Source organism: Eptesicus fuscus, chromosome 22, assembly GCF_027574615.1.
Source record: "Eptesicus fuscus isolate TK198812 chromosome 22, DD_ASM_mEF_20220401, whole genome shotgun sequence".
NCBI classification, from domain to species: domain Eukaryota; kingdom Metazoa; phylum Chordata; class Mammalia; order Chiroptera; family Vespertilionidae; genus Eptesicus; species Eptesicus fuscus.
The window spans coordinates 24,559,296-24,805,737 of record NC_072494.1 but is presented as its reverse complement, the minus strand read 5'-3'; the positions used below and the strand labels follow the sequence as shown (position 1 = coordinate 24,805,737).

The 246,442-nt window shown below is 44.9% G+C and overlaps 4 protein-coding genes and 3 long non-coding RNA genes across 8 annotated transcripts; 6 read left to right on the top strand and 1 right to left on the bottom strand.

Moving 5' to 3' along the window:
- Positions 1-15,047: 15,047 nt before the first annotated feature.
- LOC103290115 (transmembrane epididymal protein 1-like) lies at positions 15,048-16,242 on the top strand. The gene has a single exon (XM_008146043.3). The coding sequence runs from the start codon at positions 15,087-15,089 to the stop codon at positions 15,990-15,992; it is 906 nt and encodes a 301-aa protein (XP_008144265.2). The 5' UTR covers positions 15,048-15,086; the 3' UTR covers positions 15,993-16,242.
- Positions 16,243-22,347: 6,105 nt separating this feature from the next.
- On the bottom strand, positions 22,348-34,841 carry LOC129147859 (uncharacterized). The gene is made up of 2 exons (XR_008555079.1): positions 34,711-34,841; positions 22,348-22,688 (listed from the first exon to the last, which is right to left on the bottom strand). It is a non-coding gene; the product is annotated as an uncharacterized LOC129147859 (long non-coding RNA).
- LOC103290008 (transmembrane epididymal protein 1-like) lies at positions 26,524-27,429 on the top strand. The gene has a single exon (XM_008145920.2). It carries the CDS (start codon positions 26,524-26,526, stop codon positions 27,427-27,429), a length of 906 nt encoding a protein of 301 aa, XP_008144142.2.
- A 260-nt stretch (positions 34,842-35,101) lies between the features above and the next one.
- GLUL (glutamate-ammonia ligase) lies at positions 35,102-44,773 on the top strand. Of its 2 annotated transcripts, none has more exons than XM_028152130.2 (7): positions 35,102-35,247; positions 37,938-38,116; positions 39,695-39,856; positions 41,442-41,588; positions 41,970-42,097; positions 42,297-42,496; positions 43,063-44,773. In XM_028152130.2, the coding sequence occupies exons 2-7, from the start codon at positions 37,951-37,953 to the stop codon at positions 43,379-43,381; spliced, it is 1,122 nt and encodes a 373-aa protein (XP_028007931.1). In that variant the 5' UTR covers positions 35,102-35,247; positions 37,938-37,950; the 3' UTR covers positions 43,382-44,773. The 2 variants fall into 2 exon arrangements, with proteins under 2 accessions (XP_028007931.1, XP_008144141.1); XM_008145919.3 differs by lacking the exon at positions 35,102-35,247 and adding an exon at positions 36,196-36,379.
- Positions 44,774-49,268: 4,495 nt separating this feature from the next.
- LOC114233097 (uncharacterized) lies at positions 49,269-216,376 on the top strand. Its single transcript, XR_008555140.1, has 5 exons — positions 49,269-49,842; positions 54,408-54,934; positions 55,031-55,298; positions 104,837-104,973; positions 216,345-216,376. It is a non-coding gene; the product is annotated as an uncharacterized LOC114233097 (long non-coding RNA).
- On the top strand, positions 167,913-172,089 carry LOC129147921 (uncharacterized). The gene is made up of 4 exons (XR_008555141.1): positions 167,913-168,099; positions 169,217-169,320; positions 171,038-171,171; positions 171,936-172,089. It is a non-coding gene; the product is annotated as an uncharacterized LOC129147921 (long non-coding RNA).
- A 3,791-nt stretch (positions 216,377-220,167) lies between the features above and the next one.
- Positions 220,168-221,877, top strand: ZNF648 (zinc finger protein 648). Its single transcript, XM_008145918.3, has one exon. The coding sequence runs from the start codon at positions 220,222-220,224 to the stop codon at positions 221,848-221,850; it is 1,629 nt and encodes a 542-aa protein (XP_008144140.2). The 5' UTR covers positions 220,168-220,221; the 3' UTR covers positions 221,851-221,877.
- Positions 221,878-246,442: the final 24,565 nt, after the last annotated feature.

Genomic DNA, 246,442 nt, shown 5'->3' with positions numbered 1-246,442 from the left:
ATTCACATTTAAAGGCAACACCAATAACTTAGCCACTTCAACAAATGTGTGTTAACCACCTATAATCAGCCAGACATTATGCTATAAGGTGGTGTTAAAAAGAAGAATAAGACATGGCATCTGCTCTCAGGCAACTCAAAAGCAGTACCGATGCTGGAGGGGTGAGTCCCCAGGGGAGAATCCGTTCCCGAGCCAAGAGTATTCTTGGCTTCAAGCAGGAGAGAATGCAAGATGTGAGCCAGGCCCTAACCAGTTTGGCTCAGTGGATAGAGCGTTGGTCTGCACACTGAAGGGTCCCAGGTTCGATTCCAGGTCAAGGGCACGTACTTTGGTTGTGGGCACATCCCCAGTAGGGGGTGCGCAGGAGGCAGCTGATCGATGTTTCTCTCTCATCGATGTTTTTAACTCCATAACCCTCTCCCTTCCTCTCTGTAAAAAATCAACAAAATATATTTTTTAAAAAAGATGTGAGCCAGACAGACAAGAGGTTAAAGTGGAAACAAGTTTCTCGAGCAGAGAGGATAAGCAAGAAAAGCCACTCCACCGACAGAGTGGCCGACTCTCCTTACAAGAGAAGGAAGAGACACCCTAACTGTCTCTACAGGCTGAGCTTCTATAACTGCTTGTAGTTTCTATGGAAGACTGCTGGTATGGGGAAATAGAGAATGGAGCAAAACATTGGGATTAACTTTAACCTTTACAAGGTATATTTTGTGGTCTGTTCCCCTTTATGGTATGGGTAAATAATAAGTATGGGTGAGTAGCTATTTATACATATATATATATAAATATATATTTGATTTCAGAGAGGAAGGGAGAGGGAGAGAGAGATAGAAACATCAATGATGAGAGAGAATCATTGATAGGCTGCCTCCTGCGTGCCCCACACTGGGCATTGAGCCTGCAACTTGGGCATGTGCCCTGACTGGGAATTGAACCGTGACCTCCTGGTTCATAGGTTGATGCTCAATCACTGAGCCACTCCAGCTGGACTATTAATCAATCTTTACAGGAATTTTCTTTGTTCCAGAAGCTCCCTGTGGTCTGCTTGCATCTCTGGTCAGCCCCGGGCAGCACATAGCAGGCCCCTACTTAGCTCTGTTTGATTTAGTTCATTTATATAGTACTTATGCCCCTCTCCTATGTTAATATCTTGCTATTCAAAGTGTGGCCCATAGGCCAGCAGTGTCCGCATCACCGGGAAGCTTGTTAGAAATACAGACTCCCAGGTCCCAGGCTAGATCAACCGAATCTAAATCTCTGTTTTACCAAGATCTCTAAGTGATTAGTATGCATTTAAAATTTGGGAAATACAGATCTAACAGCAAAGACCCTACTAAAATTATCTTGGATTAAATTTTATGATGATGGAATAGACCAAGTATGGTGGGAACATAGAGGAGTGTGTGGTTAATTCTGATGGAGGAGTACATATTTGCACTGAAATTTAAATTACACTGGCCAACAACTTGGGGATGGGAGCAGATGAGAATAGGTAGGAGCATCCAGGTATGGACAATGGTGTGGACAAAGCTGTGAATGTGGTGGGTGGGTGGGGGAGGGCGATGGTAGGCCATGTGCAGAGCCAGCCAAGAGCAGACTGGAAAAGTCTTTCAAGAGCTCCCTGGGATGGACAGCGTACTCAGCCCGTCAGTGCTGTGTGTGCTCTCCTTTGCACTGACCTGGATGGTACCCTTTCACCAGCCCTGCACACTAGACACTGGTCCGTGCTTGGACAGGGAGAGGCCTCTTCCCCACACCTGGCCCTTCATGACCCTTCAGGGATGATGTTTGCCTTCAACAAAGGATGCCGAGTCTCAGATCTCATGCCAGGCCACCTGGTCCCTGGCAGCGACTCTGCAGAACGACCTTGGTGGGAAGTGGATTCCCACAAATTCTCATGGAATCCCACAAATCCCCATGGATTCCAGGCAGCCCAACCTCTGGGAAGAGATTGCAAGGGAAGATGACGGTGGAGAAAGTAATGACAAAAAGGAAAGGGACTGAAGCAGGAGTCCGGAGGCTGTGCTCCAGTCCTGGCCTGGCCTCCGTCTGCCTGACCATGAGGCAGTCTCTGGGCTCAGCTGGGAAATGAAGACGATGGACCAGAAGGTTCCCAGATCCTTCTAGCCCCGAGAGCCTGGGGTTCTGGTGCCTTCCAGTTCTAGAAAGGTCTGCCATTTTTCCCTTTTTCAAACGACTTAGAGTACATTCTCTTGGAACTCACTTTCAGTGGCAAAATGAAACATTTTTCTTGGGTCACAGTCTCCAACCAACTCACAAGGGAACCTGGGTTAGACTGTCCATCAGAGGTACACGTAGGGGAAATATATATATATATATATTATGAAATAGATATTAAATACCTACTATGCATTTTTCTTGGCAACTGAATTGGGCACCAACAAAGCAGAAGCTTGCGTTCTGGCCAAAAATGTTCTCATATGTATTCGGAGAAACATGATACATATTAGTAAAGAAGAAAGCCCTATATAATTCCATAATAAAGCATTTTATATTAATGATAATTGTTAACATTTCACAGTGCCAAACGCTTTATAGGAATGTTTCATTTATTCCACACAAATCTATCTGGTAATAAATCATTTTGGATGTTTTTGGTTGCAAATAGAAAACTCTGATTCCACTGGCTTAAGCATTAGGAAATTTATTCTCTAACTTAAGAACTCCAGAGGTAGTGCAGCTCCATCAACAGCAAGGGAACCAACCACCAGTGGGGTCTGCCTGCTTCGGTCCCTGCAAACGTGGCTGGTGCCCAGGCCAACCTCCTCTGATACACAAGGGGGGGGGGGGGTAAGTAGCAAAACAAAAAACGGGGTCCTTTAGGGAGAAAGAAGAGACAGGTGGCTGTTCAGAAGGCAAGCAAAAATTTCCATTTTTACAGTTTAAAAAACGGAGTTTTCCAGGTTGTAAGTAACTTGTTCAAGGCCACACAACTTATGGGAGTTGGGATTCAAAACAGAGTCCATACCCTGGGCACATTCCAAGTCAGGTCAAAGTCACCTGCCCCCTGTCGCCTCTGCTCCCTTCCTGAGCCCCCTCCCCAAGCTCACTATTCATATCTGTTATTTGTTTTCCCACCTGCTCCAGGGCATGGACTAGGTTTTATTCATATTTTTATTTCTCTTTTTCTCCCATCCTCTACTAACACCATGCTTACTTGCTTTTACACTAAATCTCCATCTACTGGGCTCAACAGATGGGTGTGTCCTCCTTAGTATAAAGCTTATCCTCTTTCTTTTGCCTTTTCCTCAGCCTCACTACTGCCCAGAACTCAGCTCTAATACCAGAGATATTCAGAATAAGTAAGGGCTCAGACTCTGGACCCTGACAGCCCAAAGTTTCAGTTCTAGCTTTGCCACTTACGAGCCCTTCGGTCAAATGACTGAACCTATCTAAGTCTTTGTCTCCCTACCCCTCAAATGGGGATATTCACCACGTAGGGTTATGGTGAGAATGGAATGTGATAGAGTGTAGCACAGCCCTCAATAGATGGGAGTTGCTGTTTTTAATTAATGAAATAATGTAATAAAAATGAAAACTCATGTTTTTTAGTTTCCTGAGCTTTCTCTACATTATCTCCTCTGACCCTCAAAACAGCCATGTTAGGTGAAGGAGGCTCCTTCCCTGTGACAGCTGGGGAAACTGAGTCTGAGTGAGGTAACGAGCCTTGTTTAGATTCCTCTATGGTACATTCTTGGGGTGCTTTTCTTTAACCATGTGTGTCAGTTGACCCTGCTTGTGTGGATCATCCTTTGTATGGGTTGAATTGTGCCGTCCATTCATATGTTAAATCCTAACCTCCAGCACCTCAGAATGTGACCTTATTTGAAATAGGGGCATTATCGTGGTAATTATCTATGTTAAGATGAGGCATACTGGAGAAGGGTAGATTTCTAATCCAATATGATTCACATCCTTCTAAAAAGCGGAAATCAGGGCAGACACGGAGAACACCACATGAAGATGCAGAGATTCGGTGATGCTTCTGGAAGCCAAGGAATGCCAAGGACTAACAGCCAGCCGCCAGAAGCTCGGGGAGAGGCAATGGACCAGACCCCCTTACAGCCGCAGAAGGAACCAACTCTACTGACCCCTTGATCTCAGACTCCTCACCTCCAAACCTGGGAGACAATACATTTCTACTCAAGCCACTCAGAAAATGACAGGCATGCGAGAGAGTGCTTGCTGTTGATACAGCAACGAGGTCCCTCTCCTCTAGCTCCAAGGGGGGTGACGCTCCATCTCTGGTGCTGCAGCCCAGGGGGTAAACGGGCTGCCCCAGCCTAGTCCCTGCTCACACCAGCAGGGGCTGCAGGAGGAGGCCGCTCTAAGCCACCACCCACATCGTCACTCCGTGAGACCTCAGACACATGCTCCTTGCATGGCCCTGGGACCTTGTCTCTCCATTCAATCCTATCAGACCCCTGCTGTCCCCTCTTTAGTGCTGCTCAGGGGAGAGATTGCATCTACTTCCAGACAACCCTGAGTCTCATGCTTGTCTCAACCCCTGGGATTTCATCCAAGGCCCCTGGCTCTTTCACTTCCTAAAGAAAGGGTCCATCCTGACCCCTCCTGCTGCAATAGTTTGTGTACCACCAGGCAGGATCTGCATTTTCAGAACAAAAAGAGAGCTGTCCACCCTCCTGAGAGATAAGGAAGATCCAAATTTCTGGAACAAAAGGCCTATTTGCCACCCTGGCAGTGTAGTTAGGACAGTACCTTTCATTACTGGTCAGACCCACCCCCCTCACGGGCCATGTTGAATTTCTGGGGCTGCCCAAGTATAGCTGGCCCAGAATCTTTTCCACGGTGGAATGGGGCAAGCAAGGCCCTGACACCCATGGAAACATAGCTGGTGTCTCCATCATCCCAGACAGTTATGAACTATTATTAGTTAATAGCCTAATAGAAAGCTATTGTTCTGAGAGCTCAAAGTCACTGGTTAACATTTTCATTGTCTACTCGTTCCCTCCAGCTACGTACTTGCCCAATTGCTCTGTGTAAATAGCCCCAGGATCAAAAAGGATATTGAGTCATAATCTAATAATCAAAAGAATTCAGAAATGGCTGCAATCTCCTGTTAAGAGTTTTCCTTATAAACTGGAACACGTAACCAAAACAGGATTGCCAAAGAGTGAACTATAATCTGGGGCTAAGGGGGCTTCGCTAGCTGAACTGTCACGTTCCTGCCAGAATGTACTGCTACTTCTCTCCCATCGTGCTCCAATTACCCAGCATTTATTGACTAGCCAGAACTGGATGGCATTTACAGAATGAATGGCAATAATAGACATTCTTCTTATGCAACAAACTCTGGAGCTATCACCCCCATTTGCCAGGTAAGTAATCAAGGTTCAGGGACTTGTCAAAGGTCACATAGCCAGGAGGTGAAAGATGGGAATTCAAACCCAGGTCCCACTGGGCCAAAGCCTGCTGCTTGCCCTCTCAGACCCACACTCACCACTCATCTCCCTGGGTAACCAGACTGGTCAGAATCTCAATACTCTATGTGACCAGATGAATCACCCAAACTCTAAAATATCTAGCCGGGTGACTATTTTGCCACCCGGATTTGTGGAAATGAGAGAGGTGTTGTTAAGTTACAGGTCTGAAACATTAAAGCCTGCTCCTAATAGCCAGCTGAGAGAGCGGTGCCTGGATTTCTGCAGAAACAGTCTGTTTTCAAGCCAGCATCCAATGACCTCACTCAGGAGAACCCCCTTTTCCCCACCCCTCCTTAAGTCCCTAACACGAGTTCCAATTTCCTATCAATCTTTATCCTCAGAATTTTATTCCCAGGATTGTCCTAACTCAGGGAAGAAGCTGAAGGTTGGAGTTAGTATAAAAACATGTGCTTCTCATTAGACTGTCTGGAGCACGAGTTATAACCGGCTCAATTTCAACGCCTGGAATAGAAACACAGCACAGTCTGAAAAATACAATGAATGCTATATTCCCATTATGTCCCTGATGGCTCAAGATCTCTGGCTCCCTACTGAATTATCAGACCCAAAATAAATGCCACAGTCTAGCACTCAAGGTCTTCTGTCAGTCTTATCGCCAGCTGTCTCTATTCAAGCCTGGTTTGCTCCCCCAAAAGCTCTGGGGCTTGGCAGGCATGCTGCCCCTCCCGCAACTTCTCCCCATCTTGGTGCCTTGGCTCATGCCTGAAACCTCCTCTCCCCTCTATGCTCCTCCTCTAACGCTATCATTTAGGACTCAAAAGAAGACTTCTAGAAGCCTTTCCTGACCAGTCCCTATACCTACAGTTCTTGTTCGCATGTATTCAGTAGGCCAACATTTCCTGAGCACAACCCATGACTCATCAAGTCCTTCTTCGGTCAACAGTTATTGAGCTCTTTCTATGTGCTTAGCACTGTGCTAAGTGCTTTGCATACTACCCTATTGCTCTGCTTCCCTTTACTAGAAATCTCAAAAAAAAGTTGTTTATATTCATCTCTCAATTCCTGTCCTCTCATGGTCTTTTGAGCAAACTGAGGTGACCTCCATGTCAGCAATGCCCCTCCCCTAGAGTGCCACCTTTGACCCCTCTTCTCAACCCTTAGGTTCCTTCACCCCTCCAGGGGTTCTTCTGTGGGAAGAACCTTGGAAGAAGCTCTGCCCTGCTGGCTTCCACAGGGTTCGTATGCAGACCCTGGAGACAACCGCCATTGTCCTCTGTCATGGGCCCGCACCTCCCCACCATGGGGCCACCTCTCCCCACTCTGCACCTGGCAGGTGCAGCCCCATGATAGCCTCTAGCCACTAGATTCCCAGGTGAGAGCCTGACACAGCCTCTCCATCCCTCCAGAGAACACACGTCCTGCTTTCCACATAGCACCCTTGAAGCCATCTCACTTGGCTCTAGGTGAGGGGAGTGCACCTCATGCCTCCCTCAAGCCAGTGGGGATGGAGAACCGAGAGCACAGAGGGCACTGACCATTCTCTTCAAAGAAATCCCCAGTTTCCAATCTCTTGTCAACCTCAGCTTCTTCCAGGGGTTGGGGCGGGGTGACGAACCAAGGCTGGCAGCACAACTCCAGGCTCCCCTTTGGAAGTCTTACACAAAGGCTCCAGCCACACGCCCCCGACCCCAACCACCACCTTGGAATGACACTGGGGTTTTGCCACTAACTGTTTTACTACTAGCCTTTGAAGCCACTGTTGATACTCAAGAGACCAAAGGATGAATTACAGTTAAGATCCTGTAACAGAAAACATTTGTTGAATTAAATACCAAAAATGAAAAATGACAACATATGGCTCCAAAATGAGACCCAACACTCTTGAGACAAGTCCAGAAGACCAGCTCTGCTAAGGAAAAAACCATCTGATGGATTCTCAAGTTCCTGAGATCTTAAACTTTCTGGACAAGCTTCTTCTTCAACCAGAAAACTGGGGAAGCAGTGAAAGAAAAGTCTTCGAAAGAAGAGATCTTGGTGATGTTGATGGGACAGGACACTTGGGAAAGATGACCATGGCATCCAGGAGTTTGTGCCAAGGACAGGAACAATGTGACAGTTAGCCCAGGACCAGTTCTGTCGAGGATTAGGTCCTTTTTATGGCAGGAGAGAACTGTCTCTGCTGGGGCCTGCCTGTGGCAATCCTAAACTTCCTTATTTAAACATCAGTATTGACATGCAGCACCCTCCCCCCACCTTTTTTTTTTTCCCCCCCTCAAGTTCCTAAAGCTCTACTTCTCACCATTTAGGGACTAAAGTAAGGTAAAGAAACAGAAACAGGCATGAGAGACCCAAACTACCATTATTCCAGCACATACAACAATCTACACACTTACCTATTACAAGTCATTCATTCTTCACAATTATTCTGAGTCAGGGGTCCTCAAACTATGGCCCGTGGGCCACATGCGGCCCGCCGAGGACATTTATCTGGCCCGCCGGGTGTTTTTGCCGCCACTGCCTGTCCTGCTTAGCAGCCGACTTAGCAGTGTGCATAGGAATTTGTTCATAGTTTTTTTAAAAAAAAAACTGTAGTCCGGCCCTCCAACGGTCTGAGGGACAGTGAACTGGCCCCCTGTTTAAAAAGTTTGAGGACCCCTGTGAATCTGAGTAGACAGAACTAGCCCCATGAGGAAACTAAACTCAAATTAAGAGATTTTTCCCATGAAAACACTGAAGACAGGGAAGTACAACTCACTATTTCCAGAACATTCCCCAGACTTCCCTGCCTTTGCTCATACTGTGCTCCACCTGAAAGATCACTGCTCACCTCTAGCTGTCCAGATCCTACTATTCCTAAAAGGGCAGCTCCCATCTAACTTCCGGCATACAGCAGCCTCGGTTCCCTCCAAGGTAGAAGCAACTGTTCCTGGGACTTTGTACCTCTGTTGTAACATTCAGTCCCCCTCCTAATGTGCCTGTTTGTGTCCATCTTATTTCCTCTAGCAGAATATAAAATCCTTGAGGGCACGAATGGTATTACTCAATGCGAACAAGAAGCAGGAGAGCAAGTTTCTTGCTCACAGTAGGTACTCAACACGTTTGTTGAGTGAGGAACACAGAGGTGTTACACAAGATGAAATCTCAGGTATCTGGGACCAGCGCCCCCTTGTTTGCTGCTCAGATGAACAAGATCTGAGAGTTCGCTGCAATCAAAAGCAAATGCTGGCCTGTCTCCAGAGGGCATCTATCCCATCCTGGCTTCTGCTTCAAAGTTCCCCCTAAGTCCCAGTCGCAGGTCTCTTGATCTTTCCCTGTTTGCTCATTAAAGTTAATTTGAAACATGAAAAGATTCAGGACTGAGTATTTCATTAAGGCCAGGTCTTCTTAATGCAGCAACTGCAGACGAAACACAGAAACAGGGCAGAGGTTGCCAGTGCAAGGCCAGTACCTGGAGCACCCCTTAAGCCCCTGACCTCTGTTCACAAATGACATCTGCTGTCAGCTTTGGGGTTGCTAAGATTATCAGCAGCAGTAGATTATGGCCCTTAGAGATATCATGTGTCTTCAAGGAGTTCCACGGCTCTCCCGGAAGCAACAATTTATGTGAAAACAGTCTTGTCTAGAGTCCTGGGTGTGGACTAAGATCACTGTTAACAATATCGGCTACCATTTCCTGAGTTCTCCCTGTATACTGAGGATTATGCTGTTTTTACTGGGGTTCTCTCTTCTAATCCTCACAGTAACCCTCTGAGGTGATACTATTATTGACCCCATATTACTTATGAGGGAAATGGGGCTTGGAGAAATTAAGTTACTGGACTGAGATCTTACAACCATTGAAAGCAGAGGTGACGAAGCTGAGATTCCACCCATGGCTGAGTATTCCTAGAGTCTGTACTACGAACCACCTCACTCTGCTGTTTCTTAGGATACCTCAAAATGTTCTAGTCTTTCTTAGCAGGAAAAAGACACACTGACCACTAACTGCTGCACTGGCTGGTGCTGCTCTGAATGAGGCAGCGGTGGTTTTTATTAAGTTTCATATATAAAAATTCATTTACTTGAGGAGTGAAAGAATAGAGGTTGTCACATAAACTGTTGGAGCTATGAGAACCCAAGGACAGTTTGGCCTGTGTGACACGTCTACATGGATGTCAAGGTTCCAAGGTTTAGCAGGATTGTTTGTAAAGTTCTACAAATCTAGAGCTGGAGGGGTGAGGAAAGTTGGAGAACACAGAAACCAATGGGTCACCCATCTCAAGTTCCCATAACCTTCTATTCTAATAGACATTTCTTTGTTTCAGAGAAAATTTTAATTTCTAGCAAATGTAACTTACTCATTCCTACGGAAATATTTTTAAAGAAGGAACTGGATTCAGGACCAAAAAGGGAACAGGAAATCATAAAATAAAATGTGAAAAATAAGTCTAAATATATCAATGGTTACAATAAATGCAAGTAGCATAAATTTCCCCTGTCAAAATCACACAGATTTTTAGAACAGGTTAAAATACAAAGTCAAACTATACGCTGATTATAAGGCATGTGCTTAAGCAACTGAACACAGAAAGGTTGAAAACACAGACACAAAAGTATACCAGAAAATTAATAAAAGAAAGCAGATATTATAGTGCTAATATCAGGCAAAAGAAAACTAAAGGTAAGAATCACTAATAATTAACAGGGACAAATATACTTTCTCCTTTCTATTATATTCAATTTGCCAAGAAGATAAAACAATTATAAAATTTAATGTGTTAAAACAGTGGCATCTACATGCATAGAATAAAAACTGATGGAAATAAAGAGAAATGAAGAAATCACAGTCATGGTCAAAGAACATAACACACTCATCTCAGAAATCATCTTATCATATAAACATTAATAGGAATATAGCATATTTGAAAGCTTCTCATGGAATGTTTATGAAGAAAAATAATGTTTTTTAAAAAGCAGAAAAATATCAACATAAAAAAGAATAACAAAAGGAAACAGGATACAATTTACTTGGAAATTAACAGATGTTCTTCTAGATAATTTGCGGGATAAAAAGATAATAAAAATAGAAATGGAAAAATTATTCAAAAGTGAATGATAATGAATGATAATGCATGATAATGAGAACACTCTATTATCGAAACCTGAGGGAGGCAGCTGGAGTGGACACAGATTAAAAAGGACAACTCCTTGCCCTTCCCTGAGCCTCAGACTCCTTACACTACAATGGCCACTGTCCACATGGCTAATTAAATTTAAATTCGTTTCAATTAAGAATCCAGTTCCCTACTTGCACTGGCCACATTTCAAATGCTCAGTAGCCACAGATGGCTAGAAGTTACCATATAGGGCAGGGCAGATTATAGAAAATTTCCATCTTTGCAGAAAGTTCTGTTTGGCAGTGCTGATCCAGAGTTTGCCTGGAAAATTCCAATGGGTCAACTTCATTGATTGGAGACTGCCTTGAGTCCACCTAGGTTTCAAAGGGCCAACCTAGTAGACTATTTACCCCATTCCAAGATGCTCAAGCCACATACTGACCCTAGAATCTCAGGAAGGTAAACTCATATTGATAAATGGGGCTCAATCAACTTTTCCATTTCATGCTAATGGTCAAACACTTTGTAATTCATTCACATCCATGCTCCCCACACTCTTGCCAAGACTGACTGGTGAGGTCTTATCATTCTTTTGGTGTATGGACTTCCTCTCCCACCTCAGGTCTTGCACATCCTTGTCTAGACTAGGATTTATTGGGATCTACTCTTGTTAAGGATGTGGAGGTAACAGGGGTGGTGGGAGTGAGTCCTACCTACAAAGACTAGTGTCCCCTGGTGACAGAACTCTCCCAGGTGCAGTTATTAAAAGGTATTTCTACAGAGGAAGACTTTTTCTCTCAGTTGGGGAGAGGGGTTTCTTCTGTCAGAAAGGGAGGTGCAATGGAACTGGGGAGTTCAGAGTTCTCAGCCTCACCTGTTTCCCCATCCCAAATCTCAGGGCCCCACTCCTTCTCCCACAAGTGCCCCTGTCTTAGCATTAGAGACTGGGGAGCGGGGGGCGGGCAAGCATTTACTTAGTCCTGTCTCTCTACCATCCATACAACACAGCACTGGATTCGTAGCCATGTCTGTCTGTCCTGCAACAACAAGAAATGAAAGATTCCTTTGCAGTTGATATAAAAGCTTTTGAAAAACCTTCCCTGAGTTACTGGCAGTCTAGGACATATCTAGGGATGTTTCTTACTAACAATGAATCTCTCCCATGAACAACTCCTGTCATTGAAAGCTTCTAAAATACAATCTACACGTCGCTCAGCATGACATTCTTTAATTCAAAATAATTCTCCAATTACCAAACATTTCTGTATTTCATGTGTGTGTGTTTGCATGTATATACTATGCTTTTAACTATATTGTAAGCTTTGTAAGGACAAGATTATCTCACAGTATTTAGTAAATTCCTGAAGACCCTCTTGCTCATTCTAACATTTGATGCCAGACAATGGGCAGTGGCTGTGCCCGGGGACGCTCAAGAATGTGGGGAGGCAGGTGTGTGTGGGGGGGGAGGGGTTTGCGGGAGCCTCACTGTGGAGCAGCCAGGCCATGTGAAGGACCTCCATGGGCTCCCGTGGTCAAGCTGAGTTTTCCTTGGGAAACAGCTTCCCAGGCACTCGGTGCCCACAGACTCAGGACTGTCTGCCAGCTCTGCTAATCATTCACCCCCTTTGGCTTTCTTGGCTACCTGTGGGCAGTGTCTGGTTTGGGGTGGGAGATTCCTACCTTCAAAGTTGAGGTCAGGATGTTCATGTTTCAATGAACAACATGAAGTGTTGGTGTGTGGCCAAGGTGGGGGCCTGAGCATCCTGGATGGGACCTTAAGTGGGGCTACTTGTCCTCATCTGTGCCATTTTCAACTTCGCATCTCCTCCTCTGGCCACTGGCTCACAGATGCCAGGAATAGTCAAAAGGTGGAGACAAATGTGGTGGTCAGGAAGTGAATGCACTTCCCTCAATGTCCACTATGTCCCTTAGACCCACAGCTATGACATCTGGAAGTTACATAACTAGTGATTAAAAACAGCCACTTCTTTTTTTTTAATTAATACATTACATATATATACACTGAGTGGCCAGATTATTATGATCTCTGAATGCATAATAATTTGGCCACTCAGTGTATATCCTATATAATAAAAGGCTAATATGCAAATTGTCCTCTCGACCAAGAGTTCGACTAGCAGGCAGGCTGGCCAACCTCCCATGTCCCCTCCCCCTGGCAAGGCTGGCCGGACCCCACCCATGCACGAATTCATGCACCAGGCCTCTAATATATATACACTGAGTGGCCAGATTATTATGTGTTCAGAGATCATAATAATCTGGCCACTCAGTGTACGTATATCAGAGAGGAAGGGAGAGAGAGAAAGAGATAGAAACATCAATGATGAGAGAGGATCATTGATCGGCTGCCTCCTACACACCCCCTACTGGGGATCAAGCCTGCAACCCGGGCATGTGCCCTTGACTGGAATCAAACCTAGGACCCTTCAGTCTGCAGGCCAATGCTCTATCCACTGAGCCAAACCGGTGAGGGCTACAGCCACTTCTGACACCTTCAAGTCCATTCTAGGTAGAACCGGGCTACTCAGAAACATGCCTGGGCTCTTTGTGGAGCAATGGACTTTGCTGCACAGAGGCCACCTTCCCTCAGAGCAGCTCAGCAATTTCCCAGAACAAAGACAAGAACCAAAGAGAGTCCCAGAGCTTTCTCCTCCATGGACCACTCCATCACAGGGTCGTACTCACACTTCCCTTTGTACCTCCTCTCCCTAAGCATTCAGCTCTTTGAAGTTTTCTGGGCGTTTTGACCACTAGCTAAAAAGGGAAAATTGGGGGTACCAAAGTCACTCCTTTCTATGCAATAACCCCACATTTTCCTCTTTTCCTCCTACTCTCCCCCTTTCTCAGTCTTCTCCTCTTTCTTCTTCTCCTTTTTCTTGTTCTCTCTTTAGAGAACACAGATGCCAAAGCTCTTTCTTTTCTCTAATAGAGAAATCGAAGCTCTGCTAATTAGGGGGAGATTTGGACTGGAATCCTGGTCTCTCAATTGCCAGTCATTTTTTCCATTTCAAACCATGCCTTCCTAAAGCTGAGGTTCTACAACAGAATGTTAACAGCAATTATCATTGGGTTTGGAATGGCAAGTGCTTGTTTTTCTCTAATTTTTTTGCTTATGGATTTTTCCAAAATTTTCTGCAAAAAGCTATGTATTAATTTTGCAATAGCTTGGGTAAACTGCATGCTATAATAAACAAGTGTAAAAATTTCCATTGTTTAACCAAAAATGTTCTTGACCATATATAGTCCAAAATAAGTATTCCTAAAGAGTGCATAGACCTTCTAGAAGAAGCAATTCAGGAAACTTGTTCCTTCTACCTTGGAGCTCCTCTATCTTCAAGTGTGACTTTCAGATAAGCTGTAATGTTCTGTATAAAACAAGAGGAAAGGAAAGAGTACACGAGGGACACTTTTATGGGGGAGGCCAGAAAGTAATGCTGTATATGTATAATCACTTCCATTCATACTCCGTTGGCTAGAACTCAGGTGTAGGGCTGCATCTAACTGTAGGCACAGTGGGAAATGTAGTTTATCAGCATACAAAAGAAGAAAAGGAAATGAATACAGTGAATGTGTAGTCAATCTATACCACACTTGTGTAAGGAAAAGGAAGTTAAAGTTAAAATGGAATAAGGAAGGCAAGTCCCTCTGTAAAGCTATCTTAAGCTCTATCTCTCTTACAGCATTTTCACACTCAAATCCGCATTGTCCCACTGATAACAAATGCCCTCATCCTCAAGGGTATAAATAGATTGGTTTTTCTGACATAAGTGGGTGTAGAAAAGGGAGATAACTAGATAAGACTGAGGGCTCAGGCAGTGCTGTAACCTAGGTGTAAACCTCCTCCTCTCCACTGGGGGCACTATCAGCATATGGGTGTTGCCTCTCTACCCCATGGTTCTGCTTTTCACCATGAGGACAGATGATTATGAAGACTGTGTGATGTCACCATGGTTCATGTTGAGTAATGAATTTCCTCTCCCCTCAACACAATGATCAGGCCCAGAGAAACTCCTATTCCATGTACCTCCTGCAATAGATCCAGAGCCATTTATGTGCTCAGAGCATGCACCTTGTTCTCTACCATCCCCTCTAAATGAAAACCTCTTGCCTTAGATACAGTCTTAACAGATGTGTAAATATTTGTGAGTAACCCAGACTTCATCTGGATAATCAGGCCATGGGAGAGAGGGACAGCTGCGACCAGAAACATCTCAAAGACCCAAACTCAGAGCTCGTGAGAACGCACATTCTCACAGGTGCATACCAGGAAATAGTCATCTCCCTTCTTTGGCAGAAGTCAGTTAGTTCCCAGTGTACTAGAATGGAATGGAACAATGAGACCCACCTCACCAAAAGAGTAGGCTTCTGTCCAGAACTTTCCATTCTGTCTGGGAAGAGTGGGCAGAGAGAGGTAACAAAAGTAGGTAGAAGTTAGCTCTTTATATACAGCCCAACACTTGAAGGGGTCCTCAAAAGAGAGGAGGGCAGAGAGGTTCTGAGTTCTGCTCTTCACTCCTGAATCAGAAAGAGCTGTAATTTCATGGGAAAGTTCAATGGTCATGTATACCCAGGGCTGTATCTTTTCTCTTATGGACTGTATCAGGCAGCAGTGGTCTTTAAGACCACCATAGTCAGTGACTCTCTTCTGTATCCTTCATGTCCTCCAAGAAATAAGAGAATATGGGCCAGGCTATGGGAAATATCCTACCAAGGTTTGTTGAAAATAGTGACCGGCTCCATCTTTACAATTTACGTGATCTTCTGTCTTGATGATGGGATGGTGCTGATGAGCAGGGAAATGCCACCGAGATTTTTGTACCCCAAAGAGTGGCAGCACCTCACCATGTTCATCCTCCTCACCCTCAATGGCTGTGTAGACGTCACGAGCAAGAACCTGCTGCCTCAGAGGTGTGTGCTCCTAGAAAAAGGTGCCCTGGTCCTGATCTTCTACGTGCTCCTGATACTGTTGGTGTCACATGTTCAAGATTCCACAGGGGTGGAACTGCAGGTTCATTCTCTACTCATCTTGGTGGTGTTCCTGCTGATGCTGGTGTTGACTGTTGAGCTGTGGGTTCCCAACACATTTCACCTCTCCATGATTGAGACCTTTCTGTTTCTGATGATGGGCTCCTGGCTGATGCAGGCAGGCTTTATTCTGTACAGACCAGTCAGCGGCTATCCATGGCAGGATGATGACATCAGTGACATCATGTTTGTCACCACCTTCTTCTGCTGGCATGTGATGATCAATGCTTTGTGTCTGCTGGGAACCTATGGTGCTTTTTCCTTTTGGCATCATTGTTACAGACCCAGGTCGAAGCTGAGGAGATCCAAAGAAGCTCCATATTATACAAACACTGAAGGACCCATCTACCAATTGCTGCCAGAAGTGGAGCAGTCAGAGAAAGATGACCAGGCTCTTCTCCTCCCAGAGAGCTCACCCTGAGATAGGGCCCAGGATACCTGCACATTGTCCATCCCTTCTTCCTCCTTGTAGGTTCTCTCCGACATGTGCTTTGTATCCTCTTTGGTCTCCAATGAAGGTAATGGCCATGGAGAGCATTTGGTCTCCGTCTGCTGGTACATGTCCTATCCTTGAACCTCAAATCACTGAGGAGATGAGGAGAGAGGGGGCTGAGAAAGGGATGCTGATGGGATTGATGTGGTGGGGGAAGAGGACCATGGGAAGAGATGAATGTGGGAGAAAAGCCATGAGAGTTCAAGAATGCAATCCAAGATCGGCCTCTGAATAGAAGAGAGTGGAGTCCAGCAGTCATGCCGGCACAGGCTGTTTCTCCAGGTTTTTACTTGAGGAATAAAGACTACTTTCTCACGAATCAAAATTGCAATCGTAGGTGCTTCTGTTTGCCAACTAAAGTGAAACATATATGGTATAATTCACTTCTCTCACCTGGTTACAGTAATAAGAGTATCATACATACATTTTTAAAATTTGGATAGATCAGCATTGTTTCAAATTTTCCACATAAAGTAAGAATCAGTACTTTCATGTCACAGTTTTTCAAATTCCCATAAACCAAATTTCCATTAAATGCTAGCACATTTCTTATTCTTGATTTCTAATCCAGCCAAAGCAAGACATAGCTACTTGTTTAACTACCACCAGCCCTACCAGGAATTTACTACATCCTAATTTGCTCTATCCTACACTTGTGCCTTTGCCAAAGGACACTCCGTGCAATTTGGGAAAAGCCATCACCAGTCACATATTAACTATACAGTGTTACTTTATACCTGGCATTAAACCTTAACACTACTGCCACCAAGAATTATTTCTACAGAAAATTCTCGCATACTCTTTTGATCTGGAACTCTTCAGCACCTCATCTAAATCTGCCTTATTTTTTCCATGCTGAGGATACATTCTTTGTCCTGTTTCTCACATTGTCTCGCACAGGGAAGTTTTGCCTTACCCACTCAAGGCAGTCTCCTTAAGAGCAGAGATCTGTCATATCCTAGTCATCTCATTTGTTCAGCATGTTCCAGAGGAATATAACGTTGTCCTCTACACATGAGGATTAAATTGCTTTACCAACTTTCATAATACATTGTAAATATTCTATAATTAAAGCTGTGGTATAGGAGCAAGCAAGTACCATTGGACTGTCAATCAACATAGTGTAATGTAATAGACATTCCGAACACAGAAATATAGTGTGAGGATTAAATACGTGGTAAGAAAGGGCTCCTCAATTAATGTGAGGAATAACTGACTCTCCATTTTGGGAGAAAAACTGTTAGTTTCTATCTCAGACAACACACAAGGAAAGAATTATAGATGGATTGAAAAGTTAAACATCAGCAATAAGATTACCAAATTATTTTAAAGGAAATACAGGAAGATATTTTATAATAAGAGATATGAAACTTTCCTGAGCAAGAAAAAAATTCTAAAAAGATTACCCATTTTATTGAGCTTTCCCATAATTAAAAGACACAAGAAAAAGAATAAAAGAAAAGGGACAGCCCTAATCAGCTTGGCACAGTGGATACTGCATTGGCCTGCTGACTGAAGAGTCCCGGGTTCCATTTTGGTCAAGGGCACATGCCTGGGTTGCGGGCTCGGTCCCCAGTGGGGGGCATGCAGGAGGCATCCGATCAGTGGTTCACTCTCATCATTGATGTGTCTATCTCTCTCTCCCTCTCCCTTCTTCTCTGAAATCAGTAAGAATATATTAAAGAAAATAAAAGGGACACTGGGAAGAATGTTTTAACACATGTAACAGATTAAAAAAAAATCAGTATCCAGAATTTATGTATAGAGATATTCTAACACTGACAAACAAAATGCAATCTAATATAAAAATGGGCAGAAAATATAAGTGTCTATGGCTCAGAAAAAGAACAAATGACTAATAAACGAAAAAATTTGGGGTTTTTGTTTTTTAGAAAAAGCAAAATTAAGTAAGGTAGGATCTATTTTTCATTTTCGGGTTGTCAAAAATTGTCATAAGTATTAAATAAATGATAATATCCATAGCTAGAGAATATGTAGGGAAAGAGAATTATCATACACTGTAGGTGGCAATGTAAAATTGGTCTATAATTTCTGGAAGTCAGTGTAGCAGAGTGTGCCATAATTTAGATGCATATATCCTTCCAGCAAACAATTACACTTCTTGCTACCTGCAGTGGACGTCTGTCACGTGAGCCTAACTACATCTTTGAAGCAGCCTCCCAACATTTTGATGAGTTCCCATATTACCAGGCTTGCCTTCCTGGTAGATTTTTGTTTTTAATCTCTGGCCTCCTTTGGAGTTAGCTGGGGTACAGGCATGTTACCGACTAGACAACACCCACTTAGGATTTCAACCCAGACAGTGAGCAGTGCAAAGAAAAGAGCTCCGCCTGGGTTTTCCATTCTGTAGCAAGAATACTGGCAATGGTGTCAACCTCTGTTTTTCATCATCAAGTTGGTCTGCCTCATAGTTCTGGGGTCAGTGCCAGAAGCAGCAATCTAAGCCCATTTTGACAGTGAATTTCTGGGCACTGGTCCTTTAAATTTAAAATGGAACCTCTTTCTCTAGTCCCTAATGATTCTGTGAACTAACCCATTTATTTTAATACATTTCTTTCTCCTAAACTAGCCAGAATGGAGTCTTGTTGTCTGTAGCTGAGAACTCTAATATAGTATATATTGCAGAAATACTCATACATCTATACAAAGAGCATGTATAAGGATGGTCCCTGAAGCGCATATATATATATATATATAAAGCTTATATGCAAAGTGTCCCCTCGGGAGTTCGACCAGGAGACCTGGGAGTTCGATTGCTCGCTATGATGTGCGCTGACCACCAGGGGGTGGTGTGGAATGAAGGAAGGCCCCGGCTGGCAGCCAGTAGCGGGCAGCTGGGAAAGAAAGGCCCCGATCAGCCCTGATCGGCCCTGATCGCTGGCTAAGCCTAGGGACCCTACCTGTGCATGATTTTTGTGCACTGAGCCTCTAGTTGTTCCCATAAAGAACTTTAAATAATAAATGTTTGCCAATAAGGGAATGGTTAAATAAATTATGGAGTACTATGCAGAAGTTTAAAGGAACAAGGGATATCTGTATGTCCTGCCATGAAAAGATCTCCAAGATGAAGCAAGAAAAGCCCCAGAAAATATGGGGCATATAGGATCCAGGTTTTGGAGGTAGGTGTGTTCTTGTTAACTTCATAAGGTCTTAATTTTTCTCCTTACACCTGTCAAGAACGGTTAGGACCACAGGGCAACCAGGAGAGAGGGTATAGTGAAGAGTGTGGTGACTTGTTTCACTTCACCTACCCTACAGCAAACTCCATCTCCATTTGAATAATGATGCAGTTGGATTTAACCTATACCCAACGTGACCATATAATGTAGCATTCAAACCTGGACACTTGAAAAGGAAAAGAGGCAAAATTAATTCCTGCACCTGGATGGCAGGTAAAAACCTAACTGCTCCAGACAAATCTGGATTTATGGTTACCCTACCTGCAGCCTCAAAAGAGACATGCTGTATGTTTTTAGTTTCATCTCCCTCTGCTCTCTCTCCCAGGAGACTACCCTGGTCTGTAGCACATCATTGAGCTCCCTTATTCTCTGGCTTCAGGCAATGCTAAGTCAATGAGGAGCCCAGCAGGAGGATGGAGAAGAGAGTGAATTTAGCATTTTTATTCTCTTGGCTCCTATCTCTCGGGTCACCTCAGGCTGGCAGTACCCCAACACCATGACGCCATCAGTATTAGTTTTCTAGGCTGCCATAAGAAATCACCACAAATTTTGTGGCTTAAAACCAACTTACTCTCTCACCGTTTTGGAGGCCATAAGCCCTGAAGCAAGGTGTGGGCAGCATTGGTCCCTTCTAGAAGCTCTGAGGTAGAATCTGTCCCATGATTCTCTCCCAGCTTCTGGTAACTGCTGGCATTCCTTGTCTTGTGAATGCATCACTCCAATCTCTGCCTCCACCTTCACATTGTCTTCTTCTCTGTGTCAAAAATCTCCCTCTGCCTTTCTCTTATAAAGTCACATGTCATTGGATTTAGAACCTACCTTAAAGCCAAAATGATCTCATTTCAAAATTCTTAACTTAATTATATCTGCAAAGACGCTTGTGCCAAATAAGGTCACTTTCATAGGTTCCAGGATTAAGACTTGGCAATATCTTTTTAGAGGCCACCACACAAGTCACCACACTGTGCTTGCCCATACCAGGAACTTCTGTCCCATGTCCCTTGGGGCCTGCCTAAAGGCAGTCACAGCTCCATCTGTTACTCAGCTATCCCTTGTGGTCACCTTACATCCAGCTCTCATCTATGTAAGAAGTGCCCTTTTCAGCCCTCCTTGAACTATTCCAATTTGGGTTGCAATCTATTTCCTATTGGGACCCTCTCTGAGTCCCAATAGACACTAATAGAGTAGTTGCACAGGGGACCAGAGCTCTAAACAGAATTCACCCCCAGATATTTGAACAATGATAAGAGAAACTTTTTAACTGAATTTCACTAAAGTGAACATACAGTGAAGGAGACTAATTTGTAAACAGGTAGGTAATAAATTAAGGGGATCTTCCAAACTCAATGAAGATGACCAAAGGGTTAATTAATTCATTAAAAAAATCTTAAACAACTACTTTTTTCCAGGTACTGTGTAGGGATTAGCAATACAATAATGAGAAAGACACAAACAGACATACACAATTATAATGCAACTTACAGTAATGAATGAAAAGGAAGATTAGATGGTGTGGTCAGCAGAATTCTAAGATGGTCCCCAAGACTCCTGCCGCTGGTGTACACACTCTGTATAATCCCTTCCTCTTGAGTGTGAATGGGACCAGTGAATGTAATGGAATATCATTCCCATGGTTCGTTTATAATCAGTTGAATTTATTTTTTGTTGTTGTTACTTTAATATATCTTTATTAAATAGATATGACTTATTGAGCACTTACTGTGTGCCAGGTTCTTTATATGTTATTATTAACCCTTGTAATAATCTTTTGAGGCAGCTTATTTTCATTTAATAATTTATGCCCACTTTGCTGAAGACACTGAACCTCAGAAATACAAATATATAGTAAACTAGTTGAAAAACAATATGATTTCTGAATCTAAGCTCTTTCCTCATATTATAACTAGAGGCCCGTTGCACGAAGATTCGTGTAAGAATAGGCCTTCCTTCCCCTGGCTGCTGGCACCTGGGACCCGGCCTTCCCTCCGGCCCAGAGCTGCCTTCCACCTTTGGGCGCTGCCCAGAGGCCCGGAACAACCTGGCCACTGCCATCTTTGTCACGTCAATTTGCATATTCCCTCCTTATTGGCTGTGGCTGCCACCATCTTTGTTGCAAAGTGATGGTCAATTTGCATATTCTATCTTTATTAGATAGGATAAGTTGAATTTAAATTAGTGAAAAGTAAGATTGTCCTGGGTGGGTCTGACCTAGTCAGGTGAGATCTTTACAAGAAGGTGAGCCATCAGGGAGATGCAACCTTATCGGTCTGAAGGAAAGCAAAGAGCCATGTCATGAACTTCCTACTGGGGGCAACATGGCAAGGAAATTCGAGCAAACTCTAGTTGCTGAGAGCAGTCCTTGACTCACAGGCAGCAAGAAAACAGAAGTTTGAGTCCTAGAACTGCAAGGAACTGAATTTTGCCAACATCCAGTGAGCTTGCAATAGGATCCTGAGCCTCAGATGGGAATCCCAGCCCGGGCCAACACCTTTGTGAAATATGAGCAGAGGACTCAGCCAACCCATACTGGATTCCTGACCATGGAAACCAGAGACAATACATTTGTGTTGCTTAAGCTCCTATATTGAAGTTAATTTGTCATGCAGCAATAGAAAACCAATGCAGGTCGTATTAGTTTTGGGTGAAGGTTTATCCAGCACAGGTTAGGGATGAGAAACACCACAGTTCATTAAGATGTGTGGCTCTGCCCCACTGGTGTGGCTCAGTGGTTGACCTCTGAACCACGAGGTCACAGTTCGATTCTTGGTCAGGGCACATTCCCAGGTAGCCAGCTCAATCCCCAGCAGGGAGGAGAAGGCATGCAGGAGGCAGGTGATCAATGATTCTCTCTCATCATTGATGTCACTGGAAGATTGTATCCAAAATGAAGCTGAGATCCTAATGAGAATGAGGAGCTTCAGGCCCATCGAGTTCTTATGCTCTGTGTCTATAATCATAGGGTGGAATTTAGTTTCTTGGGCCCCAAAACAGTGGCTTGGACAGAGTACATGAGAATTCTAGATTTTGAGATACTGAAGGTAGAGGAGGAGGTTGGGTGGGAATAATAAACATAACCCTTTGGATGCTTGTCACATCAAAATTAAGGAATTTAATTTACTGAGCTTTCAGTGAGCCTCTTGGAGGCTTGGTAGACAATGTATATTAATTACCTGATTTAAAACCTGGCAAACCCTTAATTCCTATTGGCTTAACACAACAGAAGGGTATTTCTGCCACCCTCATAAAGTCCAATGCCAGCATGAACACATGTGCTGTCTCTGACCTTGTGCCCATTTTCACGGTTCTGCTGGAGCCCCCAGCCTCGGGCTTTCTCTCTTCCTCTGATGTATTTCTGTCTTGCAGCAAAGTGAGCTGCAATCCTTTTCTGATGATGATAATGATGATGACGACGACAAAGGCCTTCCTAAACAGAAAGGAAGTAAATTAAAAGGTGCGACAGCACCATACTAAAATCCCCCAGCCATTGAAAAGCTTATACTGTGGCTCCCCTAGATGCCATTTCTGACCAAACTTCTACGTCCTCCCTGAACTGTTCTTTTCACTAAAACTGAAATTCACTCAACATGTCATCCTCTCCTAAATCGGCACGATCCAATATGGCAGCCCTAACCATACATAGCTATGGAGCACTTGTAATTTGGTTTGTCTGAATTGAGATGTGCTGTAAGTATAAAATATATGCCGGAGTTTAAAGGCTTAGTATGAAATAAGGAACATAAAATACTTCATTTATAGTTCTTATAATAACATGTTGAAATAACATTTTAGACATGCTGGGTTAAATACCTCATTAAAATGAATTCTACGTTTATATGCTTTTTTAATGTTGCTGTTAGGAATTTTTGAATTACATATGTGACACTTGATTTCGATAGGAGAGGTAGTCTAGTTTTCTCATGTCTCTGGGGTGTGTGTGTGTGTGTGTGTGTATGAAATTGTGTGTCTTCAATTAAATTGCAAGCTCTTTGAGGATAAGAACGATGGTATATTTTTTATATGCCCTGCTGCCCTCAGAATTCACAGATTTTAGTAAATTCATGTTTACTAAATTCCTGAGGACCTTCTTGCTCATTCTAGCATATCAAGCCAGACAAGTGGCAGTGGCTGTGCCTGGGGACCCTTAAGAATGGGGTGGGGGAGGCAGGTCTGAGGGGAGCCTCCCCATGGAGCAGCCAGGCCGTGAAGGACCTCCATGGGCTCCATGGTCAAGGTGAGTTTTCCGTAGGAAACAGTTTCCCAGGCACTCAATGCCCACAGACTCAGGACTGCCTGCCAGCTCTGCTAATCATTCACTCCCTTTGGCTTTCTTCTCGGCTACCTGTGGGCAGTGTCTGGTTTGGGGTGGGAGATTCTTATCTTCAAAGCCGAGAGATCAGAGTGTTCATGTTTCAAAGGACATGCAGCGTTGGTGTGTGGCCAAGGTGGGGGCCTGAGCATCCAGGATGGGCTATCTGTCCTCATCCATGCCACTTGCAACTGCTGGGTCATCCCTACTGGGTCAGTGCTGCTGTTCTCTCTCCTCCTCTGGCCCCTGGCAACGAGCTCATGGCTGCCAGGAACAACTGGGGAGATGAGTGTGGGAGCTGGAGTAAGCTCTGCTGCCCCCGCCTCACTTGGACCCACAGCCTCAAAGTGCTGGGGGCAATTCAGAGTGACCAAATGCAGCCCCTCTTGGACCTACAGGCCACATGATCTCTAGCCCAGCACTGCTGATCCCTGGCGGAGCAATGGACCCTATGCTTCTCCCAGAGCAAATCTAAGAACCAAAGAGAATCCCTGGGGTTCTCTCCTTCCTGACTCATAAAACCTGTCACTTTGAATCAAGCACTGAGCTTTACAGTGTGCTCCAAGTATTTTGAAAATTCACCAAATCAGAAAAACAGTCAGGAGATAAATAAGTTCATGTCTGTGTAACAGTATTCATGCCCTTTTATTTTCACTTTAATAGACAGTTCAACTCTCAATTTTTTTTCAGATAAGGGGTATGAAATTCAGTAAGTCAAGGGAGAACTGGGTTTAGAACCCAGATTTCTCACTTCCAGTCAATGCATTTTCCCACTTTCTCATGCTGCTTTCATAAGTGTTTCTATACCTCAGTGGTGACAATGGTCACGTTCAGACTGTGGGGTTACAGATGATTTTTTAATGTTATTCTTTTTGCTTAGATGTTTTATCTGTTTTTTTCCCCACACAATGACTATACAATGAATAAAAACACCTAAAATTTGAAATAAAGCAAATTCCTTCAGAAAGCAGAATTAAGCTTTGTTTTTCCTACTTGCCTTCACACTCAAATACCCAGCCCCACCAAATATCTGAATAGCAAGAAGCAATCTAAATTATTGCCATCCTCGAGGGCAGAGAGAAATTTAACTTTTCTGGAATTAAGTGGACTTGAAGAAGAGTAGGTATTTGCTGAGAGGCAGTGCTGTGTGACCTGGGTGTGAATTCTCCTCCTCTCCACCAGGGGCGCTGATAGCATGCAGGGGCCAACTCTCTGCTCACAGCATTGCTTGTACTGTGAGGGCAGATGATTTTGCAGGAGACTGTGATGTTAGCACAGCTCGTGTTGAGTGATAAACTTCCTTCCCCCTCGGTACTCCCAGAGAAATTCTACTCCCTGTAATACACCCAGTACTCCCAGAGTACTCCCTGTAATACACTCAGTACTCCCTTCCTTCCCCCTCAGTACTCCCTGTACTCCCTGTGATACACCCAGAACCATATGTGGGCCCAGTGCATGCCTCACATTTCCTGTACTTTATTCTCCACCATCCTCTGCCTTATACTCACCTGGCAGTTACCCAATACTGAGGCACTGTCTCCCAAGGTACATCAGACACTAGTTATGGATAAATGAAGCTGATGGGCTAATTCATATTAAAATAAAAGGGCCAACACCACCTCATTGGAGTCATTCTTCTCAACAGGATCTGCATTTTAAGGATTATACCCTAAATTGTTTATATCGGTAGGGATGCATCATGGGAGCAGAGTGATATGAAATATTGATGTCTTATAGTTATTACACCTTATACATTTGTGGTGGAAAAGTCTTGGAACTGTTGCCTCTCTGCTGTATGATGGGCCTGAGGTCATTTCAGGTTAGTGTGGCAGCAGTCAGGAAGAAGCAGATGACATGAAGCTAGGGAAGAGCAGGGACAAACCAAAGCCCATGAGGACAAAATGGAGCCTATGCCTGCCTCTCACCACCTCGTACTTGAGTGGCAGGTGACCTGCAGAAGAAACTGGTGCCGTTCACACTAAGAGAAGCTAAGGAAGCTACAGACCTGGCTGTTGGCCATGCCAAGGAGGTGAGCCAGCAGATCAGTAACCAAATGCATGAGCTACAGTGGTACCTGGCACCTACACCTTCAAAGTGTGCTTAGGTCCTGCCTCACTCCCACCTTCACATCCTCAGGCAAATTTCTCTTGTAGCCAGCTCAACCTGGAACCATGTAGGAAAGGGAATTCTGGGAAACATGACTCAAACTTAGGTTTATACACTACAAAACCACCACTATCTCTAAAGTCATATCAAAAGGTAGCTTTTTAGATCCAGTAGAGATGTTGAAGTGGGGGTAAGGGTGGGACAAAGATGTGAAGAGGTAAGGGGAGGAGGTGAAGGGAGCTTTTTTGGTCGTTTTCAAGAATGTGTCTATAAAAGAATAGAAAATGCAGGTAGACAGTAAGTATGTATTAAATGGTTATATATCCAAATGTTTATAAATACATGTATCCAGAAAGAAAACCTTACAATTGGACCCAAGTTATGTCTGAGGGGTACTGAATGATATTCAAGGGTTTGTGAGTGCCCCGGCTACCTCTGTATATCATGGCAACTCCTACCCCATCCCATGGTCCTCTCTCCTTCTGCTCTAAGTGCTGGGCAGCACAAGGGGAAGGAATCCAGGGGAGAAAGGGACAAGTGTGACCTGAAGCATCCCAAAGGCCATAGAGGGGAGCCCCTAAAAACACATTCATCAACTTTCTTCTTTGGCAGAAGCCAGTTCCCAATGTACCAGAATGGAATGGAATAATGATGCTTTACACCACCAAAGGTGTAGGTTTGATTCAGGAACCATTTCCTCTCTGTAGGGCGGCAGTGGGTGGGGTGAGATGATAAAAGTTGGTGGAAGGCGATTCTTTCCAAAGTCTAGACCTTGGAGTGGCCCCAGAAGGTGTGGACGTGCCCAAGTTTTGTTCTTCTCTCTTTCGTTAGGAAGATCTGTAGTTCAATGGGAACCTTTATCGGTCACGTGTACCCGGGGCTGTTTCTATTTTCATACGGACTCTATCAGGCAATAGTGGTCTCCAGAGCTGTGATATTCAATGACTCTCTCCTGAATCCTTCATGTCCTCTAAGAAATAAGGGAAGGTGGGGCAGGCTGTGGGAAATATCCTACCGCGGTTTGCTGAAAATAGTGACTGGCTCCATCTTGATAGCTTATGAGAACAGTTGCGTTAAAGGAGGGTTGGTGCTGATGAACAGGGAACTGCCACCGAGATTTTTGTTCCCCAAAGAGTGGCAGCACCTCACCATGTTCATCCTCCTCACCCTCAATGGCTGTGTAGACGTCACGAGCAAGAACCTGCTGCCTCAGAGGTGTGTGCTCCTAGAAAAAGGTGCCCTGGTCCTGATCTTCTACGTGCTCCTGATGCTGTTGGTGTCACACGTTCAAGATTCCACAGGGGTGGAACTGCAGGTTCATTCTCTACTCATCTTGGTGGTGTTCCTGCTGATGCTGGTGTTCACTGTTGAGCTGTGGGCTCCCAACGCGTTTCACCTCTCAATGATTGAGACCTTTCTGTTTCTGATGATGGGCTCCTGGCTGATGCAGGCAGGCTTTATTCTGTACAGACCAGTCAGCGGCTATCCATGGCAGGATGATGACATCAGTGACATCATGTTTGTCACCACCTTCTTCTGCTGGCATGTGATGATCAATGCTTTGTGTCTATTGGGAATCTACGGCATCTCTTCCTTTTGGCATCATTGTTACAGACCCAGGTCGAAGCTGATGAGATCCAAAGAAGCTCCATATTATACAAACACTGAAGGACCCATCTACCAATTGCTGCCAGAAGTGGAGCAGTCAGAGAAAGATGACCAGGCTCTTCTCCTCCCAGAGAGCTCACCCTGAGATAGGGCCCAGGATACCTGCACATTGTCCATCCCTTCTTCCTCCTTGTAGGTTCTCTCCGACATGTGCTTTGTATCCTCTTTGGTCTCCAATGAAGGTAATGGCCATGGAGAGCATTTGGTCTCCGTCTGCTGGTACATCTCCTGAACTTTGAATTGCTGAGGAAATGGGAGGGGGCTGAGAAAGGGATGCTGAATAGATTGGTGAGGTGGGGGGAAAGAGGACCACGTGAATAGATAAATGTGCCAGAAAAGCCATGGGGATTAAAATGCAATAGAAGGAAAGCCTTTGAAGGGAAGAGAGGGGAGTCCAGCAGTCATTCCATCTACCAGCTGCTTCTCTGGGTAGAAGTGATTGCCTTTTACCTGAGGGAATAATGATTTCTTACAATTCAACACTGCAATCATTCATGTCTCATCCTGATAAAGAATAGTGGGTATTTTTGTTTTGCTCACCAAAATGGCTCTATCATGTGGAGCTAGCATCAACAGAACTTTTGCCTCCTCCCAAAGAAAGTTCTTTAAGGATTGGGTTAATTTCAAATTAATAAAGTGAGACTATATTAATGCTTTAATTGGGTTAATTTCAAATTAGTAAAGTGAGACTATATTAATGCTTATAATATAGTAACATTTCAAATTTGTAAAACTGAATTTTTATAGAATCCAAATGTTCAGTATTTTCCCAACTTCATATTTTATTAGTCCTATTCCAGACAAAGCTTACCTAGTTCGCCATTACCACCTTAGCACATGTAATTTACTAGATCCTATCCATGAGCATTGGCAAAATTTCACTCCCTCCTATTTCACAGAAAGCTGTCCCGCAATCACATTTTTATCATGTTATCTGGTACCCAGCATAAGACCCACCTTCAACCTCCCACCATGGAGCACCCCCAAGGAGGCTTCTCCACTATGACTCCTTTGTTCTGGGACTCTCAGAAACATTCACTTAGACCCACCTTGTCCCCTGGCTCATACAGCTGATGCACTTTGCTTGCTCTGTTTCTGAAATCCTTCCCCTTGGGGAGGCCTTTCCTCACCATCTAAAGTGTAGGCTATATCAAGTCACATACTTTCCTATGTATGAGCCAACTATGCAGCTTAATAAAGGCTTGTTTGCTTTCAAAAATCTCTGCCTACACGTTTCTTCTAAAAGTGTTGCCAGACAGGTCGGAAGGTCTGTGAAACTCTGGAAGCCTAAAGCCTAAGTCATCTCCTTAGTCATTTGCCCACTCTCTTCCTCATTCTTGGGATAATAAAATCCACTATTCTGTTTCTGAATTGTTTGCTGTGCTAATTGTTTCACAATTCTCACAAGCATTTCTACAAGGAACCTCCAAACAATGCTGAGACTTAACAGGTTGACTTGCCCAAGTCTTATGGCTACAAGACAGGAATGCAAGTGCAGGTGTGTCTGACTCAAGCCAGTGACTATGTCCTCTGGGTCACCTGATTTTGCTAATGGCAGTGGTGAAGGGAGTGATCCTCAAAAGGAAATTGGAGAGAGAGAGAGAGAGAGAGAGAGAGAGAGAGAGAGAGAGAGAAAAGAGAAAAAAGAGCAAGCAGCAGTACAAGTACTCTAGACTCCCCTAAAAGATGTGTCTCTTGTCACACTTTTTGTCCATGCCCCCCCCCCCTCGAGCCTTGCCCCCTGGGGTTCTCTGTGTGTGTGTGGGGGGAGGGGGAGAGAGAGAGGGAGGGGGAGAGAGAGGAGGAGAGAGAGAGAATGAGAATATCTGGCTGACTCTCAACTTCTAGCTGGTTCTTAAATTTTTAGGCTCAGATCTATGTGAGGGCTGAGGATAAGACTTGTTTGTGACCAAGTTTCCTGATGCTTGCCATTCCCCCTTAACTGTTGGTTCCTAGACTTTTCTCAATGACCCTTTTTATTTTTTTTAAATATATTTTATTGATTTTTTTACACAGAGGAAGAGAGAGGGATAGAGAGTTAGAAACATCGATGAGAGAGAAACATCGATCAGCTGCCTCTTGCACACCCCCTACTGGGGATGTGCGCGCAACCAAGGTACATGCCCTTGACCGGAATCGAACCCAGGACCCTAGAGTCTGCAGGCCGATGCTCTATCCACTGAGCCAAACCGGTTTCGGCATCAATGACCCTTTTTAAAGGGGACCTTCTCTCTCTTCATTTCTGGTAAACATTGATGGGAGAAGGCGAAACACCACACATGCTGCTTGCTGCCCATTTCTAGTCATCTGGCTTAATTTTATAATCATAAACAAGCCTCTGGTAATCAACTGATACGCACAGGATAATACCTCTTCAATGTCCAGTGTAATAAGTTTACCTATTATTAATTTACTATATTTGAGATGCAACAGAGAGGCCCTCCCCTTGAAAGCCAGTCAAGAAAACAACTTCCCACTCTTCAACTTGCAGGGAGACATGTCATGCTCACAAAATTCCACCAGAGGGCACCACGTTCACACCACCCCAGTTAAGCCTCTAGCTCTCCAACTTGGTAAACAAGTCTCTCAAAAAAAGATTTAAAAAGCAGGGGTGGCGGAGGGGGGAGGTAAAGGAGATCAGGAAAAATACACAACCAGTCTAAGTATTGCCCAAGCATCCAGAAAACATACCCCAGGGCTATTTGTTTCCCATGAAAATTTGGCATGTGCATGTGAAATACACGGGGATTCAAATCAACTAAAGGGATGGGGATGAGGGAGAAGGACCTTGGACCCAGTTGAGGATATCTTTGAGAAAAGTACCAACTAAAAAAAGGGCACACTCTGATCCTGGTAATGTTTTGACCTCACCTTTTTCATAAACTTCAACAATGCTCCCATCATTCCCAACAATGCTCCCCAAAGATAGATCCATCCATACATTGAGAATAAGGAACCCATTTTATCGGTGAATATTCCAGATTCACAAAACAGTGAAACTGGGGGCCAATTATTGAATATGAAATATGATCTCCAAAGATCCCTTTAAATGGAACCTTAAAACATTTTTGTTTCTGGTAATCTAGTTGTTCACAAAGATTATACTGAATGCCCACTACCTGGAAGGCACTTAAACCCACAGTGTAGCACTTAGATTAGTCCCTGCACTTGGGCAGAGGTTTCAGTGGTTTAGAGGTGGTCGTCCGGGAATGCAGTATCCACAGCCTGACACTACAGCAGGTGAAAGAGAGTAAGGCTCTCAAGGGAGTTACACACTGGAAGCACACAGGCTGTGACATACTGCCCTGAGATGACGTCAGCAAGCTACTGACTTATTGAGGCCTCAGTGTCCTCACCTTTAAGACAGAATCACATGAACATCTAATTCCAGAACTGCACAGCTTTAATTTTCTCAACACTACTTATTTTTCCCATGTTGTTAGTGTAGAGGGAACTTAATTCTTCCCAACTCTCCAAGCAGTTTCCTACTGGAAACAAGATTTGGGGTAGGGCTCAAAGAGACTCAAACCTTCAGCCATGACATGGAGTTTGAGAAATCAAGTCTTCACTGTATTCGAATGACTTCGAGGAGCCTTCAACAAAAGTCAGGCTGAAGAAACACAGCTGAGGTTTGAACTTCTCATTTTCTAACCTGAGCTTAAGAATATCAAACAATCAGCCTAGCTGGTGTTGCTCAGTGGTTAGAGTGTCAGCCCAAGGACTGAAATGTTAAGGGTTTGAGTCTGGTCCAAGTGCATCACCTTGGTTGCAAGGCTCCATCCAACCTGGTCCTGTTGGGGCACGTGTGGGAGGCACCAATTGATGTGTGTCTGTCTCTCCCCCCCTCCCTTCCATTCTCCCTACCAGCAAAAATCAATGGGGAAAAAATGTCCCGGGTTAAAAAATTAACAAAACAAAAAAGAATATCAAACAATCGGAAAGGATATAAAGAACAATTTCTCTGTGTTCAGTGTTAGGTACTGAATTAAGGTAAAACCTGGTCTTTCCTCCTTTAATTGTGTAATGAAATTTGAAAGCTTGGCCACCTGCTGCTTCTTCCCTAAATCTGGTTTAAGAGTAATGACATTAACTTCCAAGACTGTTCCTTTCCTTCTTTTTGAATTTTGTCTTAAGATTATACAATGGTCTATTCTTTTGAAAAGAATTGGTCTTGATTTTTTTAAAAACAAAAATAGTTGACAATTTGGGGTTGGGTTTCCAGGGAGTTTCTGAAGCCGGGGTCTCAGCTGTGTGCCTTTAGCCGGATTAAATGGTTTTTGTCGAATGCCTATTGAAATCATTCAGGTATGGGGAAACCTCCATTTCTCAAACTACATGTTATGGCTGACGGTTTGGGTCTGTTTGAGCCCTACCCCAAATCTTGTCTCTAAGGAGTGCAAGGCAGCCCATGCAGGCCCTGGGAAGGCACCTCAAACCGCCAGATTAAGGGCTTCCAACCTGCAGGGTGAGAATGAGTCCTTCAAAAGAGACAGAAATTGAAAGGTGAACTCACAGGTAAACGCACCCTAGACAAGGCCTTTATTTCAGGCAACAGAGCAACACTGAAGAGATGCTTTTAGTCCCCGGCCATCCTTTGATATGGAACAAAATCTTTACCTAGCCCTAGCTGGTTTGGCTCAGTGGATAGACCCTCGACCCAAGGACTGAAGGGTCTCGGGCTCGATTCCAGACAAGGGTATGTACCTCTGAGGCCCCAGGTGATTCCCAAGGCAACGAATCCATGTGTCTCTCTCACATCGATGTTTCTCTCTTCCCATCTTTCCTCCTCCCTTACACTCTCTAAAAAAATCAATGGAAAAATATCCTCGGGTAAAGATTAGCAAAAATAAAAAATAAAAAAATTGCTCTCCCACTCCACCCACCCCTTGGACATACAGACTCTACCTAAGAGACAAAAACCTGAATTTGAAGCAGATGTAATAGGACCTCCCCACCCCCCCGTCGGCTTTGATCCTGAGTGTACCAAGAGGTAAAAGAGTTCATAGGCTCAAGCATTCTAACGCCCTTTTCACCAAGGGGGTGGGGAATGGGGTGGGTGGCCATTTGGGGAAGAAGGGGAAGGAGAACCAAGGGCAGCAGACACAGCAAAGCCAAACTGGATGAAACAGGCTGTTCTACTTTTAACTTCTCCAAAAGTACAGTCTGGGTTTCTGGGGGTGAACCAGTCAGTAACAGGACTTTTTCTTCCCTCATACCCTTTTAAGATCCAGTCCTTGGACTCCTGTGAGCCTTATTTCGGTTGGTTTAAGTAAGTGTGGGGTGGACCGAGGAGGACAAGGCCTCTTGCTCCCTCCTGAAGGACCCAGCAGTCATGTTCTATGTGGCTAGCCCTGGCAAAGTATGTCCCTGGTCACATGAATGGCTCAGAGCAAATCCATTTCCATTCTTGGAAAAGCAGCTCAAACCACATGTTCTCTTGGTGCCGCTGTCATATCTGTGTGGTCAACAAACGCCACCTATTGAACACTCACCCTGGATACTATTGGGAGTTACAAGATGAATACGCTCCTCAGGAGGTTCAGATACCTAGCAAGCCTTCACAGGACAAAATATGATATCATAAGCTTAAAAAAACTGCACTTGCTACTACTGTATTTTCTGTTGTTTGCCATTCCCACCTCAAGTGCTGGATGGAGGTGGTGAGTAGAGGAAAACATCTTGTTTAAAGGGAACTTTTCACTTCCTCCACTCCCCCTCCTCAACCAACTTAAACTCAAGACTTAACAGAAAGAAATGGAATGAAGACAGCTCACTGTGACCAGGTCTAAGCCCCCCTCTCAGAAAACTGACAGTGGAGCATAAGAGGGTTAGAAAGTTGTACATAATGGGTTGTTACGAGGGAAGAAATAATCCAATCTCTTCAGATTACATTTTCCCCTATAATAATCATAAACACTATGCTGCAGATACTATGCTAATTTACTTGCAAATTAATCACAATTAATCCCTACAATATTTTGTAGGCAAGGAAACCGAGCCTTCATGTGACTAACTAACTAAGCCAACACAAAGCTGGTAAGAGGTAAAGCCCAGACTTGAACCTCGGTTTGTCTGACCTGAAACTCCAGCTTTCAACAACCAACATCGTAAGATTCCAACAGGCAGCACTGAAACTTAACATGGAATCCCTTACACTTGCCAGGCACTTTACCCAGTCCAGAATGTCACCTGTCCGAAACATACCAAAAGCCCTTCTGAGATGGATGTTGCATCTGTAATTTTAAAGCACTACAGTGTTAAAACACACTCTTCAAGGGGAGGGATGTTGACCAAGAAGCCACGTTATGTGTTTGTGGTCACAGGCAACACTTTCTTTTCCATATTTGTGGTACAAAAAAATAACCAAAAGAACAAACTTCTTCCCTTCCTCTTCCAAAGGCACTGAAAACATGCCTTCTTGGTCTCCAAAAATCTCCGTTTCAAACACGGGGGCTCCTGAAAGATGCAATGAAGGCCAGACACCTTCAGATGGGTTTCAGAGAATAAAAATAGAGAATGATGAAGTATTAAGACTGGTGCATATATATGCATATATATCGGTATATATGTGTGTATGTACACATATATATGTATATGTACATACACATACACAATTACATCTGTTGACAAGCATCCATTTCGCGATTGTGTTTGTCTATGCACTTTCTCAACCATCGCTGCAAGGCTGAGAGGAGAAGGATACTGATTCTCTTTCCAGATTAAAAAGAAGGCGCAATAAATTACCTGAAAAGCAAAACCAGGGAGGATTTGTTTAAGGAACCCTAAATTTTCCACCTACCCTGGGTCTATACAAAGACCTCCCTTTCCTTTCAGCCGCCCTTGGGGAAGTTTGCACACAGAGAATTTCAATCCTGGCGGGCAACTCTAAAGGTCCTCTCTTGAGAACCTTTATTTGCAGACAAGAAAACTTGGGCCCAGAGAGACTGACTTGCTTTCGGGGTCACAGAAGGGGAATCAGACAGACAGGTCCCCAGCTTTGTTTCTACCGCCCTCAGGTCCCTCTCTATGGATGGTACTATAAACACAGCACGTTGACGATAAATGTGAGCTCCAAGACATCCGGTCATTCACCCAAACCCACCCAGGCCTACCCGGGAGGCCCCCCTCTCTGCGCCGAGCTCTCCGCAGGCCCAGGGCTTTCCGGCCCCTGCGCCCTGCGCCCCTCTCAACTTGACACAAGCACGGAGAATGGGGCTGGGGCGCGGAGTAGGGGGCGCGGGGGGGCGGGGGGGCGGGGCGGGTCTCTAACAACAAAAGGCAAATTTATGTTGCGCTGGGTCAGAATTTCGTATGGGGTCTGCAGTAGGACCTCCTGAAAGACAGGACTCTTGCAACTTAATCCAACCTGACGGCTGCAGGGACGGAGGCTGCGGGCGGCTGGCTGCGCGCTTCCAGAGCCCGGTGGGCGCTGCAGGGACGCCCCGCGGTGGCGAGCGGAAGGCTGGGGCAGGCAGGGTCCTTCCCGCAGGAACTCGCCCCTCGTGACGCAGCCCGCCCTCCTTCCCGCCCCACCCCTCCCTTCCTCCCAAGTACTGGCGCCCCCTCCCCTCTCCCGCGCTCCTCCCCCAAGGCCCCTTCCCTTTCTTTCTTTCCCGGCGCGCTCGCCCCCTCCCCGGCGGCGCCGCCCGTTGCCCAATGGCCGCGGTGCCCGGGCGCGCATCAGCCGACCCGCCCCGGCTGCCGGCCGCTGGGAGCCAATCAGGGTGCTGGGGACGGCCCGGGCCGCCGATAAAGGGTGCGGGCCGCGGACGGCCCCGCAGAGCCGAGGATGGGAGAAGAGCCGAGTGTCTGAGCAGCACTCCCAGCTTCCTCTCTTCTCCTCTCTGCACCTCGCTCTCACGGCCTGCCCGCCCTGCCCCCCGGCCGCCTGCTCGCCCCCCAGGTAAGCGGCGCGCGGGTCCCGGGGACTCGGCGGCGCGCCCCGCCCTGCCGTGGAGCCCGGCCCCTTCCCTCTTCCCGGCCTCAGTGCGCCCCCCGCGGCCTGGCGCCGCTCGGGCTTCGGTGGGCCTGGGTTGGCGACGGTGGGGCGCGCGGGTCGCCGGGCTGGGAGGAGGGCGGGGACTTGTTTTGATCTCCCTCCGGCTGCCAGCGGCCCCAAGCGCCGCCCCTGGAGGTCGCTCGGCGGTGCTGTGCGCGCGGTGGATGGAGTCGCCGGGTGGCCCCTGCGGGAGCGCGCCCGCTTCCCCCGCGGCGGCGGCGGGCCTCGGCGATCGTCGTGGTCTTGATGCTCTTCTCGTGGCCTCCGTTGAGGCGAGTGGCCGCGTTAGTGCGGTCAGCTCCGGCTGCGGCCCCCGTCCCGGGGACCTGCCACTGTGACTGAACAATGGGGACCCCGGGCTGCGGCGCAGCGGCGGGCCTGGCCAGTGGAGAGGCCTGGCCGGGCCGGGTAGAGGCGTCCTCGGCGCGCTGTCCCTCGGGCTGACGCTCCCGCGGTCCCCCAGCCTTGGCCCTCGTTTAGGGGTATGGCCCCCACGGCCAGACCCTGAGATTGGGCCCGGGGCCCGAGGGGCGGCGGGGCACCAACTTTCGGGACATTTTCAGTAGGACAGGGCTGCTCTCAAAGTGGATTATTCCAACTACCACGGGGGTGCCCCAGGGGTATCCTCCCCGAGCCGCAGATCCTCGGTGAGGACAGCGAAGCAAGATGAAGATGACCAGGAGTCCGTTTCCTCAGAGCAGCCCCCCAACTGCTTTGGCTTTGTCGCCTACTCTATGAACCCCGGAGAGAAATCGCGACTTAAGATGAAGACCACGAGCCACCAGCATGCGTATTCCGGCGCGTCCTGGTACGATACCGATCGCTCGGTGACTCCCTCGCTCTCTCCCGCCGCCTCTCCGTGCTCCATTCCCTCGCCGTGTCCGATCCCCTCGCCACGTTCGACTCCCTCGCCCCTAAAACTCCGGAGCATGTTCCAGCCAGATCCGGACAAGGAGGACAGGCAGGAACGCCACTCCAAAAAGAGAAGGGCCAAAGAGAGCAACCTCAGCGATCCGCTTGACCTTCTGTGGCTGGGGTGAGTGAGGAGACCGGGAGGAGGACCTCCAGCCAGCTGGCAGCTGCAGAAACAGCTCAAAAACAGCTCAAAAAAAAAACAAAAAAACGGCAGGACCCTATTTTTCTCAACTAGGCACGCGGTGGCACCAGTTGATACAGGAAACAACTAGGCTGTTGGCGACCAACTTGTGTCTCGGAAAAGAGCAGAAGATCCAAGATCCCCCTCCCCACCCCACCCCCACCGCACCCAGGCTTATGGGAGGAAGTGTGCTTGCTGTCTGGGAGGAAAGCTGGAGACTGGGTTGTAGCTTTTATTGGGAGCTGAAGGGATCAGGGGATTTGTTCCTTCTGGACTTTTAAAGAGGCAGGTGTTGGGGGGTGAGGGTGGGATTGGACCCACCAAGTCTTCTCTGGACGTGGTGGGCAAAAGGGCGACTTGACAGGCGAGTTCCTCTTCCCCAGGGGAAGGGCGAAGATATTGGAAGAAGCCGATGTTTTCAGCTGGGTAAACATGGACGGTTGCCCATAGAAACTTTGTCATTGTACTTCAGAGTTGCCCAAGTCATAGGAGGAGAACAATATGTTCCCTTTTGAGCCACCCTGGGCCACCGAGGGGGGAGGGGGAGGGAGTGGTAGAACCGATTCCTCTTAGGTTTTTGTGGCTTCAGAGTGCCTTCTTTTCCCGAGATTTTGTGGTGTTGGCTTGCAGTTTCTAGCATGCGTCAGCTTTTGAAACGCCACATCTTCTTCATTTACAAGTGGGAATCCCCTCATTCCCTGAAAAGCTCTCTAGTGGAATCTCAGCATGTCATTCTCAAACTTACCTTCTGAAGTGAGCATTTTGGCTTTGACCGGATGGAAATTATGGCAGCGTGCTGCATCTTAGGCTCCAACTTGGATCAGCTATTTTTTTAATCTTGGTGACTATAATGACTGCAGCTCTTTTTAGGGAGCCACCAGCCATTTAAGCCTAGCTAACGCCCTTGTTTTATCCTACCTACTGTCTAAATGTGAGGTCCCCCTCCCCCACCTCCCCACCAGGGTTTGGAGGAATCTTCAAAACGGGGTTTTTTATTGATTGACATGCCCACTGGGATGCCAGGCAAAAGGGGGAAGACTCACCCCGAGACCATAGCAGCCAAGCCTTTCTGTGGCTGGATTTTATTTGTATTGGAAGATCATATCTGTTCTGTAAATTTGTGTTTCTGAACTTTTGTGTCTTTTGGGTTCCCTCTCCTCTTCTCCAGTGTCTTGGTATAAAAACAAATAAATAAATAAAACAATTTCCCTGCCCTGGCCACACTGAGAAAAATAAAGCTTAGCCCTCAATATTCTAGCTTGAGGAAGCTTATAAGGAGATTTTTGTCTAATATAAATCTTTAATCCTTTGAAAGCAGAGTAATAAATAGACCCTTGAGTAACTTCCAAAGGGAAGCCGGGGGGGGGGGGGGGTGCGGGGGTCACCACTCCCTCTGCGACTTCTTGATTTCATTGTCCTCATAGAGTGATTCCTGTAGAGGATCATTTTGGAATTGGTGTTCTTCCTTTATTTTATTTATTTATTTTTTTTCCACCAGAGCAACTTCCACCATGTCCACCTCGGCGAGTTCCCACTTGAACAAAGGCATCAAGCAGATGTACATGTCCCTGCCTCAGGGGGATAAAGTCCTAGCTATGTATATCTGGATTGACGGTACTGGAGAAGGACTGCGATGCAAGACCCGGACCCTGGACAGTGAGCCCAAAAGTATAGAAGGTGAGCAAGAGTGGGGAGTCTATGCTGGGTGGGCAGCCTGAGACCAAGCCACTAGATTGGGCCTCTTGATTGTTCTGTTTGGAAAGCTTTTCTAAGGCAGGGCTTTTCAGACTTCAGTCACTCAACATTAAGCTCTTACACCGCCTCAAAGCATGGCAACAATGGACTCCTTTATTTAAATGAAATCTTGTGTCTAAGTCAGTATATATAAGACAAAAAACAAAGCCTGGTTGGGGATATAAGGGGGCTGGGTACTTTACTGACTTGGGTAGCCTTTAGTTGGCTTAAGGCACCCCCAGGAACCCAGTTTGTTAACCACTGCTCTAATCTGACTGAGACACCTACTTTACAGACTCTTTGAATACTGTTTTGAACTCATATCATTGGGGTTCTAGATGCAAAGTCATCACCCTAAAGTGCTTTCTTAAAAGGATTAGCCATTCATGTGTTTATAATGGATGGCACTTTTGGAATTTTTTAAAATATATTTTTATTGATTTCAGAGAAGCAGGGAGGGGCGGGAGAGAGAGAGAGAGAGAGAGAGAGAAACATCAATGATGAGAGAGGATCACTGATTGGCTGCCTCCTGCACATCCCACACTGGGGACCAAGCCCATAACCCAGGCATGTGTCCCAACCGGGAATCGAACCATGACCTCCTGGTTCATAGGCCAACACTCAACCACTGAGCCTCACCAGCTGAGCCACTTTTGGAAATTTTTAAATAATCTGATTATTGTTCCACTAGCAGTCATTATATGAGTTGTAGCCTTTCTTTCTTTCTTTCTTTCTTTCTTTCTTTCTTTCTTTTTTTTTTTTTTTTTGGGGGGGGGGGGGGGGGGGCTAGAGGAAGCCATAGCCCTCCTCCTTCTAGAAAAAGGTATCAGAGAACAACTGTCACCTCTTACCTACTTTTAGGATAGCTGCCTCTTCTGATAACTTGACATTTGAGTGAATGAATGACCATAATATAAGACATACATTGCGTACCTGCTATGTGGCAGGTATTAGAAAGACATTGGGGATACAGGTAAGAGTTTGGTCTGTGCCTTCGGAGAACTCAGTCAGCTGCAGAGAGGAAGAAACCGGCCTTTAAGCATAGTGGGGAAAGTGGGTAAGTGATGTGGGAGCATCCTTGAATAAGTCATCTATAAAATAAGGACAGACCATGGACACAGACAGGGCGGGGGTGATGAATCAGAGAAAGAAGAAACACAGATGGTCTAGTGGGGGAATTGATAATCCTTGTTTCTCCTATTTCAATATTTTAAATGATGACTGAGTGCTGATGTCAGAATATTTTAATTTGTCTCCTTGGTGTCCGGTGGTTTTATGCAGGGAAGAAACATCATTCTTAGGTTGTTCTTGTGACTGTTACTTCTTTAAGGAAGTGATGTAAGGGTCTTACTAGAACTCAGAACTGTAGGGCTACATGCACACGTCACAGCGCATGTTAATAGTGGCAGACATGCATCACTGACTTTCTAGAAACAAGAGTGTCGATGGGTGAGTGAAGGGCTGTGTGCTGCCTGGAAAGCTGTGCATTTTAAACTTAATTTTCCTCTCTTTTTACCCCAGAGTTGCCCGAGTGGAATTTTGATGGCTCTAGTACTATGCAGTCTGAAGGCTCCAACAGTGACATGTATCTTGTTCCTGCTGCCATGTTTCGGGACCCTTTCCGCAAGGACCCCAACAAGCTGGTGTTCTGTGAAGTCTTAAAGTACAACCACAAACCTGCAGGTGTGTATAGATAGATATGGATACCCCCACCCCAATTTATGAATGGAATAAAGGGGGAGGATATTGCCAAATTACTAATGGGAAGACTAGACTGTCTCGGAATGTTTCACGAGTCTAGGGGGTTGGACGAGCATCTCTCCACCTTGAACTTCCTCATTCAGAGTGGTAAAGTGGGCCATCCTCCCATGGTCTCCTGTTGGTTGCATAAAATTGAATTCTTCTAAATCTGTTTGCTGGTGGAGTCCCCCGGGACACAGTCCGGCCTGCCTGCCTGTAGATTTTAAGAACATGGTTCTGAAGTTAGAACGTTGGGTTTGAATTTGGGATCTGCCGCTTCTTAGCTATCAACTTGGGCAAGTTATTTATCCCCTATCCTTCATTTCCCTGATTTTAAAAATGAGTAATGAAATCCATCTCCTAAAGTCGTTGGAAGGATTAAATGAGTTAATATGTGCAAATCATTGAGAACAGTTTGACATCAACTATTGGTTGCTGTCTCATTCCAGACCGCTTGTTTTCTTCCTTGTCTGTCCACTGACTAAAACGTGAGCCTCTCTGTTCATTGATAACATACATTTGCCTCGAGGTTTGCTGTAACTGCACCTTTGGGTTTCCTCTGGCAAGCCTGTTGTTCCCAGTTCTCAGCCATTCATCTTTTTTAAACTCAGCTGAAATCTCACTTCTGTGTAGTCTCTTGCTACACTTTGGCATTGGGTCTTTTTGGCACGTCACTGAGTGACTCTAGACCGTTAATGCCTTTGTCCTGAGAGACCGTATCATTGTGGTCAAGGGCGTGAGCTCTGATGCAAGGACAGTCATGGGTTTCCTGGCTCTGCTGCCTGCCTTGTAGTAACCTGGGTAGGCCACCTAACATCTCTGAGCCTCCTTTTCTCACTAGTAAAGGTGGAGATGTATAATAACCCTTCTCAGGGTGGTTATGAAGACTCGGTTGTGGATTTATATAGACCTCTTAAAATGGGTCTTGGGGCATAGTTAAGCAGTCAGTACGTCTGTATTTACTTATTTTAAAGTTCCCGTCTGGCTTAAGAAATTGTTTCCAGTTGAGCTCATCTCATTGTAAGTTTTTCTTTTGCACTATCCAGTTCTATATAACTCAGCACTAAATCTTCTCACCTGAAATGAATGCAAGGCTCCCAGTACACAAGTGATTCAATAAGAATTGTAGATTTGGCTCTAAATGCCCAAGAAACTAGGAATAGGTCGGACTGTAGAAGCGGCTGTCTTGTGAATAGACAGTGTAAGTGCCTGGCATTGGGGCCTTAGGAGGTGGCCAGCATGCTGATCAGGTGAACACACTTGTGCTTTCCTGGAGCCACTGTCATGTGACTTGATTAGAACAAATTTGGGGGGAACCTCCCTACAAGTGTTTATAATTACAGCATCTCCCATTTTCCTCTTTTACACCAATGGGACCCACAAAGGTGAACAGGGCCAGTTTAGCTTTTACTCAACACTTTGGCTGCGTGGATTCGGAAGAACTTCTTTTTTCCCCATCAGCACCGAGATTTAGTATATTTTGCCCAGATGTCTCTAAAGGATTGTTGACTCTTTTTTTTCCCTCTAGAGACCAATTTAAGATATACCTGCAAACGGATAATGGACATGGTGAGCAATCAGCATCCCTGGTTTGGAATGGAGCAGGAATACACTCTCATGGGCACAGATGGGCACCCTTTTGGTTGGCCTTCCAATGGCTTCCCTGGACCCCAAGGTAAGTCTCCTGGGCGAGAGGTGAACTTGCTCCTCCCCGGCTGCTTAATTGGGGAGGAAAGTCTCTTTCCCCAGAGATGGCAGTGACTCCTTATGGATCAAAAAGCCCTGGGAGTGTCCCTGAGCCTGGCTGGAATAATACTTTGCCCTCACATTACCCAGACCCAAACATAGATGTTTAGCCATTGATACTGGGGGGGAACCCTTGGCTCCACTGAGGAACCCCCTGCTCTGCTGCCCCACTGCCAGGTGAAGGCAGGGACAGTGACTCCGGAGAGCCAGTGTTAGAGCTTTCTGATTGCTGACCTTGGGCTATGCATCTTAGGTGGAAAGGGGAGTGAGGGATTTCCTCTCTTGACATTTCGTCTTGATGCCTCTCCAGGTCCATACTACTGCGGCGTGGGAGCAGACAGAGCCTACGGCAGGGATATTGTGGAGGCTCACTACCGGGCCTGCTTGTACGCTGGCATCAAGATCGCAGGGACAAATGCCGAGGTCATGCCCGCCCAGGTAAATGGCTCTGGTCTGCAGCTTTCCCCATCACTAGGCAAGTAGGGGCTTTTTGGTAGCCAGGGCTGCTGATGCTCCCCTCCTTAACCCGAAACCTAAAAGGTGGATGGACTAGAGGTGAGAAGAGAGCGGGTTTCAGAGCTTCTGAGAGGGGTGAGCAGTTGGCTTCATATTCAAGGCCAACCTTCTTGTTCTCTAGTGGGAATTCCAAATAGGACCCTGTGAAGGAATCGACATGGGAGATCATCTCTGGGTGGCCCGTTTCATCTTGCACCGAGTGTGTGAAGACTTTGGAGTGATAGCAACCTTTGATCCCAAGCCCATTCCTGGAAACTGGAATGGTGCAGGCTGCCACACCAACTTCAGCACCAAGGCCATGCGAGAGGAGAACGGTCTCAAGTGAGTGCCTTCTCCTGCTGTGGCCATCTTATTTCTGTGCAAGAAGACTTGCCAGGGACGTGATGTATTGGGGATGAGTAAGCCAGACTTCCTAGTTCGGACCTTAGCTTTTGCCACGGGGCTTCAAAAACTGTCTTCTAATTCTGTGGTTCTGTCCTATTTGAAAAGGGTCGAAATTACTCCAGGAATAGAATTCAAGGGTGGCGATAGGGAAAGTTGACATAGATAAATGGCATTTGAAAACCTTTAATAAGAACTGAGTGAGTAATAGTACAGTACAAGCATGTGAATGAACTTAATGCTTATGGGTGAGAGAAAGTCTGGGATCTTTTCATTCAACAAGTGTCATGTACTTGGATGTCTGACACTATTCTGAGCACTGGGACAGGCCAGGAACAAGGCGGGTATTTGCTCTGCCAGAGCGATGTTGAGGTGAATTGGAAGCTGGGAAAAGTCTTTGATAGATAAGTCACTCCATTCTTGAATCCATCCCTGCTCCAGCCCCTGAAGGACAGATTTCCTGGGGGGACAGGTGGACGGTCCCTCATCCTTTCTGTTTCCTGTAGGTACATTGAGGAGTCCATCGAGAGGCTGAGCAAGCGGCACCAGTACCACATCCGAGCCTACGATCCCAAGGGGGGCCGGGACAATGCCCGGCGCCTCACTGGATTCAACGAAACCTCCAACATCAACGACTTCTCCGCCGGCGTGGCCAACCGGAGCGCCAGCATCCGCATTCCCCGGTCTGTGGGCCAGGAGAAGAAGGGGTACTTTGAAGACCGGCGCCCCTCTGCCAACTGTGACCCCTTCGCAGTGACAGAAGCCCTCATCCGCACGTGTCTTCTCAACGAAACTGGCGACGAGCCCTTCCAGTACAAAAACTAAGCGGACTGGACTCTCCTTCTAATTACTTCTTCGTCCCGCTCCCACTCTCGCCCCTCAATTGTCATAACAAATGTAACTCAAAGGGCAGAATATCAAGGTCTTTTTTTATTCCTCGTGCCCAGTTAATATCTCTTGCTTTCTTTGGCCAGGTTAGAGGGGTCAAGTTCTTAGTCTCTTACACACACACACACCCTTTTTTTCCCCCTATCACTGACGCTTTCTAGTGTGTTTGTGGGGAGGGGGGGCGGGGCGGGGAAACATAACCACTGCTTCACTTAATCAGGTGTTTGTCCAACAGGCGTAGCTATCTGGACAGTGAGCTTAGTGTTTGTGAAGGGAGGGGGAGGGCCTTTTTCTTCTTTGAGGTAGCTGAAGGGGGTAGGAGTGCTGGGCTTGCTCTGTGATTGGGTTAGATACTCCCTTGGGTTGGGAAGTTCCATAAAAGGTTATAAGCAGCTTTCTAATGAAAGTGAGAATTAGGAAAGGTGGGGGGGCAGCAGGCAGGAAGCCCTCTTACCTGCCAACTGTGTCCCCTTCCTTTGCAGTGACCTGCTTCCCTGGCCTGGGGCTGAGTGCCCTCACTGGAAGGCAAGCTCAGCCTAAAGGGATGGGATGGGTAGCCCTACCTTTGAAGAAAAAGTTCTCATTGCTTGGTCCTCCGTTTGTAACACAAATCAGAGTAGTATTTTTATATTTAAATGCAAAAACAAAAAAATTATATATATGGGTGTGCAGATAATGTGTGCTTTTTCTAACGGAGAAAAACCATTCTGGTCACCGGGAGCCAAATTTGAGGCGAGAAGTCTTGTTAGAAGTAAGGCTCTCCTTTTGAGGGGGGTTGAGGGTGGCAGTGCTTGAGAAGTTGGCTGTTAGGGGCCACTAAACCCTCACTACCATTTAAGGGTTTCTCTGTGCCCTGCCTGCCCTTCTGGACACGGGTTGGCTAACAGGAGCAAATAGCAGCCGACACCCGAGCCCCATGGCTTTGGTGTATAAAGACACACGTATGCACAGGGGTTTAGCAATATGAGTTGGCTGGTCAACTTGAGCATGTATGTTACTGACAAGGGGGTATTGGGTTATTTTCTGGGGGACTAGCATGTCACTAAAGCAGGCCTTTTGATATATTAAAAAAAATTTTTTTAAAGCAAAACCAGTTTAGATTTTAATCATTATTTGTAGGGATTTGAAGTCTCTGACAGAATTGCTTGTTTGCTTCCACTGCCTCCTTCCTGTCCCCTCCTAGAGGGGAGGGGGACGGGACTGGGGTTAAACACTTGTAATTTTGTATCCTGGTGTCTGTTCTGAGTGTGAAGTATTCCTTTTCGTTCGTTAAGATTCTGAGGAGTTATTTTTTCTTTTATAATAAAAAACAAACAAACCCCACCTTCATCCCTACTGTTCCTGGCTGTTTTTCTGTTGGCTGGGGCAGCAAGCTGGCTGTGGTTTTTTTTTTTCCATGACGACTTCTCATTACCATGTACAGTATGTTCAGGGTTAGATAACTCCTCGTTGTAAACAAACTGTTAACTGCCCAGAGCAGCTCTAAATCAACCTAACATTTATATCTTCTGACTTGCTTCTTTTAAATCCCTTTGTGCCATTTCATTCCCTCCCCTACCAAAAAGGGGGAAGGGGGGGACATAAGTATTGAAGAGGCCAAATAAGTTCAAGTTTACCTGTTCTTGGAATTAAAAATCGAGTCATATTGCTAAGCAACTCTTCCTTGTTCTTTGGGTATTTGGCATCTCTGGATTAAAGCATATCTCAGCCCTAGAGACTTATAATAGGGTACCACCCTCCACCCCAAACCCCTGGCCTCAGAGCTGAGCTCTGACCTCCCATGCTGTAACGTTGTTTTGAACCACTCCTCTGCCTTAATTTTATAGCAGCCTGAAGTATTTGTGTTATTAACTGGTCTCGGTTTCATCCTCTGCCCAGCTGCCAGTGATTCATCTAAATGGCAAATATTGACCGCGTTGCTACCCTGGTTAAAGCCTTCTGAGGCTGGGTGTGCTCAGGGCCGGCCAGCCCATCTAGGCCCTGGATGGGCCTTCCCTTAGACCAGCGAGCTGCCTGTGATTCCCCAAAAGCTCATGTTACACCTCTGCTCTTGGTCCCTTTACCTGGCTCATTCCTGCCTTAGTTCCTTTCTACATCAGGCTGGGTAGGAGCTCCCTCCTGCTCCACAGTGTTGTACACATAATTTCTAGCAAAACCACTTATTCATCCAACAACTAACCTAAGGTGTCCGGTATTGTGGCCAGTAGTAATCACACTTTGTTCGTATTACTGTTTTTAAGGGTAGTGTCCTCAGTCAGTTTGGAGTTAACTGGGGCCTGTTACAGTGAACAAATGACAGTTTTCTTAGGGAAGGTGCCTATTTTGCTCTAGTCTGTGGTATTTTTTTTAGATTTTTCTAGGATGGTTGGCTCCTGGCACAATTTGATTTTCAAAGTCGGATGTATGATCTTACCTATGCGTTTGCACCTACTGTTTCAGCATGATTATTAAGAGTGCCCCCTATCAGTGCTTTCCTGGTTTCCCTGGTAAGTTATGTGGTGGTGGTTATTTCAACTGAAGTTCTTCATCTCTTCGCTGGGTCAGCCTTGCCATTGAGGTACACTCTGCACAGCGCAAGCACTAGATTGAGGCAATGACTTGAGCACTTTGATTTTTTGCTCATTGAAACCAATTCCCTGACAAAGATTCCATGAAAAAGAGTAATAGGATCACCACTTAGGTGGAAACAACGAGGGTATTTCCTTCTCTACCCTCCTGCCTAGAATTAGATTTGACCTGCAGGTCACAATGCAATTCTCTTGTATTTCAAAGGTGTTTTTTATAGCTCATTTAACAGACACTGGGTTACATGATAACTTTTATCAGTGAGATTAAACAATGACAGCCAAGCCTTCAGCCTTAAAGAGACAGAGGCCAATATTCATTTCATCCTGCCAGTCAGAGGAGAAGAGCTAAAGGATGACTGCACAAGCTAACAGGAATGCCAGGGAGCTAAAAGAAGATTCCAAGGAGTTCCTTGGAAGTTCCTAAGCAAACATTTGGTTCTGGGGCTTCACCAATCCCATCAAAGGCTGCTCTTAGGTAATTCCTGCTACTGCTCGGCCCTTATACCAAAGTCTGCAAAGTAACTTGCTATCCCAAAGAAAGCTCATCCCTCAATAGAACTTTCTGACAACTTCATGAAGGCAGGAATCCTGCTTTTCTTTCTCAGGACTGGATCCCCAGACCTGTCACATTGCCTGCAGTGCTTGCTTCGTAAATTATTGTTCAGTATCAGATTTGTGAGCTCTACGCCTGCAACTAACTCTGTCGGGTGGTATCAAACCCTCATGAGGTCTTAGTGGTTTGGCTGTGTTTTAACCCCAGTCATGGCACTAAGCAAAGTTCTGTTTTACTGAGCTTTTAATGACTCTGCTGACTTGGTTAATTCTGGTTGAAAGTGTGCTGCCACGAGCCTCATGTTGCTTTATGAGTTATAACTAATATAAAGTGGCAATTCATCATGTAATTCCAGAGGCCTCAGGCAAATTGCTACTGTAAACAGTTTGAGCTGATCCCTGCCATTTTATAGCTTCTAGTTCAATCACCAACACTCATTTTTTAAAATGTCATATTTGAGCCCTGACTGGTTTGGCTCAGTGGGTAGAGCATCGGCCTGCAGATTAAAGGGTCCCAGGCTCGATTCCGGTCAAGGGCATGTACCTTGGTTGCGGGCACATCCCCGGGAGGGGTTGTGCAGGAGGCAGCTGATCGATGTTTCTAACTCTCTATCCCTCTCCCTTCCTCTCTATAAAAAAAAAACAATAAAATATATTTAAAATGTCATATTTGAGCCCAGCCGGCATGGCTCAGTGGTTGAGCGTCAACCCATGAACCAGGTCACAGTTCGATTCCCGGTCAGGGCGCATGCCCAGGTTGCAGGCTCCAATCCCCAGTGTCGGGAGTGCAGGAGGCAGCCGATCAATGATTCTCTCTCATCATTTCTATCTCTCTCTTCCTTCCTCTCTGAAATCAATAACAATATATTTTTTAAGTCATGTTTGATTTTATAATATTCAGATAACTGCTCATACACATATATACAATATAAACATACTATATTTAGGTATATGTGTATATATATATACACACACACACACACACACACACACACACACACAATAGGTACATAATACAGGTATCCTACATGAGTGTTTTGCCAAGGATATAGTATCTTATAAAGGAGAAAGGAACTTAGGAATATCTCTTCCAGAAGCTGTACACAAGAACGAATTCATTGGGTTGAGAAGCTGTTACTAGGAACAAGAAGGCGGAGCATAGAAGTTATGATTACTGGTAAAGTATGGCTCTACTGTCAACCCTTTCCAACCCTTTCTAATTCTGCCCTTTCCAGGACTTTATCGACAGGAGGTTCTTGGGCACTGTCAACTACTTGTCTATAATTCATTTCTCAGAGCCCCTCTGATAAGGGGGTGGATGATATCCTAGTCCCATGTTACAAAGGAAGTGTCCATGCACTTCCTGTTATCATTTGATTAATTGCTTTAATAAGTGGCTGGGACCTCAGCAAGTTGTCCTCTTTCTCATGGGTCTCAGATGGAGTTATTGGCATTGTCTTGAGATTGTAACTTGCCTCAGCTTGCTCACCTCCTCCACCATATGGCCTAGTCAGCAGACCTACTGACTTCAATAAAAATTCAGAATAACTGCTCCCTTGTGACCATTATACTGCTCTATAGACATTCAATGGAAAAGGCCTTCAAGATACTCCAAATTTAATAAAATGGGGGCCAGCTAAGCATGATTGTTGGTGTTTTCATGCAAGCATATGAATGAAGAGGTCAATGGAAATACTTTTCTTCCTCTTCATGTCTCTACTCCTATTGCTGCTGAAGGGGTACACATGTGGGAATCCTCCGTTGTTTGTGGGGTTCTTGGGGCACTGCTGAAATAAGCATTTTCAGAAGCCCTCACGGGAGGATGAGAGGTGGTAGAAGATTTTATTGGCATGGTTGTAATGTCCCATTTCCCCTAAGCCAGTGCTGAAAGGGGCATTGGGTGTTCAATAGAGTCGGCAACAAGGCCAGCATCCATGGTTTCTGTTCCATGTTGCAGCCAGGATTCAGGCCAGATTCAAGTCCATTAATTCATGTGTGAAATCCAACATGGTTGTGCGCCACATGTGCACAGGGGAGCACCGCCCCCCTGCAGCAGGAGTCTCAAGAGGGTCCGGGGCCCTGGAGCCAAGAGAAAGAAGAAGGGCTGAACTTTGGGAAGTTTACATATTTAGATTTTGAGTTCTTGCAGTGGCCATGCCCATCCTGGCCAATTACCTGTTTCCAGGTGTGATTGATGGGCAATTAACCTCCCAGAAATTTCTATATTCTTGCCACAGCAATCCCAGGAGGAAATCTAAGCGGGGGAGGGGGGACACATGAACATTTCTGCCTTAATAATCAGGATCTGGACCCAGGGACATCACCCTGGGGACAATGTTAAAATAAGTCACTTCTAGAAGTATGAACATAGTTGTATGTCCCTGCCCTTTTGTCTACACAACTATTGAAAAACCAGTGAACATTTCCAGGACTACTAAATGAATGGGGATATTGCAAAGTTTTTAGGAGAGTGCTGACTGAGAATTTCAGAGGGAGTGACAGAGGGTGGAAGGAATGGAAGATTCTTGCTCTAGTCCTCACATTATGTAACCATTGAATCTCTCTTTACCAACACCCACTCCCTCCCTTGTCTCTGACATGTTTTTTCCCCCTTTGCCTTTGAAGAGATTGGAAAGCTCCAGAACCGACTGAGTTGGTCTCAAGAGAGACTTCGATACACTTGGTGCACTTGGAACATGTAAGCCCTCTCCTGCTGACCCGCCTTGCAAAGAGTCCAAGAAGCTGAGAGGTGCCAAGCACCAGGTGTTTTCTTTTCACTCTGGTTTTGCCCAGCCTGGCATGGCAGGCAGCAGAGTTATTTTGCTTTTATAAGCCATATTATATAACTAAGATTTTGAACAGCGATGCTGAGCCAACTTAGAGGTCATAATCAAAGAAATGGAGAGAGATTTAGGAAAGAGAGCAAGGAAGGAGAAGGAGAAGGGAGAGAAAAAAAAATAGAGGGGATAGTGGAGACAGAGGGAGACCATTTCATTTGTACTACCTGCTCATATGTTCTTGGTCTCCCGTGACAGGATATGCAACCTGGAAAGTTCTTTAGCCCTCCTTTTAACTGGCAAGGGGCAGCCTTGAGTTCACAGTCTGTGGAGGAGCTCGCTGAGTGCCAGCTGCCTGCAGGCATCACCCCAGCGCCCATTGGAGTCCCTGTTGGAGACTGCAGCAGCCTGGTGTGGTGCAGTACTCAGTGTTCCTTGTGGAAAACAAACAAACAAGACATTGTCTCCACTCACCCAGCCTCCGTGCTGACTACATGAGCTGGTGAGTGAGGAAGCCCCAGTGGGAAGCCTTTTTTTCTTTTTCTTTTGAATTTCAGAAGATGATAGCCCACTGTAGCCCGCTTCCAAGAAGTTGGATAGATATCAGGAGCAGAGGTCAGAGACAGGTGTTTTGTTTTTATTTTGTTTGGGGACAAACAAAGTTTGTATTTGCCAGTAATTTATCTAGCACAGGTTTGCTATAGGACTTTCACAAGCCACTAGCATACAGGATAATATTTCTTAATAAGCAAAATAAGGAAATAACATATTCCAAACAAAGGACAGATTAATCACGCTATAGTTCAAGGCAAGGGGAGGTGAAGAAATAGAGTCCAAATTTAATATGATGTGTACCTTTATATACTTGGAGGCACTCAGGAGAGCCACTGCCCAACCAAGAGCTGATTTCCAGCTGCCAGCACAAAAGTAAAAGTACTCTGTTGCTAGGGCACGTTGCTAGGGAACAGAGACGCCAGTGCTGGTAGGCAGGCTGATCGCTTTCTAGGGGTTTCATGTGAGGCATATCATCACCATCCAGAAGAAATGTCTCACCAAGACGCGAAAGCATGTCCCAAAGGTATTTGGAGGAGTTTTTAGGTTAGGGAAGGGTCACCTGGCTCAAACGTAAAGTCTCAAATATCCCTCACAAACTCTCAGTATTTATAGCCTTAATGTCCCCTTGCCATAGTTGCTCCTCCAGGTGTTCTTATAGATAAGATCCCAGTGGACCCACCGATTGGCTGCTGACTGCTTATCAATGACAGCAGATGTCGAATGATGACATCATGGCATGACTTACCTCATTCTGACATAACAGCGATGTGGGATAATGACATCCTGACACAACTCACTTCACACTTATATCAAAGCAACACTGGGTTCTTTGTTCCCTAGCAACGTGCTCTAGCAACAGAGGACTTTTACTTTTTGACGCTGGCAGCTGGAAATCAGCTCTCGGTTGGACACTGACTCTTGCTGAGTGCCTCCTGGTATAAAAAGTATGGATCCAGAGAAGAAAGAATCATTTGATGTGAACCCCAAGTAGAAATTTATCTGCTGAGATGAACACTTCATGGTCAGCCGAGGGCCCATTTGCTGACAAGGACTCCTCATGGACTCAGCATACAGGGAAGAGTTTCAGAATGAAGTCTCCCCCCGCCCCCAACCCCCTTTCCCTGCTAGTCTGAGTCAACCACTGCAGGGAAGCCCTAGTTTTGTCTTTTGACCAATGGACGGAGACTTGCCCCATCCAATCAGAACTGCACAGTCATATCCTCATTTGCATCGAAACCAACCAATCAGAACTACTCCATAACAACCAACCAGAATGGCATGATTCTGACCAATCAGAACTGGACGAATTTTGAAATTATATTTGCATAAAATTGGACCAATTGGAAACTTGGGTGGGAGGGCACTTCCTCTATAAGAGGCGGCCTCCCGTCTGTCTCAGTAGAGTTCGCTTTTGGTGTTTAGGGTAAGCCTGGTTCACGAACTGCTTCACCGGATAGGGTCTCCCTTTTCTGTATTAGTTACAGGAGTAACAGAGCCCATTCTTTTGTTTTACTTTTACTTTATTTATTTGTTTGTTTGTTTGTTTATTTTTGTGGCGTGGCCCCTGCTTTATTCTAGAACCCGGGTTCTGCTGCCTGCACTTTCGCCTCCCATCTCAGATTTCTACCTCCGGGAAGACGTCTTTACCTCAGGGAAGCTGTTTCTACCTCAGAAAAGCCGTTTCTTTGTTCCTCGCTCAGGGAAGCTGTTTTTTTTTGTTGTTGTTGTTTTGTTTGTTTGTTCTTTTTCTTTTTTTTACCTCAGGCAAGCTATTTTTTACCCCAGAAAAGCCTCTTTTTTTCCTTCCTTGTTCAGGGAAGTGACTTCTTTCAACCTCACTCAGTGCAGCTTCTTGGCGCCTTGGTTTTCTCTCTTTACAAAGTGGAATCTGCCAGTTGATATTTTTAACTAAAACTGATTGGGAAGTGACTCTGCGGGGGTGGGCCGGGGAGAAAAGAGAGGAAGATCTTGAAGGGACTTAAATGGAAGGGCATGGTGGATCACATTCTGAAGGAGCTGCCACAGGGGCTAAAATAACCAGATGGATTAAGCAGGAACACAAACAGCTTGAGTTTTCCATTATGGTTCTCAGCTTCCCGGGTCTCCCACTTCTGAGTCACAGGAGCTAGAAGGCAACCCAGGGCGTCGTCTTCCAGATAAAAGGCGGGGGAAAGAGGTGCAAATACCGAAAGGAATATGGAAGCAAAGTAGGTTGTCCCTCAGAAAAATGCTTTCTAGAACTGGCCCTGAAGAGCAAGCCTCCTCCCAGCTGCTAATGTATTCCTTGGACGTTCTAAGTTTTGCTTTTCAAAAGGCAGAGGACTTATTTGTATGCTGTTTGCTTTTCATTGGTGGGGAGCCATTAAACTAAGCTAGAACTACCTTTCACTCCCGCCCCCCACCCCCACCCCGACACACACACACACACACACACACACACACACACACACACACACTTTCTCCTCAAACATTACAACCATGGAAGAGATGGTCCTCTAATATTCCAAACCAACCGAAGAGTTCTGAGTTCCTGGCGCCACCATCACATTCCCACTTCAAGTCACTATCATCTCTCACTTCTGCTTTAGCCTTGCAAATGGCCTTTCTCCTTCCTCTCTAAGCTCTAAATAATGTATTCCCAGCAGCAAGGGAAGTAGTCTTTTAAAAACCTAAATCAGATTGTGTTCTTCTAAAACTTAAAATATATGTATATATTTTTTATTGATTTCAGAGAGGAAGGGAGAGGGAGAGAGAGAAACATCAGTGATGAGAGAGAATCATTGATCGGCTGCAACCCAGGCATGTGCCCTTGACTGGAATCGAACCTGGGACCCTTCAGTCTGCAGGCCAACACTCTATCCACTGAGGCAAACCAGTTAGGGCTCCCCTCCCATTTTTATGGCATGAATCAAAGAAGTGCTCTAAGCACTTTCATCTTGCAAATCAGTTGAGTGGATGGACACAAAGCCCCTCACTCCTGGAGAACAGACTTTAGGGAAGGCAGGCAAAGCTTCCTGAATCTACACAGGGAAATACTGCCAGCCAGACATGCCCAGTGAGGCCCAGGGAGGGCATTCAGGAGATCGGGTGGAGACACGGTAACATTTTAAAGTAGCTCCATGCAGGCATTGGACTTAATGAGACTCAGAAATGGGGCTGGCCTTTGGCACTCAGGTTGTTTAGCGATTTGTTCATAAGCTTGTATTGCTTTATTTACTCCTAGGAGCTAACCTATAAAGATGGTGACATTATCCTTTCAAATTTCATTTAAAATTTGACTTTCTCCCATCTCCTTTAGACCATGTCTATATGGAAGGTAACTTTTGCATAAAAGGGAAAATAAACACTAGACTTAAAAATAGAAGTCCTGGGCCTGGGCACTGGTTCAGTCAGATACAGCATAGAAAGATGTTCCGAACCTTTCTGGCAGGTTGAAATCACTGGCAGTCTCTCAGGTAATGTTAGAGGAAGTGAAAATTGGGAATCCTTTTGGGAGGGCAATTTGCAAATCATTATTTGCCAAGCACCTATCCCTCTGACCCAGCAAGTCTTCTTCTAGGAATGGATATGCTTGCATATGTGCATAAACACATGTACAGGAAAGATCATTGCCTCACTGTTTATATTAGCAAACCATTGGAACCAATGGGTTAGATAAATATGGCTGTTTCATATGAATCATGCAGTTCCTAACAATAATGAAGGAGATCTATGTGTACTGATAGAGGAGTTGTTAAGTTAAAAAGTAAGGTGCAAAAGAGCATATTGTATTTTACTGTGTGTGTGTGTGTGTGTGTGTGTGTGTGTGTGTGTGTAAGAACACACACTCAGAGACACACATTCTTATCTGGTTGTATTCATAGACTATTCTTGGAAAGGTTTATAAGTACTGGTCGTGACTTGCTCAAGACAAGACTAGGGAGACATTATTGTGATTTTTTCTCTACAGTTTAGTGTTGTGTGTGTTTTTTTTAATCATGCATTTATGATATTTCTAAAAAACAAACATCTACACTTTTTAGTACCATGGCATTACATCTATGATAGCACCGAATCAGTGAAGGAGAAATGTCTAATCCCATTACCTTTGGGCAAGTCACTTAATCTTGCTGAGATTTTTCATCACCTATAACATGATTATAATGATGTACAGCCCTCAGGACTAAGTAAGGCCACTATGTGGACGTGCCAGAGCACAGGAGTAGGGAGCACAGAAGATGTCTAACAAATGCTTGTTAGTGTCCCTTTCTGTCGCCCGGCCATAGGTAGCAATATCTGCACGTCATCCTTCATGGCTTGGGTTTTCTTTCTCAGGCCAGGAAAGTTGCTGTGCATGACACAGCTATTTAAATCAACTGACCTTTCCTGCTAAGGCCACCTCTATCTTAGGGGATGGGGGGTGACTAAGGTTGCTGATGACATGTGTTGGGAGGTGGGGCAGGGGTGGGGCTGTGCCTTCGTCAGATCCATGTGACCTACTGGCTCTTATGCTCTGCAAATTTTTCTTGATAGAGATGCCTGCCAGCCTGGCTGTAATTCCAGAGGAGATAGAAATAGCAGAGCTCATGGCTCCAACTTCCGTCCTCTCTTTGGCCTGAAGTCTTTCTGCACAGATGCCGGAGTTTTAATTCCTTTCATTGCCTTGGCTACCTCAAGCCCCCTCCTGGGGTGATGGAACTTCGTCAGAGCATCAGGATTGGGCTGGCATGCTTTCCAGAGGCTGTGGTCTAGAGAAACACATGAGAACATTTCATTATCTCCTTAGGAGGTACAGTCAGAATGTCATTGTCCCTCCTGTTTCCTTCAAGCCAAGTGACCCCACCAAAGGAAGTCATGTGATTTAACCCCTCACCACCATCTCCATCAACTCTACTTGCCCCCAACCCCATCATATAATCTAAAGAAAAGCACTGTGCTTGCTAACTCCAGAGAGTAAACCCGCTCCACACACACTGCTACAGCCTAGAAAACTCCTGGAGTTAAGCTGAACTTGCTCAAGGATGAACACCTGAAATAGTTTCCACAAATGCTGCTAATGTGTAAGAAACAACTTGTATAACACAGAGTTCCTTTGATCCTCATAGTTTTCATTTCTAAAAGGTTTTTACAAAGTGTTAATTTTATGTATCAACTAGGCTGGGCCATGGAGCCCAGATACTTGATCAAACATTATTCTGGATGTTCCTGTGAAGATGTTTTTGGAGGAGATTAACATTTACATTGGTGGACTTGGAGTAAAGCAATTTACCCTTAATAATGGAGGCTGGCTTCATCCAGTCTGTTGAAGGCCTTAATGAAACAGATTGACTTCCCGTGAGCAAGGCTCAAATTGCAGTTCTTCCTGAATCTCCAGCTGCTGGCCTACCCCATCAGATTCTGGGCTCACCCAGCTTCCACAATCACGTGAGTCACTTCTCTAAAATAAAAGTCTCTTTCTTTCTATATATTTATATCTATTTATATGACTTATATTTACAATTTTTCCCATGAGCAAACAAAACCTAATTAGTTTTTATCAACATCTGATAAGAGTCAAAACAAAGAAAAACATGCCCTGGAAGCAGTGAAATATATTAAATGTTAAGATTAAATGATGGAATTATGGTTGATTTTCATAACATAAATGTTTAATAATGAGAATGCATTTTATAATGAAAACATTTAAAATTAATTTCCCAACAAGGAGGTTTATGTTATGACAAAATAGAATTTTTAAGTAAAAACAAATTTCCAAGTAAAAACTTGCTATGGAAATATAGCTTCAACTCAAATAGCCCAGGCCTCTCTTTCAATCAGCTGCTGCCACTAAGACCCTCTATCTCGGAGTCTTGCCATTGCTCAGGTATTCCCTGAGAGGAGGGCTGCTTGTCTCCCCAAATTCAGATGTGATCAGCAGTCTGAGGGCCTGCCAGCTGCACGCCAAGCTCCAGCTGCGTGCACTCAATCACAGCTAGTTTTCATTTGATTCTCACGACTCCTACATGAGAGGCAGGTTACTGTCCCTTAACAGATGCCGATACTAAGGCTTCAAGAGGTAATGTACCTGTATGTCACTGACTTACAATTTTTTGATTTTTCAACTCTATGATGTTGCAAAGCGATGTGTGTTCATTAGAACCTGTACTTTGAATTTTGAATTGTGATCTTTTCCTGGGCTAATGATAATCATTGTCATCCTGTGTTATAATGCTGGGTAGCAGCAACCAGCTGCAGCTCCCGTGAGCTACGTGATCACAAGAGTAAACAACCCATATCGTGTGGCTGTGCTTTCAGTTTTTGTTTGGATGTTGTGTTTTGTGTTTTTGCATTCCATCATGTTTATAAGATGCCATCTATGTCTCCTACTTCCTGGTGATAAGAAGAAGAGGAAGGCAATTATTATTTTGCTTAAGTGCACACAGCAAGTTAAGAGGCAGAGCCAGCATTTGAACCCTGGTCTCCTAACTGCAGCCCCCTAGCTCTTGCCCCAATCCTGGCTATCTTTCCTGGGATCCCAGGAGGTGTGGGAGAGGGCAACACCAAGAGTCTGGTTCATTCTAGATCAGCTTTTATATCGGAGGAAGTGGGATGTGAAGCAATGCTTATGAACAAAATTTTTTCATATCATTTCCTGGGGCTTATCACCCCCACCTCACCAAGTCTCCATGAATCCCACCTTCATTATAACTTCCTGCTCCAAACTACCAGACAGGAAGACAAGGCCAGACCCTCTTGGAACACAGCAAAGGCTGTAGGCCCCGACCCTCTTTAGCTACCACCTCTGCTCCTTCCTATCCTCCAGGGCGGGCATCTCATCCCTTTATTCTTCTGCTATTTTTTTTTTTTTTTCACACCAAGGAACCATCCTTCTTGCCTGCCTCTATCAGAGCAGGAGTGAGGTGAGGACATACTGTTGACATTGAAGGGTGGTGGCAGGCAGGGGAGGTAGTTTGGGAGAGTTGAGAAAAAGCTGCTGAGTGGACCAAGGGAATGAAGAGTAGTGGTTAAAAGCACAGACTCTCTGGAGCCAGATTATGTGGGTTCAGATCCAAGCTCTGCCCTTTTACTGTTTCTGTGTGGCCCCACGTCAGTGGCTTTGCCTGTTAGATTATCTACTTTGTAGGGTTGATGTAAAAATTAAATGAATTAATGCACATGAATGTGAAGTTCCTGTATATTCGCTCTGCATTTGCTTTTATGATCCCCAAACCAGCTGTGTGACTTGGGCAACGCACTTCCCCTCTCTGACCTTCAGCTTTCTCATTTATAAAGTACAAGGTTTGGAATAGGTAACCCACATTTCTTTCTCATTTCCACGTTCTAGATTTCTGACCTCTACTTAATTATTGGAAAATACTCTCAAGTTTCTGTCAAGAGCTGGCTCTATGTAGTGTCATTTAAATGATCCCTTGTCACTCAGTTTCTACTATTCTAATTTTATGCCTTTGGACATTACATGTGTTTTGATTTTTAAGATTGCCTAGTTGAAGTTCAAATTCTCTGAAAGATCCTAACAGCAAAAAGGATGGAGGGATCCTAACAGCAAAACAGGGACAGCAGGTACCCTGGGAAATGGGCTGGCAGAAGGACATGACTGCAACCTGCCACAATCTAAAATTCCCACCCAGTTTGCCCCTTCAGTCCTACAGCTACTTTCTACTTCTTTTGCCTAGACCAGTGGTCGGCAAACTCATTAGTCAACAAGAGTGGCAAACCGAGGCTCGCGAGCTGCAGTTTGCCGACCACTGGCCTAGACAGACCTACCTTCCACCTTTCCTAAACTCCACAATATTGTTAAGTTACCTCCTTATTTGTTCTTTCCTTTCACTGCCAGACTTTAGGAACGGATGGTCCACCCCAGCTACCTACATTGCCGGGCCACCTGGCCACATCCCAGTTCTCCCTGGCCTCTCTGAGGAGTTCCACCCAGCTAAGTCCTTCCCAAAATGCTCCATCCTCCCCTTTAGTGTCAGTGGCTGCCACTCCTGTATCTTCTTCAGTCCCCTTTTGACTTTGAAACAGCCTCTAACTCCAGTCCAGCTGACCCTTGGCCAACCCCAGGCCTAAAGAATGATCAGGCTGGGGGAGTCTCATTAGGAGAGATTTGGCCCATCTGACAAGTCCAAGATTGGCTTTGGGAAATATCACCTGCAGAGACTTGAGACATCAGTAGTCCATTTCGAGAGTGTGTACCCTTCTTTCCCCTTCTCCTAAACTCCTCTTTCCATGCCCCCCCGCCTCCCTCCCCCCAAATATCCCCTTCTCTTGCCTGTTTTTGAAACAAATGTTTAGGGAGCTGCCCAGGCAGGTTCAAAACACAGCTGCCGGAGCCCCACTCCTCCCCCTGCTGCACTTGCACTTGCTGCTGCTATAAGTGGAATGGGATCTATAGCCACCAGCACTGGAATCAAATTACAGATACTCAACCCTGCCCTGTGTTTTTGCTTAAGGGAGATTTTAAGCCCCGTGGATTTCCTGGCTCCATTCCGAGTTTCTCTGTGTCTTTGAGGGCTCTGTCTGATGGCCAGGGGTAGGCCGATACATGCCCTTGGCCTGGTGGTCCCAGGGGAACTTGGAGTAGAGCAGCAGTTCTTTTATATTTTCAAAGCCAGGATAGGCTAAGACCTTCCAGGCAGCTCTATTCTTTCCCAAGGATGAGCCTCTCAAGACCCCACTGTGCTCGTTAAACTGCCTTTGTCAGCACGGACGTGACTGTGGGCTTAACCCCAAAGAGGTTTATTTTTCTCACAGAAGAAATCAGAGGTAGCCATCAGGGCTACACAGCAGTGTCAGGTTGTACCAAACACCTTAAAAGCTTGTGCTTCGTCTTTAGTAAGTGGCTCTTCTTGTGGTCTAAAGACGGCATCTCCCAGCATTATATCTGTGCTCTAAGGCAAGAAAAAGGGATGAATGGTGAGGGGCAAAAGGCCAAAGCGACACTTATCCAGCTGCGGTGTCTCCTTTAACAAGCTTTCCTGCAAACATCCTCTGCTAGCATCTCATTGGCCAGCACCATATCACCTGGCTGTCTCTATATGCAAAGGAAGCTGTGAGAATTTTAACTGAGGGACTTTAACACCTAACATCAAGTCAGGGCTCTCTCTCTTTTTTATTTTTTAATTTATTTTTTATCCTCACCCGAGGATATTTTTCCCATTGATTTTTACCGGGAGTGGAAGGTAGAGGGAGCAACAGAGAGAAACACTGATGTGAGAGAGATACACTGATGGGTTGCCTCCCTCATGCAACCAAGGTACGTGCCCTTGACCAGTATTGAACTCCAGAGGACCCTTCAGTCTGTAGGCCAATCCACTGAGCCAAACCGGCTAGGGCAAGTCAGGGTTCTCTTAGTGGGAAAAAAAGGTGACATAGATCTATTGTAGCTAAGTAGCCCTGTTTGCCATAATTGGGACTCCTCCCATAGCACCCCTTACCAAGTTCACATTGCCAAATCCCAACTCTACCACTGTAGATCATCTATGCTCTCTCTATACTTGGACAGTACAGCAGAGTAGTTAAGTCTAGACTCCAGAGTCAGAAACATGTGTTCAAATCTCTGTTCCAAATTCACTAGCTTTCTGTATTTGGTCCAGTCACTCAGGACCTGTTTTCACACCTATAAAGTAGGGATAGTAATTGTTTCTACTTCTAAGGGCTGTGGTCACGATTAAATGATTTAATAAACATATGGCCCATGGTACATAATAAGAACTCAGTAAGTGTTCGCTGTTACTATTTGATTGTTATACAGATCATACTAAAATATATTCTAATACATCATTTAAAAGATTGTGAGCCCACTGAGCAAAGATGTTGCCTTCTCCACTGCTTTAAGTATAAAAGCAACCATTTTAACTAAACAAGTGATCCATAAATTCACTTGCCTTGCAAAAATTTAAAACATTACAGAGAAGGCTAAAGGCCCCTTTGACAACCTCATTCCTTCATCATCCCTTTTCCCATCACTTTTGTTTTTCCTTCAAGCCTTTTTCTATACATTTCATATATGAACTCATTGAAAATAATGAAGTTTGTGTTTGTTTTTTTTAAATTACACTCGCTTGTAAAAATTTACACTTGTATTATATTTTATGGATCATCTTTCAACTTTCTCCCAATTTCCCCCCCCCAATTCAATGACATATCTTGGCACTCTATTCTTTGGTTAAATGTAGCTTTCCCAAGTTGTCCTTTATTTTCTTTTTCCAAATTGCTTTCTGGTATTTCCTAATATGGATTTATACTACTATATTTATTTAGATAATCCTCTATTCATCAACACATAGATCATTTCCAATTTAGGCTATTGCAAAACAATGATGCAGTGGTTATTCTTATACAGATACCTCTTTTGTGCGCGTAGTTACCATAAAGTGCGGTTTCTGTGTTTTAGCACGCGAGCATTTTAAATCTTTAAAAATATTGCCAAGTAATCCTCTATTCCCCCTCAGGGATAGCTGTATCTAAGAATGTGGTGGTGGGGGATTTTTGTTTTGTTTTTTGTTTTAATCTTTAATTCAGATCTACCTTTGGGCCTAGTCCAGTCTAAGCTAGAAAAATGTTAAGTTGCACACTCCACCAAGATTTACACATGGAATTTGCTATATCCTGAGGCCTCCATGGTCTGTTTTCTGTGTTAGAAAATTCTTCCTGTTGAGTCTAATTAGGTTCTCTCTCTACTGTTACACTTTGATCCTTTTCTACCCCTAAGAGCCAGGGAGAACAAACCTAATTCCTGTTCACAAGATGTACCCAGCCTGCATCAGACTCAAAATTCCTGCTTCCTCCCCCACTGTGCCCATTAAATATTTTTGAGGGTGTTTGTGAAGATAAACGAGATAATCTTTGTGAATGTAATATGAGTTTTTTTCAAGGTTGGAATGTAAGTATGGCAACAATATGTTCTAAATTTTTTAGGACAGATTAGTTTTCTATCTGATGAACTTTTATTTTGTGTTAAGATTCTGAATATCTAAAACATTCACATGGCTTAAAACTTCAAAAGTACACACTGAGAAGTCTTGCTCTCACCCTTTCCCCTCATCCTTTTAGCTCCTGACGCCTCTATTAATGCTCCCAAGGAAACACTTTAATGAATTTCTTGAGTATCACTCAATGATTTCTTTATTCAAGTACTTGCATATGTAAAAATTCTTGTGGTCTTCCACTATGTGGATCCCTCCCCCACTGATCCTCACTTCTTTTAATTCACATTATATCTTGGAGGTATTTGCATATGAGAACAGAGTGCTTCCCAATGTTTACTTTTGACTCTATTATGGAAAAGTACGTTAAAGCAAATCCCTGGCAGCATGTTTCCATACACATTTTTTGCATGCTTGAGAAATATTTATTATTTTTAATGGACATATAGGAACTCTGATATAAAAATATATACCATAACTCATTATGACATTCCTCCATTGATGGATATTTAAGTTGTTTACATAGCCTAATTATGTTAATAAAAAGGAATTGCTATACATATATACATATATGTATAGATACACACACATACATGCTTATACACATAAGTAGTATACTATTTTTACTATTTAAAAACTTTATAAAAATAAATTCACTAATTAAAAAAGGAAATCCTTTATCAGACCATAGTTTCAATTTGGAGTTCATAAAATATAATCACTGCAGGACCTGAGCAGTAACATGGAGAGGGCAGCTCTTCTCAAGTTGCTGTAGGAGCTTTGACTTTAAGTACCTGCCTTTATTAATAATGTTCTTCTCACATTTTCATGATTAAGAAAGGAATTGATTTCCTGATTCCTGTCTTTTCTGTTTTCTTTGCAAGACCTTTCTCAGCTTACCCAGAATTCCATCCAGTGTTTCTCAGTCTCAGCTATACTGGCAGTGTTTCTCACTCAGTCTCAGCTATATATATCCAGATTGGGCTGGATACCATTTTTGCTTTAGGGGCTGTACTGTGCATTGTAGGATGTGTAGCATCATCCCTGGTCTCTACTCACTAGATGCCAGTAGCCCTCCCGACTTGCACTTTCATTCTGATAATCAGCAATGTCTACAGGCATTGCCAAATGTCCCCTGGGAAATCTGCCCACCTTGAGAATTACTGCTTCTGCCTTTGAGCAAAAGGAGGAAAAAGAGATAAGATGACAAGTAGAAAACATAGAAACATCTCATGGTCTACTAGCTAATATCCAAACAAGAAGAACAATTATACTGAACTAGAGGCTTGGTGCACGAAATTCGTGTGTGGGTAAAGTCCCTAGGCTTGGCCTGCGATCAGGGTCATCTTCTCCAGCTACCCGCAGCCGGCCCCACCCCGCCACCGCCACCCACTCCCAGTTCCCCGTTGGCCATTGGGTGATCGGTGCCTGATGGCTAGGGGAAGGGACTGAGAGGTCAGCTGTTCCCGCCCACTCGCCAGCCCCACCCCTGCCACGGGTGGCCACCAGGCGATTGGAGCCTGCCGGCCAGGGAAAGAGACCAAGAGGTGGTCAGTGCACCTCATAGTGACTGGTCCAGCAGTCATTCTGTTGTTAGGGTCAATTTGCATATTACCCTTTTATTTTATAGAATTATGCTTCTGTTTCATTTTCCATTCCAAAGCCAATTGCTTGTTTGTTTAAGAAATTCTAATTAACTGAACAGGTTTGAAAATGGTAATAGAAGCAGAAAACTAATGAATTTTGCTAATTCCTCTTTCCAGCTAGTGACCTTGGTTGATATTTCTTAGCAGTGATATATCTCAAGTACTATTTATCTTTTTACCTCTGATAAGTCATATTGTGCGTATTTATTTTGTGATACAAGTGCCTTGTTTTCCATTGAATGTTTCAAAATGAACTCTATGAAGATGAAACATTTTTTTAAAATAATTTTTTAAATATATTTTATTGATTTTTTACAGAGAGGAAGGGAGAGGGATAGAGAGCTAGAAACATCGATGATAGAGAAACATCGACCAGCTGCCTCCTGCACACCCCCTACCGGGGATGTGCCCGCAACCGATGTACATGCCCTTGACCGGAATCGAACCTGGGACCCTTGAGTCCGCAGGCCGACGCTCTATCCACTGAGCCAAACCGGTTTCGGCAGATGAAACATTTTTTATGTGACTTGAATTTTTATCCAAGTATTGATTAATTTCTGCATCCAAGGGTGTGTGTTTGTCTCTGTGGCTCTCAGAATGTGTATTCGATTAGCCACTGATGAGTAAGTGGAAGAGGAATCTGAAGGAGTTTCCTTTATCCTCTTTTCTGAGAAATAAGTAATCTTTTCTGGAGAAGGAAGAATGGAGCTGAATTTTCCCAGTCGAATATAAACTAAATATGCTGTCAGGTGCCTAGAAATCCTGCCTAGCTATCAAGGATTGGTTGGTTCACTTGCCTACTCCCCCAAGAAGTTCCTGTACATACTTGCTAAGCAAAACTAGTTTTTCTCATCCTCTGCCCCAATAGTGTTTTTTACAACTCTGCCTGGCATGGTGAAGTGAGGATATGTGTCCCCCTTTAATCTGTCGCCTGCATTTGGTGGTGAGCATCTTAAAGGCATGAACCTATTTATATATATATCCCTATAATCCCTAGTATTTGTTATCTTACTTGGCTCATACGGGGTGCCAAATAAATCTCAGTTTAGTTTGAATTGGTTACATAATTGAACCCTTTCCTCTCAAACCTTCTGACAGCTTGAGAAATATTTATTGCTTATTCCTTTTAGAGTTTATACCTTTGGAATATTATTTGTATGTCTAGAAAAAAACATTAATGTGTTACATTCAGTGAATGTAAAGATGACTTCACCACCACCATCACTTTTTTTTTTAATCCTCACCCAAGGATATGCTTATTGATTTTAGAGGGGGGGGGGGGGGGAGAGAGAGAGAGAGAGAGAGAGAGAGAGAGAGAGAGAGAGAAATTGGTTGCCTTCTATACTTGCCCCAACCTGGGATCGAACCTGCAACCTTTCAGTATACATGATGATGCTCCAACCAACTGAGCCATACTAGCCAGGACTCATTGTCACTCTTAATAAATTCTTGTCATGTGTCAGACATTTCACACATAATGTCATCTGATATTTTACAATTATGGCTCAAAGTAGGCATTCTTATACCCATTTTTCATATGAGTCAGAAAGCTGAAACTCAGAGAGTTTGAGAAACTTACCCAAGGTAACTCAGCTAATAAGTGGCAAGCTAGAATACAAACGCAGATCTCTGATTTCTAAATACCTGCTTTTTCCATTTCAATACATGATAGAGGACAGTTTCTGGGGAAGCTCCAATGTGGAGTAAAAGCTTTGGTTAAAGACATTCTTATTTTCTTCCCTAGCAGGACATTTAAAACGTTGGTAGTTTCTCAGATTCCTTCTCCACAGGAGGGAATCCATTATCTATTAGAGTTGGAAGGACATTGGTCTCCTGCCCGGAGAATGTTTGTTCTTAGTAACATGGGGGTCCACTGGAAAGATCATCTGGGGTAGTAAGAACCTTGTGGCATGTTTCAGTCTCTCTCCCTCCTGTCCTGGAGGTCATGGTTCTGGCATTGTGCAAGGAACAGTTTGGAAGGGAGCATCTGAGGCAAAGTCGGTAGAAGTTAGGGTGGGGCAGGCTCTGAGAATGTCAAAACCCTAAGCCTTTTTCATGCTGACTGCTCAGTGATCTCTTGAGCAATTCTTTTTGTTGTGTGTGTGTGTGTGTGTGTGTGTGTGTGTGTGTGTGTGTGTGTGTGTGTTTCACTCCTCTGCTCCTGGTCTCTCTTGAATAAGGTAACTATGTAATTTGTTCAAATGGGCTATCAGAATATCAGAACTCTTCTGGGAAAACAAGGATGCCTGGTTTCACTATTTTGGAAGTCCTATTTCCAAAACATATCAGAAACCCAGAGGCAAATGTTTCTGACACCCTCAAGCACAAAGACCACATCTGCACAGGCTGGCTGGAAAATCTCATAAGGCAGTAAAAATGGATGGGGCCTTTTCTAAGCTGCATGACCTTGTATAAGCCACTCAACATCACTGAAATCAGTTTTCTCATATATATAACGGGCACAGTGGTGTTTCTCAAGGGGTTTACATGGAATAAAATCCTATGCACTATCCATGGTGCATAGTAGTCCATTTCTCAGCTGGGTTGGGGGGCCCTGATGGCCAGTTGGGGGTGGTAGGGACCACTGGATATTTACTCCAAGTTCAAGGGAATGCTGGAAAGCCTAGGAAATGATCTGAGTTTCAGGTTCCTGTAATTTGAAGATTCTTAGCCTGCTCTTAGTTGATGAAAATGAAGCCCACTCATTTTTATGGGTTAAGGCAGTGGTCGGCAAACTCATTAGTCCACAGAGCCAAATATCAACAGTACAACGATTGAAATTTCTTTTGAGAGCCAAATTTTTTAAACTTAAACTTCTTCTAACGCCACTTCTTCAAAATAGACTCGCCCAGGCCGTGGTATTTTGTGGAAGAGCCACATTCAAGGGGCCAAAGAGCCGCATGTAGCTCGTGAGCCGCAGTTTGCCGACCACGGGGTTAAGGAATATCCATCCACCAGCTGGGAATGAGAAGGAAAAAAAGAAAAGAAGAAAGGGCTATCAAACATGCTTCTTGTACTGCCCTGGGGAGAGGCACTGGCCCAGTCCTACCTTGTGACAATGTGGAGACAATATGGGATCTAATCTTGGTTTCTGTGTTTGTAGTTACCACCAGAATAATAAAGATCTGAAGGAACAAGATAAACTTAGAGCTGGAAAAGGCCTCAATTTTGACCTTTTACCTATTTTCTTGGCCCTGGCAATAGGTTTGCAATCTCCTAATCCAACAGTGATCCTTCAGGTTTCCAGCTCAGAACATTTTCAAGACTAGTTTGAGTTTAGGAGAGGTTGGTGCAGGGTTTCCCTGCTAAAATGGGCCACCTTAAGCTTCCTTGTCTTGAGAAAGGAGCGAGGGGGGCCCTGCTTGCCTGAAACCTACTAGTTTGCTTAGAAGGTAAGACTGTTGAGCCCAATGCTTGCTTGGTCAGTCCTGACTTCTAATTATGCTGGAACAGCTAGAAGATAGGCAATGTGACGTTTGTTCCCTGAGACTAAGCTGAGAACACCAGGTAAATAATAGTCATGGATTTCATACAAAGGGACAAGGACTCAACTGACTCAGGTTATAGGCTTTTGGAACAGACCCAGGATGCTGGTGGGCCTTGGCTGGTGCCCAGGGGCAGGGAGATTATCACACACTTGCCTCTTCCTCCCCAGCTTTGAGTCCCTTCTCAAGACCTAGAGTGTCTCTCTGTTTTTAGCACGCTAGCCTCCTCTGCTCTTCTAGTGGGATGAGGAACAAATGTCCTGAAATGCTAGAAGGCACATGGCTGGGGTGCTATTTCTGGCTTGGGCTGAACTCAGAAGTCCTAGAAAGAATGTTTGTGATGCTGCTTGTCCTCTGAGAATCCATGAGGCTTAGGGACAAACTCTGCCTGGCTGTACTTAGTGCTCACTTACACAGTAGGCTTATGGACAATACATAAGAGAACAAAACAGAGTTAATATTTTTGCTATCATGGATTTTATATTCCAGCAAGGGGAAGATAGATAATAAATGACAAGCATAATAAATAAGTAAAATGTTTAATGCCAGAAGATGTTAAATGCAATGAAAAAAGAAACATCAGACAGAGTAAAGGGGATCAGGATGCTGGTGGGAGGTTGCAGTATTGGACAACATGGTCAGGCTAGATGTCATTGAGAAGATTTCAAAGACTTGAAGAAAGAGGTTAACAAGTTTAACTTAGCTTATATCTGAGGGAAGAGTGATCAAGGTAGAGGAAACTGCTACAGCAAAGGTGCAAAGGTGGGAAGATGTGTGGCATGTTCCAGGAACAGTAAGAAGTCAGTGTAGCTAGAGCAGAGGGAGCAAAGAAGTATGGTAGAAGGGGCAGAAGTGGTGAGTATGGGGGAGGCACTGATCCTACATAGCCATTGTAAAGAACTTGGCTTTTACTTTGAGTGAAATAGGAAGTCATTTCAGGATTATTTTTAAATTTTTTTTATTTTTGGTTAATCCTCATCCAAGGATATTTTTCCATTGATTTTTAGAGAGAGTGGAAGGGAGGAGGAGAGATACAGAGAGAGAAACATCAATGTGAGAGAGACACATCAGTTGGTTGCCTCCTGCACGTGGCCTTGGGGGCTGGGATGGAGCCTGCAACCAAAGTATGTGCCCTTGACCAGAATTGAATCCAGGACCCTTCAGTCTGCAGGCTGACACTATCCACTGAGCCAAACCCGCTAGGACTCAGGATTTTTGAGAAGTGGCATGATCTGATCTGTTTCAAGTCACTCTGGAACAGCAGCAGCATGCTTTTCAAATATTTCTAAATCCCCACATAACAACAGACAGAGGAACTAGAATGAAAACTAAAAACCCTTGGGTGACATTTAACTCAAAACTAAGTGACAAAGTATCCTCAAAGCCCCAAAATAAAGTGGACAGAAACAAATCCTCAAAACCACAATACCTGTATGGCATCAGCTCAAACCCCAAGCCTCTCCAGAGCCCCATCCAGGTCATAACTTCTGGATAGCATTCCATGTCCCAGTTTATTCCCAGTCTGTGCCTGTCCTGTTCCATTTTCTTAAGCCCCTGTTTCCTGCTAGCCTTTTTGATAGATGAAATTGAATCAGATAGTGTTGGCAATGGTTTAAGGAACTGCTTAGACATGATCAACGTACACATTTTCACAAATGCTTTTTAAGCCACGACTCAGAGAAGTAGTAAATTGTGATGGAAACATTTGGCACTTAGCAGAAGCAATGGGACCACTTTGCCAATGAAGGAAGCTCAATTATTTGCAAACAAAGGCCTCTCTTGGTCTTGCTTGAAGAATAAGTTCCTGATGAATGCTCTGCAAGCATCAGAAGTCTTTGCTCCCATAAGACACTTACCCAGACCCCTTCTCTTTCTCTCAGCCTTAGTACACTGAGCTGTTATTTCCTTGTGGAGCGATTGAGCATAGAGAAAGTAGCGCAGAGTGATGGAGGAAGGGGCACTGAGTCCTGGTTCGGAAGGATTTTTCACAGTCGAGGCTCACATTCTCATGATCTATGATCTGGGGAAACTGGGTCACGGTCTCTCAGGGCCAGTCTGCACCCAGGGTTCAAAGTCATTGGGTGTTTGTGGAGAATACACTGCTCCTTGTAATCTCTGCATCACTCACAGAGAGGGACAGCAGAAACATGTGGTGATGGGAAAATTGCCTGTGTTTTCTTCCACTCCCTCTTTAGCCCCCGACCTCAGTTCTCTTAGCCAGGTAGTACATAAAGCTGAGGTCTTCAGCACCCACCCTGACAGACCCTCCAGGCAATGGGCAAGCAGATGTGTCCAGCCAGTGGATGAGTGAACACTCACATTCCAGCTCCAGCCCTATAGCCTGCAAACAACCAATGTTCAGTTCCCAGAAGTCATCTTTCGCTTCTGAGACAAAAAATTACTCAGGAGAAAAGGGTATTAGGGTATTTGTCCTCTAGAGGAGACAGTATTTTTGTGGTTGAAGATTTTTAGTGATGGTGTCTCCTCGTGCTCCTGTAGATTCCCAAGAGGCAGGTATGGGACTTGTGAGCACTAATCCTTTTCTGTTATAGGGCTTTTATTTTGAGATTTATATTAGCCCTCAGAGTGTCCATAAACCTGAAATTGTATAAAATTTTGATCAACAGCCATAGCCGGTTTGGCTCAGTGGATAGAGTATCAGCCCATGGATTGAAGGGTCCAGGGTTCGATTCCGGTCAAGGGCATGTACCTCAGTTGCAGGCTGGATCCCCAGCTCTGGTCAGGGTGTGTGTGGAAGGCAATCAATTGGATGTGTCTCTCTCACATTGATGTTTCTCTACCTCTCTCTCTCTCTAAATAAATAAATAAATAAATAAATGAAAAAAAAAATCAATGGAAAAATATCTTAGGATGAGGGTCAATAACAATTTTTTTTCTAAATATGTGTTCTTTTCTCTGTAGATTTTGGCTATAGTTTTTTGTTTTTTGTTTTTTTAAATCAGATTCTTTGTGTGTGTATGAGTGAGACCAAAGATTGTTTCTAAAACACTAACACTGTCCTTTTGCTATTCCTTTTATAATCCCTACATGGTAAAACATGTCCTTCTCATTTCCTGCTACTTTCTCCCATAAAATTTTCTAACCATAAAAAATACGAATAAAAGCCCGTCTGGAGTGGCTCAGTTGGTTGAACATTGTCCTGTGCACTGAAAGGCTGCCAGTTTGATTCCCAGTCAGGGCCCATACCTGGGTTGCAGGTTTGATCCTCAGCCAGGGAGCATACAGAAGGTAACCGATTGATGTTTCTCTCTCTATCTCTCTCTCCCTTCCTCTCTAAGGCTCTCCTTGGGTGAGGATTAAAAACCAAGCCAAACAAAGAAAAACCTAATAAAAAATACTACCAAATATCTGCCCAGGGATTTAGTATGTTAACCTTTTGCACTCGGGATATCGAGTGTGACTCAACACGGTTAGCATTAGAATAAAGGAATCGAGAAAAAAGCAAGCGAGTGCAAAGGGTTAAAGCTCTCAATGTCCTATAAAAGGCTTCACAGAGACCCGTGAGGCTAAGCACTATTACCACTATGCCTTATAGAAGAGGAAACTGAGCTTCAGAGAGGCAGGTAGATAGTCCAAGGTGCATCTAGGATTCAACTCAATTCTTTCTCACTCTGAAGGTAACTCTTCTCTCACGCCCCACAGAGCTGAACTACCATGTGATGCCACTCCATCTGTATCCAGACACCAAGAAATTGTGTGCACATGGGAAAAAGTCCCACTAAAGCAACAGATACTTAATTTTTGGTGGGAAAGGATGGTTTGTTTCATTTGAGACAACTTGCCTTTGACACATTTTACTATATGTGTGTATTGGGGGGGGGGGGCGTTGGGAGGCGGGGGTACTGGAAGGCTGTTATTTCAGAAGCAATTGAAGGGCTAGGATGGAAAAATACTCTTATAAAGGAAAATATTCCCTTTCCACTACTTCCCAGAAATGTCTCCTACCATTGCCAGTCTCCTAATTTTCATCTGTAAAGGGCTGAGACTGAAAGGAGCTTTGCAGTGAAGTTCAAACAGCTGCCCACTCACATTTTTCTAGCCCACAGGCTATTTCTCTACCCAACAAACATAGTCCTATGTCACTGCGGCACGGTCTCTTGTGGCTGTAACAATACCCTGAAGACATATCTCAGATAGTTCAGGAGTTCCCGTTTTTATTAAGTTCCTCAGTTTGCCACCTGTGTTCTTTTTGGACAAGCTTAACATTCCCCAGGCCCTGGAGAACAGACTGCAGGGGAATTGTGTCACACTGAGTTAAAGCTCAAGTTCCATGTTGTTGTTCTCTTTAATCTGGATCTGTAACCCCTAGGAATCCTGCCCCATTGTGTGCCCTCTCATAGTGTCCTGGGGCCACAGCAACCTCCGCGCACAGACAGACCCAGGGCTCCTAGGACTCCATGGGAGGGTAGTGAGGGAGAGCAGACACATGACCAAAATCAGCCAGTCTCCCCGGCCTCAGCTTCGCCTCTTTCTTTCCTGTCCCTGGAGCTTGAGCCCACTGTACAAACACATAGAATCTGTCTCATTATGTAAGTTCCCTGGTCCCTGAGCTGGATGACTCAGCATGAGGTGGTGCCCGGCTCTTTCCCAGCCTGGGGGAGCATGCTAGTTAGTGCCAGGTCAGAGGCGAACTGGAATGGAAAACAAGGCCTGCTAATGGGGTCCAGCTGAGCAGTCCTCATTCCCCATGGTGTCTGCCGAGGCCAGGAAGCCCATGAGAACCACGCAAGGACTGCTGTGACCTAACCCATGGGTGGAATTCTACATCGCTCTGCTCACTTCCTGTTCCCTCCTCTTCTCACCTTTGACCGAGGATCACAGAAGGTTCACATTTGGTTTTCCTTTGCCCTGAGGCTGCCACTTTGGGCCCCTGTTATGAACTGAATATTTGTGTTCTCTCTCCCCCCCCCCCCCCCCGAAATAATATGGTGAGGCCCTAACCCCACAATGTGATGGTGTTAGGAGATAGGAGCTTTGGGAGGTTTAGATGAAGTCATGAAGGTAGAGTCTCTATGATGGGATTAGTGTCCTTATGAGAAGAGGAAGATACCAGAGGTCCCCTCCCCCCCTCTCGCCTTTGCCATGTTAGCATACAGCAAGAAGGTAAGCCAGGAAGAGGGTCCTCACTAGATCCCCACTGGGCTGGCACCCTGATCGCAGACTTCAAGCCTCCAAAACTGTGAGAAAATAAATTTCTGTTGTTTAAGCCACCAAGTCTATGGTATTTGTTATTGCAGGCCACGCTGACTAAGACAGTCCCACTGACCTGAGTCTCACCTCTGGGTTCTAGCAAGGCTCAGGCAGAAAGTGATGCTGGGGCAGGAAGATGTGTCCTTGGGTGTGGCTCAACCTAGACCCAAACACACACTCTCTCTCCTCTGCCCCAGATTCCAAGCACGGAGTAAGAAATAAATTGGAAAAACTGGCTATAGAGAGGACAGACTTTGGCTGATTTTGGTCTGTGTCAGGCTCTCTCTCATTACCCTCCCTTGTAGGCAGGTCATTGAGTTTTCTTTCCTTTCCAGGACAGGGACAGGTGCTGGCATCCTGCTCGTTCTTGGACTAGCAGCCAGAGACCTCAGATTCTAATACAGGTTTTGCCACTAACCAGGTGTTCGGGGTTAGGCAGGTCACTTCTTCTCTCTGTACCCTAAGTGACACTTTCCTTAGAATTGTTATTCATTAGTAAAAATTGTGTTGCTCTTCCCTGTGTTGGGATATGGTGCTAAACAAAATGGTTGTGATCCTGCCCTAATGGAAACTGCATTCTAGAGTGAAGAGACAACACAGAAACAGGAAAATAAGACAGTTATTGATTGTGATCAGTGTCCTGAGGAAGATAAACAAAATGATGAAATAGAGAATAACTTGGAGGAGGTGATATTTATTTAAAAGCCTCTACCTACAAGCTGCCAAAGAACCAGTCCTGTCAACCAGGGAAGAGCTTTCCAGGCAGAATTATGGGCTAAGGAAAGTAAAAATGCTTCTCAAAGGACTTAGTGCAACACAGATATCAACTTCAATATCAGTTAAAGCGCCTTCATTCTCTGTTGCTGCACCCCACATTCCTTGATCAGAGCCTGGAGTTGGCACACCTGGTTAGTGTCTGGAAAGCAGTGTTGGGATAATTGAAGTCACACAGGAGGCCAACACAGGGGCTCCTGATGGGAGGGTGTGGCGGGAAGGCGAGTGGACTAAGAGTTCCATTCTTTAGGACATAACGACCCAATTTATACAGAGAGGCCCTTCTCCTCCCACAGTCTCCCATCTCCAAATACTTCAGTTCTTTGTTACCCTTCTTTCAACACCCATCTCACATTTATAGAGCACCTGCTGAAGAGTTGGGATCCTCCCCTCAGGAACTCAGGAAGTAACATCCTCTTCTGCTTGTCTTAGGCCTGTGGAGGCCACTTTTCCCAGCCTAGCCATGTTTGGGTCCATGTTGGCTACAGTCCATTTTGCTTGTTATTTTGCTCTCCAGCTAGATCCCTTTGGGGCTCCAAGCATGCTGTGTTTGTAAATTAATGTCATTTACCACCAAGAGGGGCCCTCTAGGGGCTGGAATGTTTCAGCAGGTGTGTTCTCTCTCTGGACAGATGTCTGGAGGCATGGGGAGTGGTCATGCAGGCCATCTCCCTCATGGAATCCTAGTAGCTAAGTTCATCAACTGACCAACTGAGCAAACCTCAGCACAGTGGGCACAGCGAGGCTCACTGCATCACATTCCCTCTGGGCATGCTTTCTTAGCGCCAAGAACCTGCTAAGCATGGGGCCTGATCGGCAGTTTTGTATCAATTATGCCCCTTTGGCTCTAAGATTCTTTAGTGTGACTTTAGCAGTGATGGCGAACCTATGACACGCGTGTCAGCACTGACGCGCGTAGCCATTTCTGATGACACGCGGCCGCATGCCGAGGATGAAACATTTGCTGCTCCTGAGGATGAAACATTTGCGACTAGAGTCTTGGAGTTAGTTTTTCCTCAAAGTGACACACTACCCGAGTTATGCTCAGTTTTTTGGCGAAGTTTGACACACCAAGCTCAAAACTGCTTTAGGGGGACAAACTTCATCAGGGAATCGGAATTCTCTAAGATCTTGTGGAAGTGCAGATTCTTGGACCTGCTGAATCAGTAGGTCATTGACTTGGGGAATAGGAATCTGCATTTTTAACAGGCATTGAAGAGTGCTTCTGATTGCAAGTAAATTGCAGTTTGGGAGACACGGCTGTTAAAATTGGTTTTACCAAAGTGTCATTTTGTTAATTCCTCTCTTAAAGGCTAATTCCTCATGGAGTTTTGAAGCCAGGCTTCCAGACAGGGTTTCTGGAGGTACCACTCCTCCATGGTAGCCCTGATACTTCACACAGTGCCAAGGCCCAGCGCATATGCTCAGTCATGCTGATTGAATGAATGAAGGGCCAATGAGAGATGGGGAGGGGAATTGGGGTTAACATGACTAGTTTGTGCCACTAGAAGGCAAATTCCAGAAAAGTAGGAGGCATGTTCTTAATTAATCCCTGGGCCTGATACATACTGAAAATGCTGAATGAAATAACGCCATTACCTTCTCTGTCTCTCTTGAGTGAGAGAGAAGGTCTGAAACCCCATTGAAGCAGTCCTGCCTTATCTGAAAAAGTTCCATGTTTCCCCAAATATCTAATTCAAACCGACTCCCATAGGATCAGTAGTGTATGATTAGAAAACAGAGTCTGGTTAGGACTTCGAGATTTTGATACCCAGAGACATGGCAAAAACTTCAACTCAGCATAATAAAGCGAATCACGAAGTTTCTATTGTAATGAGAAAGGCTGGGGTCCTTTATTTCCCTTTCTTCACCTTAACCACCGGGGCCAGAATAGCTGGGCTATTAGGAAAACTTCCTAAATAACAAACCTCATTTTAAAAAATGAAACAGCAAATTAAATTGATAATGGGAAATCATTTTTTACCCACAAGATGGACAAAAATTTTAAAAGTCTGACAATAGCAAGTGTTGACAAGGATGTAGTATAATAAAATCTCTAGTAGACTGCTTGCTAATGGTTCAACTACTTTGGAAAAAGAGTGGGCATCCTCAAACAAAGTTGCAAATGCGCCTGCATACTTGGTGACTCAGCAATTTCATTTCTAGGGAGTTAATTCTTGTATATGTACAACAAGAGACATTTTGAAAATGCTCATGGTGGCATTGTTTTATGTGGCAAAAACCTGAAATAAGCAACCCAAATGTAGCTCAATGGTAGAAAAATAGATAAACCATTAAGTAGATACAATGGCAAACTACATAGCAGTGGAAATGAATAAACTATAGTTGTGCATCACCATAGATGAAATTCAATGATATAATATTGATTAAAAAACCAACTCATAGAGGAATATTCTAGTATACATTATGATTCCCCTTATTTGTTTAAAGGTCAATAACAACAAAAAGAGCAGGGTGTAAAATTTGAACAAAACTTTGTTTTATAATCTTTGTGGATTTTTTTCCTGGAATTATTTTCCTGTAACTTAATTAAGAGGTTCTCATTCTCTCCTCAAGATAACACTTACGTCACTTCCTCTTTTACTCCACATGAAATTACCCCCCCAGTTTCTGACATGTGTTTCCTTTGCATACATACTGTCACAGCACTTGTCACATCATATTGCAAATATTGGCAATGTGTATAAGCCAGTTGTGTGCTGGTAAATGGTTACCAACTGGCTCTCAATGGAAACAAAGAATAGAGATCTGTCTGTCTTGTCTATATGTCTATCTACATGCATGTGAGTTTATTATCAATTTTACTGTTATAAAGAAATATATCACATAAGTTCTAAAAAATAAAATAAGCAATCTTCTTATGTGAATTCTATGTAGCCAAATTGATTCTCATGAAATATTTTCCTTTTCAGCAAAATCGTAGAATCCATAGCCAGTCTTACATTAATGAATAAGAAAAATAAAACAAAGACATATTGGAGCTTCATTTGCTTATCAATAATTTTGCTGAACTGGATAATAGCTTTTGAGTAGTGGAAGAATATTTCCTCAAATTTTTATGCCATTTACAATGTAGTAGCTTCAGACATGACATACTTTGAGTTTTTAAATCTGTATTATTAACATTTTTTTCTTTTACTTAAGTCTGACAGTTAATAAAATAATAAGCCAAGCACTGATTTGTAGTGTTTGCCAATTTCCATTATGTAAATTCTCCTACCCTGGAACATTCAGGGGTTTAATGTGACATTATTAAATGAGGAGTCAGAAAACGATGCACATTGCATAGCATTATACAGTTTTTGTACCATACACATAAGTAATCATAACAACATCGGTAGTTGTAAAATGTAAATAAAATGAAGTGTTAATTAGGAAGCAATGAGTATTATTTTTATTTGTAATATAATTTACTTCATTGTAAGTGTATATAATTTTGAAATTAATGGCTGTTTAACAACTCTCAAAATTCCTGAAAATGCAGTGACCAGCATTTATACAAATTTGTCTTTACGAGTGAATTCCAACACACGTCACTGCATGTCTCCTAACTGTAATGTAGCTCCTCTGTGGTAGGAGATGCCTTCTTAGTTTTATGGAACATATAAGGCATTTCATAAAGATTGGTTGAATGAATGAATGAATCCATGCATTGCAGGGCATTTTTCAAAAGTTCTGGGAGTGTAAGTAGCCTGGTTCTGGTCACATAGCATGTAAGACTTTAGAGTATGAGTCTCTACTAGGCCTAGGAACTGTTCTTATATGCTTACTAGAGGCCCAGTGCATGATTGAATCATGCACGTGTAGGGTCCCCTACACGCTTTCGCTTTCGATCGCGGTGGAGCTGGGTGCCTGTCCGCTGGTGCACCAGGCCTTTCAGAAGCCTCCGGGCTCGCTGCCCCAGAGGCCCCTTCTGTGCCGCAGCACAGCCATGGCGCAGACGCTGAGCTTGCACCGCCACTGGCAACGCCAGCTCAGCATCCTGCCGGCCCAATCGGCTACTCCGGCCACCCCGAGTCCCGCCCCCTGTGCCTCCCTCTGGCCCAGTCGTGGGTGTAGCGGAGTGATGGTAATTTACATATTACCATTTTATTAGGTAGGATTTTATTAGGTAGGATACCCAGAGAACAGTATAGGTGTACAGCTAACTTACATGGCAGGGAGAAGGGTTTGTAACTGACAACCAGAGGAATGAAGGAAGAGTCCAGGACTCTTTACCTGCAAGAAAAGTTTGTAAGCCAGAAGTTCCAAGGCAGGCCAGGTGCCATATGCTAAAACGTGTATGTGTGAGAGGCAGAGGTGAAGGGTTGTGGGAAGTGGGGTAGTGGTCATTTGAACTTCCTCATGTGGCTTTGAAACAAATCACATTAGGCTTTCCCCTGACTGATTTATCTTCCTCATGATCAAATTGCATGTTTGACTTTAGTAAGTGTTACAACAGGTGTGTTTACCATCAGCTCACCAAATAAGAACTAAGGGAGTGGCCCTGGCCGGTGTGGCTCAGTTCTGTGTACCAAAGGGTCGTGGATTTGATTCCTGGTCCAGGTCCAGGTGCATGTGGGAGGCAACAGATTGATATTTTTCTTACATCGATGCTTCTCTCCTCTCCCTCTCTCCCTTTCTCCCTCTTTCCCTCTCTCCCTCTCCCTCTTTCTCCCTCTCTCCCTCTCCCCTTCTCCCTTTTTCTCCCTCTTCCCCTCTCCCCTTCTCCCTCCTTTCTTCCCCTTCCCCTCCCCCTCCCCCTCTCCTTCTTCCTCTCCTCTCCTCTCCTCTCCTCTCCTCTCCTCTCCTCTTCTCTCCTCTCCTCTCCCTCTAAAATAAATTTTAAAAACACACACAAAACCTAAGGAAGATAATTTCTTCCCAAAGAAACCAATCTGAAATTAAATGTTATGTTTTGGTTATTTTGTCTATTTTAAACAGAAACCAGCCTATAAGTGTTGCTTCATGAGCTCCCATTGCTATCAGAATAAAGTCTCACTGCAATCTGTGTGCTGCCCACCGTGCAGATAACCTAATAGATTTCTACCTCTGGGCCTTCTTTCTAGTCCTCTGATACCCCAGGCTCTTTCTTTCTCAAAGGCTTTGACAGTCCATGTTGTCTGAATAGTCTTCTTCTGCCTCCTTAAAAGGATGACTCCTTTTCATTCTTCACGCCTCAGCTCAGATGTCACCAATTTAGAAAAGTCTTTGTGGACCTAAGTCATACCCCCTCATTTATTTTGCTCACCACCTATTTATTTCCTTCATCGCACTTACAACAGTCTTTAATTATTTTGTTTACTTGATTATTGCTGACTCCCCCATTAATGTTAAGTTCCTTCTGATTAAGGACCTTTTCTATTTTGACCCTACTTTAGCCTTATCCATCAACAAATATTTGTAGAATGAATGAATGAACATATAAAAGAGGATTCCTTAAGATAGGAATTCTTAAACTTCACTATGTAAGGGAATCAGCTGGGAGGCTTTTTAAATCAAGATGGTTCAGTCTTCACTACCAGAATTCCTAATTTTGAATGTCTAGGCAGAGGCATTTGTAATAATGTCTCAAGTGCTGTTAATACTGCTAGCCCAGGGACCATAATTTAAGGGACACTGCACAAGATTTGTACCCTATTGAAGGACATTGTTGACCACTCACAGGGAGGAGGAGTCTGATACGGGGATCAAGTTGAGAAAAAGCAGAAGTGAAGATGATTGACCTAAAAGATACTGTGGAAAAGGTAAGGACTCTAGGACAATGGTCAGTTTTGTTTTGTTTTTAATCAGAGATCCTGGGCTTCTGAGATAAAAGGCTGCTTTTCAAATGAGGAAGCCATGGTGGACAAATAGATCTTTCCTTCCTCAGCTGCCAGAATAAGCAGAGCTAAATAATGGTTCTTAGGCCCCAAATCGAACATCCATCATATTCATGAGCTGCAGTAGGTGACCTGTGTTTTACATCAATTCTGGCTTCAACAATCCCCAAAGATCTAAATCAGAGGTTAAAAAGTGGGGGAAAAGAAAAATTATTATCTTTATCCAAAGATAGTTTTTCCCAACGTGTATTCTGAAGAATATTTGTTCTGTAGAGTCGCATCCCAACAAAGGAGTTCCACAGTCCGATGAAATGAGAGGATGCTGAAAGAAGCCACATCCCTTTGCGGAGACTCACACATCTGAGAGATCTTGTAGTCAAGAAATCAGTTTAAGATTAAGCTCAGTCTTTGGTAAAGAGCATTTCTGCTTTTAATAGTCTGTGGCACGTATTTAGAAAAGCACTGCCTTTGCATGCTTTCTCTCTTCAAAGGGAGGAATTTTTTTCCAGGATGGAAACTTCATGCGGGCATATAAGAACAAGCTGATTCGCATGCATACAAGCCTCGGGCCTCAATCTGAGATAGGCAGGAGAGGAGGTATCTAGACCTTTCCAGTTCTCTTCCCTTTGAAGCTGCCCAGAGGTATGACCTTAGTTGCTGCCTGGGTGGGGTTCGGGGGCTGCTCTTTAATGGGGCAGTTAGGGTGGGTGGAAAGGAGGAGGAAAAGGATGAGGAAGCACTGGGAGCGGGTGATAGGCAGCCAGGAAAGTGCTGGCCTAGGGAACGTCCAGTGGAATTTTCCCCTGGAAATCCTTTTGAACTCAGTGGATTTGAATGTTGCGCCCCTGGTGGCCTGGATCCCATGGCTAAGTGATTTGGTCTTCATTTTCCAGTAATGATTAACACCGCTATAGTCACTGCGGTTTGGGGACAATTTGTGTAACTGTGGTGATGGCAACAAGTGGGAAGCCCTTCCCCAAGCCCCTCAGCAAAACCTGCTTTCCATTTCTGACTATTGGTGGAAGAGGAGGAACCCGGAAATATTCCTGTGTTTAACAAAACACCCATTTGGGGCTAATGGACGATGTCATTCTAGCGAAACTCCAGAAATGGTGTGTGTGCTTTTTTTTAAATAAGGAAGCAGAGGAGCAGCAGCAGGGAAACTGGTGTCTTGAATCCTGACCCATTGGAGACTTCTGATGCCTCCTGGCAAGTTGTCTGGGTCCCACATTTCACTTTAAATAAAGTTGGATCTGATAACCAGGTGACTTCAGAGAGTCATGGCCCCGGGATGGAATGCCAGGCATATATAATCACTGCTTGCAGAGGAGTCACCAGCAACCAACCAACTCCAAAAAGCATGGCTTCTTTTTTTTTTTCTTTCTTTTTTTTTATTGTTTCCAAAAGCTTTGCTCTCTCCTCCCTCCCTCCCTCCCTCCCTCCCTCCCTCCCTCCCTCCCTCCTTTCCTTCCTCCTTTCCTTTCTCTCAATGAAAAAGGAAAGGCTAACAAAATATTACTCATTTGAGAGAGGTAACAATAGAAAGCCATCAGAATACTCTGGGAGTAAGGGGAGAGCTTCCTTTTCTATGACTCAGTACAAGTCATTGAATAAGGAGGGACCTCAGGGATTGTTCTGACCCACCCACTTGAAGATGGCAGCCCAAAGGCTAAACTCTTGCACGGGACTCTTAATCACAGCCCTGCCTCTTTCTATTTCTCCAGGCTAGAAGTGGGAGCAGTGTTCATGTAATTTCACAAGTCCCGCTGGAGCTCTCTCTGAAGCATAGCATGACATGATACTTTTTGGAACCTTTACGCTAGTATCCTCTGGCTTGGTTATATTTGCGGCCTGACTGGGTGGGTTGAGGGAAGGATGAGATGGCCAGCCTGCAAAGAAAGGCCGCTTGTCCTAAAACTAAAAGTATTGAAAACATACTTGATGCCTTCTGGGCTCTCAGTCAAAATTAGTTTGCCCAAATGATAATGTCTGAGGCCTTGCAGAGGGAAACTGAGCAAGGTGTGCAATACTTCAGGCTCAGGGAAACCCACCAGGACTCTGACATCACCGGGGTAACTGCATCTTTCATGAGGTGATGGCTGAGTTCACATTCTGGGCCTCAGCCATGCTGTGAAAAGTTGTCTCCTACAAAGGATGTAAATCAGGGCTTGTAGCTGAATCAAATCTACTCAGCTCATTCCTCCTTCAAGGGGTATTTCTCGTTTCACAGTGCAGTGTCACTTGATGCGATGGAGCCACTGATGCAGAGCATGGCAGTGTCTGTTCTAGATAATTCTTTCCTTATCCTTGTGACAGAGGGATATTCTAATATATGGACTTGCTTTATAATTGGCAATGTTATCAAGTATCAATTATTTGTGAACCGCATTCTTAAAATTAAAAATGTAATGACAGGAACTGACTGTTGATTATACCTGTGACTATACCAGTAAAAATAACTTTTAATGTAGAGATAGAGGATGGAGAGGATAAAAGCAAGAAAAGGGAAGGGAACATAGAGACAGAGTTCTGCTAGTGACAGAGAGTTGCTGTTGGGGTCTCTAAAATCTTGGCCAGGTTCTCATCTGATCAGGTATGTTGTTTTCTCTGGATCCAGAGTAATAGCCTGAACTATGAATAAGAGTTAAAAAGCACGGGAAAGTGTATTTCCACAGTTGGGGTAAGAATATGTGGCTTACAGCCTCAAAGTGAATTCCCATGACTGCACAGACTCACACTGGATAGAGCACAACTGGGCACGTTTCTCAGTTACAGCCACAAGCATTAGCAATCATCAGGACCCTGAGATTGCTAAGGACATAAAGGCCACCAAATGCTAGGGTTGGGATGACTGTGTAGGTCATCCAGTCCTTTCTCCTGCTTTTTTTGCTCTCAGACAACGAGTGAATTAGGAAGGAGGCAGCTCCTGCCTCTGACTTTTTTCTTTTTTTAAAAATATATTTTATTGATTTTTTACAGAGAGGAAGAGAGAGGGATAGAGAGTTAGAAACATCGATGAGAGAGAAACATCGATCAGCTACCTCTTGCACACCCCCTACTGGGGATGTGCCCGCAGCCAAGGTACATGCCCTTGACCGGAATCGAACCTGGGACCCTTGAGTCCACAGGCCGATGCTCTATCCACTGAGCCAAACCAGTTTCGGCTGACTTTTTTCTAAATATCCTGAAATGAGAATGGTGTCCCGGCCACCCAGATGCTATCAATCTATTCTAGTGTTTAGTTTTAAAGGAACCAATTGTATGGGTAAGAGTGAGTCATATTATTGGTGGCACACGATACTGTGTCTGGCATAGTGCTGGGTACCTACAGTGCCTCTTACCTCATTTAATGCGACAGCCCAAGTGAGGTGGGCACTTCATTTTACAGATCAAGAGACCAACACACAAAAAGAGTGAATAACTTACTGCAGACCACAATTAGCAGGTGGCAGAGCTAGGGCTCAGACCAAGTTTGCCTGATTTCACATGTCAAACTCTTAACAGTACTATTCTATTCCCTATTGGCAAGAAAGTCCTACTATATGAAATTATTCTCTTTTATGTGCTAAATAATTGGTTTTGATTTAAGGATCAAAACACATTTAACTTACAAATAATAAGAGGTTCATTATTAGGGTTGCCATATTTAGCAAATAAAAATAGAGAGTACCAAGTATTTTTGAATTTCAGATAGATAAATAATTTTAAGTTTACATTCTTATAATAAAAGTATACCCCAAATATTTCATGGGACAATCTTAACACTAAAAATCCATTCTTTGCTTTATCTGAAATTCAGATTTACTGGATATCGCATCTTATCTGGCATCCATATTCATAACGAATGAGAGCAAGTTGGTGAGTTTAGTCCCTCTGTAGGCCATTTAGTGTTGCTCTGGTCTATGGCTGGCCCCTCTCATCTGGGGACTCCCCTCAGTCCCACAGTGTCTCAGTGTCTGTGGTACATAGAGATCGTACATTATAGTATATTCGAATTTATTTTAAAATATTTTTATTAAATGATTGATACATGCAAGAGAATATATGTACCGTATTCTAGTTATCAGTTGCTGAGTCAGAAATTATAGGCATGTTCAGCATGCAAGATAAGTCCTATTGTTTTCCAAAATGAAGGTACAAATATTATTTTCATTGGTGTACACACGTTCCCTTTGTTCAATATCCTTGCTTCACATGGGGTATTGCCAGACTTTTTAACTTTGGCCTTTGTAGTGGTGTGAAGTGCTCTCTCACCATGATTTCAATGTGCATTTCCCTGATATGTAATGAGGTTGAGCATCTCTTCCCAAATTCATTATCTCTTTGTTTTTTCAAATGTTTGAGTTTTAAGGAGTGCTGGAGTATAAAAGATTATTGTTTTAAGGAATATACTCAGAGATAGTAATTTGGAGAAAAGATTAAGCAGAGACCTTCCAGATATGGAGTGCACCTTAGCCCTCAGTGAGTAGAATGAGTCAACCACTTTTCATACAGCCTGGAAACCCTTCAGTTGCCCAACCACCACTTCGTTTCTCCCAGGCCAGGTGTTGTGAAAAATACTTCCAAGTCAGATAGACTTATATTTAAATTCTACATTTCCTAGTTACGTGGCAGCAAGTTACTTTGTTTCTCTTTCTCACTTGTCTTTATTATTATTATTTATATATTAAAATGTTTTTTTATTTTTAAATCACAGTTTATATTAGATTTATTGGGATGATCACTTTGTAAGTTATATAAATGTCTAATCACTGTGTCATATACATGAAACTAATATGTCTTAGTTTTCTTATCTATAAAATTGATATGAAAAAACATGCCTTGCAGACTTCTCTAGGATTAAACAAGGATAGCAAATGGGAAGAGCTGCCTGGTAGGTGCTTTTTCAGGCTTCTTTGTATTAAAGAGCTGACCAGGAAAAAAAAAGCAAGCACTTCAAGGGGACCAATATTCTGTTCCAAAGCATTAGAATAAATTGTCAGGAATTTTGCACTTAAGACCTTATTTGTGGCAAAGGTCAGCCTAGGGTTTTTCCTAGAATGAAAATAGTTGAGTGGATTTTGGAGGCAATCTGACTTGATGACTCCTTTCGAGGTAATACTGTGAATAAATCATCTGAGAGCTGATACACCTTCAGAGGGAGATGCCACCACCACCCATATTCCTGATTTGTGTCTTTTAATCCTTTTATAACTCAGAGGTCTTCCTGATGTCTTGCTTAGAATATCTCTTGCTTCAGCATAAATTGTACTCTCTTCTCTCAATAAGTGAGCACCGCTATGAGACAGACTACACACATAAACTACACAGCAACATCCTGTTGCCTTTAAAGTTCTGCCAGTTGCTTTGCTGGCCTGGTTAAGTTATCTATTGTATTATGGGACATTCGGGCTAGGTAGGACCTCTTGATTCACAAAGGCCCAGAGAGGTCCGGCATCTGGCTATGACACCACAACTAGGAAGAGGCAAGAGCTGGGTTCCAACTCAAGTTTTCTGAGGCACAAGTTTAGAGGGTCTTCTTTTACTGGGCATGTGTCCAAAGAAGAATCCTTCAGGCATTTCCAAGGGCTAAATTCAGACACCTTAGTCCGGGATCAGAAGACCCTAGTCCCAATCTTCAGAACTGCTCCTCTGGAGACTGCAATGACAGTAGAGATTTTATGTGCTTTTGAGGGATACCAAGTGTCACAGGTGAAGCATGAATATCCTTTGGATGTCTTTTTTTATTTTTAAATGGAGAGAGACCTTTTTACCCAATTTTTAAAAGGGCATCCAGGACCTAAAATAATGACTAGATAATTCATTCCTTATTCATTCAAATAGTCACAGCAAATATTTTTAAAATCCTCTACTAGGCCCAGAGAATATAATAGAAACAAAATAGACATGATCCCTACCCTCACTTCCAAAGTGAAGAGGCAAATGATAAATAACAACACATGAAATCACACCTATGACAGACTAAAAGAAAACAGGTTAAAAACTACTGATCTAACTAGACTTTGCATTTCTTTGTGGACTTTATACTTGAACTTGCCTCTCCTGAGGAAGTCAAACCCCTTTAGAAACAGACTCAGTTTAACTCGAAGTTATAATTTGAAGGTCTGTAGTTAAGTCCCTAAGTCCTCTGACCCCCCTCCACTTGGATAGGGTTGTTTTTCACAGCCAAGCTGATTAGGTTAACCCTCCCCACCTCTCAGGCAGGCAGGGTAGTTTGAGCTCTAGAAATAAAAGGCAAGCCTGTTTGGCCAGGATCAGCAATGTACCTTCTGAGCTCTAGAAATAAAAGGCAAGCCTGTTTGGCCAGGATCAGCAATGTACCTTCCCCCCTGTAGAATCTCCCCGCTGATTCCAGCTGCTGCTTGTGTCGACTGTATGATCTGAAAATCCCAGAAAGACAAACCACCAAAAAGCTCTGGTGAATTTTTAAAATCTGTGGATTCTCATAATGACGATGTTCAGAATTTTATCTCAGATCAGGTTTTTGTTCTTGCCGAGTGGACTTTTCATATGTGCACATCTATTGTTTAAAAACGCAAGTGATTTACATCCTCCCTCCATCTCTAATCCTTAACAGACTCACAGAACAATGAGACATTGTACAACAGAGTTGCTACTACTTCTGAGTTGGCGTTGTTCTAAATTTACCTATGGGCGTGGGCAGTCCATAGAAGGGGTGACCTGCTGAAAGTCTTACAACTCAATGGCAAAGCTGAAATTTGAGTCTAGGACACCTGATTTCTGGGTCTCTGCCCTCCAGGCACTAGATTAGAGCCACTGGCCTTGCTCAGATTACACATGCATGTGCACACAATGTTATCAGGAGGCTGTGGGATCAGTTGATTAGAATTTTCAGTCCTTACTAATGCTAGAGAAAGTGTCGCACCATCAGAGCTGAAAGGCCAGTTCCAACTTAGAGAAAACCAGACTGACAAACACGAGGGCATGGTTGTAACACTTTGAAGTGACAACACAAACACAAGTAAATTAAATAAATTAAAAAAAGATTTGGGGAAGGCACGGCTATCACACGGAGGGTGACTAATGAAAGGTCAATGATGATGTGTGATTAAGGTGCCAGGTCAGTATCTGAAGTTCTGTTGGTTGTTCAAAGGGAGTCTCAATTGGTTTGAACTCAGCTGATGGCTTCTCTTTTCCATTACCTTTCTTCCTACCTCCATCTTCCCCTCCATCTCTTCCATTCACATATTGGATCTGGTGGGGAGGTGACAACCCCTTACTCTTTAGGGATGCGCTTCTGGTCATGGTATTCTAGCCATGGAAATGAGTTAGTGTTTGGAGTCTCCTTTAGAAAATCTTGCCCTCTTCAGTCCCCCAGCAAGGGCATGGGAAAGTGTCAGAAAAGGAAATGGGCCTCAACTAGAGAGAAAGTCAGGCTTTTTTCCCTGAGAGCTACTATTTCTGGAGAGGCAGGCCTGGTATCTATACTCACTGCCAACGAGGTTTCATGCACAAACCGAACTACATTAGGCACTGTGTCCTCACATCTCTTAAACCCACACAGCGTTGGTCCCTCGGCTGCGGGGCAGCAGGGCGGGGGCTGTCTTGCATAAGGAGAGACTGACAGCCAAACTGAATAGGGGATTCTTCCTTCACAGTTACTGTAACTCGGCCAATTCCAGGATGTAAGCTCAGGCCTGTTAGGCTCCAGGTTCAATTCTCCTTGGAAATGCCATCTGTTGGGGATACTTATTTCTGAACAACAGAAATGTTATTAATTCTATTCTGGTGTAGTTGCTATGTAGCATGCCTTTTATCACCCTTGGCCCAGGAAGAAAGGGTAGGGGTCAGGCATTTGCTGTCACCAGTTCACCCTCTTTTTGTATGTTCTACCTTTTATCTGACATCACTGTCATACTCCTCACTCTCTTGATGCTCCCTCCCCATACACACAACCAAACCCTCCCTTAGTTTTCAAGTCATGACTTGATTTAAATGCTTATGTCAACTTTCATATACAACCTAGTCTTTGTATCAAGTGCGATAAGGCTCCATAATGGCCTAGAGTAAATAAGGAAGTGCTGTTAGAAAATTCATTCCTTAGGATCTTACTTATGTCTTAAATCAGACCAGTATCTTTTGTTATTATAGTTGTTTTTTAGTGTGGGGCACATAGACTTGCTTTTGTGACTTTTAATTTTGAATGCATCGTTGGTTGACACCCCTAGAATACATGTCTACCCTTTCTTTAATCAGTAAGACAAATGTGCATGCCAATTTAGGCTGGCTGGCCTGTTCAGTGCTGTGAGTGATTGGATCAAGATTATAGTCTCAACACTTCTTTGACCCCAAAGCATAGACACAGTCTACAGAATGGAGTCCTGATTTGGGAGCTGGTGAATTCCTTACGGATTTCAGGAGTGTATAAGCACAGGTGAACAGAGAGGAGGGACCCCTATGCTGGCTTGAAACTCTGGAAACAAATTCCTGTCCAATGCCCAGGAAAACTGGTTTTCTGGTTAAAGTTTCAGTTTCAGGGAGACTAGAGGTTCTTGGGATATGCTTTATTGAATTTGGGACTAGGTGGAGAGAACAGGGAAGGAAGCCATGTGCTCAAAATTGTGGGTGACATTCTTGATTTTTCTCTTCTCCGTACCCCTATTATTAAGTTTGTCAGGGCCACCTTCAAAGCATCTTCTGAAGTCACATCTGTTTACCTTCACTATCATCACCCTAGACAAGCCTCTGCCATTCCTCACCTACTCAACTCAGTTACCTCCTCCCACTAAGTTTTTGTGCATCTTCTCTTCCTGCTTTCTAATTCTTTCTCTGTGCAAAAGATAGAGAAATCCTTTATAATTGTAAATGAGATTACATCTCATTTATGCTTAAACTAGAGCCCCAGTGCATGAAATTCGTGCATGGGGGGGGGGGGGGTCTCCCTCAGCCCAGCCTGCACCCTCTCCAATCCGGGACCCCTCGGGGGATGTCTAACTGCCAGTTTAGGCCCGATCTGGCCTAAACCAGCAGTCGGACATCCCTCTCACAATCCTGGATCACTGGCTCCTAATCGCTCACCTGCCTGCCTGCCTGGTCGCCCCCAACTGCCCCCCTCTGCTGGCTTGGTCACCCTTAACTGCTTCCCCCTTCCAGCCTGGTCGCCCCCAACTGCACCCTCCAACCCCCACCAAGCTGGTCGCCCCTAACTGCCCCCCCCCCCACTAGCCTGATTGCCTCTTACTGCCCCTCCTGCCGGCCTGGTTGCCCCCAACTGCCCCTCTCTGCCAGCCTGGTCATCCCCAACTGCCCCCCCTGCTGGCCTGGTCACCCCCAACTGCCCCCCCTGCCAGCCTGGTCACCCCTCACGGCCACCCCGCTGGCCTGGTCGCCCCACGTAGCCTGCTGTTCAGTTGTTTGGTCATCCTTCACTAACCTCCCTGCCGGCCTGGTTGCCCCATGCAGCCTGCTTATTCAGTCGTTTGGTCATCCCTCACTAACTCCCCTGCTGGCCTGGTCGTAGGCAGCCATCTTGTGAAGGTGTGAGGGTTAATTTGCATATTACCTCTTTATTATATAGGATGCCTTCACCAGATCCCCTTCTTCCTAGAATTACATGGAGCTCTTTTCCAAGGCCTACAAGTCCTAAGTGCTATGGTTCCTGTTCATTTCTTCAGTGTCTTCTCATTTCACTCCCCTCTATGGGCACTGTTCTCCAATCACACAGGAGAACATTCTCAGCCAAGCATTTGGATGCCTCAGGGCCTCTGCTCTTCTGATTGCCTGGAAGTCTCTATCCTACTTCTTCACCTACCTGATCCATTTTCATATTGTAGGTACCCACTCCAGTGCTTCTCCTGTGAGAGGCCCCACATGATTTTCTCATCTAAAGTAGTAACACTCCACATCCCTACCCCTCAGTTGCTGTCTCATCACTGTATTTCACTTCTAGCATTTATCATAATCTAGAATCATCTTCTTTATTCATCTCTTTACTTATTTTGTAACTCTCCTGATAGTATGATGACGAGGCATTTATTTCTATCTAGATCTGTGCTGTCCAGTATGGTAGCCACTAGATCCACATATGGCTGTTGAGAACCTGAAATGAAGCTTGTCTGAATTGAGATGTGCTTTAAGTATAAGATACACATCAGATTTTGAAGATTTAGTATACATATATGATATTCATAAATTCATACTGCTTACATGTTGAAATGATAATGTTTTGGATGTATTTGGTTAAATAAAATGTGTTATAAAAATTAATATCACATTTTAAAAATAACTTTTTTTAACATGGGTACTAGAACTTTTAGATTACATACATGGCTCACATTATATTTCTATTGGTCAGGACAAATCTGGATCACCACAACTTTGTTCATTGTGCATCCAATGCTTTTTTACTGAATGGTTGTTTATTTGCTTCCACTTTCCCTTTGAAATTTACTGAAAACAAATGGCTTCTACAGTTGTCAACTGCTCTTCATTTCCTTGTTCAAATTAGGAGATAACATCAACAGAAGTCCCCTGAGCCATCCAGTTCCTAGGAGGGAGCCAAGGATGGGAGACTGGGATTAGGGAAAGAGGGGTAATCCAGGATGGTGGCAGTTTCAGCAGCCGGAGATCTTGCCTTGGGCCTCGGAGGTGACAGCAATTTTCCCAGAACTATCTTGACACAAGCAATAAGTCAGTAAACAAGGCAGAAGGTTGCTGGAACCTGGTCTCAGTCAGTCGTAGTTGTGACTCTCCTGTGTCATGTGAGCCAAAGAACTGACAGGAAAGTCTCCTCATTCACCAGCCCACCTGAAAACCACGCCTTTCTACTTGTATGGTGGGAGGAAATGGAGAATTTGGAGGGCTAAAGTGGGGTGGAGCAGGGAAATAACTGTGGGGATTGGGAAAGCCCTAATGGTGTGTGTTTTTTGTTTTTTCTTTCTTTCTTTCTTTCTTTCTTTCTTTCTTTCTTTCTTTCTTTCTTTCTTTCTTTCTTTCTTTCCTTTCTTTCTTTCCTTTCTTTCCTTTCCTTCTTTCTTTCTTTCTTTCTTTCTTTCTTTCTTTCTTTCTTTCTTTCTTTCTTTCTTTCTTTCTTTCTTTCTTTCTTTCTTTCTTTCTTTCTCCTAGAGACAGAAGAGGATTAAAACTTCAAGTTAGGGAAGAGTGAAAACTCTTAGGGAACTCATTAGCTGGGTTTATCTGATTAATCCTGGGGACACTGGTCACAATTCAATCCAACAAAACACATGCACACATACTTCTTAGGTGGGCATGTTAAACTACTGTCAAGCAATATATTAGTATCTAAAGGACAGATCCTATTGCCACTTCCACAGGGCCCTGCCAGGTGAATGTGGAGGTGGGTAATTCTCCCTGTAGGAATCACCGCCCACCCTCCCACCGCCCACCCTCCCCCCCCCCCCCCCCCCCCCACACACACACTTATGTGCTTGCTCTTTCCTCCCCTCTGCTTCCTCCTACTTTGAACTCAACCCTAAGGGCAGCCCCGCAGTCAGACCACAGTAATAGTATAATGGGGATGAGAGTAACTTGGGGCTAGGCATTCTCAGAAGCCCTCTTTACACTTCTGCATGTCTCCTCCAAGTGAAGTCTCCTCCAAGCTTTTCTCCTCCACCCCCAGGCACCCTCTACTTCCTCCCTGACCTATCAATCTAGTTCCCTCTGTAAGAACTGGGGTGGGACTGTTACCACCTGCAGCAGGAGCTATAGGCCCTGGAGAAACAAGTTCAGATTGTTCCAGGATGATAGAATCAAGTTGGGGGTGGGGAGATGTGTGGGAGCTAGAGGTTGGTTAAGAGAGATAACAGAACACAAAAGGGAATTTAAAAGATCTGGCAATGAGTAGACTAGGCTGGAGCCAGAGGGAGGAGGTGGGGGTGTCCTGAGCTGACTTGAACCTTGCCTCTTCTCCCTGGTTTTCTCCCAGCCCTTCTCTTCCCAACCCTCAGAGGTCCTGGGCAGTCTGCCAGCTCCTGAACAGGGTAGTTTCAGTTCTTTATTAGAAATCCCCCTCTTGGCTCCTTTGCCTCATTCCTTTCCTACTCCTGATCTCCTCCCTTTCCCATTTTGCTAATGAATCTTTTTGGAGCAAGTTTTGGGGGTGGGTTGGGGGTGCAGCTGTGGAGTCATTGGTGGCCTCTAAAATGACCTTTGAGTTTGATTCCTCCAGACCTCTGTGCCTGAGCTATCTCTGCTGTGTGGCTTTCAACTCACTCTTGCCCTCAGATAAAGGTAATGGCCTTCGCCGGACACAGTGCTGGACAACAGAAAGGAGGGCCAGGCCACAGGTGGGAAGATCTGCAGGTCTTTACACTCAGGTCACTCGGCTTTCATCCGGGCTTTTTAATGAGACAGAGTTAGGGCAAGGCAATCTATGCTTGAAAAACAAAACATTTATTTACCGTTACTAGAGTCACATATGCTCATGGTGGAAAAAGTTGGCATTTTGATGTATTTGTTTTTGCTCCCTGTTCAATGCTTACCTTTGTCTCTATTTCTGCCTGTAATACATGGTATCTACCAATTGATAGCCTGCTTTTATTTTCCCCTATTCACATTCTTTTTTTATATATATACCACATGATTCAATTGTTATCAAGTTCAAAAACAGGCAAAGCTAATCTATGGTGGTTTTTTAAAAATTAAATCTTTATTGTTGGAAGTATGTCCATACCTGTCTCCCCCCTCCCCCCATTGACCCTTCTAGCTCACCTCTATCCCCTGCCCTAGGCCTTTACCACCCTATTCTCTGTGTCCATGGATTATGCATATATGCATATAACTTCTTTGGTTGAGCTCTTACTACTCACACACCCTTTCCCACCTTCCCTCTGAGATTCTGCAGTCTGTTCTATGCTTCTATGTTTCTGATCTATTTTGCTCATCAGCTTTATTTTGTTCATTAGACTCCACATATGAGTGAGATCTTGTGATACTTGTCTTACTCTGACTGGCTTATTTTGCTTAGCCTAATACTTTCCAGGTCCCTGTATGCTGTCTCAAAGGGTTGAAGATCCTTCTTTTTTACTGATGCATAGTATTCCATGATATAAATGTACTACAGCTTTTTTATCCATTCATCTACTAGCATTTTTTTTTAAGAATTGGTCCATTTAAAACATCTTCCAAATCCATTATTGATATTTAATGAATAGATATTTGCCTTCCAAGACTAAGACAGTGTATTTATCCAGGAATTAGTTTTGAATTGGAAATGATGACATTAACAACCCTACTCAACACTATCCTCCTCTCCCCCCAGCCCCACCCCTGACTTCTGTCTGAAAGTTTATCAGGAAGGTAGGTGGATCAAACACCCCTCTCTGTGAGGGACAGGCTCTCCAGGTGGTATTTGTGGGCTTGGGTTGGGGTGGAAGGCTGGGAATAAAGGTGGCTATAGGGGGATTGTTTATTCCCCACTTAAAGTCCCCTTGACCAGAGAACTTACTCGGGAATGGAGTGTGAACCAGTCACCTGACAGCTGGGATCAGGGCTCAGAACTATGTGGGTGTATGTTTTGATGCTCAAGCAAGAAAAATGACTCAACATGAACTCTGCCAAAATAAAGTTGGATCAGACAAGGGAGTTTTATCTATGTTCCTGGGAGTACCGATATGATTCTCCGACATCACAGTTGATTTTTCTGGTTTGCTGGGTTGCCCTTAATCTGGTATGTATTCTAGAACTGATGCTCCCTTTCTGTAGAGATGGTGGTCAGCACAACTCCGAAGGCCATGGTCAGAGCCTGTGTGTATAGTACCTCAAAGGCACAGTTCTTGACATTATTTTGGGTTATTTGGGGCTAGCACAAGACAGAAGGGTGGAGTGTAGGTGGGAAGTACAGCCAACAGCAGCTGTGAGACCACCTCAAAGAAACTAGACACAAGCTGCAAGGGAGAGTTCTTAGAAAAAGGCATTGGGGGCCAAGTTTGTCAGCTTTGAGGTTTAGCAGGTGGACTATGCAGGAACTGAGACCACTGGGAGTAGGAAAGAAGTGAGAGAAAAACTGAGGGTAAAGGTGAAGGGACAGAAGCAGGGATGATTACCCAAAAGGCTAACTATCAGGCTCAGGCATTTAGAAAACAAGGGAGTCATAGTAAGGGAAGAAAAATAATTTTCCTTCTACCCTTTTAAGTTCTTCTGGTTAGTCTTATTAAATTAACATGAGACAGATTAACAGGAGAAAATAACCAAATTGATTACATATCTACATATGGAGGCTCCATAAAAATAGGGGCCCCAAGGACAAATAGCACTGTTGAGGCTAATATGTCATTCTGGATGAAGGAGAGGGAGATGGGGGTCTTGGACTTTGAAGGGAAAGTAGGTAATTTGCAGGTTAGGTAATAATCTGAGACCGTGGTCGGCAAACTGCAGCTCGCGAGCCACATGCGGCTCTTTGGCCTCTTGAGTGTGGCTCTTCCACAAAATACCATGGCCTGGGCGAGTCTATTTTGAAGAAGTGGCGTTAGAAGAAGTTTAAGTTTAAAAAATTTGGCTCTCAAAAGAAATTTCAATCGTTGTACTGTTGATATTTGGCTCTGTTGACTAATGAGTTTGCCGACCACTGGTCTGAGATAACAAGCCCAGAGCCATTGAAAGGCCGTCCTCAACTGACGAATGCATGAACATCCAGATAGTGAGTGCTACACGTGAAATGCTGCTGGACACAGAGCAAAGGGAGGTCACTGAGGGCTGGGGGAGGGGTTGGAAAAGTGTCAAGGATCAGGAGAAATGTGCACCAGACCTTGAACTTGGTTAGCGTTTGGACAAGCAGAGAGGAAAGGAAGAACTGTGCTAAGCGGTAAAAACAAACAAACAAACAAACAAACAAACAACCTCCCAACCCCTCACCCCCAAAAACAAACCAGCCATGAAGCAAAGTGAGCGTAGGGGTTCAGATTGGTTTGATTACAGAGGAAGAGTCCTGGGAGGTAGGGCTGTAAGAGGCAGGTTGAAGCCACATTATGGCAATCGCTGGAAAGCAGGCTAGGAACTTCCATTTCCATTATAGGCAATGTCTTTTCCACTTTGTGCACTCTAGGCCACACTGATCTGTCCCCATCCACACCCTGCATTTTTTCAAAAATACCACTTATTCGTTAGTATTTATATATTGCCTTATATTATTTTCTCTGTTGGATATATGTATCACACTGTGCCCTAAGCAAGAGTATAAATTTCAGGTTACAAAAAGGTTTCCGAACTTGATATGGCTCAGTGTGGTAGTATGTCTTAGAAGGTGAGAGGTAAAGAAGGCTTGGGGAGATCCACGGAGAAGCTGGAGTCACACTGTTGTCACTGTAAGTCCCACCACTGCACAGACACCATAGTCAGCACATTTGAAGTCTCTCTGATGTTGATTTTTAAAGCTGTTGGAGTTGCCTTAATGGTTTGGACCTCTAGTTTGAGCAGTTTCTCTATAGACCCCATTCGATGTGGTCCCATCCCCGAATACAAAATCCTCACATCTAAGTGGAGAGGACACTTTCCTGTTAAAGGGTCTTAAACCTTCCAGAATCTTTTGGGTTTTGCCTGGTCAAGCTCCTTGACTTTCCTGGGGTGGGGAGGGGGGAAAGTCAAATACAAAAACAAAACACAGACAGTCTCATTATCTAACAAGAGAACTGCTGTGCGCCCTTAACCCCCTTGCCTCTAGAGATGCTTGTCCTTTGATAGTTCCAGCTGCTCTTTGTCAGCTTCATCCTGAGGAAGAAATTAACCAGGAACTTTGGGAATCAGGTGACCAAGGGCAAAAAGCAAGAACTGTGCAGAGCAAACATGGCCTGCCTGAATGTTTGCTTTGGTTTAAAGAGTTACTGGGAATAGTAACCTTTTGTTTTTCAGGGAGTTTTATTTTCTTGGTAAATACCTGTTTTGAGTAGCAATTGCTCTATGTGACCAATCAAACAGATTCTTAAAATAGACCTGACTTTCTTCTCTGTAGATCAGCCAGGATGGTAACAGTGAGCCCTGGGCCATTGGTCCCACTCACATGCCAGGACAATGGCCAATCAGGTGTGTGGGCTTCTTATCTACTCAGAGCATAGTTGTTCATTCATCTCACTGCCTTTTGAACTATAGCCTTTGGTGGCCCTGACTACCACCACGAGGTAGAGTCCTCACACAAGTGTCTGTGCTGCAGACACTGCTAGAGACCCTCACAGAGGGGCATATGCATAAACAGTCTCACAGACCTGGAGTAGATTACAGACACTTTTTAAACTGATCTTCCATGAAGCAAGGGAAGCTAAATTGGGGTGGAGGTGAATATGGGACTAGAATAAGAACATACCTAGTAGTTATGTTCTAGTAGTTAAGGAACAAAGACAAAGTCTCCCCTTCCCAACAGGAGTCTGCTTGTGCTCTTAGGGGGTAGGGGATGTCTGTAGCTGGGTTGTTGATTGAGCCTCACCTTCAAGGCCTATCCTCAGCTTGTTCCCTCCTCCACTTACGCATACTTTCACTGGAGTAAGATTAGCTGTTTATAGATCCTCTCCCCCGTCCTCCCCCCCAGTCACACATGTATATATACAACTGTGCTAGTTCTCTCCTCTGGTCTATGTGTCCTATGTTCACGCTCTCCTTTTCCCCTGACTCCTTCCCTTTCCTCTGTATCAATTCAATCTTTCCCGTCCTTCAAGGTCAACACAAGGTCCTCCTCCATATAGCCTGTCCAGAATGTTCCCTTGTCTTTCTCATTTGGCCCTGGTTCTTATCTCATGTTATTGGGTCAGTTTTGTATGCCCACAGAGTCTGTGAACTCCAGGAGGGCAGAGGCCTTGTTGGATTTTTTTCATGTTTTGCCCACGTTACCTAAAATGCTCTTGTTCCTAGGTCACTTATCTTCCCTTTGTCATCACTTCTGAAATGCCCATAGCTAGTTGCACAAAGTTGGTGGTTGATAAATGCTTGCTGATTGGTTGATTTATCTATAGTCTATATGAAGGAACACTAAATAATCATTAAAATGATAACAGGCTCAGCATGATCCACGAGACTTATTTGGGATCCTTGAAAATGAGCATGTCTAAGCACACAATAAACTTTGTGTGCATTTCTCTTTCATTTAGGTACTGAGCAAGGGGGTCTAACTCTAGCCTCTCATGTTTAGTTAGGACAAGTCAAGTGAGCAAATGTGAAATGAGCATCTTCTAAGTGTGCTTCACTGTGCTGGATCCTGGTAGTGGAATCTGAGGCTCTATTCCTGGAGAAGAGAGTTAAGAAGCCTTATCAGTCACTGTCAGGTAATTTCCTTCTTAGTCCTAAGGGGAAGTGACCACGATCACTATGTGCAATCACAGGCTGTTCAGCAGAAGGAAAAAATAGGGAAGGAGTTTCAAAGGGTCAGAAGCTAGAACGAAGGATTTCAGCTTCCAAGAGCTACAAACCCGTTGATTCTCAAAGTAAATACCATGGCATGTGGTGACTCAAACGACCAATTATGCAAGTGGCACAGCAGTCACCAGAACCAGATGAGACCTCCAAGTGAGGGGAACCAGCCCAAAACTCTTTCTGGGGAGCAGCCAAACCTTTAACTGTCAGGGAACAAAGTCAACAAAGGTTTCTGAGAAGAGCTAAATTTATCCAGGTTGCCTGAGGTGCTTGAGGGCATGAACTTCAGGGGAAAAAGTCCCAGAGAGATCAGATAAGACAGTACCCATGGCTGATGAGTCACAAAAGTGAAAGAGGGAATTCTCATCAATGCTGATCAGTAGCAGCTGCTTAATCATACAGTATATATGTGTGTTTGGGGGGGCCAGGGCGGGGGGGAGGAGGGTGATGAGGGGATGGGGCAAAGAGGGGATGGAACATGTTGTCTTTAACTGAGGCACTTGAACCATCTTGGGGATTTAGGAATAACAGAAGACCATGAACATGCAATGTCTAGGGTGCAGTAGCCTGGTGACATAATGATAGAATCCCACCTATTGATGGTCCAGAGGAAATTATGAGGACATGGTCATTTTGGACAATGTATCTCATTTGCAAGGAGTTGGAGAAAGCCAAGACAAAGTGTTATTTTACTCACTCCAGGGTGGCTCTCAAGGGTAAGATGAGCAGGAGGAAGTAGAAGGCGAGGGAGCACTTGCTTGTTACCTATTGGTACCTTTTTATAAATACCTATTGGTACCTTTTTATAAATACTATCTTGTTCAGTCCTTTGAGGTATGTATCATCCCCATTTTATAGATGAAGAAACTGAGACTCATTGACTTTATATACTCTCAGAAGGTCACTCAATAATAATGATTAAAGTCAGAGTTGAACAATCTGCCTAGCTCCAAAGCCTGGGCTCTTTCTTCACTGCATGTTTTCTAGCTCTCTCTCATCCCAGCCTGGAAGGGCCTCTAAGGAGGGCCTAGTGTAATTAGGCCTGTGGGGAGGGGAAGAGGCCAGGAGCTCCTTGCTTATAAAACTTTCTGGATATTGGGCCAATCAAAAGCTTATAGGCAGCACTCCTTCTAGGCCAGCTCAACACTTTCCTACTTTGAATTTCTTCCCTCTCCCTCCCAAAATGACATTTCTTTGAGAAATTCACTTAACTGGGCAAGAAGTAGATGCCATTGCCCCTTTTCCTTTGTTTTTAGCATATGATAATCTTTCTGGTCATATCCCAGTCTCCTTGGTCTTTGCCCTCAGCACAGAGAAAGTGCATGTTTTCCCAACCTTTATACCACATGGCTCTGAGCAGCGCAGGCTCTGATCTGGACTAAGTCCACTTAGCAGAGGGGTGGGTGACCTTCTACTGACCCTTCCAGGAAACACCTGTTCTCCCCAGGTTCCGCCAGCACCTGTGCTAGTGGCAACAGTGCTAGGGTGGGGGCAGAGTGGGCAGCAGCCTACTTTTCTGCAGGAAGTCCAGAAACAGCCGCACCAGCTTCTCCAGGATGAACTTCAAATGTCTTTGCTCACCCTTAAATTCTCACTCTGCCTTCCTTCTATCACTTCAAGCGTTGGCCACACATGCTGTAACACATGTGTAACACTTGAGAGGAAATAAGCAATGAGAATCTCATACCTCAGTTCAAGATAGTTATTCAGAGACAGGTATAGGCTCCAGGAGGCCCTTGTCTTCTCTTTTTCTTGTCCCAAGGCTGGCTTTCCTTAGGACTTTGCCATGGGTATCTTCTCAGTGTACTCATTCTCTGTGGGCAATCTCATTCCTCAGTATGACAGCGAACACCACTTATATGTCGATGACTGAAATCTCTCTTCCCAGACCCCAGTACCCACCTGTCCACTAGACACCTCTGCTTGGAAGTCCCTCAGGACACAGTGACTGCTCAGTAAGTCACTGTTGAATGCATGGACTGTCTAAACCCTTAAGGTTGGCAGCTCAGACAGAGTAAGACTCTGACTTGTTGGATTTCACAGCTCCCCTTTCATTGTTGCTTTGTGAGTCAGTCTGGAGTGGTGGAAGGAATCACAAGTTTCAGACTTACCCCTGTGTTCAGACCTCACTATAACATCTACATCTGTTTTGACCTGAAGGCTACAGATTCAACTCTGAGGTCACCAGTATAGAGTCCCATTCAGGATTCTAGATCTGGTTCTGATGAGGTGAGTTGGGTAGCTTTGGACAAGTCTCCTTGCCTCTCTGGGTCTTGTGAGATAGTTTGATTGGATGATTTTTTAGGTCCTTTCTACCACTTACCTTTCAGGATGAAGCATTCCAGTGCCTCTGGGTAGGATGTTTTATTCAGACTAACTAGCTGATAGTTTTTTGCTGGGAGGATATACTGTAAATCTCAGCAACTTGGCAAATTTCATTCTGTTTTTCTATAGCTTTGTCTAGACCTCTCTAAATGAGCATGAGAACTAGTTGTTAGTTTCAACATTGTCCAAAATTTAGACTTTGTCATAGTAGATGTTTACATAGTAGGCTTAAAGATGAGGGTAAAAATATCCCCATCTCACACAGACACCTATTTTTGTCTAACTCAGTTATTGTCCTTTATCCTGAAACATGTACTGGCAGAAGCAGCTGTTGCCTGAGCACATGGGCAAGTGTTTGTGTGCACAGGTGACTGTGCAGAAGGGAGCTGGAACTCTAGGTTGGTAACTGCTTAATAAAATGTCAGACGCACAAATGATGCATCCAAGTGAGTTGCTATTTTTCCAAAGTATTCACCTTGGTAGGCATATTTATTCTTAGATTGTTTGGGGGCTACTATTTATTTCTGATAGTAAATTAATTTAAATTTTAGTCAAAGTGACATAGGCTCTCGTGAAACAAGTCAAGTGTGCTGAAAACACTTGTCAACCCAGCAATCTGTAGCCTCCTGCCCACCTCCCCACCTCCCCACCTCTCCCACATCCTGCTCCCCAGGGGCAATTGCATCAGTCTTTCAGCTCTTTCTGGTGATATGTACTTCCATATCCTATATAATAAAGAGGTAATATGCAAATTGACCATCACTCCAACACACAAGATGGCCACCCCATGTGGACACAAGATGGCCACCACAAGATGGCCGGCAGGGGAGGGCAGTTGTGGGCAATCAGGCCAGCAGGGGAGGGCAGTTGGGAGGGACCAGGCCTGAAAGGGAGGACAGTTGGGGGCAATCAGGCCTGCAGGGGAGGAAAGTTAGGGGTGACCAGGTCGGCAGGGGAGGGCAGTTGGGGCAATTGGGCCGGCAGGGGAGCAGTTAGGTGTCGATCAGGCTGGCAGGGGAGTGGTTAGGGGGTGATCAGGCTGGCAGGCAGAAGCAGTTAAAGGCAATCAGGCAGGCAGGCAGGTGAGCGGTTGGGAGCCAGCAATCCTGGATTGTGAGAGGGATGTCCGACTGCCTGTTTAGGGATCAGGCCTAAACAGGCAGTTGGACATCCCTCAAGGGGTCCCAGATTGGAGAGGGTGCAGGCTGGCCTGAGGGACACACACCTCTCCCCCCTTCTCCCCCCCCCCCGTGCATGAATTTTATGCACCGGGCCTCTAGTTTTTAAATAATATGCTCTCTTACTGCTGTCACTAGATTAATAATTTGACATTACTTTTACCTTTGATGAGGTTTAAGATCTCTTATATCCTCCTTTCTTTCTCTCATGCTTTCAATTCCTTCAACAGAGAATTAAAAACAATCATCAGTGTTTAGATTCTTATGACCACTGCAAGATTGTTCATGCTGAGCCAAGTGGTGGATATCATTTCAACCTTTTGTTTTTTTCGGGTGGCTCATGATTGCCTGCTTCTTCCTCCTCCTCCTCCTCCTCTCCCTCCTCCTGCTCTTCTTTTGTCAATTACCTTTGTATCTATGGCTAAATTCCCCTATGTTAATTAACATCCTCACTGTATAAATTTTTCATGTGGTCAAACCAGCTGTGTGGGGGATGGAGGTAATTTCACATTCCTCATGAAGCCTGCTAGGTATCCCTTTTCTGGAGACCCTCCTCCAGGCGTCTCTGTCCTCCAGCACCTCTTTGGCTTGCTCTCCTGACCAGCTGCAAACCTATCCACAGGGCAGGGGACCTCCCTTCACAGTCATCCAGGAATTTCCTTCCTCTTTCTCTTCTGTTGCATCTCCTATTTCCTGGATCTCATGCCTTCCCCTTTCTTGATTTATACCTCATTTTGTTGGGGCGTATTCTCTAAGAATTTCTGAGAAAGAGTACATAGGCATTAAGTATTTTGAAATCTTACATAAAATGTCAATATTCTAAGCTCATATTTAAGGGAGATCTTTTGTTGGGAATACATGGAAATAATTTTGCTTCAAAAAAATTTTTTTTGGTCTACTAGTTTCTAGAGCTGATGTTGGGAAATCTACTGCTCATTTCTACTCTTCGTTTCTTTGCCAGCAATGTATTTTCCCTCCTAGAAGCCTTTGTTTACCCCTAGGATGTTAAATTTCCATGATTACATACTTTAGTGTGAGTCTTTTTTAATTCATTATATTGTGCAACTGATGGGCTTTTGTCTGCAGCTTTGTGTTCTTTAATTTCTTGTATTATTCTTTTTTTGAAAATGCCTTCCCTATCAGTTTTCCATTTTCTTTTTCTTTTTTTGTAAGTATTATCCATCAGAAAAATAACACCCTACATTGATTCTCTGACTTTTAAAATCTTCTTATCCATCACTTCGCACATTTTTTGGTACCTATTGGGAGATCCCTTCAACTGAATTTTTTATATCTCCCACTGAGTTTATTGTATTTTTACAATAAACTTTTACAATAAAGCACTTTTTCTTATTCTCATGGTTCCTTTTGTTGTTGTTGTTGCATTTTACTATATTTTCATGGATATAATCTTTCCCCTATCTCTCTGAAGATACTAATGATACTAATTATCTACTCATGGTTGTTTTCTGCTTTCTGAATTGCCTCTGCTTCCTCTAGGTTGTTGTTTTTTACTGTTTCTTATTATCTCCATATTTCATGTTGGTGGGTTTTCTTAACTATCTGATGTTTCCTAGTTGTCCATTCTTATTTAAGAGTGAGGTTTGGCAACTGGTGGACCACATTTTAGGGGGTCGTCAGGTGGCAAGTGGGCTTTTACATACATGGCTGGTCATATTTAGAAGACAGGAAATGTAATGCAATGGCCAGGTCATCGAAACAGGGGTCATTGAATTAGTATGGTAAAAGTTCAATGTTTTTCTCTTTGTTTATAATGGCTTTTTGTTGTTGTTACATTCTTGAACTTTAAAAAGCATCAAAGGGATTGATAAGTGATTGCCTCTTTGAGGTCATTTCAGGTGCTGTCTGAAACTTGGAGCTGGGTGAAAGATTAAAAATTCAACTCATTGAGTCTGAAGAGCACACCCTCTTTGGGGATAGACACAAACAACCAGCTGGAAAAGATAAAAGGAAAGATTACTTGGATATTATGACTACCCACAGAATCGATACAATTGTGCCAAGCAAGAATGGGACTATTGTATAGATACAAAATCCTAATGTTATATGAACTTTCTATTTAAAAGGGAGCAGCTTCTTGCAATATTACTATATGATTAATGCTGTTATTAGAAGTCTGTCTCAACCAGAAGTTTTCAGATTTTTAATGAAGATGCCAGATCTGTGCTCCCTCAATTCCAGCCGTGGCCTGCTACTCACATGCATCAAGTCCATCCCTGAATCCAAGGGTTATGCTTTTCATTCTTTGATCTTTCCATTCATTTGTTCATCCACCACCTATTCTTATTCTTCCTCCTTGTCAAGACCAAGTCTAAGAACCTTTGCTCAACAATGTAATTCTACTGATTTCCCTAGCACGGAGTAATTCATGACTTAGATTGTTCTGGGGTTTAGTCATAAACACGAGTGCCTCCCAAAGGCCAAGCATTTATAAAGTATAAATGAAGTCTTCCCTGTGCGTCAGCTAATAGAGAATTCTGGGGGCTGAAGAATGGACGCTCTCATTAATGGGCAGCCTCACCTTTGCTTTAGTCCAGTGGTCGGACATGAAACGCTCCTATCATCTTGACATGAAATGCTCCCTCAGCCTTCCTTGCTAGAGCTATCACCAGCAGTGTAAACTCATTGCCTCTATTTGGTCACTCATCCTTCCACATATACTACTCCCCAGAATTCACTCACAATAGTAAGGCCACCAGTGACCTCTCTGATGTTGCATGCAGTGGTGCTAACCAGCCCTGCACATCCTCTTACCTGGCTTGAAGTAGTCTAGAGCATTTCACACTGTTCATTATGTCCTCCTTTGTTCCTTAGTCTTTGGGGCTCTGCTCTCGCCTGAATTTTCCTGTTTTTCTGGACCCTCCTCAACAGGTTTCTTTTCCTGACCAATCCCTCATATGCCAATTTTCTGCAGGTTTCACTCTGGGCCCTCTCCCCTCCCCTCCACAGATTCACCCTGGATGACCTTATGCTCTCCCCTGCCCCTCCCCTGCCCCTCGTCCCATGAGTGCTGATGATGCCTAGGTCTGCCATCTCCGCTCCAGACTCATCTAATCAGCTGCCTTCTGGCAGTGTCTGTCTCCATTGATGCTTCAAACTCTCAGTCTCGTCCAAGGCTGAGCTCATCACCTTCCGATCGCCTCCTGCTGCTCCTCTTCCTGCATCCCTGTTCTTTGTGAGAGGCGTGCTATCACCTAGTGGCCCACACATGAATTTCACAACTCTTTCCCATTGTAGGACTGTCCAATAAGCACAAAAGGGCACCTGCTGGAAACACCAAAAAAATTTAAAAATAAAAATAAATTAGAGAGCCAAAAAATCATTTTGGAAACATTTAGTGCTTAAAAATATATCAAAGCAGCCATCCTAGAATAACAGAAACTTTTGGGAATTCCTTATACTTGTTTTATGGCTAGATATTACCTTTATTTTGAATGATGTATACAGAAGGGTGGGTGGCGTAACCTTTTTCAGGGATTAGAACCACTAAGTTCTTACTGTGGCCCTGGTCTTCCTTCGTTGCCTCTCGCGAGGCCTAATTGGTTCCTGAGCCCTGTTGATGTTGCCTCATTGACAACAATTGAGCCGACTCTAATGCCACCTTAGGGGTTTTGCTGTCTGCTACCTGGATTGCTACAGCAGCCGCACAGAGCTGTGTACCTGCTCCTGTATGTCTCTCTCCTTCCTAAGATCTTTCCATTGCAACTTAGTAAATTCAAGGGAAGGGCTGACCAGGCCCTGCTTGCCCTCACTTGGCCTCATCTCCATGCACTAGTTCAGTCCTAGCCTTCACTCCACCCTTCTCAGGCTTGTTCCACCCCCTTCCACTCCCACAGGCCCCCACCCAAGGAAAGGGTCAGCAGGAGAAGTGAGAGGAAAGGCAGAGGACTCTAAACTGGTGGTCTCTAGAAACGAAATTAACCCCTGTCCCCAGCTCTTCAAAGTTTCCAAAAGAGGCATAATCAAGCACACAGAGCTAGACCTCAGCTAAGAAGTCTTGCCCTCCTGTCTCTGGGTTGTCTCTTGGTGATGGCTTTTGCCCATCAAATGCAGGTAGATTCATTTCTGGCCACATGCACAAGAGGGTCATTGTCTTCTTTCTCTCAATGTTCCACTCAGTGTGAGCATCTTCGTGTCACCAACCACGAGCCAGCCTCTCAGCTGACAGAACCCGTGTCTGCTGTAAACAGGGCCGGGAGAACGCTCTGTGTGCCTCCGGTCAGGGCTCAGCCTTGGCTCGGGAGGGTGGCATTACTCACTGGAGCTCCATCCTCTCCTCTCCCCGACATTGCCCATTCTCACCAGGGGACTGAAGTGGGGGTGGATGGGGAGGTGGAGGAACCCAGAGGAGGGGGCTGTTTGTTTTCTTCTTTGTGTTAACAATACTACATCTGTTCCCCAGCCTGGCAGCTGGACCAAAGTGAAACGATGTGAGCTTTCATTGCCCTCTGGATCAGGGGGTGGGGAGTGGGAGAAGGAAGGAGAGAGGGTGCAGCAAGGGCCAAAGTGTCCCTGAACAATAACAACAGCAACAATAATGAAAATACCTTCCACACTGCTGGCCAGGCTGGGAATCCACAGAGCTGGGTAACTGGATATTCCAGCTGATCCACATATTGCAACGAATGCACTGAGCAGCGATCTGTGTGCCTTTGTAGAAGAATCACCCAATTAAAAGGATAGTGTTTACCTGGTAAATATCTATTTTGGCTCATGCACTTTGATAGAAAACTCCTTTATTTACCCAAAAGTGATGCCGAGAGAGGTAAAGTGAGCTGGAGCAAAAAAGAAAACGAGAGTTGGAGAGAGCAGTGAGGGGAAAGCAGGACCCACATCCTCCTGGTTTCCCTCCCACTCCTTCCTTTACCTCTCTTCTCTGAGGTCTCAGGTTGGCGTGCTCCAGGACTTGGCCATTGGGCCTTGTCTCTCTTCTACCTATACTCACTCTCCATGCTTTCATCTAGTGTAACGACCATAAGTAAGTGGCATCTAATTTTAGGGCCTTTCGATAAGGCCTCCTTTGAACCCTGACCTCTCACACTGTTAACTCTGCTCCAGCTTTGCTGGCCTCTGTTTCTAGGTTGTTCCAGGCACATTCCCCCCGGCTTCTTCCTGAACTGCTTTTCTCTCTGCTTTTTGCTTCTCTTTACTCTCTCATCTTTTGGCCGGTATCCGAGCATTTTGTAATCTCCTTTCTTAGTGTATTTTTCTCCACAACACATCCCACCTAACAAGTCATATCTGTTTAGCTCATTGCCTTCTCCCAACAATGATGCAAGCTGCATGAGGGCAGGGATCTTTGTCTGTTTTGTCGTCACCTGGAACAGTGATTTGCACATAGAAGGCACTCAATAAATATTTGATGAATGAATGAATTAATGAGTAAATAAATGAATAGATGGGTGCATGAGCTCTGCTCCTGTTTGTGGCAGGATGGCTGGAGTGCTGGAGGCTCATTCCACACCCTCTGAATCAGTGAGAAAGTGCTTGTTGAGTGTTTATTTTGGGTGTAACATCTTTCCTCCCCTGGGTCAAGGAAGGCAAGGTAGACTCCTGGGGACCCATTATGGCTCTCTGGAACAGGATTTGGGGCTGCCCCTCGTGAAGGACACAAAGAAAGGCTTCCATTCCAGTTTACAGAGCCCCTCCCTCTTCATTTTACAGACTGGCTGATATTAAGGATTTCTGGGCAAAAGCAGTAGATTACAGACAAGGGGACATGGGAACATGTCAGACAGAAGAGGAGAAGGTGAAGGATTCAGGCTGTCAGGTCAGGGCCTAACCCCTATCATTGGGATCAGACCATAGCCCTCTCCTCTGCAACCTTCCTTGGGGCCACCTGGGCCCATGGCTTTGCTTCTTGACTCATCAGCCTTCCACCCAGGGCTGAAAAAGAAGTGCAACAAGAGTGGTCATTTCCCGTGTTAACCAGAGCACCTTACATGTGCACGGTATGCTGAGAACCCCCATGGTCATTTCTTGTGCATTATTTGAGAGCCAATCACACGCAAGGAAACGGTGCTAAGCATTAAAGACAGCTTTAACACAGCACAGTGAATGCTATGAAATGCTATTGTAACTAAAGCAACAGGTAGTAGGCAGATAGTATTCCCTTTTCACGGATTAGAAAACGGATTTAGAATTTAACTTGCTCAAGAATACCTGGGGATTAGAAGGGCTCTGGGGATTGGACTTGAGCCCAGGGGTTCTGGTGCCCAATTCAATGCTCTGACCTTTATTTTACACTGTGTGTTATTCACAGGTGCCTTCCTCAACATTTTCGAAGCCCACACAAATGCTCACACCAGCTTGTGGACTCCATCTACCCGGTCCAGAAGCAAAAGCAACACGATGTGTGAGCCGTTTGTTTTTCTTGAAGTCTGCCTGCGAAGGTTGGAGGTAGGTCCCAGGCTCCTTTGATAATCCATTCGAGTTCTGTCACTCATGATGTTATCCCAGCTCTGCACTTACTAGTGAGTGACACTGATGAGGTTATTTAACCCCTCTAAGCCTCAGGTTATTCGTTTGTAGTATGGGGATAATAATAGTTCCTACATCCAAAGGTTGTTATAGGGATTGATGAATGCGTATTGTTAAAGCAATGCATCGGTTTTCTAGGGGTGCTGTAACAAAGTACCACAGGCTGCGTGGCTTAAATTTCTATTGTTTAATAAATTTTTCCCAGTTCTAGAGGGCAGATGTCCAACATCAAGGTGTCAGCAGAGTTGGTTTCTCCTCAGGCCTCTCTCCTTGGCTTGTAGATGACCACCTCGTGCTTTGCCCTCACATGATCTTTCCTCTGTGCACACATGCCCCTGGTGTCTTTTTCTTTGTTCTAATCTCTTCTTATAAGGACACCGTCACACTGGACTAGGGCTCACCCTAACGGTTTCATTTGAACTTAATTAAATGAAAGGCCCTATCTCCAAATGCAGTCATATTCTGAGAGTATGGGGGTTAGGGCTTCAACATGTAAAATGGGGAGTGGGGTGGGAGGAGGCATAATTCAACCCAAAACAAACACCTAAAACAGTATTTAGCATATAGAATCTACACTAATAAAAGAGAAAGATGCAAATTGACCGTACCTTTGTGACGCCCACCAGCCAATCAGGAGTGAGTATGCAAATTAACCCAACAAAAATGGCAGGTTAATTTGCATACACAGACGCCAAGTGGCCGGGGGCGGGGCAGGACGCTTGCATCGTCGCCATGGTGACAACGCAGGCGTTCCGCACTGCTCCAGCAGCTCCGGGCCTCTGGGCAGCATGGGAAGGTGGAAAGGCGGCTCTGGCCAGAGCAAAGGCGGTGCCAGCAGCCAGGGGAAGGAAGGCCTATTCTTGCACGAATCTTCATGCATCGGGCCTCTAGTGTTAAATAAATGAATACAATCTAATGTCTTGTTTGGATCCTCATTCTCAGCCTCTACTGCTTGTTAGGGGCATTGAGTTCTGTGAGTTCATTGCCATGTGTGCACAATTACACTTCCTTCTCTTGTTCTAAATGCGACTCTCAAGCTTCCAGAATGGTTTCAGGTCCTAGTATGTTTACACTATTGGGTTTTGGAAGATTCTAAGTTTACTTTCTCCATTTCCTTTGTGATTTTCTAGAATTTGTGGGTATGGTTCTATGCCATTCTATCTATTTTTAGATATCCCCTCTCAGCTTTTATCCTTTATCCATGGCACAGCCGGAAGACCTGGCCTAGGAGTCAGACGAAATTGGTTCTAGCCCCAGTTATGCTACAAGCTAGCTTTGGGCAAGCTCCTCAATTTTCTGAACCTGTGATTCTCTAGATAAAGACGGGAAGAATGGACACTGTAGTGATGCTTCATGTCCAGTAATCAGTAAATAGAACACGGTAGTTAAGTGTATGGTCTTTGGAATCAAAACAGATGTGGGTTTAAATTCCACCTCTGTCACTTTCTAGTTGACTTTGCTACTCTCTTAATCTCTGTAAGCCTCAATTTCCCCAGCTTTAAAATGGGAATAACAGTAGTATCACCTCACTTCATAAGGTGGATGTGAGTGTTACCCATTTGAAATAATGCAAATAAAGCCCCCTTAACACAGTCCCCTTTAGTATAAAACCTGACACATCCTAAGTGTGCAAAGCCCCTTCCTGGCTTCATTCTTTTCTCGAGTTATCGTCCCTGGGTGTGTCTTTTTAGTCAGCTAGCATCCAGAACCACACACACTGTTCCTTTCAGGTGGAGCAAGAGTTTGTTGTGTTTGAAGGAAGAATAATGTTCACTGTTTTGTTTCTGGTTCATGATGTTCATCATTTTGTTTGCTTTTTTGGCCAAAGCAGCACACTCATCCCATGCTCCCTGCTGGGTCATAAATAGAAAAATTCATCAGCCAACAGAATAGGCTCACAATAGTGAGACTGCTCGATTAAGGCCTCTGTCATGATCAGGATATGGAAATGAGTGTCTGCAAGATTCTTCCCATTGGGTTTTATCATCATACTTTTCGTAGCCTTTTATAATAGCCAAGTGTCAAATAATTTCTTTCTTTTTAAATTTTTGTCTAACCTTCACTGCAGTGTATAATGTAAATTAATAAATTGATAGCAACATTAACCTTGAAGCATGAAATCCATCCTATATTTCATCCACAGATAAAGAAAAATAGGAAAGGTGTACCCCCTTCCTTGATAGTCAAGGCAGATATTTAGTATAAAACTTCTTGGTTCCCATCTGAAAGGCTGAGACATTTAGTCCCTAACTATGAGTCACAGGTCTTATATCTTAATAGCTCTTGAGATAGTTGCAGGAAGAGATGGTTGAAGGTGCTGGCAATAAAGTGGAGGCTCCTTAAACTAAGTGACACAGTTTCAAACAAGTGAAATAGCAATTAAGATTCATTTGGAAGAACATTTTGATATTCTAAGTTTATTCCGCTTCAGTTGTTTTAAAAGATGAGAAATTGTAATGCAGCTAAAATGGTTTCTCTGTGTTCTTTAAAAACACTTCATGCTTTGTGAAAAAGTGTAAGTTTATTGTAGCTAAAGAAAGAGATGTCAAAGACACCTGAATTTGATTACCAAATGACAGCCTATCAAGTTTTAGAAGACAGCAGCTATGTCTCTTGGAAGTCTGCAATTAACATGGTTAAATATCGCCGAAACCGGTTTGGCTCAGTGGATAAAGCGTCGGCCTGCGGACTCAAGGGTCCCAGGTTTGATTCCGGTCAAGGGCATGTACCTTGATTGCGGGCACATCCCCAGTAGGGGGTGTGCAAGAGGCAGCTGATCGATGTTTCTCTCTCATCGATGTTTCTAACTCTCTATCCCTCTCTCTTCCTCTCTGTAAAAAATCATATATAATAAATATAATATATATATATATAAAAAAAGAAACATGGTTAAATATCTTTACTTCAACTATATCTTATATGATAGGGCTGTCCAATTCTGGGCGTTTTGTCTAGCTGTCAGTGTGTTTCAGTCTGGAAGTTGAATTGCCATTTCAGATGCAGATTGATGTAAACAAACTAAAGTGGTACTTCTGGAGTCCTTCTTTGGAATTAAATTTTTTTTTTAAATTTCAGTTTACATTCAATATGACTTTGTATTTCTTTCAGGTATACAGCATAGTGATTAGACAATCATATACTTTATAAAATGATCCCCTGGGTATTTCTAGTACCCACCTGGCACCATACAGTTATTACAATATTACTGACCATATCCCCTATGCTGTACTTGACATCCCTGTGACTATTTGGTAACTACCAATTTGTACTTCTTAACCCCTTCACCTTTTCACCCAGTCCCCCAACACTCTGCCCTCTGGCAACTGTCAATCTCTTCTTTGTGTCTATGAGTTTTGCATCAATCCTAGCCAGATTAGTTTGTCAACCACATCACAGTATTGCAGTCAATTAAAACCTTTAAAATACCTGCTACTTTCTTCTCCTAAACAAAAGCATTTTTCTTAAGCTTTTTATTGTGAAATAATGATAGATTTTTGGGAAGTTGCGAAGATAGTACAGAATGGTCTCAAATACCCTTCCTCCAGGTTCCCCCAGAGGACATCTTACTTAACTATAATACAATATCAAAATCAGAAAATTGACATTGGTACAGTGTTTGGGTATAGTTCTCCGCCATTTTATCTTTTTTTTTTTTTTTACTTTAAAAAATCTGAGTTCAGCCCTGGCCGGTGTGGTTCAGTTGGCTGAGCATCAGTCGTCCCATGCACCGAAAGATCACCAGTTCAGTGTTCTTCCTGGTCGGGGCGTGTAGCTAGTATGTGGAAGAGCCGGGATGAGACCTTGGGCAGGCCAGCTTGAGAGTGCACACTATATGGCCTTCTACCTGGTGCCCCTGGAAGGAAGTCACTTTGCACAGCTCATACTTCAGGGATGGGAGTTAGATTCCACCTCCTTCAGGGCGAATTAGCTACATAAATTATTGGGAATTCTTTTGCAGGGGAGACTTGTATTTTCATTTATTTATTTACATCACATGGACACACAGATATTTATTTTTCACCTTGGGTAATAATGTACTACTACTTTATTTAATGGCTCAAATTATTCCAGTTTTGGCCATTGGGAGCTCTGTCAGTTTGCTCCTGGGTCACTTTGACATACTCCCATGAGTGTGGGCTTTTTGTTTTGTTTTCTTTTGTTTTTAAGCACTTCCTTACTTTCTGACACCAAAAAATGTTTCAAGCTTATGTATATTTCCTGGCCTCACTCTAGAATCAGCTATTTCTCCAAAGAGCTTGCTCTATTTTTTAATGACACTTATCACTATTTAACACTATATTATATATTTATTTGTATATTTGTTTTTTGTTCCTCTCTCCCCTGACTAAAGGACAGGACCTTTGCTTTATTCAATGCTGTATCCCTAGCCATAGAACAGTGCCTAGCATATAGTGTGTGCTCAGTCAATATTATTGAATCAGCTTCTGATCTTGGGACCAGTGGTCTTTTCTCTAAGAATTTTAATTTGCCCTCCTGAAGTTCAGAGTCCACAACTCAACATTTACTTGTTTGGCTGTTGGAAGTTTTGGATATCGTAGATATTTTTCCCTAAAATTTTCTCATCACTATGCTCCCGATGACTCCTTACTTGTTGATCAAATTTAAGTCTAAATTTAAGCAGTTGCTTTAAAGCTTCCTCAATTTTATGTGCAAAAATTTTAGAGAAGTTCTATTTTTAGAAAAAACAATGAGACTTGCAACAGATTTCCAGATAACTGAAAACAATTTCTCTTACATCCATATAGGATAGCATCAGGCTCAGTCCAGCCATGTTGCTACTACTGGCTTTTCTTATCTTTAGATGGTCCCCTTATCTAAATGGTCCCCTTTGGACTTACATCCTTGAGTTCTTGGGCATTTAAGACTTGCCATGTCCTGTAGGTCCAGCAAATCTGCAAAAGCACACCTTCTATATTCATGTTGCAGTTGTCAGACACTGTCCACCAAGTCTCTAGAAATCCTCAAGATTGTATTTGCATTCTTACATGGAAATTTCCAGTTTATTTTGTTACTTAAACTCTGGTATTACTGCTGAACTCGATTACGTATGCCCTCTCCTCTATGGTCTCTCTTTGCTACTCCTAGTAGCCTGCCTAGAATCTGGTTTGTATTTTTATGTAGGACTGTCTCCTCACTCTTCAAATACTAGTAGAAAATTTCCCTGTACACCTAAATGAGTAACTTTTCTGTCACCTCCTTTTATGTTCTTGTTAGATTTACTCTAACTTCGGCCAGAATTTCATCCTCTCTTATTAGTTATAGGTTAGAATGCTAAATCCTGTGGGGTGTTTTGTTTTTGTGCATTATCTTGGGCATCTTTTCTCTTTGTACATTCTGAGATGGACTTGAAAGGCTGATAGCAGTAAGGGCTAAGGAGGAACGATAACGCAGGTAAACAATATGTGAAATGCCAGGGCAGGGGGTGACATTTTAGATAGCATGGCCAGGGAAGGCCCCACTGGGAAGGGAACTTTGAGTAAAATGCTGAAGGAAGTGAAGGACTGAGACGTGTTTTTCTGGAGAAGAGCATTATTGGCACAGAGGACAGCAAGTGCAAAGGTCCTGAGGCAGGAGTAAGCCTGGCAAAGTAACCAGTGTGACTGGAGCTAAATGAGGGAGAAGTAAATCAATAGGAGGTAAGATCAGGGAGCTAATGGGAGGGGGAGGAGGTTATATAGATCTCAGTAAGGGCTTTTTGTTTTTATGCTGAATGAGTGATAGGATTTTATTAGAAATTGTGTCTTTGAGTATGTTTGTGACTGTATGTGCATGAGTGTATGTAGGTGCACATGTCTAGGAGGCTTGTAGCTAGGATAAAGCTGAAAGGGTAAACTGGGGCTAAATTTTGCCAGACCAGGGATTACACCGGCTCTCCACCATGTACCAGCTTTGTGAATTGGGATCGCTGGCCTCAGCTTCGTCATCTATAAAATGGAGATCATAATGGCATCTATCCTCTTGTATTTTGCAGGGATTAAAAGAGAACGTTTATGTGACATGCTTAGCACAGTGCTTAAATCATAGCTGAGCTTTAAATAAATGTTAACTCTTACCTTTTTTTCCCCATAGATTCTGAGACACATCCCGAAACTGAGTCTCACAATTGTAATTGCCAGCTTCTTTTCTTTCTTAGAGACAAACAGAGCATCTTAGATTTGATGAAACTGGTGTTAATGCTTACTAGAATTAACTAGTCAGTGACTTTAGCAAACACAAATTTACACACAATAGCGTGAGTAACTTTCCAATGTTTTGTTTGAATAACTTGAATAGGTCCAAAAGATACCGCTTGTATTAGCAATTGTGTCAGTAAGTCTATTCAATAATAATAATAAATACTTTAAAAAATATTCCCAAATGCCACCCTTTTATTCATTTATGGGGCTTCCTTCTAAATAATGTAAATTGATGGCATTTTTCACACCTACAAATGAATATTTTTTTAGACATATGATGGCAGCCAACTATTATCTGGATCTATTGAGGGTGGTATAATGGTCTTTGGTTACAGCAAGAGGGATTGCAAGTTAGAGAGAAAGGAGGACAGGATGAAAGTACAGATAGAACTACTGCTGGTGGGTTCCCCTTGTCCCTACTCTGAGCTGACCAGACACTAATTAAGAGTCCTGGGAGACTCCTAGCAGTGTCTGCTGTGAGGACGCTGCTAAGGATATATCCATCACATTACTCAGCATCCCTTTTATGAGGACTCTTCAGAAAAAGCTTTTCCTAGTTTTAGTACCTGCTTTTGTTCAACTAATTATTCAAAAAATATTCATTGAGGCTTCTCTGTCCTAGGAGGTACAAACCAGGTCCTTGCACCCATGGACCTTCTATAATGGGAGAACTACACAATAAACAAATTTATCAAATAAGTCAAATTAAATTTTTTCTTATAGTGATTAGGTGCTATGAAAAAAAGACTAGACTGGGCAAAGCCATACCACATTGGGATTGGGGGGAAGGAGATCACTTTCCATTAGGCAATCAGAAACTGCTGCTCTGAGGATGAGACTTAGAGCTGAGACCTGAATGACAAGAACAAGGTAGACATGGGAAGGTCTGAGGAAAGGGCATTCTGGGAAGAAGAAAAGGATGGTGCAAAGGTTTTGAGTCAGGAATGACCTTGGTGTGCTCAAGGAACAATGATCAGTGTGCTGCTGTGGGGTGAGGAAGCAGGGAGGTGTGAGCTGCTGAGATTGAAGGCCCTGGAGGGACCTGGGGAGCAAGCTTTCTAGGTGGAGGGGAAGCTGCTAGAGCTTAGTAACTCACCTGGGCTGCTCTGCTACACTTATCTATGGACCCCATGAACTGGGTATCTTACCCCATTTCCCATTCTCATCCACTGCTCAAAAGTCGAGGGCCAAACTTGTAACCTTTGGTAAGTGCCTGGAATCCTGCATTTTGTATTAACTTCATTCCTGGAACCATCTTGTGCCGAACTCTCTGTGTCCTTTTTCTTTCTCTCTAAGACTTCTCAGTGTACCTAGTCCTTCTTCATGTTACCTTTAAGGCAAGTCACTTCAGATCTTTTTGATGAAGGTGGGTGTACAATAGGTACATGCATGAACAGGATAGATTTTTATCTACCCAGATGAACTCAGGTTGGCTCCTCTATCTATGACTTTCTGCTCCTTGAGTTTTTGTATGTGGCTGTGGGTTTGGAAGGGATACAGTTGGCTCTCATTATTTGCAGTAGTTATGTCCTATAAAGTTGTGAACACTGAATTGATGAATATTGAACCATTGTTCCAAGGAAGAAACAGGGTTAGGTGGTTGGGGCTTCTGGTCACAACGTTTTAATGAACCAAACAATACATCACTTTGCTTTATGTGCATTTCTGTTTAAAGACACCTTTGCAGTATATATTGTTGATTCCAATTAACATTGAACTCACAGCCAACAGCACTGTGACTCATGCCTGAACCTATCTTATCGAACACGTGTATTTCCTCCCCAAGACACATCTCAGCCTTCTTGTGCTTGGGAACACCAGAAAGCAATTTAGCAGTAGGTTGGGGACCATTTTAAACAGTGAAATTATTGACAAAAAGCACAAAAATGTTAAAAATCTGGCTCCAAATAGACTGGAAAAAGGACCCTTGTTTACAGTATGAGAGCTGGAACAAAAGGGCAAAGCATGCCTAATTTAACCTTAGCTGGTAACGAGCATGTTCAGAGATTCAAATTTTTCTCCACTCAGCACGTGTCTGTGAATAACCAAGACTGTGCCACTAGTGTTGCTTTGGGAGTTACAGATACATTTTAGTGAGTAGGTGAATTTGCAAATACAGAATCCTATATAATAAAGAGGTAATATGCAAATTGACCATCACTCCAACACACAAGATGGCCACGCCCATGTGGACACAAGATGGCAGCCATAAGATGGCCAGCAGGGGAGGGCAGCTGGGAGGGACCAGGCCTGCAAGGGAGGGCAGTTGGGGGCTATCAGGCTGGCAGGGGAGGGCAATTAGGGGTGACTGGGTCTGCAGGGGAGGGCAGTTATGGGTTACCGGGCTGGCAGAGGAGGGCAGTTGGGTGGGGACCAGGCCTGCAGTGGAGGACAGTTAGGGGCAACCAGGCCTGCAGGGGAGGGCAGTTGGGGGCAACCAGGTTGGCAGGGGAGGGCAAGTTAGGGCATTCAGGCTGGCAGGGGAGCAGTGAGGTATCAATCAGGCTGGCAGGGGAGTGGTTAGGGGGCAATCAGGCAGGCAGGCAGGCAGGCGAGCAGTTGGGAGCTAGCAGTCCTGGATTGTGAGAGGGATGCGAACGGGCTGTCGGACATCCCTCAAGGGGTCCCAAATTGGAGAGGGTGCAGGCTGGGCTGAGAGGACCCCCACCCCCCCCCCATGCACAAATTTTATGCACCTGCCTCTATTTCATAAATAATAAGGATTGACTGTATTTAAAAAAAATCTTGTTACCTTCGAAGTAGACCAGTGTAATCCCAGTACTGTGACTTATTCTAGCAAGACTGAGAGCTTTTTATTCATTCATTGGATTTATAAGACAAGTAGAGTCATCCTTGAGGCATATTCACCCCAATGTGAACAATTTGATTCCTAGTTCAAGTTTCTATATACCAAGGGGTTGAGTGGTTCAGGCCCTGTAGGACTGGTGTGTAGAGATTATTTTCACTGCTTAGGACAGTCTACACTATTGGGAACATTTGGCAGGTGAATTTGAAAACTTGTTTCTCGCTGGTTTTTCCTAAAGAAGTTAAGGAACCAGAAAGTGTGATCAAAGTGGTCTGTTGGATCAGAAATTCCTTGAAGCACTGTGGTCAAGAGGAAAGTAAGAAAACTCCAGCCTCTTATGCAGAAAAGACTCCTACTCCACTGCAAGGCTGGACCTCATACGCAGGTGGTCTCAAGATGCCTGTCCAGATGGGGTGGAGAGGAGGAACAGGAAGCAAGAATGGGGCTCTTCAGACTGTTTCCTCTTCTTGATCTTCCCTTGGTCTGTGTTTGTGGTTCCCATTAGTTTCCTAGGTATCAGTCTCAGACTTCAATCATCCTTGGTGCCCCTTTCCTTTTACCCCACTGATAGCCAAGTATAACTGTGCTTTCTATGTCTACAGACACTGTATTATTCCATGCCTTCATTAACACTCTTCAAACTTATTCCACAGTTTACATAGGCATAGATGCCTAATGTTTTTCTCCACCTCTAGCCTCAACTCCCTTCAAGCCTAATTTTTTCTAAAAATACCCCCTTACTCAAAAGCCTTCTGTGATTCTTCATATCTACTGACTTGACGAATATTTGATGAATATGAAACACCTTTGACTTCAAACTCATCTACCTCAATTCATAGTTCTTTCCAAAGTGATTCCAGATGCTTGTCTAGTCTCATCTATCGTGATTCTTCTACATGTGTTCATATACTCTAGGCAAACTATCTTCCTTGCTAATTTCAAAACATGACTAAATATTCCAACCCCATTACTCATCTTGTACTTTTCACCAAATATAACTTCTTTCTATATCTATTGTCTGAAACTAGGAACAGCATTAATGACATGTTTTTTAATTCTCCCCAAATAGGTGAAGTTTCTGCTCCCCAGGCCTCCAGAGCACTTTGCTTTTGTCTCTAGGGGAATTTTACATTTTGCTTTATCTTAATTATTTTTGTTTATATATTTCTTACCATTGGTTCTCATTAATAAAACATCCCCTCTCTCATAATCCTTAAAGGAGACCTTGCTCAGAATAGGTACTCAATTAAATATTTATGGAACCTGAAGGATATTTTTAACTATTCTATGGTAATTTGGTAGCCGCCTCTCTAGGAAGGAAAGGAGAAAGAGGGAGAGGGATGCCATCAGGAGTTTATACCTCAAGAGGTATAAGACAGCTCCAGATAAAAACTGGAATGGCCTTAGCCAGGTGGCTTGGTTGATTAGAGCATTATATCAAAAGGTTGCGGGTTCGATTCCCAGTCAGGGCACATATCTAGGTTGTGGGTTCAATCCCTGGTTGGGGTATATACAGGAGGCAACTGATCGATGTTTCTCTCACATTGATGCTGATCTCTCTCCCTTCCTCTCTCTCTAAAACCAATAAAACACAGCCTCAGGTGAGGATTAAAAAAACAAAAAACTGGAGAATGTACTCCACATCCCATATTTGTAAGAGACCACAGATGAGTCTTAGAATTCCAGAAAAATATAAATTAATTTTACAAACTCCAGAATGTAGTGACAAAAAGAACTGAAAAAATCTCAGGAATTTCTGGCTTGAACTGCTGTGGGCATCCCAGAGTTTGTGTTCTCCACAGACCTTGGCTCAGTTGTGACTCCAGATGTGGCAAAGCCACCCCAGACTGACTACAGTCCCCTGGTCGTCTCTAGTCCTTGGCAGAACCAAACATGAGGCTTTGAGGAGATACACTGGTTAGAAACCTTGCCACATTGTGGTGACCACTCTGTTCTTCCCTCTCCAAACTACTATCTTAAAAAAAGAAAGAAAGAACACTTAAGTGAGTATATGATTAAGAGAGGGGCAGAGGAGGTTTATTTATGGGTTCTCTCTAGGATAGTGGACAAAAATAAAGGCCAAAGATTATTCTATAGACAATAACATAGCATATCTGTTTTACTTTAAGATAACTATATTTCTCTAATTCTAATTTTAACCTGAGGCAAAAATGCTTCCATTCACTTACTCCATAAATAGTTACTGAGTGCCGGTTAGGTGCAGGCACTTTTCTGGGCATTGAGACCCACTATTGACATTACAAGAACCTTCTCTCTCCAAGATGATCTGGGCCATCTGCCTATGGTGACCACAAGCCTGTCCAGGTTCCCTACTGCCCTGAACTTGGTGATTCCCTCTTACATATAAGACAGTTGTACTCAGTGAGCTGTTTGTCTAGACACCTTCCTCTGCCCCTGTAAGAGTTACCGAAATAGTTTATGGAACTGAAGGAAGTCTCCTGAGATATAAGACTTAACACCCTGGTAATACCCTGGCATGGATCCCAGGAGAGAGTGTGAACTTCCTAGAACAATAAAAAAGGTGATGAAGGGATCAAAAGGCTATGGGAATGGTCATGTGGCAGTGAATATGCTAGGTATGGCCAGATGATCCACTGAATGCTTGTGTTTCACAGTAGGAAAGGACTTGGATATTAGTTCTTGACTGGTGCAACACTGCCATTTAAATGTCTGATTGGCATGGCTCAGTGGTTGAGCATCGACCTATGAACCAGGAGGTCACAGTTCAGTTCCCCGGTTGGGGCACATGCCTGGGTTGTGAGCTTGATCCCCAATGTGGGGCGTGCGGGAGGTAGCCGATCAATGATTCTCTCTCATCATTGATGTTTCTGTCTCTCCCTCCCTCTTCCTTTCTCTATATATTTTAAAAAGAAAAAAACATAAATGTCTGATTGAGGGAGCTGCACGTGGGTGATTCCACAATGGCTTGGGCCACTTCCAATCTACTGTGAGCCCTCTTTGCAAACTTTACATGAGCCCATGTGTACATTTTTTAAGTCATCATGTCTGTCTTCTATACCCTCCTCCCCCACTAAAAAGCAGAGGGTGCATTTCTTCTTCATTATTTTGCCTTTTCGCACTCCTCCTCACATCTGCTTCTGCCACAACTGGCAACTGAAGTGCTGACCAGTCATGGGAAAGGCTTTCTTGAGGCCATGTGACCTGGGCTGCAGCAGCAGGAAGTACAGGAAATCTCATGAGGGTGGTCTGTTCTTGAACACTTGTCAGCCTTATTCTGCAGATTCATGAGGTATAGAGAAGCATTCAAGTTCCTGGAGAGGTAACTGGAACAGGGTGCCAATTCTCAACTGTCTGAAGTTCATTCATAACCAGCAAAATGACCATAGGGCACACGTTAGACGCCAGCCTGTGACTATGAAGCTATAGGTTGAGATACTTATCATTCTAACGTCCAGGGAGCCCAGCAGTTAGCACCGGCAATGAAAGGCCTCAAGCGGGCCTTTCCCTGCAAGCACTGTAATGTGCTGGCTCCTGGCAAGATGTTGCTATGGAGTCCTGGGAAAAGGGATGATGGCCTGCTTTTGTGAGGCAACAAAGTAACTGTTTCAAAGGGGAGCACAGGGCAGTCTGGGTCATAGATTAGAGCTGACTTCTGTAGAAGACTCAGGATGGGGCCCTGTGACTGCTCTTTGCATTTCTGGACAATTTAGCTAACTGATCACACACAAATGTAAACTCTGGGATGAAGAAGCTTGTCCCAAGCCAGAAAACTTCTGAAAGTTTCATCACTTATTAAGACCAAGAACGAGAGAGAGAGAGAGAGAGAGAGAGAGAGAGAGAGAGAGAGAGAGAGAGAGAACGGAAAGAAGAGAAGAGCCTTTCTTTGGCAAGTGTTGTTTCCTGATACAGCAAGCTCCATTCTTAGAAATGGTTGGGCTTTCCTGCTGAAAGCATTGCCTTAACACCAATACAGAAAGACTGGCCCCATCTGATCCTCTGGTGCACACCTGGAGAGCTGGAAATTCTGGGATGGCTGGCTCTTCTCACATATACCAAAACCATTGGGCCAGGCACAGCCCCTACCTTACAGAAAGCATCTAATGGATCCAGTGGCTGACTTTTTTTGTTTTTTTGAGCACAATTGGCAGGTAAACCCAATTGGAGGAAGGATGAGAAACAGGTCAAAATATGGCCAGAAACCAGAGATGGGCCCTGGACCAACTATTACCCATCGTAAGCCCAGGATTCCAAAAACTCCCTCTGCCACTTGCAACTGAAGGGGAACCTTCTCCAGGCTGAAAACATGAAGAGCAGAGCTGGGTATTATCAGAAGATGACAGTGGAACAGTGGTCCCAACATTGTGGTCAGTTGAAGATTATCATCTGACTTACTCACTGGACATACCGATAAGGGAGGGGTTACTTTGAAATGGACCACTGTATAATTAAGTTCTGAGGGTGTTTAATCAAGGGACCTATAACAGATATATGGATACAGAAGGGTTTATGGAATTGAAGGAAGTCTCCTGAGATATAAGACTTACCACCCTGGTAATACCCTGGCATGGATCCCAGGAGAGAGTGTGAACTTCCTGGAACAATAAACAAGGTGATGAAGGGATCAGAAGGCTATGGGAATGGTCATGTGGCAGTGAATATGCTAGGTATGGCCAGATGATCCACTGGATGCTTGTGTCTCACAGCAGTGCCCAAAGGACAGTCGCAGAAATTGCTGCAGACCTTGGCTTGTTTATAGCAATAGGGGTAGGACCCTGAAGTAATAAAGGCCAGGAGGCAGCGCTTAACTGCCAAAGTCAAGAGGTTATAATTATTGAAAAGACTGGTGAGGTCAGAGTGATGGCTAAGGAGGCCTGATCTGTAGAGTTATGGGAACAGTTCATAGAACATCGGGTTCCCAGGAGAAAGTAGACGAGATGCTGATCATGGTATTACTCAGCTTGAATCAGCAGGAAAAAAGTGAAGATGGATGATGGGAGATGAAATGTATTTGAGAGGAGGGTGGTCATCACAATACAACCACCATCCCTTGCACAGCTCCTAGATGTGGGCCAATATTCACCCTGGGACACTGTCTGATGAGGTGGCTGGGTCTCCAGGCAACAGCCAGGAGGACCCTGCAACACCATGACAGGCGAACAGGCTATTTTTCTAGTTCTTTCCCAAAAGGAAGTATGGCTATTTATTTGGGTCACTATATACAGGGCAAAGGAAGATACCCAGATATCTTGAGGACTGTTGGGCACAGGGTCTGAATTGACATTGCTATCCAAAGGCCTGCAGTATACTGGGGCATATGAGGGTAATTTAGGACACTACTTTTCATATTAAAATCTTCAAGATTAATGTCACTTACTTCATTTATTTATTTATTTATTTATTTGGTTACTATCATTATCTCAATAGCAAACAACAAAGAGAGTGCAAATAGGTAACCTCAGTCTCCCAGATTATAGACAGGTGGGACAAAAGTAGGTTTACAGTTGTTTGCATAGAAAATAATACAATAATTAATAAGTAACATTACAAGAATAAATTTTGTGTTTCATGTCCTCACACCGGTAAACCTACTTTTGCCCCACCCTGTCCAGGGGTAATAGTACTTTATATGACCAGCATCTACTCTTTTACTATGTAAATACCCATTTCAAAGCCCAAGAAAAAGCTAGTGATTTCAGTACTCACGATCCCAAAAGCATAACTGTACTCAGAGGGCTATTTCTAGCATGGAATGAGAGAGTGAATATGAAAATACTTTGTAAACCATGAGGCCCTAGACATGGATGGGTGCTGATGATGATAGTGGTAGTTACAGAGATGATGGTGATACAGACCAATTTGTTAATAACCTTGAATAACCATTTCCCTTGCTTCTCTCTAGATAGTTTTCTAGAAGCTTTGTCATGCATGTCTCTTGTTCAACTAAGTCCCTCCTCCCTCGCAATCTCAGTGGGTTCCACTCTATGGACCATGTCAACACTGACACATAATGTGTGTCAACATTAGTCAAAGGGTGGAGTACAGAAAAGAAGGGGCATGACAACAAGGGAGGCTTGTCTAATGGCCCCCAGGAAAGTTTCATAAATCTCTTATCCTTACACCACATGGACTGCTCACTTTCTAATGGCTAAACTCTCTTGAGACAGTTACACAGAAGTTTTTACTTTGGTGGGGAAGGCAGACGTAGTAAAACATTGTAAAAGTACACAGAAGTATCCCAGGTTCTCAGAGCACACAGCTACAATTTCATTTTGGTTGGAAGATAAAAAGACTTTATGGAGGAATTAGAAGTGAGGACAAATTGAAAAAAAAAAAAGAATAAAAGTTAAACAAATGCAAGAGGTTTATTAACCTTTCAAAGTGCTTTTTTTTTTTTTTTTTTAGAGGAGAAAAGTATCAGTATCCTTGTCTCAGTGCTTCTTCCATATCTATTATAGCCCTTATTCTGGCAGTTAAAAACTTCTTCCTCTAACATTTGGGGATTGTTTCCTCCAGAGAGCCGTTCCATCTGCCTGTTGATACTGGTTGATACATCTTTGACCAAAACAATTGTGTATAGGAAAAAATCTCAGTTCTGAAGATCGGGGCTGGAGGTTAGAGGTAATAAATCTGACCCTCTCCCAAGCCATGGCCAGGAGGCATGTCCATTGAGTCATCTCAGCCTTGTGGAACTCTATCAATGTCAATACCTCTCTTTAGAAGGACAGGGGAGAGTTTGTAAGAACTTTTACAACTCACTGTAGGACCATGGGGCAGATAATGCCCCATCTGTCCTCATCACAGCACTTGAACTTCAATCCTTTGAGGATAGCATTATCAGAGATTTTTGTTGTTTGCTTTTAAGCTCTGGAAATGTACCCAAATGCTATTGTGTTTCATCTTGCTGGCTTTATCCCACCCTGTGAGTTCTAGCCACTAGTGTCTGGTACTTCTGTCACAGCAAAGTTTCTCATGAGAGTTTTGGGAGACAAAAGTAGACATTCTTCATATTGACTCTTTTGATGGGAAGATTAGGCAGAAGTACAGGAGTGTACATAGAAAGGCCCAAGAGAAAGCTCTGTGTGTGAGCAGATGCCAGAGTGTCATGGGCTGCACTGGGTAGAGGGTGGAGTTTGACCAGAAACCTGGTAAAGGCTTATCCTCTCCCTGAGCCCCCCTGGCTCACAGCAGAAGTAAATGACGGCTCCGTAGAGTCTGTCTCCCATGGGGTCAGTGTGGCCTCTTGTGGCAGACTGCCTTAGCTTTGCAGAGAGTTCTTCATGTGAAGCCAAGACTGGGGGACTCACCTGAAATAAGTCAAAGACAAGTTCTCATTCTGTTACGGGCACTTGTGAAGGTAAACTGAGAAAGGAAGTGAGGGGATCAAGTGTGCATGGTTGGGGTCAGGGAGTGAGAGGGTAAAAAAAGAGAATGTACAAGGTATCTAGGGGGATTTGGGCCCATTCACAAGAACGTGTGAAGCGAGGGGTGTCCGCATGATCCCGAAATGGACTAAGATGGCCATTTGTTTATCCTATATAAAAATGTCTCTGTCCATACAGTGATCTTATATAGGAGAGAGCTATACCTGTATTGTGTATTTTTTAATGTATGTGTATTTTTAAGTTAAAGGTGTGTGTGCATTTTTAAAAGTGTGCTTTAAATCACCCAGCAAGGTAATATGCACCTTTGCTAAGTCAAAAGATACCTCCTGAGTGCTCCAGGGTAGACTAAATTTAGCAGTCTTCATTAATACTGTAATGAATGTGAATACCTGAAAATTAATGCTATGCCCTGTGGAACGTTGGGTCCTCTCCTGAGCTTCTGGAACATTCCATACTAAGAGATTACCTTGATTTCAGCTTCCTAAGAGCCAGGATAAAGGAGTTGGGCTGTCTCATGTTGGGCAGACTGATTTGGGTGATCAGATCTCATGCAGAAATGTAAAAGAACAATGACACATTGCTTCAGATTTGCCCAGGACCAATCAAGAGTAAATGAGATGAAACAGCAGCAGAGAGGAAAACTCACTGATGCAAAAAAAACTTGTATCTTTTTGCCCCGCTGGGTGGATGTGGACTCCATGGGTAGACCTAGTATTAAATAGGGAAAACATCTGTTCATAAAGGCGTGGGTATAGTTAGGTGAATAGACTGAATGTCCTGAGGCCCTGCTAATGTTCTGTTTCTATCAGGTGGCACATTTTCTTTTCTCACCTTACTCTGCCCCAGGTGAGGTAACTCCTTTCTTGCAGTAAATGCTGGCAGAGCTTCATCTGCCAGGGCCTTCCCAAGGGTGTACTCTGACACAGAATCCCCCACCACAAGCTCTGTCTGATTTAAGGCATCCTGGACTTTTCTCACAGTAATAGGCACCAAGAAGACCCTTCCTTCCTGTAGGTAGCAGAAGCCTCATTGCCCTACAAACATTTTAAAGATGTCAGGAGTCCATCGAGTAACATGAACTGGGACTTGGGAGAACTGATCCTGCCCTGGCCTTGTTAACTGGCTGTGAAACAAGGGCAAGTAGCTTAACCTCTCTGGGCCTTGTTTTCATCACCTGTGTCAGGAGTGGTTTTTAACTAGATAACCTCTAAGGTCCTTCCCAATATGAACACCGATATTTCTATTGTAACCTGTGCTTTCCCATGCTACACCCAACTGTGGGCCCAAATAGGGTCATATCAACAATATAGTAGTCTCTCCTTATCTGTGAGCAATACATTCTAAGACCCCCAATGGATACTACCTAACCCTATGCATACCATGATTTTTCCTGTATCTTCCATTTAAAGGAAATACTTTAGTGCTTGTCTTTGGCAATCCAAATTGCCAGCATCACTCTTCTTGTACTTTGGGACCATAATTAAGTAAAATAAAGGTTACTTGCACACAAGCACTGTGATACCACAACAGTTGATCTAATAACCAAGACGGCTAAGTGACTAATGGGCAGGGAAAATATACAACGTGAATATACTGGACAAAGGGATGATTCATATTCTGGGCAGCACGGGAGTGGGATCCCGCTACTCAGAATGGCATGCAATGTAAAACTTACAAACTGTTTCTTTCGGGATTTTTTCATTTACTGTTTTTAGACCATGGTTACTGCTATAGTAATTGCTGTTCCACTGGCTCCTCCTTCTGTTTCTCTGTGCGATCTCTCCCTCCAGTTTATTTCTGGGGATGCCCAGGGGTCTTGTGCTCCCACATGGCATGTGTTTCCTCCTCTGACATGTGCTCTGATGGATGCTCACCGCCTGAGAAGCCTCTGAGGACCACAGCTGCCTGTGCCCTCCATAACAGTGCTGCAGGCCCCCCACCACCAGCCCCCAACTGTGTCCCCAAAGCTCTGTGGAGTGATGAGCTGTTATAGTCTCAGAAGCCCAAAATGCCCCAGTGCTGACACAGAAACAGACGGCATGTTCCTTCCTCCTTCCCACTTTCAGTTGCCCTTTGTTGTCCTGGCATCAGATTCCTCCTTTTCACATCTTCTCCAACTTTGAAAACTGTTGCAGCTTCAGCATGCAGCTTCTCTTTCCCTGGGGCCAAGGCAGGGATCTGCTGCTGCCTGAGGTCCCCACTCCCACTCCTGCCACCTAAATCCCTTTCTGTCACACACACCCAGACAGGCCTGAATCCCTGCATTGGGCACTAGCTAGGCTGAAGTGAGGGCCCTGATATGTTCTTCAAAGGGAAAAAATAAACAAGTTATAGGAATCCTGAGGCTATTAATCTTAAGGACTATTCATGGAAGCAGGGAAATTAAACACAGCGTCCTTGAATATATACCCTCCACATCTCAGCTTGGCCTATTATTTCCTTGATAATGACAAGACACCCATGGGAGTTGGAGAAGGGGCACTGACTGCCGTGCAGCACAATTGCATGGGGCTGTAGCCGGTATCAGGAGGAAATGAGGACAAAGCTATATTGTCAGGAAGCCTGAAGGCTGACCCAAACACAGCAGGGCTCCAGAAATTATTGTGGCAAGAGCTTCCTCCCTAGCTGCCTATGGTCGTTCAAACCAGTCCTCAGTCAGACTGGACTGGGAGAAGAAAACTACCTGTCACTGGGCAGAGAAGCCTGGGTGTTGCTATTTAATGAAGGAGAGGAACATACAGAGAAAAACAAGGATAGTGGAGTGAGTCACAACTCCGGGGGAACCCACTGTCTGCCCTCACTCTCTGTCTCCTCCTCAGCGTCCCTTTCCAGGGCTCAAACGTTCTTTGAGCTCTATAGGCCTTTGTCAGCAGGAGAAGATACTGATTTGACTAAACACATACCTTTTAAAAGGAGCTACTACCTGCTCATTTGATTCACCAGGGGCTCGATGAGGGTAAGAAATCCCAGAGGCAAAGGGGAGGTGAACCAAGCTTCTTTAATAGTGAATTGTTGGGCTGGAAAAATTGTCAAAGTGGAATCTAAAATGGGCTCTGTCTTCCATAAGATCCTTTAGCCCTTCTGCTTCTCTTGATAATCACATGGCTATCCCCAAGTAGACTTAAATGCCCTACCTCAGGACATGGAGGCTATTGGGTATGTGTGCTTAAAAGCTGCAGTTTGGGCAAAATTAAATTTCTCTGGAATCACAGTCTATCAAGCCTTTCTGGTTGAACTGTTTGTAGTATTAGCAAATCAATTCCTTTTTGAAGAGTGTGGAAGCTGTGGAGATATCCTGCAAAGGGAGTGGAGATGAAACTGAATATGAAATGAGCAAAGGGGAAGAACTTCTGTTAATGAGCTAGTCAGTTCCTATAGGTGACAGCTGGCTTGGGGGTTCATTTATTCATTCATGTGTGCTTTTATTCATCTATTTATCCATTCACTCAACACCTGTTCACGGAACCCCGTTATGTGCTAAGCACTGTGGTGTTAGGAGTAGATGAGTGAACAAAATAAAAAAGGGTGCTGCTCTCTCAGAGCTTGAAACCTGGTAAGGGAGATGGACTCATATGAGACAAATAAATTATGTAACTGTAATTATGGTAAGAGTTAGGAAGGAGAAGCACAGGGTGCTATGAAATCAAATAGCAGGGGTGGTGATAGGTCAGAAAATTTCCACGTGGAAAGTTGAGCCCTGAAGGATTAGCCAGATGAAGAGGAGGAGGGTTGGGGGGAATTATCTAAACAGGAAATAACAGCATGAGTGAAGAGAGGCAGGTGAAAAGGGAAATCTCAACAACAACAACAATGAAACCATCCGTAAAGGGCAAATGGGCAAAACTCATGAAGAGAAGGCAAAACAAAATAAGGACAAATCACAGTGGGACCAAAATCTGTTCCCAAACAGCTGCCAACCGTGGCCGGGGTGTGGGTGCAGAGCCCTCTCCGTCCAGCCTGGCTTCCATCCGTTCCACGTTGATAGCAAAAGGCATTTTTTGCTCAAGTCCTTCATGGTCCAAGATGTTACCCTAAGCCGGATGGATGCCGTGGATTATTTATAACATTATAAAGAATGACAAATGTCAGAGTGGCAGAGTTGGAGGTGGGGATGGAGCCTCTGGTGGGCAGGCAGTGTCTCTAGGCACTTTGTGTGCATTATCTCATTTAGCATTCAAATAGCCCTGCATGGTGGATCGCACAAGTTTTATCTCCTCAAAAGGAACTGCAGCTCAGAGAATGTAAGTGACTTGCTCAGAGAGGTGAAGGCAGAGGTGAACCAGCCTATTGGTCTGACTCTCATGAATACTGTGCTCCCACAATGCTTTGCAACCTTAGAATAGCCTATAGTTATTGGGTCCCTCTTACTGAGGGACTTAGGAGACTCATGTAAGGGCTGGGGGATTTAGTGGCAAATGTAGAACTAGATTTCTGGTTCCCAACTGCTAACCCATACATCTTCCCAGTTTCTTCCTGTTTTATAAACATAGTAAAAACCCACACTCGGATGCCAAAACTACACCTAAATTCGCCATCATTTTTCTTAAGTTACACCTTTTTTTCCCCCCTCCTGAAAACTTTAGTGTTGAAAAATGTAGTGGAAACTTCCTATTTTAAAACAAACAAACAAAAAACAGACTGATGCATTTTATAGTGAGACAATCAGATAGTTTATTTTTGAATTTGGGTTTTTGTATTTTGAACTCTTTTAAAGCAAGGCATACTTATATTAAACAACTGATTTGTGCATTTTATATAATATTCTTTAATATTCATTTAATAAAGGGGAAATCTTAAAGTATGTTTAATTAATTAGCTTCTCTAATAATATCTCATATCCAGAATATATCTTAAAGTAACTGAGTCAGTGAGACAATACTGTGGAACAGGACGGTAGAGAAACATTGCTCCATCACAAATGAGCTCTACATTTGTTATTACGGAGTTGCTTCCAGTCAATTTTGACTTTGAACAAACCATTCCACTCTCCTGGCTTTGGATGCTGCATCTGGGAAATGAAGGGATTACATCTGATGGTTTAATGCATGATCCCTTTCAGCTTTGAACTTCAATAAGACAGTGGGTCTTGGAGGCATGTTCACAACTAGCCTACCCTCTCCTTCTGTTCAAAAGTCCCCAGTTATCATTCTCACCTGCAGCTCCCTTAACTTCAATTTCCAGCTCTTCCCTACTGGGTCTTAGAAATACTAAAGGGAAACACTGACATTTTCAATTCCTGGGCCTGAGCGCCCCCTGGGTACACAGAGGCAAACTGTTGTAACTGTAAAAAACACATGTAAGCGTGTAACTGTCCTGGGAAGCTTGTCTCTAAGGTCAGCACCAAATCCCTCAACTTCTCTGTGTGTACTCTGAGGCAAGAATGTGGGCTTTTCTGACTTGGGCAAGAAAGGATCTTGGAAGGTCAAGGGGGAATGGGTGGCAAGCTCTGTCATCAAACTGATAGTGCAGGGGCTACATGGGGCTGTCCCCTAACAACAGGTATATTGCGAATGGAAAGGGGTGAGCTGGAGGCTTAGCTGATGTGCCTGTGGAAGTAAGTCAGTGGCTGCAGAGTGAGTGTGTGGGGGCTAAAGAGAAGTCACTTGAAACGTATTCTGTTCAACTAAATACATTCACAGAGGACAGTTTTTGAGATTATTAGACTTCAATTATTGTGTTGCTTCCTGTCCCTGTAAATATCATGCATGCTTTTCTACAGAGATTTTCATCTTATGTACATATCAATTTTGCTGCTTTTCCCCACTTCCTTTACTGTTTTGTATACATACCTTCTACATTCATAGTCCACAAAACTATTGTTTTAAACCTGTATGACATGGTTATACCACATTGAGACACTTTTTGAGAAGTAGTATATATGCACGAGCATGAGTACATACATATATGGTGTTGTGCACTGTGTATGTGTTTTTGTGTGTACTTCTCATGGCAGGTGTTGAAAAGCCTGCACAGTCACTGTGGGCCTGGGTGTGTGGCATGCCAGCAGCTCCTGCAGAGACGAGTGTCTGTGGTTATCAGCAGAGGCAGGACACTCAGGAAGCCATTATCGCAGGCACCAGACTGCTGGTGTGTGCTTTTTCTCTGAGATCATATTTTAATTTTCTATTAAAAAAGAAAGAGGAAGTAGAAAACATCTCTTGGGTGAATCAGTCAGTCATTCTCATTAGGTCCATCCATATCCTCTAATCCTCTTCCAGAAGCGGGGGAGGCAACACTACCCAAATCCTCCGAATGGCCTTTCCCCCTGTGTTCTGGCCCCAGTTCCCTGCTGGACTTGCACACACAGCTCTGCCTCACCCACCCACATGGCCACACCTCCTCCATGTTCCTCATCATCAGCCTCCTGCCTTCCTGACTTGGATCAGACCCCGAAAGGGAAGACATGTTAGGCCATAGGATTCTAGGTTTAATTTTCTATTTAAACCCATGATGAGTGAACTCCACTCACATTCACTTAGTCGGCATGGCCACATGCTGGGTTAGGCAGGCAAGATACAGTGACGACTAGTATAATAGTGGTTAAGAGGATGGGCTCTAGAATAAGGTAAAACCTGGTCACTCCCATCTTCGCTCCTACTCTGTGACCCAAGACACAGCAACTTCAAATGCTCTGCTGCCTCATCAGTAAAATGAACACTTGCCCCCCTGGACTGCTGTGGGCTAGGCTGGCGTGAAGTCCACAGCAGAGTCCCTGGAATGGGATGGTCAGTACATGGGAGCCGTGTGTGCTTGGGCTCACTCGACCTTCATTCCAGCCTCCTTCAGGGGGAGAGGTCGGGAAGTGGGGCACCATATTTTCCATGCATCTTGGCACTCAGAGTTCTAGACGTAAGCTGTCTTCCACCTGGGAGATGAGCTCAGCATGAGAAGTGGAAGGCAGATCGGCTCCCTTTTTTGTCATTTTTTGCTGGTAAGCAAAGCTGTGAAAGGGTGAGGTTTTCCCACAATGCTGCTCTAGCGTCCATTCGCCAGCTTCTCAGGCACTGAGAAGCACGGGTTGTAGCAGAGGTAGCCCCAGCTTCTTGATTCCAGCACAGCATCAGAGGGGCCTCGGACGTTGTAACTGCCCTGGTAGGTCATTTCTGTATTGTTTTAGGAGCTGTTTCTGTAGCCCTGGTCTTAGAATCTGTTCTTTCAGCCCTTCGACTGACTTGGCAAGCACTTTATTCAAGTCCCTTCCTACTTAATATACATAAAGCAATTTCTATTTCCTGTACCAAACCCTGATGGATACAACTATTATTATTTGTTAATATATGGAAAAATTAAAATAATAGTCATCACATATTGGTTATACCAGTTCAGATTTTTGCAGATGTAGTCTAATTCCATCCTCCCTGCAAAATGATAGTCATGAAAGGGCCTACTCAAGGTGTGAACCTAGGTCTTTCTGCCCAATGGCCAGGAACCTGGCTGCAATCCCCTGCTGTCCGTTCTCTGGAGGAGCTCACAGCACAGTGAGGATGTCTCCCATGAGTCTAAGACATGCTAAAAAGAGCTGTGGGCCCAGGCCTGTGGAAGCCCAGAAAAGGAAATGGCTAATTATACCTAGGGCTTGGAAGTCCAAGGTGGTGTCTGCTTTCTACCTTGGTCAGGGGTCATGACCTCTAGATTCCTTAATATGTTCAGGGACCCTGCCTCAAAGATGCAGTGGCCTGTTTTTCAAGAAATCATGATTTAGGAATGCCAATTCTGCATATTTGCAAAGGCAACTTCTGTTTTTGTGTCCAGTTGAGTCATCGCAAGCCCTGAGACATTCAGATTCCTTTATGGGTCTCGTTCTTGCTGGCAGCTGGAGAAGCTCACGGAGCCAAAGTTCCAGCCAGCCTGGGGCAAGTGCCTGCACTCATCCTCGGGCAGCTCTCTCCCTGTTTCTCACCAGACTTCTCAACAGCAACACCTCCTTGCTGAGAATGCCTCAAGATCAGAGACCTTGCCTTATCCAGGTCTGATCCACTAGCACGATGCAGATGCTCAGTGAATGAATGAATGAATGAGTGAAGTGAGTGAATGGAGCAGCCCCAGCCTGCAGCAGAGAGCTGGGTCCTTTCCATCCCATTCTCAGCTTTTCCACCCCTGCTTCTGGTTGCCATAGTTCACACACATACCTGGCTTTGCACGGAATGCACACTCTCCCCGTCTTCCCAGCATCTGAAAAACTGGGGTTTGCCTTTACTTGGTGCTTCCTTTAATGTCCATGAAATGATCTGTCTTTTCATGGATTAAAATAAATTTCCTCCACTACAATTTAAAAGCTTATGTGCAAATACAAAAGGCTAGGACTTCCAGTGTGTTTCTGAAAGCTCTCTTGATGCTGAAACAAGACCTTAGTTCAGCCAAAGGACTCAGGAGAGTTCCTGTCTCTAAATGAGAAGTTCATCTCATTAATTAGTTATAGCTGGTCTCCCCTCATTGGGGACCTGGGGACCCTGGGCTACAAAAAAGAAATGTTATTTGCATTGGTTGGCTTCACAGTTTACAACAGATTTTTTTATTTTTAAAAACTCCAAAAAAGCTCCCAACTGATCAAGATATGCAGAGCAGATATCCCTGTTTCAAAAGAGTAGCTTGAAGCCAGAGTCCCCACAGCCAATAAGTGGCTGAGTCAATCTGTGACTCTGAATCAGTTCATTTTCCAACTTTCCTTGGAACGGAATCTTTCCCAGAGCTGCTGGAACAAAGGGCAGGGCACCTCTGTTTGCTCTTCCCCTGCCTACCGCAAGCATGAAGAAGGAGCTGGCTCTGTTCCCCCCAGCTGGACCCAGGTGCAGGAAGCACAAACAACCCGCAGCATCAGCCCAGGGAGCGGTGGAAGCAGGGTTCTGTTGAGGAGTGGGTGCCAGACCCAGGGACCCTGACTTCCTGGCTCTCAGCTCCCTCATTTCCAGGATTCATTCCCACCCCTTAATTTTCAGGCGTTAGGACCTGTAAAATTTTATAAATTGGACAAACAGGAGCTTAATTATGGAGCAGCTTTTCTAATTCCTAGTCCTTGGGTGATTGGCTCCTCTCCCTCTACAGTTAGCCCAACATCCATGATCACACCCTCAGCAGAGCCCTGGGCAGGCATGCAGGTAATTGTAGCAGATTCTGCTCCCAGGACAGCTCTTGGGCGATGTCAGAGAGACAAAGACTACCGTAGATGTGTGCCTAAACAGTCCTGGGTCACACCGGACTTGAAATACCACAGAAAGGGGGCACAGAAAGTCAGGCTTAGAACTTAGGCAGCTTCTAGAAGATGAGATGATAGGAAGGAAGTTACAGTGATGATTATGAAGCACTCTTAAAATACTGATACCAAAAATTGCATGAGTATAGTATTTGACAATTTAAAAAGCTGTCTCATAGACATCATCCTACCTAATAAAAGGGTAACATGCTAATTGACCGTACCTTCACTATGCCCACAGCCAATCAGGGCACTATGCAAATTAACCAAGATGGCGGCCCCCACACGCTGCCCCGCCCCCCATCGCTGAGCTGCTGATGGACCCAGGCCGGGGCCTCCCACCGCTCCGAACCCTGAGCGGCTGACGGAACCAGGCCAGCAGGAGGCACCCAGATTGCTGCTGGCGATGTGGGGTGGGCAGCGCCTGCCCTGCGCTACCGCTGCCAAGCCCTGACCCTGAAAGAAGGCGGAAGACGGTGGCCAGAGCCAAGGCCTGGGTCCCCTGGTGCCGGCGGAAAACTGGTGCAGGCAGCCAGATGAATGAATGTCTTGCACGAATCTTCGTGCAAACGGGCTTCTAGTTTCATATAATTCTCAAAGTAACAGCCTTGTAAAGTAAGCAGAGCAGACATTTCCCTAATGAAAAATCAGAACCAATCTATATATCTATCTATCTATATCTATATCTATATCTCTATATCTCTATATCTAAAAAGAGGCAATATGCAAATTAGCCATGATGCCATAACATCACGACTGATCAGGAGGAGGCTGTGCACTCAGGTGGACAGGAGGGGACTGCGTGCGCGGTGAGGCAAGCCACAGATGGTGCAGGCCCACAGAGGACAGGGCCTGCCAGCTGCGTGCACTGGCAGTCCCGCCTCTGTGCGTGAGCTTCAGAGGAAACACCTTTTCTGACTGCTCATTGGCTAAGCTCCTCATACGCCACTCTCAGTGTTCTTGGTAACATGGGTAATAATAATCCAAGAAGGTGATCTAGGGTTTTTCCACCTAGGTCATATCCTGCCCTAGCCGGTTTGGCTCAGTGGATAGAGCCTCGGCCTGCCAACCGCAGGGTCCAGGTTTGATTCTGGTCAAGGGCATGTACCTAGGTTGCAGGCTCCTTCCTGGCCAGGGCCCAGGTCAGGGCTCATGCAGGAGGCAACCAATCGAAGTGTCCCTCTCACATTGATGTTTCTCTCTGTCTTCCCCTCTCTCTTCCACGCTCTCTAAAAATCAATGGAAAAATATCCTCAGGTGAGGAAAAAAGAAAAAAAGGAAGGAAGGAAGGAAGGAAGGAAGGAAGGAAGGAAGGAAGGAAGGAAGGAAGGAAGGAAGGAAGAAAGGAAGAAAGGGAGAAAGAAAGGTCATATCCTATGAAAGAGACATCTTGAAAATGCCTAAAGAAAGTTATCATTTTTTCGTGGTGAAGGGACTGGAGTCCGTGTTGATGAAAACACCTTGGTGGCTGCAGCGGCCTGCAGTGGCAGCAGCAGCAGGGTGATGGGGGTAGCGCCTTCTCCTGATCAGCCCAGTCGCCTCCTGCAGAGGGAGGCCAGACTGTGGCTTAGGCCCACTCCCCCTGGGACATCCCCTGAGGGCTCCCAGATTAAAAAGGGTGCAGGTAGGGCTGAGGGACCCACCCCCATGCATGAATTTTGTGCACCGGGCCTCTAGTGTGATGTAAGGTTACACCAATTTAAACAAAAATTTGCAGTCCAAATTACCTGATTCTGTTCCTCACTTGTGTATGCAAGAGAACAGATTCCTATCAATTCCCCCTTGACTATTTCTGGGGTCATTAAGAGGTTTTGCACCTGTGTTCAAGAACAAGGCCACTCGCGGAAGTTTCGCAGGTGGTGAATGCCCAGTTCTTCTGGGCCCTATGAAGGTCATATCACTGCGAGCCAATCCCCAGGACCCACCAACACTGCTCTTGTCTCTCAGAGCTGTTCTCTCCCCTGCGACTCCACCAGGCCCAACAATTTCTGTCGGTACCAGTTTCAAGGCTACTTGGTGGTCTGTGGCAGAGTGGAGGACAGTGGCTCCCTCCTTGTGGAATTGCATTGTGTCAGAGGCTCTCACAGCAGGGTGACTGTGATTGCAGGGTCATATAGAGGTTAATTTAAAAACTGGGTCAGTTTCCATGTATCCGCTACCACCTCCATCCCTGACTGGCAACCCCAAATTCCCTAATTATCTGGAGATTCACTGAAGTTGTTTTATCACGAGTTCATTCCTTTTCATCACTGAGTAGTATTTCACAGTATGGATGTGCCACAGTTTAACCATTTGTCTGCTGAAGGAAATTTAGATTGTTTCCAAATTTTGACTATTATGAACAAACTGCTAATTTACAGGTTTTTTTGTAAATATAAGTTTCATTTCACTGGGACAAATGCCCAGAGGTGCCATTGCTGGGTTGTGTGGTAGTTGCATGTTTAGTGTGATAAGAAATTAGCAAATTGTTTTTTTAGAGTGACTGTATCATTATACATTGCTACCAGCATGTAGAAGTGATCCAATTTCTCCATATTCTCACCAGCAAGTACATTTAAAAAATATATATTTTATTGATTTTTTACAGAGAGGAAGGGAGAAGGATAGAGAGTTTAGAAACATCAATGAGAGAGAAACATCGATCAGCTGCCTCCTGCACACCCCCTACTGGGGATGTGCCCGCAACCAAGGTACATGCTTTTGACCGGAATCAAACCTGGGACCCTTCAGTCCGCAGGCTGATGCTCTATTCACTGAGCCAAACCGGTCAGGGCAGCAAGTACATTTTTGAGTGACTACCCCATTGAATCACTAGGCATGCCCAGATAGGTCAGAAGTCCATCAGGGGGCGCAACTTGAGGTTGTTCAATTTTTTTGCCCAGCAGGCTCTTTAATGTCCATGCAAATTTGACTTCTTCCCAGCCTGACTCACCATTTCTTTCCATGTGTCCAGACCTGCCTGAAGCCTCAGCAGTGGCCAGCAGAAACCTTTGGCTCAAGCTACAAGTCCCTCTGCATATAATGAGATCTTTTATCCCCATGGCTCCTCCTAACGATCTGCCCTGCCCCATATCCCCTGCTGAAAGGTAGGCCCCAGAGACCAGTTTGGACCCATCCCCCTGACATGTTGTGTTCAGACAATCGGCTTCTTTCTCTTGGCATCTATTTTGTGCCAGGCACTGTTCTAGGTGCTGCAGATAAAACAGTGATCAGACAAGGCCCCTTCTCTTGTGAATCTTATAGTCTATGAAGGGGAAATTGACTATAAAGAAGCAAGGGAATTTCAGGTAGCAGTAAATACTACAAAGACAATACACAGGGCAAAGTGATAGAGAGTAAGAAGATGACTCTCCAAGGAAAGAGCTGAGTCCTTTGGTATCAGAATTCCTTCAGGCTTCTTGTTTTAACAAATATCCATTTCTTCCACCAGTATGTTTTCTGAACCCAAGATACCACGGTTAACCTTTGCTATCAACAATTTGCTATCAATAATTCCTTTTACTTGTTTAAGATCCTTTTATAATTTGTTCTTTGAATCAAAAACACATTTCTCCAAATTTGGAATTTATACTACGGATACAGTAAACTACTTTTCATTTTTTATTTGGACATCGTATTTCTATGAATACAGCCAAAGATTGTAGGCCTTTGTCCATTTCTTGTTGTGTGTGAGTCAATATTCCCAGGTCCTTTTCAAGTGAATACTGTAAAGCCAAACATCTCACATCCTGTACTAGTTTCAGTGATTTCTGACAGCAGGATTATTTACATAGATTTACATCAAACCCCATCTTGCTAGCCTCAGCCTGCCAGATTTCTGCCACTTGAGTCTATCATTTAACATACATATCAGGCATCCATCCTGCCCAGCTTTGGGTCATCCGTGGATGTGATAATTTGAGTTCTCAGGCCAAATTCCATACTCAGGTGTTGAAGAGGACAGAACACAGAGGCACGCCTGGCCTTCAGATTAACGTCGTCCACTGAAGGAAGACTCTTGATGGGCTTAGTTGCTTAGGGAGTTAGGAAGCTACCTTGGTTTTCCTACCTTGCCCATGAGAGTATTACGAGAGCTTTGGAAAAATGTTTTGCTCAGAGCGAGCTACCTTACATGACCTGTTTGGTAATACCATCAGAAAAGCAAATGAGCGTTTGATGAGACTTGTTCTGAATGATACCGTGTTGGCATCCAGCTCTTCAGTACTATTTACAGTCTTACACCATCTGCCTCAAGCAGTTAGCCTTCGTTGTTTCTTGTTCTTCCTGCTCTGAACACAACTGAAACAAAAATTTTTGTTGTCTTTAGGCTTTTTTGCAAGTCTCAGCTTTTTCTTACACTGGTCTTTTGGGGCCTTTTGTTCCATCTTTTGTGCTCATCTTTTTAAAATCACAGTGTCCTGAACAGCCAAATAGTTAGTTTCCATGTATTATTTTTGGCATGGTTATGCACACAAGCACAGCAGGTTGGATGACTTATGACTATATTAGTAAAAATGTGATTTAAAAAATAATCTTTCAAGTCCCTTGAGCTATCCTGCCTTTTGGAGACCTTGGCCATAGATTCAATCTCTCTTTTCTATTTATTTTATGACATCCACTTTCCTAAAGTTTAACATGTGTGACTGATTCTTCCTAGAATTCTCTTTCTTTACCATATGGTCTTTAAAATGGCAGCGTTACCTTTCATCAGTCTTAAGAGGACTGGCTAAAAATTGGAGTCAGGAAGACCGGGGTTTTATTGCTGGCTAAGTAACCTTGCACTCGTTAACCTCTTTAACTGTCAGTTTCTTCATCTGTAAAATGGGGATAGCTGCATAGGATTCTCAGAGGACTAAAGGAAGTGATGTTTGAGACTGTGAGTACTCAATACATGTTAACTTTTATATAAGGTCTCAATAAATGTACACTATCATTTTTTTCACTATCATTTTTATCATCCTTGTACAATAGGATTGAATACAGAGCATCATTTCCTCAAGCTACTTCTTTTGCTTTCTTCAAATAGGAAAGAATTGATCAGATTATTTTTTTTGAAGTATTAGACTTCCTGGTGTTCAAATTCTCTTCTCTATTGCTATTAAGTATCTTATTGTGTTAGTTTTCTAATCTACATTTGCAAAATGTCCTCCATGTTCTTAAATGCTTCTATAGTTTTAGCATTCAATTAATCCTCACCCCAAAGTGTCTATTCTCTGCTCCATAAATGTCTCTAAAGGTACAGATAATTCTATTATACAGGGTGGGGCAAAAATAGGTTTACAGTTATTTTGTATGGAAAATATATAATGCAATAGTTAATAAATAATAATACAAGAATAAACTCCGTGTTTCATGTACTCACAACTATAAATCTCATTTTGCCCCACCCTATATATTACAAATTTTTAACCTTTGAATTAGTTGTCCTTTTTTTGGGCACTGGATGCTCTCTCAGGTGATACATGCCCCAACAATGGCACAGAATATGTTCTAGCTTTGGGTCACTTTCCAAAAAGTCTAATTCTTCTTTATAAAAGCATGACTTCCTTTTTATAAGAATGATCACTTTCGCTCTAGCTGGTTTGGCTCAGTAGATAGAGCATTGGCCATGGTCTAAATGGTCCTGGTTCAATTCTAAACAAGGGCACTACCTCGTTGCAGCCTCGATCCTTGGCCCTGGTTGGGGCGTGTGTGGGAGGCAACCAATCAATGTGTCTCTCTCACATTGATGTATCTCTCTCTGTGTCTCTTCCCCTCCCTTCCACTCTCTCTAAAAATAAAAAATAAGAATCAACTGAAAAATCTCCTCGGGTAAGGATCAACAACAACAAAAAAGAATGATCATCTTCACTTTTATTATCTATGCTTAGCTCATATCTGAGGTCATATGTTTTGTTACCAAACCTTTCTCCTCTTGTTTTCTGGAGCTCTTCAGCACTATTGTTCTTTCTGCTTAACTCCTGAGCTTCCCTTCATATTGAGTTATCAGTTTTATTTGAATCTGTCTCCCTCCACATCAAATATTAAGGTAAAGCTTCCTTGATCAGTTTATGAACTTCCTGCCAAATCTCTCTTCCTGTTCTGCCTATTGCCAAGAGTCTGGTGCTCTATTATTATAAGCCTTGGTCCAGGAAAATAAAACTCGTTTTTCAACTTGTTTATGAAGCTAGCAGTTCCCTTCCAATATCTCCTATCCTCTTCCAAGGTCGTTAGATTCAACTGGAATATGAGACGAAATGATCCTCAGTGACAACCAAATGCCCATTTCCTGTCTATGATTTCGCAACAGCAGAGGCACTATCAGATTGCTTTATGCTGCACTTTCCCTTTCCATGAAGACTTGTGAAAGCAGGTAGTAGTCAGCAGGTTCTCTTATGTTTCAGGTACCTGTGTCAAAAACAACAAGCACCCTGGGATTCCTACTAGGTTCTCTTGCCGCAGCACCAATTTTATTCACACAGGCCTCCTTGCTGAGCCTTAAACACACTGGGCATAGTTCTGCCTTGGCGTCTTTGCACCAAACATCCCTAAGGGATCCAGTGATGAATAAGACAGCATTTTATGCTCAATGGAGCTGATATTCTATGAGGAGAGAAACAAATGAGAAATAAACAATAAAGTAGGATAAGAGTGAGGAGTGGTGACGGAGCCATTTTAGAGGGAAGACCTCTCTGAGAAGGTGCCGTGCAGATGACTGGGGGGAAATCTCCCTCACCAAAAGACCCACAGTATAAGTCTCTGAGGAGGAAAGGATCATTGGTGGACCAGGAATAGCAAGAGAGCTGGTGTGACTGTTGTGGAAGGAGCAAATGGGGGATATTAATGCACACAGCTTCACCTCTCTGGGTATCTTTGAAGATGCATCTTCTGTCTGCCCAAGTGCATGATTCATTTTTAGAGGGCTATGCCACTGACACAGAACCATTGTTATAGAATCAGAGCATCTCAAAGTTGAAAGAATTTTAGAGCTTAAGGTCAAGTCCACCTACTACAGAATTTCTGTCATCACAGGATTTTCCCACAATGTATTCATTCAAATTCCACCTATCTGACTTTTCTTAAATTTATTTTAAAAGAAAATTTTATATTACTAACATAAATAGAAAACTAGTATATTTTGAATTAATGGTAAATAAGTAATTAACTATTAAAAAGTTATCCCTTATGCCACCTAAAATCATCTTCTAGTTTAGAACATTTAGATTTAAACTTTTATTTCTATAAAGTTGTGAGAAATAGCCTTATGGTATATCTTTATATTTATTGATTTCAGAGAGAAAGGGAGAAAGATAGAAGCATCAATGATAAGAGAGAATCATCGATCTGCTGCCTCCTGCACGCCCCCTATTGGGACATATACCCTGACAGTGAATCAAACTAAGACCTCTGGTTCATAGGTTGAAGCTCTATCACTGAGCCACGCCAGCGGGGCACCTTATTCTATATCTTTGTTTGCAGTTATGATGACCTATAGGATACATTCCCAGGAGTGAAGTTTCTTAAGCATTAGTAATGCATATTTTTAAAGCTTTAGCTGTTTCCTTTCAAAAGCTTATATAAATTTATGCTTCTACGGTCAGTGTAGGAGAGTATGTTTCCCCATACACTTTTCAAACTGTGTATTTTCATTCTAAGTTATCCTTTTTACAGATTATCTCAACTAGAACTCAGATTATTTGTCCAAGTCCTAATCATTCTCATCCTATATATGCAGGACACACTTCACCTAACAAGAATATTCAGACCCAACAATAGAAACAACAGAGGTTCTTTTGTTTGTTTCTTATAACCTTAAAATAAAAAGACTGAGGATAATTAATTATGAAATTCTAATTTTATTCAAATTAGTTTAGATTATCATCCTAAAGAAAGAAAACAAGAGGCAAAATATTTCTATCTCAACCAGGTATCCTATTGGCAAACTTAGGCTTTCAATATGCAGATCTACTTGTACATATATAATTCTTTACAAATAGGGTGGGGTTTATATTTTATCTCCTTCAAAGTATCTAAGCTTCTTGAGGGCAGGGACCACTCTTCCATACCTGTAGTAGAAGAAGCTAGAGAGCCATAGGGAGTTAGAGCTGAAATGGACTCAGTATTTCTCTATCCAACTTTTTTTCTATAGATGAGGAAACTGAGTTCCAGGAAGGGGCAGAGACCTACCCCCAGTTAATAGCTAGTTAGAGGCCACTAGGTGCTAGAATTCAAGGAACCTGACTCTTCCTCCCATGCTCTTAAAGGATAAATCTGGTAAGAAGAGAGAACATGCCTGCCTTATTCAGAGCAGGTTCATTCGAAGTGGCTCTGAATCACACATAAATCAGCGATGACCAAGCCTTTCATCCAAACTTTCCAATTGGCTGGCCTGCCCTCACTGCTCACCATCCAAAGCAGAGAAGTACCTGGGGACATAAGAAAAATATATTTAATTGAATTTAGGCATATTCTCCTATTTTTAAGTGACTTTTTTTATGTAACAGAAACATTAAGATTACCAAAATAAGGAGGTAAGTGGGAATGTAGAATTAAGAAATAGAAACCCAATTTCCAACCATCATAAGAAGTAAGGCAGAGGCTGAAATTAAATATAAAACTTGACCAAGACTTTCTGGAAACTATAATGAAGGGCAAAGAAAAGAAAAAGAAACCGAAAGGATAAAGGAAGAGAGAGAGAGAGAAGAGAGAGAGAGAGAGAGAAGGAATAAAATGGGATCATTCTTTTTATCTAAGAGGAGGTATTAAGTAATACAAGGTTCTCCTTAACAACTTCACAATGGAAAAAGTGAAATTTATAGTTTTCATAACAATTTTTGATAAAAGCAAAAAAAAAAAAATACCTATGCTGAAGCATAAATGTAGTTCTAAGTAATGTTAAGAATACTTAGAACCTGGCCATCATGGCTTAATGGTAGATCGTCGGCCTATGAACCAGGAGGTCATGGTTTGATTCCTAGTTAGGGCATATGCCTGGGTTGTGGGCTCGATCCCCAGGGTGGGGTGTGCAGGAGACAGCTGATCAATGATCCTCTCTCATCATTGATGTTTCAATATCTCTCTCCCTCTCCCTTCCTCTCTGAAATCAATAAAAATATATTTTAAAAAAGAATACCTAGACATGTGGATAGATATCATGCCTCTCAGACTCTCTTAACCAAATATCTGTAAATGTGACAACTCTCAGCTGGGTTGTTAATAGCAGTTGATGTTTGAGATTAGACTTTCAGTAAGGTATTCTGTCCTCTGAATTAACAGAATACATGTTTTTGAAACAGGATAAATGGGTAGGAAGTTCAGCATGCAGGCACTATTACTTGAATACTTCCTATGCTGGGGAACTCTCAATCTTATAAGTCATTAATTAAATATTTTTCAATCCATTAGCTCTGCCAGACACTAAGAATGCAAGGTGACAAAAACCTAGGCCCAGTACTTACGCATTTCATAGTTCAAAACAAATTTCTCTGCTGTTTTTGTTTGTTAAATAGGGTCACGTACTTGGCTTCTGCTAGTGGTACTTGCCAGTGCTCTCCATTCCAAAGCCATCAGTCATCTGGGTGAACTGCAAGCACAATCCCGTAGTCCTCTCTCAGACCCAAGCAACCTCATCCTAATTATTCCTAGAAAAGTCCATCTACGTCCCCTGGGGCATTTAGAAGCTGCTCGCACAGCATTTTCCATACCCTTTTCTCCCTGGAGGATTTTTTGGAGTCCGTCATTTGTTGCAAAATTGCTTCTCCTCAGCCTTTCCATTTAAGGTTTCTAAATTCTGCCCCTGGGTCCATTTCAAAACCTGTAATTGGATCATTCAGGGGCTGAGCCCGCTGTCCAGTGTCTCAGTGTCCTTCTCCATATTCATCTTGGAACGAACCCACACCAGACCTTGCTTTTCATTGCAAAACTTGCCTATGCTTCTTATTTCGAAACCACTGCATCTGAAAAATGGCCACTCATCTCAAAGCCGCCTTCCACTTGTGTTACCAATTCAAAATATAATTTGCGTCTAGAAACCAGGCTGCTTTCAAAATTGTTTTGGAAGATATCGTAGAGGGTCAGTTTAAAACCCTCAGGATCATCTTCCCTGACCTCTCCCCCTACCTTACCCCCAGCTCTCCTTCCTCACTCTCCCTCACTTTAGGGTTCTAAGTCTGCCCGAAAATAATCTTCCCAATGTTTGCTCTCGGCCTCACCAGAAGAAATGTTTTCCTGCTAGTGTGTCAGACTCTGCTATAAAGTTGGCATTTGGGGATTGATAAGCAAAAGTTACTTCTAAATCACCCTATTTCCACTTTTAGGCAAAGCCCATTGTGTTTTTGAGCTTCACGCAGCACTCAGTTCCTCCTGCTGGGCTGCTCCTGTTCCAACCTGCCCTAGGATGGTCTGAGGATGTGAGGGGAAAGTCGATGGCTAGTGCTCACTGAGTCCCTGATGTACATTATCCTGCTGAGTCCTCCCACCATCCTGGGAGATTGGCTCTATCATCTCAATGCCGCAGGTGAAATGAGGCAGAATCCAATCGAGTAACTTGTCTAAGTCCTCCTACCTGGCAAATGGAATTCAAATCTGCATTTGTCTGACTCCAAAGCCAAAGTTCTTTCTAGGGCTTTATCCAACTAACTTCCTTAGTTGAAGATCAGAACCTTGGGCAAACCAATGAACTTTGGCTGAAACTCGGGTTCCTTCCCAAATGAAAATGGTGGACCAGATGACTGCTAAGGTCCTTCTGTCTCCAGCATCTCTGTTCCTATTGCTTTTGGGCTAGTTGATTCTGGAGGAAGAACTTAACACCAATCCGAAGCAGTAGCAACAGGAGCCATATAAATAACCATTTACTGAGTGCTAACCTCATACGAGGTATAAGGTCCCACCGCCCTTGGAGAAGTAGGTCAAGGTTTTATAAAGGCAGGTACATGACCTGGTGGAATGCAGGCATGGGCTCTGGGACCAGGTAGATCTGGGTCTGGACGATACTTGGTACATCCCCTTTCTGGCCTCAACTTACAGCCCCAGTCGGTAAAGTGAGGATGACTGAAGCTTTACAGGGTGGCTGTAAACATTAGACATAATATGCATGGTGTTTTAAGCACCCTGGAGAGGCAGAAAGGAGGCTGGACTGTTGTCATTATTATTAAGGAAATAGTAAGAGGAAGGCTTTTTTCCTGCCATGAGTACTCAAGCAATCATCACCATTTTTCATGCTGTTTTGCTTGTCCAAAAACTGGAGTGTGACCATTTGCTGAGTAAAATTCGACAATACACACTGGCCACCAAATTTCTGAATGGAGCAAGTCTCTGGAACTGAAAACCAGCTCCAGAGACTGTTGAAACACACTGCCCAGAGTTTAAATGAAGGAGTCATACAGATTTTTACGTGGGAGATTTTTAAAACCTGCCTTTTCCCTGCTTCAAAATAGAGATGCAATTATTGCCTGAGGATCACTGTTAAACAAGGAAATAAATGAAGACTAGGCCAAGTTCAGTAAAGGAAAGGGTCAAGTCAATCATAGCAGAGACGACAGTCAAGCAGGGCGGGGCTGTAGAAGGTGGGAGTGACATGCAGGGTGGGAAATGCACCCACTAGTCATGCAGGTGACCCTGTGCCCTGGTTAACGGCTTTGTCCCAGAATGGTTTTCAATAGCACCCCCGTTTTTTTTTTCTCAGAGATGTCCCAGTGTGGATGATAAATTCTTTAGTCACCTAGTCACATGGAAGATAGAGCATCACTCACACGTTTATGTGTTGGGAAGGAGAAACTATGCCATTTGGGCTACAAAGCCCTGAATTTCCCCAGGCAGATGGACACTCAGAGAAGGAACTTTCAGAACTTTGCTTTCTGAACCAGGCACTCTTCTTCATATTTTCACTAAGCCCCTCTGACTACTACTAAGGCCCATCTGCTGGCTGGTGGACTAGAAATGGAGACAGGAGAAAATAGGAGGGTGTGGGGTGAGGCAGGGAGGGGAGGATAAGCCCGAGGAATCACAGGATCATCAGTCAGTTGGTTTATGGCGTGAAATCAAATGGGGGAAGTGGACCGAGTGACTGTGCTGCTTGGCTGCCACTCTGTCTGTCCTTCTGGAAGGCGGAAGTATTGCTTAGAGAGTGGACCCATTCATCAGTGGCCCGGCTCGGCCTGAGGTCAGTGTCTCCTTTGCACACTCTCCTGTTCTGGGCTTATTGGGAAGTGTCCTAAAAGGAGGTCACCAGTTCCTGACCATTGTACCAGAGACCATCTGAGTTTTGGGAATTCATCCAAGTCCTACTGGAAGCGAGAATGTGTATATGTATGTCAGTAGGAGGTGTGGGTGTGCCTCCCTGATCCAGGAAATGAAAAAAGGCAACTCCCGCAACTCTGGCCCCACCCAGCCAGCCCCCTGGGTTCTATTTTAGAAGCTCCAGGGTAGCCTGATCTGAGGTCTGTCCACCCCGTCCCCTCCTTGTTTACTGGAACATTGGGTCACGGCAGTGCAGCTGGAATGCAATCTCTGGGCGATTCAGCAAGGCCGAAGCGGGCCCTACAAGGCGTCATGGCATTGCACTGTTTTTCCTTCCCTCCCACTGAGTTTTCTTGGAAGTTCTGAGCCAGGCTCAGTGTGCGTCTCCAAAGACGCATTCCAAATTCCCAGCTGCTTGCTGCTCAGCAAGTCTCACTGCCTCTCCTTTTCAACCAGGTGCCCTGAAAGGTGAGAGATGAATAAGCCCGGACAGAGGGATAACTGAGACTCTTGATGTGTTTGCTACTGCCCACTGTCACCCATGGTTCAGCTAGTTTCCCCTCTCAAAAAGCAAAGAGGAAAATAATATCTGGGTAAGATGCCTCTGTGACCCGGTTAAAAAGAATGAGGAGCAAACTTGCCTTCAGTCTGTGCGTCTGTCCTAGGCAAGGGGGACTGGGTGGTTCCAGAAAAGGGAGACTTTGCTACCCTTTCCCTTCCTGAGTCACAGATGTCACATGATCCTCTGACCTATCACAATCTTGCTTCCTATTTCCCTCCAGCCTTTCTGCCCCCTTAATTTCTTCCTTTCAGTCTTTTCTCATTATGATCACTTCATCCCTTCCTGGACTAGAGGAAATAATGGGGGGCAGGGGAAATTAACTAAACACATCAATTATGTAAAAACTAGAGGCCCGTTGCATGAAGATTCGTGCAATAGGCCTTCCTTCCCCTGGCTGCCGGCACTGGTTTTCCTCCGGCACCCGGGACCCAGGCCTTTGCTTCAGCCGCAGTGGAGAAGCCAAGCCTCAAGGCTAGGCTTCTCCACTCTGGCCGCAGTGAGGCTTCTCTGCTCCGGCCAGGGTGGAGAAGCCTAGCCTTGAGGCTTGGCTTCTCCACTCTGGCCACAGCAGAGAAGCCAAGCCTCTTCAATCTTCAGTCTTCAGTTGTCTTCAGTCTTCAGTTTTCAGTCTTCAGTCTTCAGTCTTCGCTGGGTCGGAGCCTTCAGTCTTCACTCTGTGCCTGCGTATGCAAATTAACCCGCCATCTTTTTTGGGTTAATTTACATACTCACTCCTGATTGGCTGGTGGGTGTCACAGAGGTATGGTCAATTTGCATCTTTCTCTTTTATTAGTGTAGATCATATTTGTCTCATTAAGAGTGGAAAAGAGCCTTGCCTTTTCTTCTATTTCTTTTTGCTGTTGGATCATATATTGATTCTTTAGAGTTGAGCCCTGGTTCTCGAAGTGTGGTCCTCTGACCTACAGCCTCCTCATCACCAGGGAACTTGTTGGAAATGCACATCCTCTGGCTGTAGCCCAGACCTTTTGAACCAGAAAATCTTGGGGTGAGGCATAGCAATCTTGAGTTTTAACAAGCTCTCCGGGGAATTCTGATGTGTGCAAAAGTTTGAAAACTCCTTGGTGGAGGATTCTCCATGGGGGTGGGGAAGGGGAAGTCTGAGGTTTCTCTCTGCTCTCCAGATGTCAGAATCAGTGTGAGGAGGACAGCCTGTGCTGTGCTCCTCAGGGCTAGCTTATGCACATTGCCTTTCAAACTGGGGCAGGTGTGAGAATGAATGTCAGGAGAAGTGAGACCGGGAGATGATGGTGGCCCTATGGGGTGCATTCAGTGAGCTGGCTTCATGGCTACCCTCTGGTCAGGGATCTGGAGCTCCCTGATCTTCTTGTATCGAGCACCCTTCTAAAAGTATAAGGATACCTGATACAAGCTCTGCAATGATGTAGATTTCATCACTCAGCTTCTCACCTGCTCTTAGGCAACTAAGCTAACCATTAATTGTAGAAGGAAATTGTGGAGTTTATTCCTTTTATTTTTTCCTTGGACTGAATTAGGAAAATAATGAGAAACATGTTCTTCATCTTGCCAATTCTTTGCTTTCTATCCTCTGAGGAGTTCCCAGGATTATTAAGAGAGTTGGGATCCATGAGCTTAGATTGGCAATGACCAATTCAGTAGCTCCTAGCCACATGTGGCTATTGAACAATTGAAATGTGGGTAATCTGAACTAAGATGCATTGAAAGTGTAAATGTACACCATATTTCAAAGGTTTAATCCACAAAGAACTGTAAATGATTTCATTAATAATTTTATATTGATTTCATGTTGAAATCCTGTGTATACAGGGTGGGGCAAAAGTAGGTTTACAGTTGTGAGTATGCAAAACAGAGTTTTCTTGTATCATTATTTATTAATTATATTATTTTCCATATGAACAATTGTAAACCTACTTTTGCTCCACCCTGTATTGAATTAAGTAAAATATATTAACATTAATTTTACCCATTTCTTTTTATTTTTTAAAGTGTGGCTAATTAGAAAATTAAAATACCAAACGTGGCTCACATTATGTTTTCATTGCACAGGGTTGGTCTGGTTATTCTGGGGCTCTGAGCAGAGAGTTTTGAGTAAAACTGGTGGATATGCCAGAAGCAAATACAAGGAAACAGGTATAAACTACAGCATTATAGCATGTTCAGTTGAGGCAATATAGTTTAAAGCATAGCAGATCATCTGAACCTTAGAGCTATAGACATACCAGAGTTGAATCTAGACTCTGCTACTTACTTGTTCAAGTAACTTAATCTCTATGAACCTCAGTTTTCTCATCTGTAAAAGGGATTGTTTTGATTCCTGACTCAAAAGGCTTTTGTAAGTTAGGACAATAAATGTAAAAGGCTTAATACTATTCCCAGCTATTAATATGTACTCAATTAACACTAACTGTCCTTAAGAAAAAAATTGTATTATTAGATGGTATTAGATACTGATCCTGGAATCTTCATTTCTGAGGGTCTTTTACATTTAGATGGATTCTCCTCTAACTGGAATTGTTTATATGTCATCCTGACCCAAAGCAACTTAGAAATCTTCTACTATTGTGTAGTCATGCCCTGGGGGACATCATTCCCCAATCTTAGCAGTTTATCACAGGCCCTCACATAATGGCCTCTCCTTGATGAGTTGTGATAATTCTGTTCTCTATGCCTTGCTGGATTTCTAGTAATGTGTTAGAAAGTCTTAGAGGTGGGCTCCCTGAGGGTCCCACCCCTAATGCCAGCTCCAAGAGTGGCTGAAACAGAATTTAAGAGAGAAGTGGCCAGAAATGTGGCTAGTTGGCCTATGAGTAGGAAACAAGATTATGAAAATCTTTGAATTCCGAAAGTGGACAGAGAGGACCAAAGGAAGATTAGGCTGTTGACTGAGCCACACTGAAGAAGACTTGCTTATTCCTAATTGCTCTAAGGTACAAGCTGTCCTCTCATCTTCTGAGGGAAAAAAACCCTGCCTAAAATGTCCTTGGTGTGTCTCTAATTCCAGATACATGTTTGAGCACATAGTAAGTAGTAAAAAATAATTATATATATATTGCTTGCCCAGCCAGCATGGCTCAGTGGTTGAGTATCCACCTATGAACTGGAAGGTCATGGTTTGATTCCCAGTCAGAGCACATGCCTGGGTTGTGGGCTCAGGAGGCAGCTGATCAATGACTCTCTCTCATCATTGATGTTTTTAGCTCTCTATCCTTCTCCCTTCCCCTCTGAAATCAATAAAGAAAAAAAAAAGTTGCTTGGTAGGTTTGAATGGGCTACCAAGAGAGGCTGATTTTTAGAAAGAGATCCTTTGCATTGCAAAAAGTTAGATTCAAAGGCATAAAAAATAGTTTATCTGGGGTCCAAGATCCTCTCCAATTCCTCCAGTCTATTCTAAAGGCTGTTTCAATTTTCCACTCTCTCCCACTAGGAGGCAGCATCATTCCCATTGTCCTCTGGAACAGGGATCCTCTGTCCAGTAGTACATAATATAAACAAATACATAATACACACATAAGTGTATATTCCACCTTAAATGTTGCCTGGTGTCTTAGCCAACTAGCCTCAAAACTCAAGACAGAGGGTTCTGGAACATACAATTCTCTGACCTCTAACTATCCCTGAAGGAGCTGCCTCATACACTAGTAAAAACTATTTTCTGCAAAGCATCTGAATGGTAGATTTATTCTGTAAGCAACAATTGGCAAGTTCAAAGATTACAGACTCCTGTGCTGGGTAAAGAAGGTTTAGATGGAGTTGGGCTGTCTTTTTCCGTTGAGTTTTATGAAACTCTGGATCCCTAAGGAGTTTCCACAGAAAATCAGTTCAGGGTGTGCTGGCCTCTTGTGGTGTAGCTGTTTATTTCATAGTGGTTGCAATATAGTGGCACTTGTCCTTATGCCTGCAGCTTGAAGCCTTTAAGAAATTAGAAATATTTCTTAAATATTTCTTTAGCAAGCAGCCAAAGTATACTCCAAGCATGTTTTTCTCAAGGCCTAGGTTTTCAGGATAAAAGTAAAACTCAAGGAAAGCTATTTATCTGATCATTGCTGCCCATGTGTCAATTATATGTTGTCTGGGTGTCTCAGACTGTCTTGGAACAGACTTGTCAATCAGTTCAACAGAGCCTCTCAAATCTTATTACATCAGAGTAGTTCAGGTTATTTCTGAGTCACAAGATGAGCCAGCCAAGGCCAAGGACATGGTCAGCCTCACTCAGACATACAGCTTCTGTCAAAATAAAGTTTTAGGTGGGCCTCTGGCATAAGTCTCTTTAATAAAGATTTGCTTTGACAGGTGGCTGGTGCAAAGTGCAAAGTTATAAGCTACTACATGTCTGTGGGAGGGAGACCATGCAAAGTGTTAGGAGGATTTCCAGCTTTTCTTCCTTTGAGCTTTGCTGAAGTCCTTCCAGAATTTACAAAGGCAAAGTCAGCACTGTTCCTTTAATAAGCATGTATCGAGCTGGAACTCTCGCCAGTGCTGAGGCCACAAGGGGAGTAAGACTTGGAGTGCATGTTGGGCCATCCCACCTATTGCAAACAGACTTGCACTTAAGCAAGGATAAGTCCTTTCCATGGAACACATCATGAGAATCAATAATAAAAAGAAAGGAAATATTACTCTTATAAAGGAAATAAACATTAAAACAAAACAAGGACATTGCCTTTCATTTTTGAAGCTATTATTATAGTGGAAGAGTCACACATTATATAATAAAAAAAGATTGATCATAATATAGATAATTGCAAACTATATCATACAGGTATTTCCTAAGTGATTGTGAAAATGCAGAAGAAGGCATTATTGGGAGGAGTTTAACTCTTTTCCCACAGAGAATTTGTAATACTAATGACAGAGAAAGCTTGGTAGAATCACCAACCAGGAAGACAGTGGTCTTGTTTCAGGCAAATCATATTCATGTACTCAACAAATACTTATTGAGCACCTACCATGTGTTGTTAGCTTCTTGGGATTCATCAATTAATACAATGGAAGGATATCCCTGTCCTTCTATTGTAGCAAATAAAACAGACAATGACCAATGAAGTACTTCTTAAATAACAGGTAGAAATCTAATTGTGGTTTTTTTGTTGTTGTTTTTGATGGGTCTCCTAAAAGCCATAGGACATAATATCTCTTGATCCTGAAGTCTAACTAAAACAATAATGTCAAACAGTATGTTAGAATAATCATTGCCCCAAATATATCCTGACCATGATTTTAAAGCAATGTGGGCCAGTGGTGTGCTAATAATAAAAAATAAAGTCCTCATTTGTAGCATTTGCCATTTCACTGAGACCATTTCAAATTACCAATGAGATGTCACTGAACACAAAGTTGGGAATAGATGTGTACAATGGCTCTTAAGAGCCAATGCAAGCTCCCTCGAGCACACCACTGATAGAGGGCTCAGAGAATAATGAAACATTCCAGATGGAAGGCACCTTGGCAGTCCAAGGAATGCTATGTCTTGTTCATGGTGTGCGCACAGGGAGCCTTTTCATTTCAAGGCTGGACTAGGAGGTAATATTTTGGTAAAGCTTTACCCAGATTTAGAGAACCAGGCACCATATGTAATATAAGTTTGGAAATACGAAAATATGAGGACATAATACAACAACCATAAAAATATAACCTTTGACTCTCAGAATCAAAGCAATATCCAGTAGGTTAAGCATCAGCATTTAAAAGAGATGCAGTGTTGCTGGCTTTCAAGGGGCTACCAGCCAAGAAATGTGGGCAGCCTCCAGAAGCTGGAAATGGCAAGGCAACAGATACGTTGATTTTTGCCCAGCGAGACTCGGGTCTATCCTGTAAGAGAATAAATTTACGTTGTTTAAGCCACAAGTTTGTGGTAATTTGTTACAGTAGCAATAGGAAAGGAATGCACAGGTGCTACTCTACGTTTCTCAGTCTCTCTAATCGACAGTAATAGTGCAGGTGGGACCACGAGACTAGCTCTGACTCATGGAATGTGGTGGATCTGATATGCACCCTATCCAGGCCTGGCTTCCGAACCTTTGTGCAAGGTCCCATGATCTCTCTCTCTGCTGGGTTAGACATTTCTGAAAGCAGAAGATGAGCAGAGGATCCCAAGGAGGCTCTAGTGGGTGGCAGAGCCAGTGCTTGCAAAAGGAGCCTGGATTCCTGAGTTACCATGTGGAGCTGAGTTGCCCGAAGGGGTTTCCCCAACCAAAATGCATAAAGATTAGTTCCCTGAGTTTCCAGAATTCATTTCTCCTATTCTAATTAATACTCAAAACCAGAGATTCTGGAACAATTTTTAAAAATATATTATATTTAAGTATTTTTTTAAAATTAAACTATTCTAGGAGATCAAAGTCAGAACTTTGTAGGGCTTCCTTAGCTTTGTTTTGTAATTTAGTGTTTTTAAAATGTCAAGTAATATTTGAGGAGCACTGTAATTAAATTTCTATGCTTAGGGATTGTGGAGGTATTAACCCTGTTCTGCTTTTCTGGCCACTGAGGCACTCACAGCTGCACAGTGAAGATAGCTCATTGGACTCTTACAGAGTCATCTGGCCCCTTTCTAAACATGCTCTCTATTCCCATCGATTTCTACTTTTGTTCAGGAATTCCCTTTCTTTAGACTGTTTACCTCTCCCCTTCCTTCAAGCTCAATTCAACTCTGTTTCTTCCAAGAAGCTTTTCTAGATTCCCCAAGGAATCTAGTCAATTTTCTTCCTCTATGATTCCATGGATTCTTTCATAATACTAATACATTTGTATCTGTCCCCTCCCACCAAGTGCACACAGATGCACACACTAAAATGCAGCTTCAAGGCAGGTACTATTCCTCACTGTCATCTTCACCATAACATCATGCTCTGAATGCAGGAAAAGTTCAATGCATTTGTAATTTTTAATAAAACTACCTTTGGCTGGTGGCAAAGTTTGTTGGTTGGTTGGTTGTTTGGTTGATTTATTGGTTTGTTTTACCGGACAGGGTAATGCGGTGCCTTTTAAATGATCACATAAGCCACCTGGCACTGTGCTGAATGCTGGGGCACTGTGTACCTAGTGTAACTATCATATGTCACCAAGCAGGACAGCTGCAAACCTCATATAGTGCGTACCTACTACGTGCCAGGCTTTCTGTAGATGCCTCACGTCAGCCTGAGCCTCTGGCCAAGCCTTCGTTTTCCAGAACTTCTTCCTTTTCAGGGAGATGCGCAGACTCCCAACATCTAGAGAGCTAATTGTTTACTTATTAATGTTTGTTTGCACACCAGGATTCTTTACTCTTAGGAACAGGCTGTTCACGTCTCTTTGGCTCAGATCTCTGTGTTCCCATACCCACTGTTTATGATGAATCTATCTTATGGAATTAAACTCAATTCAGTTTTGAAATTGTGCAAGTGATCTACTGCACCCATTTTCTTTCCATTAAAATGCAAGAGGGGTGTGTAGGAGCAATTTATTAAGGGGCCCTGGGGCTATTTCCAGCCCATTATTTTGCCATTTCCTTACAGCTCACTGCAAAGGGTGGGGGAGAGCAGGAAAAGGGAGACTTATTCTTTCCTGAGTGATTGTTTGGCCAATCCACAGGGACCCTACCATCCTATACCCATCAGGGAAGCAGCATTTATAGGGTCATCGCAGGGGCAGGGCCGGCTGTGTCAGGCTGTGGTGAATAGTCCAGCCCAGGAGTGGAATTTGGGCAACAACCAGGAAAGTGTAATAGGAGATGATAATTATTAGGACATTTGACTTTGAGAGTAGGATCCAAGGCTGTTCTATGTAATCCTGGGTACTGATACGATGACTTGGCTTGGTGACTGATCCATAATATTTAAATAGATGCTACATGACTGACTGACTGACTGAATGAATGCTGTATTCTTGCTTCCTCCTCCAAACATTCTTTGTAAAAGCATCTCATTCATGTCTCCTCTATAAATGGGGGACTTGGGAAGGCATGCATTGCTCTAGAATCATTATGCCTAAGCACAAAGGCCCCAGGGGCTTGATGTTGATTTAAAAAGCACAGGTTACCGGGGAGAGAGTAGAGTAATTTAGGGCTCTTCACAGTAAGGAGAATGGGTATAGTATTTGCAGGGACGAGCTCCAGTTTTAGGGAAGCCCTCTGAAGGGATGGTTTTCAGGAAACCCAGTCTTGGCTTAAAGTGCCTTAAAGAACTTGAAGGGTGTTGAAGAGCTCTTCTTCATCTTCATTAAGGGCAAGGTAAGAGGAAATGGAACCCAACGGCAGCTGGAGCCCTTCTTGCTAGACAGGAAGGAATGTTTTAAAATACCCTTCAGCAGTTGTATGCCAAGGATTCCAGCAAAGACAAAAACAGCCTTAAAACACCAAATGAGTTACTGATTTGTCTGCGGAGGCTTATTCGGTTAGAAAGGGCTGCACTTTCTTGTAGGGAGAATTCCTGATTGCAGCTTAATGGTAATAGTCGCCACACCAATAGGTTCGTTTTGGCTGCTCACCATCAAAATCAGCATGGACAAATGAGAGTGACCACTGGGCAAAATCTTGTCAACAGATTTACAGACGTTCATAAGGACCCGGAACCCTGACGTCTTGGCTCTCCTGCCTGCCTCACTGTACCCAGAGTGCTTACACCGTGTCCCTTCTCTTCTGCCTCAGTTCAACATTATCTCTCATTGCTGTCATGGTCAACAGGCTCAGGAATTCTCTCCAGCAAGAATGCTAATTTTTCTCCAACATGCAAATTTCCACAAATATTTAACAGGGGGAAAGCAGCCTTCCAAGAGGTTGTGTGCATGGGGCAGGAGGAAGGCAGCTGTCCTGAGACAAGCAAGTCAGCTCCCCATTCTAGAGCACCATTCATTCACTCATTCTATTTACTGAGCATCTACTCTGCACCAGGCGCTGTATTAGCTTATGTGGATGCTGTGGAGAATAAGATAGGTGACTCTTCTCTGAACAGTGCCATTTTGAAATACTCGGCCATATTCTCCATGAAAATAAATTCATGTCTCTTAGACCTTTGTCTGAGAGTGTAAGTTTGGAAAACAGAGTGACATTTATTCCTCTCTACTATCTCATTTAGAGGTACCCTCACATCCCCACCCTACACTACAGGCTTTATCTAGCCTATCAGTAGGTTAAAGAGCAGGGTCCTGTGCATCATTGCCTAGATTCCCTAAAATTCATTGACTTTTGGAAAGACAAGACCAAGGGCAGCCGTATCCCCTGGCGGCAAAAAAAATGCAGAAACATCGGTCAGAATGTCCTACTGCCTATAACCATGTTATTTTCGCAGGCTCAGGTTGCAGACACCATCCATCTGTTGTTGTTTTTTGTTTGTTTGTTTTTTTAAAGGGAAAATAAAAACATTTCAACACAAGCTGCCAAAAAGAATAGGTGTTTTTATGGCGTGAGGTAACTGTCACACATTATTTGTGCTTTTCTCCACCTGATCTCAGTGAATGTCAATTGCTGGGGCTAAATTGAAGGCGCCAGCAAGCACCCACTCCCCCAGCAAGGCTGCCTTCCTCCAGAGCTCTCTGACGTGCACAGGAAACAACAACCAAACAGAAACCTGGAAGAAGTTGCAACATTCTGTTTCCCACGCCCTTGACAACATAGTAAGAAAGATGGAGTCAGAAGCAGGATGGTAACTGGGTTCCCGAGGCTCTGAAAAGTCCAGGTGACACCACACGGTCCTCAAATATTGCCTGACTTTAATTTCCCTCTGAAAAAGTGTCCCGTAGTCTGTAAACTCTCTCCTTCCTGAAAATTTAGCAAGACTTCCGAGTTTCCTGTTCTTATCGTTTTCCTGATCTCCCAATTTTGATTTAATAATTCTCTGTGGTGGTATCCAAGGGTGGACTTTGCTGACACCCACACTTACCGTTTCTCCCGAAGGTCCTTACAGGACTTGGGCCTCTCCTGCCGAGCAAGCTGCCCTGGTGGCCCGTGGCGCCTGCACACCCATTTTGCAATTAGTTTCTGTGTTGCCTCAGCAGCCTCTTTCCCTCTGAGACTGAGACATGGACCTGCCCAAGGATTCGCTATCAGAGAATCTTGCCTGGGGTTAGCCCCTGGAGCAAGCAATTTAATGTTAGCGCAATGGCCAGAGCAGCAGACACATTGCAGTATTTTTCAAACTGCAGATCAAGACCCATTAGAAGGTCATGGCCCGTGTGGCTGAGTGTTGACCTATGAACCAGGAAGTCATGGTTGATTCTCCGTCAGGGCACATGTCCAGACTGTGGGCTTAATCCCAGTGTGGGGTGTGTAGGAGGCAGCAGATCAATGATTCTTTCTAATAATCATTGATGTTTCTATCTCTCTCTCCCTCTCCTTTCCTCTCTGAAATCAGTAAAAATGTATTTTTTAAGAAGACCCATTAGAGGGTCCTAAAACAAGGGCTAAAACCAGCATTTAAAAAATATCATCAAGTACCCTCAGTACACTGTAATATTTTACCAATTCCCAGTCAGGACATATGCTTGAGAAGGTAAAATATTATAGTGTCCTGAGTGTACTAAGGTGTTATTTCATGACACTATTGTTTCAGTTATATACATTTATCAACATAAATGTACACATTGTGATGTAAAATCAATGTCATTCTGTGAGGTTGCAATCCATATAATTTAAAAGCTATTGAAACATTAAAGTTTGATTTCACTGTCTTCAGAACTCTTGTCTTGGAAGCAACAAATATATTGTTTATTGAGGGAACTGGGGAGAAATGCTTTTAGTTACACACTGCCTAAACGCAGTGACTTCGAGAGCCTACACTTTTCTTAGGCAGTCTGCTGCCCTATGCTATTCAGAAGATGCTGCCTAGTTCAGCCACCTTCCCCCCTCCCTCCCTTCTGCTCCTTCCACTGCCTTAGGGGACCGCTCAAGAGGAACAGGCATCAGAACTGGTGAGGCAAATCGGAAGGTCAGAGCAGATTCCAGGCCTCCGATGACCTCCACTGAAAAATGTACTGTAACTTCCGCCTGCAAGGTTGGAACATGGCAACCATTGCGTAATAGGGCTGGAGCAGAGCTGCTCGTGCAAAGAGGGGAGCAGAAAGTCCATCTGCTACTTGGATGTCACTTTTCTTCGTGCTTCCCATGGTGTCTTATTGTGGCAAAATGTACACAACATAAAATTTACCATTTTAACCCTTTTCAACTGTACTGTTCGGTGGCACGAAGTGCATTTACCTTACTATGCAGCCATCACCATCTCTATCTCCAGAACTTTTTCATCATCTCAGAAACTCTGTATTCATTAAACAGTTTCCATTCACCCCTCCCTCCAGCCTCTGCTAACCACTGTTCTACTTTCTGTCTCTATGAATTTGACTATTCTAGGTACTTCATACAAGTAGAATTATAATATTTATTCTTTTTGAGAGTGGCTCATTTCACCTAGCATGTTTTCAAGGTTTACCCAAGTTGTAGCATATGTCAGAATTTTATTCCTTTTTAAGGATGAATACTATTACACACACACACACACACACACACACACACACACACACACTGAGTTGCCAGATTATTATGATCTCTGAACGCATAATAATCTGGCCACTTAGTATATGTGTGTGTGTGTGTGTGTATGTATGTATATATATATATATATATATATATATATATATATATATATATATATGTGTGTGTGTGTGTGTGTGTGTGTGTGTGTGTGTGTGTGTGTGTATTAGAGGCCCAGTGCATGAATTCATTCATGGATGGGGTCCAGCCAGCGGGAGGGGACATGGGTGATTGGTCAGCCTGCCAGTCGAACTCCTGGTTGAGGGGACAATTTGCATATTAGCCTTTTATTATATAGGATATACACTGAGTGGCCAGGTTATTATGCGTTCAGAGATCATATATATATATATTCCTGTAAAAAATATGTATGCTGCCTGGCCTTCGTGACTCAGGGGTTCAGCATTGACCTATGAACCAGGAGGTCATGGTTCAATTCCCAGTCAGGACATATGCTCAGGTTGCAGGCTTGATCCCCAGTGTGGGACGTGCAGGAAGCAACCGATAATGATTCTCTCTCAACATTGATGTTTCTATCTCTCTCTCCCTCTCCCTTCCTCTCTGAAATCAATAAAAAAAAATATTAAAAAATATATGCTTTTCCTCTGGCATTCACTTATATAATGTTCAATTGGGACCAGCATCAGAGGGAAGAATGCTATGAAGCTATTATTGTCCATAAAGACCCAAAGACAGTGGATCAAAGATCCCACAGCCCCTAGGAACCTATACAGGGTAACGTAAATAAAGTGTTTAGTTTTCCATCAGGTGGGTATTGAGCAGCAGATAGCCCATTCAGGGAAATCTCTATATGTTAACTTTTAATGCATGATGCCAGCACATTTTCCCCACAAGTTACTTCTCATCTTTGTTTCTAGAGAAGAGATTCAATCACTTCCCACTTTGTTCTTAAAGTCAATCAATCACTTTAAAAATTAAAATATACCTTTGGAGATTCCCTTAATTTTTTCTTCTTTTTTTTCTTTTTTTAATATATTGATTTTTTTTACAGAGAGGAAGGAAGAGGGATAGAGAGTTAGAAACATCGGTCAGCTGCCTCTTGCACACCTCCTACTGGGGATGTGCCTGCAACCAAGGTACCTGCCCTTGATCGGAATTGAACCTGGGACCTTTCAGTCCGCAGGCCGATGCTCTATCCACTGAGCCAAACCGGTTAGGGCAGATTCCCTTAATTTCTTTGCCTTAAATGGTGGGACAATCAAGGGCCAGAAAAAGCTCAAAGCAAAATATAGTCACCGCACACAAAAATAAAAACAACCTCGCTTAAAACTAATCAGTACCAAAGAGGAAAACAAGGCCAACACAAACATTTCCTCCCTTTCTGACACGAGAGAGATTTCTTATTTTTTGGTCATGCTCATTTCTGTTCATTTTCTGGTTCATTTCAGGAGACTTCCCCTGCGTTTTATTGCAGTTACTAGAATCAGAAATGACAGCCAGTGAACCAACTTTGACTTAAGCAAGCATCGCATGAACCTGCCATTCTTAGAGATCTGGAGTCTCTTTGGAAGAGGGAATGGGACACACATCTCACTAGGAAGAGAACTGAAACCTCATTCTTTAGAACAGTTTTAGTGTCCGTTAAGAGTTGCCAAGGGATCCTGGGCAGCTCCAAATGGCCTGAGGAGTACACACCCTATAGCCTGAATCCTGGCTTAGATGCATGGAAGTCTGTGTATCCCATGGTCTTGGCTACGTTTCAATCGAGGTGACCCCTGAGAACAGCGTTTCCTCAGTGTGTGCCCTGCATTCACCAAAACCTGCACAAACTGGGGTGCTTGTGAAAAGTGCAGGTTTTGTGAAGGCTTAATGACTCCGAGTCTTGGAGGTGGGGCCAGGACTCGCCTTTCTTTAACATTCCCAGGGCGCTTTTCCCTTCCCCTTAATCTGTCAGCCACTGAAAGGGCAGAGGGACTTCAGCCAGCTCAGGCTTGGGAACAATATCGGGCAGCAGAGCATCCCTTCAGCAGGCAGGAGTGATGGCTAGGGAAGGGCCAGGAAGAAGCGGTGACCAGTGGCCTTCAGCTATAAAAAAGAGTCTCAGCAAATGCCAGCCAGAACTGGAAGCAAAGTCAGGCTAAACGCCACCCCCCCAAAAAAAAATATAAAACCAAAACACACACACACACACACACACACACACACACACACACACACACACACCCCAAACCCAACAACATAGCCTGATTATAGGTCTGCCTAGAGATCCCTGGCTTGTAATTCTCAGATTTAATAGGGAAAACCAAATTTCTTCCTCCTACACTCAACACCTCTTTAGATATCCACCCCCCGGCCCCCCAGTACCTCTTATCCAACCTGTACTTTACCCAAAGTGATCATATGGAAAATTTAGTCAAGGAAGAGAAAGGATGTGGAGCAGCAAGGGGGAGGGAGGAGGGTGGGAGCGCTACGGGGTTGCCATGGAAACCCTGCCTGCTGTAGGGTCTGAATGGTTTTCTGTTTGCTGACATCCAGTTCTTTAGGGCAGACCCTGGCATCGGCAGGGGCCTGGACACCACATCCTGTTTCCAGCATCCGGCCCAGTGGCACCCACCCCAGGAGGCCTCCTGGTCGCAGGCAGGGTGTCCGGGTTTGAATGCTTCCTCCTGACCTCTTGTCCTGCTGCCACTACCCTCCCCAGCTGGGGAGTGACAGGCAGCAGAGGGTGTTCCCCAACTCTTTGAAGAGAGAGCCCTTGTTTTCTCTTGCATTTTATTCTTTCTTCCCTTGTCATCCAAACATGAACCTTTGGCCATTTGCCTGTCTCCGTGCTGGCCAGCTGGCCTCGCCATCCTCAGTTCTGAATTTCTTTTTAACTCATAGGGACTACAGAGTTTGTTTTCATCCAGTTTAATACTCTGGGCGAGCTCCTGGCTCTAGTTTGTTCTCTGAAATTTTGCTTGTAGCAGCTGATTAGGAAAACTGGGATGACCAACAACCAAATGATCCCAGGAGAAAGGTTTATTAGTCTCAGGTTAGTTAAGATCTGGCCTCTATGTGCCCAGCTCAGGCTGTGTATAGAGTTTATGTCTTCACACTGTAGGTGACCATCTCACATACCATTTCCTCCATCTGCCAGCTACTTTCACATCTCTAGGCCTTTCCACAGGCCTCTCCTTCTGCTTGGCAAGTCCTTGCTGCCCATTTTTACATTGGCTTACCAAACCCTTACCAGAGATATACAGAAAACTCAGTGTGGAGCTACAACTTAGTTCCAGAGGAGAGAGATACATTTCAGAAGAAAGCTCTTGTACAATTTGGTTCTCATGTTTCCTGGTATTTCACTATATCTGATTATATTTCAGTAATCTAGGCAAACAATGACCTGATAAAGTCTTAAATTAAACCTCTGAGTCCCAAGTCCTTTACAACTGAAATGATCCTATCATTACAGGATCTTAGGATGCTCATTCCCAAATCCTGAAACACCTGGATGGGGGTTGAGTTTCACACACCCTTTGGACCTCAGTTTTCTCATCTATAATGCCAAGGATGGATAAAATCATCTCTGAAATACCTTCCAGCTTTAACATTTTGTGATTTTAAAAAAAATCAAGATAACTGACATTGACCTTTGAGTGCTTTGAACAATTCCCAGTGTCTCTGGAGCTCATTGTGGATGCTCTAGGGCCGAAGAGAATCCTGGCTGGGAACCCCAGCTTTGAGCATCTCAAGATTGTGTTCCCTCTCAGAGCATACAGTCACTATCTTCCCACATCATCAAGTGAGATGTGGCTCAAAATTCTGTGGAAAAAGAGCAGAATGTAGGACCAAGCACACGAAGAGGAGAAGAGAGAATTTCAGGACATGATGTGGCTCTTTGGTCCAGCAAGGAGTGATGCTGAGGGGGCCAGAGGGGGCATGACTATTTTCAAGAGCACATGACTTGAGTGTGGCTGGGAGAGAGAGAATTAGGGGGTGAAGAAAATGTGGATTAAAGCTAAAATGAGTTGAGAAGAAGAAATGCTGAGATAAACAAAGGAAGAAGATGGGAAGAAGAACAGGCAGCCAGGAAAATGTAGCAGAAAGATCATGAGCCCAGCAGTTAGAAGACTATATATTTAGCTCAGGTTGACCACTAACTAGCTGTGTGAACCAGAGCAAATCTGTTGACATCTCTGAGCCTCAGTTTCTGAATCTGTAAAAATAGAACATTAACAGCACCCTCCCCATAACAACGGGTCTATTTCTCAGAGTAAAACAAGCTTATGGACAAGGAAGTGCTTGAAAATAGTATTTAAGATGAACAGAAGTAGAAATGAGTGTGTCAAAAGGCTCATGAGCAGTTATGGAATAATATAGCAAAAAAATGCTTCCACATTAAAGAAATACTACCTTGAATTTATAACTCATGAGGAAATGGATCAAAAAGGTCAGGAAAAGGTTTTTTTCCTCACCAAAGGCTTGGTCACATTTTTCCAATTGTTTAAAAGAAAAAAAGTAATAAATGTTATCTTTATGTTACCCAAAGGTGACTTACAGGAACTGCCATGGTTGGGCCAGGACAAGGAGTTGATGGATCAAAACATGCCTTTGATAGAGATAAATCCCAGGTAATTACAGTCCTGGAAAGGTTACCTAAACTCAAGGCTTTTGGCTGAAATATCAATCACCCACATATCCAGCTTGGGAAACAGAAAACCAAGGACCCAGCAAAACCCAAATCCAGAGAGAGGACAGCTTTGAAAGAGGTTGAATAAGCTCATCACCAGATAAGAACAGGACTTAGAGACAAAACACTGACAGAAGAAGAATAGGCAGCTGCTGTTGTGTGTCCTAATTTTAAGGCTCAAATCCAAAGCCTTCCACAGGTAAATGGGTCAGGCTTCTAAAGTTGAGCAAGTCTATCTTCAGAGCCCCTTCTTTCAGGAGGTGCCACCTCCAACCCTGACCTTGGTCTAATATCCTGCCACCTGGTGTATCCCACTTTGCTCCAAGCCCCCGTGCTGGGCCTGCCCGACTTTCCTTTCTGCTATGGCATCTCCATCAGTACTCCATGTTGTTGGCCTCCCCCGCTGAACCTCTACTGTCCAGCCCCCAATCTTTCTGGATTGAAGTTTGCTAAGTTGTCGAAGCCACATGTTAGCTAAGCCCTGGTTACATGCAAATGACCAAGGGCCGGAGGCAGCAGGCCCTCCAGGACCAGCTCTTATGCCTCCTTTCTGGGGTCTGTAAACTTTTTCTGAAATGAACCAGATAGCAAATATTTCGGCTTTACAAACCACATGGTCTCAGTCTCAACTACTCAACTCTGCTGTTGCACAAAAATAGCCACAGACAATATGTAAACAAAGGGCATGGCTATGTTCTAATAAAACTATTTTTGTGGATCTGAAATTCAAATCCTATCTAATAAAGAGGGAATATGCTAATTGACCATCACACCCTCACAAAGATGGTGGCACCCACAGCCAATAAGGAGGGCATATGCTAATTGACTGCCACGCCCTCAAAGATGGTGGTGCCAACAGCCACAAGATGGCGGCGCCCAGTCCCCTCAGCCCCACTGGGGCAGCAGGTGTGCGGCAAGGCCAGGCCCGCCCCTAGGCAGGCCACGCCGCTCTGCGTACCTGTCTCCGGAGTCCCCCAGTCCCCTCAGTCCCCCAGCTGCCCAGGGCAGGCCTGAGGCACAGGCAAGCCTCAAATGGCGGCTGCCCAGCTGCCCAGAGCCGCCTGAGGCTCAGGTAACCAGGGCCGGCCGAGGCTTGCACTGCTGGCAGTGGCAGCAGCAGAGGTGTGATGGGGGCCTCGTCTTCCCCTGATCGCCGGGTTGCCTCCCGCCCCTGAGAGCTCCTGGACTATGAGAGGGGGCAGGCCAGGCTGAGGGACCCCGACTCCAGTGCATGAATTTTCATGCACCGGGCCTATAGTTTCATATAATTTTCATGTATCATGAAATATTATTCTTTTCATTCTCCCCCCCCCCCCCCCGATAGTTTGAACATATAAAAATCATTCTCAGCTAGAGGGCTGTACAAAAACAGGCAGCAGAGCAGATTTGGCTCTTAGGCAGTTTGCAGACCCCAGCTGCACTGTCCAGATGGCTCTTGAGAACTAGATGTGGCTAGTCTGAATTGAGATGCACGGAAGAATAAAATATAATCAGATTTCCAAGACTTAGTAGAGAAAAAAGAGACTATAAAATCGTATTTTTATATTGATTACATTTTGTAATGATAGTATTTCAAATTTATTTTTAATTTTATCTATTTCCACTTCCTTCTTGAAATATGGCAACTAGAATATCCACTCTTCTGTATGCAGCTCGCAATATATCTTTGCAGGAAAATGATGCTTTGGAGGCAATGCCTGGGCCTTTGCTGAGTTAATTCCTGGGTTAATAGAGCACTGGTAGGGATAAGGAGGCTCAGATCTCTTGTCTCATGAAGGATAATCTGAGAGGTGAAGTGCTTTCCCATTGATTTATATACAGGATATCCCCCCAAAATGTATACACACTTTAACAGATGATAGTTCAATTTTGAAAATGAAATGTATTTTAATAAACTCTGCCTTTATAATTACTCAAAGTGTGTGTATACCTTTTTGGAGACACCCCATATTTTTTATGTATTGACCAATATGCAAGTACGTAAAATAGTATAAGCCCTTATGAAATAGATACATACTCTGCCCTCAAGTAACTATAATCTAGGAGAAATAGGAAATGTTTAGTATAGCTAAAATCTAATAGAGGAAGTAAAACGTACCATATGAAGTATCCAAAGGCATCCATAGTCCTGTGGTCATTTCACGTAAGAGTGAAATCACTTCCATTTGGGGGGGCATCAAAAAAGGCTTCAAGGAGGGGGTAATGGTCCCATCTTTGCACTAGTCAGAAAGTGTAGGGCCCTAGCCAGTTTGGCTCAGTGGATAGAGCATTGGCCTGCAGACTGAAGGGTCCCAGGTTCCATTGCGTTCAAGGGCACATGCCTGGATTGCAGGCTCAATCCCCAGTAGGGGGCGTGCAGGAGGCAGCTGATCAATGATTCTCTCTCATCATTGATATTCCTATCTCTCTTTCCCTTTCCCTTCCTCTCTGAAATGAATTAAAAAAAAAAAAAAAAAGGACATCCCTTAAACAAAAGAAGAAGAAGAAAGTGTAAGTTTTGGCTATGAGAAGATAAGGAACAGATGGAGAACAGGGAAGGGATTTCAGTTTGAAGGGAAACTGAAGGCATAGGCAGGAATCATTTTAAAGTTATTGGTTTGCCTAGAATATGGGGTCAGGAAGGGAGATGTGAGACAACAACTGAAAACATGACTTTTTGGCGGAAGATGAGGCCTTAGAGTTTCTATGAGGGGGAATTAGAATTTACAAATTTTGGAAATTTAGAATTAAGGATTTCTCTTTAAAGATAGAAGATAGTAGCATTAGCTCAAAATAAGAGGCAACACAGAGCACATACTACTCTGATTAAAATAAAAATCATATGTGCAAGGAGAAGATTTAGATTCAAGAAGAATTTAATTAACTTATAGATAACAAGATGGTCATGGTTGTTGAGAGAACAAAACAGTGTTTGGAGAGCCCATCTCCAGTCTTATGTGGCTTGTGCCTTGCAGAGAGCATGATTCATCCCTAAAAGCCTTGACCTTAACTGGTTAAAAGCTTGGGTTTGGGCTTCAGACATCTGGATTCAAGTCCTTTTCAGTAGCATGTGAGCTTGGGCAAATTATTTGTGTCTCTAAGTTTCAGATTCATTTGTAAAATGGTGACAATGATGTCCATCCCTCAGTATTGCTATGTGAACAGTGAATTAAATAAGAAAATGCTTGAGACATGCTTAACACAGTGCCAGCACTGCATAGTAGATGTTGGCTGTTATGGCTATTGCCTGAGTTGAATGGACCACGGGCCCAATTTGGGGTGACATTTCTATGATATGAATTCAGGATTTGAAAGGAATCGGGGATTTTGTCAGAGCTTGCCTTCATAAGGGGCTATCAGGTGTGTGTTTTGTGTGTAACATGCTCAGCAACATACCCAAGGGCTGTTACTACTTGTATGTGTAATGTTGAGTGACCTGGATAACACATTAATTGGATTTTTGGTACCTAAAGTCTTCAACGGTCAAGCTCAAAAATCCACACAAGACTAATCCTGTCTTGTGCCCACGGCTGGGCTGAGACTCTGAGGGTGTTGAAAACAAGAGCTTAATACGTCAGCTATAAGAATGTCTGGGCCAGACTAACACACATGGCCTGCGCAAATGTGATATTGAGCAGAGATTAAAATAACAGGGCTCTATGGCTGGCCTGGGCGGAAAGAGAATGTTGAAATTGCTTGTCAAGGTGAGGGTCACCAAAGTGCACAGCTCTCGGGAGTCAAGGAAAATGAACATGGGTCAGTGAGAGATGGTCAGAACTGGAGGCCACCATGATCCTGTCTGGAAATGCTGGAGTCAAAGCTGAGTTCCAAAACCAAAAATGTACTCAGAGCTGGGCTGCGAGGAGCAGTCCTGAGAATCTCTAAAGAAAGATAGTGGACAAAGAGTGAAGAAGTACACTATAGTGACTCTGTAGAGCTGGGCCCAGCTCTTCCTGCCCCTTCTAAGCGCTCTTTGTCACGAGGCCTATGACGTGTGGGGAAATCGGTTATAATGAGACTCTGCCTGGCAACATGAAGTTGGGGCCCCTCAGGACTTCCCTGGGACTACTGTGAGTTCACTTCTCAGAGCACTGTTCACTCTCCCAGGGTGAGCTTCCCCATGAGGACTTCTGTCCCCAGCCCTTGGGGAACTCCCCCCAAAGAGACCTCCTTCCCTCCCCAGGTGCTCCCATCAAAAACAGCTCCCTTCTTCCCCATCTTCCTGGCTCTCCTCAAAGCCATCCTCCCCAAGGTTCCCCTGAATTTGTGTCTCTTGACAGTTTGGAAAAGAAACACCAGCACTCAGGCAGAGTCAAGACTTGAAAGACCTTAGATGGAGTCAGAAAAAGTATGACCTTGGTAGTGACAATAATAATCACAATGTTTACCCTTCCTGGGCTCCATAAGCCAGCATGAATCTAAAGGGCAGACATCCCACCCTGGTCCCCCGCTCTGAAGCCCAATCTCATGAGAATGAGTAAGGCACAGTTATAACCTCAAATGACATTTTGGTCCCATTGAGGCAGAGAAGCATGGAGATGTAGAGCAGGCCCTGGGCACTGATGGACAGACCTGAATTCCAGTCTTGAACTCATTATAAATAGTATAATCTTAAGTCACTTAACCTTGATGAGCCTGTTTTTTCAGCTGCAAAGTGGAGACAAAGTATATAAGTTATTTGGTTATTATGAGAATTAAAAAAAAAAATTAATCCTGGCCCTGGCTGGTGTGGCTCAGTTGGCTGGAGTATTGTCCCATGCACTTAAGGGTCATGGGTTTGATTCCTGGTTGGGGTATGTGCAGGAGGCAACCGATCAATGTCTCTCTCTCACATTGGTCTCTCTCTGTCTCTCTCTCTCTCTCTCTCTCTCTCTCTCCATCTCTATTCTTCTTTTTCTAAAATCAATGAAAACTTATCCCCCAGTGAGGATTAAAAAAATATTAATCCTGTTTGACACAATTAATCCCCAGTAAGTGGTAGCTGATGTCAGAAGTCACCAAGGACCCAATAATGTGTCTTCCAAGCTGCCCAAACCATGCAACTAATTTCCAATATCAGCAAATATTTTAATTATATGAACCATATGGTTCTAAACTTATGTGAACAACTAACTAAAACTTATTTTGAATATTATATAGAGATCCTTTGGAAATGAAATGAAATATTTTTGCAAGTGTTTGTCTAGACTGGGATGCAGAGGGGAGTAGATGAGAAACCCATTTCCATCACTTTCCAAACATTACCAGGTAACTCAACATATTCCAAGTCTAGATTTCAGAGATTGCTTCAGAGACCTTATGAAAAGAGAATTTTGTTGAGCAAAAGTCACTTTCATCATTTTAGTTAGGAACTGACTCTTTGTAACCAATCTTACGAGGCAAAATAGTTCAATCTTTCAATCTTGCTTTTCAATCTTTCTGACTCTATACTCTAGTGTGTAGGAATTTAAAATCCACGAGTACAATTAATGCTACTGCCATGACTGCTGATTATTATTACAGCTAACATTCGTTGAGAGCTTACTAAGTGCCGGCCTAGAGATGTCATAAGTATTTTGCATGTATTAACTCATGCCATTGTCAGAACACTGATGGGTGCTAATATTAGCGCTATTTGATGAACAGGGAACTAAGGCGCACAGATGTGGAGGTACACAGCTCGGTCTCCCAGCTGCTGAGTGGGGAGCTGGGACTCACATGCAGGCAGTCTGGCTCCTGTGCCTGGTAACAGCCTCCAACAGATATGTGCCTCATTGTCCCTGCAAATTTAGTCACAGTCCCCAACTCTTGATAACAACTTACGATTTTTTGGCTAATGATGGCTCAGTTTATGATTTTTCAACTTTATCATGGTACAAAAGTGATATGCATAATAAAGTACATGGGATATTTAATGCTTTATTACAAAACAGGCTTTGTGCTAGATAATCTTGCCCTACTGCAGGCTAATGTGTCATGAGCTCATTGAAGGTCGGCTAAGCTAAGCTGTGATATTCCGTAGGTTAGGTGAATTAAATGCATTTTTGATTTGGGATATTTTCAACTTATGATGGGTTTATTGGGACATAACAGCATCATAAGTAAAGGAGCAGCCGACATTGAGCCAAATACCCCTATTTTACTGGAAGATTATAAACTCCTTTTTCTCATTGAGAAGCTTATATTCATAAATTAATTAGATTTGTTGCTACATGCAAAGTACTAAAAATATTGTTTCCATAGTTTCATGTCATAATTTCTCTATTTTTATGCTTTTTATTTACAAAAGTGATATTTATTTTACACTGACAGTGAAACTATAAACTTTTCTTTTGGAGCGAACTGGTTTAAGTTAAGGGATTCAATAGCATGACTAGGGGGTCTGGACATGGTCAAAACGAGGCTGTGGACCAAGGCTTGTCCAGCAGCTCACAAGCCAAACAGCCATCTCTGGTCATTGAGCCACTGTTTACCTAAACACGTCTAAGCAGCAGATGACATGAGGCTGAGGCTGGGGTACGCCAAGCAAGCTCACCCCACCTGATCCCATGATCCTCGCGGAGGCCAGTCTCATGTCTGACATTCCTCGTCACCTTGCTACCAATTCCTGTGGAAATGTGATGCGGCCAGAAGAGGCTCCGGTCCCCTTGTCGGGATAAACACGCGCATGCTTTCCTTGTTAACTGTTCGTGTTTTTGTAGAAAATATTTATTTTGATACTGCTCTAGGAGGGTGGGCATTTTTCAGGTGTTGCTCCACAGCTGATTTCTTATCTAATGCTGCCAAGAACAAGAAAGGAGAGAATAAAGTTGAAGCAGATGCCAGGATCAATAAACATTGGCTTGAATTATTCTTTGAAACATTTCAACCCTGCCCTTATCATGGACATTACCACTTGTGTAATTTTCTTTTTAAATTGCATTTTGTAAGAGAGTTAGAAAAGGGAGCAACAGTGGCCTGGGAAACAGGGTGTTGACTGCCTAGAGGAACCAGGAGGTCACACAGGGCTGGCTGGATTAAGAAATGACAGCTCAGCACGGAGAAAGAGGGGGAGGGGGCAGAAGATCCGCAGCAAGGAAGCAAGAACAAAACGTTTTAAAAGAGATCTGGCCAGAACTAGTCCGCACAAATCACAAATTCCACCCAGCCTTCTTCCTCCACGCTTCTGGATGCAGCCACAGTCTTGTCTCCCCTGCCTGCAGCCCCTCCTCCGAGCCAGCTGTGCACCCCGCTGAAGGCAGACCACATGCGAGGGAGGGTGAGGAGTGGAAAGGGAAAGACGGCTCAGCTGGCCGGCCCTGGCCCTTGAAGAAAACAGAGGCTGGGAGGAAAACATACTGTTCCCTGCAATCTGATCACCTCCGTGCAAGCCTCTGGGTTACACACCCTGGGACGCCTAGGCCCAGAGGCGGGCGGATTAGGCCAGGCAGGAAAACCCAGCGCGCCTGGTGACTGTTCCCGGGCAGACTAGAAACACAGGGCTGGAGAAGGGGGGTCCGAGGGGTGAGAGTGTACATGGCATGCGGCTGGAGGCAGGGTGTGGGGCTGGGGCAACTGGGCCAGGGAGGGGGCAGAGGAAGGACTGAGGATAATGCTCTGTTTGTAAGCTGAGAGCCCAGCTCCTGGGGTGGCCCCTGGCAGCAGCCTAGGCCTCACAGTGAGAAGTCTGCAGCAACAAAGGCTCTGGGACAAAAGGGTCTCTGGCCAGAGAGGCTGCGGGCTTTACGGGGCCAAAAGCACTTCAGCTCTGAGGGGCACAGATCCACCAGGTATGTGTGAGGCAGGAGGCAGACTGACACACGGGCTTCTTGAGGAAAGAGAACCACGATTCTTGGGCATTTCCTGAGGCAGGTGGGCACTTTGCTAGGCTCTTCTTCCATATTTAGAGTTTGGGATCACAGTGTGGAATTCTCACGGAAGTGGAAAATGGGAAGCAATTCCCCCAGGTTACTGACACGGAGAGTTGCCTAATATCCCATCAGTGCCTTTTGAAATGTTAGCTAGGGCCCAGCTGGGAATTTTGTCACTAGAAAACCAGTATAGTATGTGACCCTTTAGTTTCCAGCCAGGGCAAGGCCATTGGGAGGTGTGAGGACCAAAGTATGTCTTCATGCTTACACCTCTGAGCTGTCACCCAGGGACCCTCAGCCCCTCAAATTCACTTTTTCCCCCAGAGCCCCTCCCACTGAGCCACCGCGAAAATGCTCCCGCAGCCTCTACTCTAGCGCCACCTGGTGGCTGTGACTGCTATTCTCTGCTGCCCAGGCTGGGACTCTCTCCTTTAATTAGCAGCCACGTTAATGCCACCTAACCCTGCTTTGTGAGGCCGCCTGGCCTTTTGCTCTGCCGTGTATCTCCACGTTATTGTCACTCTTTCCATAGCCTTTGTCAGTTCTCTGCTGCTTCATCCTCACTAAGTCGCCTCCGGTGTTCTTGTGCCCGTGGACCAACTTTTTCTTTTGAATATTTTTCAGTTTCTAAAGGTTCCTCCTTTCCCTCTCCCCAAAGGTTTGGGACATGTTTCTGGTAGTTTGGTTTTACTCTGCTTGAGTGGCACAATGTTGTATCCCATCCTCACGTGTCCCCTCCATCAGTGTTCATGTCCAGGCTCTGAGACCGAGGACAGCAACTCTGCCCAGCCACAGGGTGAGTTCCGGGCCCACCTGGGCACCCTCCCTGAGAATGCAGGTGAGAGTCTTTGCCTGTGTTGTTGTTGTGTTTGTTTTTTTTAATCTTTACTGTTAAAAGTATTACGTATGTCTTTTTTTCCCCCATTGATCCTTTCTAGCCTGCCTCCTCCCCGCCTCCCCCGCCCCCCCAGCCACCCCAGGCCTTCATCACCTTATTGTCTGTGTCCATGGGATATAATACACTGAGTGGCCAGATTATTATGATCTCTGAGCGCATAATAATATGGCCACTCAGTGTACTTCTCTTGAGTACCTCATTTATTTGATATCAAAGATACTATAAATCGTGCACCTGATCAGTTTTCCCCTTTGCACTGGCTGATAGAAAGCTCAGGGCAGATAGGTGGTTGATCTCCAGCAAAAGCCTAGAATGCTTTTGGTATCCATTTGAGATACAAATACACTGAGTGGCCAGATTATTATGCGTTCAGAGATCATAATAATCTGGCCACTCAAAATATATATATACAGGTTCTTTCGTTAATCTCTTCCCACCCCCACAACCCTGCCTTCCCTCTGAGATTCAACAGTCTGTTCCATGCTTCTATGTCTCTGGATCTATTTTGTTCATCATTTTATTTTGTTCATTAGATTCCACATATGAGAGAGATCATGTGATACTTGTCTTTCTCTGACTGGCTTATTTAAAATGCCTTTGCCTGAGGGTGGAAGGGTAAGAGATCAACCAAAGAACTTGTATGTATATAAGCACAACCAGTGGACACAGACAATAGGGGGTGAAGGATGGTATGGGGGCGGGGGCAGGCTGGGAGGGGACAATTGGTGGGGGGAGGGATCATATGTAATACTTTCAACAATAAAGAATTAAAAAGATAAATAAATAAAAATAAAAGTCTATAGAAAAACAAAACAAAAAACCCCAAAAATAATGCCTTTGCCTGGTTTTGATGTCTAATTGTTGGGATTCCGATCCATGGAGCCTAGCCAAGCATAGTGGGAAAATCAGTCTTAGGGGCTATGGATGTGGTGGCCAAGCTTGAGTGAGAAGCGAGTTTGTCCACAGCGGCAGCCACAGATGCACTCTGAAGGGCAAAATGCTCATTGCAAAACAGGAGGACAGCCAAGGTCGGAACCAGAGAGGCACGGTCAGGACGAGGACGCAGAGTACGAACCAAAGAAAGGAGAGGAAGCACAGGCTCAGGTCCGAGGAGGCCAGGTGAGATCCAGGCGGAGGTTATAAAGAAGCACGAGGCACGATGTTAGGGCCCTTATCGGACCTGCTGCATGGCGTGGGTTCAGGCAGGCAAGTTAAAAGCTTGCAGAGCTGTGCTGACTCACAGGGCCAAACACACTCTCCAGAGGTCTGGTTACTGTTTTCTCCAGGAGGCCTAACGAGGCCTCATGTAAACAGAACCCCCAATAAGCCACCTTATCATACATAATGCCCACAGTGGATAGAAAGCACAGGGATCTCTGGGGCCCTTGTCATACTGATGTGGTAGGTTGATCAACAGTGCTTTCGTTTATATAGGGCCTCATTGAAATGTTAACTTGTTTTTAGTCATGTATTCATTTTCATTCAGCCAGTGTTTTCTAGCATCTACTAATATGCTGGGTACAACTACTAATATGTTGGCTAATGGACCAGCAGGATAAATAAAGTAGGGTCTTGACTATAGTAACTTACAGTTTTGGAGAGAGAAACATGCACATAGTACAACTGTTGCATCATTCTCTCCCCCAAATTTCACAGGAACCCTGTGAAGTACCCAGGGTAGGATTTTCTATGAGCACTTAGCGAAAGTGGCTGCCTTCCTGAGACCTAGTTTTCTCTTCTGTGGGAGGTTGTTTGGGAACATTAAAGCCAATGACATTGGTAAAGTGCTTAACATCGTATGTTAGTTCTATGATGATCATGATAAATTTGAAAGTCAGAAGGGTGCTGCCATTTGCCCAGGATTATCTAGCTAATAATGGGGAAAGTCTGGACTCAAAGTCTGGACCTTCTGCTTCAAAATGCAGTGTTCTTCCCTTTACCCTTTACTGCCTCATAGTTAGGTGCTATCATAGAGACAGACACAGCAGCTGGGTAGGTAGTTAAATGTTTTAAATCACTTTTCTACTGTGAAGTTAATATTTAAAAGCGCACCATGATTGGGGAGGTAGAAAGGCAAATGACTGTTGGCTCCCTAAATACCAGCCATAGCTATGATTCTTCCTATGTATCAGAATTGCACCTGAATCAGAGATCACATAAAACATTTGTATATGTGAAAGGCGGCTGTGAATTCAGTATACAAGATTCTCCTCTGTTCAGGCTAATTGAGGTAGGTGTCCATTTGGATGAGAAATACACCAAATCAATGGGGCACAACCCCCAGAGATTCTTAGTCAGTCCCTCCTGAGGTACAGGAATCTGTGATTTTAAGACTCTGATGATAAGACTGGACAGATACCTCTCAAGGACTTCTGCTGTTCCATAGCCTTGCCTCTCCAGGGAAGGAAGGGTCAGTTTAACTCAAACCAGGCTGGGGATGAAAGGCGGCTGAACCATTGAGAACAGAAGTCAGCAAGAAACTGTGAACTCAGAGAAGCAAGTCGAACTCTGGCTGTGGGAAGAACACTGCCAGCCTGAGCCCTCCTTGATAGAGCCGGCCTTGGCCAGCTCACAGCTGCTGGGGAAAGACCAGTTTTTGTGATAAAATAAGCAAAGAGTGGGTGTATAATTGTCTTCTAAGTTCTCAGCAAGGTCTGATGGAGCTGATCTAGGTAACTCTTACGAGCAGTTTACAAAGATCACTGTCTCAGGCAACATGAAAGAACACATTGAGAAATAAGAGGTCTTCACAGTCTCATTGGTGAATCTCCAAAATATTGCTTCAGGGTCCTTTATTCACTTGCACTGTCCTTTCCCACAATTCTTTTGTGTGAAGGTGAGGCAGCACAAGGTTAGCAGCACACAGGTGCCCTGAGCTCAGGCAAGTAAACGAACAGCTGGGTCCAGGCCAGACGCATGGGGACCTCGCCCAGCCCAAGGTCCCAGGCTTCCAGTAAACAGCATCTCCAGGTAGAGTCTCCACCTCCTGACCTCACCTATAAGCCCTCTCCTCTCTGTGCTGTTGTTCTTAGACCTCTATCTTGAATTCTCCTTGCCTAGGTCCTCTGTTTTCATGACTACTCCCTCGAATATTCTCCCTGGGTTTAATTCTGTTTCTCCTTGAGCTCCTTCCCTCCCCTCCCCTCCATGCGCTGCATTCCTCTGTGGAATTCCTGGAACCCCAGTACCACTGGCTTCTAGGACACAGCACCCTGGCTTGTGTCTAGTTCCTAGGGATCTAGCATGTCTAGAGCAGAGAGCAAGGGCCGAGTTCCACAGCCTGAGCAGGAACTGGGTTTTTCCACCCAAGGCAGCACAGAAACTAAGAGCCAAGAGGGAGAAGAACAAAGTGAAAGTTATATAGAAACAGGCAAGGAAGGCGCTGAGCCCTGGGTATTTAGTTAGCCGTGGGCCAGCAGCCCGGTGTGCATTAAATAGCTTTAAAGGACTAGGTCAAAAGTTCTCAGCCCTTCTTGCCCCTTAGAATCACCAGGAGAGCTTTGAAAGGAAAACACCAATGCCCAGCCCCCATCACAGAGGAATTAAGCCAGAATCTCTGGGAATGGTCCTGAGGGGTGGGTGTGTGTGTGTGTGTGTGTGTGTGTGTGTGTGTGTGTGTGTTTTAAACCTTCCCAGAAGGTTTGATGTATAGCCAGGGTTGAAAACCATGGAGATGATAACAGAATCAGTTCCCTTCGCCTGGTCTTCAGTGTCACTTGTCTCTCTCCTTCCAGGTGTGGCTAGGTCCTCCCAGAAGCTGCTTGACGGGGTGGAGAGAGAGCCAAGGCTTTGGAGTCGTACGTGTACGAGAATTCGGGTCTTGGCCACATCACTTACTAGTTGTGATCTTGGGCAGATCTCAATGTTTCTGAGGCATTTGGAGAATTAAATGAGCCCAACGCTGGCAGGTTTATGTCATATGTCAATTCCCTTCCCTGTCACCACACATGGATCTTCCTGGTGCTGAGAAAATCCTAGAGGAGATGAGAGGTGCATCAGAGCCACTGCACCACATTCTGTGGGAACTGAGTTCCCATGTTGTCCCAAAGTCTTTCTCACTGTCAACCCTTCCTAGAATCTGGTGTCAGGATCTGAATGCCCAGGTTATCCCTAAGTGGTTTAAATTTCTCCTTGTCTTGCCCTACTCCTCCTGCCACACATGGACCTAGTCCTTATTGTGGGGATTTTGACCTGAGCTAACTGTTGTTGGGTTCTCCCTAGTCGTTTCCTCCTTTAGGGAGAACAGCTGTGAGTGACTAGCCTGGAACCTCACTTAACTCTTGTTATCATTCTTCACGGGACCGGGCCCAGGCCCTCACTCCTCAGCCCCAGTTGGGTTTCTGGACTATGTTGGCACATCTTCTAGTATGGATTTCTGCCTGCCTGGTACCCACAGGCGCCTGGACTTTGACCTGCTCCACCACTGAGCCAGAAATGGCCATGCACCCAGCTGCCCGTCTAGGACTAGCCTCAAAACTGGATGGGACATTCCTGTTTCTCCCTCTATTCACAAGGGATAAAGCCCCTGCTTGGTCCAGCTAGACCTCTCCCCTCCTCCCAGCCCTGGACTTATCTATCATTCTTCACTCTGAATCACCACAAGCCACCACACCATCTGTGCATTGTAAATACTTGGTGACAATTTTGTGGCTGTTGAGGAGTTTGGAGAGAAAGGGAAAAAAACAACAACAGGTGGAGCTGTCTGCCTGGAAGGACTCTATAAAATAAACACGGATACTTGACTTCTGCTTTGTATGGGATGACAAGGCACCTATAATGTTTTATAGGATATATCTAGGAATACATTAATCTTTTCCAAAATCCAAATCAACTCAAAGTCTTCAACAATACGTCCAGTTTCTGCAGTCATTCAAATAACCCAGATATGTGGAGCATGTAATATAAAGCCATACTCTCTTTCTGGAATCACCTCTGCAATTTTCTCACCAAAGGTATTCTTTATAGGCAGCAAACTCATATGGACAGCTTACAGATAGTCTGAATTCTTCCCTTTGTTTTTCCACACCAACAAATTAACCAGTGTGGGTAAGCTTGAAGAACAGTCTAGAGAGGTCTTCTAATGCACAAACTCTAAGTGAAGGTGTTTAGAATACAATCTATGGTGGCAAATCAGCTTTTGATGTTGCTCAGGCTTACACAGCTGAATCCAAATCTGAGGCTGATAGTAGGGTGTAGGCCAAGTGCACAAGTTAGTCCTGTCTCATGTGCCAACTCTGATCTATATATGATGGCTTCCTAGAGAACTATACTCAAAGAAGTTGGGAGTCCCAGTCTGGGCTAATGGGAAAAAAAAAGTGTAATAATCGCTTAGTGATATCTGCCATGGGCAGCACGGCACATTATTTAACAGCATGGGTGTTATAGTCAGAGAGACACAAGTTCAAGTTCAAGTCCTGTCTCTGCCACTTATTAGCGGGGTGACCTTGAGCAAGTTACTTAATCATTTTCAGGCTTGTTTCTTATCAGTAAAATGCAGATCGATGGTAACACCTGCTTCGCAGGATTATTATGAAGATTAGTTGAGATAATTCAGGTCAAGTGCTTAGCAATGTATCTGGCACAGAGTACTTAATAAACATTAGCTATTATTATCATACATGTTATAGGCCCAGGAATGCAGCTCAATACATCCTGCCATCTCAGGTTCAGGCTTATACAGGTCCTTGGAGAGACTTGTGATTAAGATTCCCTTTAAAGGCACTTGCAGAGGTTTTTGGAACTTCTTTGTTCCTGGAATATTTGCAAAAGGTTTTCAGTTGGTGTTGGTATTGTCTTATTCTATAGATACATTTTTTCCTCTGCATAAATACTAAGTGGTATCTCAGGATCATCTAATAGCAGATAACCATTGTAGGTAAATGCAGATCTGATCTGACCTTCTAATTGGAAACTAATTGTTTAAAGGACAAAATAAAATCCCTCTTTGTCCTCAGCATGGCTTTAAACCGTTTGCTGCTGCCTGACTTCCTTGCCCATCTTCTGCTTCTCACCATTAAGTCCCTGAGCTGCAGCTGTACTCAACCACTTGTTTCCCAAATTCATGGTATTCTTCTCTACTTCTGTGCCTTTGCACCTGCTGTTCCTGCCTAGGATGCCTTTCCCCACATTATCTGTCTGTACATGACTCTCTGAAATGGTTTACGTAGGATTGGAATTATTTCATACTTGAATATTTGGTAGAACTTTCCAATGAAGCATCTAGGATAAAGTTTTCTTTGTAGGAAGATTTTTTATTAGATATTTAATTTTTTATTTGCTGATAGTTGCTTATATTTGAACCAGCTTTGGTAAATTATAGTGGTTTTTTTTTAATGAATCAACTTTACTATTTATTTTATGACCACAAAACTATCAAAATGTCTGGGAGGAAATTTTCAAGAAATACTGGAAAATTACAAGTGCAATACAAATTTGTGTTTCACTTGGAAAGCTCTGGAAGAATGATTATTATTTAGGTTTCTCAGTGTAAAATTATGAGTGACTAGGTGTTGACAAGTTCAGAAAAGTTCAAGGTTTGTAAAAAATTTCAGCCTAGTAAGATTCTGTAGTGTGACAGATGCTTATTTTTTTTTAATGTAGCTCTTTTACTTCATTGTATACAGATTTGGCGCATAGTTTAAAAAGGAATAAAAATCTTACTCTCTAGAACATGAGAAGACAATAAAAAGAAGATAGGTGCTTGATTTTATAAATGGAACATACGAACATAAAGACTATGTATGTGATTTTCAACCAGATTCATATTACACACAGTTTTAAAATGATCTCATGTCTTACAATTACCAATTACTTATTTGAAACTACAGAGCTGGAAGAGAATATATGCCATTTAAGTATCATTTCAAAAACATACACAATTTTCTTGGTAGTACTTATATGTGTGGGGAGAACTGTTCACAGTATCATGATTTAACAGTAAGTTTTTATATTACAAAGCAAGCTTATGTTTTAGAAATATCACTGAAACCAAAATGACATTTATTAAGGACCATAGTAAACTAGTTGACAAAATTCACCTATCTTAGACAAAATCTTAGTCCTGTGAGATAGACAATATGGGATTTAACTTGCTGACACATACAACACAACACCTGCTTAATGTGAATGTTAGTGAATACTTAGGTACGTGGCCAACTCCTGACCTACATACAAAAACCACAACAAACAACCAAAACACCCTCATTCCTTTATTTCTCTGCTGTGGTTTTGGTCTTCACATACATCTGGCACAGAGCTGCATTAGGACAGCATGTACAACCATCCATTTCACCTCCCAACTCTGTTAACTGTTCCAGTGAAGACACACACGAATAATGGTCTTTGAACATATCTGGCAATTTAGCAGTCTTATTTTGAAGAGGTTGAGAACATCTAACTGGTGTTAGAAACTTCAGCTCTTTAAATGTAGAATTCATTTTGTCACACTGCCATCTTCTTCCTACACTTTGCAAGTATGCTGTAGTAGACACATTATATATCATTAGCAACCCTCCCTAGTTTCTGTATTGGGGCTTTTACCATCATTGGTTGGATCTTTTGTTTTGTCATCTTCCTCTTTTTCACAACTTTGAAATACCCACATTTCTATGATGTCTATTTTCTATTTTCAGTTTTGTTGACTCTTCGATGTTGACTTCTTGGATTTGTACCTTGGTTGGACAAGCCTCCTCAAAATTTCCTCCAAGTTTAACTTTTTCTTGACTCTTCATTGTTAGAATATCTACAATCGCATGTTTCATCTCTTCAATAGGCGGAGTCCCTGCCAGAATGTCCTTCTCATAGATCGAGCTAATGTCATACATGGACTTTGGAGCTCATCTTTAATTGGTAACCACTGCAGAGTTTGATTATTATTCTCCAAATTATGTGTCAATTGCTATAGTTGATTAATTCATTAGAAGGTTTTAAAGGAATACACTTTTTAAAATTATTATATTACTAGAGGCCCGGTGCATGAAATTTGTGCACGGGGGTGGGGGGTGTCCCTCAGGCCAGCCTGCACCCTCTCCAATCTGGGACCCCTCGAGGGATGTCTGACTGCCCTTTAGGCCCGATCCCAATAGGGATCGGACATCCCTCTCACAATCCAGGACTGCTGGCTCCCAACTGCTCGCCTGCCTGCCTTCCTGATTGCCCCTAACCGCTTCTGCCTGCCAGCCTGATCACCCCCTAACCACTCCCATGCCAGCCTGATTGATGTCTAACTGCTCCCCTGCCAGCATGTTTGCCCCCAACTTCCCTCCTCTCCCGGCCTGGTCACCCCTAACTGCCCTCCCCTGCAGGGTTGATTGCCTCCAGCTGCCCTCCCTTGCAGGCCTGGTCCCTCTCAACTGCCCTCCCTTGCAGGCCTGGTGCCTCCCAACTGCCCTCCCCTGCTGGCCATCTTGTGGTGGCCGTCTTGTGTCCACATGGGGGCAGGATCTTTGACCACATGGGGCAGCTATCTTGATCTTGTGTGTTTGAGTGATGGTCAATCTGCATATTACTCTTTTATTAGATAGGATAGAGGCCTGGTGCATGGGTGGGGGCCAGCTGGTTTGCCCTGAAGGGTGTCCAGATCAGGGTGGGGGTTCCCTTGGGGCATGGGGCAGCCTGAGCTAGGGGCCTGTGGTGGTTTGCAGGCCAGCCACACCCCCTGGCAACCCAAGCAGAGGCCCTGGTATCTGGTATTTATTTACCTTCTACAATTGAAACTTTGTAGCCTGGAGCAGAGCCAAGCCTCTTGCTCGCTCCGTGGCTGGCAGCCATTTCTTTTGGGACTTATGTTTCTTCTATAATTGAAACTTTGTAGCCTGGAGTGGAGGCCTGGGCCCGCCAGGGTGTGGGGAAAGCTTTGCTTCCTCCATTGCCGGGGGAAACCCCAGCCTGCTCTCTCCAGCTCCGTGGCTACTGCCATTTTTCTTGGGATTTATCTTCTATAATTGAAACTTTGTAGCCTTAAGCGGAGGCCTGGGCTGGCCAGGGTGTGTGGAAAGCTTGGCTTCCTCCATTGCTGGAGAAACCCAAGACTTTCTCCTACTCTCTGTGGTGGCAGCCATCTTGGTTGGGGTTAATTTGCATACTTGCTCTGATTGGCTGGTGGGCGTGGCTGGTGGGTGTGGCTTGTGGTGTAGCAGAGTGATGGTTAATTTGCATATTACTCTTTTATTAGGTAGGGTTTTTACTCCTGTAGGTCTACTGACATTTTCTTTATCAGCCAATATTGTCTTAAGTTTCAGAACTTTAGTCTCTTCTTAGACTTGACCCTCAGATGTCATCACTCTCTGGTCTCTATAATCTGAATGCAAACTGAGAGAGAGTGAAGATGAGGGCTTTGGAGTCAGACTGACCTGGATCTACCCTGGCTCTGCCATTTACTTTCTCAGTGACCTTGGGAACATTCTTTTTCTCATAAGTGAAACAGAAATGGGAACATCTGCCTTTCAGCATTGATGTGAGAATGAGCAAGTATGTGTGGCAATCACCTTAACCCTATATCTATGCTAAGTACATAGAAGGTATTTGAGGGAATAAAAGCCGTTCTTATATTGATTTGGGATTTGCAAGCTGCTAGGAATCTGGCATGCTTCTCCTTCTGTCCTACTTCCCTTTAAAAAAGAATTAAAAAAGAATTTTCTACCTACTATACTAGGAAGAAAAGGTTGACTAACATCAAACCCTTCATGTGCCCGAGGCTGTGATTTTCAGCAGAACTTACTTCAACTTCAGTATTCAGTTTTACTATTATTAGCATTTTCTGACAATGCACTCACACTGCCTGTGAAAGTCTACTTTTATTAATTTATCTTGATTAATTTTATTTTAATAAAGAGGATATCTTATTCTACAAAGAAGGTATCTTACATCACAGGAATCAAGCACTCATTCATTGAGAGTGCCCTCTTGAGTCCTAAATGCCCTTCTAGCCCTTTCTCCAAACCCATGTTTACTATTCCTAAGTTTACTATTACAGGAACCCCTGGCCCACAGCAGCACTTCTTAAGAGCACTCACTCACTCCCCAGACTTGGATTTTAAAACTTTGGGTCACCGAATCCACATCAGCAGAACTTGATATGCATAAAATTAAGATGATTCCTCATGCCCAGTGCTTCTTAGGGCATTTTTAAGTAAATTTCCTGAGTCTGCAGACCCACACATGATGCTGGCCTAGAGGTGGCTTTCAAAGCCAATAAACTTCATACATTTGTGAGGAAGGCACATCATTCAAGCTACTGTGGTCAGAATGGCTGTAGTTGTTGCTAACCGAAAGGAAAAAGTGTCCCAAATTTCACAATATCTCCAGTGAATTAGAGCCCAGTGATTCAGCCACTCCATTCTCCAATAATCTCCTTGTGAGGGTTAACTTCCTTAGACCAAGGAGGAGAGGTTGTGGTCTATACTGGCAGGAGTACAGTATGGGAGCTCAGCTCTTAGGATAATAATCCAAGTTCCGCTAAATAAAAGGTTCCAAGAGTCTTAAGCTGTTCAATAGTCAGCTAATAATGAAAGTAGCAAAAGAAAATTGGGTTCAACTTTAAGGCAAACCAAGTAAAAAGAAACAAGCACATACAATAAGAAAATCTTGTAACTGCTGAGTTTACAGGAACTAGGCAGCAGTTTGGAAACATTCTATCAAAGCCAAGGGTGGGGTTCAAGTAAGGCCTCCTCCGGGGTTACCTGGGAAGCCACTTCTCTAGCCAGATAAGCTTATGTTTATGTCAGATTTCTCTCTTCACTTATGAGGCAGGAAATATGGTCAGACACAACACACCAGGGAACATAACTTTCCATATTTTATTGTAGTCCTTATTGAACATTAGATATCAGAGAAGGTCAACTAATTTTTTTAAGTCAAGAATTTGTGTAACTTGCCCAAGGTTATTATCAACAATTAACCAATGAATATTTGGTAAGTATCTAGGTTAATATCAGTTATGATAGGTTAATATCAGTTCCAAAATGACATCTCGTGTACTAGCTCTGACCAATTGGAGTGGTTCCTGGAATGTTTTGGGTTGAGAAAGATTCTAAGGTAGTGACCATTCTCAGAAGGAAAAAAAGCCCACTCTCATTAGGGACAATTCCATGAGTACAGGAGGGAAGAAAAGCAACCTATACAAGGTCTTTGCCAACCTTGTATGAACCTTATATTCCTCATAGTATTGTCAATGAGAACAATCTCTACCTCCATGCCAATTCACTACTCCTAAAACTTGGGGACTTCATTTTGATGCCTGACTTTTTTTTATTCTTCACCCCACTCAAATCTATGTTATTAACAAGGCCTTTCTGAAACCCCTCTCTCCTTTTCCATTTCTCCAGCCCTAACTTTGGTCCCAGTCAGCTTTTTAGACTTTGAAAGCTGTTGGCATTTAGAGGGATATAGTATATAGTCCAGGTGAAGCCAATAGGGTGCCCAGAAATAATCCAAGTTAGAAGATCCTTGAGAATCTTACCATATTGAGCTTTAGTCCTCCTTTAGCTTATAGGTCTAAAATCTCAATCATGGCTCCCAATTGGACTCAGAGGGAAATGATTTATATGAATCAAAATTATAGAAGACTGATATATAAAAAATTATAGGAGACTGATATAAAAAAAATGCACTCTGGCCCAGCTGGTGTGGCACAGTGGTTGAGTGTGGACCTGTAAACCAGGAGGTCATAGTTCAATTACCAGTCAGGGCACATGCCGAGGTTGCAGACTCGATCCCCAGTAGGTGGTATGCAGGAGGCAGCCAATCAATGATTCTTTCTCATTGATGTTTCTATCCCTCTCTCCCTCTCCATTCCTCTCTCCGAAATCAATAAAAAAAACATATTTTTAAAAAAAATGCACTTTGATCTGCACATTTGTCCCTGGTGAGAAGTCTCCATGCAAGTCAGGAACTGATCAGAAGGGGGATTGGTGAGCCAGGTAGGGCACCAGCCGTGTGGTCTAAATAGAGCGAAGCAATGAAGGCCCATCTCCACCTGGGAAGGACTCATTGCCATCTCCCCTGGACAGTTTTAGTGAAATGCTGCCATGTTCCACTCTTTGCTGGTTTTCATGCTGGCGACATGCTTTTGCCAACCAGTTCTTTGCCAACGTGGCTATCGCTTTGACTACTATCCGGTTGCTCCATTCAGTGTGGCCTGAACAACTTACCTTTTAATATCGAGTGTTGATTTTATTAACTTTAACCTCACAATTTACGGGTTCCCTATCTTAAGTCTACTTAGCCCATTCCCTAATTGCTTAGCTGACTTCACTACCTCCAGAGGTCTAATGAATTCATTTGCCGCCTAAAAAGACCTTTAATCATCTAACAATACCTCACATTTGATGGGCCCCTAGTTGACTCAGCCCTTTCACAGACAGTGTCTCACAAAGTCCTCACAACAGGCAGCACGTATTCCCATCCCCATTCTACACCCTTGGGAACTGAGACTCGGAGAGAAACTTCCATTCCTGCAGCTAACATGGCCCAGCACCAGGCCTGGGACCCTGTTTGTTCTGCTACACCCTCTCCCCTGTTCTTTTTCCACTAAAGATGCTGATAAAAGCTCCCAATTCCTGCTCAGAGGAGTGAAAATCCCAATGATGGGTTTTCAGGCCCCCACCCTGGGGTCTGACTTCCTGCTCCCTACCCCCCAGATTTTTCATTCTGCTCAGTCATGAGAACCCTGTTCCCATTTTCACTTGACCCGCATTTCAGCCTTGCTTTGGCAGCTGCTGAGCAGAGAAAACAAGTTCAGAGTGTGCTTCTGGGTCCCATTTGAGCTACATGGGGTATCAGTTTGGCAGGTCACCTTCTCCTGGCACTGGGCTAAGGACCCTGAGATGACAAGGGACAGGGGAGGGACGATTGGCTGGGAACTGAGTACTTTCAATGCATGTTTGATTCTCATTTCCATTCCGGGCTCCTCATTAAGCCACTGAGGCAGCACCAACCTGTTCCTCATTTTGAGTTGGCAGGGCCACAGCCCCATTAGTGGGAATATGAACCAGCAGGACTCCAGGGAGAGGAAGAAGGCTGAAAGGACTGGAGTTTCTGGTCCAATTTTTTTTAAAGAAAAGAAGAGAATGAAAGACCCACAAAACTTAGAAACACTCTCTTCCCTTGGCTCGTTTGTTCACATGGAAATGCAAGTCTGATGATCGTGGACAAGGAGGTGATGACCCCAGGAGCAGGGGTCAGCGTGGCCTTCAGTTCCTCTGCTCTAAGCCCACGTGCCAGCAGGACTTACCTCTTGAGCCACCAGTGCCAAATGGGGAGACTTGAATGACATGTCTTTGGACACTTGGCAGAAAGAGGCACAAGTGTCCCAATTACTGAACTCATAAGCACTCAAGACCCCAAACAGCCCTTCCTGGTGCACATACTCCCAAGTGTTGGGTGCTGGGAAAACTCATCAAGCACAAAAAGCCCCTTTGATTGCTGTGTTCATGATGTGGAGCAGAAAAAGGATAGCAGTAGTGACATTGGCAGTGGCTGTCAAAGGTTTCTCAGAGGGCTGCCTACGCTGGGTGGGTATGAGGTTCAGGCCTGGTGGCTGTCCAAGTAAATGTAGGGAAAGGAAACTGTGGATCCTGTTTCTTGAAACTTAAAGAAACAGGTATTGAAGCAAGATCAATGTTTTGCAACCTGAGCTCTTGATGACAGAGGTAGACAGCAGCATCACCTCTGTTATAATCAATTTGCTCGTTACGTAACCTGTAACCATGCCTGCCTTGAGCACAGCATTACAGACATTGCATGGAAAAATGCCATTCTTGGTTTCAGTGGCACAACTTTCCCCTACATTCCGTGGATTCTCAGCCCTCCCTACAGCCACTTAGGAAGGCAGGCAGGGTGGTGTTAACCCTCACATCTTACAAATAAGGAAATTCAGTCTCTGCATGTAAATGATTTGGCTATAATTAGTGGAGTTAAGATTCAAACCCAGGACTTCTTATCAACTCTAGTACTTCTTCCAGGAATTTACTTTCTAGAAAACTTTCAAGCTAACCCAGGTGGTTAGGTTTGGGAAGGGCATCAACTTTGGGACTCTGAATAACTCTCAGTTTGAAGATAACTTGCATGACAAAGGCTTCCTGAAAATCCACCAATTGGCAGACTTTCTTTAAGGTACCTGAGCTGAGGCTCTCATCTCAAGAAACAGTCTGATATTAATCCAATCAAACATAACTTGTGCCCTTCAGTTTGACTTGCCATACATGGTTCATTTTCTGCTTTCCAGCTGGCCTCCAGATTTCAAATTCCCTTTGCTCCTCCTTCGATGACTTTGTTAACCTCTTTCTTTTCTTTCTTTGTGTTTATTGTCTTTCTTGCTGCCCTCTCTTTTGTTTGTTGGGGGAAGGGGGGCAGAAAAATAGGTGTCCATTGGAGGAAAGAAATAAAGCCATTCAGTGAAGCCACATATATGTGGATGTCCTAAAAGCACTGGGACTTCTCATACATAGCACCACATGTGACGTTTCTGGAATGCACTTACCCATCAGATCAGATGGCTGTAGAGCTGCACCAGCCTGCGTGTGACCTCAGCCTCCTAGAGTTTTGCCTCGGGAAGAGAGGGGTTTAGAAGATGGAGATCGACTCATTTTACAAATGTGGACCCCAAGAAGAAAGATTCATTTGATGTGAATCCTGAGAAGGAGTTTATCTACTGAGATGAACTCTCCATGGTCAATCAAGGGCCCAGATTTTATAAATAGTAAGAGTCTAAGGGACATTTGCTGACAGGGGCTTTCATGTATTCTGTATACGGGAAAGAAACTCTGACTGAACTCTCAGCTTCTTGCACTATGCTTGTTTCCTCTGTCTGAATTAACCACTGCAGGATAGCCCTGGATTCCTCTTTCAACCAATGGACCAAGACCTGCCCTATCCAGTTAGAATTGCACAATTATATCCTCATTCACATCTCTACTGACCAATCAGCCTGTATGAATTTGGAAACCTGATTTGCATAAAATTGGATCAATTGGGAACTTGGGTGGGAACTTGTTCTAAAAAAGATGGCCTCCCCTTTGTCTCAGCTGAGTGCACTTTGGTTTTCTACTGGAGGCTGCCTTTCGCCCAGTTTGCAAATTATTTCACCTGAATAAAGTTTCTCCTTTCTGAATCTTTTTGGGAATTTTGGTTTACACAAGTGAGAAGTGATTTCCCCAAAGTTACATGGATATTCAATGGCAAAAGAGAGGCTCGTTTTACTTGTGTTATTCTCTTTGCCCCTTATCACATGTAAGATTGAAGGAATGAGAGGAATATTCAGCTTCTTTTTAGATGGGAAAACAAATCATACAAGTCCATATTGCCAGAACAAAAATAGATGAAATCAAGACTGGCCCTAGCCAGTTTGGCTCAGTGGATAGAGTGTCAGCCAGTGGACTGAAGAGTCCCTGGTTGGATTCTGGTCAAGGGCATATATCTGGGTTGCAGGCTCAATCTGTAGGGGCGCTTGCAGGAGGCAACCAATCGATGTGTCTCTCTCACATCAATGTTTCTCTCTCTCTGTTTCTCCACCTCCTTTCCACTCTCTCTAAAAATCAATGGAAAAATATCCTCGTGTGAGGATTAACAACAACAATAAAAAGAAATCAAGACTGTCCCTATTAAAGCTTTTCATGGAAAGAATCATGAATTTCTAGAAGTTTTTTTTCTTAAGTTTAACTTTTAATGGTATATTTAGTTACTTTCTTTTTAAAATAACTTTTTATTAGAAAATTTAATATTCACTGTAGAATACTTAGAAAATACAGATATGCCAAAAGAGTGAAATTTTAAACTTTTATGATCTCATTCCTTCAAGATACTCAGTGTAAGTAACTTGTTTCATTTCTTTTCCAGACCTATACACATGCTATACATACTGGTACATAGGCACAGCCCCTCCCCCACTGCATTACATTGTACAAACATTGTATATGTTTGTGTTTAATATACCAGTAAATATTTACCCATAACATTATTCCCATGACTGATTTGTATTCCTTTGTATGGTGTTCTATTATCTAATTAACCCATCTCATATTGTTTGACTATTTTAAAGCTACAATAAACATTCCTAGAATGTTTATCGTAGTTAATTAACTACTCCAGAGATCTCTGAAAGTCTGAAGCAGTGTTTTCCTAAAAATGCTTATTTCTAACATGTTGATGTTCAATAGTAGCGAAGGTATAAAAACTGTCAAAGATCTTCAAACCATTATGCTGAAAATAATTTAGGGGATGACTGAGACAAATCAGGTTGCTAGAAATTAAACTTTAATAATAAAGAGCAGCATGACCCATAAAAATGGTATTGCTTTAGGTATTCACTGCTAAGTGAGGGAGGAGGCAATGTGGTGTTAACTCACCCAGCACACAATCGGCACCATTATATTCCCTCATCTCCCCAAGGTGCCCTTTTTACATTTATTTTTCTCTTCTATGTTGACCTTCACTATAAAATAAAAATTATAGAGAAGTCAGGAATTGTATGCATTTTGTCCTGGGTTCCATGACCCACATCCTCCATCCTACCCCCATTCATCGGTGCTGGCCCCATGTGACACTAATAAACCAAGATAGACCCTGGTCAGACAGCTCAGTTGGTTAGAGGGTCATCCCAATGTGCCAAGGTTGTGGGTTCGATCCCCAGTCAGGGTACATATAAGAATCAACCAGTGAATGCATAAATAAGTGGAACAACAAATCGATATTTCGCTCTCTCTCTCCCTCTCTGTCCCCTCTTCTCTTTCTCAAAAAGAAAAAGAAAAAGACTAATATTAATAAACAGGGAAGAAGGCTAATGAAGACACGGTAGAGAAGATTTGAGCACAGCCCCTGGAAGACTGGCCAGAGGTACAAGTCAGCAGAGGCACATTCTCTTTGTTGCCTGAGACGAGGTTAACACTGTTGGTTTCTGCACCATTCATCAGTTGTCAAAAGTATGAGCATAATAACTTCCTTAAGTGACACACGTTGTAGCCCAAGTACGACAAAACTTCCTTTGGTATCCCAATCTAAATGAATACATTTATGAAAAATGGTCACTTCACATTAGCTTCTTCAGAGCAATTTTGGTTTTCTACTACAGTCTTTTCATTTCATAAAATTCCTTGCTAAGTGACTGTTTTAGGTGCCTGATTTGGGCTGCTGGTGAGAACTACCAAGGGATGCAGCCTGCCAGCCCCTCCACCTCTTCTCCCCAAAGGCCTAGAGTATGGGCCTCCTCCACTTGGGGTCTGCATTCCTTTCCCAGCACAGGGCCTGCCCCAGAGAGGGGACCTCCTTCCAGAGCACTCTTTCCCATGGTCCTGGTGTCTGTGATCTGAGATAAGAGTAAGTCTTGTGCTCCATCCCCTTTGCTGAGCATCTGCTTATCACTAGGCAAGGCAAGTATCATTGGAATGTGTCAAAGTGCTGCTAAACAAATTCCAGTGCAGTCCAGATCACCTGGCTAAGCGAGTGCCTGCCAGCCCTGGCATTGACAAGCTCCCGAAGCAGGTCACCAGCTTCAGTGGGGATAAATGTCAGCTTGTCCTTTTGCATTGAACCCGGCAAGCTGACCAGGAAGAATATAAGTACCACAAGGGCTGGGATTTTTGCTTGTTGTGTCCTCTGATCTATTCCCAAGTACACCTGGAATGCTACCAGAATAGTACCCAAAAGAGTGCCAGGGACAGAGTTGGTACTCAAGAAAGGATTTTTACAAAATTGAGTTAAAAGTTTTCTTACAGTGAACAATCTGTTCTTGAACTTCATTATAAATGGAACCATCTAGTATGCACTCTTCCTGTATCTGCCAGATTTTTAAACTCGAAATGTTTTAGAGACTTATCCATGTCATTTCCTGTATTAGTAGTTTGTTCCTTTTGATTATGTGTAATATTCCATGCATGAATATTCCACAACTTGTTCATCTATCCTCCTGGTGATATTTAGTTATTTCCAGTTTGGGGCTACAATGGATAAAGCTGCCCAAAACATTCTTGTGCAAGTCTTTCTGTGGACACATGTTTATATTTCCTTTGGGTAAATACTTCAGAGTGAAATTGCTGGATCATAGGGTAGGATTTACTTTGCAAGATTCTGCCAAACTACAATAAATATTTATTGAGCCCTTTGAGACATATCCAAATAAGTTGTTCTTTCCATTTGAAATATCCTTTCCCTTTCTTCATCTATTATAGTAAACTTAATTTTTCAGAAGTTGGTCACCTCCTACATAAAGACTTCCTTGATTGCCACAGATTTATTCAGCAGTTTTAATGTTTAGCAGCTATATATTGCATAGCTACTAGGTTCCTTGCATTTTATTATTTGCTGTGACTTATAGAGGTGAGAATCAGTCCCTGTCCCCAGGAAACTCACCGTCTAGTGGAGAAGAGACAGTGATAATGGAGGAAAGTGAGGCTAAGGACTGGTCACCTCAGTTGAATCTAATAGTTGGTGTGGAAAAAGAAGAGGACATGCTAGGCAAAGAAAACTGCAAATGCCAAGAGAGGTGAAGGAGCAGGCTTCATTTAGGGACAAGTGGGTCCCCTAGGCGGGAGCGCTGGGTGTGAGTGTGGACCAGGGGAGGTACGAGGGAGACACAGTGGGATAGTGAACAGCCAAGATCCAGATCACAGAAGGCCTTGAATCAAGCCGTATTAAGGCATCTGGACTTTACCTAGAAAACAATGGGTAACCACTGAATGACCTTAAGCAGAGGAGGTGACATTATTAGAATTGATCTGCCCGCCCCCCCCCCCCACCCCCCCCCCCGCCCCGCCTTCCCTGCTTCTCCACAGCAGTTGACTTGACCTTGATCACACCACTTGTTTCAATCTGCCTCATGCTGCTGTGGTCTGCACGCATGCCTCCTCCCCATCTGGCCCACAAGGAAAGCCTTGTGAATGTCTGTGGGTCTACATGACGCCAAGTTGCCCATCGGCAGGCATGTATACCGTAGGCACTAGTGCTTTGTGGGTGTTCAATGCATAGGACTGAAACATGACTTCCTAGACCATCATCACCCTCGGGGCTGCTAGACTGAGATTTAAGGAGGATGTTATTTTCATTGAGGCGCAGGTTTCATTGAAACAGATCTCATAGGAAAGCTCTGACTCTAAGATCAAAGAAAGGGGAGGGGGAGGATCACACACAACTAAGAGCCCTCATAACCTTATGTGCCTCCCACCCAGAGTCCCACAGAGGTATTCTGGGGATGTTTTGCAGCAAAAACCTGGTTGCTTTTCTCTAGATGGAATTTCCGTCTAGTGAACAGATGGCATTGTTTTCATATGAGGAGCAGAAGAATGTCATGTACTCAAACACTGAAAGCCTAAGAAAACACACAGAGCAGGGGCAGTAATTACAGTGGGGAAAGAACAGGATAAGTCAACAGAGAGCTAGACTCTGTGCGAAGCCCGAAGCCAGCCAGCCATGTGGTCTCTGCGGAGGTGTCAAAGTTGGGGGTGCATAGGCACTGAGGTAGTGGGTACTGCTGAAGTGGGCCCTGGACCGGGTCTCATTTACAAGCCAGCTAAGATGTTCTCCCTCTCCTTAGAATGTTCCTGTTATGTGGGTGGCCCTGAGAATTCAGAGGCAAATCGAGACAGTCCCTGCCCTCAGCGGGCTTTCGGCATGGTGGCAGAGACAGTCTCATGAAAGGTCTTCACACAAAATCAGCACAGAGGCCCTACCCCAGCCTGGAGGAGTCAGAGAGGCTTTAGGGCAGTGATGGGCAACCTTTTGAGCTTGGTGTGTCAAACTTCGCCAAAAAACTGAGCATAACTCGGGTAGTGTGTCACTTTGAGGAAAAAACATTATTTCGCAAATGTTTCATCCTCAGGAGCAGCAAATGTTTCATCCTCGGCATGCGGCCACCTCAGCGGCCGCGTGTCATCAGAAATGGCTACGCGTGTCAGTGCTGACACGCGTGTCATAGGTTCGCCATCACTGCTCTAGGGGAAGGTGACCTCTGAGCTGAGTCTTATGAGTTGACTGGAAGCTGGCCAGGAGGGGTGGTAAAAGGCAAGGTAGAGGACAAGATTAAGGGCATTCTGGACCAAGGGGACAGTGTGTGCAAGGGCAAGGGGGTGCTAGAAGTAAGGTGAGTATAGGGACGTCATGCAAGCAGTTCGGCATGGCTGAGGAGGACCGGGAGTGGCAAAAATGAGGCCAGAGATGCAAGCTGAGGATTAGAAATACCTGAATATAGGGAAGTATCTGAGCACAACAACATTACACAAGTTCATGTAAATTGCTTCTCCAACAAGGTGCGCCCTATCAGTAAACCTGTGCACAAGGTTAAGACATGGGCATATTTGGTGACAGAACCACAATACCAAGATCAACAGGCTGCACAAGGAAGGATTCGTCATCTATTTATTTAATCTGAGCACATACATAGAGCACGTGCCAAGCGCAGGAACCCCATGATGAATGCCATATTCCTAACAAAATGACCAGCACTAGGCACTCTGCCCAAGGGGATGGCTCTATAGACAGTTTGTTGAATGAATAAATGAATGGTCAGTTTGGACCCCTGTCCAAAGACCTCCCAGTCCATTGGGAGAATCAGAGAGGTAAACCAGTGATTATGATATCAAATGATTACAATTAAGATAGAGCTGGAAATTTATCCTAAAAATGTCTGTAAGAATGAGCAAAGTGAAATAAGTAAATGAACAGGCCTTCCGGGTGAAAGACAATAGGGACTAGTGGGAACTGCAGCCAGTGAATAGAATGTGCTCCTTCTAAAGGGAACAGTTGCTTCTCAACTCCAGGCAAATAAGGATCAAACAATGCTGGAAACTGGTGAAATGTCACTGTCTAGCTTGGTTGCTCCCTCACTGAACCCAGGGTTCCAGCACGATCAGCCTGGTACCTCCATGGAGGTGATGGCATAGAGAGAGGCAATTGTTAGCATGACACAAGGCCTTTCTGGGTAGACATGGCATAGGGCACAGTGACCTGCATTATCAGATGGGGACACCATAACCCTCCCAGCCAAGAGGGCAAACAGTGTCAAGCACTGCCAGCAGCCAGGACCTTAGCCATCAGGCTCATGTGCACCTGGTGAGGGCCTGACTTTAGCTCCATCTCCGGCCTTCTTGGTCCAGGACTGGGCTCCAGTGCAGCTCCTCCCCCCGGAGAGGACCTGCATTGCCGTTGCCAATTCCCTGGCCATAGGGATCTGTTTGGGGCTGTCTGCTCCGCAGAAGGAACAGGAGATTGTCGAGTGTCAGATTCCTGCACCCCTGCCTCCCCCACCACATAAAAGCTGCTGAGCAAACAGAGAAATCAAAGATGATTATAAGCTGCTGGAAACCCGCGTGCTTCCGCCTGGCTGCCTAACCAGCCAAACTGTTATGTAAGCTACAGCCCCAACGCAGGCAGGGAACCAAACAGAGATGCCATTGACCGGCTCCTGACCGTGCGTGACCACTCATCACCACAGCTTTCCTCAGATACTGGCGCACCTGGAGCAGACCTGTCCCAGGGAGGGGAGGGCCACAGCACAAGCTTTCCCATTTGTGTTGGGATTTCCCTCCCGTTCCAGCCAGCTCCAGGCCTGGGCGGGTCGGTACTAGGAATTCACTTCGGCCTGATTCCAAGTGACTAAGACTGTCAAGCTCTGACATTTCAGGGTAGGAGCATGTTTTTCACCCTCCTAAGTGAGTAATTCACTTAGGCTGTTTCGATTCCAGAGCTGAGCAAGTAATTCCTGGAGCCCAAAGTGACCTTCTGGCCAGAAAGGGCCTGGCCTCACTGCTCTGATGACCACTATGATTTCTATATAGAAAATATGGGCATCTTCTTCCACCCTAAACCACCTACATGGACTTAGAAGAGATTAGGGGTGACCGGGCCAGCAGAGGAGGGCAGTTGGGGGAGACCAGGCCTGCAGGGGAGGGCAGTTAGGGGTGACCAGGCCAGCAGGGAGGGCAGTTAGGGGTGACCGGGCCAGCAGAGGAGGGCAGTTGGGGGAGACCAGGCCTGCAAGGGAGGGAAGTTGGGGGGTACCAGGCCAGCAGGGGAGGGCAGTTGGGGGGGACCAGGCCAGCAGGGGAGGGCAGTTGGGAGGACCCAGGCCTGTAGGGGAGGGCAGTTGAGGGGGCAGGCCTGCAGGGGAGAGCAGTTGGGGATACCAGGCCTGCAGGGGAGGGAAGTTGGGGGGAACAAGGTCTGCAGGGGAGGACAGTTGGGAGGGACCCAGGCCTGCAGGGGAGGGCAGTTGGGAGCCAGCATTCCTGGATTGTGAGAGGGATCGGGCCTAAACGGGCGGTTGGACATTCCTCAAGGGGTCCCAGATTGGAGAGGGTTCAGGCTGTGCTGAGGGACCCCCCCTCCATGCATGAATTTTGTGCACCAGGCCTCGTGTGTGTGTGTGTGTGTGTGTGTGTGTGTGTGTGTGTGTGTATTCCAGTGCACAATTTTGGAACTTCTGCAGTAAATGTTAATAACAATTACTGCTTGGTCTAATCTGGGCCATCATTTTATGTACAGTAAATCAATTGTTTCTGGAGTTTCTAAGAATATAAAGCATTTTGGAACATTATGTAGCTTTGGAGAATGAGGGTTGTGTTTCTTTTAACAACTTTATATAACAGTATTACTAGTAGATTTGCAGAAAAATTGCAAGACAATACAGAGTCCCATGTAGCTCTCTCCGTTTCCCTTATGGATAACATCTTACATGAGTGTGGTAATTTTGTTTTTACAATTAATGAATCATTATTGACACATTATTATTAACCAAAGCCCAAACTTTAGAGAATGGTGGTTTTACAGAAAATTGGCATTAAAATTCCTTAGAGGTATTTTAACTCAGGCTTTCACATGCCAGAGAGAAGTACTTTGCAGACCTTGGTCTCTCCTCACCTCCTAGAACAGTTGCTGCTGTTCACGCCTTTGCTACCCTCTTTCTGCAAAGGAAAGAAAAGTCATCCCCCTCATCAACCCTAAAAGATTTTAGGGGTGGAAGTCTCTGAGGGCAGAATGTTAAAGAATAGTAAGAAGCTGGGAAAATTCCAGGACAAGTGGAATGGGGAAGCCAAGACAGGTAGTTAAACAGCAGTGTGTGTCCACCTAATAAATCTTATCTTCCCTAAACCAAGGACACTTAAGAGTAAATGGTTTGCACTCCTCCTCCCCAACTAGAGGGTAAATAGCTTACATCACCCTACTCTGGGAGACAGAACAGAAATCCAACTAAGTGCCATTTACCAAGGACAAATTAAGAGAATCCTTTTTTGGTTCATCAGCATGAAGCTGGTGACTATTATATTGACCCACCCCATGACCTCCCCTAAATGCCCAGCCTTTAAAATCCCTGAAAATGAAGGTCCCAGTACTTTCTCCCTCCAGGGAACATGCCCGTGCCATTCCCTTCCTGCTTTTCTCACCCTATCTGCTCTTCAACATATCCCCTAACCTCTGAGGGACCCCATGATTGCAACTAGGGGAGCAATGGGCAGTGTCAGCTCATCCCAGGTTAACCCCCAGAACCTGTCTCCAGGGCCCCCTTCTCTGACTTTCCAGTGAGCCAAGGCAACCCAGCCTAGGCTCTCCTGTTGCTTCTTCTATGCCCTTCCTTGTTTCACTGCCCTAAGTATGTTTTTACTGCGATCAATACATTCTTACTTGCTTTTAAAAAAAAAGTTTTCTAGTCTAAGAGCTTGGCTATCCACTGTGAAGCATCTTGTTTTAAGTGCTTCACCTTGAAGGTATTTTAAAACAGTAGGGAATGAGCTGGTAAGGAGTGGGGGTTTGGGAATCAATCTCATAGAATCACACTTCTGCTATTTCTAAGCTGTTGCTTTATCAGGCCTTATTTTTCTCACCCACAAAATGGAAATAATAATAGTATCTACCTCACTGAGTTGCTGTGAGGATTGATTAAAAATATTTCAAAAGCACTTAGCACAGGCCGGACATATAATAGTCCAATAATGGTAGCTACCATTAGGTTTAAAAGGTGAGGCCCCTTTGAAAAGTAACTGTCGTCAATGAACTCTATCTCATTTGGCTCAGTGGATGGAGTGTCGGCCTGTGGACTGAGGGATTCCAGGTTCAATTCCAGCCAAGGGCACATGCCTGGATTGCGGGCGCAATCTCCAGTGGGGGGGGGGGGGGGGGAGCGTGCAGGAGGCAGCCAATTGATGATTCTCTCTCATCATTGATGTTTCTAACTCTCTCTCCCTCTCCCTTCCTCTCTGAAATCAATAATAAAAAAATAAATAAAATTTAAAAAATGTTTAGATTAGTCATTGAGTGATCTAGACCAATGTAATGAAAAATAGCTTTTCCAACAAAGATCAATTTCAAAGGTGACTTGGGAGAAGATAAATAGCTATGAAAGCATAAACTTAATTGCCTGAAGAATTCTTTTTAAATTGGAAAGAAAATGGGTAATTAGAGGGGCTGTTGATATGAAAACCCATGAGGAATTACCCATGGGCTTTCTCTGCTTTGCCATTCTGCGTGAAGAATCAAAACATTAGTAGATGTTTAGAGCAGTAAATATCTCTATTAAAGGTATTGTTTAGGGAGAAATGATGTCTTGGGGCTAGTTAGTAATATTGTGGAGATCTACCCCTGCCCCCCATCTACATCTCCAGATCCTACTCACCACATCCCATCTCACCACTTTGTCCCACACTATAGCCATGTGGAACTATTGCAAGGTGTGATACACGCAGGCTCTCCTGTCTTGCGTGCCCTTGCATGCTCTCCTCCTGCCTGGAAGCACCTATCCCTTCACCTGACTAACCAGGTGCGCTTCAAGATACAGCTCAGGTAGCACCTCCCCTGGAAGGTCTTCCCCAGCCACTGTTATTGGGGTTAGACAGGCTCCCAGGCTCCATGCTCAAGGCATTTCACGCATCGCGTCACCTGTCTTCCTCATTCTGTTGTGAGTACCATGGTATCTGGGACATGATAAATGCTCAGAAAACGTTAGCTGATGCTAAGGCGTTGGATTCTTCTGTCCAAGGCTGAAGTGGAACCCATTAGAGGAGACACGTGAATTTGGTGAAAGGTGCCTTTTTATACTTGAAGCATAAATTAGAAAAATAGAAAACTTTAAAGGTTTCTCTTTCAAGGATAGAATTAAAGACAGTGTAGGATTCTGTGGCAACGTATGTTGTGCAGTGGTTTCCATCCCCAGGGCATGAAACAATGACAGTCTGCGGGCAGTTTTCCCGGGTCAATGTGGATTCTTCTCAAAAAATTGCCACCTGTCTCAGTGCTGTGAGCAGGGTCCCCAGCTGGGAGGGGCCTCAGAGAGGACGTGTCCTGCAGCCGCTTTCTTCCACTCTCCCAGGACAGCCTGATCGGCTCTGCCATCTTCCTAATGCATATAGTGTCCATTGTGATGGCCTCAATTGAGGAAATCAAAGTAAAGCAACTTCTTCGAGGGCACATAGTGACCAAGTTTTGAAGTTAGGACCCAGGCCCACCTGTCAGATTCAGAGCATTTCAGCACTGTCTGTTCTTACCTGCCACCTGGAGGCTCGGTGACCAGAATAGCAGAGCCTCCCGGGATGCGGCTGAGCTGACAAACCCACATCTGTTTCACATGCACCCCAGCCTGGATCGCATGGGTGCCCTTGGATCATTCGGGAAGCATTTTGCATCTCCTGCCTCTGGTCTCTCTTTATCCTGTGGTGGCCCCTGGTCCTGGGTAGCAAGACAGCCCTCCAGGGTGGATAAAGAGGGATCTTTATACCTTATCATGTTATAACCTACCCCATGGCAGGAACCACTCTGCACCGGAGGGTTACAGTAGAATTTCTAGTGGTAGGAACAGTGCTGTGGGTCAACTCGTACCACAATGGACTCCAGCAATCTCTTTAAATAGATAAGTTGGATAAGAGCTTTGTACCAAGTTCAATTGGTCTTTGCTGTGTTTTTTTTTTTTTTTAAATAAATATCTAAAATTATTTGTTATAATTTTGGTATCTTCTTGGCATGAAATTTAGGCGTATATAAAACACTCACTACAGGACACTCATCACTTTTTAGTTGAATTTTCAGCATTTCTGGTTCATAAGTCAAGGCAGCAGAATACATACAGTGGCAGTATAGAGTCCCATGCAGAGAACCCCTGGACCCAGCAGCCAAGTGTGTTCTGGTTGTAACCCCAGAGCAATAACTGCTCTGTCCTTGGCCTGAAGAGCACCCCGGAACAAGTGAGCTGGCTGGCTGTGTCCGGGAAGGTGCACCCCGATTCTGCTTAGCATCCTTAGAAAAGGAGTTGTTATTTCTCCCTGCGGGTAATCGTCTTGACTGACAGCATTCTTTCCCTTCAAAACGATGAGCCAGCAAGAGGTATAGCAGGAGCTGGTTCAGAGCTGAAAACCCATCCTGTGCTGACAAAAACAGACGGAAGCACAAGGCGGACCCACAGCAAGTCAGCCTTGCCGTTCCCTCACTGGGCGATCGTTCTGTGGATTTGGCACGAGACACCGATCTGGGGGAGAAGGCGAAGTCTATGGCTACGGTTGCCTTTTCTCCTCCAAGCCAACTAGTGCCTTGTTTTTCTGTGAGCCGGCCACTGTGGGAAAATTGCGAGAGTATAAAGTTTCCCTCTTTGTCCCCAGAGCACTTCATTTACCAGGGAGCCAAGCTGGGAACAGAGCCGCCTCTCACCCCGCTCATGAATGAGTCCGTTTTTTCAGGGCAGCCTCTGCCTGCCCATTGTCTAACTGTCATGCCCTCTTGTGTAGGTGCTCCCGGCCGTCTCCGCTGTTATGTAACGCCTGTGCAGGGAGCGTTGTGTGAGAGCGAGAGGAAAAACCCAGAGGACAACCAAGACCAACACGTCTTCCTAGAAGAGAGAGAGAAAAAAAAAGAAAAACACAGAACAAACGCTAGCCGTTTGTCTGCTCTGTGGCTTTGGCTTGTTCGCCTGAGGGATACACTCTGATTGCTGGCATTCAAAGCCCCCGGCTGGCTCAAGTGAATGCTTCTGTTTACACCCATGAAATGAGACATGCTGTACCCTCGTGCCCACGCTGGTGCAGCTACCACCTAGGTCCTCCCACAAGACACTGACAAGAAACCCTCCTCCTCTCTCTTAGGGCCTACAGCAGGGGTGGGGAACCTTCTATCTGCCAAGGGCCATTTGGATACTTATAACATCATTCGTGGGCCATACAAAATTATCAACTTAAAAATTAGCCTGCTATAACTGGTCAAATATTTAATTAACTCACCCCTAATGCCTGGCAGGGCCAGACCAAATGATTTCGAGGGCCTTACACGGCCTGCGGGCCGGACGTTCCACACCCCTGGCCTAGAGGCAAGAACTTTCTCCCGCCTCAGTCACCATTTTCTGTACCTCCCTCTGCTGCTCTATCTCCTGCTCAGAGAATCACACATGACCTTGGGCTTGTCTATGGCAGTTTCCAGGGGGCCTTGACTCTTCATCAGAGTTCAGTGTAGAAAGGCAGCTGTGACCCAGTGTCCATGAACGATGCTCCTCTCCCTCACACTTGCACCCTCTGGATGCCAGGTTCTGGGCTTACATGTTATCTCTCACCACTTTGGTCACACTATCGATATTGTGGTGAAGGAAGGAAGGTGGGGCTGTGCTTGCCATCCTTTCTCTCTCTGCCCCGGCTTTTCCCCCAGCCTGGTGCTGCAGAATCCCAGCCCTGATGCTACAGGGAGCAATGTTATGGCAAATGTAATGGGATTCCAGGCTGTCATAGGTCATAGCGCCATGCACTACTCGGGTGTTTATGGTGATGCTGGTGTAAACAAACCTACTGCGCCGCCAGTTGTGTTAAGAATAGCGCTAACAATAGCACATACAGTTCACAGTACTTGATCATGATAATAAATGACTATGCTGCTATTTATGCATTTTCTAGACCCGTGGTCGGCAAACTGTGGCTCGCGAGCCACATGCGGCTCTTTGGTCCCTTGAGTGTGGCTCTTCCACAAAATACCACAGCCTGGGCGAGTCTATTTTGAAGAAGTGGCGTTAGAAGAAGTTTAAGTTTAAAAAATTTGGCTCTCAAAAGAAATTTCACTCGTTGTACTGTTGATATTTGGCTCTGTTGACTAATGAGTTTGCCGACCACTGTTCCAGACCATACTTTTTATCGTTATTTTAGGGCGTGCGCTTTCCACTCATAAAAAAAGTTTGCCGTAAATAGTATGTCATGTTATGCTGGCAGCAGCCTCATATATCTCGTGTTTACCCAGTCTTTTGCTTGCATCATTTTCTCTTGTGCTTGATTTAATCTCAGGTTGTTTTGTACAGTAATAGGCTGTGCAGGCTTGTAGGCTGGGAGCAGTAAACTAGACCATGTAGCCTGCGTGTATGGGGGGCTATACCATCCAGGTTTGTGTGAGTGCACTCCGTGATGTTTGCACAAAGGCGCAGTTGCCTAACAAGGGATTTCTCAGAATTATCCCCATCACTAAGTAGTGCAGGGCTGTGAAAAGGGAAGAACAAAAGCACAGGTGGACCCCCAATGGAGACATTCTGGTCCTCACAGAAGAACAGACTGCAGAAAGTAGCCCTGTCTGCAGCCCTTTCTTTCCATGGGTCCAGCTCACCAGGAGCCCTTCCACAGGGAGGAGGGTGGATGCTCTGTCCCCGCTGCTCACCCCGACCTTCTGACTTGTCCCTCCACCCACTCTCCTTGTTCACCCTCGTTTGAGCCCTTGGCTTTGGGGACTAACTTACAGTAGGTTCTTCTGACTCTCCTACTGGTTATAAAAACGATTAAAACAAAACAAAATTTTATCTCTATCTTGCTTGCTGGGGCTTTGGATTTTGAAAAATCTAGATTTGAGTCTTGGGTTTTATTCCTTAGGCCATGAGAAAAAGAGCACTGAAGACTTTAAATAAGTGAGTGATGTGATTCTGTTCATGTTCAAGGGAAACCATTCTGGAACAGTGTGAACTGGAAGGCAAGAGACGGATGCAGGCTGGCCAGCAGGTGGCAGCGGTCTTCATGGGTCCAGCTTTTCTCCTCCCTATGCACCCTACTATGTCAGTTCCCCCTTTACACATGGTGCCAGAATAGAACAAAAAATACCATAAGTGCGACTGACCAGCTCAGAATGTCATAAGATCATTAATTATTGTAGACTAGAGGCCCAGTGCTTGAATTCGTGCACGGGTGAGGTCCCTCAGCCTGGCCGGCGATCGGGGCCAATTGGGGCCATTTCACCCAGTCCCGATCAGGGCCAATCAGGGCCAGCCGGCTGGGGGAAGGGACCACGGGAGGTTGGCCAGCCGAGGGAGGTTGGCTGTGGGAGCGCACTGACCACCAGGGGGCATCTCCTGCATTGAGCCTCTGCCCCTGGTGGTCAGTGTGCGTCATAGTGACCGGTCGATCAGTTATTGGGTCAACCGGTTGTAATGGTCACTTGGGCTTTTATATATATAGATATCACTCTTCAGTCATGCTGCCTGAGATGACAATAGCTTTCGGTAACGTCACTATGCTGCTTTATATGGAGCTATTATCAACATACATTGTGGGGTCATGTTCTCATGTACTGTGTCCAAACACTGTTCCCTCGTCTGATATTTACACATTCAGTTCTTGCTACCAAAGTGCAGGTATTCCCATTAAATGTCATTTTGCTAGCGCTGCCCATTTAGTTAGTCCTGTGAAATCCTGTGTTCTGTCAACATATTTCTTTTTAAAAAATATATTTTTATTGATTTTAGAGAGAGAGGAAGGGAGAGGGATAGAGAAATAGAAACATTGATCGGCTGCTTTCTGCAAGCCCCCCCCCCCCCCGCCCCCCCCCCCACCCCCCGAAACACACACCTGGGATTAAGCCTGCAACCCAGGAATGTGCCCTGATGGGGAATTGAACTGGTGACTTCTTGGTTCATGGGTCAATGCTCAACCACTGAGCCACACTGGCCTGGCTCTGTCAATATATTTATTTTGTTTACTTAGCTTTGAAAAATCTGCAAATTGGACTAACATCTCAGTGATATTTTTATTCAAATCCTTGCTAAAATTTTTGAATAGGCCACGAGGAGAGAGGGTAGAATATGCCATTTACAAATTCAAGTAATAAGACTGTTTCACAAGCCCCTGTTTTGCTCTCATGTTCAAAAACACCAGAAGAATCTGTTTTTTTCAAACACCATGTTGAAATCTTGGCAAACTATTACCTTGGCCAGGGACACTTTCTAAATAGAAGAATGTGCTTCATCTTGCAAAACCTGTTCTTGATGAACCAATCTTAAATCCTAGTCATTACCACTTTCTTTTCCAAGGATCCACTGACAGTCCTTTGAACCAGCTCTTCCAGTGGTCATTTTTCAGTCCTCATCTTAGCTGGCCTTTCAGCAGGAGTTGACACAGTTGATTCCTCCCTCCTCCTTAAAACCTTGTCTTCCTTCACTGGCCCCAGGACACCACTATCTCCTGGCTGTCCTCCCACCTTCTGGCTGCTCCTCTTCAGTATCCCTGTGCTTCTTCCTCCTTTTCTCAACATCTCAACAATGGGATCCAGCTCAGTCCTGGGGCTTCCTCTCTTTTTCTAGTTATTTTAGTCCCTTGATAATTTCCACATTCTCTTGGACCTACCTCTCTAACCTTGGCCTCTCCGTTGATATCCAGACTCATGAACCCAACTAGATACCACATGTATTTTCTTGGATGCAAAATAAGCATCTCAAATGTAACATATCTAATGACAAGCTCCTCATCTCCATCCATCATCCCCTAAGCCAGACACTCAAGTAGTTGTCTAGTTTTAATCAATGCCACTTCATTCTAGTTGATCAGGCCAAAGTCCTTGGAACTATCTTTTCCTCTCTTTTGCTCTCATCCTCATTTAATCTTTCAGCAAAATCCGACTGTGTGTTATGCAGAATTTGACTACATCTTAGACCATGCCTCACCATCTTCTTTGGTTACCGGCCTGATTCGAGCCATCATCACTGCACGGTTTATTACACGAACCTCATAACAGGCCTCCCTACTTCCATGGAAGCCTCCCTTCAATCTATTACACATAGAGTGAACTTTGAAAATGTGAAGCAGAGCATGTCACTCCTCTGGTAAAGGGCTGCCATATCCCTAAGTAACACTCCTAGTCCTTCCAAGGGCCTGCAAAGCCCTCTCTAGTCCAACCCCCTTCCCTGCCATTCTTTCCCCAAGTCCCTCCATTGCCCACACTGGACTCCGTGCTGTGCCAGGAACACATCAGGAATGCTTCCCTCCTGGGCAATTTGCACTCATAGTTTCTTCTCCAAGAGCCACAAATCTTCAGGTTTTACTAAAATATCTTCTTGTGTCAAAGACTTTTAACACTGAAACCTTCTCCTTCTAACATGGTGCCTCTCCCTGCCCTGAACGGGCCTTTTCCTGATTGGATTTTGTGGGACTAGGAAATACAGCGAACTTCCTTCTTGTTAAGCCACTGAGATTTGAGAATGTGTGTATTACAAGATCTAGAATCATCTTCACTAACAAATCCTATGTATGTTTTTCCATGAGCCTATTCACATCTCTCTGCACTCTGACAAATGCATGGAGCCGGTAGCCTTGGTTTCTCACCCCGGCCCACAAGCTTTCCAGGGAAATGGGTACATTCTCTCAATAGTCCCATTGCCACTATGTCTGTCACAAGCAATTCTTCTCTGTCACAGTGAGGTCCACGCCACATTTTCCCTTGGAATCTCTCTACGTGCTGGGGCAGAAAATTGTCAAAAGAAGGAAAGAGGCAGCTCTCTAAACAACGGGCTTGGGCTAGGGACTACCTGGATCCTGTTGAGAGAGAGCAGAGAGTAAGAAGGAAGCACGATGGAGGAGAGGCTAGTGTGTGGTTCCGCCTGGGAGGGATCCTGAAACCAGCTCCAGGTGCCTAAGAAGCTTGGCATTTGGCTCCCAGGGCCAGGCCAAGAGGCAGGCGCTTGTCCATCCTGCATGAGAGGCGGCGCTGAGCTACTGGCAGACCCGGCCACTGAGGCCTTGGTGTGTGCCCTTTGTGTGGCCTTCATGGAGCGGTGGCAGCCGAGCGTTTCCAGGTGAATAAGAGCAGAGCCCTGACGAAGGGAGAATGACAGACAAGGCCACCTCCTAGGCCAGAGAAAGGAATTCCTAGAGGCTCAGTCCAGGCGCCCTGGTACCTCCCTCACGAGGGGGCTCCCAAGGGGAAGTGGTGTGGCTGGGACCCCGAGCCTGGGGCAGCTATTGGCTGTTTGGCTTCAACTTTTTTCTTCTTTTCCTGCATAAAATGGCATTAAGGTAACACGTTTGCTCTGTTTGGAAGTAATCCTATATAATAAAAGGCTAATGTGCAAATAACCAAACGGTGGAACGACTGGTCGTTATGACGTGCACTGACCACCAGATGCTCAACGCAGGAGCTGCCCCCTGGTAGTCAGTGTGCCAGAAGCCGGCTCACAGCTGGTGAGCACAGTGGTGGTGGCAGGAGCCTCTCCCGCCTCTGCAGCAGTGCTAAGGATGTCTGACTGATAGCTTAGGACAGTGGTCAGCAAACTGCGGCTTGTGAGCCCTGGTTTGCCGCTCTGTTGACTAATGAGTTTGCCGACCACTGGGATAGGGGCTTAATCACAAGGAACAACAACAGCCTGTAATTATTGGAATTGAGAGTCTAGGTCAGTGGTCGGGAAACTCATTAGTCAACAGAGCGGCAAACTGCGGCTCACGAGCCGCAGTTTGCCCACCACTGGCTTAGGAGAATGGGTGTCAGTTGGACATCCCCTGAGGGCTCCCAGACAGAGAGGGCACAGGCCCGGCTGAGGGGACCTCCACCCCAAATGCATGAATTTCATGCACCGGGCCTCTAGTTATTAAATATCAAGCATAACTGGCATTAACAATAATAAAGATTTATTGAACCATGGTTCTAAGGGCTTTACAAATCAAATTAACTCAGTTCATCCCCAACTCTATGCTGTGGTGCTATTATAATCCCATTTCACAGAGAATGGGACCTGCCACAGACACTCTCTCCCCTGGCTTTTGGAGGAGTCCCCAAGGAGCCGCACGACCACCTGAATCACTGGGGTGCTATATGGAGCCTGAGTGTTCATTCATTTACTCCAAAGATGTCCCCTGAGTGCAGGTGGCAAGCCTTGTGCCCACGGTCAGGGACAGGAAACCTGGGGCTCGCTGGTGGGGAAGACAGACCCATAACCAAATTGTATGCCTCAACATGAAGAACCAGATCCGAGATGCAGATGCAGAGTGGGGAGAGGGTAACACCCTGGATGTGTGTGTTCGGGATGAGCCAGGAGGGCAGAGCTGCGGCCTGTTTACCAAAAGGCACTGGTCAGCGTGATGGGCTCAACCCAGTTTCCCTGGAAGCCACCTGGCACCTTTCTGATCTCGTTCTTTCTGCCCTTCCTGGTCCCTGCCCTCTGAAAGGGCACTCGGTGATGCTGACGTCAGAAATGACACGTGGGGACCACACACTGCATTCCAGGACACTCGTCCTGCTGCCCCTTCCTGTTGCCCCAGGGACAGGCCCGGCTTAAATGGGTGGCAAGGAATGCCCAGCTTTACTCGGCCCTGGGCAGGGATGCCTGCCCAGGGCCACAGGGCGGTTGCTTTCCTCCTGCGGTGGCCTTCCTGGTTCCCTGAGTGACTCATGGGAGGCAGCAGGCCAGCCTGGGGCAGAGGAGGAGGGTTGTGGCCCAGGGCCAGCCTGGGGCTCGGGCCTGGGCTGCCCCACGTGCCAGATCTTATGGGATGCCCAGGGGGGATTCTGTTTCCATGTGGACGGACATGCCTGTTTTCCAGAGCACAGCAAGGTGCCCTGATTAAGGGCAGGGGTGCCCTCGGAGGAAGAAGGGAAGGGCAGAGAGATACATGTTTTTGGCCTGAGCTCCATCAGATAGTGGAGAAAAAGTACATTCTCCCGGGGAATGCAAGGTACGCTCTGTCCTTGAGGTGCCATTTTCCCAGACAACAGGGGTGGAGGCTGTGGTGGGCGGAGTGCTGACTGTGCCATGGGCTCGGGTCTCCCCACCCTGTCCATGGCACGCACAGTCACTCTCAGGGCCGTGGCCGGCTGAGAGCAGACTGCCTGGCGGAACCTTCCTTAACGTAGGCAAACGCAGAAGGAAGCATACTGAGGGCAGGGATTGAGGTCAGGGTGGAGCTGAGAAAGCAGAGAACAAGGTTTCCCCCACCGGGGTTTCCCCTACCGGGTGGGCCCTCCCCTCCAAGTACCATGACCTCATTAAGCAAAGGCCCCAAGCTTTTCACTGGAGATGAAAAGCTGTAGATGACCCTACAGCAGTGATGGGCAACCTTTTGAGCTTGGTGTGTCAAACTTCGCCAAAAAACTGAGCATAACTCGGGTAGTGTGTCACTTTGAGGAAAAAACTAACTCCAAGACTCTAGTCGCAAATGTTTCATCCTCAGGAGCAGCAAATGTTTCATCCTCGGCATGCGGCCGCGTGTCATCAGAAATGGCTACGCGTGTCAGTGCTGACACGCATGTCATAGGTTCGCCATCACTGCCCTACAGTCTCCAACCTGTACTGGGGGCGGGGGAGGAGAGGGGAGGAAGGTGATGAGAGTGCAGACATCCTCGGGCCCCAGACAATGCCTCTCTGGTGCTGGGAGACCTGCACTCCACTCTCACCTGCGCCCTCTGGTCCTAGATGCTGGGCTGAGGGCAGGCATGGCCACACCAGAGCTGTGCTTCACGCACAAGGACAGGGTTCGGGGTGCTGTGCCCACTCTGGCAGCATTTCTGCCTCCAGCCAGCCCTCTCTCTCTGGCTTTGTGCTTGATGCTCCCTCCTTGGGGTGAACTGGGTCTGAGAGAAGCCAGGCCCTGCTGTCCACACACTCCTCACTCCCTGGTAGTTCACACACTCCGCACAGTCCTCCTGGGGTCTGAGCAGGAGCACCAAGCACCGTTGCTCATGATTGGCGTGCCCCACCCATGGACCCTGTCATCCTCCCCAGAACATCCCAGCGTTGCCTTAAGAAGAAAGCTCTGCTAACATGCCAGGGACCTTTCTCCTAGTCACCCAATTCATCCTTCCGGGCCCAGATCAATTCCCACCTCCACCAGGAAGACCGCCCTGTTGCCTGCAACTAGCCATGTCTTCCCCCTCCCCCTGTATGCATTTGCAATGTTTAACAACCGCCCCTGTCTACTCCACTTCCTGCGTGCCTCCTCCCGCCATGCCTCCTAACACGCTGCCCTAGGAGCTGGGGGAGAGGTCACATGCTGTCCCCATCCCTCTGAGTTGCTTCCAGTGCAGCCGGGGAGATGAATGTACAGAAACAGCCAACTCGCGTGGTTCCATGGGAGAGAGTCACAGCACATATTACGGGGATAGAGGAGGCAAACACCTCACAGATGGCATCAGAGAAAGGACTTTCCTGCCCCAACCGGTTTGGCTCAGTGGATAGAGCGTCGGCCTGCGGACTGAAGGGTCCCAGGTTCGATTCCGGTCAAGGGCATGTACCTTGGTTGCGGGCACATCCCCAGTAGGGCGTGTGCAAGAGGCAGCTGATCGATGTTTCTCTCTCATCGATGTTTCTGGCTCTCTATCCCTCTCCCTTCCTCTCTGTAAAAAATCAATAAAGTATATTTTAAAAAAGAAAAAGGACTTTCCTAACAGGATTTGGATGGCAGGGGTCAGTCGAGGAAGTTTCTGGCAGAAGAACAGAGTGGACAAAGGCATGGAGACGGGAAAGAGTGGATGGATAAGTGGGGAGCCACCGGGATGGGTGCCCACCAGGCCAGCTCCTCCAGGTTGGCCCAGTCGGCCGGCCCCTGGGCTTCCCTCCCGCAGCCTTTGCTCACGTTGGCAGCGTCCTGCCCAAGGCCATTTGTGGGCAGTGACTTGGGGAGGCTGCAGGAAGAGGTAGAAACATTTTCCATGCACGGGTAGCCCTGCCAATTGGTACCCCGGTCAACACCAGGGTGCCTTCCAGGGGCCCCCATTTCATGAGGCCCTGCAAAGGAGACGGCCTGCCTGCCCGGCGAGGGAGCTGAGCATTAAACCAACACTGCTCAGCCACCCCATCTGCTCCTGCGGGCTTGTCCGGGAGCCCTGTAGCTGGTGGAAGTCCAGCCAGCCACCCTGTAGCAGCCCAAGTCGAGGCTGATGCAAGGACAGGGAAAAGAGGAATGTTCCTGGGGCCGCTGGAGGCTGTGCCCGAAAGCACTGCTTGTCTCTGCCACCCAGCAGCCCTCTCCTGCTGGACACCTGGAGACGCCCTGCTGGCCTGCCCCGCTGAGGTTCTGTGCCCCGGGCGGAGCGGTGGCCGGGGCCCAGCGGGGCCAGGTTTTCCTAATGGGCAAAGTCAATTTTGTGGCTGAAAGGCTGGCCTATGGCAGTGGTCGGCAAACTCATTAGTCAACAGAGCCAAATATCAACAGTACAACGAGTGAAATTTCTTTTGAGAGCCAAATTTTTTAAACTTAAACTTCTTCTAACGCCACTTCTTCAAAATAGACTCGCCCAGGCCGTGGTATTTTGTGGAAGAGCCACACTCAAGGGGCCAAAGAGCCGCATGTGGCTCGAGAGCCGAGGTTTGCTGACCACTGGCCTATGGACTCTAACCAACAAATGAGGCTTTGGCTTGTCTACATGATGTGAGTCACCTGGGCATTCCCGGGGAGCTTCTGATTAAGTGGTTCCAGGTGAGGCCTCTTGTGTTGTTTTTTTTCTTGTGTGTGTGGGTTTTTTTTCTTAAAGAAACTTACAAGACCCCTAGAAGAAGGCTTGGAGTTAGAGAGAATTGGACCCACAAATGGCTACAGAAGCTTACTGTGTGTAAGGCAGCGGCACCCTGGCCTTGTCTGTACCTCAAACATTCTAAGATTGGCCTAGAGAAGGTCTTTTGCCTCCCCTGCAAAGGGAGACCCTCATTCGTGGGGCAATGCTGCCCCCTGCTGGTCTATACTAGAAACATCGCCCTTTCTCCAGGTGCCTGGTGTCAATCCAGGCAGGAAGTCAGGTGTCATGCCTTTACCCTTCCTCTCTTTCAATGCCTCATTCTGAGAACGACAGTGTCCCCCAATCTTGTGCCTCTTCTGGGGCCTCTCATTTAAGCCCCTCTTCTCATTTAAGCCATCAGTCCACAGGCAGATCCTGCTAGTCCACACCTCGTCCTGAATTTGGTTCCGTTTAACACACATTTGATATGAACCAGGTGTGTGCTGGCTGTTACAGAGAAAAAGAATGCAGAGGGGCGTGGGGCGTGGGGCGTGGGGCGTGGGGCGTGGGGCGTGGGGGCAGTTCAGGCACGTGGATAGTTTCTGTCTGAGGTGACGGCTGGGCTGAATCCTAAAGGAGAAGCCATGTGAAAAAGGGGAAAGGAGATTCCAGGCAAAAGGACTGGCAAAACAGAATATTCTGGTGGTTTAAATATAGAAACGGAATTGTTTCCTTTTTAGTCCACTTCTTTGCTGCCACCAAAAAGACAGAATGCAAACATTTCCCCTCAATTTGTGGGCAGATTTAAAGGTTAAGAAAAAGAAAAACAAGTTTTTCAGTTGCTTAAATTCGACCCTGGGTGTTAAGGGCCTCCTGGCCTATTGGGGAAGAGCAAGACAGAGGCCCAGGTTTTCGGAGGAAGCTGTGATGGGGAAGCAGGAGGCAGAGAAGGCGTCTGCCTACTAGCGTCCTCCTGGCCAGTGTGGGGACAGGGCTCTGGGTCGCCACTCCCCACCTGGCCCCTGCGGTGCCCCAGAGAAGTATCAAGGCCCCAGAGGGAAGTGGCCCTTTTAAGGGTCTCTCAGCAACTCCAATCCCATTCTCTTCCAGCCTTGCAAAAAATGTCCAGGTCCTAAGAATGGCAGAGACATCCCAGAGCCAGAGTCCCAGAGCCAGCAGACCTGTGCACCCCACGCTGAAAGAACCCCGAAGTCTCCATGGTAACCCAAGGGGACAGATGCCAAGCACCAGGCCGCTTGGTCCTGTGAAGGACTAGAGAACCGTGATGTGACCCCAGAAGTAGAGAAAGGAAGTCCAAACCACAGGAGGAAACAAAGGAGCTCAGTGTTCTTGCACACCAGGGTCGACAGCAGGTTCACGCTGGTCATAGGTACCAAGAAGGTCAGGACGTGGATCAGCTAAAATGGGGAGGGCGTACCCATTGCGCCGCTGGCTGACCAAACTGTCTGGGTGGTGAGTGGGAGGCCAGTAGCCTAGGACATTCTGTGGCTCTGGAGGATCCAGGGTCCTAGCCAAATGTTTCTACCAGGCGGCCTGTTCTGTGCCCCCGACAGTTATGGTCATTGGGTTCCTGAGTGTCAGTTCTTGCATTTGTCTTGGGGCCAAACTCAAGTGGGGGCAAATTTGATAATGTTCTGCTTTTGCTCATTATTCTTCAGCAAGAGAATGATATGCCTTCTAAAGCCAAAAAAAATAATAATAATCATTCAGTGGCCACCTCCGTACCCTACCCTCCACCACCCATGGTCCCAGGATGGAGCCCAGACTCCCACAGGCCCTGGCTAGGCATCCTCATCTGCATTACCTTTCCTCACTCCTCTAACTCCAGCCCTAGGAAGGGCTCTTAGCTCCCAGGAGTCTCCTGACTAACTCGTGCTGGTCCTTTAAGCATCGTGTTTCGTCATTTCTGAATCCCCTCCTGCACCACCATGGCTGAGTTCAGGGTTTCTCTCGTGCACTCCCACATGCTCTGGGCTTGCCTTTAGCACACTCCCAAACTACCTGCTCACTTCTTCATCTGCTTTACCAGACTTCTAAGTGGCTTCTGTGGCCCCAGCACAGCAGGGGGGTCAGCAAGGTTTCTTAAAGGAAGTGACAGGCAACATGAGACCTAAAGGATTGGGCTGGAGGCAGAGGCATGATTTTAAGAAGAGAAATTGTACGTCAGCATATGCAAAGGCCCTGTGGTTAGCAGGAACTGGGCACACCCAAGAAGCATGCTGCGGACACTGTGGCTGGAATGTAGAAGGAGTGAGCAGGTGGCATGGAATTTGGTCTGAGAGGTTTGTTTAAGCGTGGCAGGAAGGCACTGAGATGTGTTCAGCTGCTGAAAACAGGATCCTAGATCTGCCATGTCTTCTCTTCCTCCTTTTGCTCCCATTGAGCACTGCCTTCTGAGAACAGTTCCCCGAAGCCGGCTCAGGTGGACTCATTTGTCTCTTTCACATCCTCCTTCTACCGGGTGAGGCAGGCATCTTCCTCATTCCTTCTTGCTGTTTCAGGCCATTTTTTCCTTAAAACTTCCTGGCTTTGAAGATCAAATCACCAGCCTGCAGCACCTACCACCCCTTGTTGGTGCATTTTCCCAGAAACCCCAGATCCCTTCCCACCATTCCTTTTATGGGTCTCTCAGCAACCCCATCCCATCATCACTATTCTCAGGACTACAACTCCATGGAGCTCAGTCCCCTGAACTCCTACCCTCCAATAGTCTCATCCTCTACCCTAAACTCTATCTCAAATAGTCACTCGGGTGACTATTAGGCCCAAGACTAATGCCTGATGTCAGTAATAACTGCCCCCCCCCACACCCCAATCTCAAGTTGGTGCCCCTCCCTCTCTGACCAGCACCTCCCAGCTCCCCAGCTCACTGCTCCCGAAATCCCATCATCAACAACCCTTTGTTATTGGACTAAAGGGGTCCGTGTGCCTGCGCACATCAAAGCCCAATAAGACACCAACAGTGGTTCGCAGCAAAGAAAGTAAGACTTTATTTCAGGACGTGGCCCACGCCTGAGACGTAGCTGAGCTAATGCTGAAGACCTGGCTTCCCAATGGCTTCCAGGGGATGGGCCACATGGAGGAAGGTCATCAATCCTGGTGGCTAAGGGACTTAGGGTGGTGATCTCTGCCAACTGGTCGGCACTAGCATGGGGGGTAGTTGATCATTGCGTCTGATCCCGATGTCAACCATGACCTCGCTTTGTCTGATTTCACCGCTTTTCTGGGCCTGGAGCTGCAACACAACTGAGGCCTGGATGTTATCTCTGGTTTGACCTAAATTCTGTCTCTGAGGTCAACAGACCAGAGAGGCTTTGGTCCTAAGATTATGACCTCATTGTCCTGAGGGCTTAATAATCAAGGGAGTGGACGTGCAAGGGAGAAGGAAGCAGGTGAATCAGGGTGCTGGATGAGGTCAGTTTGAATCCAAGGGAGATAAAGGAGAAAAGGTCATATTAAAGAGATGAAGGTTTACCCTGGCCGGTGTGGCAGTGGCCTGTGCACCAGAGGGTCAAGGGCACTACCGGGTTTGCAGTTCCAATTCCTACCCCGGGTTGGGGCTCTCTCTTTCTCTCCCCCTATCCCCTCCCTTGCACTCTTTCTGAAAAAAAAAAAAAAAAATCAATGGAAAAAATATCCTCACTCCTAAGATGAGGATTAAAAACAAAAAGACAAAAAAGAAGTAAGTTTTTGCGTGGCCACACCTTCATTGCAGTGGGATCACTGACTCTGTAGCTTGTCCCGTTCCCCCCATGTCCTCTCACCATACCTCCCTCAGCTTAAATTCCATGGTTTATCACTTCAACAGCTTCTCTTGTTATTGTACCCTCATCTTCAATACCCCCCTCCCTTTTTTTTTTTTTTTTTTGCTTCACTGTGTTTATTTGGCAAAACTCTAACCCTGGTGAGCTCCACTTTTGCGCCCACACCGCTGGCCGCGGCTGGAGGAGGGCACACAGTCTTCTGGACTTTAGGTCTTGGCGCTCACCTCAAGTGGGCCTGAGTTGCTGGCTGGCAGTCATGGACCCATTCACTCTCCCACAGGAATATTTTCTACCTTCTTTCTCTTCAGCCCTCCCCTGCCTCCTCCTCCTCCTCCCTCCTTTCTCCCCCTCCCTCCAGCCTATGACCTTGCTTCCTTCTGCACTGAGGAGAAGGAGCCCTGGACAGAGCACTTCCTCAAACTCCCACCTCTGCAGCTCCCCCACACCTGCATCTGTGTGCCTGTCCTTTCGCTTTTGTCCTGTCCCTGGGGGGAAACTGCTATGCAGAGACCAACCCTTGCTTGGACCTCATCCTCTCTCACCTTCTCCAGGACATCGCCCCAGAAACTGCCTCCACTCCTACCTGGTCAAGTGTTTCCTTCTCTCCTGGGTAATTTCCCTCAGCATACTAACAGACTGTCCCCGTTTCTCAGCTCCCTCTTACAGTGAAATCCTAGAATGAGCTGTCTGTTCTCATTGCCTACAGTTCCTCTCCCCTCTTAAATCTACTCCAATCAGCTTTTGATGCCCATGAGGCTAACTCATATGGTCATTCCTTAGTCCTCACTGAGCACGAGCTCTCGGCAGCTGTTCACATAATGGATCACTTCCTTCTCCTTGAACCATGTCTTCCCTTGATCTCCAGACTATCACACCCTTCTGGTTTCCTTCATATCTCTTTGTTCTCTTCTTTTGCTGAGCCCTCTCATCTCCCCTGCTTATTAACCTCTTCACCGTGTGCACTCTTCTGGTGGCTCATATAATCATGTGGCTTCAAATGCAATTCATACACTGATAACTTCAAAATTTTATATTCTGTCAAGGCCTCCACCTTGAAATCCAGATGCTTATATCCAATCCAGTGTCAATATCCAATTGTCTCTTTGGTGTTTTCGCTTGGAAACATTGTCCCAGCCATACCCTTGACCTTCTCCCCTCAAATCTGTTTCCCACAGTCTTCCCCCTTCAGTAAAGGCCAACTCCATCCTTCCAGGTGCTTAGGCCCAAAATCTTGGAGTTGTCCCTGACTCTTTTCTTTCTCTCACTTCTACATCCAACCTGTAACCAAATTATGTTAGATCTAACTTCAAAATATACTCATAGGTTGACCATTGCTCACTATTTGCGGCCATTTTGGTCCAAAACCACCCTCATCTCTCACCCAGATCACTACAAAGGCTCCCAATGCATCCTTCCGATTCTACCACAGCTCCCACCAGCTTTCTTAAAACAGCAGCCAGACTGACCTGGCAAAGACATTACTCACAGTAAGAGCCCAGCTTCTTAAAATGGCCTGCAAGACCCCACATGATCTGGCTATGACCTCCTCCTCCTCCCTCTCTCTCCAGCTCACGCTATCCATCCACCCAGGCCTCCTTGTCCCCCACATTGCAGGCACGCTCCACCCGGAGCTTTGCACTGGGTTTCCCTCTCCTGGCTTCACCCAGATTATCTGCACATCGTACTTTTTTGCCTCCTTCTGAATGAGATGTAACTCACCCAGATGATTCAAATTGCAACACCACCACCACACTTCCAAGCCCCTGGCACTGTCCTATTGTTTTCATGGCATTTCTCAACATCTAACAGATTCTGTTATTTATTTGTATTAAATTTATTGGGTTGACATTGGTTAAGATTATATAGGTTTCAAGTATACATCTCTATGCTACATGACCTTCAGATTGCATTGTGTGCCTACCACCCAAAGTCCAATCATCTTCCTTCACCATATATTTGACCCCTTTACCCATTACTACCCTCAACCCCCCTTCCTCTGGTAACCACCATACTGTTGTCTGTGTCTACGAGTTTTTGTTTGTTTGTTTTTCTTATTTGTTCATTTGTGCTTTCATATCCTACATATGAGTGAAATCATATGGTACTTAACTTTTTCTGTCTGACTTATTTCACTTAGCATGATATTCTCCAGGTCCATCCATGTTGTCGCAAATGGCAGTATTTCATCTTATGTTATGGCTGAGGAGTATTTCACTGTGTATATGTACCACATATTTACCCAATCATCTATCCAAGGATACTTGGTTATCTCCATGTCCTGGCCACTGTGAACAATGTTGCAATGTCTTTATTTTTTTAAAAATATATCTTTATTGATTTCAGAGAGAAAAGGAGAGGGAAAGAGAGATAGAAACATCAATGATGAGAGAGAATCATTGATCGGCTGCCTCCTGCACATCCCCTAATGGGGATCAAGCCCACAACCCAGGCATGTGCCCTTGACTGGAATCCAACCTGGGACCCTTCAGTCCGCAGGCCTGACGCTCTATCCACTGAGCCAAACCAGCTAGGGCAATGCTGCAATGTCTTTGCAAATAAGTATGACATCGAACAGATTCTATAATTTGCTTACTAATCATGTTTATTTTGGAGGTGGGGGACTTAAAATTAAAAGTTGACTCCTCTCACATACTCCACACTCTCTGTGGATCTGCACAGAGGCTCTGCTCCTCACCGCAGTTCAGGAATCCAGGTCACTGGATGGTGTCGCCCTGTGAGAGGGCAGAGGGAGCTTGGAGTCTCAGAGAGGCAAATACATGCTCTGTCTGAAAGACACTCCCACCTCATTGGCCAGAAGTAATCCCATGGTCCCCACTATCCGCAAGGGGCCAGGGAAGAAAACCCTATCATCTGATAAGAAGGTGGGAAACGGCAAATACTCGATAGACAACAAATGATTGCTAAACAGTCACTATTTATTAAATGAATAAATGAATCTATTTGAGGGAGTGAGTTAGAGGTTTTTGCGTCTGTTGAATCCTTGTCTAATGGAAATTGAGAACGGGGAAGGAATATGATATGGGATTCAGCAGTTAATATGATGTATAGACTGAGCAAGTCCAGATTTTCATTCTCCGTGAGTAGAGGCAGGGTAAGAGTGAGTTAGAGAGAGATAAAGATAGAGAAGGGAGAAATGTAGATGTGTTCTGATGTACGTGCTGGGTAGAATGCAGACAAGACACCTGCAATTTGACCTCATTTGTTCCTAGAGAATATATGACATTTTGGCACCAGGCCATTTGTTCAGTAGACGGTATCTATGTTGTAGTCAGGCACTGGGGGCCTGGCTAAGAATCGGCTGGTCCCTGCTCTGAAGGCAGCTTATGACCTGTTATGGTTGCAGTTTGCATGTGTCATCTCACAACATCCCTTCAGTGAAAGGCTCTTATATAAAGTATCACTGATGATACCTGCCTGGCCCAGGTCACACCCTCCCGGGCTCCCGGCACCTGGTGACAGGCGAAGAGGGGGTAGAAAGGCCAGGCCCTCTGGACCTGGAGCTTTGTTTGTGGGCTGGTTTTAACTACAAACTCAATTTCTGTAATAGATATAGAGCTATTAACATTATTGCTTCCTGAGTAAGCTTTGCCAGTATGTTTCTTTCAAGGAATTTTTCTATTCTAAGTTGTCAAGTTTATTGAGATAAAGTTGTTTATGTCCTTTTAGTATCTATAAAAACTGTAGAAATGTTGTATCTCCCATTCCTGGTTTTACTAATTGGTGTTTTCTCTCTCTCTCTCTCTCTCTCTCTCTCTCTCTCTCTCTATTTATCAGTCTGATGAGAGGATTAACAATTTTATTGGTTTCAAACAATCAGCTTTTGTTTCATTGTTTTTTTCCCTATTATATTTTCTTTATTTTTATAAACATATTATATATATTTCTATTACATATTATTTACTTATGTATATTTTATTCATTTCTGTTCTAAGTTTAACATTTCCTTTAGTATACTTACTTTGGATTTACTTCAATCCTCTTTTCTAGTTTCTTAAGGTGCAAACTGAGGTCATTATTTGGGGCCTTTCTTCTTTTATCAAATAGACCGTTTGTGCTATAGGCGTCTTGTGGTGGAATTTGTGTCTGTTCACTGATAAAACCCTCAAGTCTAAGACAGGAATCAGCACAGACAGGAATCAGTAGTAAATGCTTGTCAAATGAATTAATTAATGCCTCCCCTTCACCCAAAACCCTCTGAAGAGTTCCCAATGTATTCCAAACGCAGGCCATTCCTAACTCAATGGTCAAGGCCCCACCCAGTGGGCCCCCTGCTGCTTCTCTCCGTCCTGTCCTGCTGTCCCTCCTCAGCTACACCGGCTTCTTTGCCGACCCTCGGATATGCCAGGCTGGGTCTCAATGCAGGGAACTTGCAGTTACTATTCTTCTGCCTGAACACTCACCCCACCCCATTTTTCTTGGGAAAGAATGACTGTGCTCTGTGCGGAGAGCCTCTGCCATCTTTCCCCTCACCTTTCCCTCCCCGGGTCCTCCCAGATGAACACACCTGGCTTAAGACTGAAGGCTGAACCCGGCCCCTCCGGTCCTCATCTTCAGAGCAACCCACCTGGAGCCATCACAGCTCTGCCCTGACCCCACTCACCCCATCACCCTGGGGTGCTCGTCACAATCAGATGAGGACTGGAGTCAGCCGAGGCAGGTTCACCTTATGTGGCCCAGCCACTAGCCGATTGTTGATGCTTTCCTTTTATTTTTATTTGTTACATACAGGACATAAACTGCCTCTTGGTTATTTTCAAAATGTAAGGGCATAAAACGGTGCAAAGTATGCTTTTATAGTTTTTAGCCACTTAAATTGTGTTTGTATCTCCATCCTCCACACCCACCATTCAATTTGATTTGTCCGAGGTTTTCATGGCCTTTCCGAGGAATAGGCAGGACCAGTCCTCGGCTCACCAGCCAGCAGAGCCCACAGGGAGTGATTCTGCACTCCAAGGGCCCTGCCCTGAAGGGACTTGCTTTCAGGAACCTTCACACTTCTGGCTTCACGCTTGCGGCCAGAGCTTTCTGGAGAGAGGCCTGCCCCAGTTATGCTCAGTGCAGCATTTGGAAAAGGAAAAGGGAGGTGCATGTTTATGGAAACCTCAAACACCTCTCCTCATCACCTATGAATTCCCTCTGTGTTCAGGCAGCCGAGCTAGACAGCTGTGAAGAAAGGCGTGTGTGCTTGGTGGGGGCCTTGGGAAGAAAAGGTCCCTTGTACCCTGGCCAGGCCCGGAGGTGGAGCCCAGGAGGACAGGGGAGCCAGGGGCTCTGCAGCAGCAGCAGAAGCCAGAATCCCAGAGGCAATGCGCAAGTGAGCCAGAGGGGGTGCCAGAGAGCTGGAGGCCCATCCCCGTGCAGAGAGAGGCGGAGCCAGGGGAGAAAGGGCCAAGGAATAGGTGTGACATTTCTGAAGGTAGTGAGACTCAGACTCATCCTTCAAGGTCCAACTCAAAAGGCATCTCTGTTGGAAAGACTTCCCCAAAGTCCAGGCAAAGACAGTTCCTCCTCCTTGCTACCAGCATGGCCTTCCCCCAGCAGAACCGCCTGCGGATGGCTCTGAGTTCTCCAGCACACCAGTGTGTCCTGAGAACCAAGGAGGAGGCAGACTGGGCAAGTTAGCATGGCAGCCCCGTGGCAGGTGATGGTCAACTGATATGGTTTCTAGAAACAAAGCAATGAACCTGGCTGGCTCAGTGGTAGAGTATCAACCTATGAGCCAGGAGGTCATGGTTCAATTCCAGGTCAGAGCACATGTCCAGGGTTGTGGGCTCAATCCCCAGTGTGGGGCATGCAGGAAGCAGCTGATCAATGTTTCTCTCTCTGAAATCAATAAAAAAAATGTATTTTTTAAAAAAGCATAATGAAAAGACAGCTGTCCTGGCTGGACACCAGCAGGTAGGCATTCATGAGAACCATGGCCTCCTTGGGCAGCTGGGCTGAGGGAAAAGAAAGTCTTCTGGGGGATTCCCTGCAGTGAACCCACATAGACGTGTCATGCAGCCTTGGGGGCGAGGGAAAGAGGGTGGAGTCAGAAAATGCCAAACGTGAAGCCACTGAAGGGACAGGGTGTGGGCAGCTCGTGGTCGAGTGGCTCAGAGTGCAGACACTGGAATCAAACCACAGCTCCTCCGCTCCACAGCATAGTGACCGGGCGGCTGTGACCCTGGAAAGGTACCGAGCTGCCTGTGCCTCAGTTTCCTCAGTATGCAACCGGGAATAACATGGATAGCAGCCACTCCATCAGCATGTGGTGAGGGTCAGTGGAGACATTGCATGTAGTGTGTTGGCATAGGGTTGGCATGGGTGAACATGCAATGAATGTACACTGTTGTCATGAGTCTGGGAGTGGGGAGGGACACACACACACACACACACACACACACACACACACTCATCCCAGCTCCCGCTCTCACCCCCACAGGCCCCTCCTGAGGAATTCAGCCACTTGCTTGCCAAAGCCCGTACGTTACGGCCACTTGGGAAATTCTGAACAACAGTGTTGGGATGTGGGATGATAAGTTGCTATGGGAGATATTTTAAGTACCTACTCTCTCTATCATCCTACATCCCACCCCCAACACCAATGGTTCTTCACCTTTTCTGGGTCATGCCCCTTTAAGAAATGCGTGAGAGCTAAGGATCCCCTCGCCTGCCCAGTGCATATGCACATACCTGTAGCGCTGCACACTTTATTTCAAGGACATCAGGATTGGAACCTGTCCCAAACTTTCAGACCCAAAGACCCGGAGGCATCTCCCTGCTGTCTCCCTCCCCCTTGGAAGCCACACCTACAAAGTCAACCTGCTTCTCTGCATCACACTCTGGAAATTACTGTTCAGAAAACAAGTGTTGGGTGTCCTTGCCGCAGCCCTAACAAGTCTGTGGGCTGTAAAGGAGCCCCGTGAGCCGTGTCTTCCCTAGAAACACGACAGCATCAATGAGGGCAGCTCACTCTTCTGGGCACTGTTGTATTCCAGACGCTATGCTAAGCTCTTAATATGAATTATTTTATTCGTCCTCCCGAGACCTCTATGATAGGGATACCATCATGATCCCCACAGAGAGGCTAAGTAACTTACCCCAAGTCACACAGCTAGTGAGTGGTAAGATTCCAACCTAGTCCCAGAGCCCTGCTGTCACCCACCTCGGGACATCACAGTTCCTATATGCGTATCTCCTATTTGTATGTCCCAGACAGGCCTGGCATCTGCATGAACAAGGAGAGAAAATGGTCTCCTTGCACCCCTACCCGCAACTAAATGGTCATGGGCATCTTTAGCCAGTGACTACTTCAGAAAATCCTGGGAGCACCTCCGCTCAAACCACAGCTCTGGGAAACGTGGGGGCTGGAATAGGGAGGTGGGAGAACAGCCGGACACCGCGTCCTGCCTCCCAGGGAGGGAAGAGGCATGCCTATCCAGGAAGTGCGCCTGTGGCCAGGGGCCCACGGACCTCTGAGGGCAGGACTGAGGGAGGGGCTGCTGGCTGTGCTGGGGAGAAGGAATGAGAGTGAGCAGGAGAGGGAGGCCACCTGCAGGAGGACTGAGCAGCCTTCCTGAGGGGCGGGGGAGGAGGCTGGCCCGCAGGAGGGGAGGCGGGGGCAGAGGGAGCAGCGGGATCCTTCAGGCGGTGGGAGAGGGCAGCCCCACTGCTTCCCGGCTGCGGTCTGGGGTGCAGGCAGGAAGGTCGTGTTCCACCGCCCCACCTCCTGCGCTCTCTCTGCAGCGGCTGGACGGGACACAGAAGCCTGAGGGACAGGGACAGCATCTCTGCCGATTTGCACCGAACTCAGGTTCCGGCTGCTGAGAGGTCACATGTGACGGCGCTGGGCTGGGGCCCACGCTGCCGTCTGCATCTCCCAGGTGAGCAGCTGGTGGCGTCCCCTCCAAGGTGGAGAGCGAGGCTCGAAGGCATTGGGCAGAGGGGAGGGTGGGAGCGGGCTGCCCTGCGGACCTAGTACAGTCTCTGGAAGGAAACAGGGAGAGGAGCCGGGCCAGGGACTGCAACCAGCCCATAGGCCAGGCTTCTGCAAGTGTCCACGTCGGAGGTGGGGGAGCTGGAGCTGCACTCGGGCCACTCCTGGCTGGCAAGGGTGGAGGAAGGTGCGGGCACTGTGCTCTGACAGCCTCTGCGGGCAGCACAGCGGGAGAGCAGAGGGGCCAGCCACGCAGCATCAGCGCTCCTCCTCCAGACCAGGAATACCTGTAGCTTTGCCAGAAAATCCCACCGACACCCTGCCTTCCTCTCTGTCCTGTTGTGGTCAAGAGAGAGCCTCTGGCAGCTATGGAGGGGAGGACCGAAGCAGGAGGGGTCCCGGGGATGTGGCTGCAGGCAGGGGCGGACTGCCTGCTGAGGAGGCATCTCCTGGGGAGGGCTGTGTGCTCCCTGAGGAGGCTCACCTGGGGCCCAGAGGAAGGGGAACGAGACACGGGGCACGTAGAATGGGCCACGTGTGCTGGAGGTGGGGTGGGGAGTGGGTGAGGTAAGCGGTCTGCAAACAGTTCCCCATGAACATGCACAGCGTGTTGTCCCAGAGAAAGACGGACGCCGAAGAAAGCCGTTTCAATCACTCGCAGCTTTGCTGCCCCTGTTGGTGGGCCCACAGTCCCTGATCAGACATGCTGGGGTGTGTATGTCATAGTCAGCTTGCTAATGCTGTGCTCCTCTATGAACTACACACACACACACACACACACACTCACACACACACACACGGCCACTCTCTAAGAACCACTGTGCTGAAAATATCTCAGACCTGGTTCCCTGTCAAGAGAGAGGCCAGCCACACTCTGACAGGTTCTGGGGATAGAGCAGAGAGGTCGGAGGAGTCCCTGGGCTTCAGGGCACAAAGGGACACGAGTCACTGACACCCCACTCACTACTACATTGCGTTCCCCGAGACTTCTGCATCCAACTCAAACGTGAGGACTTCTCTCCATTGCTCCCCGCTCCACACACACAGTCGCTAAGCTTACAGTCAGGCAGGAGCTGCAGGAGGAGCTGGACGAGATGGGGGCCAGTATAACAGGGCAGGACACGACCACTCGGCTGCCATGACCGTCCATCTTGAACCTCCCAGCATCCGGCGGAGGCGCAGAGGTGCCACCAGCGCCAGGAACAAAGCACTGGTCACCGCGTGTGGCCGCCACGTGCAGGGGCTTCAGGCAGGCTCTGCGGCAGGAGCCATATTTCCATCTTGCCGATGAAGAAATCAAGGCTCAGAAATGCCTGTGGAGGCACAAACGATTTGTCCACGGTTTGGACTGCTTGGTAAATATCAGTTGAATGAATGAATGGCTACATCTGGCTGAGGGTGACAGAATGGCTCCTGCCTCAAGGGTGACAGAATGGCTGAGGGTGACAGAATGGCTCCTACCCCATGTGCAGAGCTGGCTCCTCTTATCCCTCTGAGCCAGCAAGGGGGTTGGGGGACTGGGGTGAGGGGGGGAGAAGCTTTCTGAAAGAAAACACACAGGTGCCCTCGCCGGTTTTGCTCAGTGGATAGAGCGTCTGTCTGCGGACTAAAGGGTCCCAGGTTTGATTCCTGCCAAGACCACATGCCCAGGTTGCAGGCTCGCTCCCCAGTAGGGGGCGAGCAGGAGGCAGCCAATCTGATTCTCATCATTGATGTTTCTAAATCTCCCTTCCTCTCTGAAATAAAAAAAAAAAAGAAAGAAAAGAAAATACACAGGCGCTGAGATTTGACCACCCCAGGCAGCGGTCTCTGCAGCCCATGGTCTCTCTCCTGTGGAGGAGGGTACTCTGGGTCAGCAGGAGCAGGGAGGAGCTCAGCGGTGAGGCTCCGAAGCCAAGGTTCCTTGGCCCAGAAAACACAAGGGGCTTTGATGCCCACAGGGCACAGCGGCTCTTCCCCAGGATGCTGTGACCGCTCTTGGGCGGGGCCCAGCTGCAGGGCGAGCCTCAGTCTGGAGGCCACATCTGGGGCCACGCAGCTCTAGGTTTAACATCAAGACCTCGAAGTTAGAAACCCCAGGACTGCTGTCTGTGAGCTGTGTGGCCTTGAGCAGGCCTATACCCTCGTTAAGCCTCAGTTTCCTGACCTGTAAAATGGAAAGAATAATGACAGTAATAGCATCTATCTTAAAGGCTGCTGGGAGGAAGACATGAAATCGTGCTTGTGGAGTGCTTAGCATATTGCCTGGCTCAAAATGTCTGTCCAGAAAATGGAGCTACTAGGAACTACTAGCCCTACCACCCTCTGGGTTCTCAGGTGGTCCCCTCCAGACCAAAGCAAACTCAGGCCTCTGGTGAGGAAATCTGCTCTCTCTCTCTCTCTCTCTCTCTCTTTCTCTCAGTAGCCAGCCTCTCTCTACAGCAGCTCCTTAAAAATGTATCACTCACACAAACAATCCTTATTCATCAACCCCAGCTGGTTTTCTTTGTTTCATGCTATCAAAACCCTAAGTCACAGTACGTGGGGATACGTGCACCCCTGGGGTCCATTGCAGGGCGGGGGGGAGAGGAGCAGGGTCCATTGTGGGGCGGAGGGGGGGGAGGAGCAGGAATCCCTGAGGCCATGGGATAAATAAGGCAGGCTTGGGAGTTAAACATTTAAACTGAAGGTAACTTAAAACACTATTTTTTATATTAAAACAAATGTGACACAGAATGTGCATTCTCCGGAGTGTTTAAGAGGAAGCAATGTCTAAGGTAGTTCAAGCTCTCTGTGGGCGTGTCTTCCTCCCCCGGGGGTTATGTTTACCTGCCCAGCACTGGGGGTTCTTCATGGCAAAGGCCCAAGAAGCCCTAAGAAGCCGCGAGGGGCTGCTGTATCTTCTTGGCAACACCCTGGCGTTTCTCTGACTCACCCCCATTCTCCCAGGGGCTTGTGTTTGGAAGAGGTGGCCCACACAGCCCAGTGCCTGGGACATCACGGGATGGCAGACTGGTGCCTCTGGCAGGGACAGCAAGAGCCGGCCTGGTTTTCAACTTCCTGTCTGGCCGGGTAAAGAGCCCTAGAGCCTTGGCTGGTTTGGCTCAGTGGATAGAGCATCAGCCCATGGACTGAGGGGTCCCAGGTTCAATTGCAGTCAAGAGCACAGGGTGCGTGCAGGAGGCAACTATTGATGTTTCACTCTCTCTGTCTCTCCCCCTCCCTTCTACTCTTTCTGAAAATCAATGAAAAAAAATCTTCAGGTGAGGATTAAAAAAAAAAAAAAAAGGCCTGGAGAGGCCCAGACCTTGCTTCCCAGCCTCACATGTGGCCTTCCCACCAGCTAGCACTTGGGGGTTGAGCCCCCTGGACAGGGCCAGGCACAGCTGGCACTCAACCAACGTCCCACCCTTGCCATCCTGGACAGCACTGCCTGGTGGATCTCCCAGCCAGTGGCACCTCCGAAGGGATTCAGGCCGACTGTGGATTTTCAGCAGGCCCGGCCCCTGCTGCCGCTGTGAGGCACAACAGTGTGGCTGGCATGGCTGCCAGCTGGACACAGACCTGTAGTGAGGACCTCAGTCCCCCAGGCGGTGAATGTGATCGAGCACATTCTTTGTGATCTCCTCTCCACCCTGTCCTCTTTGCAGGTGTCCTGAGCCAAGCAGAGGCTCTGGCTGCGAGGAGGACGAGAAGTGCCTGAGCATCATGGCAGAGGGGGACCCCCAGGACAGGGGGGGCGAGGGGTCTCCTCTCTGCAGCTTGAAGGAGGAGCTTCATGAGCCCCGGAAGCTGAGCATGAACGTAGAGAGTGAAGATGAGGATGGTGGGGAGGCAGGAGACCAAGAGAGCACAGCTGACTCCCATCACCCTGCCTGTCCCAGGGGCAGCTCTCCAGTGACTCGGGACAATGCCGACTTGCCGTGGTGGCAGCCTCCCAGCGAGGAGGACGAGAAATTCTCTGACTCTGGTGCTGGGGTCGCGGGGGAAAAGCCGGTGGCCTCACGTGGGAAGTCCTGCGGAGGAAGAGATGAATCAAAGACCACCCAGACCCACGCCTCCCCCGGGGCAAGCGTGGCTCAGAGCGCCCTCTTCGGCGGCGGCCTCTCACACAGGCTGTCAAGTCGGAAACAGCCTCCTAGGGACTCATTATCTGCAGGCGATGATGGAGACTTTCCTGGGACTGGAAGATACTCCTGTGCACAAAGAGGTGTAGACATGTCCCCAGACAACTGCTCCCCCGCGTGTGTCCCCAAGCAGGAGACACACACAGGATCCCAGGGGTCGCCCACCACAGCCACTTTGGCCGTGGCAGGGCCGGCGAAAGCGAGGACTGGCCAGCAGGGCCAGAGACCGGCGGGCGCGGGCGGACAGGAGGAGACGCTTCCTTGCCAGGGCCTGCGGGGCAGCCGAGCCTTCCAGAAGCCCACCGACCCGCCGGGCGCGCAGATGCGAGGCGACAAGCCCTACACTTGCGAGCTGTGCGGCAAGGCCTACTCCCACCGGGGCACCCTCCAGCAGCACCGGCGCCTGCACACGGGCGAGCGGCCCTACCGCTGTCCCTTCTGCAGCAAAGCCTACACCTGGTCCTCGGATCACCGCAAGCACCTCCGCACCCACACGGGCGAGAAGCCCTACCCGTGCCCCGACTGCGGGAAGGCCTTCGTGCGCTCCTCCGACCTGCGCAAACACCAGCGCAACATGCACAGCAACGACAAGCCCTTCCCCTGCGCCCAGTGCGGCCAGACCTTCAACAAGCCGCTGTCGCTGCTGCGCCACCAGCGCGCGCACCTGGGCCAGAAGCCCTTCCGCTGCTCGGCCTGCGACCGGGAGTTCGCCGTGGCCAGCCGCATGGTGGAGCACCAGCGCGTGCACTCGGGCGAGCGGCCCTTCCGCTGCCCCACCTGCGGCAAGAGCTTCACCAAGTCCTCCAACCTGGTGGAGCACCAGACGCTGCACAGCGGCAAGAGGCCCTTCAAGTGCGCGGACTGCGGCGTGGCCTTCGCGCAGCCCTCGCGCCTGGTGCGCCACCAGCGCATCCACACGGGCGAGAGGCCCTTTCCCTGCGCGCAGTGTGGCCAGGCCTTCGCCCGCTCCTCCACCCTGAAGCGGCACCAGCAGATCCACTCCGGGGAGAAGGGCTTCCTCTGTGCCCAGTGCGGCAGGGCCTTCCGGATTGCCTCGGAGCTGGCCCAGCACATCCGGGGGCACAACGGGGAGAGGCCCTACCGGTGTGAGGACTGCGGCCAGGCCTTCACCAGGTCCAATCACCTGCAACGGCACCGAGCCAAGCACGGCACCTGCAAAAAGGAGCCCATCCCCTCCTGCGACGAGTGAGGGCTCCACCAGTGACTCTCAGGGAAGGCGAAGACGCTGTCAACCTCACTGCTTGGCACCTTCCTTTGTGGCCAAGCCACGCGCATGGCACTGCCACCTACGCCCCCCGTAGCCCCTCCTTCCAGTGGGTCACCGGCCATGGCTATGGGGAAATCCAGCCAAAATGGAAAGTTTGGGTTTGGCAGCTATTAATCACTCATTCCTTAGAAAAACAGTCAAGAAGGTGGCCATGAGGAAAGGATTAGAGATAAAGGAGTGCGGGTTCCTTGAAGGCCCAGCATTGCTTTATCTCATTGTTTTACCTCTGACTAAGGGAACTTCCCGCGCCTGCGCTGTCCACAGAAAAACACACCAGCAATGACTCTTGGCACTCAACATTCACGAATTTTATTGTCGAAATGCATGCACACAGAGCAGTTATGTTACCCCTGACATGAACACAACAGATCACCCAGGATTTCCAACAAAAGTTCGTTCTGGGAAAGAACTTTTCTGTAAGGCATCAATTCAATTGCTAGAATACTCAAGCAGATGTCATTGCTCGACAAAGAACTAGACTACGAACTACAAACTCAGTGACCCATGAAAATGTTGCCAAAGATGGGATGACTCCGTGTTTCATCAAACCAGAAGAGGGTATCTTTTGAAAGCTGAGAGGGAAGCTTATTTTCAACAGTACTTGCCCTCTCTCCATTCTGCATTAAACTGTACCGGAGCAATTAAAATTCTTCCCTCATGGCTGGATAATATTTCTCTCTCCTCCTTATTTTCTCCTTAACCACCCCCCACAGCCCTGGTCAAATTGGCTCAGAGTGTCACGGTCTCAGGAGTATCAGGCGCTCAGTAGATTGGCTCAGCGATTAAATGGAGCTTCTATAAAACATCAGCTATAATTAAATTTTAAAGGAAAAGCCGACCTCTTCTGTAAAGCAAAGAAGATGTAGAGGAAAACAGAGACAAGGAGTGAAGCAAGGGTCCTATGTGGTAGTTCAAGTCAAGGGTAAGTGGGGCAGCAGATAAGAGGAGAGGCCTGAGACTCCGAGGGTGGCGTCATACGGCTTGGTGACAGGATATTAACAGCTACCATTTAATGAGCACTTCTTAGGGATCAGGCACTACATTTATTATCCCAGTTAATCCTGACAACAATCCTTATGAGAGACCCTTGAAAATATTCCCATATGGGGTCTGCAACAACTTTCCTTTCCAGGAAAACATATAAGATTAATAGCTTGTGGCTATTGTCTATTATTAAAAGCAAGTGTCACTGAGGTCTAAGAAATAGGCCGTATATCTGCCTGGAGGAGGTTGTGTGGCCAATCCCCTGTCTTTTGGGTTAGAAATCATGCTTGCTTACATGTTCATCTTCCATAATTGTGGTGGTTTAAAACACATACCCACTTGTATGTGGAACCTAAAGTCAAACTCATGGAAACAGAGTAGAATGGTGGTTACCAGGGGCTGGGGATGGGGGAATTGGGGTAGAAACTTTCAGCTGTAAGTTGAATAAGACCTGAAGATCTAATGGAAAATATGGTGATTATAGTTGATAATACTCTATTGTGTAATTGAAATATGATGGATGAAGGGGGGGGTGTCCTTTAACAATGTATACGTATATCAAATTACCACAATATACACTTTCCATATCTTACAATTTTATATGTCAATTATACCTCAATAAAACTGAAATTCAAAAGAAAAACAAAGAATAAAAAATTATTTTTAAGTAAAAAATTTTTAAAATATGCTCACAAATTCCATGACACTCCTCCCTTCAAGAAGGGGAACCTAATTTCTCTCTTCTTCTGTGCAGACAGGACTCAGTGACTCAATTCCAGTGGCTAGAATAAGCAGAAGTGTCAATGCACACCTTCTGAGGCTGATCATAAAAGGCACTGTGGCTCCCACAGCACTCTCTCTCTCTGAACGCCCCTCTCTCTCAACTTCTTTCTTTCTCTCTTTCTCACTGTCAGGGTAGCCAATTACTATTACATTGGCAAAACTTTAAAAACCTGAGAAACACTTGATGGGATTCACTGAGGAGAACACTGCATCAGTCATGTATTCCTGCCAAAAATGCATAACCCAATGTAATCCTGTGTAAGCCACCAGGCACATCCAAATTAGGGGCAGGAAATAAATAACTGACCCGTACTCTTAGGTCAATGTCATGAAAAAGAAAGGAGGTCCAAGGAACTGTTCTAGATTAAAAGAGACTGAAGAGACATGATGGCAACTACATGCAACGTGGGTCCTGGGTCAGGAAAAAAATTGCTAGGAAGAACTTAATTGGGAAAATTGGTGAAATTTTCTATATCTATTAAGTTTCCGGAGTTTGATAATTATATCTTGGCTACTTAAGAAAAGATTTTTGTTCTTGGGAGTTACATGTGGGAATGCTTATGATGAATGGCTCCTACTGGCTGCAAATTACTTTCAAATGATTCAGGGGGAAATATGCGACAAAATATAAATACATATGAAGGAAAAGAGGGGAGGGAGGAGAGAAAGAGAAAGAAAGCAAATGTAGCAAAGTGTTAACAATTGGTGAATCTAGGTGAAGCTTACACAGACGTCATTATAACATTCTAGCATCTTTTCTGCTGGTTTGAAGTTTTTTTCCAAAAAATGTTTAAAGCATCTTTTGTATGGTAAGGCTGTAGGGAAATGGAATTTTTCATTCTCTGCTAGAAGGAACATAAATTAGTACAGTTTTGGGAAGAGTAATACAATAACATAGAATAATGATATGTGATAATATTAATAAAATAGAATATGATATAAGTATAATATATAATTATAGATGACCATGTCTATATCCTATAACCCAGCAATTAAAATGGGATGTGGGAAGAAAATAATAGAACTTTGTATTTATTTATTTTATCTTTTAAGAAAAATATCACATTTTATGTTAAACATTATGTATTAGTATAATAGGACATTTTCATAATTTGTAAAGATACATAGAAATATTGGAGATAGGCCATTACATTTTTTTATGGCTAGGGCAGCCTGATGAACAAGAGCAGGAGAAATTCAACATGCATGAGGAGACATATATAATATATGTGAGAATATTAACTACAGCATGATTTATAATAGAAAAAATTTGGTAACGTTCTGAATACCCCTCAGTAGGAAAAAATATAAATAAATTGTTTTTTTCACATGATGGGATACTAAGTAGCAGTTATAATAAATGAAGCATCTACATGGATAGGTTAGAAAATGTTGGTAAAAAAGCAAGTGGCAGGGCAAATAAAGATAACACTAAATACTGTGTATTGTCTTTGAATATTTAAATCTGTCATGAAAACAAAAGCACTGACTAGACAACAAATTCGTGATCATGTCGCCTCTGTGGAGGGATAGAGGAAACGCGCACCAGAGAAGAGCATATGCAAAGTTGACAATTAACTTGTGGAGTCATTTCTTCACTCCTCCATTCAATAAGGGATCTGAAGAAAACATTCCTAAATGTTAATGTTGGTTTATTCTGTGTGGCAGATACACAGATTTTGCTGTGTTATTCTTTGAACTTTTCTGTATGTTTTTTCTGAAGTTTCGATTTCTCTGATGGATTACAATTCTCAGACATAAAGCACCTGAAAGTTCCTACAACTTTCCATATGTTTCCATTTATGGCCACAGCAAAGCAACCTTAAATCAGAGTTTCCAAAAGAAATACTTGTCAACAGAAAACACATGTTTCTTATTTTCTTTATTTTCATAATATGTGTTCTTAATTTTATGGAAATGTCTGTCTGGTAAGGAGCATGTCTTCTTGAGCCCAAATACTCTGCAGTGGTAAGTAATTGGTTAGCGTCCCGCTTTATGCAAGGATAAAACTAAGCATTCTCTAAGAGCTTAGGAAGTAATTTAACAATCCAAAAGTTGCGTATTTCTGAGTTATGTGTGTTCAAGTCCATTGCAACTTCCCTATGAAATTACCAAACTCTTGCTAATAGCTCCCTTAGTTCAATATTTCAAGGTATGTCCACATAATGAAAGAATTTTTTGGTGGGGGGACTAATTCATTTAGAATCCACTTATATTTGGCTTCCTAAATGACATATGTTTTTAAAAACCTTATACCTATTCTACCTCCACTAGAGAGAAAGATGGTAAAGCTTAAAACTGGTCTATCTTACAGTTTGTTGGGAGGATTATTAATTACATTTTAGTGAGCAAAAAGAACTGACATTATTCTTTTTAAGGAGACTTGAGGATTACCCCCAAAATGTAATTGTGGGAACTTCCTGTGGCTCTCATTTGCAATTAATAATTAGAAGATGGTTCCTATATTACTGCTGCCAAAAAAAAACCCCCAAAACCTTATAGTGTGAACTTTTCTAAGGCCTATTCAATAATCCACTTATTCCAAGAGTAATTTTGGCAGTCTCGCTAAGCTGGGGAGGCGGGAGAGTAAGACAGGAAGAATTTTTGTTTGAAGTTGTTTAGTTGATATATTTTTAATGTGTACAGGATCTGTAGTGTTGTCTCTTTTTTTCATTCCTTATTATGGACCTTTGTTTTCTCTTTTTCTTTTCTTAAAAAGTCTCACCAGAGGCTTGCCAATTTTATTAGTTCTTGAAATTTTTTCTGTCTTTTGTTGATTCTCTACTGTATATGTGTTTTCTATCTCATTAATTTCTGCTCTTGTCTTTATTTCATTTCTTCAGCTTTTCTTGTACTTATTTTTAGTCCTTTTCTAACTTCTCTAGATGGACAGAATGCTTGTTTATTTTCAGTATTTTTTCTTTTCTACTATATGCCTTTATGGCTATAAATTTCCTCCTAAAGGTTTTTAGAGCTAAATTATAGATCTTGATATGGAATATTTTCATATTGCTCAATTCAAAATATTTTATAATTCTGCTGATTTCTTCTTTGACCATGAATTATTATATTATGTGCTAAATTTCCAAATAGATGAGAATTTTTTGGTTACCTTAACTTTATTAGGATCAATAGTATATTCTATCTAGTCTATATGGTTTCATTCATTTGAACTTTGATGAGACTTGTTTTATGGTCCAGTTTATAATCAATTTCTTTAGATATTTCATGAAAGTATTTGCTGAAGTACTTGGGTAGAGTGTTCTATATTTGTCCATTAGGTCAAGTTTCTTGATTATTCTTTCCTGGTATTTTATTCTTATTTAAATTTTTGCCTGCTTGTTCTATAAATTACTAAAAGACGTGTATATAAAAGCTCCGACTGTGATTCTAGATGTGTCTATTTTTCTCTTGTTTTGACCATTTTTACTTTACATATTTTGAGACCATGTTATCTTCTCCACTTAACATGGTGGGGGGGGGGGAGATAAAGAAGGAAAATTAGTTGTAAGGATAACCCCAGTTCTTTTTAATCAATCAAAAGCATTGCTGGACAAGTAACTCATACTGTAGGACATTTCCCTTGATGACATTTGTTATGGGTTACATTGTGTCCCCCTGAAAGAGATAATGTTGGCATCCTAACCCCCAGTCCCTCAGAATGTGATCTTACTTGAAGATGGAGTCTTTACAGAATGAATCAAGTTAAAATTAAGTCACTAGAGTGGGTCCTAATCCAATATGACTGGAGTTCTATTGAAAAGGAGAAATTTGGACACAGAATCAGACGTGTATAGGGAGAAGCTGACCATTGACAGGCCAAGGAGAGAGAGCTCGAGCAGATTCCCCTTCAGGTCCCTCAGAAGGACCGACCCTGCAGACACCTTGATCTCAGACTTCCAGCCTCCAGAACCGTGAGGAAATAAATGTCTGAAGCCACCCAGCTTGTGATCTTTGACTATGGAAGCCTTAGCAAACTAATAGGACATTTATAACTCACAGGGCTATTTTGTTATTTTAAAAATGTGTTTTCAACAGAGGGAGGAAAACCTTTTCTTTCCCTAAACATGTAAAATAAGGAACCAGAAGTTAAGAGTAAAGTTGATCTGCTACTTAACAGAATATCATTTTACATTCTAACAGCAAAGTTAATTTTTTTTTAAATCTGGCATCAAGAGAAAGTTTTGTTTAATCAACTTGGTGGGCCAGTCTTTATTGAACAAAGGAAAACAATTTCCATGTTCTCAGAATTGCATTTTATTATTTCCTAATTAAGGATGAGAAAGACAATTCCCAAGCTTTCTTCGGAGAAGATTAGTGCAATAAGCATAATTACCTCTAAGAGGTTTAATAATAAATCACCCAATCTCCTGAGCATAATAAATACAACCAGGGAATAATCACAAATTCAACTTCAGGGCAGCACGAATTAGAAATATAGTGCAGACACATTGAACTTTTCTGGAAGTCCAATTTTTAAAGAAGCTTAGTTTTCTTAGTATAGATTTTTCGACGTGCTATTTTTGAGGCCATGTATTACTAGAAAGAGAAGGGTGTGAAGGTTGAGCTGTCCTAAGATGATGTCAGCAAGGGTAACAATGTCCTCCTACAAACTCTTCATAGTGCCTTGTTAGAGAGAAGAGATGTGGCTGAATAAAGAATAGATTATGGATGGATATGGGCCCAAGACAGAACTTAAGGATACTGTAGCTCTTTGCAATCATATACGCAGGTTTTCTTGTTAGTGATATGCTGATTTCTCTAATTCCTAAAAGAACCTGATATTGTGAGCACTTTTGAAGTTCTTGTCCCCATGTTTGGACCAATGCCTGGAATATGCATTTGATAGATTTGATAGATTGTCAACTAACGAATAAGATAAACAGACTGATGTGATTCCAACTTTATTAGATCTCATAAATCCAGAGCAAGCTTACTGATTAAGGAATACACTGATACCCAATCTGATACACTAGATATGGAAACAATGGGCTGGATCAATGAAGGTCTGATTTAAAATACTTGGGTTTTTATCCCCAGGTCAAAATGTTGACAAAGGGCCACTTAACTCATTTTTATCGTTTTTTAGTTTATAGATTCTACAAAACAGAAGAACCTCGGAAGTCATCTTCTTCAGTCCTCAATACAGGACACCCAACTCTTCCTAAACACTCCAAGTGATTAGAGTGACCCAGGAAACTGAATATAAAGGGATTTAGCAAGTGATTTATTCATTGGGGGTGGGAGGTTGTGAGGAGGGAGAGGAAGCAAAGAAAACCTCAGTAGCATTCTGCAGAGGCCACCGCCCTGGGCAAGAGACAGGCGCGGTTTCCATGGTAATAGATAAAACCTCAATCTCTTCTAGGTCAGAGAACCTGATTTCACTCAAGCTGTGGAGTCAGAACCACTCAATCCTCTGTCAGCTGCGGGCACTGCCTCTAGAAAAATGCCTTTTATTTTAGCAGGCTCTTATTAATGATTCCTCTTCCTTGTCTCAGAAATGTTCCCTTACTCAGTGATGTGCTGGGTGAAGGAGTGTTTTTTGAAAATTTCCATCTCCTTCACAGCTTTCAGATTTGGCTCATGTGAAAAAGAGGTGAGAAAGTGGAAATTTTCCTTTACCCAGACCGAGAGTTTCATCACCGATTGTCTCCATATATATGAATCCACACTGTGTGATTTTCTTGTTAACATCTGTAGCAGTTTTGATGTCTATGGTGGTTTGGGTTCAATTCACAGACCCACCCCTTTCTAGTCCCGTGATATGGAGCAAGTTAATAAGCCTCCCAAAGTCTCCGTTTTCTTATTTATATTCTGGGATATGATGCTAGTACTTGCTTTGTAATGGAAAAACGGATATAAAGTGCTTAACACACAGCCAAAAGCTGAATAAGTTATTATTAATCTCACATCTAGACTGTTTTTGTGGCTTTTCCATTACTTAATGGAGAATTTAATTTCTTAGTAATTTTTAATACCTATTATTCAAAGGAGTTGGGAAATGTGATATTTCAACTAATTGAATATTATGAGTAACAGAGTTGATACACACACACTCTCTCTCTCTCTCTCTCTCTCTCTCTCAACATATGAGATCAAGAATATTTAGGGAATGAGATTCACAATTATATTCGAGACAATTTTATTGCAAAGCTCTTAAAACTTAGAATTTGAATCTAGTTGGCTAATTCCAGAATCCCTACTTTAAGTTTCCAAAGATATGAACATAAGTAGGTTCTGTGTACAACCATCTTACAAATACATAAGCCGAAATAATTCCTTTTTATCTACAAGTTTATGGCACCTGAAAGCACAGACCCTCATTCTATAACCATAAGAAAGTCATTTAAACTCTCAAGCATACCTTTCCTTATCTGTAAAATGGAGACAAGGGTAATACCTCCTCCCTAGAGTTGCTGTGAAGTTTAAAAGTGACAACCACTGAAAAAGAACAGAGCCCATGGGCTGCACTCAGTAATGTTAGCATACTGGGCTCTCTGTGCCCCACCTGGATCCTCTTTACAGGCAGTGAGCCCGGCCCCTGGCTGCTGCTCCAGGTGACTGGTAACAATGCACAGCTGCCCCTACAGTCCTCAGCCAAACAGAAGTCTCCTTGCCCAGGTGGCAACGCCTCCTGGCCCGCAGGGCAAATCTCAGCCAATGGCAACAGATTTTCTTGGTACAAAAGGCTGGCCCCAGCCTCAAGTTGGGCTTAGCTGTGTGATGCTGCTGCAGCCCCCTGGTGGGATTAAGCGGACCCTAGTCTTCAGCAGGTACCACACTCTCGTTTAAGCCTCTACTCCTGTCCCTCTCTGCTCCTTTCCTTCCTCGTACCCTGGGGGGGGGGGGGGGGGGAGGGCCTTCTTCCATCACTTATAAGAATTTATTTTTCATCTCAGTCCTAGCTGCTCGGGTACCCAACCTAAGACAGCTGGCCTCAGATATGGCCTTAGGAAGCCGACCCTGAGGACGCGACGCTGGAATCGGCTGGCTTGCTGGCTGAATGGCAAAGAGGACCCCTCAGCTGAAGGTAGGTGAAGAGTTGATCCTCCCTGCTTCGCTTACACACTGTGATTGCTAAGATGTCCATCTGGAATGAGCTGGGCACGGGGGGCGGGGGCGGGGGTGCGGATTCAGGTGGAAGGGCAATGTGCTATTGGGTGCAATGTCTCAGCCTTTGAGAGGTGTGGAAAAATGACAACTCTAAGGTCTCTGGAATTGGGTGGGTAGTTGAAGAGAGAAAATCACAGACTCGGGATGTATTGGTCAGAAATTGAAAGCAAAGTGTGAGAGGCAGAGGCCTTCACTCCTGCCTCTGGGATGAGGCGGGAGCAGAAACAGCTGAAGCTCGGGCACAGGCCTTAATTGCGATCGTGCAGAGCTCTGAGAAGGCTGAGTTCTGAGCCTAGGCAAGTCTCCTAAGCCAGAGTTGGGGCCTTATTGGGGCCTCCTAAGCCAGTATTGGGCAGGGAGGATCACCCCGAGGCTTCTGATACAGATATTTTCTGCGTCCTGCACTTTGAGTTTCCCCCTGAATCCCCTATCCCTGTGGTCGGCAAACTGCGGCTCGCAAGCTACATGCGGCTCTTTGGCCCCTTGGGTGTGGCTCTTCCACAAAATACCACGGCCTGGGCGATTCTATTTTGAAGAAGTGGCATTAGAAGAAGTTTAAGTTTAAAAAATTTGGCTCTCAAAAGAAATTTCAATCGCTGTACTGTTGATATTTGGCTCTGTTGACTAATGAGTTTGCCGACCACTGCCCTATCCTGAAGAAGTGGCCTATTTCTCATTGGTTGAAGGTGGAGCCTCCTACCCCAAGTTGCTAGAAGCCTATAAGGAGACTTCAATGATGACCTCACAGAACAGTGCTCAAAACAGGGTTCTTTTCAGATTATGCTTCCATTTTCCCTCCTGGCCACCAGGCTCATAACTAGCATCAAATCAGCCCAGGGGGAGGTGTTATATGTTGAAGGAGCCTCGGGACCTAGAGAAAATCTATTGGCAGAAGCTGGGAGAGTGTGTCTAAGAAGGACCCCGAGAGTGTTTGACCAAGGGGGGGGGGGGCTGCATATAAAGTTGGTTAAAGGAAAGTTTGTGGATGTGGGAGCACTCCACCACAGCCGTAAGTTAATACCCTAGCAACGCCTAGGACAGGGGTGGGGAACCTTTTTTTTTCCTGCCAAGGGCCATTTGGATATTCATAACGTCATTCTCAAGCCGTACAAAATTATTAACTTATAAATTACGTTGCTATGAGAAAAGCTCCCAGATTAATTGAATTTCGAATCCTGTCTACAGTTGCCTTGGCAGGGCCAGACCAAATGATATGGCCCGTGGGCGGGACATTCCCCACCTCTGGCCTAGGAGGTGACTAAATTGTGGCTGGGATAGCTCTTAGAAGATTGGAGGAAGCAATGACCTGCACACGGTGAAGTAAAAATGCACGGACTGCTGTAGCGAGTGGTGGAGCAAGCAAGCTCAGGGAAGTTTAGATCTGCCGTAGAAGACTAGAACACCCACTAGCGGAGCAAATTCTCAGGAGGGACCAGAGGTCGCCCCAGTTGGCAAGGCAATAGGGAATGCACCGGTGAGGAGGACCTCGGCATCACTGAGAATCTCGGCAGCCCTTGTGTTTTGTGGGCTGGAACTAATGGTTACACCGTTGGACTCCCTCAGAGGAATGGGATGGGATGATAGCATTCTGGGAAAGCAGAGGCCACGTGACAACAATTATCAGAAGCCCAGGTGGGTATGATTATGATAATAGGGGCAAGCTCAGAATGGCAGCCAGAGACTACAAGACACTTGCTTCAGATTTAAGATACTGGCTGCAGATTGTAACGGGTCTGAGGTAATATAGCGGTGACAATTTGCATTTCGCTGATGATTACTGATGTTGAGCACCATTGCATGGACCTGTTGGCCGTTTGTTTTTGTTGTTTGGAAAAATGTTTATTCAGATCTTCTGCCCATTTCTTAATTGGATTTGGGGGTTTGTTTGTTTTGCCATTGAATTGTGTGAGTTCTTTCTATTGTGAATATTAACTTCTTATCAGTTATATGATGTGCAAATATTTTCTGCCATTTAGACGGTTGCCTTTTCATTTTGTTGATGGTTCTCTTTGCTGCGCAGAAGCTTTTTAGCATGTAGTTCCACTTGTTATCTTTTCTTTTGTTGACTTTGCTTTGGTGTCAAATTCAAAAAATGTATTGCTGAGATCCATGTTAAGGAGCTTACCACTTACATTGTCATCTAGGAGTTTTAGGGCTTACATTTAAGTCTTTAATTCATTTTTGAGTTTCTTTTTGTGTATGGTGTAAGACACTGACCCAGTTTTATTCTTTTGCATGAAGCTGTCCAGTTTTGCCAACATTTATTGAGGCGACTGTTCTTTCTCCATTGTATATTCTTGGCTCCTTTGTTGTAAATTAACTGACCATGTGTGCGTGGGTTTATTTCTGGGTTCTTTTTTTTCTATTCCATCGTGCTGTGTGTGTGTTTTTATGCCAATACCGTACTTTGATTACTTGCTGGTATAGTTTGAAATCAGGAAGTATGATGTTTCTGTTTTTCATTCTCAAGATGGCTTTGGCTATTTGGGGTCTTTTGTGGTTTTATGTAAATATAAGGAGTGTTCTATTTATGTGAAAGATGGCATTGGAATTTTGATACAGAATATATTTACATAGGAGATTTTGCGACATCTGAGACGTCGATGAGGAAAGAAAGCATGCTGCAAGTGACGGTGCTGGGCTAACGGTGTGTAGGAAGCATCAGTTGTATAAACTCATGACCTTCAGTGCCTGGAACATAGGCACTCATGAAATAAATATTGAACTTATTTTACTATAGGCTTATAAAAATTAATCATAGTAAAACAAGAAATTAAATGGTTATAAATTTAACCACTTAGAAATATGTGTTTCTAAAGTAATACATTACTTTGTCAGTAAGTAACTGAACCAGGGTTGATACAGAGAAGTTGTGTTAAGTAATAAGAAAAGCACAAAGCACTAAAAATGGGTAAAGAAGCAGAGTTATGGACAGATAATTAATTAAAATAAAATCACTATCAACATACAGAAAAATATATTAAAGACATTTCCTCCTCCTAAGTTAGCAAATTTTTTTTTCCCCGTAAAAATATACAATTCTGATGAATGTGTGGTTAAATAAATACGTGCCTGTATGCCTGGATGTTATTATAAATTAGCATAATTGTGGAATTTGATATTTTAATAATCTACCAATAATCATAAAAATATGAATCAGGCTTGCTCCCATCTTTACAGTTTTGGAAAGAATCTTAAGGAAATATCCCTTCTAGGAAAATTATCCCAAAATTAAAATTAAAATTTAGACGTTAAGAAATTCAGGGCAGTCTTCTTTATAACAACAAAGGATTGGAAACAACATTGAAGCCTACCCTAGTGGAAGGGTTAAGTAAGATGTGGCCCACCTGTTCTGTGGGAGATCTGTGATCAGTCTGTGTGTATCTGTGATCAGTCTAGTGTGTGTCAGGAGCAAGGTGGGGAAAGGAAAGTGAGGGTTTTATTGTTTAAAGTGCCATCTTTCCCTGAATTCCCGTTTCAGTGCCTGGTGTTTCCACGTCTCGAATGCCTCTTATTCGATTTCACGGGAGATTCAACTCTTGACCTTTGCAGGGGTTGGTCATCTGGCTGTGTAGTTTGAGGAAGAGGGTCCTTACCTAGATTCCAACCAAGTCCCTATTTCCAGTCCTTCCCTCACCCTCCTCTTTGGTAGTGCCTGGGTCTCCCCACGCTAAGCCTTTCCAGGAAACTGCAAAGCAAGTTGCCTTTTCCTCCGAAGGCCCGTGGCCTCTCCTCTCTGAGGTGCCTGTCCCCGCGTCTCCCTCTGGTATTTAACCAGATGTCCAAGTGAGATCTGCCCAAACTGCCAAATCTTATCTCTGCTTTCCTTCTATGTTCTCGTGTTCCCTGTGGGTTTATATATTTTTGTTCCTTCACTGTGACAGAGAGGAAAATATTTTAAAGGATAAATGATAAGCCACCTCGTTTACCTAGAGACAGGATGCTTTTGTAATGGAAAAATCTGAGAGAAAAAAAATGACGCAGAAATGCCAACACTGCTCACCGTGGTTAACACAGATCTGCATAAGTTCAGTGGGAAAGTGGCCCATGGAGCTGATTTATTTGACCTTTCACCCCTCACCCCTCCAATAACAACAAAGGTTTCACAGTTACGTAGGTGCCTGCGCAGTTCTTGGAATATCGAAGTTTAGGGATTCAATTTTATAAATATTTATCGATGAAAAAAATAACATTATCGAAATCTTTTTCCAAAATTGTTTTCTGCAAATAGGCACAAATGTTGCAAGCAGGAATTAATATTTCAGCTCTTTATTGCTTTGATCTTTGGTTCTTTCTCCCAGCAAAACTGTAAACATGAAAAATTGGCGCTTTTTTGGAGAAGGGACTGGATATAAAAGTTTATCATTTGAGTGGACTGTATTATAACGTAACCTCGGATGCATTTCCTAAATGTTCCTTATTTTTTTATTGTACCTTTCCTCTATTAAATTTCTTATTTCACAAGGTTAATGTCCCCCCTTCATATTTAAAGTGAGCCAGAAACTGCTTAGTGCCCTGGTCCATCCTCCCTCCCGCCTCTCCCACCAACTCTATTACCATGAAAACATCAAGTTTGCTCCCATTACAATACTTCTGAGGATTGTGGGGGGGTACCTAGCCCCTACTCTACTGGAGGCACACACACAGATACACAGATATAAATATACATGTATATACATACACATATATGTATATATATATGTATATATACTGTATATCATACTTTATTTGTTGATGGACACTCAGGTTGTTTCCATATCTTAGCTATTGTGAATAATACTGCAATGAACATAGGAGTGCAGATATCTCTTTAAAATCTAGATTTTCTTTGGATATATATCATGAAATGAGATTGCTGGATCTTATTAGTTCTATTTTTAATTTTTAATTCCATAGTGGCTGTACCAATTGATTCCTCCCACCCCCAAAGCACGCAAGGATTCCCTTTTCTCCACATTCTCACCAACATCTATCTTTTTGAGAATAAGCATCCTAACAGGTGTGAGGTGATGTCTCATTATGGTTTTAATTTGCCTTTTCCTGATGATAGTGCTGCTGAGTGCTTTGTATGTGTCTGTTGTCCAGTCATCTGTCTTCTTTTGAGAAATGTCCATTCAGATGTTTGTCCACTCTTTCATTCAGGCTATTTGATTTCCTGCTCTGAGTCGTATGAGTTCTATATATTTTGGATATTAACTCCTCAAGGCAGATATTGGTAGGAGGCTTTGAGTGTCAGGCTGTGAGCGTGTGGGTATGGAGGCAAGGGTGACTGGGTGCTGTCTTGCCTCCTGTCTGTGTCAGCTAGGAGGCCCGGGGTCTTAGTGCTGGTGCAGAGTTTAATCTCACCTCTCTTAGGAAGGGATGACTCTGTTTCAAAAGCATGGGGCTCCCCTCTTTCCCCCTCTTAGTGGGGTTGGGACTGTCTGGGGAAGTTGGGACTTAGTTCGAGTGTGCAGGACCCCCTTGACACCCCAGGGAGGTGTGTCCCAGTCTCCTTTGCATCCCTGATGAAGATCCTGGAACAGAGCACTCCAATAAATGCTTGCTGGCAGGAAGAGGTAGGCTGTTGGGGTGGGGGGGTGGGGAATGGGTGTAGTGCTTAGGGGGGAGTTCTTGCTCAGAGCCGTAATTATTTTAAAGTCATAACGTACGAGTGATAGCTGAAGGGTTGGTGGTGAATAAGATTTCCCAGGACGTTAATACAGAGTATAAACTTGTAAAGGGTGCAGTGGGACGCTGGGTGGGAAAGGAGGACACAACCTTTAAAAGGCCGTCAAAGAAAGACACTGAGAAGGAACAGAGTAGTGGCCTTGTAGCTGGAGGTGGGGGGTGGTTTGTGTCTCAAAGAGAAAAGGGAGTGGCCTTAGTGACAAATGTCACTGAGAGGTCGAGTAAAAAGAGGCTGAACAGAGAGAGTCCTCTGGATCCAACTGTTTGGAAGGTCATTGGTGATTCAAGCAAGGAAGCTCTCATATAGTCGTGGAGCAGAGCCAGTGGGCAGATAATTGGGGACCGACTGGGTGTGGAGGAAGTAGAGGTGATTTTGTATCAAGACTTTTCCCTTGGAGAAGAGAAATAGGGCAGTCGGAAACCCAAGTCTTATAAGAGCAAGTTTTAAGCATAGTTGTGTGATAGTATGGAGAGAATAAGAACATACAGAAAAATGAATGATTGGTGGAACAACCTCAAAGAGAAGATGAGGGAATAAGAGAGATGATAAATAGTGGAAAAAAACTAACATTTAATGGGAGCCTTCTGTGTGCCACGGATTGTGGAATTATTTGCATATATATCATGTCATTCTAACCTAACAACCCTACATGGGTTGTATTTATTCCTGGTTTACAGATGAAAAAGTTAACCTTGGCTCAGAGAGGTTAAGCTACTTGTTCAAAAAACCCAAATCTGTTTGACACCTAAGTACCTTTTTTTTTTTTCATAGCATGCCACACTGCCTCTACCTCTTCTTTGAAATAAATAAGATCAAGGTAGGAAAGGTAGAACTGGAGATACGTTTGTAGAATGGGGACAACAAATTTTTCCCCAATTCACATATTCATTCACTGACATCCTCTCTGCCCCTCTAAGTTGAGATACAATTGCCTCAATGTTATTCCAACCCCTGTGAACGTCTCAGAGCCTCCCAGGATTCCTGCAGCCTTCCAAGGCTGGCATCTCCCCGGGCTCCTCTGGATCTCAGGCGTGGCTTTCACGGCAGTGGTTCAGTTGAGAAATCGCCTTGCGTCCCGTGGGCACTCGGGTGCCTATGCCTCATTCCACTAAACAACATTCTCACCCAGCAGTTGCATTGGTGGTGCTTTTGACCGCGACTTTTGATGGGGAGCAAAGGAGCGGTACTTATCCTAGCAACACAAACAGCTTGCAACTGAACACAACTCATTCTCGTTCTTATAGCCTTTTAGTTTTCCCCACTGGGACTTCTCCCTGGCTTCATCACTTCATCAGGCTACTTCAGCCAACTTCTTCTTTCCTCCCTCTTTCCTCTCCTCTCTCCGATGGTTCCGTGGAAATGCTAAAAATTTCTCCTTCTACTAAGCAACTGTCCCTAGCCCCTACTCCCCTCTGCTGGGCTGAGCCTTCCCTTATGTGTTCAAGTTCACCAAGGTACTCTGCTGACTGAAGGGCCCCTCCGTGTACCCAGATCCAGCGGCCTGGCTTTGGTTTTTATAGACTAGGTCTGTGTGCAGGTGGCAGTAAGGCCACCGCTGAGACGGGGAGCAGGGTCGGGGAGAGCAGGGGCGAGAAATGGCTTAGAAAACAGTGATGGTTCCCATTAATATTTCACCACGAATCCACATACTCCTGAAATCACAAGCAAATGACAAACGTCTCAGGGTAAGTTCTTTACCGGCCAATGAACTAGAAACAACCCTGACGCATGCGGCCTCCTGCTCACCCTGCACAGTGGCCTCCTCAGCTACGTGGACAGCCTGCTTTTCTGTCACCTGGGCCAAGATAGTCCGTGGCTGTAAGTAGCTGGCGACAGGGCACGTACTTAGCAAAAAGTGGGCCCTCCTGGCAGAAACGAGCTGACTCCGGGCTAGCAGGAGCCTACGGGGTCATCTGCTTCAGGATTGACACAGGTGGGTTCCTTGAAACATCCGGGTCTAATGAGATAGAGGTTACAAGTCTGAGGGAGGGAAGAGGAAGGGGGACGGGGGCTGTTTCATGGCCAAATTAGTTTGGAAAACAACGAGGGGACAAAGTTGTTTTCCGTTACAGGACAAGCCCGAGTCTTTAAAGTGCTTCTGAACCTTGTGAGCGACCTAAAGAGGGGACACAAGTGTGACCGTGTATTTCCGCTGGGGAGCTGTGTGTCGGTTTGAGAAAAGCCGAGTCGGCCCAACCCTCTCACTTTACAGATGAAAGTGAGGCTGAAAGAAACATTTGACTTATGAGTAGCGTATGTGCCATCAGAATCCAGGCCTCTCCTTACCCTGCATTTTCCACAGCGGGTCGCTGCACAGCCTCCTGCATCCAGGTATGAGGGAAGGAGCCCGGCGAACGAGCCAATAGCATGAATCTGATGTCAAGAGTCTGTTTTCAGCTTGACATTTCAGAGAATGATGCCTTGTGACTGTCAAAAACCACCCCAAGCCTCCCCAGGCCCTTAGTGGAGGAATGCATTTTCCCTCGCGAACCCGACAGCTCCCAAATTTCTGATTCGTGTGCAGAGATGTCATGCTGTGCTTTATATTTTATTCATGTTAGTCCAACATCACGTCACCAAAAAAAAAAAGGGGGGCAAATGATCCTTGCACGATCCTTGCAGAGAGAACCTTTCCGGACAAATGCAAGGCCCTTTGCTGAAATGAGATAAAACATAAAATGCCAAGAAGACCAGCAAAGCGTGCACGGAACACTAGACAGAGAGATGTGCATGTGATGGAGTGGGGGTGACTTCTGAATCATTCCCCTAAATTTAGCAGTGCAGTTTTTTTTTTTTTTTTAAAATGAGCCTTTAAGATCTGCTTCCCAGAAGTTCTGCTATTTCTTTGCGAATGTCTTATGTAAGTCTGCGCCGCGGGCCTGCAGGAATAATTAGATGGGAAGGGCACAGCCCGATTTCAAAAGAACCCAGTGAAATCCAGCAGAGTTGGAGAGGATGAGAAACGCAGGACAATCCAACCTTTCTTTGCCTTCCTCTCCAGACAGCCGGGAGTGATGCCACCTATTGGAAGAGATGTTGTGGGCGATTCTAAGATGTATTCTTTTCTGCCTCCTCAATGGAGCTGTCATTGTTGTGTTAATCCTTTCCCAGAGACCTCCTCATTGTTCCTCTTTAATTCCTAAAGGAGCTTCTCAGCCATCCGCCCTCGCCCTCGTGCCCTGGCCTGTCACTGTCCCCTTCATTGTCCTTTCTCCCGCCTCACCTGTGAGTAGCTCCAGAAAGAGGCCCCCAGAGATGTCAGGAAACCAGTTTTTTAGTTGTCCCTCCCAGCGTTCATCTAGTAATTTTGCTTACGTGGCTTCCTCTTGGCAAGTGGTGCAGTGGCGAGACCCTGGTGGTCAAGGCAGGACCGTGTTGTATGCTACACAGGTGATGCCACGGAAGGAAGGTGACATTTAGGTCGGAACAGATGTGGTGATGTTTTCCTGCCTCTCTGAAGGCCTCTCTGCGTGGGGTCAGCTTTGAGCTCACCGGCGAGGAGAGTGTGGGGGGCATGATGGCAATCTCTCTCCTCCCCAGAACCCCGGGACTGGGTCCTCTCTGGCCTGCACCCTCCGCCAGGCCACGCCTCCCACCTGAGCCTCTTTTCCCTCCTTCCCCATAATAGACCTCCTTCCCAAGCCGCAATCTTATTTAATTCTCTTTGGCTTCCCCCTTGAGCTTCTAGAGATAGTTATGAATTCCTCTGGCTGGTGCTCTGGAAGGAAGCTGATAAACAAATTCACAGCCATCTATTAGCAGCTGATAATTACTTCATATATTACTTGCTTACGATACCTCACATTTTTAATCGGCGAGAGCTAATTAATTCACAAGGTTCCTGAGATGCCTACCATGGGCCAGGCCTTATTCTACGAATCAATTCAGGCGAGGTTCTTGCTGATGGTGTGTGTGAGGAGGGGGGGGGGGGGGGAGGGGCGGGGAGAGACAAAAACAAGGAAACAAACCAATCAGACCATTTGAGATAGTGGGAAGTTGTATGAAGAAAATAAAGCAAGGTAGCATGTAGGGAGCGGTTATAGGCTTAAGCCTCGGACTGACCTGCTGGCAAAGCCGAAAACAAGTCCCAGCTTAGAGGGCACAGCCCTCTTAGCATAATTAAGCTTGATCTTGTGACTGCTCCCTAGATCTTTCCTGGGTAGCTAGTGGGCTGTGGGAGGGGCAGCAAGTGAACATTGTAACTATGGTGACCACTACCTTGTTTACCTCTGACTATAAAATAAAGGCTCAGCTGGCCGTCTGGATCTGTTCTGTGGTCTCAGTCACGCACAGAAGATCCACCCAGACCCAGCTTATTCTCTCTGTCTGTCTTTTCTTCATCCTTCGCCGGCCCTCCCTCAGGCTTGCAGAACCCTTGGCTGTGCTGGCGTGGCACAGGAGCACGGCAGAGTGATGGAGCAGGGGAAGCTTCCCTGAGCTAGTGACACTTGAGCCCTCCCCTCCATGACCTGGGGGAGGGTGTTGCAGGCAGAGGGACAGCCAGTGTAGAGTTCCTGAGGTGGGACCCACTGGGCTGGGGAGAGGAAATAGGCCAGTGTCACTGTGAGGCAGTGAGTGAGGAGGAGGTGAGTCTGGGGAGGGAAGCTGGGGTCAGGTCATGGCGCACCTTGTCACCGCAAATAAGAAGTTAGGATTTTATGTTCTTACAATGGAACGCCTTTGCGGGGAGGGTTTTAAGAAGGGAATCGTGGGGATCTAATTTAAATCTTAAAAGATTGGGCCCCTCACTTAATAGAATGACTATCCTGGAGGAAGAACTTTAAAAAACACACACAATATTATCTCATTGGCTCCTCATAACAAACTATGAGGTGGGTGCAGTTTCTACTTTTAAACGATATGGAATTCAGGCTTAAAGACGACACATTGCCTAGTTCACATAGCTGGTAGGTAGCAGAGCTAAGAGATTTAAAACCTCCTCCCTTCTGTGCTCAATCTCAGTGCATCTATCCATCCATCCTACAAATAAATACGAAGCACCTACATGTTACAGGCACAGAACTAGGTGCCTTGGTGGATACAAAGATAAATGACACGTTCTTGCCGCCAGGAGTTAAAATCCCCTACTTGGAGCCGAGTGCGTAGAACAGGATGAAGAAATGGCGGAAAGAAGAACAGAAAGGATAGAGAGATAAGCCATTTTACCCATGGATATCTATCCAGTGCGTCCAGTGCAAATAACTTCTATTTCTCCCCTCCAATGAAGACGAATTAATCTAAGATTTAGCTCTTTGGTTCTTGAAGGTCAAGAAGGTCTTCAGAAGATGCTAATAAAAATGTACCCCCTCACCCCCAAAATAAGTTCCCCAACCTGGTCAAAGACAGAAAGGCCAAAACTGGGAGGGGCTCCCCGAGAGCAGTCACACCAGTGCCACCTCCTCCTCCCAGCCATGTCACCAGGGAGAGTCACCAGCCTGTGACCAACTCTGGCAAAGTGGCCCTGAAGTTACCAGCGTTGCTTCCTGCCTGGACCTGTAGCAAACTTGGGACAGGGCAGACCAAGTGAGAGAATGAAAGACCTGCTTGCTTGTGTGCTGAATGCAGGGGCTAGTATCATAAGCTCTATTAGCACTAGCATAATGTCCATTAGTGTCATATACTCTAGTGTTCTACCTGATCATAGCTCTTTAAGGCTTCACAAACGAATGCTGGAGCTACAATGACTTAGATTTGTGAACCATCTATAGCGATTAAGATAAAGGATAAAACAGGAAGGATAGTTAGAGGTCATTTGGAGGTCACCAGAGCCACGCCCATTCAATGCTGTGGAGTGGAGTGGGCCTCGCAAAGCTCTCATGACTGTCAGGGCACTAAGATCTTGTTCTGCCTGAAAGTGTGCTAACAAGTGGTGTGCACACACCACTCCGGAAGCAGATAATACGTGTGATAATAGATAAACGATGGCTTTCTGAGCGATTAATTCCTCCTACCAGATGAGTGACACCCCAGATGACTATTGTCATATAACCCTTTGAAAGGGTTTGATATAACCCTTTCTCCTGTTGCTTAAAAAACTGCAGACAAAGATAACACCTGTCAACAATTTAAAAATTTTTCTAAGTAAAAACACATCATGGAGTTCCCCAAACGGACATTCACTTTTTAAGCCCAAATCTTTTTCTTTCTTCTGCCATCCACACAGAACTGCTTCCTGTGTTCCCTCTGTGAAGTTTTCTCTGCTTCTCCCAGCGTCTTCCCCATTTCTTCACCTAGTCCCCCTTCCTCCAAAGACTAGGAGCAGACAGACCTCTGATGCCTCAGACTATTTAGAATTGAACTTGTTACTTCTCTAATAGTCAGTTTTCCCTTCTGAGAAATGGGGATAATATTTGCATTAGAGTTATTGCAAGTTTAAATAATATAATACAGGTAAGGACTGTAACTCAGTATTCGGACCATGAGAACATAATAATTGCTAGCTGTTTTCATTTTCTTATTCATTTGTGTTTCCTATTTTCCCTGTTTCCTTTCTATTTTCCTACATCAGAAAGCCATTTCTGGACTTTCCCCCGGTTTTCTATTTAAGGTGGCCCCATTTATAAAGTCCAGAGGTTTGCTCATGTGTCAAAATGTTGTCACCCAGCCCTGGAAGTATCGATGATGAAACTGTAAATGACATGATGTTTACTCAGGCTGGGGGACCTGGGACTCCCTTTGCAAATTACTCCAGTACAAGGTCTATGCGCAGCCGTTTCCAGGAAAAATTGTTGTCTAAGGACCCCTCCGCTCCCCCAGACTCCATGGGAATTTGGCCCAAGCTGTTACCAAGTTATTAGTTGACAAAAGCATTCTAGCCGGGGACTGGGAGGGCAGAGTCCACCCCCTTCCCCACATCCTTCATCTTTACCAGGCGCCCTCAAACTACGGCCCACGGGCCACATTGCGGGTGTTTTTGCCGTTTTGTTTTTTTACTTCAAAATAAGATATGTGCAGTGTGCATAGGAATTTGTTCATAGTATTTTTTAAACTATAGTCCGGCCCTCCAACCGTCTGAGGGACAGTGAACTGGCCCCCTGTTTAAAAAGTTTGAGGACCCCCGATCTTTACTCTCTCCTGGGCTCCCCCACCTCCCGGCTCCTCTCCTGGGGCCACACCCAGAACAGAAGCAAGGAGGCCTTAGAAACCTTCCAGCCAAGGCAGGCGCCTACTGAAATATGCAGAACGCTAGTCACTTAGAAATACATCTCATTAAATGAAATATTTTCTCAAGAACGGGAAATAATTTATAAAGATAAAAATAACTCAGCCTTGCCACAAAAGTGGGACAATAAATTCTGTCCCTTCTCTGCCTGCTTCAGGAAGGGAGGAAAGAGAAGGTGAGAAGAGAACATGAAAAAGAGAGAGAGAGAGAGAGAGAGAGAGAGGAAGAGAGGAAGAGAGGAAAGACTATAAGAGAATATGTTCTGGCTGAAGCTAAGTAAGAACAGAAACTTGACCCACCAGCAGAGGTGCCCTGAGGCCCAGGGGTCTTGAACAAGATAGTGGAGGAGAATTGAACTTCTAACAAAATCCAGTCCTTAGTTCAGAGCTCACCAAGCCATGCCCAGCGTGGAGCTTTGTTGCTGGACAATGGTGCAGTGCAGGGGTAGGGGCACATGCGGCCCAGTTTTCTCTCCTCCCCAACACCTTTTAATTACAGGCCCCCGAAAGCAGAAAGTAACAGAGATGTCACAGAAGGTTCTTCCTTGCAGTGTTTTTCAAGTGTGCTCTTGGAGCATGTTCTGGCTCTGACGTGACCTGTTTCTGCTAGTTCCCCCCACCCCTACCCCACCAGCTGCTCCTTCAAAAGCAGCAGCCATGCTCCCGCCCCAGGGCCTTTGCACTGGCTGGTCCCTCTGCCCTCCAGGATGTCCTTCCTTCAGACACTGAGAGCTGCCCAGGCACCTGTGACTGCACATAAGGTGGTTTCAGCTCAGGTTGTACCAGATAACAGTGGCCGCACTTGTACTTTTAGAAACTGGAAATGGAATCACAGGGAATCATGAAGCCGTCTCAGAGTGGCGCCCCCTCTTCAGGTGTCTGTCCTGTGCCAGGAGCAGAGTCAGTGGCAGGGCTGGCAATGCAGGAAGTAGGGGCATCTCCTGAGCGCCCTGTACAAAACCGGGTATGGCTCAACCCTTGTGTTCTGGCTCAGAACATACCAAGTCAGTCACTGTGAGTAACTGTAGTAATGCATGGTTCTAAGCAATGTGTGCACCGTTATACGTGCATCTTGCTTTTTTTTTTTTTTTTTTTTACCAATTACTGTGAAGCATCCTGTCCAAAGCGCCCGTGTGCTTCCTCTGATTGCCTGTCTGCCTTCCCCTTGCTGCCCCCCTGACCTGGAGAAGTCTCCCAGCACCGGGCTGGGAAGGTAGAAAGCAGGACCCGGTTCACTGGGAAGCAGAGAGAGGGAGCTCCAGTCACCCTTAAAGGGGCACCAGGTGGCAAGGCAGTGGCATTCGTGCCCCAGATCCAGGGTCGGAGGGCACGGCTCACACCCCAGCTCCTCCCCCGCCGCCCTCCTGGTCAGTTCTGTGAGCTGGGGAGCGTGTGTGTGTGTGTGTATGTGTGTGTGTGTGTGTGTGTGTGGTCAACTTCACCTCCGTCATCTCTAAAATAACATTGCTCGCTCTATTTACACCATGGGGTCTTAATAATGAAAATGGCTAATATTTATTGGCTGCTTACAATGTACCAGACACTGTTAAAAGTATCTGTGTGTGTGTAGGTTTGTGCATTTATATACGGACCTGTACATATACAAATATGTATATGTAATAAGTGTGTAAATAAACATACAGACTTAACATAAAGGACACAAATTTTAAGTGTAAAGCTTAGTGAATTTTTACGTATCTATTCATTCACAAAACCACTATTCAGATCAAAACATAGAACCGTTTCAGCACTCTTACTCTCCCCCCCCCCCCATTAATCACCTCCAAAGGTAACTGCTATTTGACCTCTAGCATAATATGACAATAGTTATACCTGTTCTTGACCTTCATATAAATGGACTCATACAGGACCCATCCTTTTTTTTCTGACTCTTTTTATGAAACACTGGGCCCGGGAGATTCAACTATTGCATCTAGCAGTACTGTTATATTCCTGGATCATTATATGAATAAACTTTATCCATCTTGTGGTAGATGTACATTGGAATTCTCTCCAGATTTTACAATTATGCATAAAGTTGCTATGAACCTTCTTGTGACAGTCTTTGGGGACATGTTTTTATTTCTTTTGAACATATACCCAGGATGGAAGGTGTTGGATCATGGATTTATAGATGTTAACCTTTCGTAGAGACAACCCAGTGGTTTCCCGAGATGACTATATCAACGTGCACTCCCACCAACAGGAAATGAGTGCCAGTTGCTCTGTACTCACCAACACTTGGTATTGCCAGTCTTCTTAATTTTAGCCATTCTGTAGGGATACAGTGGTGTTTCCTTGTCACTTCATTTTGTTGTTGCTCTTGTTTTATTATTTTTATTATTATTTTGAAATTTATCTTTATTGTTGAAAGTATTACAGATGTTCCCATTTTTTCCCCATTGACCCCCCTCCACCTCACTGCCTTCATTGAACTATTGTCTATGTCCATGGGTTGTGCATATCTATATATATAAAAAGCCAGCAACCATAATGGCCTTAACGACCATAATGACCGGTCACTATGACGCCCACTGTGGCCAGCAAACCAGCCCAATCAGGGCGTGGGGCAGGCTGGCCAACCTTGTGGCCCTTTCCCCCAGCCAGCCGGGCCCTGATCAGGGCCCAAATTCGTGCACTGGGCATCTTTGGTTAATCTCTCCCCACCCTAACCCTTTAATGACTTTAAATTACATTTTCTGGATGATGTATAATGCTGAGAAACTTTTCATTTAGTTCATTGGCCAGTTGGGTAACTTCTTTTTGAAGATCAGGCCATTTGCCTTTTAAAGGTTGTTGCTT

Coding starts and splice junctions, on each gene's coding strand:
- LOC103290115 (XM_008146043.3), top strand. CDS start 15,087: ATGGGAAAGTTCAATGGTCATGTATACCCAGGGCTGTATCTTTTCTCT.
- LOC103290008 (XM_008145920.2), top strand. CDS start 26,524: ATGGGAACCTTTATCGGTCACGTGTACCCGGGGCTGTTTCTATTTTCA.
- GLUL (XM_008145919.3), top strand. CDS start 36,273: ATGTTCCAGCCAGATCCGGACAAGGAGGACAGGCAGGAACGCCACTCC. Junction 38,117..39,694: donor TGAGCCCAAAAGTATAGAAG/GTGAGCAAGAGT, acceptor TTTTTACCCCAG/AGTTGCCCGAGTGGAATTTT. Junction 41,589..41,969: donor TGGCTTCCCTGGACCCCAAG/GTAAGTCTCCTG, acceptor ATGCCTCTCCAG/GTCCATACTACTGCGGCGTG.
- ZNF648 (XM_008145918.3), top strand. CDS start 220,222: ATGGCAGAGGGGGACCCCCAGGACAGGGGGGGCGAGGGGTCTCCTCTC.